This window comes from Neopsephotus bourkii, unplaced genomic scaffold (assembly GCF_033783945.1).
Source record: "Neopsephotus bourkii isolate Nb327-2 ecotype Australia unplaced genomic scaffold, CSIRO-AGI_Nbou_v1 NB_318, whole genome shotgun sequence".
Taxonomy (NCBI): domain Eukaryota; kingdom Metazoa; phylum Chordata; class Aves; order Psittaciformes; family Psittacidae; genus Neopsephotus; species Neopsephotus bourkii.
This window is the reverse complement of record NW_026900826.1, coordinates 1,588,281-1,832,073: the sequence shown is the minus strand read 5'-3', so window position 1 is coordinate 1,832,073 and position 243,793 is coordinate 1,588,281. Positions and strand designations below refer to the sequence as shown.

General features: G+C 37.5%; 5 protein-coding genes and 3 long non-coding RNA genes across 17 annotated transcripts; 3 read left to right on the top strand and 5 right to left on the bottom strand.

The window, feature by feature from the left end:
- Nucleotides 1-479: 479 nt before the first annotated feature.
- On the bottom strand, nucleotides 480-30,771 carry SECISBP2L (SECIS binding protein 2 like). 2 transcript variants are annotated; one of them, XM_061347361.1, is made up of 18 exons: nucleotides 30,517-30,771; nucleotides 20,084-20,262; nucleotides 18,382-18,706; nucleotides 17,745-17,880; nucleotides 17,085-17,314; nucleotides 16,969-16,993; nucleotides 16,089-16,204; nucleotides 14,281-14,412; nucleotides 13,902-13,985; nucleotides 12,697-12,864; nucleotides 12,420-12,561; nucleotides 10,612-10,781; nucleotides 9,570-9,702; nucleotides 8,450-8,612; nucleotides 7,544-7,764; nucleotides 6,749-6,903; nucleotides 6,058-6,277; nucleotides 480-5,077 (listed from the first exon to the last, which is right to left on the bottom strand). In XM_061347361.1, the coding sequence occupies exons 1-18, from the start codon at nucleotides 30,532-30,534 to the stop codon at nucleotides 4,407-4,409; spliced, it is 3,288 nt and encodes a 1,095-aa protein (XP_061203345.1). In that variant the 5' UTR covers nucleotides 30,535-30,771; the 3' UTR covers nucleotides 480-4,406. The 2 variants fall into 2 exon arrangements, with proteins under 2 accessions (XP_061203345.1, XP_061203346.1); XM_061347362.1 differs by lacking the exon at nucleotides 20,084-20,262 and having other exon boundaries at nucleotides 30,517-30,699.
- Nucleotides 30,772-37,604: 6,833 nt separating this feature from the next.
- COPS2 (COP9 signalosome subunit 2) lies at nucleotides 37,605-60,821 on the bottom strand. Of its 2 annotated transcripts, none has more exons than XM_061347364.1 (13): nucleotides 60,594-60,821; nucleotides 50,534-50,647; nucleotides 49,399-49,476; nucleotides 48,721-48,846; nucleotides 47,165-47,275; nucleotides 46,951-47,028; nucleotides 45,919-46,093; nucleotides 44,693-44,871; nucleotides 44,532-44,584; nucleotides 42,125-42,222; nucleotides 40,316-40,398; nucleotides 39,144-39,202; nucleotides 37,605-38,362 (listed from the first exon to the last, which is right to left on the bottom strand). In XM_061347364.1, exons 1-13 carry the CDS (start codon nucleotides 60,645-60,647, stop codon nucleotides 38,218-38,220), a joined length of 1,353 nt encoding a protein of 450 aa, XP_061203348.1. In that variant the 5' UTR covers nucleotides 60,648-60,821; the 3' UTR covers nucleotides 37,605-38,217. The 2 variants fall into 2 exon arrangements, with proteins under 2 accessions (XP_061203348.1, XP_061203349.1); XM_061347365.1 differs by having other exon boundaries at nucleotides 47,165-47,254; nucleotides 60,594-60,818.
- Nucleotides 60,822-62,235: 1,414 nt separating this feature from the next.
- On the top strand, nucleotides 62,236-109,468 carry GALK2 (galactokinase 2). Its single transcript, XM_061347363.1, has 10 exons — nucleotides 62,236-62,367; nucleotides 64,860-64,948; nucleotides 66,295-66,418; nucleotides 71,199-71,289; nucleotides 74,130-74,276; nucleotides 87,043-87,141; nucleotides 89,820-89,972; nucleotides 93,717-93,927; nucleotides 102,695-102,896; nucleotides 108,991-109,468. The coding sequence occupies exons 1-10, from the start codon at nucleotides 62,315-62,317 to the stop codon at nucleotides 109,193-109,195; spliced, it is 1,374 nt and encodes a 457-aa protein (XP_061203347.1). The 5' UTR covers nucleotides 62,236-62,314; the 3' UTR covers nucleotides 109,196-109,468.
- LOC133209047 (uncharacterized) lies at nucleotides 71,199-181,853 on the bottom strand. Its single transcript, XR_009724573.1, has 3 exons — nucleotides 181,722-181,853; nucleotides 88,182-88,237; nucleotides 71,199-73,749 (listed from the first exon to the last, which is right to left on the bottom strand). It is a non-coding gene; the product is annotated as an uncharacterized LOC133209047 (long non-coding RNA).
- On the top strand, nucleotides 143,037-173,822 carry FGF7 (fibroblast growth factor 7). Of its 4 annotated transcripts, none has more exons than XM_061347370.1 (4): nucleotides 143,037-144,221; nucleotides 145,096-145,334; nucleotides 172,256-172,359; nucleotides 172,737-173,822. In XM_061347370.1, the coding sequence occupies exons 1-4, from the start codon at nucleotides 144,157-144,159 to the stop codon at nucleotides 172,929-172,931; spliced, it is 603 nt and encodes a 200-aa protein (XP_061203354.1). In that variant the 5' UTR covers nucleotides 143,037-144,156; the 3' UTR covers nucleotides 172,932-173,822. The 4 variants fall into 4 exon arrangements, with proteins under 4 accessions (XP_061203354.1, XP_061203356.1, XP_061203355.1 ...); XM_061347372.1 differs by having other exon boundaries at nucleotides 143,038-144,221; nucleotides 144,765-145,334; XM_061347371.1 differs by having other exon boundaries at nucleotides 143,038-144,221; nucleotides 144,750-145,334.
- Nucleotides 181,854-182,927: 1,074 nt separating the features above from the next.
- On the bottom strand, nucleotides 182,928-189,628 carry LOC133209029 (uncharacterized). 2 transcript variants are annotated; one of them, XR_009724566.1, is made up of 4 exons: nucleotides 186,795-189,628; nucleotides 185,983-186,050; nucleotides 184,439-184,538; nucleotides 182,928-183,429 (listed from the first exon to the last, which is right to left on the bottom strand). It is a non-coding gene; the product is annotated as an uncharacterized LOC133209029 (long non-coding RNA). The 2 variants fall into 2 exon arrangements; XR_009724565.1 differs by lacking the exon at nucleotides 184,439-184,538.
- Nucleotides 189,629-190,330: 702 nt separating this feature from the next.
- On the top strand, nucleotides 190,331-204,632 carry DTWD1 (DTW domain containing 1). Of its 3 annotated transcripts, XM_061347369.1 has the most exons (6): nucleotides 190,331-190,482; nucleotides 192,865-193,146; nucleotides 194,175-194,318; nucleotides 195,533-195,809; nucleotides 198,474-198,718; nucleotides 204,001-204,632. In XM_061347369.1, the coding sequence occupies exons 2-5, from the start codon at nucleotides 192,871-192,873 to the stop codon at nucleotides 198,701-198,703; spliced, it is 927 nt and encodes a 308-aa protein (XP_061203353.1). In that variant the 5' UTR covers nucleotides 190,331-190,482; nucleotides 192,865-192,870; the 3' UTR covers nucleotides 198,704-198,718; nucleotides 204,001-204,632. The 3 variants fall into 3 exon arrangements, with proteins under 3 accessions (XP_061203353.1, XP_061203351.1, XP_061203352.1); XM_061347367.1 differs by having other exon boundaries at nucleotides 198,474-204,632; XM_061347368.1 differs by lacking the exon at nucleotides 190,331-190,482 and adding an exon at nucleotides 191,124-191,176 and having other exon boundaries at nucleotides 198,474-204,632.
- A 5,664-nt stretch (nucleotides 204,633-210,296) lies between these two features.
- On the bottom strand, nucleotides 210,297-235,809 carry LOC133208980 (uncharacterized). 2 transcript variants are annotated; one of them, XR_009724542.1, is made up of 8 exons: nucleotides 235,590-235,809; nucleotides 224,995-225,168; nucleotides 221,812-222,004; nucleotides 218,052-218,158; nucleotides 217,604-217,689; nucleotides 217,132-217,256; nucleotides 211,611-211,776; nucleotides 210,297-210,441 (listed from the first exon to the last, which is right to left on the bottom strand). It is a non-coding gene; the product is annotated as an uncharacterized LOC133208980 (long non-coding RNA). The 2 variants fall into 2 exon arrangements; XR_009724541.1 differs by lacking the exon at nucleotides 217,132-217,256.
- Nucleotides 235,810-243,793: the final 7,984 nt, after the last annotated feature.

The window sequence follows — 243,793 nt, the reverse complement described above, 5'->3', positions numbered from 1 at the left end:
AGCTTCCAGTAGACCAGGTTACTCCAAGCCCCATTCTGGCTGACCTTGAACACTGCCAGGGATGGGACAGCCACTGCCTCTCTGGGCAACCTGTGCCAGCACCTCACCACCCTCACAATAAAATATTGTGGGCCTAGCTCAGCCTTATGGTCCCTGAAGAATGACAGGGTTTTTCTGTATTTTTCCAGTCATCACGGAGATGATGTGTGACAAAAGAGACCGGGCTCTATAACATGAGAATCCCTCTAATAACCCCGTTTTGCTCTGCAGCCTCCCTGGCAGTCACAATTCAGTCTGGGTGAGCGGTGGGCTCAGCTCCCTGCGCTGCGGCCGAGGCCAGGAGCCCCCACACGGCTTCTCCACCCTGTGGCCAAGTACGGTGTAACACAGACCTTCACCTCCCGTAGTGCCAGGGCAGCATCTGCAAACAAACTCAGGGGAAAGTGGTTGTGAACACACATATCACAGTAATAAAGCTGTAAATTTCTACAATCATTTTTATTAGTTATGGAAGAATTCCCCACTAGTATTTACATAGTGCAAAAAAGCTGTTATTACTCCAAAAAGTACGGTAGACAGAACAATTATCCTTCATACAGCAAAAAGGAAATGGAACAAAACCCTTCATATTGTATTTCATAATGATTTTTCTACTGCTTTAACCTAAATATTACCATAAATTTTAAGACATTAAAGATTAAACAGCTTTCCTTAGTAGAATCTATGTAAAAGTAAAATATATGAACTATTTATCAACATTGAGAAGGTGGGCTGTGCCAACTGGGTTTCTACTTTCGGCTTTATCATTCATTGGCGAGGAATTTTTGGGTTTGACATTCTTGCATTTCCTTATGTGTGGCAGGGCAGGTAGCAGACCCACGTTACATGTTTCTATGGCTTACTTCTGCTGGTTTTTGTTTCATTAACAAATTGTCATGCCCAATTTTTAAATGGCTAACATTGACATCGACTCAGTAAACTTTCATTAGTTGGCACAACTTCACAGGAAATACTTAATGACAGTTCAGCAAACAGCAGCTTTTCAAACAGTAATACTTTTTACATATGTATTTAAAGTAACATTATTAAAATTGAAGCTTGTGTTAAAGAACTGGACAGAATCACATTGTGTAAGCTCCCACCCACCCAAATAAGCATAAAGACACCTCTTATCTTTACCAGAAGAACACCAACAAGTGCATTATTGAACATTTTCTATAATAAGTTTTTAAAACACAGGTCAATATACCCTCTGTCACTGTTTAGCTCCAGTCTTACAACTGCCTGCGCACAACTTAAGCAGATAAACAGGCCATCAATTTAAGCCAGTGGAACTAATGCTCTTAAGCACGTGCTCGCAGGATCAGCTCCCTAACCATACTCAGACATTGTTACTTGGTCCATCTAAGGACAAAGTTCTTCAGATTTTTCCCTTTTATATATTTGTAATCCACTTCCTTTGACAGAGATACTGAAAGTATTCATATAAATAGGCTGTATACACAGACACCTCTACCAGATTTAAAGATCCCTACCCCTACCACAGATACATTAGTTTGGATTTTACCAGATAAATTAAGTGGTGAAATAATTTCTACAAAGAATGTCTTAAGAAAAGTAGATCTGTTTTCCGAATAATCATTTTCACAACAAAAATAGCTATACACCTGTAACTACAGAAACACCTCTTCCTGGGGACAGTAACAACCTGTATAGTACACTGCACACCTTGATACTGAAATAGAAATTCAGCTACTTGTAAAAAAAAATAATAATCATGGTATTGTAAAACATTTGTAGACTTTCTGTCTAAATTCTGGTGATAACAGAATCAAAATTACCACAGTGAGATACTCTCTTCAAGTGCTTCAAGTGGCAAGGAACTTTCCTAATTTTAGATGCAAATGGATCACTCCCAAAGGAATTGCAATTTCATTCTCAGAGTTATTGCTCATTCCCAGCTTATCAAAAGGAAGCACTAAAACCAGTTTCCTGTACTCAGTTTCAGTTTGCTCCTCTAAGGGTGATCTGCCACATTTGAGAAAGAGACTAGTTCCTTATTTGCTGGCAAATTGAGAGATATTAGAAGTGCTGTATCACCTTCAAGAACTCTATTAAACCTGTAGCAAAACTGCAGTTAAATAGTGGGCTGAATATTACAAGACTTCTTTGATACAAACGTCAGAAAACTTTAAAATGACAGTCCAAGTTCAGAAAAGACATATAAAAAGATGCGCCTTTGATGTTCACACTTCAAGATCAAAAGTTATTTGAATCACTGGCACTGAAAAAGCAGAAGGAAAAATTACAAACACCTTTGTTTTTTTTGATGCTCTGGTGAAGTTTTGCCCTCAGTGCATACATGGATCTCGGCTGGCGTCGAGACGTGCTTACACATCCAAGGGCAAGTTTTGCTTGTCAGCAGTTCAAACACTTATCATTTCCTAAAGCAAAAACTCTTCCAAAACAAATAGACGGTAGAAATCTGCCATTTTACATACAGTAAAAGGTTTAACATTCAGGAGGCATCATTCTTTAGTCTTTGTTTTCCTATAAAATGCCTGTTGTAACATCTAGGAAGATTACATTAAGGAACTAAGAACATGACAGAACAGCCATTTGTCCTAGCAGCTCTCTATACTGCTTATCTACATAGCATTTGCTATGCCTATCAAAGCATTATTTACATAATACACACAGTTTCTATTATACTCATTAGCATCCAAAAAACCCAGGGGTAGATGATTTCCAAACCTGGAGTCTTATTTTCCCAGTGCAACTTAAAATGCCAGCATCACTAGTACTATAAGCATTGGTCCCATATTCATATGCGTGGATTAAATACCTAACTAAGCTATCTATTTCTTCTGGGTCGTTATTTTTTTTAGCTTACCCAGAGGATTTTTATGCATTTTGATAGAAGTGATCAAGAAAAATGAAGTGAAATCAAAAGAAATGTACATTTACTATCGAAGTGTTACCCATGTGAGTTACTCTTTGGCTACTCTTGTAGTGAAGCTCCTGCTGCTGGCAGTTTCAGTACTTCCCTTGCCAATATAAGACAAAAATGGAAAATATACTCCTTACATGCAATGTTTAGACACATACTCCATCTTCAATCTAAAATGAATTATTAGCTAATGGATTTTGCTTAAATATTCAGAAGAAAACATTGAACAATTCTCCAGCAACATGTATGCTTCAGAGAGGGCATATTTTTTCCTTTCACCTCAGAACCACTGAAATACCTCCCCATACTACAGGGCACTTCCTCCTTTCCTGGAAAACTACTTCCTTTTCTACTCTAAAGATCAACTCCCAAAGCTGCTACAACTGCAAGAACAAGGAGAGGTCACATTTTGAGTAAGAATTGTTAAGATACACCCTGAACTCAACACAGGGGTGGCCAAGATCAGAGCATGCAGATGAACGTGTAGATACACTGAGCCACCACATGGCTCACAATCGCTGCTAAAGGATTATTCTTGCTTTTTGCAATGTTATGTAGGTTACAATATGCAAAACAGCATTCCTGAGGTAAGTGACAGGAGAAAGAGGAAGTCATCAGTTTACTAAGAGCCCTGGATAGAGATTATGGTTAGTGATTCACTTTGTGTGGTTTGGCAGACAGCAACTGTGGAGAGAAATGAGGAATTTTTGTTTTCTTTGCTGTTTTTTAATGCCATATTTCCACCTTGAAACAAAACAAAACCAAACCACCACACAAAACCCACAACCCAAAATATTCATTATATCCCTCTGGTTTAAAGTTTTTCTGGAATCAAAGTTGCTGTAGCTTATTGTAACCATCTCAACTATCACCAGCTTTTTAATGATGCATTCACCGAGACCAACTAAAAAGCTACATCTTGGCGTAAGAATCATGCATAGATTTCTCTACTATTTACTTTGCATTAAGACTGCAAATGGGGTTTTACAGCTTTTCTTTGAAGAAAACTAAAATTTTACTCCTAGATGGAACCAGAAAATCACAGCCAAATACACTGACGTGCCTGGCATAACACCAATGTAAAGGGTTGGTCATTTGTCAGTCTTAACATAGGTTATCTGTGTGAAAATGAGCTAAATGGTCACATCTTCATGAATGTTGCTTAAAACTGATCAGTTACAAGATGTTTCCTTTTACAAAAGATCACATGAATACTTAATGACAAATTTTCTACAGTTTCTATTCTGGGAAAAAAGATACTGACTAAAAGCTAAGTTAGTTCTTAAATCAAGTAACAGACAACTACAAAAATATTGTTGTGAATTAAATACACATATTAAATGTTTAACAGTGCAAAATGTTGAGATGAAGCATACGAAGTAATGGCTGCAACCTTTACAACAGTTAGTTTAATATTATTTCTAAAAAGTTCCTGAGTTCCTGCCTTTCTTTTTTTTTACGGCATATAGATGGAATCTGTGTGTTCTTTACTCAAAGAACTGCAAATTGTGGGTTTGTGTTGAGTGGTACTTGCGTGCTTATCATTTGTCCATTCCTCACCATCAGTGACTGGATCAGCCTGCTCAGAAGTCTCTAATTCTTCCTCTTCACTTTGTTCTGTGTTGTCTTCAGCACCACTAAGGGTCTTCCCAAGCTGAAGAGTCTCCATAGTTCTCTGGGTCTCTGAAACCCAAGATTCAATTCTGCTGTTAAGCTGAACCTCTGCAGAGATTGGTTCATGGGCATAGTCCTCATCATCATCTTCCTCCTCCTCTTCCTCCTCTTCTAGCATTCCTGGTACAAGAGTACTGGTGGTACTGGTCATGGAAGAATTCAAAAGATCTCGGCAGCTGCCATCCAGTGACCCTGTTTCTGTACTCTGCTGTGAGGCCCATTCCAGATTGTCATCTGGTTTCATCTCATCTTTGTCACCTGGTGTGGCTTTTCCATGATTTGTTGCTGAGGTAGTGCCAGTTGTAGCCAAAGGTGGTTGTTTATTAATAGTGGCTTTTTCACTTTGGCTATTACTAGCTTTTTCTGTCACCGCAGTCTTACATGAGGATTCTCTCTCATTTTCAGAAGTTTCTAACCCATCGGATGTTTCCACCATATTTCTCCAGTTTGTTTCTACAAGTTTCAAAAGAAGTTTAAGTAGAAAACATTAATTCTTTCTATTAAAAAAGAATTTTCCCTGAACACCCCAGAACTGTTTAAGTAGTAGTAAGAGCTAATGATTTTAATATTATTCTATGCTTGCACAAAAAAAATCAATTAGAAAATGGAAGAAGAGAACTAGACAACAGAAAGAGCTGTGAATAACTTTAGGTTTTCACAGTATCCTTAACCAGACATTACAAAGTTGAAAGTTTGTGCACTTAGTTTCTTGTGTAAACTGTGGAAGCATGGGATGTATCAGTGAGCCTGGTCAAGCAGGTTACTCTCAAGTATAACTTAAAAACAGAAAACTGCTATAGTATTAAGTCATCCGCATAAGGATTTTTTGAAAAACGTTTAACAAATAAGTCTAAGATACCACAAAAGAATTAATTAAAACCAAGATTATTTTCTTTTTAACACACCATAGGACTGAAAAAAAAAAAGAGGTTGTCTGACTTCAAACAAGCATTCTCCTTTTTATCCCCTGTCATCTGGGCTTAAGGAACTGGCTACATAAATCTGCCTTTTGCTCACACTAGAATCACTCACTGCCATGTTTCAGTAATTAAGCTACATATCCTTATCTTTCAGAAAACTCAATTTAGTTCCTACTCTTTGTCATTAGTTTTCCTCAATCATATAATAATCAATTCTGCATTTGGTACCAGTGCTACACCAGTTCAATAAAACTGGAGAAGCCACCTCCACTGATGCGAGTTAGGTAACTAACACTTCTGAGGATTAGAAATTTGAATTACTATTTTTATATAGTTCAGAGAAAAAACTTGCTTACACAAGTCACTGAAGTCTAACCCATTTTCTCTCATCCCTGAAAATTGCAGAACACTGTAATTTATGAAGGAATACTATATTTTTGGCTACAGTTTGCAATAAGCATCATTTGGAAAAATCAAGCTTCTAGTTACAAAAGTAAGTTTTAGCACACTTACCATATTCTTTCTCATTCACTTCAGATATGGGTTCAGAAATAACACTACAGAATGAGATAGCACTTGCTGCAGAAGGGTTACGAGAATGGCCCATATGATGAGGTGCCTTCTTGACATTCTTCAAGGCTTCTTCTGCCTGCTCCTGTTCCATTGCAGCAACCATATCTCTGTATGCTTTTCTGGCCTCTTCAGTCAGTGATACCAGCTTATTAAACAGGTCCTAAGTACAAAGGCAGTTTTTATAATCAGTAATTCTTACAAATAATTTCCACTTTAAATTACTCCTTTTAGTCAGAGGTATACCTTAAGCCTTATTAGTACCAAATACCTTTACTTCAACTACAAATCATTCTATATATTAAATAAAAATACCACCCCATGTTTATGCAGCTTTGAGGAAATATAAAAGATACTGTATTTTTTTTTTTTTTAATTTTTTTACATTTTTAAGCCTTCCAGAGAGTTTTGGCATTTCAATCTATTTGAAAGCTACAAAGATGTTGCAACTGAAGTATTTCAACACAGTCTCTCAGTTCTGTAACCACCGCCTTCCAAAGAAAAACACACTCATATAGGTCAGGTCAGGGCCATTACCAAATGCATATTAGTTAGGTGGGCTCTCTATGCTAAATAAGTTCTTAAAGGCACATAACTGTTTACTCCAGTCATTTACATGAATGGATTTACTCACCTCAGCACCAGAGTAGTTGAAGATACCCACTACACTGACAGGAACCAGCTTGTTCACACAACGGCCAAGAGCTTTACGGCCAAGAGCAAAGACAAAAGGAATTTCTTGTTCCCGTGCCATGGCTATTACATTATATAGAGCCTCATCCAGTCCACCTTGGAGAGAGCAATTTTGAATACATACCTGGTCAGTTAAAGTCATAGTATGGTGCTACACAACACTATCACATTTGAACTGCAACTGGTCAGTAAAACTTCAACACATACAATCACCAGCTACTCTGTCCTACAGGATAATGAACTGTACATTTAAAGTACAATCAGTATAGATCAAGGCAACATTCTCTATTCTCTATTAGTCCTGCACAAATCAGAATTTTTCACAGCTCTTTTCTTGAGCAGAGCTTTGCTATTCTCATATCTCAGGATGCCTCTATCTACACTTCTGGCTGTAGCAAAACGTGTTGGTTGGCTAACTAAACAATTCACATTCCTCTCAAGGAATCCTCCTTAAGAGCATCCAAAGCTCAGAACTCTAGCTATGTCAAAGACTGAACAGAATAAAATTGAAGTCTATTGTATTTGTTACAATATCTATTTTTCTTTAAGCTTTTCACCTCTCATGAACAAGTTTCTTCCAGAATTGAGTAGAAGAGAATGAATGTGGAGTGGCAGTTACATAATTGATTCTGGGTGTTACATCATACATAGGAACTAAAAAAATGTTTAAACCACACTAATCAGCATAAGAAAACTATAAACAGTTAAATACACCACTTATTTTTATCATTTATACCTTTTGACTGGATTTTCTCGCAGTTGGGAGATATGATTACACACTTAATCTTATTTAGTTTCATATGCTTAGTAACCTCACGCAACCCCATAACAAGTCTTCTCCTTGCTTTAGCTCTCATGGGATCCTTCTGATAAATACGTTCCTGGAAGCTGACAAGTTCTTGCAACAGGAGAGTCACACACTCATCTATTTCCTTACTTAGCACTTGGTTACAGTATCTGTCAATTCAAAAAACATCCAACATTAGCATAGCACATAATCAATACTATTGCACCAAGCCTTTTCTTTTATCAAGTAATTTTACTTCCTTGGAACAGTTACTAAACTGCTATTAAAGTTATTAAAAGGATTTAAGATAGCAGACTGTATACTGTAAGATAATCCATCCAGGAAAATTTGTATTTCCACTAACATCTCTCACCTCAAGAGGTCAGTCAAAAAGAGTATTAAAAAATATCAGAAATACCATACTAGGTGCCATAAGCCACTATTCCTTAATTTGCTTCTCTATAAAGATAGATTAAGAAAAAAGCAGTAATATAGTAAGAGTGACTACTACAATATTTTCAACATTCATAAGTATTCCATCCCATCCAAAGTGTACATAGCCCTCCTTTAAAAATTTCTTTTGGAGAATACTTCCACCTAGCTTGAATGTTGCAGCAACCAAAGTAGTCCAACATGCAGGTGTGTACATACACACACACACATTTGTGTATGTATACACATGCACAGAGCAATCCAACTATGGCAAAAAAAAGAACACTTACAGAAACTTCTACTGATGAAAGGGAAGGTTATGTTCATTAAACTCCTCCTAAGCCTATTAAAGCTATCCACACTTAAAAGACAAAGATGACTGAAGCACAAGCCTTTAATTTATATTAATAATGCAAAACTTACTCTCTGAATCTCTTGCTGTGAATTTTGGTTATTGCAGAAGATGCCATTGGACTGCCTATTCCAGAACTAGCAGGTGAACCCTGTGACACTGGGGTCATGCAGTATGGAGAATTCTGACTTGCTGGTGAAAGCGAAGTATCACTAGTCATGCTGAATCCAGTTTCTGAAAGACAATTGTGAAACATTATAAAAGGCAAAGACATTGTCATATAAAAGAAACAGCATCATACTTCTGGATCACTCCCTTGCTTTTCCCAAATTATGTTCTCAAAAACTGAACAGTATTCTTCCCTGGACTGGGGACACGGGGGGGGGATCAGGACAAAACAAGCACACACCCAACATTCAGCATGGGTTGGATAAATAAGCAATATTTGATTATTCATTTAAAATTTCCAAAGCTTAGTTCAGGAAACTGATAGAACAGAAGGAAAAGGTTGCCTAAATACAACTTCTTCCAGTATTTCTTTACTATTTAAATATATATAATATTTAGCTAACTTAGTCCTAGATTATTTAAACTTTTCACACTTCAGTCAGGCAGGTTACTCAGAAGAAAAGTTTTGAACAAATACATCTGGAATCTTGACAGACAACTCCTCCCTGCCCAAATTTGTCAAAAAGTCTCTGGAGCTTCCCAGTTGCTCGGAGCTGTTGCTGCAAATCAATGATCCAGACACTGCAGCTGATTGACAAGACTACTTAAAAAGACTGTAAAACCTTAGTTACAGTTTGCAACTTCTGTATCTGGAAAATGTCCAGCCTGCTCATTATTATAAACCACTGTGATCAACATGGCACGGTTGACAACACATCACATTTTGTCTGCTTATCAAAAATGCTAAGAACTCTGACATGTTGGGAACATCCACTGAAGAGGAATGAATTAGAAGTCCATATGGAGATTACGTACTTAGAACCCATATTGCACTCAGCCTTCCACAACTGAGGGACAGACCATTTTAGAAGCGGGTTCTGATTTCTAGTATTCAATAATGTTAAAAAAGTTAAAAGAGAACATCAATGAATTATGTTGCATAAAAAAAGGACAAAATATTAAAATAAGGCATTTAGTGCATTTGCGGGGGAGAACAGGGGAGCTAGAGAGATAGAGACCAACCTTCTTGAGAGGCCAGCTCCTGAGACTGATCAGCAGTCACATTTATATGAACCTCTTTTGGCTCATCAGATCCCAACAGGCTGTGGTCAGATGACAAACGGCCTTTCTTCTCTTCTCTCTCTTTCAAAATGATCTAGGAACAAAACCAACAGCTATCAGCATCTGAAAACTGCAGATAACTAAAGAAAAATGTCTTTTTCCTGAATGTAACACAAAATAAACAAGTTGTTTTGAACTTTCTTTCTCATGCCAGCATAGAAAACCCTGAAATCATTTCAATTTCCTCTTTGATCACAAACAGTATTTCATTTCAGCATTATACAGATTGTCTACACAATACTCCTACATAAACAGTGCTTTCAACAATTCATTTTAATATTAACTACTTTCACAATTTTTCTGACACATAACACTCTCATTAACAATCCCTTCATTTCCACCCCTGTAAAGAAACCTTATGCAAGAATACTAGTCATCTTTGTGAAGCACCGGAACACAGAAAATCCTTTCTATACAAGAAAGGACAGTGCATGTGGTGGTTATGTGGTGGTTAAAAAAGGCTTTCATTTTTCTCTTCTGATTTCCATACATTGTATATTCTGTGTACATACCTACTTCACATGTGCACATACATATATGTGCACAGCCAATCATTTCTAAACTTGACTCAAAAACTAATCTCTAAAACCAGAGAAGGAAAACATAAGGTTACCATGCTATATTGCACTATAAGCTAGAATACAACATGAAAAAACTGCAAATTCTCCCATATGTCCTAGTGCTTATAGTAAAGAAATTAAATTAAAAAATCATGGCAATCTGTATTGAGCTAGATCTGTACCATCTACAACTAATTATGGGACTATGAAAGTTCTGTTGCATGCCTAGATCCAAAGGACAGGATATCAGTGTAACAGGAACTAGGAGGTAGTAGCTCATGACTGCCTTACCCAATGCTCATGGTCATGAGTCCTCAAGTAAGGAAATACCAGTTATTTTTGAAGAGAGTGGGTCAAGACACCCCCCAGGTTGACATACTCACCTTTTTAAGTGCTGTAGGGCGTTTCAGTTTTGCAATCTCCCTTTCTTTTCCTCTTTTCACTTTTGGAGCAGTTGAATCCAAAGGATTAAGGCAACCCATTGACGGCTGTCCTTTTGTTAAGGACTTTCTATTGGTGGATTCTTTGGTATGAAAGGGAGCAGCACTGCCAACTAAACACAAGAAAGATATTAATTCCACCAAAAGACATGTCAGCTTCATTTCAGCACTGTTTTCAGTATTTCCACTGATGAATTCTCAAAGTACATTTTCCTTCCTCGGAAAAAAGCAGCTCATAATGACAGGAAAATTACATCACCAGATATTGTGCTCCCAGATGTTTTTAAGCTTTCTTCAAACTTAGCCTCATGTTTTAGGAAGCTATGGATTCCAGGAGATTAACTACTTCATTGGTAAGGGATCTCTCTCAAATGAATTTTATTAGTAAGATTTTAATAGCAAGGTAAGTTGCAGATACTTATCCAAACATTGAGTTTTAGTTGTCCAAGACTTGATTAGTCAATAGGACAAAAGAGAGGAGAGTGAAGCATGTAATTAGTATATCTTCTGCAGGAGAGAATAAAACAGACTCCAATGGAAATGCCAACTGTTCTTTGCTAAACTTTGTTTGATATAACCTTGACAACATGAATTAATGTTTGAACACAGCTGAAATTCAAAGCAGGTAAATGAAGCAACACACAAGAAGGAAAATGGTAACTATGGCCCATAACAATGGACTCTAGGCTACATATTACTGCTCAGGAATGAGATTCATCTGTTATTATAGGTAACTACAATAATGTCAACTCTGTATTCAGCAGCAAACATTACAAAAGCTAATTTAATGTTAAGTGCTGAAAAAGAAAGAGGGAGAAAAAAAAAGCCTAAGTAAACCATTGTATATATTCATGATGGAACTATAACTTAGTATTCTGTGCATGTCTGATCTTCCTTTTTTCGAAAAGATACAACAGAACTACAAGGAGGTACAGAGAAAGCAATGAGAAACATGCTTCCACAACAGAATAACTAGACCAGAACTCTTCAGACTACGAAAGATATGACAGACCTTTAAAAACCAGAGGAGAGCAGGGAATGATTTTTCCAGTCTTTGTAACAGAGAGGCTATGAAAACTAACAAAACTGCAAGTGGGGCACAAACCAACCTGACCCTGACTTCCACCCCCACAAAAAACCTCCAAAAACAGAGCAGGAAAAGCATCTCCACACAGCATGTGGTAAGTTTAAGACATTCACTGCCATCAGACCTTACAGGCAGTAGACACATACGATACAAATAATAGAAGCGATGGGACAGATTAAGGAACAAATTTGGTTTTAGAAAGACTTGGGTCAGGAGGCATTGAACTACAATCAGTAGAGGCAGAAGAATATCCTGGAGAGGTATCCCTCTGTATCAGTCACAGGTATCCTCACTAAGCTGCTTTCCAAGGGAATTTTGTAATATCTGTGGTAATTGTTTGGTTTGACCTAATACAATTCTTGTCATATTCATTTTAGCACTGAATTACAATCAAGACACGAATCCTGAGTTTTGAATAGTAGGTCTTAGGAGAAATTTGTCCTCAACTATACATGGACTTTCACTGCTGCATAATGTAGCTCAGAGGAAGACAGCACAGGTGAATTTTGAGAACACATCAAGGAAGTCTTCCCAGGTTTTCATTATGTTTATATTCAAAACTGAAAACCTGACAGAAAAACAACCCATATTTAAGATGCTCAGACCCGTCACATTTATATTATCACAAAACACATTCAGCCCTGGTCAGGCAAATGAGAAATACCTGTGTATGAGAGAGGCCTGGTGTTGGTGATCTGACGAGCTTTCATCGCTTGCTGCTGCTTTTCAAGAGCTGCTAACATGTCCCCCAAATCTAACTGAACAGGGGTCTTGCTCTTCTTTCCAGCTGCTTTTGATAGAGCCTCCTGATATATACAAAGAAATAGTGCTTGCAAAACATTCTTTACAAGGAGAATCTTAGCATTACAGAATAAAGAAGACCAACAAGTAACTGATACACCACTTTACCAAGTGCTGGGAGGTGGGGGTGTGCTACTCACCTGAAGCTTTTTCTGCTCCATGCTTATCTCTGAATACTCTTGAGCTGTTGCAAGTGCTGCTGCCAAGGCCTTCTTCTTCTGACTTTTTGCACGCTTTGGTACAGAGGTTGTGATGGGAATTGGAGTTTGGACTATATTGATTGGAGAATTCTCTGGCAAATCATCCAACTAGGATTTTAAACAAAATGCAAGAAAAACCACAATTAAAAGACTTTGCTCTAAAGACCACAGGAAATGCAGCACTCCAGAAACCAAATGAACCATTTCAGTCCCTTGGTCACTAGTACCGACATCTCAATTAAATACAGCAAAATGACACAGTAAGTTAACTGAGCTAGAAACTCATGTATTTCATTTTTGCACAAAAACACTACTATATTGATCTTCAATTATGCCTTCAGAAGGTTTTCTAGTCTGATTGCTAAATAAGGGAGTGTTCTTACTCCCTCCTGCAAAGATTAAGTAACCTGTGTGTATCGTCCTGCAACAAAAACATTTAGATCAAGATATTAAAAGAATATCTTTAAAAAAAGCCTGTTTCTACAGCCTTGAAACAAATAAAAGTTCAGTTTATTTTCATTTCAAAATAAACTACACAAACTGTAGCTATTTCAAAAAACTGACACCATTACTACGTATTTGTAGACCGTATAGTTTTAAGCAAAGTCTGCACCAAAGGACCTGTCTGAACGCAAGCCCTTTGAGTCACAAAGAATAACCAGGATATAGTTTATGAATTAACACAAAAAAAGCTTGATAATCCTCAAAACTAATCTTAACCTCAAAAAAAACCCAACTGCTGCATCTACTGTTCACACAAAATTTAGCATGTGACTTCAAAAAGCATGAAACTTGGCAGAAAACCAGTGAGACAGAGAAACTGGGAGCTAGACTCAATGATCCTTGTAAGTTGATTCTAACTTGTGATAGTTTATGATACCAAGTGTCTATCTATCCTAGAGTTTCACTTGTTAATCTCATTAACAGACAAAAATCCTGCTGTGATTTTTTAAAGATGGGTTCTCTGCACCACTTATTTTTATTGGCATTTCTTTAGCATCCAGAGCTGGTAACGCAAATACTCCACGAAGAGCCCAGTTACTGCATTAAGTACAGTAGTGGAGATTGATGAAGAAATTACACATACCAAGTAGTCTCAAAATTACTTAACTTAGAAATGCTTTGCAAAATGAATAATTACTTACTACTTTGGGTGAAATTTTTTGCTGGATGTTACCACTTTTACTGCTGCCATTGTCACTATTCAGCTCTGGAAATTCATCTTCATCCTAAACAATACACAAGAGCAAAGAGAATGGAACCAAAAGTCACATGAAAAGCAGCAATAGAAACAGCTGTAGCTAGAAGAATAAATTGAATCCTGAAGTCACACATAAACTGGAAGGGATTAAAAGTGACACAAAAATAGTAAAAAATTAACAAAGCATTTTTGTATTCATTTACTTCTTTTTAAAGAAGAAGAATGTTTCAAACTAAAGAAATCCAATTCCAGTTAGGAGGAAACATAACTTATTCTGCAACACGTGCCACTATAGCACAGAAACAGTTTTCATATAACACTACCTCAAAGTACAGAGGTTCAGGACTCTGCTCTGTTCTGCCTGACTGGCTTGCAGCTAGAGGTTTTTCATGTCGTTTCTGCAAATTCTGCTTTCTTTCTGAAGATGTGCTGTGATCTCTGCATCTGAATCCAGACTGAAAATAAGGAACAGAATTGGCATTTTGCAATTGCAGTTTTTCAGGGTGTGGGTACACGCATGTAAGGCTCTCATGTCTGCCAATCATCAACTAAGGTGACACAGTTTTGACAGAATCAGATTTAATAAGCTGTGCTTTTCTGTTCTCCTGGGGTATTTCTGCTGCTGTTTTGGGGTTTTGGTGTTGTTTTAAAACCTGTACTAATATATTCTACAGGTAGTACCAGATTATTCCCCCCTCCCAAGTCACATGCAGCATCAGAATATATTCACCTCTAAATTTCTAATTAAAAACAAAACACAAAAGGTCCTTTTGGCCGAACATGAAGAAAACCACAAGAGCTGCTGGTGAGTATGTAACTCAGACACTAAGCTTAAGGAACTGTCTGTAACCATGATCAAAAGAACTATCTCCCACTATAAAACTGTTCTGCTTACAATTATTATTGCCAGGCCAATGTTCAGGCCAAAGTACAGGCCTAGAGTTCTCTAAGGACAAGAGACCGCTGTAGTATAAACATTCTTCTGTTTATTATGTGAAAGGTTGGTGGTATCCCATGTGCAAGACTGGTTGGCTGAAAGCAAAGCATGATTTGAATCTCCAATTCTGGATCTTTCATGATAATGTATTTCTGAAGAAAAGGTCCTACAGACCTGGTAAAAATTTAGTTTCAAAGGAAAATAGTTTCTAGAACAATTCTGTCCTGAGGTACAATGAATTTGGCTAGGGAAACCTAATTTAAAACTCTGTGCCTGCTTTGCTCTTAAATATCTAAAATAACTGCCAGACTTAGAGTCTAAACTATAACTAGATGAAAGGAAGTCTGGTTCTTCCTACTCTCCCAATTCCACAAATGACAAATAGTGGTTCTAAAAGCATCTGATTTGACTAGAGATTATAAAAAGATTCTGATCTGCCATATTGAACTGTGTACTGCCTGATATGAGCATCAAGCTTCTTTATATAATAAACCCATGGATACCAAATGGGAAGATTCAAGACAAATTAACAGTTGCATCTACAAAACTAAACAGGGCAAGCTAGCTCACATATATCAGAGCATACAGACAACTATGACAAAGCTCCCACTTCAACCTCAGCTACTCTTGTCTGCAATAACCATATTCAAGCAAAACTTATGTTTAAGCAAAGGCAGATGTTTCAGCCTCCTCTCTGTCCCCCTCTGCACACACTCTCCCCCCTCCCCCCCTTCACATCAGAGTCTCTCTTTAGCAAGTTTGAGGGAGGGTTCACGGTTTCTTTCCCTTTTGAAGTGTGAACGGGTCAAAAACTGAAGTAACTTTTCTACACCTACACTGTCTTCGTTTCACAGATTACTTCATATATGCAATGTTCTTCCTAGGTAGATACATATAAAGAACAGGCTGCAAGTAGAAAATTGCCAAACACATGAAATTTTATTTTTATATACATGTGTGTATATATATATATATATAAATAAAAGGTGTATATATATATCATATAGTGCTATGCAAAGAAACATGCAAGGTAGAAACGTGCAACTGGACTTTTAGGTTGAATTGCAACACTTTGCATTCACCATTTTCATTAACTATTCTTTGCATTTTGATTTTATAATGTATTTAACATTTCTTATTTTCACATATTACAAGAAACTGAATGCTTAGATTTTAGAACCATTAGCAACATACCTGTGCACAATTTCTTTGCTCAGCTTGCCTTCCACCTCTAGAAAACGTCTGAGTTTTTTCAATCCAAGGTTTTTTTTGAGTTGCCTGGGAATTTACATTAGTCCAACTTATACCAGCTGAAAAACAGAAATGCCATCATTGAAAAAATTAGTATGACAGAACACGTCATAACAATACATGTGCCATCAGAGCCAGGAAAACAATTTTGATACAAATTAAGTTCTCTGAGAAAGTCTAATTCTCCTCTGACAAGACTTACTTCTGTAGCTGCATCCAGATGTTAGCAAAATTAAAGAAGTCTTAATGGAAAAGTCAAATTACAGATGTTCAAACTGCCAAAACCCGATCATCAGGAAATTGTCAGGTTCATACTAACATTCATACTGATTTGGGTCCAGTCATTAATAGCAGCCACTAGCCCTACCCACTACTACCAGACTAAAGATATTTGTTCATATTACCATACTTCTTTACAGCTTCTATAAAAGCATCAGTACTTCTCAAATAGAGAATGAGAAGTCTCCAATTCTATTTCTACCCTAGCAACTGCAGTTTCACAGGGTAAGGAAGCTTGAGGATAACACACATCAGAAGCACAGCTTTATCCATTGGAATCTCTGGCTTTCTTTAATTCTTTAAAAGCAGCTGTTGTAAACCATTAGTGATAGCTACTTATACACTCATTCGCTCGACAAATAACTGGGGCCTTAATGGAGGTGATGGAAATCACACTAAAGACATGTCTTCAGGAGTATCTGATCAATCAGGGTAGCATGCTGGAAGCAGATCAAAGATGATTCCTAGCAAAATGTAAAGAAAAATAAATACAAAAGTGACCCAGCTAAATATTAAGCAGCTCATGAGCTAAGGCAATACTTACTTGTACTTATTGATGGTTCTACAACCTGAAAAGGGAAAAAAAAAAAAGTTTTCAGTAATTTTTACTAGTCTTTAGGAAACAAATATAGTTAATTTATTCAGTTATGTATTACATACATTCATTGCACAAGAATCTGTATTTCTTGAAGTCACAGCTGCAGCCTGATTATTTCCATGTTTAGGACTACAATAGCCACTGTCACTGTCAATGTCTGCTTCACTTGCGCCCTGCTCACTAGAGGACTCTGCAGCAGGGTGAGAAGTTCTTCTGCGCCTGCCTTTTGATTTCCAAAGCATTGTAGAAGCACTCTCAGAGAGTGACTTATTGGCTATATCTGAAGGGAAATCTGCAAGAAAAAAGTAAATAAGTTACTTGTGCAAGATTGTTAAACGACATGAAAAACCTACACTTCATAAAAGAACAGGGAAAGCCAAAGTCTTTGCACATGACAACAATCTCTTAAGAAAATTAAAACCAGCATTGTATTTGAACATATTATGTCTAGATACAACTATTAATAATAACCAACTCTTTCAGGAAGAGCCTGCTTTTGACAGGGGAAAGAAAATCCCTGCAGAAGTACCATATCATTGCAACGTTACAATGTGACATACTGTGTAGGTCTGTGCAACTCTTAGCATATTTTCATCACATTTTTGATCCACAAAGTTCTCTTAAAAGCCACATCTAAGCCAGAGCCGCCTTCTTTTAGGAAAGATGGTGACTGACATGTACTACTAGCTATTTCGTACACTCAGAACACAAAAAAACATTACCTGTTTGCTGTGATGCATCAACCAGCAAAACTATCTTTGATCTGTTCTCAGGACCTGAAGAACTGGTCTCCTTTTGAGTGGCAACATTTTTCACTGGAGGACGTTTACTTTTTATGTGCATCTGTAACTGCTGTTGCTGTTTTAAAAGATTAGCCACACACAAGTCATATGATTTGACTTCACAGCTGTAAACAAGGCAACTAAAAGTTCTAATGCTGTCTACAGAAGCCACATGTTTAAAGCCAAAAAAGATTAAGGGAAGCATTAATAAAAATATCAGACTTATTTGCAATATTTTCTGAATGAATGGGGTTTTATAATATGGAAATACATAAAAAAAGGTAAAAAAAGTACAGGCATACTTCCTTTGCTCTCTAAGGAAGTTAACGCTAAGCTCAGACCAAACTAGCAAAGACACAGTGGGAGTTTCCCACATTATATGGGCAAGCTCTATAAACTCACCAAGTACTTTACCAAGAATTTTGCTATTGTCCCATTAATACCTACCTTTTCTGCCCACCTTTCCTTCCATTGATACTACTGCCATACCTTTTTTTACTGAAATAAGATGCATTTTTCCTGGGCAAAGATATTTTCTTTATACAGTTTTACTTATCCTATTAAAAAACACACTCACTTTTTGTATGACTGGTCCCCTGTTGCTGCTTCTGCTCCGCTGACTGGATAATGGAAAGACCTGTCCCGATGGGTTGGGACGCTCAGTGCATTCTGTAGTAACTGTATTTACAGTATTTGCTGCTTGAAAGGGTGCAGAATAAGGGGTAGGGAAAGGATGATAGAAACCCATGACCTGAGCACATGGTGCTGGCATCAGCTGATAATATGTATATTCTGTAGAAACAGGAGGTTGCGCAGATATTATAGGATAAGCAAGGTACGGTCCTGCAGGATTTGGGTTGGGTTGCTGCCATCTGATGTCATTGTTGTATAATGGAAACTGTCTGTAAAAATCAAAAGGAAAGGCAACTGCTCAGTAAGTTTCTCTCTCTCAATCTTTACCACCTCCTTAAAAAAAAAAAAAACAAACCAGAAAACAACCAATCTCAATTCATTTGTTTCATTAGCTCTTAGTTTTTAGTAACTAAACTTAAATTTATTAGGACTTCAAGATGCTGATCAACTGTTTCACAAGCTCACATTACATTCAAGTGTAAGACAAGTACCTCTGTCAATCTTGCATTTGCACGTTTATTAGATTTCCAATATTAAATAAAATGTAGGCATTTATTTTCACAAGTACTTTGGTCCCATTACAATTTCAGTAATATAACCGAAGTACACACCTAAGTTTACACAAGGTAAGCTAGCAGACACATGAAACAGTGTCATTCATTAGCCAACACAGGGCCAAGTACTTCAGTATGTTAAGTTGCCAAGTCACCCTTGTTCAGAATTCCTATGAAAATGCAGGCCTTAAGCAGCACACATGAAAACAGGCATTTAGGACCTTACTACTGAAACCAAGCACAAAAGACTTCTTCCTGTGTTTATCTGTGATACAGCATACTACTAGAAGACCCCCTTGGAAACTATGAACCCAAGTCTCTCTGTCTCTTCAAATCCCCGAGAGAATGGGAAATCTACATGGAAAATGCAGAGGCCAGAGTATTAGAGAAAGCGTAAGAAAAGGTCCAGTATAATTTTACAGATCAGCAGCAAGCACTTGCTATGTATTCTTTTTGTTCTTCATATTCCAGTACAGCAGCACTGAAGTGCTGTCCTAAGCAAACACTAAGTACATTTTTCAAAACCAAACAGCAGTAATTGTTTATGCCTTCACAGTTGACTATTTATATTGAAGTTGTGCATCTAGTGAATACCACATTTGGGTGAGGATACAGAGCATGTGGGTTAGAATAAAGGAGTTCCTAAACAAAATGTGTAACTCGTTATGCTAAAAAGACAACCCTGGATACAGCTACACAACCCAAGTGTCAGCTGCACAGTGTTGAATCCAAGTTAGACACATGGAGCCTTGCTTCAGCATCATAGATTCAGATACAGACCTACTGACTGTCCTAGACGATGCAAGAGCACAGCAGGTGACATTGTGGGGAATTAAGAATCATAAAATTTGTACCAGACCTCTGCAGCCAGGGCAAGAAAAGCTGCAAAGAGTATGAAGAGAGATAAGTAGAGGCACAGAAGTGAGTAAAAAAGATCTGGGACAGAGACACTTCACCCTCACGCATGAACAGTCACAAAATTAAATAAAGTAAACAGAATAAATATGCTCCCTGACTCCTCTCAAGTCTACCAAAAGTTTAAACTCATTTAAAAACATATCCTCTTTCATGAAGAACACAACTATTTATTACCTATTGGGTTGGTTTTCCTGTACAAATGGATAGCAAGTGATCAGGTAGCTAGGGATAGGAGTTGGTTCCATGCCATTAATTCCTCCACTGTCGTTGGGAAGCGCCATTGGGATCATTAGTGTTTCTGGACCCTTCTTCTGAGGAATAAATGGTTCTACTTCAGCTGACAGCTTGACATTCTTAAAGAAAATAGAAACAATATCTTCATTAAATACAACCATGGATTGCTTGGGAAAATTCAGATTCATAACGCTGTACACGATATACCACAAATAGCAAGGAAATGTATGACAAGACTACAGGATTCAGTAAACTGAAAGAGACGTAAAACAGTTGGCAAGCACTTATTACATCCTTCCCATCACAGGGTGTAAGACAGATCACCAACATTTGGCATTTGTATTAACCTTTACATTTCAAAGCGCAAAACCTAATTAATTCAAAAAGGACTGAAGTTCAGATTTTGCAAAGGATATACTAGTCTGAGCAAAGAAAGAAATCAAATTAGCACTGTAGGTGGAACACAGTTCTGGAGACTCTCAAAAGGGAGACCAACATATGGAAGATATAGTAATGCCTGGCCTGCTCTACAAATCTAACCATGTTCCTAGGCAATTATAAAGAAGATTTTTCAGCAGTAAACCATAGGTTTACTACTAAAATAGATGGCGTATTACAGAACCATCCCCCACACATATTCCATCTGCACAATTTTAACATATGTTAAAGTGTTAAGAATATGATTATATTTTGCCATGAAGGCATTAAAAACTGCTAAGAAATTAAGTTTTAGAAAGCAATTTAAAGACTGCTTTCAAATAAAAGTCTCTCTCCCAATCCTGAGGGTATCCTCAAAGCTTATATGGTGTTTTTACACCACACTTTTTGTCTTGTACAGAATAGCTAGGATCTTAAACAATGAAAAATTCTCGATTCAGTAAGACCAGTGCAGATCCAAAGTACCCTTAAATTCTGTATTCCATTTTAAGTTACATTCTGCCAAAAAGCAGATACTGGTACAAAGATTTCAGCTTATTTATACTTGTCTCACATTAATATCTCAATGAATACCAATTCTCTCCAAAGGAAGCAAGGATTCCAGAAACTTTTCCTTCCATTCGTCTAAAAGCATTCCAAAGGCAATGCATAACCTATACAAGTACATGCTCCTATTCTACAAAAGGAGAGCCTGACTGTTTGATGTGCTTAGGACAGCCTTATATCCCTTCCACTACCTGCAGAACATCCACATGAAAAGAAACTGTTAAACAATGACAGCATTGAAAGTATGATGGCTCGTAGTCCTGACCCTCCCACACACTTCTCAGCCCATGTCCTTGCTCAGCACACCCAGAGGCAGTCTTCCTGTCCAGTATCTGTATCTATAAACCTACTATAATTCCCCAACATTCATTTTTTTTAGTAAGATCCTGCATTTCTTTATCAGCTTGGAGGTGGAGGGGTAAGTCCAAAAAATGTTTTGAAAATGCAGTTGTTCTAGTGACCAAGGAAAGCAACTTTTACTTGATGAGTAGGTAAATATATCAGCGTGAACTAGAAAAGGTGAGGTCAAGGCCCACTCATGCAGAGTACTAGATCTTTGTTTAGTTAGTCTGATGTGTTTACGTACCAAGAAAATCTAATTACTAAGCAAAAGGTAGAATCATCATTAAGTAAATTACTAAGACCATGAGCTACACTGTAATCCACCAAACAAGTTGCAAACCAACTGGTATTTAAGTACTTTACTGTCACATACTCTTCAGAAGGGAAAGGGAAAAAAAACCCCATAGTTGAAACTGTAAAAGCTATTAAAACGTCAGAACTATCAGAAGTATTTTCAATACAGATTACCTATGATTACAGTATTAGAATTCCCTGCCAATTTTGAAAATTAAACCAGACATTTTGCTCAATCCATTTTCAGCTCCAAATACAACATTCAAGCTAGGTAACTGCAAAGGCGGTCATTCTGTAGCAGCTGTTTGGATGCCTAGTACAAATGGAATCAAACTTCTCCTATAAAAAGTGTTATTATATACAAAACATCTGCCTCTTTTTATTTTTACCCTTCCATTATCAAATTTGCCAATTCATACTTTCATGAGACTTTATGCAGTTAGCTACAGTATTAGCTCAAATTTCACCAGCCACCTCCTGTCAACATCGGTTCATTGAATAATTTTACTTGAACATCACTCACTTTTTCCAAATACTGAGCACCTACCTAAAAACGAATTTCATAAACACAGTCAGAAGCTTTCTAAGTGAAACATTATTTAGGATAGCAGAGAGTTGTCTGCAGGATGTCTGCAAGTATTAATTTGAGATCAAAGTTAAACCCTTAACAACTTCGATGGTAAGATGTTCTGCAAGCCACAGTGACCAAAGGCAAAGCTTGGTATAACTGGACTGAGAATAAAAAAAGTTATACAAAAAGAGGGGGTGGGAAGCAAAAATTGTGAAGTAGAGAGTCCATTGTTATTTTTAACCATTTCTTGAGAGGCTTCTCTGACTTTGGGCTTGTCAAGGTGTGCTAAGAAAGCAGAAATATCCCTTCCAACAAAATAAGTCTCTGCTTTCATAAGCTTATTTAGTAAGAACATCAGTCATTTACAGATAAAATTCTAGCATAAGAAACTTGAAGTTTTAGCAGCAATTAAGAGAGGAAAACAAAACATCTAAATAAATAAATGGAAGGATAAAAGTAGAACTAGAGTGGCAGAGGGGGAAACGGTATGTCTTAGTAAGTGACAAGATAAGCTGTCCTTGTCAAAAAGTCGTTATTAACGACTGTTGTGAAAATAGTTATGGCTACAAGCACCAGTACAAAAGTATCACTACCTGCTGTGCAACAAGGTCTACTATACAGTGGAACAACCACCTTTAAATCTTTTCCAGCTCCTGAAGTTACAGAGTACAAGCTATGGTGCAGGTGCAATGGCAGCACCTAACTTGTGCAACACAAGTCAAACACACTGCTCTACAGAGAGCTTCCCTTGACCTCAGGCACATCCCTCTGCAGCTGGTGACTCACCCACCCCTATGCAAAACTCCAAGGCATTCTCCTCCACACACAGCACCATGAGGATAAACACTTTCCATTAAATAACTAACTAAAAAAAAACCCTCTAGTGCTTACGTACACTTACACATAACAGAAATACCAACACTGAAATGCCTCCCAGAAACTAAAAGGGTTTTTTTTATGCTATTTCAAGATCATGAAGCAAAAATATTTAAGAATAGATTCAGTTGTGGGCTGGCCTACAGCGCTGGACAGCATAAACTTTAAAGGAATACACCAAGGTTGTCTCATCCATAAGGAATTCAACAGTAAAAACTGGGTAAGTGCTTTATAAATACGGTATTTTTCATGAAGTTCTGAAAACTTTCAAACAGCTACCCTAATCTACTGGTCAGTATCTCTCAGCAACATGTCAAGTGAACTTTATCCAAGATACTAATTATAAACCACTCTAGTGCTGGTTTGGAAAATAGTCAGATCAGTTTATTTGTGACTGAGGTTGGGAAAAGATCCCCTATTTTAAAGGTCTTTCCTGTCTGACTGCTCTTTCCCTACATTATTTTGGAAAAATGATGTGGAAATACAAACATCACTCCTCAATGGCGAGTCACCTGCAGAATGGTCTCATTACAGTGGTTTTTTTTGTGATATTGTATTATACCATCATTCGTTATTAGTATTACGTGAGAACAGTCTTTCACATCAAGTACTAAAACAAAGATATAACTGATAAAAGCAGGAGTCAAATGACTCCCATCAGTAAGGCTGCCATACCGAAATATGTCAATTTGCAAAGATAATCCCTACCTTACTTTTCCATTTAAGTATTTTGGCTGGAATTTGACTTACTTTAAGCTTTCCAGTAAAAGTAGAATTACTATATTTTGGGGTTTTGTTTTTATTTAAAGAATAATTAACCCACCCCCCCAACCACAAAACAAAAACCCCAACTCTCTCAAGTAACTTTACAAGTTGAAGAAAATTTCATTTGGTTTCTTCTGCTTGATTTTGCTAAGCTCAAACAACTCTGAGATGCCCAAAGCAGAACAAAATTAATGTTTCCTCGCCTGTTGCTTGGCCTCTTCTACAGGTAATGGTTAACTATTGCTACGACAGAGCAATTGGCTGATGTGTTTAATTACCATTTTCTGTACAGCTCATAACATATGTAGCTTACCTGTACTGCTGAAATACACAGCATATCCTGTAATCATAAACACATATGGGTGTATTTGAAAGTTAATTTCTTTTTTCGCCTACAGAACTTAGATAGGTCTGTCATTTAAGGGAATCAAAACTGCATTTCAAAAATCTTTTACACACCTTATATCTTAAACACAATTTTCTTGTGCAATTTAACCCGTACCTACAGGTTGGGTCAGTCTGAGGTTTGGCTTGGTTTTTTGTTTGTTTTTTAATGCTTGCAAGAAACTTGTTTCAGCAAAAAGAATAAGGTAAAGCTCTGGCTTTCAATTTTGCAATTTGTTCTGTAGGGATCGTGTGTGTATATATATATATATTATATATATATACATATGCTAACTCACCAGAACAGCAACTAAAAACTTAAAAACCTTAATACAAGTGTTTCCAAATCATTTTGTAAGCATAATATAAGCAGTACTCAGCACAACTGATACATTTCATGAAACAACAAATCCCCATTTCCACTTCAGGGTAGAAAACAAAGACAGCTCAAGTATTATTACTAGCTAAACAAATTAACTTCAATATATTGCTTCCTTATAGTACCTTACCAGTCCCTCTAAAAATACTTGTAAGTTTTTACATAGGATGCATCTTTAGATGAGGGCAGTGAACTTTTAACTTGAAAGCAAAAAGGGGGAAGCAAATGTACCAAGTCAGGAACCAAACCCAAACATAAACAGAATTAGCTCTCCAGTGTGATTACCCAGACATTTCAGTACTTCTCACAGATGGTTAGTGGTTTCATCTGACGCCTGAAGGAAACAAAACAGCAACGCCAAGTAATTTGCCCAAAGAAAGTCATCTAAGCAGATTTTTTTTAGGACTACCCTTTACTCCTCAGCTGGGAGGGAAGACTGGTGAAGAAAGACAGCAAAGTTAACTTCTCTTTTTATAAATAGCATTTTAGGTCTCCTGGCTCCTAGTATGTTGCCAGAATAACAGGCATAATATTTCCTTACTAGTGTAAGAAGAAAAAGTGAAATAGAAAGAAAAATAAATAATAATCAATTTAGTAAGTAAAGGTGCTGCTAATTTCTTATTGTGCTGGACAAGCAAAAAGTATCTCCACCAAAGACTTCTTATTTTTTCTAACAGGTAGTCTCTGTGTCTCTTTGGCCAGACACAGAAATAATGATAAAACAGTTGTTGGATTTGGTTTTTTTAAATAGCACATTGACAGGCTTAAGACCCAATGAAAAATGCAATCAATGACAACTGAAGTAAACTTCAAAGTAAGAGATGAGATCCTTCTTTTAAATAGTATTTTGTTTCAGAAGCAAATACTAAGTGCTTGCAAATATGTATTAACACAATTCCTCAAGAACTTCATCCACACAGTACAAATGGAGTGACAAGTGCAAATGAAGAGAACCAGCAGGACTGATCATGCCACTAGGTCATAACCACAAGCAAGCAAAAAGAATTAGACAAGAAAAATTTGTTAAGCACTAAAGGATTTGAGGGAAGGTTTCCACACTTTTCCTAATCCTTTCAACACAACACTTGTGCTACTAACTTATGCTCTAATTGCACTCACAGTACTGAAATTTATTCTAGCCTGCATCCACTAAGAAATTAGTGCTTTGCCACTGACAACAGTAAATACAGGGTCAGACCCTAAACAGTTAATACGGAGTAGTGTATAGTTTTGATCAGGCAGGCTAAAGGCAAACAGCGCAAATGTTGCAAGACCAAACTTTATTTTGGAATGTAACCTTTTCAGTTTATTCAACCTTTCACAGCACAAAGCTAAACAAAGCTTTATTAGAATTTATCTCTCATAACCAAACTCAATTCTAAATATAAACTTAAGTCTTGCTGAAACATCGGATTTTCAATCACTTGCCTATCAATGGAAGCACACGCCTTCAAAGGAAACCAGCACTTCTACAGAAGTCTCTTTTGTAGATATGCCTAGTTTTGATTTACAAAATGTTTTGCAGTAGCTCATTACATATTTCAGTCCAACAATTACAACTCTTTCAAGACAGCATATATACTGAAGTGATCCTTTGTTTCCTATATAAAAGCTACTGTAGTCATCAACAGCTGCAAAGACAGAAGATGACACAAGCAGGAACAGACTGGTAAACTTTGTCCTACAGTTATAGCACTGTATGTTTAATCTTAGAAAAGTTTTGTTCATTGTAGCTTAATGTCATTCAGCATTTTCCATTAAATAGTATCTCTGTCAGCTTGCTCTCAGAAAAGAACACTTGGATATCAATCTTGCCATTTACAGGGTGAGAAAATAGACACAGATGCCACATTTCAGAGGGCTATAATAAAATCAGCTGCTTTGCTGTCTCAAAGTCTGGAAACAAGAAGTCTCATCACAAATGTAGGGATAAAAAACAGCTCCAAACTTTCCTGGTTTTAGAAAAACAATCCTACTTCTGAATTTTGAATTTAGTATTTTAAAAGCCATTTTAGTAGTAAGACAGGTCACATTTCCTCTATTTTAAGAGAAACTTCACAAATATGGAAGTCACTGTTTCTATAATTAGTTGCTTCTAAGTGGCAATACTTCAGGAATGGTAAACATGCAGTCCAACTGGAAACACCAGCAGCAGGCCATTTAACAAAGCACAAAATTTAATCCTCCCTATTTAGATTTAGCACAGTAATTTCAATGCAACACTTAAAGTAAATACACTATGAAGTTAGTCTTTCCCTTTCCCCTCAGCTCATAAGGGAACCATGCATAATTATCTTCCCTTTCACAGAAGAAAGTACCATGCTCAGAATGTAACAAAGCTAAGTATAAACATTTTTATGTATATGTAGAAATTGGCAAGTGACACAATATGACAAGTTGCCATGTTTAAACACAAAACAATAATATTCCAGGGGAAAAAAAAAGGGGGCTGGTGGTGGCAAAATTTACTGTTTACAGTTACAAAGCTCATCCAAAGATTTAAAAAGGCTACCAAGAGGATCCTCTTTACTTTACAGCATTCAACAGTACATACAAACTTCAAAACTCACACTACCAATGTGAAGTACTAATACTTGAATGCTTTGTAAAGTATGTACTAAAAGTATTAATAGAAACCACTCATGTAAATCAGCTTCCTCATCTCCACAAACTAGTCAAGAACAAATAAATTTGATCCAAAAGATGTTCATATATCATACCAATAACATTCAAATTTACTGGAGATGTTCTCTAAAAATGCGAAACTCACAAACTCTTAAGTTCTGCCTTTTCAAAGTTCAAGAGGAAAAAACCCACACAAAATGTACAGCACAGGAAAAATAACCTTTTCCAGTTTGCCTCAGTTGAAAATTCTGCCATGGGTAAGAAACACTGAAGGAAATTGCAGGGGATAAAAAGCACAAAATATAGAACTAGTGCTATTTCTATGGTAAGCATATTATCAAGCCAACTGTTGAACGGTCAAGAATAGTAGAGGCAAGTAGAACAGGCCGTCTTTAAGCAATACTAATACAAAACACAGGTCACTGATTTTGCAACTTCACCTATTTCTCAACTGCACTAATAGAACTAAATGTCTTAATCATAGGGCAAGACACACATGTTAACACTCAGAAAAATCGGAGCACAGCAGTGTCATTGAGAAGGGAAGGTGCAAGTTGTTTCCTTAGCTTTCTACCACAATCAGCTTCAACAGAAAGAGTGCCAGAGGTCACGTGCCAAGTTCTGTCTCTTGTATGAATATAACCTACATTTAACTGCTGAAACCCATACACTTTTTAATGGGAACAGTTACAGTTCTGGTGTAGACAAAAGTAAACTTCCACACCCACCACTAAAATCACAACACATCCTATCATAAAATTGTTTTTAAACAACATGACTATGTTTTCTTCTGTGTCAGCTGTCAAAATATCACTAAGCATATAACAACAGGCGAAGTCATACCAGGTTTTAGGTAAGAGACACCTGAATGGTTATCTAGAAACTTTGTTATTTAGTTGCCCAAGCATTCTTGGTGCATGGCATCTCACATAGATTTACTGAGCCAACACCACAAAACACTGTTCAAATACATTCCCTGCAAAGCATTTGCTATCTCTGTTTTCTCTAGAAATACTATAATGTAGTATAATATTCCTCTTTCATACTGTAATTCCACAGTAGTGATTCTTATCAGCATGCACAGTTACCATACTGCAGCTGAAAGAATATTCAGAGGGAAAGGAGAGAAGAGTGTAAGCACTATTAACATACATCTGCATGCTTTAATATTCATATATCAGATGCCATGCAATACATGTGCAGAAAGGAGCCCATATCAAAGAAAAGATTCAACAGCACCTAAAACTGATGCAACCTTAGCAAATACATGGGAAAAGGAGACTACATTCAATTGTTACAGCATTAAAGGTTCAAACCTAAAGCATTTAGGGATATCCTAATCAAGATGCTACTGTATAATGAGGATACAAAAGCAATGATAGTTGAATGATTTTAGGAATTCATCAGGTGTCAATTACTTGTCTGCCTAGAAGCCTTACTAGTGAATAAGGAACCGACAGGACTAGATATGCTGCAAACAGAATAAATGACAGTTCTACCTTCAAAGAGCTTAAACACACCTCCAAGTTGAAATACTGGACTTACCTAAGCTAATCAGAGTCAGTATTTTACACTATGAATAACACAATCATTTTCAGTTTTCATGAGCTATTTCCGACAAATAAAAAGAGAATGGTTTGATAGGGGCATGTGCGTGAAAGTCCAGTAATGAAGAACTCAAGTAACAAGGAATAAATATTTCACAACTGTACTGCAGTACTAATTACAGATGAATCGGGGGGAGGAAAGGGAGCACACGTAAAACCTTAAACCTAAGATTTTAAAACAAAAAGGCTAGACTACTGTTAATCTTCCAGAATAAGATTAGCTCTATATGAAGGTAAACAAGAAAGCATGAAAAGAAGTGAATTTAAAGTAATTTTCACACCAGAAGGTTTAGTAAGAAAGACACAGTGGGAGCTATAATGTAATAAGATACACTGCTCACCAACTTCCTTAGACATATGTACAAAATGAAAAGCAATATATCTTCAGAGAGTGCATTCTTACTCAGTATGTACTTTGCTACAGCAGCTTGTGTTATTATTAACCCAACTATTAGAATCCCTGGAGATGCCAAAGCTGAAAATTACAAAAATTCCACAGTAATGTATGAATTTTCAACACATTCTGTGGAAACAAAAGCTCAGAAGTAAAATCAGGTCTTTATGGATGGTAGCATTCATTCTAGATACACCTTTCAGAACTACCTCCTGATGATGAAACATTTTATTGCATATATGTAACAAATCCTACGAACTCTTAAGTCCCAGTTTAAACATCTTCCTAACTACAGTATGACAAATCTTAAGAATAACTCAAACAGATTACCTTGACAAAGCTAAGTTTAAACACCGAGGGGGAAAAAATAGCAACTTGTAGGATTAATGAGTTATATCCAACTCCTTCCTTCTCAGCTGCGACCAACAGCTATGTCCCAACACTGAGAATCTCAACCTGAATCTGGTATTGCAGTATCTCAACAAGAGTGACGCATCTTATGATGCAAAGTTCTCAAAAAGCCCGTAAAAGTCTCTTCTAGTGACCAGGCAAGTTTAAATCAAATTTCACTAAATGCAATTACCGCCTAAGCTTAAAACAAAGCCTGCAGAAACAAGAACGGTACAGGCCAAGTCAGACCTACACACCCCTTCGCGAGCACCGACGGGAGCTGCACCCTCCACAACCCACCCCGGCAGCCCCTGCCCCGTCGGACACCTCTCGCGGGCGGGCAGCGCCCAAGCCGGGCACTCGCGACCGGCACCCCCGGCCGCGCCACCGACCCAGCAACACACGCTAAGCTCCGGTGCGCAGCCTGGAAGACGCCCCGTCTGAAGCCGCAGAAGAGCCCTATCTTCGGCAGGGAGGTATGTCAGCCCCCACCCCGGCACGGAACGCCCCCGTCGCACCCCTCACACCAGCACCGGCCCCAGCAGGCCGCGGGCCGCGCCCTGCCCCTCCGCTCAGCCGGCGTCCGACGGGCCGGGCCTGACAGCCGCGGGTCTGACAGAGCCGGGCCGCCGCCCCAGCGCTCCCCTCCGTCCCCCGCCCGGCCGCTCGCCCCCCGCCTTCACCGCGGCGCCGGAGGCGTAGCTTGCCCCCTCCCGCCACAGCTGTTTACGGTCTCCTCAGCGCCGAACCCGCCCCTCACACCTTGTCCGCTTTGTCCATGGCTCCAGCTGGCCTGGGCGGCGGCTCTAATAAGGACGGCGGAGAGCCCGAGACGCCCCCGCCATGGCGCCCGCTTCCCCCGCCGCGTTCCCGCACACACCCAGCGCGGCGCTGGCCCCACTCGCAGCTATCACGGAAACCGTGCCCGGCGACGCCACATCTGGGGGCGGAGCGGGGGGCGGTGGGGCGGGAGCCGCAGGGACGGAGGCCGGGCGGGCCCAAGCGGCGCGGAACGCCTTCACCCCAGGGCTGGCGGGGGGTAGTGGTGGGTGCCCCTCCCCGGCGCGTTCCGGCCCCCGAGAACAAGCGAGGCGGTGGCTTAAACGTTAGGGAGAGCTGCAGAGGAAAAGGGGGGCCCGGAGCTATCCCCTCCGCCCGAGGCGTACGCGGCGCCGCAGTGTGCGGCAGGTGCGTCGCGGGGCCCTGCGCTCAGGGGCGGTGTCAGGGGAGCCTCGGGCCGGCAGCGTCCTGGAAATTATCTGGAACATCGAAGGAAAGTGAAAAAACCCCGTGGTTCGTTTAGAGGCAGAAACCTAAAACTGAGTCAGAAGCGCCTCGGGGGCAGGCGGGGCTGTGAGCGGGTCCCGGAGGGGGCCCGGTGCGGGCCGCCACCAGCACGGGAGGGACGTTACAAGACACGGTCTCCAGCACAGCTCGTGTCTCTTTCATTGCTGTTTTGGTTCTAACTTGTGTTTAGTTACTGTAATGTCAGCACAGTCCATGAAACCGTGTTCACCAACTGAGACTGTGGAGCACAGACAGTGCTAACAGCCCTCGCATACACACATTCAATGTGTTACATTCCTACCTTTCATTAAGCTAGTATGTCCATTACCTTGGGCTTAATGGACATCATGCTATATGAACATTACTAAATCGTGGCAGAGATGAAAAAGTAGAACTAGACTACCCTTGTAAAAGACATATGCAAAGGACATTCTGGAGCAGACTCTTGAGCACTTCCAGGTGAAGTGCATTTATAAAATACGTAAATGCAAGAAGCAAGCTTCTGCTTGATGGAGGTTCTTGTGAAGAATACATGGAAAAGGAAAAAGCGAACCTGTACCTGAATTTGATGGCAATATAACCACCTAAAACATCTCTACAGAGCAATTTTGCCAGAGCTTCCTAGATTTAACCTGTATTTTATAACTATTTAATCTTTCCCTATTTATGTTCATAATGCTGTGTAACAGTTTGTGTTTTCTAAAAAAATTATTTCTTGGATTAATCATCGTAATCCCTTAGTATTTTCTTAAGAGCTGATCTTCACCATTATAACTTCATATGTAACATATGGTATTACGAAAATGGCTATTACATTGAACAGCAAGTTCCCATCTTGTGAGATGAGAGTATCAGTGCCTCCTCTGCTATACTGTCCACAGTAGGAGGATCACCATCCGAGTCTAACTTTTGCCTCGATGTCTACAACACTACTTACATTCTGTGCCTTAAGCTTTCATGGGCTTGCAGCCAACAAAATCATAGGTCCCCTGGATAACAGGGGAAAAGGAGTGGGTGAAGTTGTAATCCCAAATGATAGGATTTCTAATAAATTCAGTGAGTACTATGTTCTCCTACAAGTGGAGAGAACAGACTGGCTGCTGCTGCACCCTAATTGATAGGGAAACCTCGTCTTAATGGGAGAAGCTGCAGCAGTTGTACACTTGATACGCACTTCTATATCCCAGCACTTGACAAGATTAAATGGTAAGCAGAACTAACACAAGTGTTCATAACCCTAGGAAGCCATTCCAAGGTAGTAACGCAGATTAATTTGAGGTTATGATGTTATGTTCCCAGGGGCTTTTACACAATGACATTTATTATTTCAACACAAGTCACAAAAATAAAACTGAGAATTAAGCTGGTTCTATCAGAGCTTTCAGCTGATGCAATGGAACGGCATTTCATCAGTAACTGATGAACTTAAATAGGAGATGTAAATCTACAGATCTATCATAATGAAACATAAAATAAGCCATCTAAACTTAATCTTTGTAAATCAAACAACAAATCTCTACTGAGTGAAATGTATTTTATTCCCAACACTTGAATGTGTATTGCTTTTTTGTGCAAAATTAGGTTGACTCCTTTAAAACCTAGTCAATTTTCCTCTCCCAAGTAATGTGGGAGAACTTGCCTGACTGGACAGAAAACAGTGAAAAAATCCCACTGAAACAACTAGAACAATGTATTCTTGTATTAGCACACCAGCATTTTAGTGTGGAATGCAGCTTAATTTGTCCAAATTGGTGCTGACCACAGAATATATATTATGGCATTTGCTTAAGATAGCTGCTGTATTTTTAAAAAATAATGACTCATTATGGCAAGGCTTTTCATTATGAAATCCTTCTTTTGTTCCCAAGATACATACCAACAGAAAGGTCACACTTGGAAGAGCTGTTATGCATACTTAACCACAATAACAAGAGCTTCTAAGATCTAAATCAGGCAGTGATTAAATAGACATCAGACCTACATAAATCTACAATATATGTAATACAAAAAGTCATGCTGGGTGACCTGAGTGGCCACTTGGGTGAAAAGAACTCAAGTCTCCCATAAAATTTAACTCTGTGTTATCAGCATAGCACAGCACTCAGAACCAGTTATGTTAGATCCACAGCTATCACAACTATGTCAGAGTATCTGGTTACATTGCTCTTGATCCAGTGTTGTGTAAGAGAACTCAACAGTGTTATAGTCCTTAAGGAAGCCATAAAAAATGTTTTCAAACCCTGTTCAATTTAAACACACTGGTAATTGCAGTAGTTTTGAATATTCAGTGCTAAGGGTCCAGTTTGTAACAATTACTGCTACTTTCTTATTGCAACATGAAGTAAGTAAGTGAATAGTCTGGAAGCAAAAATTATGCTCCAACCTAGTGGGTGCTGATTGCAATTCTGCTAATAAGTTGTTTCTTGTTACATCTGCTGGATAGTGGAGATTCCCTTCCTGAATACAATGGAGGACACCGACCAAATGAAAAATTAAATCTAGGTCAACACAAAAATTAAAAAATGGAGTCTAAACCAAAGTTTCTCAGCAGTATGAAAAGGCACTTGGTAATGACTGTATTCAGAATTACAATCACAGGATTACAGGGAAATCTAACAGCATATACATGGTTACTCATGCTCTCTATTTACACTGGCTCCATTTATATCTACTAGGTATAAAGTCCTGCAAAACACGCAAGGATGTAATTAAGCGTGTCTCACTGAAATCAAGGCAGCTTCTTATACTGAAAGCTGAACATACGTATAAGCTTAATCGCACTGGCATGGAAGTATGAAGTAAGGGTTGCTCAGTAACACCCCCTCCACCCCGAGGTCTAAGCAGGCTGAGACTGAGCTCCACAAATGAGCACTGCAACAGCACTGGCAGGTTTGGAGGTGCCACAGAGAGCAAGTGGAAGAGGCAGTAAGAATGAAGCTAACTCCAAAATGACAGTTTTACTGGACTGGGACTAAAATCTTCAGCCTAATTATAGAAAAAGACCACTACAGAAAGCGAAGTATATCTTAGCAAATAACATCTGTATCTGTGATGAAACATGCAGCATCCTGCAGAAGCAGCTAAGGGCAATGCCACAGAGAACATAACCAAAGTGGGAAGGTAAGCTAGGAAGCAGTACATGAAGCTGAGAATCACGACTCTGACAGCAACATGAGATTACTACCTGGCAGCAGCCAGAGTGAGCCCAGCACTCCCACTGAGATCAGCTGCAAAGAGGCAGTGGAGCCAACCAGGACAGATCCTGCCTTGCAACTCCTTGTAATACTGCCAGAAAGAGATTAACCTTTACTCTTGCTGTAATGCTTACAGTCATTGCATCTGAAATTTAGTGCTAAATACGCAGTTATAACACAGATGCAGTTTGCAATCTACCTTTCCACAGCTTTAGAAGCATTTATGGCATCAATAATCCTTTCTGTCAATATCTTAATTAACACTTTCTGACTAGCTATAATGTAGTATTGTACCTAGTTCTCTAATCTGGTTCTAAAACATATTTTTAGCACTTTCAAAATAATAAAGTAATAGCTAAAATTTTTAAAATCTGTATTAACATCTCTATATGGAAATTTAGTTCAAATAACTGCTGTATTTTTGAGAAAGCAAACGGGTACTGTCCAGAATGATATCATTTTACTCTTAGTCCATATTTATGCAGTTCCTGCTCAAGTAAATTAATTCATCACCTCTCAAAATTAGTGAAAATACAATTTTCAGATACAGACATGTTTTACAGCTGACAATTTCTCAGTAATTACAAAAATCACAGTGTTTTTTTTACAGACTACAATTCAAATACCTTCATTATATTATTCTGCCAGGTGCATTTCAGCTGTGTTGCCTTTATTCTGTTTTCTTTTTGCTTAATATACTTTTAAGCCTACCTAAAATGAAAATTAAATCCTCACTGCAGCAGAGTTTCAGATCCAATCCATTAGAGGACTTTGAGATGAGTAAAAAATACATTCTTCTAAAGTATGTTTGATAAATACTACTACTAAAACAAATCTAAAATGCATGCAGACACAGCACACACATCCTCCCAGATTTCATTTGCAATGATGTTCAGCTTTAATGCATAAACTGCCAGAAACTTAAAAGAGGGGTTTATATATACACAGCTTAATCACTGTTGTAATCTTAGGTAAGATTACAAGAGCCATTAAAATGCTCATTTGCGAACACTGTTACTGGTACTCACTAACGTGCCAGTTTGTCTTGTACCAATAGCAACAAAAGGTGTACAAAACCATCAAAAAAGCTGTTAAAAGCGTGGCTCTGACAACTAAGGACAATTGCAGATATTTAATGACTGGAATCGAGACTGGAGAATGCCATGAGGCTGCTCAGCACTCCTGCAGTGCAATTTTGTTATTTGAAAATCAAATTCAGTAACTCTCTTCCTTCAACTGCTTGTTCACTTTTCCTGAGGAGGTAGAAATGACACCAGAGCCACATCCACCATGGACTAAGGGGGCTAAAGCAACTATTAGCACCTTCTGCTGCAGTTGTATGACAACACAGCTGCTCTGTATTTCCCTGCAGAGAACTCTCATCTTCCAGGTTAAGAATCCTGAGAACACAGAAAAGGGGTAGAATCCCTTAGGGATTATACAATCCTCATTATTTGCCTAGAGCACAGATGCTAAGGCACTATATGCATGAGTAAGAACTGAAGTATGCCAAAACACACAACAACTTATTAGAGGTAGACTGATGCTTTTTCAGTCTAAAAACAGTATTAGCCCTCACTTGAAATTAATACCTTCACTAGTTGGACTAGTCCTACTACAATTAGTCCTCCACAACAAAAAGATAAAACAAGGGAACTAGATGGACAGGACAAGATTTACTGCAGTATTTCTATTTCCTTCTTGAAAAACTCAACATGTCTCCTCAACAGACATAGCCGGGATGGGAAAGGTTACATCAGTTACAACAGATAGTCTAGACTCTTTTTTTAGGTGATACTGTTTATGCACAATTATTTTCTTCCCCTCCTTTAGAAGAAAATAGTTGTTTTTCCCACAGCAAGGGTGGCAGGAAATGGCAGAAAAAGGAAATGTGCTGAAATAGCTGTCATGGTCCCCATGGGAAGGAGAACCTTGAAATAGCTGTCACAGTCCCTTGTCCCTAAGGGAGGAAGAACCTTGCAAGATTTGCTATCCAAATTAAAGCCTATCTGTAGGAAGGGTCCCAGTTAATGTGCAGTATTATTAAGTTCAGTTTCACAGCACCAGATCTCGGTGGAATTTTCAAAGTAAAACTATACTGCACATTACAGCACTGTAAGTAAATACTATCTACAGATTTTATGAAGAAAAAACTTTGCCTTTGCATAAAAACTATCATCAATTTATATTTATATTTTACTATTAAGTGGATAAATTACACACACGTATTGGTAAAAATATGCACCAGTGAAGGAGAAATGGCTCACCCAAGATTAAGCATCATGCTACTCATGCAACACATTTAAGTTTTACTGTGTGAACTCTAGGGAAAAAAGTCACTTGGCTTTGACAACTGCAGAGCAAAATAATTTTCTAAGGGACATAATTACCCTTCAGATGAAAGTTAATTTTATCCTATTTAATTATACACTGTTACCAATTTAAATCCTGTCCTAGAACATTGAGTTTTCCATGCTGTCTTGCATGTATGTGATTGCCATGTGTCATTTATTAGGCTTTTTCATTATTTTTGGGGTAGTGTTAATGGCTCTGCATCCATATTCGTTTCCTTCTACTGTACCAGTGACTGTGTGTGGCACTGCATTGTGCACCATTACACCGTACCCTCAGCTTTAAAACAAAGGTAGTTGTAGTTATGGAAGAAGTGACCCTACAAAATTTCTTCTACATTTCTGAGACCTGCAGGAGAATTTCTGCCAGCTCCAGAAAACCTGCTGCAGGAAGATAAGTGTTGCTGGGGTTAACACTGCAGCTCTGTATTTTAAATGGATCTGATGATCCCAAAAACCTTTGGACATGAAAGGCTTGTGCCCACTATGTGACAGGACTTCAGGACTTGAATAGCAGGTGTGAAGGGACTATATTACAATTAAGCATTTGAGACGGATGTATCCCCACACTATACACACAGTGTCATTTTATACACACTGAATTTGGTCAAAACCACCACAGATTAGGAAAAAAAGAGAGATAACAATCAGGGTCTGCATTTCTATTCCCAGGGTACTATTTGGTAAGTCTGTATTATTGAAGTACTGAAATAAATACCAAGCATATTCCTGAGAAACACCAAATACCCACCAGCATCAACTAGACAGGAGTGATACTAGCTGGGTGTCTTGCAAGATACCTGCCAGCTTTTAAGCTCTTAAATATTTATGTTTAATGACTTCCAGGAGGGAAGGGGAGTGGAGAAAAAAATAACAGTCACCAGCACACATACCGAGGTTTAGGCTTAAAAATCTCCATATTATCCTTCATAAGTGGGGTGAAGATGAAGTAATACCTATTTTCTTTTAAAAATAACAAAAGTAAAAGTATAGCGAAAGCACATCAAGAAACAAACTGTACAATTTCTGAACTGCACTGTTTATTTTGCTGCTTGAAACCTAAGTGACAGTATGCCACTATAATTATGGGGTTTCTTCTAAACCTTTACTACACTGCAGGTACAGAAATATACGGACACATTTTTGGAGAACTGACATTTTGCAAAATGCAGCAAACATTTCAATTTATACATGAGAAAAGGAAGTGTTCCAAAGGGTATGCATTTCAAGTTATTGCAGGTTATTTCTGTGAGAGAATTTCTGTAGGTAAAACATGTTTAAAATTAACCAACGGTAATGTGTCAGTGTATTTAAAATCATGACAAAAATCTTCTCTCTGGTCATTAACTGCCCCTTTGACAAATTACTACGATGTTGTTATGTTTAGGGCAAGATGTCAATACAGCATAAATCCCGTGGCATTTTGGTTTTCTTCTGGAGATTAAAGCTGTTTTTTTCTTGGGATAAATGCAGCAGCAAAACACAAACCAGCTGATCAAAAAAGCACTTCTGCCATAACTCCAATAATTTCAGGGCACACCAACCGACAGTAGTTTTGCCATTCCCAGTTCTTTTAAGGTTTATATCACTGCACTGTTGCCTTAAGTACGTTTGTAAAAGCTTGTTTTCTGTTAAGCCAGCTTGCTGACTACAGCCTGGTTGAGAGAATTTAGTTGGTTGGTCCATTTATCTAACGCAGTATACCGTGCACCACCTCTCTTCTGATGATCCAGTTCTAGGAGCTGGTTGACTTGATCAATTCGGCCATGTATAGTGCTGGAAGTAAGTAAGTAAATAAGTAAAATAAATCTCTAATGCACATGGAAATAGGAGCTAGCAATAAATCAGAAGCAAAATAAGAGGTCATCTTATGCAAGACAGAAATAAAAGTCCATTTCAAAATTCAGCACTTCTATAATATATTGACTTGGGTAGTCCTGCCTGTTTAGTTGTCATCATGATTGGAAATCAAATTAATTCATTGGGCAATGCATATTTCATCTTCCAAGCTACAACCCACATAAGAGTCTGAAGCAATACAAGGTAAACAGTCCTTGAAAGTCAAGAAATCGTGGAAAATACTGATTTATTTAAAAAGAAATTAAACCCACGTATGGATTATATTTTCCTAGTAGCTATAATAAGTTATCCTCCAAAAAAAGACTTTACAAATTGTAATGAAGTTTTTAAAGTCAAGCAGAGCAGACTGCTAATCTGTCAACCTGAAAACATACTCAAGCATACATGGGTATAAGCAGCAATTACTAAGAATAATATTTTTTGTAATTTCATAATAATTCAAGTAAACCATTACGTAAATCAAAATTAAAGTACGGACACACCCCTCAATCTCTCTGTTTAATTTTCTTGGCTCATGCCTTACAAATACGCTTTACTGGTTATAAGCCAAGCAAATCCAAAGTCAGCGTCATTATCTTTTAGTTCTAGAATCAACTACTATTGTCACAACGACACAAAAATACTGTTTTGTTGCTTAGTATATGCTTTAATTATTTTAAAGTAATCAAGTATCAGTGATCAAGAATAAAGTACATACTTATCCAATATGCACTGCACAAGCAAGCTTTCCACATCAGCTACATCTATGTTTAACTCCTAAAAGACAAAGAAAACTCATTATGCTGCTACTCCGTTTTGCAACATTAAATCCTTCCAGTCATTATTTTTATATACAGGATTTAATTTGTTTCTTTGTGTTCGAAAGAGCCAATTAAGTAATAAACTATTAAGCAAAGGAACTCCACCCAAAATATACAAAGCCAATGATCAAGAAGAGATCTGTAACCTCTCAGAAAAGGCTGAAAAGCCTAAAGCAAAACTCTTGCAAGCTCCAGAAATGAGTTCCTTTGCTGACTTACTGGAAAACAAAGAAACAAAAAACCACCACCATCACCACACCACCTCCCCTCCAAACCTCACACACACACACAAGAAATAAAAACCCCAAAACCAAAATCCCACCACCAAAACCCAGGAAATAAGAAGAAATAATTTTCAGAAAATAACAGGTTTGCACTCAAAACCATTTAAGGGGCTACTTGCATCTTCCAGCTCAGGCAGGTTCTACAAATCTTAGGTTATCTTAAAAAAAGCCATACAGAGTTCTAAAGAGAATTTAAGCATAAAACCCAGGCACCTCTAATACTTCATGACGTATTTTAGAATGCTGTGAATTTTTGCAAGAAAAATCACGGACTCACAGGAGATGGAAATAGTCATCTATTGTCACTGGGTTTTGATTTTGTTCTTTCCAGATTAGGGAATGAAATCAGTGATTCTAGTATAATAGTTGGTTTGTTCTATTACCACTGTTCCGTAATTCATACAACACAGACATCTGATGATATCTTTTGAACAAAAGGAATTAAAATTTGGATTTTTATGTTCACAACATTTACATTCATAATTACATTTTGAGTTACACACATTTCACTTTTTATGGTTCTCTTTGGAAAACTGCTTTTCTATACCAAGTATAACATGGTAATTGAGTATTTTAGAAATGTATCATAGTACATATTATAAAAAACATTGGGATGACACTTGCAATTTACATTTTCGCACTGCAAAGCTGCCAGCAGTGCTTCAGTATTACTTCATGGTTTATATTTTACATGTTCTATTTCTGGAAGCACTGTATTTATTTAAAAGCTTTTATTCATAATTAATCATTTACTTAAGCAAATGAAAGGCTCCACTGACACATACCTTAGAAATAAAAGGAATATGTATTCTTGTGTAAGGCTTAATTAATTTTATAAGCACTTGTGTTCTGATGTTTCGTAAAAGCTCTGTAAGAGAAAATAAATACTGTAAAAACAACAGTACTGAAATAAAGATGTGATACAGATCCATATAGAAAGATATCCTAAATACCATGATCTTTTAAGGTAGTAATTCATTGAGGAGGAGGAGGATAACAAAGTAAAGGGACCCTTTTTTTTCCAGGGATCCAAGCAACATGTAATTCTGAAGATGGACAGATAGAGTTGAAAACTGTTTGAACACTGAGCAACATATTCCCTAGTAAAAGTTTGTCTTATTCAAACTGGATAAATCATACAGATTATTGCACAATATATCTGCCCCTCTAATTGATGGCTGGAAAGCTTGTCTTGTCCAGAAGTTAAAAGAGGTGCTCTTAAGGCTCTGAAACTTAAGTCTGCGTGCACATAACTTCATGGAGAAAAGTCAGATTTTAAGTTAAAAGATCAGGGCATAATGGTATAATTTTGATGAGGAACTGAAGTATAAAAGAGTCTCCATGAAGTGCCTGCTTTTGCTTTGATAAGATAGTGCAGCCATTGTTTTAGAAATTTGTACGTTGTTAAATTTGGATAAAATGAAAGCATAAATTACAATTGTAAATTAACAGAAAAAGAGCTAGATCTATTTTTACCTAACTAGTTATACAAGCACTGTTTGTATAATGAAAAATAATACTGAAGTCCAGCTTATGTATCTCAACAAAACTAAGGAGATTAAAATAATGAGGCAAAGTATGTAAACATTATAACCATGAATGTACATTCTGTATCATTACAGAGTGAAAACAATGAGAAATCACTAGCATGTGAGGGATGAAACTCAAATTCTCTTCAAACATTTGATTCAACTGTCCTCCATCACTTGCTTTCCAGTTCTGTTATACTTTCTTCCTTAAGCATCCGTCTCTCTAATCTTACAGAATCTCCCTGCAAGACTTTGAAGCTTACCAGTAGTCGACATGTAGCAGCAGTAGAGGGGTTATATTTAGTTTCCCCTGCTGTTTGCCATGTTCTCTTTTACAAACAAGGAGTGTAAGAAAACCAGGTCTCTGCTCTTTTCCTTCATGTAAATATCCCGGTAAATGACCTTGCTATGCCACAGCAAGCCTTATTCTTGATGAAAACAGTAGTTATCTGAGAAACTGGACACTCTTCAAGTGAAGAGACTTTTAAATTATCAGATACATGGTAAATGCAGGGGTAACCATATTTTCTTATGTTAATGGAATGAAAGAGCATTATTTAGTGTGTTCCCCTTGTATTTTAAGTATAGGTACTAGAAATCCAAACATTGTTTTCTATATTAGAATTATGTATCTTGTTACCTATTTTATTACTACACATTTATTAATACAACCTTCATTACACTGTCTACATAGTTTGTCTTTGAAGAAGAAAAATAACCTTATGAACTATTAAACATCTAACTGTTGAGACGGGCACAAACCACCTTTACAAGTAAGGCCTGCCCTTCTTTCATCATTTCAATGGAAAAAAAAAGCCACTACTCAAAATATTCAGTGCATAACAGCACTATAGATACTATCTTAGAATATCCACTCTTGCTAGAACTTTCCCATTCATTCCTGCAATTCTTCATGGTCATTCTACATGCCTGAATGCATGTTGGCCTTGATCAACTTCTAAAGAACTTGGAAACAGTAAAGGAACCATCCACAAGCAATTACAAAGAATTCTTATTCTACCAAGTAATGAAAACAAAAAGGATTAAAATAGCCTGCAAAAATACCTTCAATGTGCTCCCTTATGAAGGGATCGTCCATGATGTTGCTGTGATTTGTTTTCAGAATCTTCTCAAATTCCGTGATGTCGTTATTCTGATAGGCACTGCACAAAACGCAAGAGATTGAATTATTATTTTTAAAAGCTAAACAGACTCCTAAGAGTGTGCTCTATGCTTCTAAAAAAAGCCTGGTAGTAAGTGTTGGTGGCAAGTAATTTTATTCAGAACCTTTATAGGGAAAAACTATTTCAACATGAGGTGCAACAGAAATGCCCTGTCTCCCATTTCCATTTGATCAGTATTTGCAAAAGTTCAGTACGAGCATTTGGTTATTCCACAACTGCACACTAGGTTCAAAACTTCTGTAGTTTAAAAAGTTATTCTTTAAATAAACCTAGAACCTAAAACCAGCCAATTTTGAAAAGTATCACTACTTGAATTTTGGCTTCATGAAGCTATACTTTATGTAACAAATGTGAGCTAAAGGGAGTCTAGAGGGTTGTTGCTGTTTGCAGAATGACCATTTTAAGCTGATTTCTAAAAAATATGAGAAGATGGAAGAAATCCTGACTGCTAGGATCAACCATTAGTAATTCTGGCATAATATTACTTTTTAGGCTTTTATTTACAGCTAATTTTTAGTTTATATATCATTAAACTTGTCAATCTTGTTATATGAGAGCAGATTACGAGAAGGAGGTGGGTTCAGACACCTGTTGTTCAGTAGTGGCACCACAGCATTAGTTAAGAGCATTAGGGTAAAAGCTGTAACCACTGAAACAAGACCTTTTTCTTCAAATATAATGGTTTTACAATTCAAATCTATCATGTTTGCTTACAAGAACAATCAGCTATAATAGGAACTACCTACTAACTAATTAAACTTACACAGTAATTTAGTTATACTAAGCTACAGGCTACCAATGTTTAACCTAGAAGACAGTGTCCAATACATGCTTTCAACTTCTGTTTAATATTAAAATACACATTTTAAGAACAACATTATTTTTCCTTCATAGTCTCTGCATGTTTTTAAATTGTTTTTAAGCTGGTTTAAAAAAAAAAAAAAGTCATCCTTTAATATCAGTAAAATGGGCAAGAAAAAGACCATTAAATTTAACGTGGAACTCAAGTTTATAAAGAATTATATGAATGGAATGGACTGTATCACATGAAACCAGTAAATTTTACTTCATAATTAAAAGGAAATTCAGTCAAGTATATTTCATTGCTTATTCCTCAAGTCTCTTTTTAACATACGTAAAACATTAAAGTTCCCAAAATAGAATATAGGAAGAATTAAAAACATAACTGTAATCTTTGGAATTCATTTTATCTTCTGCGTATTTCTTATCTACACTGCTTTAATTGCATTATTAATTTTAAAGAAGTTACACTCAAATGTCAAGATAAAACATATAAATGAGGAATATGAAGAAAATCAGATTGGGTAAGGCCATCTGGAGTTCCTTCTGCCTCAAATTCACATGGAACCACGACAGTGAAGTAGAAAAGACATGCCTAAAGTGCAGCTATTGTAAATAGTCCCGTAATAAGCTGCTAGATAATTTATTCATGATTATGTCAATAATGGATGAACAGTCTCACTTCCAGAAACAATTTGTATGCATACAGTGGTACATCACCACAGCAGTATCAGAGTAAGGGCTGTTCCAACATGAGATCAACTGGGTATTTCAAAGTGTGAGCAGGCATTACTTCTTACGTAATGAAAAGGTGGGGAGTTTTCCTACATGTTTTTTTACTTATTCATTGTTTTTACCAATAAAGCAAAGGCAGGATGGGTGGATGGAACCGGTTAGCTTCAAAGCACAGTAGACAAAAACTAACTCAGTTCAATTTACTTTACCTAGTGATCTTAATATACTAAAGGTTCTCACATCACTGTTGCATCAAAGAGGTAATGAAGACTTCTTTTGAATTTCACGTTTGAAGGATAGAGGAGATGACCTGACAGTTCAGCTTCATATTCCCAGATTATGAAACTCCTTTAGTAATCATGCCCATGCATCCAGTTAAGTCTGTTGGCTTTGGTATGAGAGGTCAATCTTATCTCAATTTCTCATATATAACCAGCCAAACGCGAAGACCAGTTACCGTGCAAGGTGGGACAACTTTTTTAAGGGAGAAATGAGGTTTTTGCCACTGCATAAGAAATGCAGCATAGTAGAAGATAACAGCACATTTCTGTATCCCTACCTGGTACAGTATATATATTCACTGGCATGTCACAGGAAGTAAGTTTCTTAAGAAAAAACAAACAGTGTACAAATATTTCCCCAATATTTATGAAATAACTATGGTAGCTGTGTAGAGAAAAGCCAAATGCTCCGTTTCTGGTTTGGACACTCCATCTTCTTATTTGTGTTCTCCAGAAAAATTAAAATCTTACCTTACTAAATTTGTCATTGCTAGAATTTCTGGATCATTTTTGTATGGTTTCGCCTAAAGAGAACAGAAAGCACAATATGCATGTTTACATTTTAAATATTTTTTGTCTTTAGGATAATTTCTCTATTGGGGGGGGAGGGAGATGAAAAATTTAATAAATACCTCCTGAGAGTCAAATGGATTTATTCCAGATTTCATGAGCATGTTTGCTAAGACCAAGTATTTTAAGCAAGTGGTTCTTCTGGGGCTCCCTGATTCATCATAATTCTTGAACGCTTCAAAAAAATCAGTATGTGCCTTTTCAAACTCTCCTTCTCTTAAGTGCATTTTGCCTCCACATTCTGAAAAGAAAAAAAACAGATGAAGAGCAAGGAACACTGCGTGCTTGCTGCTGACTACAATAATTGTACTCAGAAGTTCAATGCTATTTCTAAATAGATTACTGAAATATTTTCAGGAGTCTTTTCATTCTGTGAAATTGCTAGGGAAAAGAAAAGCATTAGGGCCTTCACATGCAGCATTGCCATTTGAATAAACCCATTCCAAAGAAGAAAAAACAAAACCCAGCCCACACCATAAATCTGAAAGAACACTAATACTTACAGCCAATAATTAGTTTAACCTTATGTTAAAATAGTAGAAAAACCAAAATGGAATTTATCTCCATTTCAGAGGTAACAGACTTCCTGTATTTATGGAACTCTTCCTATCTGTTGAGCAAAACCACACATTAAAAATGAAAAATTATCCATCTCCTTTTATTTCTGAAGTACCCACTGCTGCCCAATTATCTGTGCAAGTGCCTGCACCGGGGGAAGGGGAAAGGCACAGTATTCTGGAGAGTTTTTTTCAAGTCGAATGGCATGTTTCCACTATCGTTCATCATTATGGTTAATAAATGATATTTTCAAGAACATCTTTAAGCCCTTCAGTTTCTGATTAATTTCACTGAGGTGAGACACCAAGCACAAATTTACAAAAGGGAACAGCAGAAATAGCTGTCCCTCCTGCTAGCAGTCCTGTCTAGCCTTTTTTTATCCTTTGCAAATGCCTTTGCATTTATCCTTTATTGCCTGCTGTGGTGTTTAACATTTAAGTTCAAGTCTTCTTGTTCTTCTATTGCTTCTCTCCTACACTGTATGTAGGCACTGTCCTGCCCTTCTGACCAGTGCATCTGTTACATAGGCACCAAGAACAGCAGAGCTGAAGTCCCACAGGAGGCAAACATTGAATGAGACTGTAGCCAATGCATCTGTAGTCTGTCTGCCTCTTGACCTACAGCATAGCCTGTCTTTACAGCTGGAAGTGGAAGAAACATTAATTATCCAATTTTCATAAAACCCATCTATGCAACAGAAGTTAAAACGAAAAATTCAAGATTAACTTGCCTCTGATAACTCCCATGATCAGCGGATGAGGAATGGCTGACTTGATGTGCAATGACTGTTCATATAGTGCTTTAAGTTTTTTGTTATTTTTCTGTGCTGTATACATTTGAATTTCCAAAGCATAGATTTCCAGTAGTTGAGTACCTTTTTTTAGATCATCTTCCCCATCATCAGTCTAGGATAGATTAAGTAATAAATACTGTGAAATTTTAAGAGAACAGTGATTTCAGTTTTATACTAGTACCAAACACTCTCAATAATTTCCTATCAGAAATAAGGATATTCCTAAAGCTTAAAAAGCTTTGATATAGCAGTTAACACAAAGCGTAATGCTCAAAGAACTTATCACAGGCCAAGTTTTGAAGACTGTTATTAAAAAAAGTCATTATTTTTATTTAATTAAATCTTTTCCTCAGAACTTTGCCCTTTATTTTCTGCTTTTCTTAAACCACACTCTCAGCATATAAATGCAATGACTGACACACACACATATACATATAAATACATACAACTCTCCTGCTGCCTATAACAGAACCATTTCCCAGATATTTACAACCCATTTTTCATGCTGGAAGAAGAAAAGGGGACACAAACAGGCACAGCAGGCAGCATGGCAAATGTCCACCCCCCTTCCAAATGGAAAAGGGACAACTGTACTTTCAGTTTTTAGTAGAGCTCACTTGGAATCTGCAGTATATTTTAAAATAAGTGTCTGTGCATTACAGATTATTCATAATTATTCATATGTCCTTCTCATCCCTGCAGCTGACTAAAAAGAAACTTAATCAGCAATTGTGACTATCTTTTAAAAATCATCTTTAGTCAAGGCATAAAACACATCCTTTTTTGTTCATGTTATCAAACAGATAAAATCAAGCACATTATTTCTTCCCTCTCTACTAAGGCCCAGCAATGGTGCCTCAAAGGCCAACAACAGATGTAAAAAAACCCCTAACAAACAAAACAAATAAAATAACCCTACAAACAACAATGCTGTTTACTAAACTACAGTGATTTGGAATATAAGCGTACCTGGCATGACTGATGCAGCTGACGCAAAATCTTTTGTAATTTTCCATATTCTTCTCGTTCTAAATATAATTTGCCAAGCTGTAATGAGGAAAAAAAAAAACCAAAAAAAAAGCTGAAGTACTAAGGTCTAAGATTTCACAATTATAATTTATAAATAAGAGTCAGCTGAAGGTGTCACAAACCAAAGCAAAGAAGGGTAAGTTGTACATTTTACCTTTGTGTTTGTCTTAAACCACAATCTATCATTCTTAGCATCTTTCAGAGCTTCAAGTGTTGTTTCATAGAATTCCTGAAGCAAATCCATCTGACATAAAAAATCAGAATTCTATAATTGTAAACAGCAAATTTGTACCTGTTAATAAAGTCAGTCTGAACAAACTAAAAGTGCATGCTTGAACTTCAAAATAAGAAAGGTACCTGCATCTTACTGTCTGCTTTTAAACTGTAAAGACCTTCTAAAGTAACAAAACTAAGTGCATTTGCTTCTCTGATATGAAATACCTATCAATATTCACATTTTAAGACTTTAACCATCTATCATGCTACTGAAAATGAAAACCATCTTATACAAGCCCATCTTATATAACCAAGCGATAACATTCTTATGTTGTGTAACAGAAGACTAACACTGGCAGCATTGCTCCTACTTAAAAGGAGAAAAACAAAAATAGTTTCCATACCAAAAAGAAAATACAATTTACAAACAGAGAAATGGTCAAAGGAAAAACTGCTTTCTCCTTTCTACACTACCAGTGCTGCATCAAAAAAAGCTTTTGAGCACATCAATCATTTCTTTGCATAAAACCCCCAAAATGGAAATCAAGTTACTGAGTGTGACCTTTAACAAAGATTTTACAGAAAATGCATTAGTATTGTTTATGGCCATTGTTCTTTGGGGAACAACAGATCTGTGGCTATACATCAGGTTTGGATTTTCGGACTGGCCCTCCAGGCCTGACTCCAACTGCATTTAAACCAAATACACTGACCACTGCCAACAAGGTATACTCTAAGACAATCTTTTAGGCCTTAAGAGTAAACCATCATTCAACTATTAAACTTTCATTTCCTAACAGTGGCAGGACAGGAAGGAATGTGATAATGACAGAGGAGTCATCATTAAAGACCGGTGATCCTCCGATCCTCCTTCACACAGTCAGAGGAGGTTTCTACTCTCCATAAGGCTTCTACATCACCACAAAAGAGAAGGAGCTGGGCTGTGTATTTATGAACATGTAGCTAGCTTGCACAGTATACCCGAAGACAGGCAGTATTTAACACCAACAATTCATTTTAACATTCTTCTAAGGTTCCCTCCTCCCCTCAAAAGAAACAAAACAAAAAACCAACAACAACAAAAAAATCCCAAACACCCCCCCCAAACCAAACAAGAAAAAACCCAGAGAAGGTATTGTTTAATTACAAATCATATTTCAGAAGGCACTTGCACATGTAGCTGCCTAAAGAAACATGCTAAAAAAACAAAACAAAAACCCCCACAAGAAACCACTAGCATTTACTTTACTTATTAGCATAAAGATACCAAGTAAATGTTGCCAAAAAAACCCAAATTTATGAAAAAGTTACTTGTGTTGACAGAATCCATAAAAGGGGGAAATCTATTTTAACATAGGACAGCAAATTAATACTGCAAATGTTCTCTGTTAAGATCAAAGAACCCCAAACCAAGAGAATACCATATACAAAAAAAGTCCATAGTTAAAAACACAAAATGGAAAACCATGAAGAAGAAAGAACTGATGATCTAACCTGCTTGGAAGTAGAGATATAATCAAGAATAGAATTGATGGATTTTTCAGAGTAATTCCTTGTAACTGCACTCCGTATGTAGGTCAATAGCTGTTTATATCTGTTCATCATTTCAGGAAAGTTAGTCTAAAAGAAAAACAAAATCATTTCACAGTTTTTGTTTTAATGATTAAAACCAAAATTATATCTTGCAAATAAACATACAAAAAAAGAAAGCATAACAGAAAAGACTATGCAGCAATGGTTGCTATTAGGAGATTTTACATCACCACTTTATTCATAAGCAGAATGACAAATAACCTCAGGAAGACTGCATAGAATAGGCATTTATCTCAATGAAGAATGCAGAATTGGCTATACAACTGTTTGGAATGGTTGCGTATGTAGCATATAAATTTTTCACTGATTCATTCTGGTGAAGTACACATATATAGAAACATTACTGGTTTCAGTGGTATGATATCTCAGGAGAGCAAGAACTACAGCACCTATTTTGCATCCATTTTGTGTTCTGTTGTGGTTTAAGCACTACCTGTCTGTAGTAGCCATTAACAGATGCAGAAGACAGGTTCTAGCAGATTCAGTTGTCATAGCCATAAATTATAGTAACAGTATAAGATCTCTGGGTCAAATACATATTTATGCCATTTGCTCTCAAATGATAACTGTAATTCTTACCAATTTAAAGTTTATTTTAATCATCTGTTTCAGAGCTTTGAATCCCCATTCTCCTTTTTCACCTTCGAGCTCCAAAACCTGAAATAGAAGAATTTTTAAAATAATATTTATAAAAGCTTTATTCAAACCTAAATTGATTTGCAGCTTGTTTAAAATGTACATGTCGCATACATGCCTTTTCCCCCTCGCTTTGCTCCTTTCAGAATAATGTTTCACTCTGCCCTGCTTTTCAATTTTACTCTTCGCTGACATTGAGAAAGCTAGTGAGAGGTATGTACCTTAATAGTTTTCACAAGTTGGCTGATACAGGGAGAGTCAATTGTTATTTACAGGCAACAGCAACTAAAACAAGTCTAACAGCAGACATTAATGCCACTCCATAAATGCACATACACAAGAAAGTTGTAACATCCCGTGCAACACTGACTCAACCCACCCCCTTGGCTAAATTAATCACAAATTTACACTTCTGGGTTTCTCTGTTTTCTTCACCTATCAGAAAGGCACCTGGGCTTTAAAGTAACAGAATTAAGGGAATGTCTTGTAAGTAAAAATTTTAGCAAGTTTTTGTTTAAGTCATGTATATAATACTGTTAGACACCATGAATAAGCCAAGAGATGGAAAGATCTATATTTTGCTTTAAGAAGTTACATATAACATATTGCTTTCTGGTGACAGTGTGCAAACATTAAAAACTTCAAACTGACATGAAGGAAAGAAAACTCTGTGTCACTTAGTGTTTATACATTTAAAGCTTTGGAATTAGATAGCAAACTAAATATAATACATAAGACACTGGGGGAAACACCATGTCATTTTAAAAAAGAAATGTATCTGGCTTCTATAGCTGACACATGAAAACACACTTAGGACAGTTTAATTAACTTAGTAAATCTTGAAGACTAAAAACTCAGTTCTTTGATAAAATAGGACTATTCCATGTCCTATTTATGCTCCCTAAGAATGATCCTGAAAGGCAGTCAGCCAGGAGTCTAAATTGTCAAGTGGTAAACTTAGCACATAGTAAGCTAAAATATAAGCATTACTCTTAAAATTGCAGAAAATAATCCAAATGATAACAAATATTCCTAAAATGTGAATTGTTACAAGAAAGAGAACATAAAGAAAGAAAACCTTCTGAAAACTGCTTAATGCTGCTTTGGGATCATCTTCCTTCAAAGCTTTGGAATTGTAGTATTGGTTTTCCAGATCCACATTTGGCTCCGAATTGCTATCCTCAGAATATTCCTACATTTTAAAGAAAAAAAAAAGGAAAAAAAAAATTAGCAAGAAAAAAAAGTTCAGACCATTTAATATTCTGTAAAAAAATATAGTAAGGTATATTCCTCAAAATGCTTGTATATTAACAGAAATTTTCCAGTTTAGAGCATGTAACAGGTATGGACTCTTATGATGGTTTCGCCTCTCTGCCATTCCTAGGGCACCCTCACCATCTACCAGCACTTGCCTGTCAACAGATTTCTTTCTGGACTGACAGACTCATAGCTCTGTAAGTTCACTTTTATGACAAGTACAGGTTGTATTACTAAAATTCTGCCTATTTTGGATTTTAAGGACAGATGCCTAATAGCATATGTGATTTCTGTATGTGGATGCGAACATGCTGGCCACCAGTCTTCTGCAAGGCACCCAGTTATATGACTTTTGCTATCCACAGAAAAGACTCTGGCTGAGCTGTCACACAAGTAATGATTCAGCTACAGAGGATATAAAATGCTGCCATGAATCTCTCTCTAATCTGCCTTTTAATGCCATAACGATTCATACTTGTCTAAGGAAATTAAAAAAAAAAGAAAAAGAATAAGAATAATGATGATAACAGCAGCTGCTTCTGTGCTGAGAAGCAGGAGATGATTGAGAAAATGCTACAGACAGTGCCAAAGAGGGTGGGGTGGGGCATAGGCACAATAATTTAATCAAATAATTACCCATCATGTACCCCAGCACCAAACACATGGAGTAATTTACTTCTACCAATTATTACTTCATTAAAAAAAAGAAAGTACTCAGAGGCTTTTTCTGATGAAAAAAACCCTAAATAATTTAACTTCTTTTGCTGAAGGACAGCGTCGCACGTCTGAATGACAAAACACTATCTAAGCTCAAATAATAATTTCATTTGAAGTTTACATGATTCAAAACCATTTCATACCTCTGCATTTTCAAGCCAACTTTTCTGAACAGATTGCTTAGCTATTAGGAGACAAACTGTTTTAACAGAATCTCTCAAATCTCAAAAGTGACTGTTGTCAGAGTAACCTTCCCTTGTAACAATATTAAACTGCATAGTCAGGTGCCCTTCTTTAGGTTTGAATTTCTTCTTTTACTGTCCTCCTTCACCATGCACTTCACATTTATTCTTCTATTCATTCATTCATGTATTTCTAGTATTAATGGACTCCTTCAAAACCATGAGAAGGAATGAAAAGAAGATGAGGCAAAAAAGCTCTTTTAAATTTAAATTAGCTCTCTCTTCCCTACAGTGCAAGCAAATCTTTCATAAGTTTAATTATTTTTTTATTTTCTGATGGAAAAACTAACTATGGGAGCTTACAGTTGGCCCAGATTTTATTGAACATGGTCCTTGAAACATTTATCCTTCAACCTGATAATATTTCTGTTTCTTACAGGCAGGGAAGTTGCTCATGTATGTATGTATTTATACTCACATAACGTATTAGTATTTAGTGAGAATGAAATGGACTTTAAAGCCTAGTGAATCCCACAAACCTGTCTTCTGAATTCCCAGAGAACTACAAAACTTGGTATTGAAAAATGCAGACAAATGGGAAGCAAGTGTCCTATTCCATTGAGCAGACTTTGCTGGTTTCATTAATTCTTTACCCTATTGATCCAACACTGATGGAGCTGCTACAAGAACATACACATGATGACAACAGCTGTAAGCACATCACGCAGCTGAAGAAGATCCAGGCTGCCAAAGCTTAAACAACACAGCATTTAAGATACATGTAATCAGCTGATGTCTTGTTTACACTGAACTTGAGCAACAGGGAATATTTTTGGCTTATGTATCTATTTGTAAAGATAAAAGGAGAGCAACCTAAATTAATTCCTTTTAGGAAGCAATGTGCTCTGTTAGCATACAGCCAGAAACATCTGAATTTTCATCTTAGCTCTGGCAGTGATTCTGGAAGCCTTTTCTCAGATAATTTTTCTCAATGGTACTTAAATACCCCATAAAGCTATTTTTATAATAGTATTAATAATTACTAGTGTTAAGCCTATATACCTTGTTTTTCTAATGGACACCCTTCAAAATGCATCAAAGGCAGTGTTCTATGTTCCCACAGCTGTATTTTTCCACCACTTGATGCCTATTTGCCTTACATCTAATTTAGGATGTTGATACAGACTCATGACTCTAAGGGAGACAGGGCTTTCCTACTTCCAGAAAATGTAATGTAAGGTGCTTACTTTAAAAGACACATTTAGACTTAATGGCTGTGGAAAAAAAAAAAAAATCAGCTATGAACTAAGTAGGAGATGATGCTGTGAATCTTTAAAACTATTAAAAAAAACTCCAAACCTGCTATGTAGTAGATACTGAATCTTAATTTACGCATCAGTGCTAACGATGCCAATGCTGATCGATTCAGAAGGACCAGCACTCCATCTTCTTTGATGCAGAGATGGCTTAGTGCAGTATGATACGGATGTGAGATAATTCATACAATCATAGAATAGTTAGGGTTGGAAAGGACCTTAAGATCATCTAGTTCCAAAGGAGGAGGAAAGGAAAAGTGTGAAGCTGTATCAAAGTTCAAACCAAGAAAAAGATGCATTTCCTTCCCAGTACTGAAAACAGGAAAGTTCTTTTAACAATAAATTCAGATACCAAACACCTGACCTTTCTGCACGCTGTTTTTTAACACCCATGCTTCCTTCTTGAACAACTTCCCTGGCTCAACCCTTTCAGGTGAGAAACTTTCTTGCATCAAACAATGCAGTAAAAATAAAAGTGCACAGAAATTAGGCAGAATATCAGGTTTACAAAAAGGATTTCTATGTAAGGCTAAGCATCTCTACTGTACCATCTAGACCTAATATTCTGCATAGCGAAGAGCACCCTTAATTATTACCTTAACGTATAAAAGCACCTGTGTGATATAATTTAGCTCCAGCTGATACAAAAAAAGGCAACAGGCCTAAGAACTTTCTTTAATAAGATAGTGGTGATATTTTCAAATGGACATCAACACTACCAGTTCAAATAAAAACAACAGAAGTCTGAGTACATAGAACTGATCTTTGAAACTCATTTAGCTCTCCCTGAGAGGATCAAAACAAACAAGTGGGGTTTTTTTTTAATCATTAATCATTACATTAGAAAGCCCTGATGCAGCTTTTAAAAAATGTAGTTAAAAGACACGTTAGACATTATTTAAGCACTACTTCACTGAATATCTGAGTGTTCTAAATGCAGTCAGTTATAAACAATCCAATCCAATCACATCACTTTTTGAAGGAAGAAAAACTACCATAGTAGCTAAACTGTAATGGAGACAGAACCTCTGATGTAGCTTACTCTGTCTGGAACACAGCTCTTTCAAGTAATGTTATTAAGAGATAAATTAGTACCAAGGAACCAATTTAAGTCTTTATTATACTGTGGATTATGTTTTCACAAAATTCATTTCAACTAGTAAACAGCCTTTAAACATTAAGCCTCAGCTTCTAAAATGAAAACGCGCAGAAGACTTTTCACTCCAGTCAGCTTTAGTCATCCTTTTTACAGCACAGATCCATTTGCAGTTCCTCCACTAGCAAAGGCAGGTTAAAGGCACCCAGCACTTCCCGATCCTCTAGTCCTAGCATCTTCTTTCCCCCTTCACTGCAGCAATTCAACATTTTATGTGTACGACTCCTTCAGGATGGCAGATCCTGCTGGGGAGGATCTGCCAACACTTACCCAGAAGAAGTCCTAAGGCTGGTGAGCGATGGAGCAGGCAACCAGGGAGGGTAAGAAAACCAGCTGTGGTTTTCTGTAGCAGGAGTCTTAGTCAATGTGGTCTTGAGATTATATTGTGCTCTTGAAGTATGGCAGAATAAGGTACATGAACTTGGAGACCGTTAACACTGTATCAGTGACACGTAACAGTAGATATGTGGCACTCTGGCAGATAACCAGGTTAATGTGCCACTCTAAATAAAATTAAACATGTACGAAACCAAGATAAAAACATTTTGTGAAAACTACCCTTGTAACTAACTTTCATGTCCCCTCTCTTGCCTAAAGCACTTCCCTAACCTCTATATGGAAAGTGGAGGGGTGGTCTGAACTTTTGCTTCACTCTATAGGAACCGAACTCCTACTTTGCAAACCTTTTTCCAAAAAAAGAAAAAGTAACTAGAGAGAGAACAACTTTCAGACAAAAGACACAATAGAAAGGGTTCTATTTCTGTATAAATTTATCCTTCAAGGCCATTGTTAACAATACTTATTACTGTCCATTTTCAATTGCTGGTAATTTTACCAAATTTCAACCACTGGGGCTGATTCAAACCATTCATTTTTGTTGAAGTGCAATTGTTTCTGAGAATAAGTCTGGTACAAATTTTATTTTACTTCAGCTAAGTTTGTTTCATAACCATGACATTTAGGAGCCCTGCTAACTCTAGGATTTGGAGCAAAGACCTGGTATTTTGCAAGAGCACTAGTGATGTGGGTTGGGGGAGAGGGGGCGCTTTGTTTGCTTTTAAAAACACAAAAATGCCCAAATGAGGCCAACAATAACAAAAGAAGACAGTAACTCCTCAATATATTAATATACTAGCTTGCCAGATAAATTTCTTGAACATTTCACCTACAATAAACATGCACTATTTTCACATAGCTCATACACACTGGCTGCCAAAGTAACCAACCAAATACCATGCCAGCAGCAAGTACAACTTGCATTTGCTCTTCCTGGACCATTGGCCCCAGGCACCCACACAAAAAGCAAGTAACAGTTTCTATGTGCATTTGCCACTGGTATCCAGGCACATGAATACAAAAAAAGCAATCAGACTGGAATGCAAAAGAGCAAGGAGAAAAAGAACAGAGGCAAACCCTGAGAGTAAAATCAAGAGTGTGATTTGTGTAAAAAGTCTGCAACCACTCAACCATGCACTGCATATCCAGGTTTTCTCTTCCAACTTCCAGGTCTCTGCTCCTACTCACTAACACTACAAGTGATGTAGTGACTGCTGGCTCACACCAGGGCTGACACCAGGAATCAGTCTGTGAAGCCAGCAATTTGCAGTGGGGTCAGTACAGTCTCATGGAAGGACACTGCTCTCTGCCTTTTATTTCTTTTAAACAGAAGTTGGAAGAGGCACATAAATGAGACAGGAGACTGCAGAAATAAAATCCCTGGTATTATGACATGTGAGGAGTACTGCAAAGAAGTGCCTTTTCATTCTGCCTCTATCACACAGCTGTCGTTTGCTGTGTGCATCGTTTTCTACAAGTCCAGGTTTTAGCATACCTTAGATCTAATTTACTTCTGTTTAACACCCAACTGTATATCAGATCTGGGGAACTCTGTTCTGAACACAGTGCTAATTAACTCTCTCAAAAAAAACTCAAACCAACAAAAACCAGAACTTACTGACGCTTGTCAATATTCAGATGCAAAGACTTTACTAATTATTCTCATGCTTTTTGCCTCAATGCTTACTTCTGAGATGTTATTGTAATGAGCAAAATAAGCCCCAAATACATTAATTCTGTGTTTAAAAATGAGTCTGAAGAGAATGCACAAAATAAAATATCAGGACACACACTGAATCTATAAAAATATGAAGCAATAATTAATTCACAGAACAGAATATCCTGCCCTCCTTAAAGCTTGCTTATTTTTTTTTTAACCAAATACCAATGTAATTAAACCTAACAAAGAAACAGAAGGGTAAAGTGGATCTGCTCGACTTGGAATTGTTTGCAATATACATATATATGTATTCTTTTTAAGCGATGGCAACACTAAAACGAAGAGTTGGGAAAAGGTGACCGTATCTGCATGAAACTTCAATTCTACCTATTAAATGCATCCATATAATGTAGGAAAATCTCACTTTCTATTGATGAGACTGCTTATCAAGTTTGGTAACATACAGAAATTCCTTTTGAAATGGAGCGTATTTCTCCCTGTTGGAAACAAAGAGTGAACCGATTCACATTTACTAAACTACCACTCTGAGAGCTTGAAATAAAAAGTAGCACTGCCTATTTGTCAATATTAATGCAGCCTGAAAAAGGAAATCCTCAGTAATCTGAAGGCACGCTCCCCATAGTTGAGCTGTGTCCATGAACCTGTAGTCATCTCACTGAGGTGCAGACTGCTAGCTCTTTGCTGGAATTGTGTACAGCTTTTCTACTGAAGTGACTGAAATAATACAACTCCGTAACATTAAAAGATAAGCTGCTCAGCAGACAAATTCGTCTTTCCTCCAGAACACAATAAAATGTCTCATTAAGAGCACCACAGACAAATCCTCATTTATTTAAAACAAGGGAAAAAAAAGAATCAAGTAGATGTACTACAACAACTGTCAATGTGTTGTCATTGTGCCTGGAAGAATCAATTTCTGGAGAAAGGCTGAATTTAGTCTCAAAGTCAATTCTAAATATAGCTTTTTGTTTGAGACTGAAAACAAAAGTGAAATTTACAATGGCCCTTCCTTCTTTCTCCTTCTCCACCCTTGAGCAGAAGCTAGTAAAAAGAACTTGGATGGAAATCATATAAGGCACCTAACAGCACCAAACTAGAAATTAAAATTGAGTGGTTTTCCTAATGACCAGTAAACATTACTCTGGTCATTGAAGCATAAAGTGGAATAATCCATATTATAATCAAGGCTGTCACTGTGCATTACCAGCAAATTGTGAATCTAGGTTCATCCACCCACAAATATAAATGGATTTTTTTCCTCATACCAGGATCTTATTAACATGCAAAACCCTTGACTTTTAGCCCAATAAAAACAAACAACCAGAAACAGTCAACCCTGACCATAGAACAGAATCATAGAATGGTCTGGGTTGGAAAGGACCTTAAGCTCATTCAGTTCCAACCCCCTCTGCCATTGGCAGAGACACCTTCCACTAGAGCAGGTTGCTCAAAGTCCCATCCAACCTGACCTTGAACACTTCCAGGGATGGGGCAGCCACAGCTTCTCCGGGCAACCTGTGCCAGTGCCTCACCACCCTCACAATAAAGAATTTATTCCCTGTATCTAATCTAAATCTCCCCTGTTTAAAATCTTCATATGGGAGGTGTTCCAGCCCTCTAAGCATCCTTGTGGCCCTATTGTATCTCATCTATCAAGTGGGTAGTCTTCAGCTGTTTAACAGTGTAGTAATTAATTATACAAAAATCTATGATGAAGCTGGGAAAGATCTGGGGCTTCAGAATATCTGTGCACATTTTGGTTCACGTGTAAAACATTTGCATACTTAAGGATATTTAACTGACTGGTTCTACATAATCAGCAGGTTCAAGAGCATGTTTAAAGAGGAACAGCTATAATCACCTTCTAGTAACAGCTGACAAAATGAAAACTTTTGGGGGAGTCTTCTTTTCATTATTATTTTTATGCTAGTAGCTATCCTGAGAGACCTGAATCTAGTTTTGCCATGCTGTATGTTTACTAAATAGCTATTTTTTCCTTTTATTATTTCTGTAATTACTGCCTCTCCTCCAATCCCTTAAAAGAATTATTCACTAACACATATGATCCTTTATTTTCAATTCTGTACTCATCTGGAGTACTCTGGTTTGTACTCTTTTTTTTGTTGTTGATTCAAACACTTCTGCAGCAGCCTTTACACTGAACTTGAGAACCACAGATCTCCTTATAGCCATTCCTTAATTTACCTTCATTTACAGTAACATGAAAGGAACAAATTGGGCCTTGACTTCAGGGCCCCTAACTATTTTCCAAAACAGTTTTGTGGTACACTGCTATAACAGTCTCAAGCACGTTTGGAAACAACCTCCAATCATGGCTGGTTTGTTCGAGAATGCTGAAACTAGTCTGGCTAGAATATTTTTATTCTTACATTCTGTGTTATTTTGGGGGTTTCCCCCATCAGTTATAAACACGAATAAAATTTAAACAACCTGTTTTACTTAAATATCCTGTGTATTATTTAAAGTTTTACAAAGCAATTACATACTGAAAAGAAAAACCTGACAGACTTCTCATTATTTCAAGCAGTATTTCTTTTTCATTTTGGAAAGCTCTGGGCTAGTGGTAATTTATAACAATGAAAACAATCCAGGAAAAGTAACTGATCAGGAGCTGACATTTGCCACAAGCAAGAAGTTTCAGAAAGGCTTTCCAATGAGGAATAAAGCTCTTCCGAAAACAGATCCCCAGGAAAAAGCATTAGACCAGTAATTATTCTAGGGGAAAACATTACACACCATGAGCTGAGCTGCATTCTTACTCAGATTCACATGTAGAAAATTGCATTTAAGGATTGGAAAATTCAATTCCAAAGGTTTCTCTACATGTGCAGTTCTCATGCTAACTATATTCATCAGGAATTCAGCTGTGTTTGTATTTTTTTGTATTGTTTTGTATTCTTTTGATTGTATAACACGAAAAAATAAACACAGTATCTTAAATCACAACATGGATTTCAGTGTTAGTGGAAGTGAATGGCAATTTATTGTGGAACAAACTGGATCAGTAACATATTTTTAATAGTCTCAGTGTATTTCCTCCAGAAACCTTGTTTCTAAAAGTTTGTGAATTCATTCATGGACTTAAGTAGGACACTAACGGTTCCGTAATACTAACATAAGGAGCTCATAAGGTTAAGGTGATAACGCACATCAAACAAGCGCTCTTATGTGAATTTCAGATACTCAAAACTAGAGCTTTTATTCTATAGCCAATGTCATCTAGCCATTCTGGGCCGCTCTTAACAAGAATGGCCCAGAAATCATGTCAAAAAAAATCAGACAAGTCTTTTAAGTGAATCCTTAAGTAGCAGCGGTTATTAAATGACCTGGTAGAAAGTAAACCTTCCAGAAGCAAGTGTCCAGGGTTTTTCAGTGAAATTGCAGTACTGTACACACAGGTTTAGCTGGAATGAATGAAGTATCATTCAAAGCTCAACCAGACAGCTTTTTAAACATGCCTCTGTTAAAAAACCAAAACAACCCAAAAAAAACCAACCAAACCTCAAGCTCCAATATAAGATAATGGCAATAGAATTACAACTAATCGAAAGCAGAGAAAACATTTTTTGTTTCAAATATGACACCTACTTTGTTTACCAACATACCCCAAGATGGTTTTACTAATTGAAAAAAAATTGGGGTTTAATAATTTAAAAGATACTCATTACATCAAAGCAATCCTATTACATTCCCAAATTCCCCCCGAAAAACTGGTCTGTTGCTAACGGCAAGCAGCATTTTTTTTTTAACTGTAAAACCTCAGAACAAAATCTGTTGTGAAAAATGTAACCCCGTACAACATGAAACCCCCAAAACACTGCAATTAACAAAAGAAGAGGGGTGGGGCGAGGAGAAGCTTGCTAAGACTATAAGGCAAAAAAGTTAACACCGAGCGCACCCTTGGCATGTTGCATCAGAAACCGGCTGCATGGCCATTTCTCCTCACTCTCCTTTCTCTTCCCCCCACTTTCCCCTCAGTTGGACGCTTAGGCAAGCACACGAATGGCATCTACCCCCAAGGCCCGGCCGCAGCCACGGGCGGGGAGGAGGACAGACAACTTCATGACTTCACTTCGTGCCCGACACTTGGGCCAGAAGCAGGACGGAGGGAGAGAGAGCGTCGGTGCTTTCCCTTCCCCTGACTCCTGCGGAGGACAGACGGGGCCCCACGCTCTCCCGGGGCCTAGCTAGCTGTCCAGAGCCAAAGTTGGCCTTTTCTCTGCTACGAGGTGGCCGGCTCCCCTGCGGGACCGGCTCCGAAAGCAGCACCCGCCCTCAAAGCCGCTGCTGGCCGCCACCCCCCCTCCTCCCCGGGAGGGAAGCTTCATCCTGTCAGTGCTCCTGCACGGGGCAGCAGCCGGAGGGGCTGCGGCGAGCGGCGGACGCGCCGCGCTAGCCCCGGCCCGGAGCCGCCCCGCTCCCGCTCGACTCCTGTCCGCCCCGCTAAGCCGCCGCGTCTCCCCGTGCCCTACCAAGTCGTAGTCCTCCTCATCATCGCACATGAAATCATCCTCCATGTCAGACATCTTGGCCGGAGGACGGGCGAGGGGGGGGGGGAAGGAGGCACCGAAGACAACCCCTTCTCCCACAACCCCGTGCGGCGCTGCCCAATGTGGCTCCGCTTCGCCCGGAACCCGCAGCCACCCGCTTCCCTCCCGCCCCCGTCCCGGAGCACACGGAACCCAATCCGCGCTGCACCACCGCCGGCTTCCTCTCCTTGCTAGCAACCAGCCCCTAGCAACGGCAGCCAGCCTCCCTCAGTCCCTCCCGCCCTGTAGCGGGTCGCTGCGACACCGCCTTGCCCCCTGACGCCAAAGGGGCCTCCCCGGCGGCGCCGCGCCTCGGTGGGGCGCTGGGCCTTTGGGCCTCCGGGCAGTGGCTCTGCAGCCGCCCGCGTGCCGCGATGGCGGGGGTGGTGTCCGTGTGTCCTGGTGTGAGCAGGCCGGGCCCGCAGCGAGAGCTGGGGCTGGGCGTCCCCGGGTGGCAAATTCAAACAGCCCGGCCGCGGGCCGATGCCGGCCGCGCCGCTCGGTCCTCAGGGCAGGCTGCGTGCCCCTTGGTGCCGCCGAACAACTTAAGAGGGACTGCGCTGCTATACACCAACAATACCGCAGCAGCAGTTTTGAACTGCGTAAATGTAAAAAACACGGCCCTTACAAAACACCGGCTTTGTGAAGATTTTTACACAGTAATTTCTGCTGCCACCTTCAACTGGGGAAAAACACCCGACAGACAAGCTCTGCCTCTCCACAAACACGAGGCCCGTGGTTCTCATACGTTCACAGTGTTTGTTGGGTGTTCAGATTGTTCTTTTGGTGGTCTTTTTATATTATTACAGGTTTTCTAATGGCTTGGGTTTTCTTTTGTCTTCCTGTGGCTAAGTTCTTTAAAAACCTGGTTTCTACTCTGTCAAACACAAATCGGGAGAAGGTTTTGCCTCAGAAAAATACATAAATCCACAGTGAAATCTCAGTGTCACTATGCTTCTCTCAGTACAAGCACTTAGAAGCTTAAGTTGAATTCTAGAGGCTTTAACATAGCAAAATACAATGAGTGAGCATTTGAAAAGCTTAGTTCTTCAAAGTAACTGCAGCCATTAACCTTGAGGGGTGAAGAGGAGCTGCGAGACCGCCAATTTGAGGGAGGCTGGAAGAACCCCAGAGGCTGGAAGAACACCAGAAAGATAAGAAAACCTAGGGGGTGGATACCGCCGCAGGGGATCGCACTGTCAGTTCATTGCTTCCATTCTTATCGTGGTTTTCCGGGGAACAGAAGCTGGTCTAGCGAACGGCACTGGGGGCGATGCCAACCCGGGGCGGCTACACCTGGCCCCGCGCATCGGCTTTGAAGTCTCTCTGTTGCCTGCTGAATTCTGACAGGATTAAAGGAAAAACCCTTCCCTTCACCTGTCGAAGCGGCTTTCGTGTCACGTCTGGGCCATGGTGGGCGAGGAGCTGAGGGCTGAGCGGCCCCACAGCGTGTGCGCTGCGGGTACCCGGTGTGCCTGGAGCCGGGCCTGGGGCTGAGCGCCTCACCCGTGCCCTGCCACCGGCGCCGGGGCGGGGAGGAGGCCGGGCTGCCAGCTCTGCCGCCCGGAAGGACGGTGTCTGCCTGTCCCGTGACAGGGCTCCAGCCGGAGGCATCGCATCGTGCCGCTGCCCGCCTCAGCCAGGAGCCGGCGCGGGGAGCCGCCATGGCGGCGGAGGCTCCCGGCACCCTCCCGGTTCAGCTGGTGGAGCAGCCCAGGTGGGTGGGTCGCTCCACGCGACCCCGGCCCCGAAGCGGGGGGCCACGTCCGCAGGCGGGACGCGGAAGTCCGCGGCCGTTTAAGCCCGCGCTGGCGGTGTGCAGGCGGGCAGGGGAGGTGGAGGGCAGATGGGACGGTCCGTGCCCGTGCTCCTGGTCTGAGGTGGCGGGGTTTTGACCGGTGCTGTTCTGTTTTGCCTGCACACAAACAGGGTGACGCTTCCATTCTGTGTGGCTCCGGGAGCATCCCTTCCGCAGCCACATTGGCCCGGGCGGACTTTGGTTTCTCGGCCGGCCCGGGTCCCTTCTCCCGCCCCTTCCCCAGGGAACACGGCTCCCTGCAGCCCCTCGCACAGTGTCCCGGGGGCGGCAGGAGGCACGATTCACTCGTCTTTGCTCCGAGCATCTTTTATGTTTCCACATTTTTGGGGATATCGATTATCCTCTCAACCTTTTGGTTATAAAAGAAATGCCCATGCCATTCCCTGGCACACCGTAGGTCTGGTTCTGCGTTGATATGCCCACAGCTCGTGCCAACTCATGTGCTTTCGCCATGGAGCTGCACTGGGTGCGTGGAAGTAGGATGCACAAATGGTTCAAATGAACCTTTTTACCTGTGTTAACACTGGAGAAAGGTAATTTATCCATTTGTGTCACTTCAGTGTGATTGCACTGTGTTTCGATGACAGTCGCGTGGCAAGGATGAGTCCGGTATTTCCAGACGTGGGTGGATGTGTGAAGTTGCGAAGGATGCCTTTGCTTAACACTTCTGATAATGATCTTTGATGTAGGTGCTTAAAATGCAGAGTGCCAGTTGCAGCATCAAGGCCAAAGGCTGTAAATAGCCTTTCATCAGGCCTGCTTGTAAAACCCACATTCAAAAGAGATCAATCAGCACTTAGATAAACATGCCCCTATGACTGCACTGTTTGTTCTTTGTCTCTTGGTACCAACACCACTATAAAAATATCTGTGAAACAAGGAAGTGTTCTAAATACTGACACAAAAAGGAATAAAGTTAACACCTAAAATTCTGCCAACAGATTTCCCCCTTGGACTATAATAGTATTAATGTGATCTAGAAAAGAGATTGTACAATGAAAGGGCAGAAACTGCTTCTGCTAATTGGAATAGGGATAAACCAGTCAATACTAGAGGAGATTATAAGAAGGGGAAATTATAAAGGGACCTAATACAGCTTTGTTGCTGAGCACCACAATGGAAAAGTACTGAAAGATCCGTTGGGGAAAAAAAAAAATCACAACAAATAATATTTTGTAGTTTTCCATCTAACCCACCCCCCCAAAAAAACCCCATTCAAATATATGCAGTTGGACAATAAGACAGCTTTTACAAAGAAGTACAAACTAAATAATTGACTGTGAAATGTTGTAACATCTGTTTCTTGTTGCTGTTTTCTTACTTGCGCTTTGCATTAACTAGGCTTCAAGTTTTAGACTAAATGTAGAAATCTTAGCATGGTTCCTGTTACTAGATTCTTGTTTGTAGACTAAAACCCCAGAAAATAAATTTAGTTGGCTACATGCTTGAAAGCCAACAGTGTTTGCCAGTGAAATGTTGTAAGTCCCATTCTAAAGATTATTTTTCTTGTATTCCTAGTGCTTTTTCATCATTTTAGTCTGCTGCTTACAGTAATGAAAGTTAATTGGTTAGTGCGCAACCTAAATTGCTTTAAGGTAGTTTTGAAGTGAATCGCTATCAAATTTCTTATGCTTCACAAAGATAATGGCTCAGTCTCTTCCAGGTCTTTGTTTACCCCTGTTCCTGCATGACACACTAAACCATCCCAACTTTGCAAACACAGGGTGGAAGCTAGATACCTTTACAGTCTTAGGAAATAAAGCAATATGCCACGTTTTACTTTGCATTGGAATGTTCAGTTCATGGCATGTCCAGAACGTCCAAATGGAAAACCTGAAGAACTTTCTGGGAACTGCTGCTGTAAACCTGTAAATACTAAGTAGCAGGGTTAATCTGAGGTTTGGAACATTACTTCTCTGTATATGCTTTTGTACAAGAATAGGGTAGTGTCTAATGTGGAAATTGATAAAAGTTAAAACTTAGAGGAAAATGAATTTGCTCTGGGCTGGTACAGTCAGATCTGACTCTGAAGGGAGTATCTGTGTGTGTGTGACAAATCTTAGTGCCACAGAGGAGCCACTGGTCCACACTGACAAATTCTTCTTCAATGGCTAACAGATTTACAGAGCTGCAGAGTTTTAAATAAGTCACCTTCCATCCTTTTCAAGTGAACATACATATTTCTTATTCATCTGAATATTCTAAATAGTCTTCTTGGTCACAGTTAATGTAATTGAAGAGCAAAAATAAAGAGCTTAATGTAGCTCCTGATGTAACAAAGAAAACTGTGTATTTCAAAAAGTTAATTTGAATTTACTTTGAGAAACATCAAAACGTTCTGATTTTTATGCAAATACAGGCTTTCTAAATGTTTCTAATCCCCCTTTCAGATTGCAGAAGCTGAAGGAGATGTTTATATCAAAATTTGGATCAGCTCCCAAGTTTTATGTTCGTGCACCAGGGCGAGTCAACTTAATAGGTAAAAGAGAAAAATTACTCTTTCTTTTATCTGCCATCATGGAAGCCTAGTAGTTAAAAACGTAGAATCCAAATATTATTAGGCTTAATTTTATAAGGTAAGATAAATGGAAAATACAACACTTTACTGGCTTTTACTACACCTTGTTATGAACAACTGCACACTCAAATATCAGTTCTGGAAAAAAAAAATTACAGACAGTAGTGACAGTTTCGAAAATTGAGGTAACTTCTTGCCAGCTGATGGTTGGATACTTTTTTTTTAAGGCTTTGGAAATACAACCTAAAGTAGTTGCTGAACACAGCATCCACAAATGAACTTAGTACATTTTTTTTCTTGTCCATTTAAGTTACCGAATATAACCAGCCACACAGCAATGCATATGATAAAGCATGGAATGATTCTATCATAATCTCGCCTTCCTTACTCTTCTATAGAGATGTATCTACAGAACTTAGAATAGTTAGTTGTGATTCACTGGCAGACTGGAGAGACACAATTATTTTGTATTTAAGACTTGTATTTCTGTGGTAACCTTATTTTTGAGATTTCTCTATTGATGTTAGGACTGTGCTCTCCCTAGGGCTCAGTTTCTTGTATACTCTTAAAGTAACCCTACACATTTGAAGACATTTTAAGTAAAAGGATCCTGCAAAACAGAGTTTTAAAAATTAATTAGTCCATTGTGCAATTAATGATAATTTTTACCTTGGTGTTATGTGAACATACCATACAAGTAGACAGCATATGCTAAGTGGGAATTATTCCCAAGAGGGAGGATGTTTACTACAATCCATATGTGTTGTATGCACTTACATTAATGATTTTTTAAATATAATTTTTTTGGATAAAGGTCTAGAAATTCAATGGGGGTGAGAAACATTCTGCCACAAACCTTATCTGGTGACTGGGGAATCATCCACATGAGCAGAGATCACATGAGGAGTCATATGCTGCCTTTATCTCTTCCAGTCATCAGTTAAATGCAATTGATTTGACTGAATTTTTGTACTGTCACAACAGTGCACAAATAATGTGTCTGTTCTCATTACTGGACAATAATTTATGTAGTGTTGTTTGAGGGTTTTTTTAATTTTTTATTAGCCAGTATTAAAACATGCAGATCTACAAACAGATGCAATAGATAAAATCACTAAAGCAAGAACCAAAGTTTTGTGCAATAGTATGAAATAGAGGAAATACACCCCAATAAATAATAAAGAGTTGAGCCTCTATTCAAAAATTGTCTCACACAGTAACCAACACCGAAGCTCTAGAGAAGCCTTGTTACTGCTATTCTAGGAAGAATTATTCCAAAATATTTTAATTGTCTGTTTCTTTGGTAGGAGAACATATAGACTACTGTGGTTATGCTGTGCTCCCTATGGCTATAGAACAAGATATACTGATTGCAGTAGAACCTGTAAAAACTCAAGTTGTGCACCTGGCAAATACCAATTCTCTTTATTTGTAAGTAATTACTTTGTTTATTCACTAATACTGATGGATCTTCTTATGCCATTGCAATTCAGGTTAACTTTTCAGATCTGACAAGCTTCCATTGCAATATAGAGTTTAATTGTGTAAAATGAACGATACAAGCAGATGGAATCCCACTGACTCCATGCTGTGCATATTAGTTTAGAGCAATGGGTTTGCTACTTTTGTCTCCCACCTGTTCAGATTTCTCTTGTGAGGCCTCCTATTTTTCAGTCTTTGTAAAAGCACAATCCTGTCTTCCCTTCTTTTAGCTCATCTTTCTTGATGTAATTCCTATAACTGCACCAGTTCAATTTCTCCTGGAGAAGGGACTGAAATGTTTTGTAATCAATTAGGGCATATGTAAGCTAACACTCCCCTGCTCTGGAGAACCTGGGGCTGTATTTTCACAATACAACAGCTTTAGCAACAATCCTGGCTAAAAAACTTTATATCCCATCTTTTCCACTTCCTCCACAGCTGCTTGTTTGCAGAATTGTAGACTAATTTAGGTTGGAAGGGACCTTTGGAGATCCTTTGTCACTGTCTTGATCGCCTTCTGCTGGACTCCCTGCAGTTTGCCATGTCTTTCTTGTATTGGGAAACTCCAGAACTGGACACAGTATTCCAGCTATGGTCTCACAAGTGCTGAATGTAGGGAAATAATCCCACCATTCTTTTCAACTTCAGCCACATTCTTCTGCCTCCTTCCTTGTAACAGACTGGTATTTGTGTAGTTGAATGGCAGTTCAGATGAGGTCACTCATCCACATGAACTTTTGAGGGCATTTTGCAAAAATCAGAATCAGCATAAACGTAGTTGAACCTATCTTTCTTAAGCCAACTATTTGAGCTTGTATTCCTGCTTAAAGCTCAGTTTGTTATAAGAACATGTTCTGAGCTGCTGCCTATGGCTAAGGCAGTTGAATTTTTACTTCTGTGGTAAGTGTAAATACTCAAATATTTTTCAATTACTTTGTCGAGTATGTTTTCCCATTATAGCTGGGCTGACTTGAGAGTTTGTCACTGCAAAAAGGTGATGGCTTGCTTCTTTTACCCCTGGTCTCCCTTTTCCTGCTTCTAACACTGATTCACCCTCTCCCCTTTACCACATGTAGTACTTGTTTGATCTTACAGTAAAGTGCACTATTCACCCTTTTTTTTTTTTCCCTGGTTAATTTTGTGTCATTTTAATGAATTGCCATGCACTCAGCACTAAAGTTGACTCGGGGTAAACAGTGGGAACATGCAGTGGTGAAATCGGGGAAAGGAACTGTAAGATGTGAGTGGGACCTTCCCCTTTCTTCAATAGCAGCCTCTCAACAGGTTTAAGCTGTATTGCAAAACCATTCTGCAAGAATAGTTCCAGAATTATAATAGCTTTGATTAGGAAAGGTTGTCATAATGGATACTAAATAAAGTAGTAACCAGAAGGTGAACATTTTTACTTGAACTTTGAGCTCTGGCACATTGCAATTGAAATGGCATCCTCCTAAGGTACATAGTTTGTACTAGATCTAGAATTACAGCCTTTGAATTCAGGCTGCAGGCGTAGTCACTGTATTTTTGTATCTGCCCTTGTTTTCAGTTTGAAATCATGTTTTAAACCATAAACCAAGAAGAGGTCTCAGAATACAGCATTAAGCATTTCTGTTTTGTTGAGACACTGTTGCTTAAAAACAAAGCTGAAACGTCCCCATAATTTCATAACAAAGAAATATTTTTCAACACTTTGAATGCTACACCACATAACAATACTGTTGACAGTGTGTCTTTCTTTCAGATCATGTTGCACTGGTAGATTTATGCCTGTGGTGAATGCATATATATAAGCCTTTGGTGAACAAGAACTATACGCCTCCACAGAATCACTATTTCTTATTTCATTCATGTTTTGTGAACTGGTAAAATGTTTAACAGTTCTGTAGCCTTCCACCTCGATAGTTCATATTAACTTTTAGGAAAACCAGGACAGAGGATAGCTTGCAAGGAAAAGCACCCATGTGCACCCATGTGCACCATGTTTTTCATGATAAATCACCCCAACTATCAGATGCCTTTTATGTTATTTGGGCTAAAATGGTATTCAAAAGTTAGTCTTTTGAAGTTCCTGATACCTCCCCTTCACATGACATTTCTGTAATTGAGAAATACTTGTGCAGAGAATATCTGAAATGATACTTCTCAAAATACCCTGAGAAATACCAGAGGCCGATAATGACCAATCAGTTTCCAACTTGTGGCAAAATATGAAAATCCATTTTTAAAAACCTTAGATTTGTTTTATTTTTCCCCAGAGGACTCGAGCAGAGAAACCAGGTTGGAAAGACAATGAGGTTCTGTGAGAAAGAACCAAACTGCTCTCTCAAAAATAAGGATTAACTATTCAAGCAGTGAATACCACCTCAGCCAGGTGGTTTTTTTACACTACTCAAAAAACTCATCTAATTACAGATAATTGGAATGCTTACACCTAGCCTTAAAGGAGGGGCAAGCTTTCCCAAGAATCCTTTAGAACAGGAAGGCTAGAACAGACAATATCAGAGATTTTTACTTTTTGGGTATGTTTTTCCCAACTTTTTATTTTATTACAAAGTCCTGAGAGCAAACTACGTACTTTCCAGTAGGAGGATTGAAGGCAAGCCTGAACATTTGCAGATTAAGCATAAAGATCTGGGGATCTTGACAGTTCCACTGTCTGTGTTTGTGTGAATGATGTCCATATGAAACATGCCAAAATCAAAGGCAATTTTTCTTCGATGTTCTACCAAAAGATTGCAAAAATGAGCAAAACGCGTTTTAAAAAGTCATTATTTTATCTTGAGAACCAGCAAATACAATCGTAGTATACGTCCTCTTGTTCATTGCAGTTTTAGCTTGTCTGATCATACAAAAAGAATGACAAAGATAATAAATTTTAGAACTTTAATTTGATTTGTATTAAGCACTTTTATGCATTGATTTCCATCAACCTTCCTTTTTTGAAATAATACAGAACTGTTGAAGAAAACAGTTGTAAGCAAACATAGGGTTTTTAAATCTTTGTTACTTTTGACAAGTATTATCTATTTTACACGTACTTTTGTGGGGTTTTGTTAATAATATATTTTAAAGCCATAAGCAAAATGTTGGTTTATTCTCTGGGTTATTGTTCTAAATACACACAAATCTCCAATAGGTAGAATTTACAGCTATTCTCAAAACTTTCCTTGTACTGTAATCTCAAAACTCCCTTTCAGATCTTTTGTGTTACTCTACAAACCCCAGTAATGCCTGACACTAACTTTGTACAATTCTTTGATGCTGCATTGCTGATAAAATCTTGTAAGTGGCATTATTTTGAACAGTTCAGATTGAAAGACAGCAGTCTCTGCTATTTCTGCACAATACTGAATGTTGAAATTGAATGTGTAACTGACATAATGGTCATACTGAGTTGATACTTAAAGAGTGTATGATCTGTCACGTAACACTGAGCTAGGAATACGCTGTAGACTGGTAGTACAAGTGGAGTAACTCACTACAGCATAGCTAGCATTAGACCATAGGAAGAGGAGGCAGGATTGTGGGGCTATTTTTACAATGGTTGTTGGGTTTGGGGGTTGCATAACACAAAAATTTCAGCCTTTAACTGCACCAGAATAAAGTGAAGTTCTCAGACATAATTTGAAGACAATTATATTATTGTGAAGTTGCTTTATATATTATAATAAACAACTATTTGTACCAATAAAAACATCACGCTGGTATTCATTACAGGTATTGACTTACAGTATTGTTTTGGATAATAATAAAACCACCACATTATTTACAGATATAGACTGGGACTAGCCAAAACCGCCAAAATTCCATCCTCTTATGAGTTGCAGACTGTCTAATTTCTTGAAATTACACCTAAATATTCCCAGGGAATTCACCTGCCTCTGTTCATGCTGTTTGCAGACCTTGCCTTGTAAAGCACAGCTTAGCCTGCAGTTCTTAAATATTTTTTGTTAGGTTTTCTTGACATTCTCAGTGCTTTTCCTCTTTGTGTGTTGAGCATCTGCTATAATGACATCAGGCAGATACAGTTATTGGGCATTCAACTGTATAGACTTCTGAACAATTTATGCTTCTTGGTGATTAACTCTTCGGAGGCCACTGTGCATTACTCAATTTTGACAGCACCTATCTTACCATTAGCTTTGTTAGAAACACTCAGGCTTATCATTTTTGTTGTTTTGAAATGAAGATGGAGTAGAAAGAACACTATCAGAATTATCCTGAAAGAAATATACTATTTTAAACTAAATTATTTTATCATGTAACATAAATAATTTTTCAGCATTAGGCCTGTTCTAGTGAAGTGCCATTCAGAGTAAAGGTAATGAAGATGAATTCCTGAGCAGGGATTACCACAGAGCCTGAAGTGTATTTATCTCTTTCTAGGTTTGACAGATAGGATTATTTAGATATTCACTTCTCTAAGGGATCAAGAGAACATACACACGTGATGGAAAGCATACTGCCTTAATTAAGGATGCCAAAGGTAGCTTTCTTTCTGAATTTATTTAATAAAGTCTGTAACTTAAGCAAAAATTCTTATGCTTCCACCTAAGATATCCTTACTGATTTGATTCATAAAGATCTGTAAAAAACCCTTGAAAAACATGGCACAGAAAAAATGAACATCGGAATGCTTTTGTTCATCAGCAGGTGGCAGTAATAAGCCGTGTTTTTTAAACTAAATTTACTGACAAGTTAAAGCCTCAAGGTTTTTCTGTTTTTGCAGGGATTTCAGTACTAGTGTTAATAACATTCAGATTAACAAAACCAAACCTCAGTGGCATAACTACTTCCTGTGTGGACTGAAGGGTATTCAGGTAAGCCAAATCCATTTCACTTATGAAATTATGTGGAAGTAAAATACAACAAGCCTACCTATTCACCTTTAAAGTACTTCCCTGCATTCTATAGCTTTTCTTGACATACAGTTAAGTATTTTAATGTTAAAATTTGAAGAGGAACTATGAGTGGCTTTGTTTTACAATATCTGCAGAGCACTGTTTTTATTACATAAATTGCAATAACAATTATTTAGTAAAGTCATTACCAAACTCATTATCAAGATATTTTTGTAGTTTGAAGTTAAAAAGAATGCTTTCCAATTGAATCATTTAATTAGAATTTGCATTCAAAAAGGTTTGGAGGCTTAGTCTGTCCAGATACAAAGATCCTGTTTTAGTCCTTTTCTTCCTATGGAAGCATTTTAAAAAGCATAAATTTCCATTAATTTTGGAAATCTACAACTTGTGCACAACAACAGAGTGAAGATGGTTCATACAGTAGGCAAAAGAAAGTGTAAAAAGTAGGTAAACAGCATAGAGAAGAAATATTCCAGTAAGAGCCATTACTCATCCAACATTTCAGTGTGTGGAATTTGAATGGGATTTTCAAAATTTCCTGAGTTAAGAGTGCAGCTATGCAGGAAGCAGCGCACTTACGGTAAGGGCAGGAACACTGAACAGACATTTTCCTGAGCGTTATCTTCTCCTTTATGAGCTAGCCTGTCTCCAGATTTGAAAACTGAATGGCTTGTGAAACCAAGTGCTGATGTTGCTGTTGTCCTGGGAGGTAGCCTGAACTCACAATTGAGGCTTCCTATAAATCTCACCTGCTGTTTGCAGGTGATGCATGGCTCTTTGAGGAAAAATCTGATGACTTCTGAGCTCCATGTCTATCCAGTGATCTTTCTGGAAGGGCAGATGGGATAAACAGTGTGGGCTAGGTCAGGAACAGGTCACCACAGCCAGCCAAAATTGTGGGGTAAACGTGCTTTTTAAAGCACATGAAGCTTGCCTGAGGATAGGCCATCTAGGTCACCTCACAGGATGATCCCATAGGTAAGGACTGCAGACAGCCAACAAAGCCAGCCTCAAACCTGCCACAGGAGTCTTCAAAATACAATATGTGGAACAATCAGTGCCACAAATCACTTTATTACAATCCACAGTTCCTAAAGTGACCATCGTCCATGTGTTTAGACCCCAAGAAATTACTTAGGTTTGCAGTAACGTAAGTATTTTCAATTTTGTATTGCTCAGTAACACAGGCATTTAAATTGCATTAACTGTAGCGATATAGATTAGGTTTCTTTACAATATATCCTTTCTTACATTAAGGCTAGCATGACCAATTGACTTTATTTATTTTGCAGTCTGCTACTGAGATTTGTTTCCTAAGGACAAGCTTTCATACTTGAAGGTTAATTTGCAAAGCAGGTTTGCAAACTCTAGTGCTGGCAGAAAAGCAGCATAAATGTTACAGACTTAAGAAACACTGAAATACAAGTACTCAGAGGGTCCAGCGGGATAATCTGTTTATATTAAGTTGAACATGCTATCCTTTTGGGACAGAACTATTGCAGAAGTTGGCAAAGTCCATTTTCATTTTTGAAACTGAAGTACGTTTTCTATTTAAACATTGCGTGATAAGTTTGAAAGCCTGATTCACATTCAAGACGATCCAGAAACTGTGGATCAGTTTCTGGTTACTCAAGCATTTTCTGGTTTTGAACAAGCCTGTCCAGTGTTCTTCATGAAGGGGCATGGGCAGCAATAGTATTTTAGGTATGAATTCCCTTATACTTGGAGAAAGGGAAATTTAATTCTAGATGATGGCAAAAGACATTAAAGGAGGCTCTTTGTGTTTGCTGATCTCTACCATTGGTATTTACAGTTGAAGCTGTTTCCGAGAAAGTAGTAGAAATTTTTTTGAAGGCGGGCATTTCTTTAGGGAAATACTGCTGACTTTTATGATTATTCACATTGCACATAGTTTATTGACATACAAATCTGTATCCGAATATAGCTATTCATATACCCCCCATATACATTCAATGAGTTTCTAATAAGTATTGCATGTTTATTTCAAACTAACAGCAGAGAGAAATTTATACTAAAGTGATTCTAAATACAAAGACAGAGCAACAAAAGAGTAATTAAAAGAGTATGTACACTAGGATTTGTGACTTCAGATTAAATGTATAATCTTTTATCTCCATCATTATGTACAAGTATTTTCAACTTTATTCTAAAAATAGCACAACAGAGACCATTGCTGCTGGTAGGTATGTCTTTGTGCCTCCTAAGGCATAGTGTCCTTCAAGTACCATTGTGGTTTTCTCATTGTCAGTCCTATGGGTGCTTCATGAGATCGGAGGATCTGGATTTGAGTACAGCTGCATAGCTACTAGTTCCTCATCACTGTGATACGGCTCCCTGATACCACTAAGTGAAGCATAAAGTGGCCCTTAAGCTCTTTAGGATGCCTTAAGTAAAGAGCTGTGGAGAAAAGGCCAAAAGTAGGATATAAAGTGACTGGTAACCTCTGGTACTGTCACCATGGCAGTTCAGAGCAGAGCCCACCCACAAAGCTTCGTAAATTCGTGGGCGTTTAGCCCATACTGAATTCTGCTTGGGGTACAGTTCTTTTAGCTCATACATGTTTGTGTACAGGAACTGCAGACATGTATTTGGCAAAGCCCTATCACTGGGTTTGTTCTTAAGGAATAGAATGAAAATTTTCTTTATTCTGCTTATACCAGAAGCAGGTCCTTGGTTCCAGCAGCTCAGCCGAATGATTCTCTTTCTAAGTATCAGATAATTGCAAGCCTGAGCCTGTCTGTTCTTGAAACTGAGATTGTTTATTTTTTCATTGTTAGGAACATTTTGGTCTTAATAACCCAACTGGAATGAATTGTCTGCTAGATGGAACCATCCCTCCAAGTTCTGGTCTCTCTAGCTCCAGTGCTTTGGTGTGCTGTGCAGGACTCGTGACACTAAGAGCTAATGGAAAAACCCTCTCCAAGGTAATTTACTGTAAAACACGAGAGTGTCAGCAGTAAAATTCTACTTAAAATTAAATATTGTTAATGCCTGTAAACATTAAAAACACGATACAATTGTTTTTGCAAGGAGTTGTTGGATATAAACTTAAGATATTGCACAATTGAGCAAACATCTTTGGCCAAATTTTGGCAGGATTTGAATTTGGCAAGAAAACAGGCTTACATTAAAGCTGAAAAAAGGAGCATTATTGTAAGCCTGTATTTTGGCCAACCATCAGGTCCATGCCTAGACCAGATGTGCTATCTTGCAGGCCAGGACTGAGGATATATGTGCTGAAGCATGTGGACCACACCCCCGAGGCCTTTACCCTCTCCCTGAATGACTTTTCATGGCTTTAACAGCAGAGCATCTGCTGGAGGCCTGTGGAGCAGTTTCTTGATAAATTATATAATCAGCACAAAGTAGAGGTAAAATTCTTCCATCTGACTCTCCTTATTCTCTTCACTTTTTTTTTTTTCTGGATGAACATATTTACAATCCAAAATGTATTCCTCACTTTTTTAAACAAACATTAGTCTAAACACAAACCCCAAGTATGTGACCTGTTAGCAGTACAACTGTGAGGAGAATTTGGCTTGTGTAATACAAATTTCTGGAGGAGTCATGGTCCTTGAAGGTGCCATATGGGAGTGAAGTTCTCTCCAGTAAAAATATCTGGTTAAGTGAAACTAGGATCTTAAATTAGAACATTGTCAGGAAGAGAAAAGAACAGATCTAAATATGACTGTTACACATACTTGTGCCTATTGTTTAAGGCAGACATTCCCCACTTGTGATAGAAAGCCAACTTAAAGTGGTACGTGATGATGGCAGCTGTTAAGTGGGATTGTATACAAGTACTCATCTGAGCAATGAGGTAAACAGATCCACACAGAAAGTTTTTGCTGATCAGTTTGTGACTTGCTTCTGTATGTAACTGCAGCAATCTGCTCATAAGTGCTCCGTCTCACATTGTGCAGCTCACAGTGCTTGCTTCAGGAAGGTGTCAAGCAGGGTTAAGACAGAAGGAAGCAGGGCTGGTGAGGCAGGGCAGCTTTTTTATGTAGGGGGATGTCGCTACAGTCACTGTCACACTGCTTTGTGTTGGTGTGGTATGTGCTTATGAGTAAGTAAGGGATTGGACACTTAACAGAGGCTCTAGTTTGTGAGGTGAGACATACAGTGCAATGGTAGATGAAAACGTGGAGTGGAGGATCCCACTTTGATGAACGAGGCTTTGCAGTAAGACAGTTGGAAGTGACAGATGTGCTTTTTTATACATGTGTACCTGCCCTGGCAAGAAGAGTCTGGTTCTGCCCAGATGATCTTACCACAGGTCACCACCATCTTTGATGGTGGTAACCAAATGAGCTAAGCTTGAGAGCTACTGATCCAAATCACTGGAGTACATGTGATCAGAAACTGGGTATCTGCAAAATACTTAAAACTGATAGAGGTCAGAAAACCCAAATTTTACTAGATAGTAGAAATCTGTATTTGGAAAACCAGAAGCCAGGTTTTCATTATTCCAAGAAATACTGCACAGCTTTCTTCAGAGAATAAGTGATACAGCATGTACTTTGAGCTGAATTTACACATGGCTTGGGAGTACTGGCCAGCATTATGCCAGACCCATTTAAAGAAAGGTGCAAAACTCCTTTTGGCATTTTCATAGAAACTTGTGGAGGAACAGAAGGAAGACAGAGACTCCACTGAATGTCTTTCCTTCTCATGTGTCCTGTTCAATCAGCCCAAAATCTCTTCTGCTTGCTGTTTGAAATGTGCTGAAAGTTAATTTTGTGTCTCCAATATAATTGGACAAATACAAGAGACACAATTGCACATTTGTGTCAGGAAATCCTGCTGTCTGCAGCCAAATATTTTGCACTTGTGAAAAAAAAAAAAAAGAGCAATTAATGTACAGATGAGAATTTCCAATAGCCAACATAGGAGCTGGTAAGAACATACCCAAGGTTTTGTGTGCTTGCACGGACGAAGAGACCTGTTTGTGGTAGCTAAGACAAAGAATGACAGCTCTGAAGAGCATTTACTTTTGTCCAGGCTCTTAAATTTCCCCAAATCTTACAGGACAGTAAAACCAAGTTCAGTGTTCTTGGCTAATTTATGATTTAGCATTAGAGACCTCTTACATCTAGCTAAATCCAGATTCTCTGTTGCACTGAATTTATGCTTAGCCTTGCAGAACTGCTTTGGATAAGGCAGTGCTAGTCTGAGTATAAATTAGAACAACCTAGGCATGTGAGGCCTCAGAAGTATAAAACGTGCTCTGGCCACTTCTTTGCAGCTCTTAATGCATCCTGTGCTGGTGTCAAATGGTATCTGTGCAGGATCCAGTAATGCTGGCCGGGTATCAGCTGAGAGCTCCCGCATGGCAGGGGAATTCTTAGCTGACTAGAAATGGGGACTTTGCAGATCCTTTCTACTAGAAAGCAAACCAAGACCTTGCATTTTTAGGGCTCTGAATATTTATGTGTTTATTTTTAAGGAAGAAATATCGCTTTATGTCACCTCTCTGCCTTTTTTTTCCCCAAAATGTTTTAGTGTTGTGAAAGCTGTACATGGTGGTATTTATAAGTGACAGTATTTGGTCACAGTGGTAATTTTATGAGAAAAGAGATGAGATGCCCCTCATTAGTCTGACGGACTTCGCAAAATCTTAATGTGATGGTTTGTAGCAGCAAGACACAAGCTTTTGGCTCTGGAATCAAATTTGGCTGAACTGTAGGGCTTCTGTAGCCAAAGTTATGAAAATATGACCTTTCACTGAGTAGAACTTTTATCTGTTTTGTTTCTGTGAAACTATTTTTATGAGAATATTTTAGTTATATGCTCTTTTTCCTGATAAATGTAAGTTTAAAATAGTAGCTGTGGAGTACAAGTTTCTGAAATTCAGAGCTTTTATGAGATAACACTTCCAGTGTGAAGTTTGGGCCTATGAGATTAAGAGCCAAAACCAACAAAAATGAACAATATTGTAAAAGGATCACTAGAATTTCTTGGTGGCTTACTTTAAAAATAGTATCTTTTTTGATGTTGAAAACAAAATCAGGAAAAAAACTGTGCTCTCACTAATTGCTGTGTGCAGCAGCCTGCAATGGGGCATTGTTTCAGTGTGCATACAGTCTTTTTTTCTAAAATCCCATCACACACACACACAATAGTTTAGGGAAAATACCAGTCCAAGACAATTCAGCCAGATGTGCAGTGCTAACTAGTTGCAGCAGTGCAATAGCATTCAAGTAACAAGATGGAAAATTTAGAATGCAGTCTTTAAAAAGAATCCATTTTTCTCCTCCAAAGTGGATGCCAGTCTAACACTCTGTTGGCATCACTCAAAGAACAGCAATGCTCAGTATTAGCTTTTGATTTTAAAATGATTTTTTATTTTGCTGTTACAAAATCAATCTTTTGTAGAACTTTTCATCAGGAGAAGATATATTTTGTAAAGGAAATATAATAATGTTCTAAATTGTCCCAGCTTTGTGTTTCATGGTAGGAATTAATGAGTACAGAAAATCACTTAGTACTTTTGAATAACTAGATTTACTTGAAAGACGTGATGATAATGTTGCTGTCCAAATGTTAAATCTTGTGGTACTAAGTTATCTCCAGCCACCCTGACATTTTTTTCTGTTGCTCAAAGGCAACTGTGCACACACTGGGAAAAATAGATCAAAAGCTAATAAGGTTTATTTAATTTAATGTGAAATGTTGCACATAGAAAGTTGAATTATATTTGGCTCTATCTAGACTAAGAAAAAAATCTAAGTCAGGCAGAATGATAAAGAAACCAAATCTAATCTGTAATGGCACAGTGTCCATTGGCTTCAATTTTCTCAGAATATGGCTCAAATGAATTTGAGTGTGAGATTTGGAACTAGATGATCTTAAAGTCCTTTCCAACTCTAACTATTCTATGATTCTATGATTTAAACATGTTTAAACAGTTACGGTACCTGGTAATGTCATTGATTTCAGTGGGAGAACAGATAGGCTAACTGGGGTCCTTTCAGCTGAAGCCTGTATATAATAAGGAAAGAGCTTTAACTGAATACTTTACCACTTCCTAATGATTTTTCTGCTGTGTAGTAGGGCTTTAATATCTAGCTCTCTGGCAAGAAAATCTGTGAGTATTCATGTTGATAGTATGATGTTGAAATTAACAATGCATGCTGGTAATGCAAGTTGGGATTATTTTATAATATTGCTGCATCAAAAATGTTTGATAGATGCATGCTCAGGTTACATATGTGAGAAACTCAAACTGCTTACAGAAAAATTGGGACATAGATACTGTATTTTAAAGTACTGTTAATATTGAGAAATGTTAAGGTTCCTTTCTCCCTGTGGAATTAAAACCCAGGGGTTTTTAACTTGGTAAATTTGACTCTGTGTGTTTGTAATCAAGAAGAAACAGAGTACTTTGGAGCAGTGGTAATCAAAGGCCATAATCTCTCATCAACCAAATTGATAACCTTCTATTTGAACATGTTAGAGGGCAGACAAAGTCAAGCCAAGATTGCTGTGCTTATGAGGACATCCAGATACTATCTGACAAATATTTTCCCATTTTGGAAGAAAGTAAGCATAATTACCTTGCAAAACATATATGAAGTTCAGCTAATTGGGATTTTGTATGCAAACTGGAAGCAGATGGCAACTTCCAGCAGTCTATTCCTAGTCAAGACCAGATATTAAAAATAAGGACATTCCTGGTGGTAAAAAGAACCTCAAAATTTGGGCATCATTTTATACTTTAATAAATAAAACACAGTGCCTTGTAGTTCAGAAGTTATTTTTGCATGTCTGTACATATGTATAAAATGTGCACACATTGAAAAAAAAATTACCATCTAACTAGACTCTAAATATTCCTTAAGTGATGGAGAATGTTTTCTTCTGAATGTCAGATGCACATCCTTAGCTATAAATGTTTCTTCCCTGTGTGCTGTGAACCAAACCCTGTAGAATTTCATAGAAAATCTACACTAAATTTGCCATTAAATGACCAACGTTATTTGTTGTAAAGGGAAACAGTAGACTTGAGCCTGACTTTTCAGATTAAACTGGCCAGAATGTTCATGAACGTGAAGTGGGGAACCATTACTGTGTTACTGTTGGGGAACCGTTACTGTAGAGTGAACGTATGCATAGGACTTACGGCTCAGTAGATATGTAACTACTCCAGTTACATAAATTTGCATACTGAAGAGACTTTTGGAGCACTGAAAATGACACTCCTAGATTACCTTGTATTTACAAATACGTTTTCTTCATGGAGCTTCCCTTCACAAACAACAAAACTTAAAACAGGAAGAAAATTGTGGGGTTGTTTTTTCTTTTAGTTTAAAGATTAGCTCCCACTACTCCTGCATTATTCCATACAGAAAATATAGCATGTTTAACTTGGGCCAAAATGAGCTTACATAAAACCACCAAGGCAGATGTAATTTAATACTATCATTTTATAGAGAAGGTTGCTTTATTTTGGCTGCTGTCATTACAGATTTGTATATATCAAGTTTCTGGGTAATGCAGGGTGAACTGTTCCAAAAAAATACTAAGCAACACTAATTCTGTTTTACTAACAGATATTTGCCTGTCTCCTACTCACTAATTGTCTTACTCTTTTAAGAGGTTTAATCTTACACAAGTTTACTTCTTTAAAGGTCTGTGTGAGATTGAAAGGGATTGATCACTGGGATAGAATATATTGACAGTGACAGTTATATAGGGACAAATTCTATCACAGTTTACATACTGTCCAGACCCATTGCAGGAGTGAAAATCAGAAGAGTTGGCCCTTGGCCTCTTAGTCAGCAAGAGGACTATTAAAGGTGAAACTCCTTTATCTGTTCTCACTCAGATAAATCTTCAGGTTTACATTTTTAGGATTTTTTTTTGTAAGTAACTGATCATCTGTTCACTGTCATTATTCCTCAGATACCTAACTAAATACCTTTGTGCATTTTGGCCTTCATAATCATTTTCAATACCATTAAATGGAGAGAAACTGAAATAAATGATGGGGCAACAGAGAATCAGACCTATATTGTGTGGTTCATAATTTATCATGTTGCTGAAGTATCAGGGTATAGATGGCCAATTTAACACAATGCTGGATTGTGCCTGGAAACAGTCAGAAAAATATTCTTTTATCAGTTCTTCAACATTTTTGGAAGGCAAAAAATACTTGGTTGAAAATCACAGCCTGAATTTTAGGTGTTTCATACTGAAGCATAAGCAAGCAGAAAAACAATACGCACTAGTGAAAAGTATCAATTCTTTGAAAACCCACTTTTCCGTTAAAAATCCCAAACACGGTAACACGATGCAGAGCTATTGATGAGTTCATATTACAAGAAATCTCTCCATCTAGAATAACTACACATAAGGCAACTAATAATAAAACATCACAACCCTTCTTTGTCAGACTAAATTGTATCTCCACTAATATGATTTCCCAGATTACACTTTCTGCATGCTGGATAGGAAATCTTATGGCTCAAAGATAAAACAGATTTAAGTGGTAGTAATTTCTTTCTTTGTAACCCAAGATTGACTTGCTCCTTATCAGGAAGAACCTTAAATTGCTTCAAACAAAAAGCAGAGGTAGTTAGTAGAGCTCTTAGATCAAAGGCTAGCCTAGGTCTGCACATGGGGGCCTGTTCCCTGTAGAAAAACTGGTAGGCGCTGCCTGCTGCAATAGGGTACATTCAGAATCAAACTTCTGACAAGGAACAGTCTGAAAACAAAACCATTTTGTACACTGCTTCAGATTTTTCCAACTGCTCCAACTAAAGTTACCTAAATCTGAGAGTTCTGTTTTGAAATCTTGAGAGACAGCAGCTTCCTTAATCAAGTACTTCACATAAATTTCTTAATGCTTAATTGCTTATAGGGCATGTGGGTGAATTGTATGCACTGCGATTCTACTCCTAGTGTTGATGCTTTGTATTGTTTTCATTACAGATATTCTCATTTAATGTGTTGCATCTTCTCTTGCTGGATAAACAACAAAAACCCCTAATCATGCAACTTACTGATACTGAACATCTCCCAGTGAAGTACAGCCAACCTGGCACGTGTACTTGCCAACAGCTATAAAAGTACTGTTTGTGTTTGCATGTATCATATTGGGTCTGGCATTCAAGAGCTGAAATATTTAGTATTTCTTGACAGATCACCAGAGAGACATCAAGGTTTAACTCACCTACCAGCTACTACTACTGTCATGTTATGCTTGTCCCTCTCCCATGTTCAGAGGCTGAACTGATTAATTGTACAAAATAGCTCAGGGTATTGCTAGATTAGGTTTAGGTATTTAACTTTCCATCCCAGCTTCCCTGCTTACTATTGCTTCTGTTTGCAGACCTCACTACAGTCAGCAGAAGGGAACAGTTTGTTTTAGCCATGCCACTGCAAAACAGGTTTAAACAAAGGGACATTGCACAAGGGTGGCCAACATGGCCACATAATCTTTCCTGTTGACTGAATGTAGTGTCAGGATGTTAACCTCAATGAAAGACATGGAATACTAGTGCTGAACCAGTTGAGATGGCATTACCATATGTCTATATCAACACTAATTAACACACATTTTACGTGGCTCATTTGCCACATAAAAATAGCAAAAGATGCAGTGACATTTTCTCTAAGGTAGTTTTAAGAAAGGATGTAAGTCTGCCTCTCTTCTTTCTGATCAACTGAGATAGTTAAACTGGAAAAGATTCAAGGAAAAGCCATGTGGATGAGCAAAGGTACAGAATGACCTCTGTAAGTCAGCTAGGACTCTTTGGAAAAAGGCACTTGAAGAAGGGAGTGATAGAGGCTCATAAAATGATGAATGCAGTGGATGGAGTGGATAGGAATCAATTCTTCATTGCCCTCACATTATAAAAGCTAAAAAGTATTAAATGAAGCTATTCAGGTGCATGTTAATAATCAACAAAAGGAGATGATTCTTCACCTGATGAGTTGTAGAAGTCCTTATTACTGGATGTTCTACTCGTTAAAAGTTTGAATGAGTTGAAAGGGAGTCTGGACAAGTTCCTATATAAGAAATCCATTGTTGAGAACTAAGTGTGCAAAATTTGCATTCAGCTCAGGAAAGCTCTTTTATCAAAAAATAACGTTCTGGGGAAATACCCCGAATACTTGTCCTTTGGTCCATACCGAGAGCCCACTTTCAGGTAGAAGATGCAGAACTAGAAGTTGCATTGGTCTGATCCACAAAGGCTGCTTTTATGTTAATATATACTATATATTTTTATTCTAACTGAAGTCTTTTAATGAATTTTAGCTAGGTGACAGCCCCTTACTAACAGGCATTATATGCACTTCCCTTCTTGGCTAGGGTTTATTTTTTTGCCAGGGGTGGGCAAAATCCAAGGAAACATCTCCTGATGTTTGAGCTTTACTTTTTTAATAACTATATTAAATACATAACTTTGATTATTTAATAGTGTAGGTGACAGCTCTGGACTTACTGTCTACATGACAGTTTTTATTTACAAATGATGACCTGATCTAGCCAGTCCTGTTGGAACAACTTTGTGAAACAATAATACAGAAATGCAGAGGGGCAGTAGCATATGTGGATCATAGAACAGTAGGATAAGGAAATTTGTGCTTCATCTGGTTAAGTAGTTTTTTTCTGGAGTCATAATGCTACTGTTCAGATCCATTTTTACTTTGATTTTCTTATCTTTTTGTTTCCACTTTTCATTACCATCATCTTAAAAAGACCTTAAACTCTCCCTGCAAAGGTTTCCCTGAGACCAAGTGTTCTTTAGAGAAATAAGCCACAATATGGGAAATAGGGAGGATTCTGAATTCTCATTTCAGCTTTATGACTGATTCACGTGACTTTGAACAAATCATGTAGATATCTGTGCTGTCTCTAAATTGAAGATAACAGCAGCCTTATAGGAATGCTTTTAAAGTATGTAGACTTCTGTGAAGACTTACATTACAATTTATTAGCATTTCTGAAATACTGCTTTAGGGATGGAAAAACATGCTAATGAATCTTGGGTGTGAAGAACTAGTTATGTTTTGTGGTTGGCTTGAAGTGATCTCTCCACAGATTGGAGTACATGGGCTGAAGTGTAGTCTATGTGCACACGGGGTTTATTCTTGCTACATATTTCTCATGGTGCTTCATGAAGAGCAAATGTCTATTTTCACCTAGCTGTACAAGAAAGCCTGTTTAAGGCTCCTGCAGAAGAACTCGGTAGGGGTGACATTGTTTGTTTGATATGCCTAACAGTTTACTTTGGACCCTACCAAGGAGGGGCTGGCCCCCTCTGACCTACCTGTCTGGCAGATGGTGCTGTATCTCCTGGGGCATGGTCCCCCTAATGTGGCTGTGAGAATGCTTGAAGTTACTTTGCTGCAGGAACTGCAGTGCAGCCAGGAGGAAGGTGGGGATGCAAAGCCTAGGTATCGTTCAGACATACATTTGAGATGTTGCCAAATTGTGCAGTGAAATCTGGGATCTGGGAAGCTCTGTATTTTTACAGGTGAGACATACACTAGGGATAGAGACAAATAACAGGTGATTTAAACAGTCCCTGCCCTCCCTTCTGAGTGTTGCAAGCTGAGCGGAAATAAGGCAGAAGTTACTTCCTTTGCCTACATGGTTCCAACAATTTTCTTCCTTACAGATATTTTCTGTGGAAGCCTAAAGTCAGAGAACTTGTGTAGCAAAATAAGTTTTTTCCCGTTCCTAGTAATGAAGTCACACGTATTTATGCACTGTCTTCTAAGAATCCCAAGTAGGAATTAATAATTACAGAGGGGGAAGATACTCATTTTACTGAGGAAGTGGAGACATGATGAATTAAAGGGAATTTCCCAGAATCACAGGAAACAATGTAGAGCTAGAAATGGATTCCATTCGGTTCACTGTTTCAGTCACAGGACCATCCTTTTCCGAGTACCAGATACGTACACAATGCTCTCCAGTTTAGTCTTCACATTAGTTTCCAGTGCTACAATTCAGTTCCTCTGAACTTTGCCCTTTCACTCATTTTAGCAAAAAGGCAAACATCTGCCCATTTGTCTCAATAGTAAGTAGAAACTGCTTTCTATACAGATGATTTCCTCTCCATTCACATGCTTCTCATCCTAGTATTGGAAGGCCAGCCTGTGTCAGCCAGGGCCTGTTTAAATTAGAAACCAAATAATGTTTCAGGGATGCCTTGGGCTGTCTTGTGGAGAGGGTTCTTCTCAACCCTTGCCAGTTACTACTTGGTGGTCCTGCCAATCCTTGCTAAGTTTCAAAACAAAAGTTGCTCAAGCTCGAACAGCGCTGCTGGCCCAGCATACGCAGCTGGATGGCTGGTGAGCTGGGACGCAGTGAGGCCCAGTGCTTAACCAGGCAGTTCACCAAACCATGTAAAGGGACTGGGGAGTGGCACTGTCCTAATTGCTAACATTCCTGCTCTGCAAGACTTCTCCTGATATTTATTTAATAAGCCCAGGATCATAAAACCTCAACGATTTAAGCAGTCAAGTGGTAGCTGATGTGTATATGGACATGACATGCAGCAGACTAAGTGAAGGGTGAAATGCTTAATTTTGGACTTTGCAAAGCTTTATCTGGCAATTGCAGGTGAAGTAATACCTCAGGCGTCTGTGTCCAGGAGTGCAGTATACACTGTGAGTGCCTCAGGAACTGTACTTTGGGCCAGGTTTGCAGAGCCACAGCTCCTTTTTAAGTGTTCATGACCAGTGTGCTGGTGTAGTTTTCTCAGCCACTGTAGAGAAGTTTCTGCTGCTGCCAGTGAGTAATATTCATGGACTTCAGTCTGATGTCTTCTGCCAATGGCTACAAAAGTCAGGGATGTGGTATTGCTCTGTTCTCTGAGGGGTGAAAGGCAGGTTCAGCAGAACTGGGTGAAACATGCCAGCACTTCCACATCCCAGCAACAGATGTTTGTAAATAGTAACGCCTTCACATGTAGAAAGGAGCTGCTGGTGTGGAGGTTTGTGCTTTCTCTTCTGTGGAGCTGTTGCTGAGTATTTAGCATTAAATGGGTGAAAAAAAGGCATCACTACATTCATTAGCATTTCATTTTCAGCTTGTAATGGAGCAGGGACATATGGTGATTGGACCAAGAAGCCTAAGGTTCAAATTGGAAATGAGACTGCTTGGAGTGGACATGGGGCAAAGGAAGAAAAATGAATTTTGGTGAACCTGATCTTCAGGAAAAGTCAGGCACTAGAAGATGGTTTTTATTCAAAAGAAAGAACACCGAAATGTGTGATGTTCCTGTACTTTCTCAAGAAAAAATAAAAGAAGCTTTATTTCAGCTCATCTTTGAAATGCACAAAGGGAAAGCAGTACAGAAAGGGAGAGTCTTTTTGCTGATTGTACTTTCTGTGTTCTCTCATTAACGGTCCTGGGAGTGGTCATTTACCATGTTTGATTCGAAGAGATCCAGCCTGCATAGTTTTAGAGTAACTTTGTTAATGTTCTTTTGGTAACTTCTGCTTATCAGCCTGAGGCTTATTGGCTTTAAATGCATTGTGAGCTGAGTAAATTGGTTGTTAGTGCATTTGCAAACAGTTCAGCCTGATTATATTGATCTAAGCACCAATTTTACAACTTTGCCTGTGGTGCCCTTACAGAAACTGAGGAGGAAGCAGGCAGGCACGCTGCACATACCTCTCTTAGCATGGTGATTTACTGCCTCTATCTGCTGCCTTTTACAGCTGTGTGCTGGCTAATGTCCCTGTCTTGCTGGTTAGTTTGTTTCAACACTGTGATGCTACATCCTTAAGTGTGCAATCTGAATCTGACTTTGCCACCAGACACCAGGACTATGGCTTTTCTAAAGTACTTTTTCCCATTGCCTGTGGTTACCTTGTGCTTAGAAAAAATAGTAGGGGTCACAGTTGGTGGATACGGATGCTTTCCTTTTGACTTACTTTCTTTTTTCTTTTCCTAGCCTGTGTTCTTTGACCACTTTCCAAGGCTTCTCTTGTGTATGTTTTGACATGGCTTGATAGCTGAAAGCTTTACTGTAAATTATTGGTTTTGACAGTTACATAGTGATATTCCACCCTCCCATAGTATCCTCTGACCTACTGATATCAGAATGCACAAAGATACGCCTGAAATGTCACAAAAGAATTCAGATCACATCTAGTTACAAATTAGTTCAGATAAACAGTGTAAGCAGAGTACAGTATCTCAAGCAGAAATGACAAGCACCACTGATTAGAGTATTTATATTGAGAAAGGGTTTCTGAGTTAAGTTTAATACGTGAATCCTGATTATGGAGCCAGTGCATTTAAACAGTAAAATGTAACGACTTGCTGTTATTCCGTAAGCTACCAAGGTACATACATAGATGGATTCAACTAATATATATAAACAAAATAATGGATATTGGGATGGAAGGCTGAAGGGAATGGATGGAGGGAATAAGGAAGGTGAGAGGAGGACAGCTGCAAGAGTTAAGCATCTAAACAGAGATACCCTGAAAAGCACCTGGCTATGGTGGGTCCAGTGCAGGCTGAATAATGGATTCTTTTTTGCTTCAGAACAAAAGGAAAAAGGGGCCATGTGGCAGCTTACACTAGTTGGTGTATGGGAGACAATGGTTTCAGAGCTGTATCATCATCTCCTTTGTTTTCTCACTAGTTCATATGTAAGCAGTATAAAAATACCATCTTTAACCTTGGCTGAAGGTTTATGTTAATGTTTTTTTCAGGTGGAACTTGCAGAAATTTGCACAAAGAGTGAACGTTACATTGGCACAGAAGGTGGAGGAATGGACCAGTCGATCTCTTTCCTGGCAGAAGAAGGAACTGTATGTGGATCTTTGTAATCTAAACTAACAATGTAATATTAATGTATGTTCACAAAAATACCTTCATATGTATCTGGCAGAAAGACAAGAAACTGGAATACCTCAGTGTTGGTATGCAAATGAAACAGGAATTGTATAAACTTGTGTACAATGGAATATGACAAGTTTGAAAGAGTAAGATGATGAAAATGAAAATAGACAAGAAGGAGGAAAGAAGAGCTGTCGGGAAAGCTGTACTCAAGAAGACCACTAGGCTCCACACCATTTGGCTGATTGATCACTGAACTTTGAATGTGTGAGATGTAATGAAGTCTGAATGGTCGGTATGTCTTGTATTCAGTGCAAATGGGATAATTATTACAAAAATGCTTTCTTGAAATGTCTTATAACCAAGAAGTTCTAGGAAGTTTTGCCAGGTTCAGTTGCAAAGACAATGGGGATTTTTTTTCCCCAGTTTTGCTAATTCCAGACAATTCTGTGGCTGGATTCTGATGCAGAAGGCATTTAGCTGTCTTAAACGTGGTGACAGAAGGTGGACTAGCAATGATAAACAGGACCTGCCAAGTTATGCATGAGTGCTTGCAGTGGAATTTACCATGGAGTTCATCCACTGTCCCAGAAGGTGCACAAGACTGTGACTGTTCAAACCTAAAACTTGCCAAAATACTTGTATTGAAATCAGTGTAGCGTTTCATGACATTTACTTACTTTCCTTATAACTGTGCTATTCAACATCTACAGCTTTCATTCCTTAATGCCAGATCTTGTATGAAATAAGTTATTTCCTAGATTTACACCAAACATTTAATTCTATCATGAGACATATGTTGTATTCAGTTTCACATCTCCTGTACCTACTTTAGACCTTTCCTTCATACTTTATACTGTTAGTAGTAAACACACAGCTACATAAAAACTGAAGGAAGCAGTGTGTTTTCCTGGCATACACAGAGATGATCATAAAGTGGAGGCTTTTCTGGTGTATTGAGGTGGGGATCAAAAAGGCAAAGAAGATGTTAGAAAAGAAATTGTGAACACACCTGAAGGTGTCCTTGTTCCAGTATACTTGCAGCTGAATGCACTTCTGGCCTCCCATCTGAAAAAAAGAAAAAGAATGTGAAAAGTACATTCAAGGACACTGAGCTTGATCAAAGCTGGTTTTTTATATGAGCATTGACTAAATAATTTAACACTTTTCAGCTTGGAAAGCAAGTATCGTTGCAGGTGTATTCTGAAGCTCTGTAAAACCCCTGAATGGTCAAGAGAAGGTAAATTGAGAATTCAGGGTTTTTCATAGTGGAAGAACTAATAGAAACACAACGACATTAGCAAACAGCTTGTTAAAAACAAACAAGGAAGTCTGGGGTTTTTTTCCCCAAAACCATTCATTGTTAAATAGAGACATATTGTATGTCGTGGAAAGCAAAAGGGTTCAAAAAAAGACCTTTCTGGATACTCTGATAGAGTTCTAGCCTATTTGTAGCTGCTAAACCTAAGTCTGATGTTTCTTCCAGTGTGAGTGTAACTGCCATAAAATTCACTTATAGGAAGCTGGAAAAATATACCCCAAGAAAAAGATTGCTTTGTATCTGTCCCATTTTTATATTCCCCCTAAATATCCATTTATGGCTTCTGTCAGAAATGGGACACTTGACCAGCTTAGTGGTACATTCTGATCTAATGTAGCAATTCTGAAAGGGTATATTTAAATGTAAGCAAGCTTGTCTGTCTTGATAGTAGTTTTGTGACGTGGTCCAGAATCTCAGTGGCAGGGACTAACACACATGCTGTACATAATGTACAAGCGGATTTGTCATTGTTTATTTAGCACTCTAGCTGCTCAAGGAACTCTCTGGGGGTGAACAATGCCAAAACCAGTAAGACATCCGTGCTTGCAGAGTTACAGTCTATTCTAAGAAGCCAAAGCAGGGCACATGATTTACAGTTTATCCCAATGAAAAACCAGATGTGAATTTAATCTCTTGATTACATTACATCCTGAAATATTTAATTAATGGATGCCTAGCTTATTCCATGAAAAGGTCGCAAATGTTGGGAACATCTTACGCAGCCATTGTAAGGCATCTGTGAGGCAAGGCAGTCTCATGTCAGAAGGAAGGAAATCAACTACAGTTTGCTATATAGTTTTATTTTACTTCTCTGTTTGACTGCCTATATGTAACATGATTACCGTCTCCAGTCAGTCTTAGAATTTTGGTACTGTACTGTACCTCAGTGGCCTAATTGTGATTTAGTGGAAAGGCAGAAAGCTAAGGGGAAGATGGACATTGGGAAATGGAATGTGAAGCCCCGTGTTTCTAGTGGCATGCACATTAGCTTCAGCCAGGCCTGGTACTCTTCTGTAGATCAAAGAAAAACTGTTGTCTTGAACAGGCAAGAAAAATAGGTTGGGTGGGGTTCTGTGAAATGCTGAAAAAACCCGAAGACTTAATGGAAACATTTTAAAATCCAGCTACAAGGGGAAGGTTTGAAATGTATGTGTAACTTGGCCAATGAGGTTAGAGCTCTTTTCTCGCTGTTTCATGTCAGTTTTCTTGCCTTAACTGTCCCTGGATTCTCAAGAGGAAAAACATGCAAATTTGCATTTGATTTATAGAACTAAGTGCACTGTTAGCTAGTAGTAAATTAAAACTAACCATTCATTTTTCTTTCAATAGGCCAAGTTGATAAAGTTCAGTCCTCTGAGGGCAACTGATGTTAGACTTCCAAGTGGAGCAGCGTTTGTTATTGCTAACAGTTGTGTTGAAATGAACAAAGCAGCAACTTCTCATTACAATATTAGGGTAATGGAGTGTCGTCTGGCTACAAAGGTAACATATGGTTTATGTCAAACTCTAATGAAACCTTCATCTAAAAAGTGCCTTTTTTCACTTCTGACCGATCATATCTTTAACACCTGGCTAGGTGCTACTTTAAGTAGCATTTTTCTTTCCAGAACCAGACACGTCCATCTCTGCAGAAACAGAACTCCTGCTGAGTTTAATGGATGTGTAGAGACTGTGCCCTTATATAGAAGATTATGCAATTTAGCTCTATTAAATATATTTTGTATTATATGTCAATAGACAAAGTAAGTCTACTTTTCAGCAAAAAATATTCTCAGTTAAGAAGATAGACTGTTTCTAATTAAAGCTGAATAATGACAAATAATGGAAAGCAACCAGTGTGGTCACACGTTTATATATGGCAATAGATGTGTATTTTCTAGGATTTAGAAGACATCAAAGCTGCTAGTTGGAGGCCTGGAAGTAATATTGGAAATACTGAATAGCAGCATGTATGTCAGTGCAAACTTTAAAACCAGGCTTGAATCAAACCCCAACATTTAGATTGTGCTGCCAGTTTACAGCTTGCAATTAGCTCTAAAATGAACGGAGTCTGAACATGAAAAAATTAAGTTCCACTTTAGTTCTGGATTCTGTAGATGATACAGTTAAGAATATGCAGGTACAGTGTTTTATTTGAATTTGTTACAGGAATATGGTGAATTTTCCTTTGATTAGATTAAGTGAGGAGCAAGCATAAAGCTTCAGTGCAGTTATACCCAAAATAGTGTGCTGTGTGAAAGAACAGGATTGGGTCACAAAGCCTAGATGGAAGTTTTAAACACTGCAGCATGGCACTCCTTGCCACAAAACACCCAGAATTGAAGCAGTACTCAAAAGTACTTTGAACATCTGGTGGCATCATAATTCTATGAAAAATTACTGGAGTTAATGCTGAAAGAAAAGAGTTAAGGTGCTCAGATACTGACAAAATGTAATATAAAATATCATGTTGAGATATCTTTTGAGGATGGAAGCTAAACTTCAAATGACTTTTTAAATGGGCTTTAAGCACAAGTGTAAAGAACATAGCTGCATTGTAGGTGTATGTAAGATATAGCACGAATAATAGCACCAATGACCAGGGTTAAAGCTGTCACTGAAGTTCATTAACAGATTCTTACACCATTAAGAAAGATAAGGACGTGTCTGTGTGTTGGTTCTGGTGTAACTGATAAGCCTCTAATTTAGGAGAGTTAATCGACTAAGTAGGTATTTTAGCAAGAGCTTCTTTTGGAAGTTTTTTTTAGGTAAGAACTATGGAGCCTTCACAGAAGATTTATTCTAAACAAAAAGCAAACTAGAACAATACATGGAGCTGTAAAATGTTTTGAACTATTGCTCCATAGGCCAGGCTTTGTGAATTGAATCACAGTTTTCTAAATTGCTTGCAATGATTGGTTCCATGCAATAAACTGAAAAGGTGTTAAGGAAAGATAATTGTTTTTTAACACTCCTGCTAGCTATGATGCAATCTCCAAAGAAGTGCCTTTAGCAGATGCTTGATTTTAAGGAAACTAACAACATACACCTGCCTATTTTTACACATATGCTACCCAGATGGAAAGCTGCACACACTATAAAAATACACTGAGCCAGGAAGAAACCCTGTGTTTAGGAACAGGTCACAGTGGGGTGAAAGAGGGCAGGTATGTAAGTGGAAGCAGGGAAGTTTTTTAAGCACCATTACGCTAATGGAACTATGAAATAACCTGCTGGGCCTCGCAGTAATGCTTTAAAAGAAATTCTCATTGGTAAGTGGACTTTTTTCCCCTTTCTGCTTCAGGTCATTCTAGAATTTCATACTGTTTGCAGGAAGCTCCATATAAGTAAAGATGCCAGCCAACACAACATATCCCTGCTGGCATTAACGTAGAATATTTTGATGTTACTCTACCCTACAGCAAGTAAGCTCTTGATCATCCTCACAGTATTATCTTTCTCTGGTTCTGTTCCTTTTCCTTCCCTTCTGGATGATCATTCTTTTCATTATTAGGATTGTTTCTTTCTCTATTCTTCTTGTAGCCTCCAAGTGCTTTCCTGTACTCTGATAGTGTGTTTAAAGACATTTATGTTCTGCAGAACACTCACTATTCCAAAGGAAATTAACTTGCACTTCAGAAAACTCTCACAGTAGGTGCTGCAGGATGAACACGAACATTAGCGAATGCTGTGCTCTCCCCTGCTTCACTGTGTGTGGTTCGCTTCACTGTCAGCTACAGAGTACTGCCAAGAATGTCTGCAACTGCAATGCCATATTGTTAATCAACTCATGTTTGTTAAATGCGGAAAGATGCTCTTATGTAGAAATGTCAAGTGTAAGAAAGATGTTGCTATATAAGTATTCCTATATGTACTCCTAGTCAAATTTTATTTATATTTGTGCTATCATTTACTAAGCTTGTTTTCCTCTCAGCTGCTAACACTTCTACAGTGTGCCTGTGTTGAACAATAAAGCATACAGGTGCTATGTTCTGACAGTTAAGAGCCAGCTGCATGATGTCCACACCTTTGATCCACGCAGTCAGAGATCATCAAGAAAATATCCAACTGGGGGATCAGTATTGGGATTACTCCTGTTCATTAAACAGATGGGATGTTTTTCCCATTTCTGATCTGTGTCCCTTACAATTTGAGCCGCTGCAGCTAGACTGTTTTCACAAACCATTTCTGGTGCTTGTAACACTCCCAGGTGCTGCTATAAGCAGGATAGACCTTTCCAGCTAAGCCCTGCCCACTGGCCTGATGGGGTCAGTTTCCATTTGGAACATTTGGCCGGTAAATGCCCAGCAGTTACTTCATCTAAGATACAGCATCTCCCTTGAAATATAGAAACAGGAACAGATGTGACAATACCTGTGACAGATTTCTACATGGGATTATTTATTTTAAGAAGTATAAAATTTTTCGTTGCCTTATAAACCAGTTTATTTGTAAATTCTTAGTTATGTCTCACTACTGGCAATAATCTCTAGAGGATGCTCAGTATTAGGATTAAAGTATGAGGGAAAAAAATCCATTCATTGAGCACCTTGAAGCAGATTTAAGAACGTGTCACAAACACGCACCAACATAAGAGATAGTATTTAAGTAAAACAAAGAAAGCCGTAATTGTTATTCTAACTTACCAGTAAGCAAGCTAAAATACAATTACGTAAATGCTATGGAGTTCTAGCTATTCAAAGCCTTTGAAAAGCAGACCAGAAGTGACTTAAGCAGTCCTTACAAGAATATTTTCTCCCCCTGCTTTCTGCATTTGCCACGAGTGCTTCTTCCTCTACCACTGAATATACAAAACTGTGTTTTAGACAGCAACAGAGTCATATGATTAGGATTTTGATTGGATTTTGTTTGTTCTGCTCTACTAAGCCTCACATAAATCTTAGCAAGTCACTAGATGGCACCAAAAGTAGTTAAATTTTATATACTGCAGTAAAGCAAAACTGGAAGAGCTCTGACATAACAACATCCATGGAAAAGGATAAATCACTCATGTGATACCACACAAATAATACCAGCAACATCTGATTTGAGGGAAGAATATCTGTCATTCACAGACCTTTTATAAATAAATATAATGATTATCTGCTGTGTACTGCTACAGAAGCAAATAGCTTCTGATGGTTCCCAAGTAAGGAGTGAAAAGAGCAAATGGGTCTTAATGGTGCTTATGAACAATTAAATAAACAGGAAGGCTCAATATTTTCTCTTTTATTATCTGAATTTTAGCTTCTTTCAAAGTCTAAAGGCTTGGACTGGGAAAAAATGTTGAGACTCCAAGATGTGCAAAGCAGGCTAGGAGTTAGCCTGGAGGAAATGCTGACCATTGTCGAGGAGGTATTACATCCTGAGCCTTACAGCGCAGAGGAAATTTGTAAATGCCTGGGAATTAGCCTGGAGGAGCTCCGCTCTCAGATCCTGAGTCAAAACACGCAAGACGGTAAGCATATATGGAGTGGTGGGGTTTAGTGTGCGATGTGTGTGTTACATAAAAAGTTTATGTATTAATAAGTAGTGCAAGCGAAGTGTTGCCAGAATACTTCCCCAGAATTTTGGGTGGCCAGGGAGAGACCTGATATCATGATTTTCATTTTAGTTTTTAACTTGGAGCAAAACTGGGATTTTGATTGAACTGTTTCTAAAATAGCAGAAGTAGCAGATCACTTATTGTTTCAGATGAGCCTGTGCTGACTGAGAGTTGTCTCTAAATAACCCAGGTTTTATTCTAGGGAAAGGTCTAAATTAGGCTTCCTTTTTTAGGCAATAGCTCTAATAAAGCCAGACACTTTGGATAGTTACAGCGTCGTTAAAACGACTCCTGTTTGCTCTCCCTTAACTGGTGTTAGAAAACAGGATAGATGGGCTTTTGTTTCTGTTTTTGAATTGGTAACTACATGATCACTTCATAGGACATGCTATGGGTAGCAAGACATCTAGGTCTCTCCTAGAGAGAGAAGTTTCTGTCACTCTCAGTACTATTTCTTCTTTAAGGAAGACACTGGTGGAGATGTGAACAATTTACTATTTAAAAAGTATTTCCCATGGATTACTGCTTATGATTATACCATGCACTCGTATGGAATAATCATGAGCACTGGCACACGTGGAATGGATCCTGAATGCATATAGTAGAGTTGCTAATATTACTGAATAATAGAGCATTTATGAAATAATTAATTTACGTTCACAACAGGTTCCCAGTTCTGACCAGAATCTTTCTTTAAGAATTTAAAATAACCCTTACTTCCTTGTTTCCATTCTGTAACCTTAATACCTCCACTGTTTTGCAGGTGAATTATATCCTTGCCACTCCTTCCCAAGACCACTTTCAGGGACACATGTATTTGATGCATATAAACCAGTAACATATCTATGGGTACTTGTGCTTATATTTAAATAATCTGTATATCTGGAACAATAGTAAACTACATATTGACCAAGATCAGGTCCTGAATCTAAAACATATTTTGGATCTTGGTGGTATCGGAGAGCATCCAACTATCTTATTGCCTAATTACACTGCCAGAGGGTACCAGGATAGAAAATGATGTCTTAATCCAGCCTTTTATCTCTGTAGAAAGAGTTATGGTAACTCTGTGCTGTATGTACATGAGGAATATACCGAACCATGTACCTGCACACTGCAGTGTTTTCATGGGAAGCTACAAGGTTGTGTATCTTCTACGCTGTCCCCTTACTCTCCCTTCATGAATCAGTGCGAGACTTATTAACTTACAGATATTTATAATCCTTATACCTGGTTTATAAAACAAAATTCTACAGTTCTGTAGAATTGAATTGTTTATATAGGTGGGTTTTTTTGTTTGTTTTTTTTCCCAAAACCCAAAGTCTGGATAAAAAATTTAAACATAAAAGCTATAGGAGAAACTCAAATGGAATTTCATACTGTGGCTCTGAACAGCACTTGCAGATGTTTGCTGAAAAGAATCTCTTAAACCTGCATGACCCTGATTCCAGTTGATAAGACCAATTAAAATGGGTTATGCCAAAGTCTCTTTGCATGTACAATATAGAATTAAGTAACAGATTTCTGTAAAACTATATGCAAAAAAGAAACAAGACACAGAAAGGAGGACTCTAGATCCACTGTTTTTGTTACACACCAAACCAATTACATGTTATGTTGTCTTTGGGAAACTAGAGGCTGTTTGACAAAAATATTGTTCCTATTTCCCCTCTACTTTCCCACTATATTTTAATGACAATGCCTGGCTGCTTCATGTGAGAGAAACATACTGACAACTAGAGAATCTCTGCAGAGAATTTCGGAATGCTGTTGAACCACTTTGTTCAACATGAAGAACCATAACATTTAGAGTATCTTTCTTCCTTTGTATACCTTTTATCACTTTTTGTTACCATTTTATCAACTTTTCTGATAAAATCTTATAACATTAAGGGTGAAGTGTTTGCATGAGAATTACTGTTTAGATGATTTACTGGATTCTGTGTTTTCTCTGTGGCTGAATGTAAATTGTCAGCAGTTTTAATTTTTTGTATTATTGAAAGCTCAGTGACTGCTACAGATAGTGTTTTGTACTGGTATTGTCTCATGTTTAAAGATCTGAAAATGCTACATAAATACTGTTTTAGCCTTAAGCCTAGCTTCCCTTCCTCTACTCCTCCAGTCATGGTACTGTACACTTATATAATATTTTATAAATGTACAACTCTAAAGCTCCCCATCCCAAGGAAAAATGGCATGGACAGGTTTTGGGTAAGTCTCAGACCAGCTCTGCATCCCTTTTATAGACAAGTACTTGAGGATTTCTGCAGTTCCCTACTGTACAGGCCACTTGTTCCCCAGGTCTGGAGAAGTACAGATAGTGCATAAAGCCTCTCTAAACTTTGTGCAGTAGTTCCTTGGCCAACTCAAAATCCCGAGTTTCAATCTCCCTTGCAAACGTTTACACATGGATTGCACTTGTGGCTTCTGAACATCTCTAGAAAAATAATATTTATTACTTTCTAAGGTGCACTGTGCCATAATTTTGGCTTGGACTTGAGTGCTTCACAGAACATTTAGTGTGTGGTGACTGTGGGACATTAAGTATTTATAAGCTTCACCGCAAAAGGATATTCTTCTGTAAAACACTGTATTCCTTTAACCATGGAGTGGTTTTTTTCCTTCTTAAATGAGATATTTTTAAACCCATTTTTCCTTTTCATGTATAAAACTGTAATCTAATTTTGACATATGAACCTGGGAATGAAATCGCCATGGGAGGAGCAGGCATCCATTTGCTGTGTGGATTTGGCTGTTTAACTGCTCTCCTATCTCTGCCCTGGAAAAAGAACTCTAAATCTGTGCTGTAGCCTCAGTGAGTGGTGTTTGAGTAGCCTTTCATTCCCACTGCCAAATAATTTGTATTAATGGTGAGCTCAGGGCAAGAACAGTTTCCACTCTATTTGCGCAGACAGGCGTACGTGAAGGTGGACTCTCAAATGTTCTGTCAGGCTGCTCGGTGATACATAAAGGTCTGTTGTGTGCATTACATAAACAGAAGTTACCTTCAAACTATTAGACCTTAGAGCACTTCCCAGCTTGAAGGTCTAGGTGCCTACTCCAGCCTCAACCATCCCCTTCCATAACAACATGGTTTACTAGGGATGAGCCCCAGAGAGGTGGCTGCTCTAAGCAGATCCCGTACAGCTACCTGGAGGCTGCCAGCGTTTGGGGTGAGCCACAGGTTAGGCATAGGCACTGACTGCTCTAGGTTAGTTGCAAAAGTCTTGCTGGAGCTAGGATTCCTCTGGATGAAAAATCACTTTAAACCAGTAGTTACCATAATCTCAAAGCAGGTGTCTGCTAAATGGGTCACTGAATCCAGCAATGACTCGTCTCCTGGTTTATTTTCAGAAAGCCAGATTGCAAACAGTTACTTGAGCAGTCCCAGCAGAGTAACTGTTCCCCACTTCAAGTGGGGGGTTCACAATCTGGCTCAAATTAAAGCCATCTGGCAGCATTTTCTTATATACATTATGAGCCAGAAACCTTCACCCTCATCATGTTCAATCAGCAGGATGCCTAACAGAGAAGGGTACTATTCCACATGAGTAATGGTGGTAGAAACTGTCCCCTACATGATTTTGCATCGGTGAGTTTTTCCTGTTGTAAATTTCTAACAGTCCCATCAGCCATGTGTAGCTCATTAATCTACACTGAAACACATCTTTAGCTGCCAAAGCAACTAGAAAAAAATATATAGCCTGAAGAGGTTGGTCTTTAGCTAAAGGTCAGATAGAATTGTACAGGAAGCCTCTAAAGAAAGGAATCTGCTGAAGTTGAAGTTGTAACAAATAGTATGAGTTGCTGAGAAGCCACAATGCTTAATTATAAAGAAAAAAAGTCCCTGTAAATGGAGTGGACAGGTTTGCACATTTTTTGTAAAGCTAAAATTAAAAATATGACCATACATTTGAAAACCCACAGTAAAACTTTCCTGTAATATTTAATTAACCCACAGTTATTTGGGACTAATGGCCCAGGATTTTTGTTTGGTTTTGAGAAATTTTTTTATGGATTTTGGACAACCTTTCATTAATGTTAGTTTGCTGTATCTTAGCAACTTGGAAAGCTCTTGCTGCAATGTGAGCTATTAGTGCACTAGAAAATGTCACTGTTTCTTTTAAGGGCATGCGGTGGTTTGTAAGTGAACTGAATCTGCCTGTTTGTGGATAACATTATAGACCCTCTGCAGAAGAGCAAAGCTAGGCAGAGTCAGCAAGAGTTACTGACATGCTCCGAAAAATAGGTGAGAGCTGGTAATACAAAGCAGGTAACAGTGGAGGAGATTCCTTGTAGAAGATTCATTGTGTCCTCTTTGAAACTTCAGAAACACAGTTACAGAGGCTGTGACCTGGAAGGTGGATTAGATGCTCCTGAATACAGGTGAAACATGTTAAAACCCAGTGATATAATGTCAATAAGAGCAGGCCCAGGTATAAGATTCCTTGTCCTCCTTAAAATTTTCTTTGGTCTCATTTTGACTTTTCAGGTGGACTTTAATTTCTTCTGATCTGTATCTCTTTCAATCCTTAAACAGTGTTACTCACCACCACTTGAGTACACGAGAAACCTTTTCTGTGTGCAGCTGATACCGTACAAAATAAATTCCTATCTCCCTACCTTCTTTTGGGGAGGGGACAAAAGAGACCCTGAGATTCTGACTGTGTGTGTCTAGGTCTAAAGTTAAAGGGTTTATTCCTGCATGGCAGTGAGCTATGCAGAACACGGCAGAGAGGAAATGCATAACGATTTTCAAAGAACAGTTTTTGAGAGCGTGATTCTGGTCAGAGACCAGATCCTAGCCAATACAACTCTCCATGAGTCCAAATGGCACTACATCATTTTAAACAAGCAGAGCACCTCCACTGGGTATCATACGGATCCACTCAGAGAGAAAACAATACTTCAGCCATGCCCTAGAACAACTGCTCTTACCTCAGTGTGGCAGCCAGCTACTTTCATTACACCAGAGCTTTTAGGTTCCTCTCTAATCACCAGAGAGACTGGTACCGCAGGGCAATCTAGGTCTCATGAGGGATAAATGGTTCCCTAATCTGCCTTTTTCACTGACAGAAGATGGATTTGAGGGTACCTATACCCCCTAATTCACAAATAAATTTAAGGGGGAGAAACCAAGCCTTTAGAGTTTACTGGATTAGGAAAGTATATTTATTGCCCAGAGAAGCTGTGGCTACCCCATCCCTGGCAGTATTCAAGGCCAGGCTGGACAGGGCTTGGAGCAACCTGGTCTAGTGAAACCAAAGTTTCAAGCCCCAGGTGCCCCTGGCAGGGAGTTGGAATTAGATGATCCCTAAGGTCCCTTCCAACCCAAACCATTCTTTGACTCACATTTTCAGACAGATTAAGTATCTAATTTCCATACACTACAATAGGTTTAAGGATTGATATGCTTTTAATAATCTGGTATTGGTTCCTTACACCCTGCTTTTTTGCCCTCCTTTGAATACCACAGAGGGTGAGACCATATAACCCCGTCCTGTGCAACACTGGAAAGTTTACTTTGAGGGCTTCAGTTTGCTTCTTTCAGCACACTCCTGCCTTAGCTCAGATATAAACTAATCAGTTGTGTGCACTTTGGTTGTGTTTCTTTTAACTGTGACAAAGTATGGCTTAAGAATTCAGTCCTTTTTAATTGTATGCTCTTTGGCATGTCCTATTAGTTCAGATTTTACTTACGTGGAGCTAATATACAGGCTGTGATGTAGCAAGGAGATTCCAATATAAGTGTAATTCTTGGAAATACAATGCTATCTTTTATTATATAGAGATGGTTAGTTGGACTTCTCCTCCAAACAGAAGAGATACAAGAAGGTTTTTCTATTACCAGAGACATTTAAGCATTGAAAGCCAAAAACGTGAACCATTTCATTATTTTAGAATAATACTTAGGGAGTACAGAGGTGTTTGCTGTGCTGACAGTAATTTTGCCTGAAGAGCCTACTGCCAGAGAGGAAAAGCAAGCTATAAAACAAGGCTTTTGAAACACAAGTGGAATTTCCTGAAATAATACACAGCTGATAACCAACCAATAGCTAAGGTAACGATACCAGCCTTTAAGTGATACACATTCAGTGAACATCCACAAAGGAGTGTGGAAATAATGTACAGCTGCACTTTCTTGCTCAAGAACTGCCTGAAAGGATTGGCAGCCACAGAAAGCCGGTGTCAAGGTAGCATGTTCTCCCCTCCACAGGGTGCTCTCCAGGGAGCTAGTGCCATCAAGGACATGGCTCAGATCTTCTGGCTGGCAGCCAGTTGCTGGAGCACCCGTTCGGGTTTGCCAGTTCCCAGCATGACAAGCACAACACAACCCCAGCAGTTCTGAAGGTAATCTGGCCAGTGGAGCATTGCTTTACCAAAGGGTGGTCTCCGAATCAATCACAGCCTTTGGCAAGTCTGTTGCCTGACAATTGAAACCAGACATGTTTTCAGTTCATTCTTTGGGTTACTACTGTTCAATGGTGATTTACAAGAGAGTGTGAGCTATGGCAATCTCTCACGCAACGTTAGATATTCCCTAAACGAATGCACATTTAGAAATCTCCTTGCTCTGAAACAATGGCTTATAAGAAAAGAAAATTTAAAGAGAAACCATCCTTAAAAATAGGCCAAGCTGCCTTTCTTCAACATTCAAAAATAGCAAGGCAGTGCTCTGCAAAACACAGTGCAAATGACTGCAGCAGCAACACATCCAGTGGAGTAAAACAGACCTCTAAATGGGAACCAAAGTCTGCTCTTCCCGTGTGATACTCTCAAGGCGATGTTTCTTGAGGGCACTCAGTTTTCTCTTTTCTGTCCTAGCTTGAAATGCACTCGGAAGGCCTGCTCAAAGACAGCAACACAGGGCTTCTCAGTAGCAGGCTGTATCAGATTACAAAATAAATATCACCAGTAGCAGAACACTGCTATGTTCAGTGTTTATCATTTTAGACTGCTTGTGTCTCAGCACCATATTTTCAGCATTTACAGTTGTGAATTACACTTGATAATGGAGAAATAAGGGATTATACAGGTGCTGATGAAGTTTTAGTTTTTGGGTTGCAGTCTGGAGTACACATATAAGAGGCTTGGTAGTGGACACAGTTTTATTTCCAGTGTTTCAAGGAAGATTTCTGCATACACTTGCAATTGTAGATTGCTGAAGTCATCAGAAGTGGTTCCAGAACTTTGCTGTCTCCACAGAGCAATCAAGTAGGAACTCCATGTGTCTGGGTCAGATCATGAGCTCTGTTTTGAATACAGGGCTTGTCTCTCTTCTTTTACCTCTATGTGAGTATTTCATCAGCCATTTCAGAAAGCAAAAGAGGCCAGGAACTGAAATGAGGAAAGAAACCTTGCTCTAAAGGAGAATTTGTGTGTGGAAAGAAAATGAGAGATGCTCTGTGCTGTGATGAAAAGGCAAGATGCTGCCGTGGGTGTCCCCCATAGAGAATAAAGTGCTCTTATCTAACATTTACCGCCCAAACAGCTCAAGCAAATCAATTTAATCATAAATTAAATTATGTCACACATGCTTCTGGTGAACAATACTTCCTCAATAGCAGCCATGGTACTAAACCAAACAGAACTATACTGGGAGAACATAAATGATGAACTGCAACATGAGCTTGAGAAAGGCACATCAGTTCTTGGGTATCAGTCACAAACCAAACCTTCCTGTAAATAGGCGCAGCTTGAGGAGCCTTTAACCACAGCCATCCCCCTTCCCACTCTTCAGGCTTGGTGGAGAGGTCTGTACTCTGATGGCCATGCAGGTTCAGGCACACCCTATGGTATCCCCATGCTCACTCTTCCCAGATGAATTACTTTTTCATGGCACAACTGAAGTATTTTTGCCCAAATCCTTGCATTTGATCTCAGCAGGTAAATACTAAGCAATACCTGTGTGGGCTCAACATCTCTTCACCTCCACACAGGCAGCACTGACACTCCGGCTGGTAATACACACCAAAAATAAACCCTGAAAACCAAACTGACAGCACCTGTGCTCTGTGCTGTACCTGTAATCTAGTGTTATTTACAGTCAGGGTGAGCCTGCACCACTGTGAAAATATTTGAGAGGGCTTGCTTATGAATGCACCAGGAAACAGGGATAATAGCAGTTTTGTTAACCTCGGCTGCAAGAAACAAAGACAGAAAGAAGTGTTTGATGTTTCTGTGGTTTGGTGGTTGATTTTTCAAGAAAAGGTCCACTGGCACAGTTAGATAATTGATGTGGACTTAGCCTGGAGCAGTCACACACAGCACCCTGCTGCTGGGGGCCTTTCTGGTGATCTCATGACTCAGTTTTGCTGGTATTTGGAGACCTGAAAGCTTTAGATTAATGCCCCAGTGCATGTCACTGCTAAGTTGAACTTCTGGCTTGCCTCTGCAAAGTCAGAGGAGAGACTGGGTCTCTTTGATGATTCAGCAAGTAACACAAGCATGTGCATGAAGTTATGAACATGAAAAAAAATGTGTACATTGTATTTAGATGATCTCTAAAGGGCTTTGAAAGAAGATGTAGGTGAGCTTTTGCAGAAGACTTTCAGCCCAGGGAGTTCTAATATAGAGTATGAATTACTAAAAAAATACAATTCTGCTATGCTTTTGTATGTTCCTTTTGTATTGAATATTAATGGATAACTGTGATACTTTGTGTTTTCATTTTGCTTAGTATCCACCTTTAAGTTGTACCAGCGTGCAAAGCATGTGTACAGCGAGGCTGCGAGAGTGCTGGAATTCAAGAAGATATGCAACGAAGCACCTGCCAATGCGCTCCAGCTGCTGGGAGAATTAATGAACCAGAGCTATATCAGCTGCAGGGAGATGTATGAGTGCAGCTGTCCTGAACTGGATCGCCTGGTAGACATCTGCCTGTAAGTTCTGACCACAAGGAAGAGTAATCGCCTATTGAGAATATTGTTTGAACTGATGAGAAAATATGACATCGCTGGCTATTGCAATTTTAAAATGAAAGTATTCTTGTCTCTTATTACAAAATTAATCTCCTGCAGGGACATTACATGGTCAATTGTTTCCCTACTGACATGTGTGTAATGTTTTCAGATGAAAGCTGCAGTTTATGGCTTTATTACAGACTCTGCTTTTGGGCTGACTCATCGTCACAAGTGTTACGTTAGACTGTTGGCTCTTCTTTTTTTAAGCTGTAGAAGTCATGACTGGTTTTCTTAAAACATTATCTTAGTTGTTCTGTTTGAACACTGGTACTTTCGGGGTATTTCTTAACCATTTCAGAACTGTCACTGTGGGAACAGCAGAAACTGTTAGACATTCTGAGGTTGCCTTGAACTCATAATGGCATATTGTGAAATGCTATTGCATTTTTTTTTCTATTAGAAACATACGTTTGTCCAGGGTATCAGGTTGGACAGTATTTCACCATTCAAAAGGTGTATGAGCTGTTGTAATGGCCAACACTCTACTTCTGCTTTCCACATTGTGTGTCTGAGCTTTACCCACATTATTCAGCCTCTGTCTCTGCACAAACCTCATTCTTTTAGCTGGGTACCTTAACTGTTCATAGTGAAACAAGCCTTCTAAACTCCCAACCACATTCACTGGGTGTCATTTTCTCCCTTCTCTTCTGCCTGTATTCCTCCTCAGTTTCATATCCTCTAGCCAGAATCAACTGAGTTTGAGAAATGGCATGAGGTGAGCTCGAAGTCACAGGTGGCTGTGTTGCAGCTCCTCATGATTCCAGTTTCATACTTCAGCTCATCTGCTACAGTTCGTGCTTCTTCTTGGAGAACAGTGCACTTGGTTTAGGAAGCTCTGCCCCAAGCAAGAGCGTTACTGCCCTGCCAGAAGGGAAACACAGGGTGCCAGAAGTGTTTTCAGGCCTGAGGTCAAAAAACATCATTTCACTGTCTTTTAGAAGCAAGTATCTCTCAGTCTTGACGAAAACAGAAATTGTTTTGACTTGAAGGTGAAAAAAATGAATACCTTACCCCCTGAAAATTAAAGTTACAAAATACTCGTTCTTTACCAGCAACTGGCTTTTCTTTTTTATAAACTAAGTCTGGATTATTATGAAAATAGGAATTTAACAATCATGCCATTTGCCATGCGCTTTCTTACTTCTATACTGCTGTGGATTTTGTAAGCTGTAATATCCGTTTACCAGGTTTGTAAATTGGTAAGACTGTGATACAGATGATTATTTAGGTTAGTCTGATTTCTTCAGCACGCAAGACAGAATGGCCTCTGAGCCAGAAAACTACAAACTTAAAATCCAAACAGGAGACTTCTGGACATCTGCAGATTATTTTGCGTATGGGATACATATGCTGTTTCTATGGTAACACACAGAGGAGCTCTGATAGCCATTGGACACCCTGACAGTAATTTAGCAATACAGGTTTTGTTCCTTCTCTTGGTAACCAATCCCATAGGTAACTCACAGGCTACGTTCAGTTTATTGTATCACATAATGATCACATAGCAGAATAAGTTATGATGGTCACTCAGCAGGGCAATTCCACCATGGTCATCCCAGCTACTGACTGTATGTGAGAAGTGAGAACTGTCTCCAGAGTCTCAGCTGGAGAGAGAAACTACAGTCCACTGAATTATCAGAAATACTGGGCTACAAATTCTTGATCCAGTGCAAGCTATCAGCACTGCCTGTTCTGTGACACCACTGACAGAGGAAGAGCCTTAAAACTTCCCATCTGCGTTATTTTTAGGTGCAGTAACTACCCAGTGTTGGGTGTTGTCAGTCAATAGCGCCTGGTAACTGACCTTTGCAGAAGTAACTAGCCATTGCAAGTGTCTTCACTCAGGGTATCCAGCTTGAATTGCATTGATGGGGGCTGTTCTCAGATATGCTGGGAGAAAACTATCCTGTTCCAAATCAGGAAAAACAAGTAAAAAAGTGGGGAACTGGTAAGATCTGCACGGCAGCGTGGAGTTACCTGTGCTACATTGAAATAAAACTAGCATGGATGCTAGCAGCTGCCTATTGCAGCATGAAGCTCAACACGGAGAGGGAAATTCTCTGTTTCTCATTTCTGCTGAGCTCTGTGCTTTCACGGCTAGACAGCTGCTGCTCTCGGAGCTAGCCCGGGTATCGTGACACTGGCTTGCAGGCAGTAGCACAGACCCAGCCACAGAACCCAAAAGAAAGGAGTACACAGTTAGGATTTTACCAAATTAAATTAAAATTAATCGGAGCATTTCAGTTCCAGGGACCAAAATAACGAAGGAAAAAAATTGATGTGTTTGCCCGTGTTACATCAGATTTGTAACTTACCAGCAGAAGAGCCCACAGCTAGTATGATGAGCATAGCTAAGCACCACAGCAGTGTCATTTGTGTGAAACGATTTCTAACTGGCATATTAAAATTACTTAATCTGGGATTTTTTTATTACATTCATTGCACAGAAACAAGTAAATTATTTGTTCATGATAATTTAGGCTTATTCCACCAAGAGAATTTCCACAGAAATGTATCTTTCTCCTTTAGAATTTTGATATTCTTCATTGCTTTTCTGATTTTATAATTATGATCTTAAGGTTCTTTCCAACCCTAACTATTCTGTGATTAACTCTCTGAAAGCGGACTGCTGTTCTAGATGAATGCAGCTAAAGCCAGAAGCTAACTTTTGGAAGCTATTGGAAAAAGCCTTAATTTTTCTCAAGTTGTACATTAAAAAAAAGGACGTACAATCACTAGTCACTCTAGGAAGGCTTGGCCAATGTGATTACAGGAATGGCCAGGAACTACATAAATTACATTCTTTACTTACAATGCTATACAGCTGCCCTGTAACTTTAAAAAGCCTTTCCAAAAATACATACCACAGAATTGCCTGGGTCTACTGCTGCTCTCTCCTTACAAGGTTTAAACTGTGAAGAATAATCTGCATATCCAGATGTTTTCTGTTTTGCCTAGATCTTTATGTCTTACTCTACAACTTCTGCCAAGAGAGAAAGGGATCCATACTTGCTGTGGTTTGTAGTGCTGAAAACTGTAACCACGAGCTGGTCAGTTGTTTTTTTCCCTTTTGCAAAGACAGACGACTTGTACTTTCTCTAGCCTATGTCATGCTGCTAAAAGCTGTTTTACCTGTTAGACTTTTAAAGTAAGCAACACAGAAAATTTACAAAACAAATAAAGAACAAAAACTTGGATCTGAGCTCTTGAGCTCAGTAGGTACTTCTGAAAATCCCTCAGAATCCTCAAGTGCTGCAGATGACTTACTTTCATTCTCTTATTCTCCATCTTTTGGTGGTATAAATCCTGATAATTTTGGTGTTATGAGCCATCCCCCTTGCAGTTGAAGACAGAAATGATCAGAGAGGATTTGGCTAAAAGATACAATTTTTACATTACGTCAAGTGCCTTATGGTAGCCAAAACACCTCTGCATTTTATCAAGACTGTTACCACTGATGATTCTCCTAGTGCTGCAAAGCCTGCATTCATGGCACAGTGTGAAAATTCAACAAAACAAACAGAATACCCTACAGAAAGAAGCTGGCAGCTGTTTCAGAGCCAGAAAGGCCCAAAAATGCTATTCAAATGCACACTAAGCTCATTTACACACCACACCCCTTTCCTTGTAAGGTAATTCTCTGTTTATCCAGTGAATACTGGGAGCTGAGTGCCTCACACTTCTGAGCTACAGACATGTTCTCTTCCTCGCGTGCTCTGACTCTTCCTCCATTACTTATCCTGACGGCTGCAGCACAGCCCCGGCACTCCACAGGGCACTTCCTCACATGTTAAATCCACATCATCTGCTGAGTGGGGGAGCACTCCCTCCACAAGATCATCGTTCATATTCCTCTTCATAAACACATGATTTGGATGCCAGTGCACAAGAAGAGTGCCTGTCTACAAATCCCACCTCACCAGAAGGGTCTAGCATAGGACTGAACTAATGAAGCCTTGAAAGAGAATTTCAGGCCTGTTCCAAAATTAACTTCCTTGTGTTTGATGTTTAACATCGCACCCATGAACCACATCTCCACTTGATGTGGAATGAGGTGCTCCCTTCTGAACTCATGTGGTATCAGGTACCTGGGTCTCAGATGTTGCAGCACTGCCCATCAAAACACCAAGTTCCTCGGCATTAAGCCCCAAGCGTCTCGTCACATCCCCACATTTGAAACTGTTAACCACAGTATTTTGAAACACAGTGACTTCAGCTCTGAGACAGGCATCTTTTCTGTCTACATTATGCTTTATTTCAGCTAAGTATTTTAAAATGACTCAGTAAAAATGAGGCATGAGCATGACCACAGAGAATTATGAAATCAATAAAAGGTTCAGAAAAATTCTGAAGGGGTTTCAGTTGCCTACCAAAATAAAAGCCAGACACCATCTGCAATACAAAGTTCTGATTGAGGTAACAGACCAAGTGAGTACAGAGTTGATTCAGCTGACTCTGGAAGGTGGATTGGGCCTTATGAGGTCAATGGGAATTTCCCTATTGATTGCAATTGAGACTGTATTGGGTCCTGCACATTTTAGGAGGTTGCTCCATTGACCAGAAACTACAAAAATTGCATCAGAGGATGAGTGGCTTACAGGAATAACAATAAGTAAAATAAAACACCAACAGGAAATAAAGAATGAACATAAAATCGAGTCAATATGAAGGGTGGCACCACACAGACACACTGAAGAAAGTGTTTCTGTTCAAGAAGAGATGCAAGCATGTTGAGAATCAAACACATATGTAAGTACTTGCTTGAAATACGACCTAAACCTCTATTAACCCAGCAGTATACCAGATTCATTTAACATAAAATGCACATATGAAAAACCACCACAGCCTACTCAGAATGAGCTGTCATTTTCCAGTGTTACTCAAATGATGCTGTCTCCCCTCTAACACATTTAAGACTGGTAAATCTCTGTGCCTGGCCATTGGAAATGTATCAAAAGTATCTGTTTGCAAATCAGATTAGATCTCTCCTGCAAATAAGGTTTTAAATGAGTTTCTAAGTCATCCTGTTCTGACTGAGTTAGAAAAGCTCCAAAGAAGGTTATTACAGGGTATTTTCCTACTTTTTCTTAATCTAGGTAAAGTTCAGGAACACAGATAAGCAAACTAATGAAATTCTACTACATTCTAATGAGGGGGTATCTGAATCTTGCAGAGTAATGGTGTGGGGTTTGCTGTAGAACACTTCTAGCAGGCCAGCGTCTTCAGGCTGGGAATGGTTTATATTTTGGATGCCATTTATTTGTCATTGTTCTTTCTATTCACCCTCCTTCAGTAAGAGCATTTTTTTTTCTTTTGGAATGAAACTCTTGTTTTACCTCTACTGCTGTAAATCTGTGAAGTTCATGAGGTTCCTCCGGAGAGAGATGCCCAGCTCTGTCCATTGGGCATGAACAGATGTTTCAGTGCAGTGGCTCTGCAGGACTTTTGAAGGGTTTCTGAACTCTCCTTTTCTTGACTGGCATGCTCGGCAGCCTTGCAGAAGCCTGTGAATCTTCAGCGTGTTTTAGATCTGTCCTGGAAGAATAGAGCTATTTGTCTTTGCCACATTAGAAAATGGCTTGCATGCCTACATCCTGTGCAATTAGTTTATGAACCCTCTTTTGTTATTTTTGTCATGTATTTCTGTTTTCACTTCTGATGTCTTATGAATGTTGCTAACGCAATTCCTTTCTTCTGCTTTCTTCATCTTGGCTGTGCTGCGATCCTCCAAACAGCTGATGCTGAAGCATTATAAAAGAGGGTGACTCTCAGAATTGACAGAAATGACTAATGACGATAGCACAGTTTAAAGAGTCAGCATGGGGTTTTTTCCTCCAAAATGGTAACTTCAAATTGCTGTAATGTCACATATAACCAAGTATACTTCAGAAAAATCAGATGATGTAGATGTGCTTTAAGTATTCACGTTTCCTACAGGAATTTTCTATATGGCAAATTAACACTTTATGGTTTCTTTTACATGATTTTTTTTCTTTTTGTTATTTCATTTTAGGCAATCTGGGGCCATTGGGTCACGTCTGACTGGAGCTGGATGGGGTGGCTGCACAGTATCAATGGTGCCTACTGACAAGCTGAATGCTTTCCTAAAAGATGTAAAAAAAGCTTATTACCAAAGTGATGTCCAAAGGTTAGCACTGGAGAACAGTCTGTTTGCCACCAAACCTGGAAGAGGAGCTTTGGTTTTTGTTGAGGCCTGAAGAACGTAGAAACTCTGAAAGTATGTAGGGCATTCGGAACTGGCAGTACTTCCCATGCCACAGCAAATGAATGCTTTTGCTGGTTTTTATTGTAACGAGCAGTTGCTATTATCAAAGTATATTCTTGAAGAAGCGATTAAACAAACACTCTTTGATTATAAAGTCTTTTCTTTTTTCTTCCATACTAAAACTATCTTTCAGTATAAACTTTGATTTACCAAAACCTATTGATAAGGAAAAGTGAAACTGAAATAAAGATGATATTTGGCTACAGTGGATCTCTTCTCTTCTCTATTTACTGTCATAAAAGTAAGACCAGGGGGAGCAATGAGCTTTTTCATTGCAGGGCAGGAACCCTGCAATGCCTGCAGGCCTGTGCGGTGCTAATTCTCTTTGGGTGCCGGGTATTCTTTTGTTCAGAGGCCTGTAAAAATGGAAGATTAAACTGAAGCATTCAAAAAACTGGGAGGACTTTGCTAAACATGAGAAGTTTTATACTCTCCTCAAATAGGATTATTAATGTTGCAATTAATTATAATATTGGAGGAACACCTACAGGCCAAGGAAAACATTAGGAATACATTATTCTAAGCGAGAAAACTTTCCTTCCAGCTACGTGTCTGACGTATCTTTGTGCAAGGGTGACTTGTTATGAAAGTTTCAACAAAAACAAATGCTGTGAGCTGTGCAGGATGAGAACATATTCCCCTAAGTGAATGAACAAATAATGAGGCAGAGTTTGGTTTTGAGTTCTCCAGACACAGTATTCTGATGGTTGCGTCCTATCTGTGCTTGTACAGGGTAGAGTATTTGCATTTTCATGAAGAACTTACAAAGGACTAATATAACCCACTGAGGATGTAAAGAAGCAACTAAAATCAATAAGGAATAATTAAGGAGATAATTCAGTTGTGCCAAGCAAAAGTAAATGGGCAAGACCAAGAGCAAATGTCATTGACATGTTACGGACAAGCTCCTGTCTCAATCCCACTTTACACTCCTGAATCTCAAGGTTGCAGCTGCAGAGCATTGGAATACAGTGCCTGCAATCCATGACACATCTCTTGAACAGGGGGAATGATGGTGATAACAGAAAGGTGACTGTACCTCAAGATACCAAACGATGCCCAAACTCTATTTCCAAGGGGAAGGTTAGGGACCTGTGCCCTCTCCCACAGCCAAACAATTTCCACTTCTCTGATACCCAACATAAAAACCAAAGAGAAGTTGTGTGAGTGTCACAACCCTTGCAGTCATTAGAGACACAGCAAGATTTGTCCCTCTGCACATTTTTGTGATGCTAAGCACAAGCTAATGTTCGGAAGTCTGCATCAAATTAGAGATCTCTCAGCAGAGATCTTCTGTACATTACCCACGCTAATTCCGGCCAAAACCAGATTCTTAGAGGCTACTAATTCTGCAAGAGGTCTCTGCCAAATCTGAGCACAGCAGATGAACAACAGCCAACACAAACTGCCAGATCTTTTCAGGAACCTCAGAGGGACATGTAATGGTAACACTATCACTACAGAAGATTCCTGTTGTCTGACAGCCAGGAAAAGTGGAACAGTGAGTGCTGTAGATAAGCAAATCAACTCCTCAGGAGAGGAAAAGTATAGGGTCTAGGCATAGACACAGGGAAGATGAGAAGGATTTGGAGGGGGGACAGTTAAAGGATGCACTTGAGAAGGGGAAAGCAAGGGATAAGCAAGACAGTCAAGAACAAGAGGTGCAGTTATAGGAAGGTTTATTCTCAAATCATTATTGCTATCTGTGGAAATTCAACATCTTGTAACCCTTTTGTAATGTATAGTAGATATGCCCTAAGTTCAACTAAACCTGTAATCACAGAACTCTAACAAAATCAAACAAGAAGAAGTAAGTATTTTCAACAATCTTGAAGAAAACCTTAGAGATTGTAAGTAAAATAATGCCATGGTTTTGTTACAAATGGCTTTATTAAATACAATCTTCAGCTTAACTGAGTTCCTGTTTAATATCACAACACACAGCCATGGAATCTTCCCCAGCACATGCAGGCTGCAGTACCTTTCAGAATATTTCTGTCAATTAATGTTATAAATAGATAATTCTCATACACAAAGAAAAGGAAAACAGAAAACTGGCACAGTATAAAAGAATCATACAGAACATTCTAAATGTCTGATTCATTTCTTTCCTTTTTTATTGCTTGAATGCCTTCAATGTCTCTTGTATTGCTTCAATTTAATGAATCTGGGTTTGGGGTTTTTTTTGTTTGCTTTTTAAACCTTTGAAGAAGTTTTCTACATAATGGTAAACCCCCCTGATAATTAGAGCATGAGAAAAACACACCAACAACGTGTAAGGTAAGCAGCAAGGGTATTAGTAGTACTCCTAACAATAAAGCAAGATGGTCTTGGTTTGGATGAAAACTTCTGTGTATAAAGCAGCAACTCCTAAGCATATTTCCTGAGTTAGTCTTTCCAGAGCTGTACTTTTAATAGCTTTTTCTAACTATCTTTTCAAAATCTCTTCTGTAGCTAAAATAATGCTAATTGGTATATAGAACCACAGATAGCATTGTTTAGGTTGGAAAAGACCTTTAAGATCACTAAGCCCAACCACTAACCCAGCACTGCCAAGTCCACAACTAAACCATGTCCCTAAGCATCACATCTACCTAATCTTTTATGTATCTTCAATATTTCCAGGGATGGTGACTCTCCCACTTCCCTGGGCAGCCTGTTCCAATGCTTGACAGCGCTTCTGGTGAAGAAATGTTTCCTTATCTCCAATCTAAACCCCCCCTGGCACAAGCTGAGGCCGTTTCCTCTTCACTTGTTACTTGGGAGAACAGAACAACACCCCCCTCACTAAAACCTTCTTTCAGGTAGTTGTAGAGAGCAACAAAGTCTCACCTAAGCCTCTTTTCTCCAGACTCAACACCCCCAGTTTTCCCTCAGGTGCTCAAGAGAATTGTTCTCTAGATCCTTCACCAGCTTCACCATCCTCTGAACACACTCCAGCATCTCAGTGCCTTTCTTGGAGTGAAGGGCCCTTGTTACTTCTCTGAGCATCAAAAGCTCTTACCATTTTGTGATCGCTATGCCCAAGAGAGCCTCCAAACATCACAACACCCACGAGCCCTTCTCTGTTCCCAAACAACAGGTTCCATCCCTAGTTGGCTCTCTCACCAGCAATGTCAGGGGTTTCTCTGACATGCTCCAGGAACCTCCTGCACTGTTTCCTCACTGCTGTATTGTATTTTCAGCAGGCAGCTGGTAAATTGAAGTCCCCCATGAGAGCAAGGGCTAGCGATTGAGAGACTTCTCCCAGCTGCTTATAGAATATTTCATCTGCCTCTTCATCTTGGTTGGGTGGTCTGTAAGAGACCCACCATGATACCTGCGCCTTGTTGGCCTTCCCCCTGATTCTTATGCATAACTCAATCCTATCATCATCTTCATTGAGCTCCAGACAAGCAAAACACTCCCTAATACACAGTGCAGACCCACCGCCTCTCCTTCCTTGCCTATCCCTCCACAAAAGTTTACAGCCATCCATTGCAGCACACGCACACACATGTATATTTGGAAACCTAATGACATTAAATGTCAGAACATATGCAGAGGCAATGCATCCAGTCAGCATGACCTATTATCATCAATGAGGTGTGATTTTATCTTACTATAATGTCTGATTGTAAGTCATTCAATCACGATTTTAATCTTACTGTGCAGTAAATGGGTTCTAAATCTTTCCAAAAGGTATTTGGAATGGAGGTACTGTTAGACATCTAAGTGCAGCAACATCGCCTGGTGCCATATTAATACTCTGTATTATCTTAATCCCATTGACATGTAGTCTTCATCACTGTACTTGATGACTGTGTATCTTGTACACAGGAACATGCTCATGCTCCAAAATAGAACAAGAGTAATTTTACCATTCACCTGACAGGAGAGGATCACTACTGTATATTTGACATTTGCTGTCTTGGACACAGTGCACATACACACAGAGACACACACATATGGCAACCTAATATATAGTAGTTACTTACATAACATCTTCAGGAATATGGGTTTCTCATTCATATGATCTGAATGCCAATTTTTATTTTAGTAACTGCTGTGCACTTACTCAGTATAAACCTTCTGAAATTCCTCTCTGAGTCCATGTGTCTCTTTAATAACACTTTGATATGTTGGAGCAACTGCTGTGCCACAGATCCAGTCAAGTGAAAGATTTGCATCTTCATCTAACTACAGTGTATTTGTGTCCTAAATCCCAATCAGATACAGTTAAACAAATATAGACACAGAATAAGATTCACAAAAAGCTATCTAGCTGGTTCTAAAAAAAAGATACTTTGTAAATCATAGCTGTTATGGGCAGGACTGAATTAGTGCTTTCTGATTCTTGTGATTGTATGCTTCATCAAGAAAAATGAACGCTATAAAATGACTTACACTGCAAAGTAACAATAGCATGAAAACAGACTGGTAAAGCTTAACATTGTGAAACCTGTGAATCATGCCTCATATGAAATCATATTTTAAATGCTAATTTCGAGATGGAAGGCTAGCTATTGGTAACAGACCAGTTCACAGTGTAGAAAGGAGCACACTGGGGAACATTAACTGAAAATCATTCTCTGTTATACAGCCTTGTTTGACAGATTTTTCCCAGCTCACACAAGATTGGCAGAGAAAGCGCTGTCAAGCAATATTGCTGTCACATCTGTCCTACCTCAGCTCTTCAGTGTGGCCAGCTTTTTCATTGAGCACTCTTCTGATATTCAATATCCCATAAAATAGAGACAAAAGATTAATTCTGTTCTTGATCTTATCTCTTATTCTCCACCCTCTGCTTTTAGACTTGTGTCAGAAGTAATTAACTATGAGATTCTGCAAGATACCACATCACAGCCTCCAGTAACAACACCATGTTTACCAGGAGACAGAATCAGCCAAGGTGCTGATGGTGGAGAGAACTTAACCTCCTCTGTAATCTCTCATACTTCAGTAGGGCTGCAATACTCAGTCTAACTAAGGTAGTAGGACCAAGCTGTAATTAATGAACAGCTTTTGGAGCCCCTAAATCCTCTGCAGATTTGGTCACCGAGTTCAGCAGAAGACGGAGTTACCTTGAGTGACAGTTTGCACATATAACTGATGCACCCAAAATCTCACATGTAATTAAAGCACTCGTGCCAAATTTGTCACAACGTAAGCTCTAGTAATGGAAAACTACAGAGGAGTAAAAAAATACTGAAGCTAATCAGATGAGAAGACACTAAGCTTTCAGAATTAATTAACCTATAAAATGTTGGAGATTGTTTTCCAACAGCAATGATTCTGCAGAAGTAACAAACTGGATGAGGATCTATACAAAAGGGTTTAGTATATTTACTGGATTTTAAGTGTAACGTGTTTTGAGAATTGCTGTTGTCTCCTAAGCACTGCACTGTTGGCCAAAATTACACATTCATATTAAACAGAAAAAAAACCCCACCTCCTCTCCCCACAAAAGCACATCTTTCTGCACCTGGCACACGAGACTCAAATAACTCAGTAAAGATTAGATGTACTTCAAACTGAGACACACCAGTGCCCAGGCAGCTGTCTCCCTTCCAGCCAAGCTGTGTGTGATTTGGGGTGGGAATAAAAATACGTTCTACTAGCAAATGATCAAGCCAAATGTGTGGGATGGTGGGGTTTTTAATTCAAATTAATTTCTGAAGGGACACTGAAGCAGGTTTGTATGAAACTCTTACAGCAGTTCCTGAGGATTATTATGAAATGCCTTACTTTGCCAAATTTCATATAATGGAGGGTTTTACTTGTGTTGTTCTACATTTTCTGGTTTCTTATCTGCCCCTCATGTGACAAATACACATATTTATTTTTGTTGGCTAAGCTGTTCCAACTTAAAATAACAAGTGGGATTTTTGCTCATGTTTCTATTGATCAGTTATCAGCAGAATTAAATTGTACTGACTAATGCTGAAGGGTTTTCTGCTGGCTCTCTCCCAGTGAACATCTTTTCTTGTAACTGTGTCCTTCCTGTCCAGACTTCTGTCTAGAGAAGAATTAAGACAAGAAGACCCCGTCCTTGAGGAAAAACTCACTGAGCCACTTTTAAGCAGCAGTAACAGCTGCAGGAATAATCAGGTTTTTTGATGAAGGTCTGAACCTAATTTTATGCTAGAAACATAAAGCTCTAACTTTCATAGCCGATTTAAAACTCTAACAGAAAAGAGGAGCTAAAAGCAGAACCAAAAGAATCTAGCAAGGATTTACAGAACTTCTGTCAGATGAAGTTAAAGCTTTACAGTAGAATTATAAATCTAATCAAAGCCAAATACGAACACTGAATGGAAAGATTTGAGGATAAACAGTTAAAGACCAAGGCAAAAAATACCTATTGTGCTGTTTTTATAGACAGTTATTGTCAGGCACTGACCTTACGAATCTATCCAGTTAAATTCCTGTGCAATGCTTTCTACAGCCAACCCAAGGCTATCAGCAGCAGAACAGATGATGAACTTTCACAGGCCTTGACTATTTTAGATTTCTTTTCTGGATACCATTTGCAAGAATGAGAGGAGGCCTGGACAGCTTTTGTTTCTGAAGATCTATAACCTGATGATGGCGAATGGGGAGAGAGTGGGACGCTGTTGCAAATGATTTTCAGTATTTCCTCTAGAGGGAATACATGGCTAGTGTAAGCTGCTTCAACAGATGACTTACAGGCCACTCGCTATTGTTGAAAAACTTCAAAATTTGTCTTGTCTGAAATTCATAAAATATTTAACTTTCTTAGTTATGAGATTTTGGGACTTTGCCTTCACGAAGCTTATTTTTGGTAAAACAAATTAAATGGTTAAAGGAGTAAAATTTTATTAACAGAAAAAATAGAATGATTTGTGTGATTTCTTAGTATTGTACTAAACCAGCAGCCTCTTGTACACAACGCGCTGTCAGTGACCTTGTTTCTCCCTGTCTTAGCTGTGCTCATTTAGCAAGAAAAATCTGGTCAGATCCTTGAAAAGTGAGGGCATGACTATGCCAAGAAATGCACACCAAATCCTGCAGCACCCCTGAGTTCAGGGCACTGAGATGCTGGTGCACATTTTAGACTTCTGTTCCATCACTAAGAAAGTGGCGGTGACTGTAGACTCTTTCAAGCAAGCCTAAGGGGCTGAGTTAAGAGTCTGAATCTCAACTTCAGCTCCACTAATGAGATTTATTTTATTTCTATGTAGGTGGTCTCTTATTTCTTAAATGCAATTAGCATACAGTTGTTGCCTGATGGTTTTATTTATTTTTTGAAAGTGCCGACTACTGGACTTGCTTTCATAGTTCTAGAGTTTCCAGAACTGACTTTTGTGCTCCACAAGCCTATTTTCAGGAAATATTTTGTAAGAGGCACAATATTTTGACCTCTACTTTTATGGCTGCAAAGGCTTCTCCTTTTTATGTTTCCTTTGTCTGTTCATTAGGGGCCATCTTTAATTCCTAGATGTGTTTTTGGAGACAAATTCCTTTCCTTTGAAATACATACCATTAAAACAAAACATTAAAATACTTTAAGTCTCTAGACAAATTTATGTGTTTATTTTATGAGGTTCTATGCTGTGTGATGGCCTGAGCAGTGCACAGAAATTTACATATTTGTCCATTTTTAGGTTCTCTTTAGACATTTCCTGACATGTTAATTAGATTCCTTTTGCTCATTATATAATTGCAGAAAACCCCATCCATCTCACCCTGTCTTAGCTGTAAAATGAATAGAAGGTTTCAGGCTTTTAATCAAACTATGAAAAATTTCAGCATCCTGTTTTTTTGAGGGTGACATAGATGAGTGCTATGGAGTGTTTCTAACTTCTAAGCTTTATTACAGTTTTGCTTTCTCTAATTCATGGATTTAGAATTCAGACTCAAAAAAAGGAAAACTTTTGAAAATCAACATCATGCACATTGCACATTACAATAAACATGTCAGCAAAAGTGCACATACTAACAGTTCCTGGCAGCTAATTTGTTAATTTATTCTTTTTATATAAATGGACAAATTACAACTGCCCATTGTGGTCACATTAAAGGGAGAATGGTGTGGAAATTTCTGTTCTCAACAAACCCATAAAGAAGTGGACACAACTTATTTTTAGACAGAATTCTGCTCATAATGTGAACAATCACCTAAAATCTGCTGAGAAAAACATAATCAGTTTCACAAGAAGTCTGAAGTTTTCTTTTTATCCCATTAGTCAGCCTAACAACAAGTTTTACAATTTTTCCTTGTAAAGTTCATAAAAACAATATGACAAATAAAAATACCACACTGAAAGCTGAAAAAAAGAGTTTTCCACTCTTCTATATGATGTTGCGAAACTTGTTAAAGCCACTGAAGTTAAACTACTATAACACAGAATCTGACACTTAAATATACTGAGTAAGAGTTGCCTGTTGTAACAAAAGCTGCTGAGATTTGACAGTTTTCCTTACCAGTCAGCTGCCCATTCCTATGCTGAGTACTCTACATCAAAAGCCAGTTACAAACTAGTTTGTCTTTAATGTGTTGTATGCAAACGCGTCAATATACGGAGGATCAAAATTTTAATTTCCATCAGAAAATGTTTCAGGGGAACTCCAAAGCCAGCCTAGCTAGAGCAATTTTATATACATCAGGAAAAGAACAGCATTAAGTAGGAAATACTAGCTTCTGAAATCCTTTTAAGATATAAACAGAAAGGGCCCCGAATATCTGTCCTACAAAACAAATAAATCCTCCCTACATTCAGAAAGATACACGTCAGGCAGAAATATGTCCAAATTCAGAAAATACTCTCAAGTTCTTAAAGATTTATAGAAGTTTGGATCCAAAGAATATAGTTCAGAGCCACAATAGAACCAAGTCAATATATAAAGCTAGAATCCAAATATGATGGGAGTTTCACTACATTTTGTGAGGTTTGATTTACGTTTCTCATTCAGCCTTATTCCCCCAAAATCTAACTAAAGTTACCAAGCTGAAGCGCAGCCTTACTTAAGACATCTTAAATCATGTGTTAGGTTGAAGGATAACAAGATGAAGGACCAATCAAATCTTTCTTTCTGTATTTCGAAGTTTCTCTCTTTTAGGCAAACCACTTGCTGAGATTGTCTGCATTACTGTGGTCTGTCTCAGTCTAGAAAAGAGAAAACCGTCCCAGCTATTGTGGATCATAGCAGAAAAAGGAAACAAATTAAATGGGTGAGACTTTAGCAATGCATTCTTCTCCCTGCCCCGGCTGGTTTAAACAACCTAGGCAAAAAGTTTTGAGGAAAAAAGGTTTTAAACACAATACAGGTTGGGGCTCAAAAAGGATATGGCTGTTCGTAAACCTCAGTACAATTAGTCCTGCAATTCATGAATATGACACAGCATTATCTATTTCATGTGCCTTAAGACAGTAGGAGACCAAAAGGCTTTGGCCACAGAAGTCTGAAGAGCACACGCTTGCATTCTGGATCTGAACTGATACAAGAGGACTGTACAAATGGAAGAAGTGTCAGTAAAGGGTATTATCAAATTAACTGCCTAAAATAGTAACAGAACAGACAGGGAACTTTTAAATATATATTATCAAAAAATATTTATGCTCAGATTTTTTTTTAAACTAAATTCCACCCCTCCCCCCCCCCAAAAAAAAAAAAACACACCAAAACCAAAAACCAAAGCACTGTACTGCATAATGGTGATAGGAGTATAAGAAAGGATCAGAATTTCTGACAAAGACTGATGGCAGTGATCTAGTAATACAGGAGACCATTCTCCATTGCAAGCAGGAAAACTGCAGACTGTAATAGGTATAAATCCAAGTCTTTGGCATGGAATACAAACACCTGCAAGTAAGCTGGAGTGAATTTAAAAATCAATGCAGTATTTTATGCAGAGTAAATAAAAAAAAAAGAAAAAAAAAGGGTGTGCGATAAATTGAAGTTGTATAAAGAAAGAACCTACTGAATCCCGTTCTAAACTGCAGTTTACCAGAGTCATGCTCTTACCATAATCTAGGGCTAAAGCACTTTCCTTTTCTCAACATCGAAAGCATTAAAATACGGTATAAAGGACCACTGGAAAAAAATCATAAAAACCATATAAGAACAACCAGTACAAATACAGGTTATAAATATTTAACTTAAATGCAATACTGTTCAAAACCACTGAGCATAATTTACACAATAAACATACAGATTACATTTATGTCTTTTTTGTCTACTTAAAAAGTCTCCACACACCTAAAATTACTGCACCTGCAGATCACTAGAGTGTTTTTTCAGTTTATTTTCTCCAATTACATGTATTGCTCTTTTCTCACCATAATCCTCTATATTCTGATTTGGCACTATGTAGATAACTTTGCTCTGCAGAGCATTTCAGTACCATAGTTTATAAATATTAACAGAAGCATGGCTTTTGTTCATGAGGTACCCATAGTACGCTCCTTTTAATATCAGAAGTACATAAAGCAAACTTCCGTTAAGGTCTTGGATTCCTTTGGCATATATCTTATATTCATAATCTTCACCTATTTCTTCATCTCCTATGTATTTCCTATCTTCAAGTAGATTTTTGCAAATTGTATGCTAACAAAAATATAAAGATCATACAGCTTCTCTTACATGCAATACACAAATGTTGCCATAAATGATCTGTTGATTCACTGGAAACTAGACAACATCTTGCTAATACTAGTGATAAAATACAGATCCTTGGCTCTGTGTATCTCAGATGTTTTTAAAAGGCTGCTATTAAGAATCCTAGATTCCTAGGGTGGTAGAAAGTAGAGAGTAAATATCCAGTCTCACAAGACTGGCATCTTTCTGCCTGCCTGCCCTGTCCCACCTGTATACTGAAGTGGAAAATAAACTGTAAACCACATGCAAGTACCGAAGTACAAGTGCAGGCTGAGCAGGAAACAGGCTGATGGTATTTTGCCTGTGTGCCACATAGAAATATTACACTTTATGCAGTGCACACATACATGCATGCGTTGTCCAAGTGCAGGCCTTATGCTCTACAAGGCTCCCCCTGTAACTCTTACTGTAACAAATGAATGAAATGATTACTGGACAGATGGAGTATGCAAGCATGACATGCTGCTTTTTTAGATAGATCTTTGGTACCCTCATGTCCATTCCAAAAAACTGTAAAATAAAGTTGTTCCTTTCTTGAAGGTCTTGAAACAAACAAGCGAGAGTTCTAACTTGCAGTTTTATGGTAACTTGTCAGGCATCCATGAAAACAAAGCCAGATCTTAACTGGGCAAGTGCATCTTAGCCACAGGTTATAAAGCAGACACAGATGTACAAAAGTATCGAGACAGGAAAACAAAACTTTGGAAGAACAGTGAAAAAAGCTTTACATTTCTGCATAACAGGAAATCCACTGGAAAAAAAAAAATTACAAATAACCACTAACATGCCTCATTTGCCTTAAAGAAATAGAAGAGCTCCTAAAACGAGAAATAACATCACTGAATAAGAACCACAAAGTGAAGACTTTATTTCAAAAAATGCCTTTGAACACAGCGCCTCAGTGCACAGAGAAGATGATGAAGTGGAAGACAAAGAACTGCTAAAATAGAACTGAAATGGAAGCCAAGATGAAATAACCTCCTCAAGTTCTGATGCTGGCAGACAAACACCATTTAAAAGAAGTTTTCCAGCAATGACATCCCATAGGACTTCAAAATAATTTATATACTCACAAGAAGAATGTGTGAGAAGAATGTTTCAGACTGCTGAAAATTAGTGAAAAGGGTAAGGAAGGTACCAAGCACTTCCAGATCAGTTAATCTGAATTCTTAGAAAGATGTTAGAATAAAAGTAGGAAGAAAGGTTACTTAATACTGAAATATGCTGGTTCAGAGCAAACATCTACGCCAGCAGCCTGCATCTCACAACTTTTCCTTTTGCCTTAGCAGCACACACAGGTTATTGTAGTCATCAATCTTTTTCAAGCCCTGCTTTGTGCACAGTCATAGGGATACTCAGTTCTTCACAATTTCAGAAGCGTTTAAGAAAAGAGAAAGATCTGTGACAGTGAACATATATTTGGGCAACATATATAAAATACGCAGTCACTGGAAAGCACTCTTCCCTGTTTTTACCTGTCCTTTTGTTTACACTGTAACTCAGAAGGCAGTACTCCCCTCCAGAAGCTCAATAATAATGTCAAAGTGTGTCTGAGAGTTTTCTTAGCAAAGCAGTGACTCAAGGAGCACAAATAAGGTATTTCATTCAAGCACCGAGCTTCAGAAAAATGATGTGTGCAGTCACATGTCTCAGCAATAAAACCAAACGAAGACAACATTGAAAAGATTTGGTTTTTCAGACATAGCTCAGGACTTTCTGAAATCAAGGAGCATGGAAACACTTAAGCCCTAAAACGTGAATTTATGAAAGAAAACAAAGTAATGTCCTGACTCAAACTGAATTATAATCTAGCCTTGTTCACAATGTGGTGTTTAGAAATATGCTGTCTGAAAATAACACCCTTTTCAAACAGAAAGGTGTGGCAGCAAGCAGGTGGACAAGGGCCTGAAAAGCTGATCAACAGAAATAACAAGCTTAGATGTCACTGGTGCAAAAACAGAGAAGATGGAGAGCACCTCTGCTAGGGTACTGAAAGCAGAAATGATATTGCCTATTAAAATCAGGAGTGGTCTCAAATCCTTGAAGTGCTTTCCTGCTGTAGAGTTCCCACTGGAAAGAAGAAAATGGACAATAGAGCAGAACTGGTAATCGACAACAGGGCTAAAGAAAAGCTAATGTCAAAGATGGTGCCAGATAATTGGAGGGGGGAGGAGAAAAGGATCCCAAAGAACATGAACACTTTCTCTTCCTCCCTCAATTCCCAAAGGATCTTAATATCCCAGGGCTGAGCAAGACAGGGAGAGGCAGCATCCAGCCCAGCTGGTCAGCCTAGTGAGAACAGCAATGGAGAAGTCACCTCTCAGAACATGGCTGAGGCCTGCAGCCTGACAAGTCAGTAACAAGGTCTTGACAAGATCTGAGGACAACTTGAATCACTAAATATCTGTCAAAGCGAAGGGATGCAGGATTAACACTGATACCCCTTCTTTTACTGAAACCACCAAGCTCAGTGGCACTGCCATAAAAGCACTGTCAGAGGCCATACCTCAGTGCATCTCAACATTTTCTCAGTTGCTGGCTCTGTCTCTGGTAACATGATTACAATTGGATCTAAAGAAGGACCTGAATGTCTGAAAGCTGACGTTTTCCGTATTACATCATTTGGTTTAATTAAAACACTGCTTCTTCCCACAGATTTCTCATTTGTGTTACACATGAACACTAGATACTCAAATCCTCAAAGAAATTTAAACTTAGCAAGATGGTCAGTATCTCAACAGGACTTCTTTTATAACTCCTATGACCTCACCCATCAATTCTTATGAGCAATGCAAAAATAATAGCTCTGAGGTTTATTCCTCTTCCTCTCACATTCCTCCACAGTAGGTAAGTCCAGAAACTATTTAAACAGACACAAGTGTTTAAAAAGAGTTAATAAGACTTCATTAATAAAGACTTAATCAATAATAACCAGGACTTGACAAATCCTGATTTTGACGAGCTTCTCATCAACAGAATTAACATTCATTTACAGTCCACTGATGGACAGTTTAACAAAAGACACAATATACCCCAAAGAACCTTTTTACTGCTGACAGTAATACTTGGATTAAAATTAACACAGCATGATTTTTAAATCCCAAATTGAGTCTGCAGAGAAGGCAGTTAAAAAAGGGTTGTTTTTTTACTTGCAAACTGAGCAAACTTGATCTGGAAGTCATTAACAGATAATAAACATAACCTTCCCCCACTCACTCCCAAGATGCCATCTCTACAGTCACTTTTTAGAATAGAGTTATATTTTTACGACATGTCATCCTACAGAAAAGAGCCTCACAGGCTTTCATTTTATCCAGTTTCTCCCTTACTGCTAAGGAATTAGTGCCTTCTCTTCAACAGAACTCAGCTCCTCGTTAGGAGAAAGAAGTGGAGTGAAAGGAGAAGGAAAAGCTGGTTTGTTTGGTGAAATATGTTACTAAATTCAGACTGGCTTTTGTCATCCTGAAGAGAAAAGAAAGCAAAAAATTACAGCAGGTCAACTTTAAAGTGTGCTGCAACAATCTGCCTCAAACAGATACCCAATATACCTAGCCTATTATCAAACAGACTCAACAATAAGCAAAGAGATCAGCCACTTCTCCTGAAACCTTTTCTTAAACAAATGCTTAAAAGTAGCTTTGGAGATTTTTAAACTGTTCTTGTCACATGATGTATCTGCACCCTTTTGGTGTTTAAAATCAGCTAGCTTATTTTTCATGACATCTTGCAAACTAAGTTGCAGTCTGGTTTTCTGCACAATGACTGACCACAGTCTACTGTCATCAGACTAGGCTGAGATGCACATTTTTCAATCCTTGCTTTTCAAATATAAGAATAGTTTGAAAACATCAGCATTGGTGAGCTAATTAAAGATATTTACAATTAAATCTAGGATTACTCTGTTAACCACTGCAAGAAATCTAATTTAGTGTCTCAAATCTGTGTCAGTTCTTTACACCCAAGGCAACGTGGGAAAAGGCTAAAGCAACCTTTGTCATTAAAGTGAGAAATGCTACCCCTGATTACCTGAACAGAGAACAGCATTGCTGTTTAAAGTGCTGTAGCTTCTAACTTTTGAAATTTCATTCTTCAGATATACAAGAATTATGAAAATGCTTTTCAAAATAGGACCTCAATGTTAAAAGAAAGAAACAGATCTTTATCTGAGTGGTGCTGTTGCCATCCTATTCCAGAGACATAAGGAAAGGTTTCTATGGAGGCGAATCTATTTTAGCACATTAAGATCCATGAGGTTTTATTTTGACATCAAAAACCGGGAACAGCTTATCCTCCTTCCTCGCTGTGTAAGGGACTCAAAATTAGACATGGTGCAAACACCATGTCACCTCTTTCTCCAATTTGAAAATATCTACATTACAAGTCCTATGAGTCTTGGAGAAAAAGGGATTTGTTAAAAGAAGTAAGAATCTGTGACCCAAGGAAGATTAAAGGGAAAGACATTCAGTACTAAAACGACTAAGTTCAGGATAAGTAAACCACAAAACCAGATGTCAGAGGCTGGACATTCCAAGTTTTATGTTCAAGAAGAGGTCAGTGATAGAAGGATATTTCAAAATGTGACCAACATATCATTCTAACAACAAAGCGTAAGAACAATTTTGACAACCATCAGATACCACTTAATTCTTCTGAATCTTCTCAAAATCTTGGGGAGTTAAGAGAAGGAAAGAGATGGCTTTCCAAGCAAGCCTGTGGAACTAAGGTGTGCAGGCTCTGATTAAGAGTGAAATAAAGTAATCTAAAAAAATAAAGACTTGCCATCAGTTCCATGTTATCTAAATACAGAATCTATAGATCAGGTTCTCTCCTCATCTGGATGAGAAGTCTTCAAAAATCAAAATTAACACACTGAGAGTTTCTGGGACTAAAAGTCACCAGAGCTATATGCTGCATCTGCTTCACTATACTTGACAAATCTGACTTCTCTTAATAAAAAAACCCACAGCATATCTGGATTGTTTCCTGTTAAAACCAAAGAATACAAGAATAGCTGTACTCAATCAAACCAAAGGTACATAGAGCACAGTATCCAATTTCCAGCTCTGACCAATGTCAGATGCCTAAGGAAGACCAAACCCATGGCAAGCACATAGTGACATTTCCACAGAAATCTCTCTTGGCCACAAGCATTTTGTGGCTCAATAACCAGAAGTAGCCACTCCAACAGCTTTGTACAAGTTTCTTCTAGCTAGTTCAGTAATCTTCGGAACTTCTAAGACTGTAGTGTTCTTTGGTGCTTAACAATATTGTATGAAAAGCTATTTCTATTTTATTTTAGTTCAATCTGATATTCTAATAGTCTCATTTGTGTTAGAATTAGGAAATAATCAGAGAACTCGCAACATGAATTTTGCAGTAGACTGTGAAGATTTTATATATTAAGACATCTTGCAAACAGAAAGTTCTTCTCCCAAAATGTCCTCTGGCAGAAGGAACTGAGATTCCTTTTCCTGGTTCTGCCCATTTAATATTCCCAAACTACTGGATAAGATTTTCTATTTTCTGAATTCAGTATTTTCAACTTCTTATAGCATAACAAAAAATTTAATAGTTTTGTAAACACTCTAACATTAGACTATATTTTTCTGGCAGATTAGTTTACAACACTTTATCCAGATGCAGATCAGTTATTCTTTTTATAAATGATGTTGTCCGCAGACCAAGACGCAGAGATGCACAGTTGTTAAAGTGTACCTCACTTATCTCAGTCCTTAAACAAAGCTATCACACCTCACTTAACTCAGTCCTTAAGCAAAACAAATAGCTTAAACTTAAAGTAAACAGCTTTTCTCAGTAGCTATTCACTAAGGCACTGTCAGTATATAGCAATTTAAATTCTGCTCAACAGCCTTAGTGGAAGGAAAAGAGGCAGAAAGAGCAAACTCGGACGAGAAGAGCAGAGCAGCTCTGCTCCACATCGATTTTTCAGGATTCACCTGGATTTGTTCCTAGCAGAACTATTCCTTTATTGGGATTGTTAGCTTTATGCAGACGTTCTTTCAAGAAATGTTGGACATTCACAATTCTGTCTAGGAAAACTAGACATTATATTCTGTATAATAACTTACGCAGAAATGCACTAACCTGAAAACAAAACCCACGTAATGGAGTGACAAACTAGTTTGCTGCCCAAGGTGTTGCCAAGGATTTATTCCCTCCCCCCCCCCCCCCTTTTTTAATTACTTTGTTTCTAGAAGCAAATTTTCCTGTACAAGATATAATGAACTCATAAAAAACACTTGGAGATAAGTGATCACCTTGATCCTTGAAAAATTTCTGCCTCCCAGCAAGTATAGGAAATCTTTCACACCGAGCTATTTTAGATGTGGCACATCACAGTGAAACAGCTACTGCATTGCTCCCAAATTCTGTAATCTTAAAGCCTTCAGAAAGCACTGTAAATTAAACAGTGCATATGAGCAAATTATATCAGCTCAGCAATCTACACCTTATCTCATTTATGAATGTCTAAGTAGATACTTATCTATCATGGCCCTTTCATCACACCAGAAGTATGAGCAATATCTAGAAGCACATATAAAGTCTGCAGTTAGCATCCAGTACTTGGAATCAGCTGCATCTGGTGAACAACTGGGTGTTCGTGCACTTTCAACATTATTACTTCTATTTCACTTTTAGTGTTATCTCCCATAGACAATTAGGAAACAGTATGGAAACTTGCCAAGCAGCTATTTATGTCCTAACAAAATAAGGCACTAAAAAATTAAAACAAATCTGATTGTATTAGCTCAGATCTGCCTTTCTTGATATCTTACCCACATCTTATTTCACCAATATCTTAACATGCGGTGGGAAGGAATGAAAAGTTGCGCTGCTAGCTGATTGACCTGAAAGTGTCTTCAGTACTATTCAGACTAGATGACTTGAAGAGAAGACAAGCAGGCCACCCAGAAAACCAAATGTCATGACTGGCCTCCAGGATATCTTTCCTCTCTTGCAGTGCAAGGTAGTAACTAAACCAGAGTTCGGCTTTAACATCTGCTGCTGGTTGATATCTCTGACTGGCTTTTCCAGCTTCAATACGAGATATATTTTTAACATTATTAATTCCCATGACCCAGTGTCAAAGTCTGATGGAGAAAGTGATCTGGTTGCGTTATCTTCCAGTATTTAATATCAGTTCTGGGTTAGAAACAGCTGGAAACAATATCATATTTGCTACAATAAATTTTCAGAAGAATTTGTTGAAAATCTCTCATATCTACAAAGAGCTGATTTAGAAAATAGACTTATAAGTTGAAGGTGTGTAGAGGAAAAGCCACATGAGCAAATTGCTCAAGATGAGTCCCTAATAAGGTTATACAGGACATACTCAGAAAACAATACCTTATAAACTCACATGGAAGTCTGGGTATAATTTTATCCCAAATTCTGAATACAGATTTTCTCAATTAACATGAAGAAGAGTCAGATTATCTCATATTTACTATTCAGTAATAATACCTGTGGAATGGGTTCTGCAATACCTCTTCTTGTGCAGCTGCCATGCAGAAACTTAGAATGAACTCTGAGCTTGTGGAAGCATCACACAGAAATTCAACTACTTAAGCTTTTATGCTGCTGGGGTTTTTCCATCTTAAATGAAATAATTTAACTCTTAAAAATGTTTTCTATTATTTTTGCTTAAAACCCCAGAGTATCTTTTTGTTGTTGTTGTTGTAGCACGACATGAAATACCCATAAATGAAAAAGACATGAAGAATAATTAACAACTGAAAATAAGGCTTTATTGATAATTACCTAATCAACAAAAGTATGACACATGAGATCTCATCTCCTGCGTTTTATGAGATGAGGCCAATTACTGTTGCACATGTATCTAAGAAATTCCACTAGCAGTGTTTGCACTGTCAGGGAGATTACATAGTGGATGAATGCTTCCAGAACCGCTCTGAGTAGTATTTGCATGCTGGAAGAAAAAGATGTATCTCTCTTTTCAGCTAGGGAAACATTTCAACCATCTAGATCAGCAGATTTTAGGGTAAAGTGGACTCAGTCCATAATTAAAATAAACTTACTGTCTTTTATATTTATTGGCCACAAAACAATCTATATAAAGGGGTTTGCATATTTTTTCATGATAGAAGAATAAGAGTAGAAATATGTATATGCTTTCTTTCTGATTAAGAACTGCACGTAACCCTGTGACTAACAGCAGGAACCGTGTTAGGAAGAAAAAGCTGATGCATTTTTATCATGGTGGCAAACTTTTATATGCGAGTCTTCAGAAACGGCCATTCAAATATGCATGCACACAAAAGATACCACCCCAAAAAACAGGCACAGAAGTTCTGTTCCCCATTACTGCCATTCAGATTTCATGATACTTTTGACTAAAAAAGCAACCTCCAACAGCCTTTAGGAATTCAGCTTGGTTCCATTTTTTTAGTAAATGTTGAAACACTCCAAGGCCCTTCTATTCTCTGAGGCTATTTGAGGCTTAGAAAGAGGAAGGAGCTACGATTCTGGTTCTAATTATTATGGTAATTTTGAACAAACGACTATCAGGTGATGAGAACCTGGTAGCACTTTAATACATTCCCTGATTTTTGCCATGGTGCTGTAGGTGGAACCCAAATCTTTGGGGTCTATTTTTCTTAGTGTAATACCTAAAAACTGTTCCTTTCCTGAACGTGTTTATGTAAGCCTAGAGATTTTGATCTTTTATATAATTTCCTCTTTTACAGTAATGGAAATCCTGCTTTTGTTAATTTCTGTCTTCTTGACATTATAAGATATTAGAAGATATAATTCCTAATTAATTAATTACTAATTAATTACTCCCACTTATACAGCAATCCAAGTGCTTTTAGATCCCCATCAGAGAAAAAAAATTATTAAAAATATGCACCCTTAGGATGCCTCCAAGTTGAACACTACAAATTTATTCATATGATTTTGAGGGTCTGACACTTCAGATCATATGTAACTATTTGAGTACAGACATCAACATTTGAGCCATGTAATCCTGTATCTGTACTACCGTGTCTCATGACTGAAAATAGCGTTAGGTGTCAAATATTGATCATACTTGTCTTCAGCGTCAAAGTATACAAAAACAAACATTGTGATAAACTTGAAAGATTTACATTCTTACAAATGACCGTACCTCTGGCTCTGACAATTATCAGTTTCATTAGTGCAGTTGTGCAGTTATTGCTGCTTTGAAGTTGAGTGGAAACCTAGAGTTGCAGTCGTCCCAAAGATGGACAAGAAACCGCAGACCACCTTTTTCTTTTTTTTTTTTTTTTGTTCATGTAAAACTGCACCTCGCTTTTAATCACATAAAATACAGAAAGCTGGCTCTGGCTAGTAAAAATTAGTATCTAAAATGAGGGTTACGAATGAGAAATCATTTAAGCTTTGCTCCTTATCTCTAGTACTGCTCACTAAACTGCACTATCAATTTATAGATTAGAACATCTGAAATCCCAAATCCTTTTAGGCTAAAATGGTAACTAACAGTGAAGGGAAGAATGACCGACTTCTTAACTTACTCATGACTTGGAAAGCACCATGCTATCCGAGTCTCTGAATGCTGTTGCCCAGAAGGCATTAGAAATGCATCTCCATTTTAAAAGCAGACTAGTTGCCACACACACAGATGTATTCTCAGAATAGCAAAAAGCTTGAACAGGTGCAGTTGGGCAGGGAATTGCATGTGTACACAGGCATGTGGCAGAGGATCTAGCAGGAGTCCGGCTCTATGACATCAGGCACTCTCCGACAGTTTGAAACTTTATCGCCAAATATTTAATTTACACATTTATCTGTTTGCAATTAAAATAATAATAATAAAAAAAGAAAAAAGCGTGAGGGAGACTAGGTCAAAGTCCCAAACTGACTCATCTCTTCAAGAAGGTGACAGAATAATTTATCTGGGAAAGCAATACAACTGACAGAATCCATACCAGCCCTAATTCATTTGTCACTCTTGTGATTAGATTAAAACCACCAGAAAAAAAGAAATAGAAAAGCTGCATTACATAGTCCTTAAACTGTGATCAAAGACAAAACTCAACTTTTTAACTTGGATTACAAATGATTTCTTATATTATGAAACGAATAGGATGAAATAGATATATATGGGATGAAATATACAACGAATTCTGAATTAACTTGCATGTCCTTAGAGCAAGCATGAAAACAATACAATATATTGATGTTAGGAACTCATTCTGTGATAGTGTTTAATTTAAAAAATAAAATTAAAAGAATAAATAGATCTGGCCTACTCCAAGAGCAGTTAATCACAAGGGATTGATTTCTGACAGCTGTTCTTGCTTGAAAAGTTAGTATCTAGGAATTTTGTATTAGTTTGAAAAGGCATCTGTTTCTAGAATGTGTAAAGCTTTGATAAAGCAGAGATAATTTATCTGCTTTCATTTCGCACAATAAAGCTGCTCTTAATATTCTTATCTTATAATATTCGATGTTGACGAGAGTGATTTTATCATGCCATCAGTTTCTAACCAAAATGATTGAAGTCAGGTGGGTTTTCTGTTCCAAAATATGGGAATGATATGATCCGGTATCATTTTACTTGTGGTGAGAAAGTGAAAGAAAACTAATGACGTTTAATTGTATAAAATGAAACAGAAGAGGCTTGGGTGACATGGTTTAGTGTGAGGTGTCCCTGCCTATGGCAGGGTGGTTGGAACATGATGATCTTAAGGTCCTTTCCGACCCTAACTATACTATGATTTTGTATTATGCCACTGATTTACAAATAGTTTGACCATTGAAAAAAATGACACATTTTACTTTATAAACTATACCTATATTTATATTTCATTCTATCAAAGATTTATTAAAATTTATTTACTTTCGTAACTACTTGAAGAAAGTCAGCTCATGTTAAACATTTTTCAGCTTCCCTCCTACCCATCCTGCACCTTATTTCCTCACTTATTCAGCAAAAAACCAAACTAACCCTATGTACACAGAAAAAATGATTTTAGCAAACCAGCCGTTTCTCGAGCCAAAAGAAAAAAAAAATCGAACTCACTCCCATAATCAAGACAGTAGTATCTTCCAGGATAGATAGGAAGCTGGTGAGTTTTAGTGGGGAGAGAGGGAGGGGAACTGTTCAGATAAAGCCTGGGGAAAAGAGCATCTATTCTGGTAGTGAAGATAAGGGGAGAGTTGTGAAAAATTACATGCTTGAGCTGCAATTAGCTCAGGAATATGGGGTGGAGGGGGGTATGGAAAAGTATTTCTCCAAAGTCACAGATGTTGCATGACTTCATCATTTACCAAACCGTTATCCCATTCTGGGAAAAATAGAAGGCAAAATGCATACACCAACATACAGCCTCCCAGGTAGTTGCCCTCCTTTTGATAGCTCCTGCATTATTTCCTCCTCATTTTATAGCCTGGGAAAAAGTACATCTCTTCTTTACACCTCACTTTCCCCAGCTACAATCCCAAGTTACAAGGACTGACTCTCTTCTTTCTTCATATGACTGCTGCTTCCATGTGCCTCTTGGGATGGAGTCTGCAAACCTTTTTCTGAAGAAATTTGCCAGGTTTCAGAAATCATACCTATTGGGAAGCTTTTTCTCCTTTTTATTATTTATTATTTTATTTTTATTATTTAGTATTTTATTACTTATGCAGTCCTCCCCAAGTATCCTGAAAGCATTTATACAACTCACGTAGAAGTTAAATTTTGATACATATGAGAAAAAGATGAGAGGAAATCATTTGAAGTTAGATCACAAAGATCTAGAAATTAAACCAAGGATCTGGAAAAACAAATTTGGTTTGTAACCAGAGCTTAATCTGAACATCAGAGACATTAGCCAATGCACACCATCTCTGACTTGAGAAGCATCCCAGGTTGGAAACTTTTTTCAGCACCCACAGCTTGAAATCTGCTGCTAGGGAAATTAAAAGTGCCAAATGGACTTCAAGTGATTCTCCTCCCCCTTCTTCAGTATAAACAAAAACATTTTTTGACTTATTAAAGTCCTTTCAAAGCAGAACACTCTAAAGATGAGAATAATTTATAAAATACAGCTAAAATTATATAGTGTCAAAATAGAAATAAAAGTCAAATAATAAAATTCAGTTCACCAAAGTAACTTTTAAGACTCTTCCATCTTTCCATTCTTTTTTTGATTCTATAATTCCCCCTAAGCAAAGTATTTCTTGACGCTTGCTATAACATCTGGCAGAGAAATATAATAGCTCCACAATATGATGAGGGTTCCAAAGTACTTTTGCACATGGTAGGTAGTAATATTTCCATGTATGTACCACTGAAATGCATCTGTGTCTACCAGGAATGTAGCGCAATCTTACGGAGATACTTTCTTGTATATGGGTTGTTGAAAATACAACATTTCACCAATTTAACCAACTCCATGTTTCAAGATGATGGAACAAAGCTATTCAAGGTATTTCCTCTGCCTACATAGGGCTGTGATACTATATACACCCTGCGCTTGTTCCTGGTTTATTTAAAAATGCAAAATAAAAACTTTAGTGATGAGAGAGATTGTGGCTCCCCTGCTTTACCATGGAGTCACTGGATATCCCTGACCGACCTGATATTCTGACCTCGAGAAGGGATTATTTGCAGAAGTTCAGACACAGCATTTCCAAAGCTTAGATTCTTTAACATTTGCATTGCTTTGCTCTGATATTTTATATAATTCACTGTTAGAGCTGTGAGAAAACATAGCTTATTTTGTTCCAAAGAACAAAATCATGAAGTGCTAATATATTAATCCATTAATTGGTTGTCTCAAGATAGGAAAGTGAGCTAATAATACAAATGAAACCTACTGCTACGTTTAATTTCTATACCTCCTTCATGCTGTCCTGCCAAGAAAGCAGACCTTTAGGAGAATTCCACTAATGGCGACTGCAGTTTCAGAGCTCCACCATTCCTGTCTAAAAACTGCACTTTCAAAATTTTAATTTTTCTTTTTATTTCAGACTTTAGTTTTTCCTAAAAAAGATATTGGAGTCTGTTGCTTTTCTGGACTACTGCAAACTCATGAAAATTGCAGAGATCTCATGTTTCAATTTTACATAATTGCTGAAGTACGTATATATGCATTAGTCAGAGAAATGATAGCAGTCTTTCCTCTATTGCTGGCTCAAACCAAGACAAGAAATGTAAGTCCTATCACTTAAGGTGGTTTGGTAACCTATTTGAAACGGCAGGTCTCGGTTTAGCCTCTAGCACAGAGTTTTGTAATAACCCTTGTTACTTTCTGACAGTCTTGGCATATATGCCAAGTACTGAACCAACTAACAAAGTAAAGAAAAACAAGAGAAAGACCTCAGCCCTATAACCTCTAGATGCAGGACTGGAACAAATAAAAGCCACAACATGTAAACTAGCACCAGGGCTGCTTTACCCAATCTCTTTGCCAACTGATTACTTTAGTTTCCACAACTATCAGTTTTGCACCTTCCGTAAGCACTAAAATGCTCAGACACTTCAGGAAAAAAAGGAATTCCTGACAGTTCAAGGGATTTGCCTACGTGGATGTCAGCTATTTCTCTGTTATAAGGACCCAGAGTGAGTTTAATCTACGAAGAGATCAGTTGGCCTACATCAACACGCTTCTACAAACAGTGGATAAAACAGTTTTAAATTACCAGAAGTTGCATCATTACAGATTATTATTTTAGCATTGTTAGCCTTCTATAATATGATGTTGCTCCCACTGGAATACTGATTAAAATAGGAACCAGATGTGCTTTTCACGACCAGATTGAAAAAGATAAACAACCAGAAAATCAATTCAAATAAGAAGGATGCCCTGGGGGTGTTTCTCAAAACTGAAGAGGGAGAGTGTATGTATCTTTTAGAAGGGTGGGACAGGAACTGAAACACACACAATTCCAGAATTCTCACCAAAAACAATTCCTAAGAAACACAAAACAATCTAGTTCTTCAGACGCCTATTTTGAGTATACTCCAGTGCACCATTACCTTAAAATTGGGTGCACCAGCCAACACCATAATGAAGAAAAATCGCTACTTTCAGCTTTGCTTATAAATCCACAAGCGATAAAGCTCATGGGGAAAAAAACCTAATTTTCATTTCGACCTCAGCATTTTACAGGAATACCACTTTGGATTACTGGCCTGTAAGTATGATACAAAGGTTCCAAAAAAAATTATCTATCTTCACCTCCAGAAAGCCACTAAATGGAAGCCTTATCTTCAAGTCAACCCTTATGGGAGCTCTTTTTGTGCTAATTGCAGACTAGTATCTGCAATCTTGAAGACTGGGTATAACTTAATGGTGTCATTTCATAAAGTGGAACAACTGTGTTTTTACAAGCATTAGAAAATAGCAGTATTTCCATCCACAAAGGAACAAATCATAAAAGAAATTACAGGACCAATCCTCAACACCACAGCTTCTTCTGCAGATATCAGGGCTGCCCCGCTGAGGCCATACGTTTTCCCCTGCACCTTCACATCTAGGCCAAGAAGCAGAGACCACTGAGGAGGGTGGCAGTCTCCTTTGACAAGCTTTAGAAGAACAGTTTTCTTCACTTGCAGAGAAAAACTACCAATAAAAAAACCACAAAAACAACAAAAAAAGGACAACCTTCTCACCCACTTGCCTTAATTTCAGAAGACCTAGAAGAAAGACTGGGTTGGCCCTGCTGAGCACCAACTCTAATGATTACTGTCTCACTTGCACCAGGTCACCAAGTCATTTTGCTGCAGCTGAGTCACCTTCAGTGGGAGAAGCATAAGCCACACAATCAGGCATGCAAAATTTGACTTGAAATAGCACACCATATAAAGGTAGAAGAGAGAACTCAGTTCTAGTTTTCATGAACAAACTCTTTTGGGTATCGGTAGCTTATTTTTTGTGCGAATAAAGTTTTGTCACCGTGTGGTAAAGTACTCCATCCCTAGAAGTCCTTCATTGCAGATTACCAAAACTAAAATACACTGAATATGAAATGTATTTACACAGAACTAAAAAACAGAAAATTCCGTGCCGTACAGCCTAACGCACATTGATGTTACTTCTCTTAGATATGTTTTGAAAAAGCATCAGACAGAAGAAGGGGGAATTTATATGAGAAATCCCTTGATCTCTCCCTGCACCTTCATAGAATGACCCCAGGATGACACAGTTTACCTCTGTGGGTTCTCCTATTTTCCAATTCGTATTTCCTCTGACATACTGCATAGATTAATACCTCATTAGTTTCCTCTGTTTCTCCCCAGGTCTCATACATGTCTTCCTCTTTCTGGGCGTTCCCCAAATGTTTTAGCTATTTCTTCTTTTTCAAGGCTTCTAATGTTCCTAATTTCCCTTGTCCCATAGTTGGTTCTCTACTCTCTTCCACATGCCAACACCTGCCTGCACATTAACAGGCTCTTTGGGCCAACCATCACTACCCTCATGCGAAGGTTTATCAAGCCTGCATATCCAGGCAATAGCCTCCGTGAGAAGCAGTATTTATGGATGTTCAAAGACTGTTACTGGATCAAAGTTCCATTCTTTGAAACATCTTTCTCTATGTTTGAGATACTGGTGCCTAAAATTATAACAAAGAGCCTTAGAAGATTATGAAGTAAAATTCTTCACCCCTTGCACTGAAAATATAAGAATGTCCTGGATTCAGCAGTAGCAGTCATTTTTTCTCCTTCTTAGTAGCTGTGTTTTTGACTTTCAGCCTGGAAACAGCACTGATAACACTGATGGTTTTAGTTACTACTCAAATGTTTAGTCTGACCAAGGACTTTGTGAGTCTTATGCTCTACCAGGGAGGAGGGGAAGCCGGGAGGAAGCAGAGGCAGGACACCTGACCCAAACTACCCAGAGATATTCCGTACCACAGCACGTCATGCCCAGGATGTAAACTGAGAGTTACCCGGAAGCGCTAAATCACTGCCGGGGTCGGGCTGGGTATTATCGGTTGGCAGGTGGTATTGTATTCTCTTCCCTTGTTATTTCCCTTATCTTTATTATTATTGGTGGCAGCAGCAGTGGTTTGTGTTACACCTTAGTTACTGGACTGCTCTTATCTTAACCCATGGGAGTTACATTCTTTCGATTCTCCTCTCCATCCCTCTGGGAGCGGGAGAAGGAAAGAGGGGGGGAGTGAGAGCGCGACTGCGTGATTTACCGTTGAGCTTAAACCATGACAAGAAGAAATTTAAAATTGCAAAGTCAAGTGCACTGATTTGGGGAAATGCCAGAATTAATACAGTTCATCTAACATCCCTTCAACTTTAGTGTTTACAGAGCTCTTTCTTTGCACTTTCACAATTCTTTTTCTACAGGTTAGCACTAAACACTCCTAAAAAGATACCTTCTTATTGCTGCTGAAGCAATGGCTATCAAAATTATGTTGGTATTGGGGATTACTGATAAAACCTCACAATCCTCATAGAAGAGTCAGAATTGTAACAAGCGCCCAGATTTCAGGATAATTTAAGACAGCTGTCTTGTCTTCCAAAAGCTTCTCAATCAGGAAAAGATCCTGAAAGTTTTAGTCACCAGCAGGAACAATCAGAAAGGGCAAAGCCCTTTTTTTTCAAGCAGGAAAACTAATCTGCAACTCCAGATTACAGAATACATGTTAAGTTTGATAAACTATTCACCAGAGACTTTTTAGAGACTCAGAATTCATATCAGGCACTGCCAATGTATTGTTCATGTCTAACAATGCTATGAAACAAACAAATAAACAGCATGATCTTCAGAGAGGAATTATACTGAAATGTGGTTAACGAGCAAAAACCTGCGTATCAGGATTCCCAGTAACTTTCCTTAAATATTTATATCTTCTTATTCTATGGCTTTCAGTCAACTGGATTTAAAAAAAAAAAAAAATTAAATAAAACCACTTCCCCTAAAAGTCAAAAAAACCCCACTCCCAAACCAAACAATCAAAAAAACCCTCAACCTGGTATATGTATATTTATGGAATAGATCTGAAAAGCAATTTTCAGAGTATTAGTTATTTATAAATTGTTTATGGACTTTATGTTATTCGTGGTCAAAAGCCTCCAAAATCACATTATTTCTACTGCCTAAGTGAATACCTAGCATTCTTACGACACCTATTCCTCAGAACTGTTTTTCACATATCTGCCACAGTTTTTCACCCATGAGGTATGGGGACAGGCAATCTGTACCATTTAAACCTTTGAAGCAAGACGGTTGTATTCATACAGCCTGCTGACAAAGTAAGATCATAAAAGTTTTTCTCTCTCCTACAGAAAAGGTCTCTGTTGCACTATCAAGTATGGCAGAGCTAACAGAGATGCAAAAGGTACAAACTAGACAGATGCTGCAAATGCATTTATCCCAGTATCATAAAAAGGTGATAAGGAGAAATTGCCGCTTCACTAGACAAGTTCCTATCAGGGGATCAAGTTTTCCCTCCTCTTTTATATGATTAAAAAGTTGTCTCCCATGGGGATGAAAGAATACACAGATCCCTTATTGTCCTAGCTTCTCCCTCACTCCTCCTCCCCCCACTCCAAAATATTTTGCATTCCAGCTTCACATAACAGCAATATTTAGGTTTAGGTGGAGAATATTTTAGCTGCAACAGACAGACTTTGTCAAAAGTAAGTGTGAAAAACTAGCAACTGGAATTAATGTTAAAAGGGTAAAAATTATTTTAGTAATGTGATAGTTATGATAAGTAAAGTAAGCCAGGAGTAAAGAGGCACATCAGTACAACATCAATTCTGATTAAGATCTGTTTCAAAGCCTGACCTTCATCAGTTGCTGACAAAATTCAATCCTTGCTGATGCCACAAGCTAGACAAATAACCATCTAACAGAGCAACAGCTGCAGCAGGAGACATTTAAACTCTTGGAAGTACAGCTGTTCACAGACAGAAGAGATCACTCCTTCAATCTCCAAAGCTACATGTACAGAGGAGCAGGATGGTGCTTTTTTACTCACAATATCAACTATTTGGTAATTCTCAGTGTAGGCATCTTTAAATTACAGTCAATTTGAAATCAAGTGTCATATGTTGCTTAATTCTCTTGCATGAGCTCTGAAAGAAACTGCAGTTTTGGCAGTCTCAGTTTCCCTGCTACTTAGAATGCAAAGGTATTTCAACACTTTCTTTTTTTCTTTTTATAATTACAAAATTTGTCTCACCAGTCCATGCTCACACTAGGTACCTCAGGAATAATGCCGACATGCTTGTTCTAACCATGCACTTGATATGCACTCAGATCCCTAGCATTTACCTCCTCCTTTCACACCCTTACTAGATTACCAAATTATTATTCTGGCTTGAATTCACACACATTTATTAGATCATGGACTTCATTACCAGTAAGTGAGGAAATATGGTGGAGCTCATTCTGCAAACCAATTACTAATGAAGATTCTCAGTAAAGACACACTTTTACTGGATTTCCTCAGTTCAGCAAATGCTTATCTATAATTCAAATAGTAAACAGCTGGAAAACCTTACACCTTTGTGTCTAAGTGGTGTCTCTGTCTCTGACAGATGGGTAACAAATAATGCAGTCATTACAGAGAATTGCTCTTTTTCTGAATCTGCTGGTGAATTTTTAACTCTCTGAAAACTGCACAGCTTTGGATGGGATTTCCCTGTTATTTTGCTTTTAGAACATGTGTAATAGTAGACCATACAATTAGCTGAAGGTTAGGAAAGGTCTTACTCCAGCTGCTTCCTAAAAACAAGTATTAAGTAAACAGTAGAAATCCAATAGCATTTCTGCCACTTCAAGTCTTATGTTTTGTTCTTTTATATTTGTTTGTACTGCCTATACCAACCTGCTTTAATGCCTATTTATATAGAAAAGAGCCAGTCACTGAAAAAACGTCTAGGTAAATCTCAAGACCTAAACTACTTGCAAATAACAGAATCATAAAGAAGAAATTCATGCTAAAGCTCACATGAAATCCTGGACTTGTTGAAGTAGATGGCAATGCCAAAAGCTTACTTTGGTAACACTGGTTTGGTTGTGTCTGAGTATGCATAGACTGATTTTTGCCATCATTGTTTTCTTCACAAGTTCCCTCCCTGATGTAATGCATGAGATTGAAAACTTGCATTTTGTGCTGTTGGAGTATTTTACATCACAGCATTAATAAATTTTCAACATAGAGCATACATACATGTGAGCTTAGATTTTTCAAATTCCACCACAGGAGCATTTTTACACCGAGAGTATGCAATAGGGGCAGTATGTATTGGATCTACCACACCTGTTTAACTGGAGAAACTCACAGCTGTAGAAAGCGGCTGTAAGTAGACAGAGGCACGTAACATTTGGGGCCATGGCAAAAGATCTGAAATGTAGGCCCAAGGGCAGCTGAAGAAACTGCTTTTCTGCAAAGCTTCATTTCACTTAAGGATTTTGGAAATGTTCCTGGTTTTTTTTTCTTGTCTACTGACTCACAACCTCCATACTGAGGTCCCTGTCCTTTCCTCACATTTTCCCCATTCCCTTTCTGAACTTTCTCCCTTTTGTGCTGGCTTTTCTCTTCCTCTGCACATTCCTGGGAGTGCTCAATCCCAACCTTCTCATGAAATCCTACTGCACTTCCAACCAAAATATTTTCCCCCAAATTCTGAGCAATTGCTATCTCTTTGCCCACCCAGCTCACTCTCAAATGAGTCACAGACTACCTTACACAGACATATGTAAGGTTACCTGCTACTAGGTTATACTCCAAGTCCTTTCATCATGTACAGGTCTATATCTATATAAGATGCTGAGCCATGTGCCATTATACTTGCTGTACTTTTTTACTAATCCTTTGAACAGTTTTTTATTTCTTACTTTAACTGGTAGCATCTTTGTATCAGAAAATGCAGTCCTTTGTGCACAGCCATTTAACTAGATGCCAACAGGTAGCTACTGGAAGCCTACTAATAATTTCAGCTTTATTGTGGATTAATCAAAGAGTGCAACTTGTACTGCAGGTCAAAGAGGGACCATATAATTTGCATAGTCTAGCTATTTTCCATGACTAGGTTTTAATTAGAGATATAAACAAATATTTGAATAAGAGAATATATTTTCATTCTCAATCAACATTTGTTTAACAAGATTTCAAAACAATTAACAAAAAAGCTGAAATCTATCCTCCAAAATCTGCCTTCAGGTGGACTCCCATTAGAAAAAACTGAAACAGTCTTCTAGGATTAAAAGAACAGCAGACAGGCATGGTAATAACTGATACATATTTTCATGGAAATAAAGCTTAATTCTTGATTTAGAAGTTATTAGTAAATTTTTTTTATGTGGTCCATAAAATGGTTAGCCACCAAGTTACACTTATAGTTATGCTTTATATGGACCTAGGTGAAGGGTTAAAAGTGGCTAACTTAAAAGAAAAAAAAACATAAATCATTCAAGATTTGATTATGCAAATTACATGCCATATTCGTACCTATATATAGCTACACTCTGAATTAGAAACTAAATATGAATGCCTTATTTTATATTTATTGCTACTAATGTAAAATTTAATGATTACATGGAAAGTCATAGTTTTCTGCAAGTTTTTTAGAAAATACTTCAGCAAAGTTTCACAGATCTAGGTCTTAAAGCTGATACTGATCCAACCATCTGTGTGTATAAAAAGATGCTGCACATTTGGGTTCTGGGTTTTTGGTTTGGTTTTGGTTTTTTGTGGTTTTTTTTTTAATCTCCACCAAAAATGCACTGTTACAATTCAGCTCTGTGGCATCTTAGGATAACCACAGTCTGAGTCCCAATATCACCACAGACAGGATTACCTGAAGTTGAGGGTTATCAAACTATGAAAAATAAGGACACTTATCATAGCACCACACTGTACAAGCTCCATTCTGAAAGGAAGGATTCGTCCGACAGCCCCTGCATTCTTTTTTTATTCTAACTTCTTCAAAAATCACTATCATGATACTCCATTGTCCTCATGAAAAAGCCTGCATGGCTTTAACCTTTTAAGTCTTACTGACTGAGCTACAGTATTATCAGCCTTTGTTTACCCTAAAATAAGCTACATAAAACACATTTGCTATCACTAACTAACAAAAAATAGGAAGCTGCTACATAGATGGCAACTATTTGATAGTTTAGTGGGTTTTTTCTTGGTTTTTTTTTTTTTTTTAGTATCTATTGTATCCCATTCCAATTTTCCTGTAGATTTAAATCAGCTCAATATGATCTGGATGAATAGGAGGAAACAAAGAAATGAATGATGTTTCAGGGATCTGCTTTGAAAATTGCAAGGAAAAACTTATTTTTGTCTATTCAATATGATTTTAATAACCCATAACCAGTTACCAAAACCAGAAAGACATTCTTATAGCCAGGCAGACAAAGGAGTCATAACTACACTTTTTAAATCTGAAATTTACTTTTAAGTTTACAACCTGAAATGACAAACCTGAACCGAAGTGTCACATTATTCATCTCTCGTTTTTACCGCCTTGTTAGATGAGTTTATTTTGGACATGTGTTGCAGTGTTTTTCACAGATCAATGTTGACAGAAGAAATGCACAAGCAGTAGCACTGTTTTGTATCTTTTGCATGCAGCAAAGATCGACCTTGATCTAAGCCTGATTTCCGAGATCAGTGAACTAAGGGTAAGGATTTAACCATGGGAACATTTAGCACCGTCACATCTGCGGAATTTTTTCCATAGGACATTCCAATCCCATTTTAGCTATTGCCACGGGGCACTAAAACCCAACATCTCAGGTTTAAGGTCCAATACAGAGAGTTTTATCTTCCTACTGTCTTAAATTCTGAAAGTTCTGAAAGATGTTCTAAAGCAAATTTGAATTGGGTCAGGGAACAAGGAGCAACAGAATGAGTTTCTTAGCAGGTATGTGTTGCCCTGAGGGAAAGCTGGACAAAATGTTTGTTGGGGTTTTTTTTAAAGTTGCATTCATGACCCAATGCCAAACCTGGACTGTACCTATCTCAACAGGCCTGCCTTGAGATGAGGAACGCATGGATCCCTATAGTCCTGTTTTCATCTAAAAGGACAAAAAGTAATTTCCTATGTGAGGGAAAAGGCAACAAACTTTATTGAGCTGTTTCTATTTGAACTGGAGGCCTATGCATAATCTTCGTAACTGGAAGAAAAGTGCTTGCAATTAATTTCCATTTTTTTCTTTTCTCTACCACGAGTAGCTCCAGCTTTCTGGAACCAAAACCTCAGGTATGTATTTTTTCCCCTTTTACTAACCATCAGAAACAATAAGTTAGCAATGAAAAAGAAAAATTAAAACCAGTATGGACTGAAAGTGAAAGTTGGTACTGCACATAAAAGACCCAGAATATTTACAGTAACATTTCTACCTGCATCCCACTTTGCTGAGTAAAACACAGATCACTTTTCTTCCTTGGTTGCTTTCTTTACAATATACAACAGATAAGCCTTTTGAATACCAAGAATTTTTTTCATTGCTATCATTCTGAATTCTGACAGTGGAATGGATCAGAGAACATACTGAAATAAAGCCAGTACATGTACTGGCAAAACCCACAACTGGGATAAAACACTTTAGTACCCACTTCTTGTCAGGATAGTGGTCATGGGTTGACAAGATACAAGTCAAACTGGAAATAGCTGGAATCACAGTTTACAAGAGTTAACTTCATAAAAGCCGCTTCTCTGTGTGGCTACTGCAGCCTTTGAAAGCTGAAGTGCTATACCTTCCATATCAGGAAGGTGCGAGTACTGAGCCTTTTGCTGAGCTAGGAAAACTAGTCTGAGCCACAGATTATGGGAACAGCCCAATATGCTGAAATAGAGACAATTACAAGAAAAGTTGAACAACTTTGGACTTTGAGTGAAAATAGTTAAAAGAAGAATGCAAAGTGAGTAACAAATGGGACTAATCCAAGTGAGAGCTGAGAATGAAGTTGAGAATGTTAAGGAAGGACATGACACATTCTGTGTTTAAGAAAAGGTGAGTAATAAAAGGTTGCCTGGTGCCATACACCTTTATGCTCATTTTGGATCCTTCCTGTGAAAAAGCCCAATTCACCTATGCCCCCGTCACCACAAGGTGGCACATATGTACTCCCTATGATTTTTAACTGTCTACAGTTTACTTCATTTTTACATCAATTTTTACACAAAGGAAGGAGTAAGGGAATAAACGCAGGGAATGATAAACTGCATTATATTATCAAGCACAGACTACTAAAGGTAAGCAAACCTTAATATGTGGGTTAATTCCAAACTTTCCTTGTTGCTATTATTTACAAAAGGGTCTGAGGTGTATGCACATCAACAATGTGGGAAACAAACAGGTTAAGGAGGTACTGACAAATTAGCTCCATTGTGTTTTATAAATACATTCACTGGAAATTCAACAGAATTTAAGGGTGAAATGGAACACAGACTTTGGGTAGCACACTGGTACCAAAGATAGAAATAAGTGTACAGAAGCAGAAAATCAGGAATATCTACCCATTATTTTGATTCTCTGTATTTTAAGTCTGCTGCTCAGCCACTGGCTGATAAGCAGCATGAGTTTTTCTTGCATTGTGGCCACTTCTAGGGAACTAGGCTTTTATGTAGAAGTAATTTTTCTTTCATGTTGATAAAGACTGTGTTTGAACAGGTCTTTGAACATCCAAACATACATTCTCATTTTCACCTAGTGGTTGATGAAATAGAAATCTCATGATATAAAGATATATTGTATGATCTATAAATTGCCCCAGCACACCCTTTTCCACAGTACATAATGGACCCACATGTTTCATATCCATCAGAAAGGCACTAAGCAGACTATGAATCCACTGAACTGTGGCAGAGATCTGAAAGCAAACGGAGATAAATGTGTGAGTACAAAAGAGAGGAAGGAGGAATTTCTTAAGGACAGATAACTATTGACCTAAACCAAGCACAGAAACACTAGCTAGTATGTGAAGCAATTCTATCCACATACCACAGAATATATGTTTTTAGAAAGTAGATTCTTGGAGATTTAAAGTATAAACTATGTACATAGCTCCCTCTGATGACCACTGGACACGATACAATGCGAGTCTCCTTTTATTTTTGTTCGTGCATTCAACTGACAGCTGACTGGTTAAATTCTAATTGCTTCCAAGTGAGGTCAGCAAAGGTATTTATCGAAAAGGACTGAACAACAGGCTCAACACACACATGCACGCGCACGCATAAGCACATACACACCATCGCTCCAGCGTGTTGATTTATGGAAACAATTATAATTCTGGTGGAGTCTTTCTGAGCTGAGAAAGCTTGTAGCTACAGTAGAGTGTCTCATGTTGCAAAAAGCAGACAACAGAAATGGAGTACTTGTGTATCCAGCTCTTATCAACAGGAACAAGTAAGTTATCTGTCCTTTACAAGAACGTTTAACAGTTTCTAATGGCTAATAACTTTTATCTTCATCTGTATATGCTAGATGTTAAAAAAGCATTAAGAAAACTGTTTCTATTAATAAGCTGAAAAGGGTAGGAATAAAAAAAAATACAGAGCTAAGACTATGAGGTCTGTTGAAATTTGAACTAGAGAAAAGTTATGTGATAAATTGTGCTAATAGTGAATATATAGGTAAATATATAGGTATGAAGTAATGAGCAGAATTATACCATGCATGAAAAAGTAGTTCAACTGCATTAATAGTGGATTTTTGCAAGGACTTAAAACTGAAGACAGAACTATGTTTACAATCAGTTTAAATGTCTGTTTATGTAAAAATTTGTGTGAGATATCTATTGTATAGACATCTGCATATTTTTAAAGTCAGCTCAGCTTGTCATACATTTATGTATAGTAACTTTCAGTAGCATATGTATCCTTGCAAATCTGTAACAATTGAGCATAAAACTTACACATGCACCTTTTCTCACAGATCTTTTACTTTCAGTGCAAGCAGCAAATTCAAGTAGTACAGAAGGTCACGACAACAAAGGTTTTTATAACTTGTGTCTTTAAAGGATATTCTGACTGAAGAGATATTTAAGAAGCTCTTCTATTTCACCACTAACTATTAAGGAATAACGATCAGAATTCTAGAAGAGGGAACAATCTCATTTAAGTGAATCTGTAACTCGTAAAGACAGAAGGCAGGTCGGTGACCTAAGAGCAACAGTCTACTTGAGATTTAATTTTCATTATGTTGTTCATGAACACCCAGAACACTGCACTATAATGCACAAATGGATACTGACATGGATCCTGCCAATTTTGCTCTACAGATCATACTTTTACATTATCTTTCTAATGGGCACTATATCTTTAGCTTGCAATGACATGACTCCAGAGCAAATGGCTACAAATGTGAACTGTTCCAGCCCTGAGCGACACACCAGAAGCTATGATTATATGGAAGGGGGGGATGTAAGAGTGAGAAGACTTTTCTGTCGAACTCAGTGGTATATGAGGATTGATAAGCGAGGCAAAGTAAAAGGGACAAGAGAAGCAAACAACAACTACAGTAAGTAATATTTTTGCTTTTCCTATTCTAAGTTTTTAGAAAGTTATACATAATTTTCTCCTATTCCTTGATTTATCCTAATTTCAAAAGAATTTTGTACAGTATACTGAGCATTGTATAAGACAAGTTTTCCAATTAGATCTACAGCAGGACATTTGTTATTGATTTTGAAATGCGTCATTTTAAATACTACATTGTAGATCTGCTAATGTATTAGTTACAGCTGGTAACTATTAGCAAACAGAGAGCCTATTTTAACAAGTGAATTAAGGTTGTAAGTATGAAAATGTATAACCACTAACTCTGCTCATAAAATACTTATGAAACATTAAATCACATTTATATAGTCTACAAACTACCTAGAAGTTTGGTGTGTTAGAGTTAACAATTAGAACATATGCAATACTAGAAAGTTAAATGGAAAGAATTATGTAAACTCTCTTGCAAAATCTTTTAGATAGTTTGCCAAGCCAGGAACAAAATCTATTATAGTTTCTGCAGTTCATTATTACAATGATCATGATGCTGAAAAAATATTCTTCCCCCTTTCTTCCAAAACCATGACTCATCTAGAGAGAATGGACATACAATAGTTTGCAAAGCTCTACCAAATACAAGTTTTGAACTGGTACAAGAATTGTTGTACTGATCTGTGTTTTTCACACAAGCATTTATCTTCCATTTTAAGGCATCAATTCTACAGTCACTTTTTTTTGCCACTTTGGCTTTCATGTTATTACAAATATAACATTTACTTAGAAAAACATGACATTCACTTGAAATATCATTATTAAGATACAACAGGGAAATATATAGGATTATATTGCATATTTCAAAACAAAACTGTAAGGAAAAGGAGGCAGAGACATGTTGGTCTAGTGTTTACAGCCAACTGAAAAGACAAATATATTTCCAAGGATGCTATTAAAACCAGTTTTCGTGCAGGTTGCATGTATTATTGTGCCTTTTGTAACAGCAGCAGCAAAAAGAATCAATAAATCAAACTTCAATAACTGTTAGTGTAATTCAGCTTTCAACTGAAGCTGACTGATTATTTTCTGTAAGAACAGCACTTTTGCATGCTAAGCGCCTGACTAGTGGGCTTCATAATTTATTTCTTGCCTTCATGACTACATTAAGTGCTTGGCAACTTGCATGGCTAAAGCCTCATTGACTGATGTTACTGTTTCTTTTAAAATTTGTTTCCATATGTCTCCTTTCTTCCTGCACTATTACGTAGTGAATAACCATATTCCTCTGAAAGAAAACACATGGCCAGCAGCCAAATAATTTATTTGGTCCATATTCAAGAAGACTCCCATTGAGTTTCAGGACATTGCTACAATAGAGATCCATAGGGCTAGTTTTGAAGTGAAATATTGTTCCCATAAAAATCACTGGGAAACCGGATGCTGACTATTGAAATGGTTTCTTCTAAATTTCTGAAGATAAATGAATACTAACAGTACCTTTTTTGTTGTTGTTTCTGTTATTATTTACAAACACTTCACAAAGATATGACAGCACAGGGGAATGAATAATTACAAATTTGCCTTTTTTTGTTCCATGATGCTGGAGTAAAAGCTTTGTTAGTAAAGTAAAGGTTCTCAGTTCTCTGTAGGATGCTGGAGCACACTAATGACACCAAGAAATGTTCTGTACTGAAACCATTAGAGGATATCAGATCATCTTGTGCTAATGGCAATCCATTTTCCTGTATTTTTCTGAACAGTTTATGAATATTTAGTCATGGTAATTAACTATTACAAATTACAGAAAGATTACTTAGTGTTGTTAAACCTTTCCATTTACATTGCAGTGGAAACAGTTTTGAATTCTTTTTCTGGTAAATGCAACAAGTAGCAGGAGAAAAAACAATCAATACTTGTATGGTTTATCTGGTAACTGATGTGTGCTATGATGATCTGCCTCCACTACATTTAGCTAAAGTATGTGGGAAGTCTCCCACCATCTTAAGTTTATGTCTCTTGATGTAATTTATCTATTGTATACTAGGAAATAATATCCAAATGACTTTTGTTGGACAAGTAGAATAGGAAAATATAGACAAGGAGGACTGGAAAAATGTGAACACTGATAAGTTGGAATTTTTGAGAAACTAAAAAAAACAAATAGTATTCTGAGAAACATTTTTTTTGTCATACTCTCTATTCAAAAGGGCATGTGAGCAACCTTCCTGAAGATGTGTTTATGACTTTCTACTAAAATACCTATAAAGAAAATAATTTATTCTATAAGGGAAAAACCAAAACAAAACTAACACCCCAACCTGGAATAATACACTCTCCCTAAGCAGGATTTTTAACGTTAGAAGACTAAACAGGATATTTACACGCAGGGGCTCTGAAAAGCATGATTTAAAAATCATAACCATTACAAAGATGTATTAACCTGGGTGTTCAAATGTTCTTGTTCTCTAATTTCTCCTTCTGAAAGTTAGTAAAAGGGAAATCATACCTGTTTCTCAGGATGGAATCCTAGAAAGTTGCAGTCAAATTAATCAATGGGTACAAAAAGTGTTGCTCCAAGAAGTGTCTTCTTATTTTGCCCTCATTTTCCACTTACATAATAAATAAAATGAATCCTTTTCCCTTCTTTATCACTAACATGTGAGACTAACAAGAAAAAAAATTAAAATCATATTTTTAACTATCATAACTTAGCTTCATAAAGGAAGCTTCATTGACAGCTTTGCAGACAGAGTCAACTACTTGTTTTCAGCCCATGAATTGTGAACATGAATAATGTGAAGAGCAATCTTCACATTGAGAAATGTCTGTAGAATATCATCATCATAATTCTAGCAAGTGCCAGAATTCACAGAGCTTCTCTCATCAGTCAGGACTATAAATATAAGACTGCCAAGATGGTGAGGAATTAGGGTCTTTGTATTTCAAACTTCTCTAGCAAGTTACAGAACATATATACACATCCTATGAAAGGAAAAGCAAAAATAAAGAGTTAAAATTTCTTCAGATTTTAATTCAAAAGCCAGTGTATCACATATATAGCCTGAAATTCCATGACAAAATTAAACATTGAACCAAATCCTCACTCACCAATTGCAATTACTCTGTATTTATAATTCACTTGTTTCAAAATGCATTAGAAGTTAACTGCTTAGTCCAATGTACAGTTTCAGCGAAAGCAATTTGTTGAATTCCATTTACAACAGTGATGCCCTTGTTAGGCATCCAAAGAATATTTTTCTGTGCACATTTCAGAAAGCAGTAGAGCCTTCTGGTGGACATAAGGGTGGTAACTCAGGAGTAAGGTAAGCAAATTAGAGCACAGTAATCTCCATCAAGAAGAGGAAATCACTTTGCACCTGACAGCTTTGCTTTCATTCTGAACACTAAAGGGCAGAGTGAGAACTGAGAATCACATACTGAAAAACTAAAGCAAGAATTAAGAAGCTGCCAAGAGAATAGATCACCCAGAAAAAAAACCTGTCTGCCATTATTCATAAATAGTTTTCTCTCTGACAATCACTTACTATCCTTTGTCCAAGCCTAAACTATATGCTTTTTATTAAAAAAAAACAAGAAAAAAATTATCTTGTTCATGTAAAATATTCTAAATGGACACACAAAGCAGACTTCTTGAATTCATGATCATAAAAAAAGTGAGAGTGACTGAACAAATCTTGGGAGATAATGCAGCAATTTGTTAACTCCATCTTTGAGAGAAAATAAGTCTCTCCTTATTACCACTTGCTTACCCTTTTCAGTTTGTACTTATGAATTTTGACAGATTTTATTTAATTTTGTTCAGAAAAAAAAAGGGCAGCAAAATATCAGAGTTTATTTTGACTCTATCAAGAGGATTTACAACTAGCACTGGATGATGCTTTAGGACTTTCCACGCTCTGCTGCCTTTGGAATCTCATTTTAAAGACTTCAAAGGGTCCCTAAGTTACTAGAAAAGCCTTCCTGGAACCTGAATCCTAAGATGTCTGATCCTATCACGGTCCATGTGTGCTCTAAAGCCAGAAAGTGCCTATTTCCTCTTCTTTTCAGTGGATAAAACCAACCATAAAAAAGGGGGGAGGGGGAGGGGGAGAAGGGAGGGGAAGAGAGAGAGAAAAAAACAAGTCTACTGACATCTTGGGTAAACATCTTGATTTTAATTTTTTCTCTGGGCAAAATACTTCTATTTGATCAAAGTCCAACAAGTCAGTTTTCAGCAATATTAAATTAACTCCAACTCAGTTTTATTCAAACCTGAACTCTAAATCATGACAAAATAAACTTTATATGCATTTTAGTAGTTGAATACTCAAACTTGCTTAGAAATCAAAATTATTTCCAAGAACATTTTATACATGCTTCTTAGAGTAAAACAGATACTGGACTATGCGTGCTATGCCACTATAAAATTTGTATTTCTGTTGCTTAAATATATATTACTTAGAGGAGCAAAAATATTCAATATCTGAAAATCAGCTCTTTCAAGGCAGGTATTGATATTCGTTAGGGATTCAGTTAGGGTGTGTTCCAACCAAACAGGAAGTCTGCCTTTGCCACTGCATTCTTGATTTTTCAAGAGGCTGCTGGTTCAACCAATAGTGGCATCAGAAGAAAACCTTCACTAATGTGAAAGTGCTCTTGCTTCACATTAGTATTCTGCTAATCTTTTCAATTATAAGAGACTTAATTCACTGGCAATTTATGTGTATCCTCTCAAAACTTAGCCTACAGTGCCAAGGATTACTTTCTCTCTACAGTGATTAAACAGATCTAAATATAACAGATCTCCCTGCTCCCTCTAGCTCTTTGTCTAGCACTGGTTGCAGATCTAGCACTCCTAAAGGCTGAGCGCAAGAGACTCTCAAGCTATATTTGATCACAAATTAATTACAAATTATCCTTTCACCATCAACTGCTGACAAAGATGGGTTTTAGCAAAGACAATGGAAGCAGCCGAGTTATACCTGTCTTACAGCTTCTATTGACTTTTTCAATAAGGGTGCTCTTTGGGAGAAGTGAGGAAAAGAACTGAGTAAAGTCTTTAACCACTGCAGCAAGACTCTTCAGAACTCACACATCAATGTCCAGATAAGGGCTCAACTGACAATCTGACTGGGGTACCAAAAAACACAATTAAAACTATTCATCACTTTGTCTGTTCCATGGCATTTACCAACTGAAAAATATGTGTAAAGTCAGAACAGTAGCAGTTTATACTTTCTTTCTTCTCACCATGAATACAAAATGATTGCGTAAGCTCTGTGAGGGGAGAATCAAACCTCTGGGCACAGGCAGCAGACTCACAAGTTAACATACACCAACAGGGTATGTCATCTTCCTGTCTGTGCTTCAAAACTGGGGTAAGAGCAAAACTCGATACAAGCAGTGAAAAACATACAGAGATTGATCAGAAATGAAAAAGGGAACCATCAGTCAAGTTCAGCAGCCAACTGCAGAAGCAGTTACAGGATACATTAAAAAAGATAAATTGCAGCCCCTTCTCCCCCACAGCTTTTTCTTCCCTCCATTGTTTAGAACTTCTGAATGTATGAAAAACAAAAATAAAAAAATCAGTATTGTATCATTAAGCAGTTATTGCTCCATCCTGAAGAAATGTGCTGAAGTGGTCCTGACCTGAGACTCAAGAGATTTGAGGCTAATCCAAAGTTTTAAGCAATTTGCTTACAGACTTTGGGAAAATTCTTCAAACTCTCTGTGCATCTATGAAAAATAATTATTCAGCTCTGGGTAAAAAGCTTTAAAAATTGTTAGTGAAAAAGCTTCCAAACCTACAAAAGAACTGTGTGCTAATGTTGAAGATATTAGATACTTTTACCATTGAATATCAATTGGCTAATAGAATAGAACTAATATAACTGAAGTCAGTAGCAAGGAAAAAAAAAAAAATACTAAACACAGCTCAGAGGAAACTTAAAACAGTGATTTTCCATATAGGCACACAGTTTGGCAAAAACCCCCTAATTCCTTATACAGCCAATCTTGCAAAACAAAACCAGTATCTCCCTTTCCAGCTTTCTGTATTGTTTGAGTATCTGAAAGTGATTCTTTTAGATTTCTAGAATCCCAGAGTACAAACAAACCTGGTTTTCCTCTCTATGTTCCTTAAAGCTTAGAAGACCAAGACATCCTAATGCATATAATTATACCTTTCCATACTACAAGATGTATCAACTAGTAGTATGTTTTGGAACACCTTCCTCATCAAAACAGAGTGAGCTTTGGCAAATGAAGGCTGATGCTCTTCTTGGGTGGCACACTGCTTTCATTGCATAATTGACTGTCTATGACTATATTTGGCAAATGCATTTCAATTGTCTTTTTCGACCTTTGACTTTATTTTTAACTTTTATTCTGAATAGGAGCTGATGGAAAGGTCAAGTTAGCCTTCTGGTGTATGTAATTTAGAAACGTCAGTAAGAAAAAGTTAACAGTGAAAATTCCTATGGCAATAACATAATAGAGGTTAACAATCATAGCACTGAATTGTCACACTTTAAAACTTTCATAACACATGACATCATTTATACAAACGGAAAAAAAAATCTGTAACAATTGGTGGTGAAAAGTTGGACGTGGAGATTCACGGCTGTGGCTCACAACTTCAAGCAAACACACAAAAAACCAATAAAAATACCAATGCAATCAATACGCTGTCTTGACTACTATTTAGCTTTTGAAACAAAGTACAAAATGAGGATTTTACATTAATCTAGTACCTGCACAGCTTATTAACAGAAGACTAACACTCTAAACAGGCTGAACCAGACAATCAGGTAAATTTCAGTTAACATCAGCGAAGCTACAGCAACTTATTCCAACTGAGCATTTGTTCTTTTAAATTTATAATGGGAATCTGGCAATTCAAAACCAGGATGGAATGATTAAAAGGTCTAGCTATTCTGTTAAAACCAGTAAATTTTTCCTTCACTATGCAGTCTTTCAAAATTAAGCACAGTCAGAACACTGATAAATCAATGTAAAGGAAAGTACAGAAACATGAACCCTTTCATAGCATTTATAACCACAATAACTTCAACGGGGGGACTAACAAACACCACTTGTCTCCATCACTTGAATCAAAACACTTCTGAGTGCCCACGTTACCTGTGGGGTTTTCTTCTGAAGGAGCTTCCTAGCATTAGCACTTCTACCTTTAATAGCATACATGCCTTACCTCCCCTTTTTTGTAAGCTGGCTTGCTTTCCTTTAAACGTGTTAAGAGACACTGGGAGGTGCTATAGACTATAAAAAGAAACTGATCAGACTTGTCCTTAGCCATTTTGATACCTTAGAATTTTCATATTTTTCTAACTAGAAGGTAATGTATTTTAAAACAGAAAAACCCCATGCCTGCTAACAAGCAGCATATTTTCATTAATAGCCTGTGCTAATTTTAGAAGTTTTTATTATGACCTTTATATGTCAAGTGGGATTTGATATTTCAATCAGCAGCAACTGTTTGAAGCAAAATAAAATAATGAAATAGACAACTTTATTATTGTTAAAGACAGAAATTAATATAGATGAACATACATATTATCTAGAGCTGAAGATACTGGGGTTGAGAGGTATTTTGAAAGGCTGGGACTCTTCTGAACTCCCAGAGATGCTTAAGTGACCTGATCTTGTAGTTCTGTGGGCTGTTTGTATGCACAGCAGCTGTAAGCAATGTAGTGGCAAATGTGAAGTTTTAGATGCTTGCCAGGTGTGTGAAGATGCTTGCTACAAGAGCCTTCTAGTTTCTTCCAGAATCCGTGCACCACATCACACTGTGATGACAGATTTTCCCTTTGCATGGTCCACACGAACTCTAGGAGTGGTAATGTTCAGGCTCTCCAGCTAGCCACTAAGAGGACAGATTTGGGAAAACCATGGCTCTAGCTAAGTGCCTACATAGTTTCTGCAGAAAAGCCATTGTGAAAAGAAGAGTTTACTCCCTGACAGAATTCGGAAGTAAAACAGGAAGGATATCCGAATCCTAGAGAGTGCAGCCAGTAGTAGTACAATTGGAAAGTGCAGCTTTCACCAGCAAAAGTAACTTCAATTCTACCATGCTGATTTATTTCCTTTGCAATAGCCTATGCAGCTGAGGGACTGTACATAATGTGTAAGATAATACAAAGAAATCCAAGCAGTTCTTGAGAGCTTACTGGTGAGATCTTACAAGGATTTAGAGAACTAGCTACGTAAATGCAGCACAAAATTATTCAAATAACGAGACTTGCTTATTATGGCCACCTTGCAACAAGAAAGAGATTTCTGCTGTGGGAAAAGCCACTACAAGATCTTCCTTTACATTTGTTTATGCAGGAAAACTGTATCTGAGAAGCCTTGAAGTCATATCACTTTCCAATGCTACAGCAAAAAAATTATATTACCTTTACATAAGGACAGGAATAAATACCTGTGCCCAAAGCGAGATTCTTCCCAACTGAATTCCCCACCCAGCACTATTGCCTGTGTTGGTTTAGCACCATCTTATCAAAACCACATTCTAACAGTACAAAATGAAATCTCTGCCATGTACTAAGCACATCTCTGACAACGTATTGGAACTACAAGTATGACAAATACTAAACCAGTACTCTGATTATAAATGTTGTTTGTAATCAAAAGCTAAATTAGTTACAACTTCAAGGGACTATTTTTAAACTGAGTAGGTATAAAATGCCATTCTTCCAATTAAAGTTAAGATCCATTCTTCTAACGTAACCTTTCACAATTTTTACTGAGGATGAAAATCCTGGTCAATATTTCCAACAAAGACAGAAACCCAAAACCAAATGAAAAGGTGCATAACTTCCAAGGCAAGTTAGTTTTCTTTAGAGCACTCTCAACCACTGTATACAAGTTAGAACAAAGAAATAAACGTTTTTATACCTTATGTCCAAATTATGATTCCAAAAAAGACTATTCATCTACTCAGAAAACAAGTTCTACAACCTACCTCATGAGGTGACATCATAAAAAAATGTGGAGAAAATCATAGTGGGGAAAACAGATGGAGAGCCTCTTGCCTCTAATGAACCCTCTGTTCTCACTGCTAGCTAGCTACAAGGGGCTGTGCCCTTCTTCCTCCCATTTACTAATGTAATCAACTACACAGGTGTGCCAAACCTCTTGCTCTCTTTTACATCCTACAGTACCCCTACAGTACAGGGAATATATTATGAAGTGCTGAGCACTCTGTCTAAACATCTGTTTCAGCAGTTAGGTAAGAAGTTTTCTTATTGAGGCTGTAAAAGGCAAACAGTCTGGCATGTTTTCTTACATTACCAACAGTGTAACAGCCATATATTTGGGTGAATTGGTATTGGTGTTTGTAGTAGTTAACATTTATTAAATCAAAGAAAGTCAAACATTACATGAATTTTGAGAGTAGCCTTATGAGAGCAGGGTCAAATTATAAAGTAAATGGCAAGAGTTCTAGGCCTCACACCCATTTAAATGCCTTTTGACTTAAGCAATGAAAATAATACAGCTATTAATAAACCAATCTTTTAAATTATTATACACCAATTTCAATCAGAACATTCTAATTAGCAAACTGGTACTCAGGCTAATTGATTATAAATACCAAGCTAAAATTACTTAATATGCCTTCATTTCTGACTGCATCTTTGTGTGACTTGAGAAATTCAATCTATATTACTAAACGTAAGAAAATTAAAATTACAAAAAAAAAAAAAAAAAGATTACCACATCTTTCTAGGAAACTATTACCACATCTTTTGAGGAAATAATGCTCTGCAATTTTTTTTTTCTTTAGCTAAGTAATTCAGAGTTTTGAATTTTAATTCCTGTATTTTAATCATATTGTTCTAAGGAAGACACGTTCTGAATGATTTAATAAGAATCCTTGAACTGCTGGTTTCCTCCAGAAGGAACACTGGAAGCAAAACTGGTCTATTCCAAAATCCTAAAACTAACATTAGACCAAACTAGACCAAAAGTAGGATTTTTCAGGTGGTTCATAATGTATGAACTTCCTAATTTAGTAAGGTGGCGAATAGGCAAGCTCTGATCCATCCAGATTATATAAGCGAGTTCCAATGGCTACAGCATTTAAGCAGAAAATGATCTAGTGATAGAAGATACATTTACTATAATTATTGGGAGGAAATTACTGGAGGGATTATTCAGAACCGTTTAACATTTGCAATGCAACAAACACCTCTATTTGCCAAAATAAGACAAAATATTAATCCTGCTTTTTCTTAGATAACAAAATATTCCATAAACACGAGTATGTATTCTGTGCACTTTTCTTTCCACACAGGATCTGTAGACATCCCAGAGACAATTTTCTAAAAGTGCTGACAAGTACTCAAGGAATGTTTCAAGAGACATTTCAAAAAGCATTACTTAAGGCTAAACCCCATTGCATATATATGGTACTTTCATTTCGAAATCCCTTTGGATGATATTTTAAAAATGTGCAAGTAGCCACTGTTATGCAACTGTATGAGACAAAATAAATAATAGAAACCATATTTCCTGACTTTCTCCTAATCACTTGCAAGTGATCATCTTGTATCCATAAGATACACAATCTTTTCTTTCCTGCTAGGTCTAAGTTAAAATGTATGACTTCCATTACAAAAGTCTTTTTTCCTTTTCTCCCTCTTCACATTAGCTAGTCACTTTTTTCTGTGTTACCATTTTATTTGGGGTTTCCTTATCCATATATGACAAAATTCAACAAACTTCAGTTTTGTACTAATTGTACATGAAAGAATCCTCCTTATTTCCCGAATTACAAGCACAGATTCCAAAACTGAAATGCAGGTGATCACCCCTTTGTGGGTGATGCAGGAAAATGCAGGATATTTCTGCCTGCATACAGCACTGTGAAAATTGAAGATTTTGGATCACAACTTGTTACAATGTCTTCTTGTTCACACTTCAACAGTGCAGCTATGGGCACTTTCAGTTTCTCAGTTTAGCAAAGTAGAACTGCTAGTTATAGCTCCTGCTTTGTTAGTTAAAGATCCATCCAGACCCATCACAGTGGGATGGTTTCTTTCTTTGATTTCCTCCTAACAGCTATCTGACAGCTGCGTCCCAAACTAGCCTCTATTAGTGGATCCCTAAAGAAGTAATATATATTATCTACTGTAATCACATGCGCTGCAATTCACCTCACAGGTGGTGGTGTACAAAAAAGTCCAATTTGAGCTCTGTCAGACTGTGCCATATTTATTTCATTAACACAGATCTCTATAGGAAAAAAATACTTCTTTTTTGTGAGCATGGTGTCTGATTCGAATACTTTCTCAATAGCACACACAGATGTAAGCAACATAGGAAAGTAATTATTGAGAAGTACAGCATTAGCTCTCTTCAACAGTAAAAATATGACTGCTCTAGTCATATTGACTTACTGATGAACTATAGAGAACTATTAGTAATAGTCTAAATAGTTGCTGTTGAAAGTAAAAAATATTGCCCAGCTGTGGAGGAGTTAAGTTACTGACTAGTGGAAAAGATATCTAACCCTGTGATTCATTAGGAAAAGTTTGCTCAAGAGCTGAAAGACCCATATTAGGAAAGGGACAAATACATGCCTTTTGTAAAAGCCTGGCTCTACTAGAATAAGTTATTTTGTTACTGATGCCTATCAATAGCTTGAGGAGTTAATTAAAAAAGATGCCAAATAATAACTATTGCTTCTGCAAATCCATGTGCTTTTACTTTAAGATATGGTTTTATAACATCAATACAGCCTGGGCACAAATTCCTGATCCACTATTAATGTCTTCCTGAATTTCAAGTCAGAATGATTTATCGGTATCTTACCAATATCTGTCTAGTAGTAATGTTGCTCTCTTTATTTTACTCAAGATACAGGCTTAAGAGCACAAACACATCAAAATATCCAAATTTAAGGTATTCAACTTAGTTATTACTTTTCAAGTACATGTGAAAATTCATATTTTGTAGGAAATAAATAAATGGAATGTTTTTTGAGCTATATTAAAACCACAGATCCACATCTCTATACTCAAAAGAAACTAATCGCATTATTTATACTAAATAGATAATTTCATTGGAGAAATATATTTTTGCAGCTTCTGTTCTAACACAAACATTTGCATTCATATATAAATCAAGAATACGTTGATAGTCACAGAGGAATTAAGGCAGCATAAAAAGACCAAGTTAGGAACAGCAGAAGCACTTTGTTTTGGTTTGTGTGGTAAAAACCAATCATGTTCTCAGTCAACTTTGGTACTTTCTCTCCAGCTTCTGTTGCAGTACAGCTGAAGTCACAAGTATTTTATGCAAAGAAAAGATTTCTTCACCACTTTAGCCTTAATTGTTTCAGTCAGAGCAAAAAGCATATCAAATTCTTTACTAAGATCAGGGGGTCTGTATGTATTTTAGAACATACCATAATGGGTACAGCCATGCTCGGTGCTGTTCTAACTTCATGATCTTCAAGGCAGTTCTAAAATTCCCTGCTGAGTTCAATGTTCCACAGTAACTTTTATGCTACAAATATTAAGAGAGAATAGCACCATCAAGACTAGAAATTATCATAAACTCAACGCAGAATGCGAAAAAAGGCTTGCAAACTGTCTGCCAATCACAATATTACACAACCTAATGTAAAGCTTCCACAAAAATAAAAAAGAGCTGCAAAGCCTTTATTTGCACATACAGCTTCTGCTACCCAGCCCATAGTCTAATATTAAAACCCCCACTAATCTTTATCTGAGTGCCCTACATCTATGAACCTATAGAAGAAATCTCTCCTATGGTACTCGGCCTCCTTACAGGGAACACTATTCTTCCTTAAACAAGGAAGCCCATTAGATGAAATACATGTTTTCAAACATCTATAAGTCACAGACTAACTGTTTTCAGATTTTGAAGGGGTCCACATATTCTGCTATAGGTTGCTGATGTATTTTACTTCTATGGAGCTCATCAAAACCTCACGACACCAATACGTATAAAAGCAAAATAAGAATTATGTGAACTGTAGCAGAGAAATTGGAAAGTGAAGAATTCCCAAAGGCCCCTATCTGATGCTGTTATCAAATACTTAAGTGGTATGAAATCTTCCGTTTGTCTCGAGATCAAGAGAAAAGTATGACTTTATGCTTATGCCAGTGCAATGCACTGTAGTCTATCAAACAGGTTGTTCAATTACTGTCATAGATGGAACTTTGGAACTGTGCCAATATAATAATTTGCCAGGATGGATCTGAATTCGAGATATTAAATCTTTGAACAGACTGGTCACAGACAACTTTATTGTAAACAGTCACCATATAGTGCTATAGTAGTACCTGTGTGCTCCAGGAGCCAAGAAAACTAACTACTGCAATTTTACAGGCACAGGAGAGCTCACATCCTCCCTTATGCAGTTCACGACCACAGGAAACTTTCCTTATCTGGTAAAGAACGTGAAGTAGTTTCTATCAGATTTTAAGTATTTTCCTCCAGTTAGTTGAGGGATGAGTATTATGGCATGTCAATTTTACTAATATGTTAAAATTTACTTTAATTCTTTGAGGGCAATGTCTATCAAAATGATTAAAGAATCTTTTTAAGAGACTTCTTCTAAGTCACTAAGGGCTAGGTTTTTAAGAATGTTTCAGTAACTAAAGGTGGAGTTAAGCAGCATTGGATATATGTGAAAATCCTTTTAAACTAGCCTGTTGGTGGGGTTATTCATAGAATCATAGAATGGTTCGGATTAGAAAGGACCTTCAGCTCATCTAGTTCCAACCCCCCTGCCATGGGCAGGGACACCTCACACTAAGCCATGTTGCCCAAGGCTCTGTCCAACCTGGCCCTGAACACTGCCAGGGATGCAGCATTTGCCACTTTTTTGGGCAACCTGTTCCAGTGCCTTACCACCCTCACACTAAAGAATTTCTTCCTTATATCTAACCTGAACTTCCCAGTGGGTAACAACCCAAGGCAGCTTTCTAACTTCATAGTTTCCCTTTTATATGACCCCTGTATATTTCTTCAGCTGATATAAACAATGACAATTTAATTGAAATAAATTTAACTGCTATGATTCACACATGGGCATGTAAAAATGAGAACAAAGGCAATGGGAAATTGGGTTTTGTACAAACCAATAACACATAATAAAAATGTGTTAAAGTGAATAAAAAAGTTGAAAGAAACCTTTCACGCTATTTGGTTAATCCTATGCTCTGCTAACTTTGTACTGCTACCTTTATTCCATGACTTTTTACATTTTAGCTATGACTGATAACTTCTCTTCAAAAGATAACATCAGAATAGTAATTCTATCACAACACACCAGAATATGTGCAGCCCTTAGTTCTAGAGTCCCTTCTACTTTTAGGGTGCAAGTAACTTTCCCTAAAAAGCTTTGACAGCATTTCTATGTAAAGCTTGAGAAAAGCAAAGCCCAGAAATGCTGTGGCCCCTAGACAATATTTACATGACACCAGTTGCAGTAGTTTTCTCACTGACTTCCTGATATTATGCACATGGTCTAAACTTAGTGTGTGCGTGGATATTTATACCATCAGACTCAAAAGCATTGACACCTTATTTCCCTACATCCTAGCATTTGAAGTTCAATCAGAAAAAAAACCACCACAAAACATGATTTTCAAACTGAGTAATTCAGCTGAATTTTAAAAGGCAGATTAAGAAATCACAGAAATAAATACAAAATAAAAGAGAAAAATGCCTACAGCTTCCATAATACATTTGCTCTGGTAATAGCAACTGGTCCTGAATCAGAGGGACAATTTTCAGAGGGATAATTTTTATGGAATTGTAAAGCCAGAAAACAATTACAGATTAACTGGACAACAGTCAGACATTTATAAGTATCTGATCATGTAAAGAAAGAGACAGATTTTGAAGTGCTGCCTGTGTGTAATGGCATATATTCTACTGCCAAAACCTAAAGCCTGATTTCCCTAAAGTCAGGCTTTCATCTTAGGCAAAAATTTTAGACTGGTAAAACCAGTATGTAGTTACAAGTAAATGAATGAGATTATGCAAAATTAGAACAATGAAGTATTAAGCTATTTGGGGAAGGAGGAGGAAGATTGTTAAATAATTGACATGTATTTTGCTCCATATACTGAGCAAGATAGGATAAATATCAGGTACAAAAATCCTGATTTATTTATCATAATTGGATTAAATTTTTAGATTGGTTAGATTGAGGGGTTTTAATTTTCTCCTTCTATTAGTTTATATTTCAGTGCTTGGTCTAATATAGATCTTGAAAGTTCAACTAAGTATAAATTATTTGTCGGCAGCAAACCAGAACAATTTGAGAGACGATATCATATAAATATGTCCAGTAATGTTTTGAAGGCAGAAAGAATGAGCCAGATGGTTTCTATCAATTCCCACTCTGTGGTGCAGCAAGGGGTTAGGATGATTTTCTTAGCAGCTTCTTGCATTTTGTACCTTGGAAGAAATCACACGTTGCCTGCTTGTGTTCTTGTAGACGCTGTAATTGATATATTTAGACGTCTGGATTGAGCTGTTCCTGTACCAAGTAGCAGATCTGATTTGGAAATGGCACTAAAATATATTTAGTTGGGTAGTGCTTGCCCTACTTTTTATATTACAACTTAGAGTGAGTAAAGATCTCTCTCTCGCAACAGAGATTGCAGTGCTTATGAATGAAGTGCTCTCTTAACTGTGTGAAACAAAATGTCACTGTCCAAAATTTCAAACCATTTACAAGTATTTGGTGCTATGCCAGAGGCCCTTAAGTATACATTCAAGCTCTGGAACACTGCACAACCTTCTTTCTTATGTGTCCAGTTTCTGATTTTTACTTATTTAATTAAGTAAGCTACATCTGGGAACATTTTTACTATTAAAAATGCATTTTACTTTAAATTGATAATACGGTTTTCAGCACCAAGAATGTCATTATGATCATTCTACAAGCATGTAGTAACAGCTTTTAGTAATGTTTCTCAACAAAGTATAATTCTGAATTATCCTGAAAGAACAGGAACACAGTTCTCAGTTTTCAGAATACGGCTTTGCTATTCCTTCAGTCAAGCCTGTTTCAGGGACCAGAAAAGCTGCTACAGGAATGGCTGAAGACAGTACAATACACAGGACAAAACAGCTGGACCTTGAGGGTGGTGGAATACTTCCTATAAAAAACCCCCAGGTTCCTAGATGTGCTTTTACCCCTTTAACTAAGTCCAGCATACAGTGCCATGTTACATTTATGCCACCCTTGCAACCGTTTGCAGATTATACACGTGATAAGCCATAACAGCGCAGAAAATGCTCCTGGAACTGAAATTCTTCAGAAAACCATTCAGACAATGAATCATTCAATTTCTTATACACGGAAAACGTATGTGAATATGCACTGCATACAAAAATGGAAACAAAAAGTCTTCCATAGAAATTACCTGGCTAATTTTATGTCAACTATGATTACTAATTCTACCCAGGAAAGGGGGAAGGAAATTTAATCTGCAGTGATGCTGGGCAAGACACCACCAGCTCTTTACTAGATGAAAAGACAACATAGCCTAGTAAGAAATATCAAAGAACAAATTCATATATTTAAAGATTTTTGCATAATGGAAGAATTTGGAGAGACAAGAGGCTCTGGTCCTGTGTGGAACTTTCCAAGCTTCAAAAATCAAAATAGCATTAGACACTGAAACTCTAAATTTGGGAAGTTTTGCATCACTGAACAGATGTATCTCATTTTGCTGTGCGAAGATTAATTAGCAGTGGTTCACATTTACTTTTGCTATTCTGAAGCGAGATCCTAAAAGTCTGCAAAGCTTGAAAAGATCATTTATTCTAGTGAAATCAGCACAAAAGATTTTAACTAGAAATATCCTTCATCTGAGCTGTGGAAAAGTATCTGTTGCACAGGTTTAACTCTAAACTATTAAATCATTAATTTTCCTACTGCTTGGAAACAATTGTATTTTGCAAATGCTCATTCCACCCGGTTTTCCATTTTTCATATCAGTACATTATTAATGTTGTAATAAGAGTACTTTTTCAGACTGAGAATTAAGACTTGGCTTTTACATGACATTATTAATTCTAAAAAATAATATTATTTTTTATTATAACCACATGTTTAGCTCCAAGGCGATTTTTATTGGAGTGAAATGTAGTTTCCTGCAAAAACGAGAAATGACTACGTGCTGTATAAGACGCTGAACAACAAAATACTTATATGAAATGCAGACTGAAGGTCAGCAAAGTGAAGGTTTTTTACAAGTTTAATGAGAAGTTAACTTCACATCTTAAGGTCCTTTCCAACCCTAACTGTTCTTTGATTCTATGATTTTATGATTCACAAGCGAATGACAGCCTTAGGCAGCAAGTTACTCAGTTGTTACTATATACTGCTGTTTGCAAGTCAGACCTCTAAACTGAGAAGTTAAATACTTTCATAATCTACTTCAGTGAAAACTGTCAAACCCTCTTGGTTCTGAAGATCAAATAAAGAGATATTGGAGAGACAGTGGTTCAAAGTGCTAAAGATCCAGATTCATATACAGAAGGAGAAAAGGCAATTTAGAGTCAGAATATCCTAGACTAATTCCTATTATGGTACCATTTTCAATGAAGAATGAAATATTTGATTTACAAATCTAACTCATCAACATTAGCAAAGAGTTTATATCAAACTGAGGCCAAACGTTTCACAATAAGGAAGAATACTGAGAAAGTCAAAGCTATTTCTCTTCATAAGGAATTCATAGCAATACGGTCACTGAAATCCTCACTACTTTTGTGGAGGTACGCTTTACTGAGCGCTGTAAACTGACGAACACTGCTTTACATTTATTCACTTTGAAAAATAACTAGAAAAGGTATTATAGCTTTTAATATTTCCCAGTCCAGATCAAATATGATAAGTTTGTAAGTAAAAAAGTGTGTTTCCTAGGCATCAATCTGGAAGATTCAAACCAGACTCTCCTTTCCATGCTGTGGTACCAGGAACACATATTCAGAAAGCCAGATTATACATTTGATGATGCATGTGAGACTGTGTAAATACTTCGAACAATGCAGACTTAAGAGTGGAACTCAGCTTACTCCTTCTTTTCTGTTATAAAGGAAAACATCCACAAGTCCAAGTACACATGCAAAGAATAATCTTGTAAGTAAAATAACAGCATTTCTAAACAATCATTTTAGTTCCCTGTTGTACTTTCTCTCTTCGGTTCTCGTGTTTTTTTATACTATCTTCACACAATCATTCGGTTAGCAGTTTCTTTCAGAAACCTTGACATGACTCAGATTCTGTAACTAACCTACCTGTCAGCTGTCGAATACCACCAGGAGAGTGGTTTATTATTAAGTTATTCTACCTAGCAATGCATGTATTAATCAGTTTGTAGAACTGGCAAAGAGTGGAGAAGTTTATGGATAATGTAGGAACTTATGGATAATATAATGTCAACTAAGGAATCTTTTAAATTATCAATAAATTTAAATCCTCAGGAGTACAAAAAATACTTTGCTGGACTTCTGGTTAGCAATTAGTTTATTTTTTAAAATTCAGCATGCCTACTGGTTTTGTGCCAGTGAATTGCAAAAGGTAATTAAACATCAGCTACTTATGCCTAATCAAACATGTTCTGCACACAGACTAAATCTTACAGGCAAATTCTACTGCTTGAGGATGCTTGAACAATACACTGCATCAAGCCCTCAAGGAATATCCCTCTATCAGTAATCATGCTTCCTCAGTCAGCTACCATTTTTCCTGCTTGGAAATTACACACTGGACAAACCCTGGAGTTTTGCGTGCTTTGAATATTTGTCCATGGTATCCAGATGTCTGGCACCTCACTGAAGCAGTAGCTTCAACTGTTCTATGGAAAATCCTTGACAGATCTGTTGTTTATGTGTAGATCATTTTTACAGTCATATTCATAACTGGAGTGCTTCAGATTGTCTACACAGGCACAGCAAACGCACGCATGGATATAGCATAAAGCCTCCAAATAAAAGCTTGTTTAGCCTTTTATACTGGTCTGTGCTGTAAATAACAATGTATTTTTTATGTTTTTATGCTATAAATCAAAATTATGAGTATCACAAGGAGAAGCAATATACGACAGTTTAAGAAAGAAAGTGACAGTGAATCTCTGAACCAGCTTGTTTTCTGTTACCATAATTACCATGTTTATTAAAATCATATCCATAGACAGAAAATTCCGGGGGCAGAAACAATCTCATGTCTGCTTTGAAAACCATTATAGCATGTACTTGTATATCTATTTCTACTTACACACCTTATGAAAATAATTTCTATGAGGTATCACCTGGGAAACTCTTCCAATCTATTGCTAAGGAAAGTACAAAATACAAATGCAAATTCTACTTTCTATCAAATGTAATTTAATAATGGGGAAAGGTAAAAAAAAAAGTAAATCATATTACAATATTGCTTTAATTCACATTTTTTATTTACAGTATTTTTCTTACCATTAGAGTATATTTGAGAGAATGAGCACAGAAATTGCTCTACCTGAAAATTAACTTTAGGCTGCATCCATTTAAAAATATTATTAAGAATCAAAATAACTTCAGCACAAATACTTCACGATACACACACTATTCTTTTAAAAGATATATAAAGGGGTAATGCTTCCTGAAACCAATGACTTAGAAAACTACCCAATGAAAGTATTCATTTACTTTCAGGAAACAAATACTGACAGACTCCTTTGCAAAAACATTTCAAGTCTAACAAGCCAGTTAATGAATGTATTCACTGTGCTAGCTTACCAGTGCCCAGATGTGCTAATAAAATCATAGAGGTCTCCAAAATACTGTATGATTGAGCATCGTGATTTGTATCTTTTTGCTTTAAAAGGCACAAACATTAACTTACTAAATCCCAGAACAAAAGAACAAATTACATTAAATACTGTTAAACACTGTTTTGTAAGCAACTACAATGACAGCATTCCTCTTGGCCTTGAATCCTCTGCAAAGGTCATTTGAATTCATAAATATGTGCTCCAAATTTAATTACTTAGAAATACAAGTTAGAGAAATTCAGAAGTTTCAATTTGTTTTGATGTATTCTCCATCCAAGTATTTTCTGCCCCCTCTTTCACTATTTGAGATTCCACATATTTTATCTCAAAACAACTCTGCCAAAAAAAGGGCGTTTCACAAAGATTTCTCACAAGTGCTTAACTGTCATTGCCAGCCTCCCTGTCCCTAAAAATCAGCAACAAACTGGGTTTTCAACTTGAGTGCACAGAGGGGCCTCAAGCAATAAAGCGCTGTAAATATCACATAAAATTTGGTATTGTAAAGCATTTTAAAATTTTTAAAAAGCAGCATTAAATATATTATCTGTTAGCTATTTTAAAAAAACTTAAATAATGAGAATGCAACATAACAATTAGCTTCTGAACATTTGCTTTTCTTCTCTTAAAACCCATATTTTTTCTTCTTCTTCCCTTCTTTCCTGCATTTAGAAGACTACAGAATTCTTAGCAATTTCCATTTTACCTTTAAACATATTCTCATAATGTATGTTCCTAACAGAACAGAAAAAAAAAGGGATGAAATTGCTGTCAGCCTTGATGAAAATTTTGCCAAAATTTTCCTCTGAATTAATGTCTACAGAAACTCTGATACTAAGAAATCAAGAAGTGACCAGAAACACCATGTGATAGATGTTGATGGGATATTGGCAACATAGAAATGTTCAGAAAAAGAGTCAGCTTATGAGGCACTGAACACAATGTGTACTTTAAAACCTCCTCTAAAGTCTTCCTGAACAATCTTATAACCTGATATATTTGGGCAGTTTCTAGCATTTTAAAAGCTATGTAGCTCCATGGTTCTGCTCTCAACTTCCAAAGACCCATGAGACAGGTTATTACCACCTGCTGGATCTTCAGTAATGTGCTGCACTTACAAACTTTCTTAGAGCTCTCACGAGCAAGAATCGCAACCGCTCTTTCAACCTCTTGGCTGCAAAATGATTAAAGAGAAAAAGCACTAATTTTGCTAAAATGCAAAGCTCTCACTACTTTGTTATAGATAGGATATTATTATTTGAGGATGTTATGGACTAACACTATACACTGTTCTAAACTGCCCACACAGCTATGGCTGCACACAGTTAGAAATCAGTTCAATATAATCTGTAAACAGATTGCATAGCAATCCAAGCAAAGATTTGTTAAAACAAATAGAATTTCACAGTATAACTTGTTGTAAAAGCAAAATAGTTTAACAAATAAGAAGAGAAATATGTGAAAATATTAACTAAATCAGATAAAGATTCTTAGTATCAGGTGACTAAAACCAAAATTCTCAAATACCACTTGCCACGAATGAATTATCTCACATGAGAATGCGCAGTTTTGTATCACCAATGTAGCTATTTGCCATTTCTTAATACGTAAACTTGCGGCCTGAGGTACCGTCCTGTCTTCCAGGCCACAGTCATGGATTAAGGCCAGACATAAAGTGTCTGCTTGTGAAGAACTGAGCAACTGTCATTCTAGACCAGAATGCCAGGAAACCCACCTCATTTATTATATAAATTGTCTCCGAAATCCAATGCATATTTCACCCACTAAAATTGTTTTGTTTCTTTGTGGTTTTTTTTTTTACTGGATTTTATTTCAACTTTCTCTTACCTAATTTGCACCAAGTGGTTAAAAAGACTGCTGCCAGCATCCATGGTCATCGTCTTCCAAAGAGAACCTATAGCCCACCTTATCTTAGTGTCTTTTATGTACAGAGGATGGAATTTCAGCTCCTAAGGAAACTTCATTCACTACAGAAATTTTAAGCTACACTTGATACACTGACCATGCAACCATATAAAATTGTTTGGAATTTCATGCTGATTTTATAGAAATTACAGTTGTTTTCAATTTTGTATTCTCATTTTCAGTTGCTTGTTTTTTTCTTTTTCTCTCTCTTTCTGGCTTTAATTTGATTTCTTTCCCGGTTACTTTGTGGTATATTCAAGTTTTCTTTTAAAACTCTTTTGAACTTTTATGGGGATGCTTTAGATAAAGTAGCTGAAAAACATAGTTTACATTTTCATTTTTAAACTGAGGACATTTAAGTCCTCTTTGAAGTCTGGCCTTCTGAACTTATCATCATCATCATCTTATTAATTTAAGCATGTCTTTAAAGTAATTTTGGTTATTAGAGTATTAAAAGACTATTTAAATTAAACAACCTACATATAAGAATTTTCTGTTTCCCATCCTACCTTGGTGGCTTCCTCCTTTCTATGAATAGACATTGAAAGGATTAGAGCTTTTTACTTCAAAAGAAAGCACATAAGAATAGACTTACTAATATATGACATGGAATGGTTTACTTTTGGGCTGAGGACAACAGGTTTTCCTTAGAATTTTTAACTGTAGATTTTAGTCCTTTATAACTTCTCTGAAGTATCTGGTGCTACACAAACACTTAAAAAGTGGCAAATGTCACATGTGTGCCTGTTCTGCATTTCTCTATTTCTCTGTGGCTTTTGTGTGAAAAATTTTAGCTTACTATGCCTCTCCTGCCTCACTGAAGGAACTAACCGATAAAATTCTGGCTCTACTGAGCTAGCAGAAATCCTACTGTTGTTTTTAGTGAGGACAGAATTGTTGCCTTTATTGCCTTTTTGTATAAAATGGCCTACAAACATAACACAACATAGTAGGTTTACTTCTATTACAACTTTTCTACGGATGTAGAGGTTTACCTCCTTCCAATGAATCAGCTAACAAGAACTAGCATTAACACTGAAGCCCAGCTACACTTAGGTTCCCAGTAGAGGAGCAATGAAACTAAAACATTTTAATTCAGTTCATGTCTTAAAAGGCAGTCAAAAATGGTATAATGGAAAAGACACTCTTTAGCTTTTGCTGATTTTTGCTTAACTCAGGTTACCATCCTTATAAAGCTAATCTTTAGAGTATATTATTGTTTATCGGGTTATTTTCCAGTGCACCAAATGTTGTTCCTGGCTAGTCTATTAAAGACACTGCATCAGTGCAGAATTTCAAAATGAAAGAGCAGAGAAAAAAGAAGAGGGTTTCAGTTTTGGCTTTTGTTTGTTTGTTGTTTTTTTTTTTTTAAAGAACTAACTAAAAAGATCACATTCACAGACTTGGATGAATTTACCAGTCACAACTGTATAACAGACCATATACACTAGCAGCATAAGGATAACCAGCTCAGATCCAAATTTAATTCAGCCAGAATCCTGTTGGCAAGAATCACCAGTAGCAGATCATTACAGAAAGTATAGAAGAAACAGAAAATAGCTGCAGTTGGTGAAAATTTTGGTGGAACAGTTTTATTATCTCTTGACGCCTACCGATGGATTAGATTCCTATCTGCAATAACCTTATAGTGACTGAGTACCAGGAACACATACACAATAAAGCCAGACCAATATGACTATAATATCATATAATGTTATAACTTAATAGAGATATTGTTATATAATGTTATAACTTAATAAGAGATACTGACAGGAAACAGACAAAACAGGGAAAAATACAACTTATTTTCTCTATTTTATGGATTTGATATTTTCTTCTTTTGTATATCCTTTAGGAATGTCCTGCTTTTGCAATTAAGAAAACAAGTGAGCTCCATACAAAAGCCTATGTACTGAAAGATCATTAATCAAATTCTCAGCTAAAATTAGCTGAGATCACAATTCTAACTACACAGAGAAGTGTTACCTTTCCCAGTTTGCTAAAAATCATGTTTCCATTTCCTCAAAATTTATGTCATTTAAAGAAAAAAAATACGTAATGATTTGCAGCAGTACTACATTTTTGAGATGAGCAGAAGAATTATTAAGACACAGCCACCAGGAGAGGAAAAGAGAGCTTACAGGGTGCTTACTGCTTAAGGAACTTGTGTCATGCGCCTTAAAATAGAGAGAGGAACTCAGTGATGAATCACTGGCACATCAAATAGTAAAGTGCACATGAGATGCTGCTTCAGAGATCTAAATCACATAGATTTCTGAAAAGGGAAAAATTCATGCTTTGTTTTCCCTTCAGGGATACATTAAGACACATCAGAAGAGATAACACATTATCTAGAACTGGGAACAGAAAAACAAGCACATGCAGTTGATGATAGACCATTTAATTCTGATGTTCTGAGCAAAGAATCAAGAATACACAAGTTACTTCCACTGAATTCTCTGTGGTCTTTTTCATTCTTTTTAACATTGCTAATACTGCAACATTTTTAATGTGACATAGTTATTGGAGAGTTCATGTGGTGTTCACTAACCTTTATGGAGAGTATCTTTAGGAAAGTGCCATTCAAAGATCTAAAACATTCTTTGGATTTCATATTACCTCTGAGTCAGGGTGTCAAAAGTTATTTATGTAAGTGCTAGCCCTAATTTGGGGAGTACGTAATTGCTTAAAATTGTGAAAGCCACATGATAATATAGAAAATAGCACTGAATATGTGTAACAATATATGAATATAAATCTCAAATTATCTGTCTTTAATTAAAATGCACTGAATTTTATGCACAATGGGGTTTCAACAAATAATAGGAAAAACCATGTAAAGACCTAAACATAATAAATCTGTCCCACACAGCAGAATAAAACTTTGAGATTTAACTTTTTATTCTGCCATTCCGATTTTGCTATACAGGAGGCCTATAAAATATTTTTACATCCCAAATTACTATTTTATAACAAATTCTGTATGAATAGTGTAAAATTTCCACATGAAAAACATTTATATCTCCACCGAGAATAAAACAGAAAAACAAGTATCCAAACCCAAATAAAATAATTCCTACAAGTTAGAATGAATGTCACCATCTACGTCAGAAAAAAAAAAACAACCCAAATTAAAAAATGATTTTAAAATTCCAATAATAATATCGCTTTGGACTAAAGCTTTTGCCATTTCCTTTTTAAAAGTAGTAGTATTTTTTACTCCTCTAACCTCAGCCAACGTCAGCTTACTTAAGGAAATCTCAATTCCTATTAGCATGCCTTGTTTTAAAAAGTCATTTTGAATCTTTCATTTTTCAAATTCTGTATAAATAGAAAACTCAAATATAGATTTTCAAAAAAGCTCTCCTTAAGTTACTGGCCAGCACAGGCAAAAGTACAACTGGATATAAGCTGTCGCTGAAAAAATGCAGATTGCATGTTACTACAGAGTCTTTAGCCATTAAAATAAATCAAATTGGAACAGCCTTTGGCAGAAACACTGGGGGCAAAGAAGTAACAACTCCAATTTAGCACTGACAAAGTTTATGAAAAAAGAATGATCTGATGCAAATCCCAGCCTAGCAGAGCACTGGACTTGATGACCCAGAGATCCCTTACACTGCTATGTTCTTTGTTTGGCTAGATGCAGATGTTAATCTGTTTTTCAGTCTCCCTGTGGTTTTTCTAAAGTGAAATTTAAATGAAAGTTAATACAGTTTTTGTAAGTTTCGGTTATAAATTACCCTTTGTAAGAATTGTCACAAGGCCTGCAGCAGTGTGGAACTTGTCAAAGAATCCTAAAAGCTTTACTTAAAGTTGGCTCAGCATTATACAGAAGTACAAAAGTGTAAGTGTTCAGAGACGACTGCCCACCAGGGCACACACCATGAGAAGATGTAACTGGTCTACTGGTAGGGAAAATAGGAAGAAAAATTAAGCAATACATGCTAGGACTGACGCATCAGTAATATCAGGGAAGAAAGCAAAACAGAACAGTACGCCAAAGAACATCAGAATATTAAAAAAAAAAGTACAGGGAAGGTGAAATATCATAAATACTTAATACCTTTCTAAAAAAAAAAGGAAAGAAAGAAGAAATTAATGAAAAATTCCTATTGTGTGGTGCCTGTGAAGAGTCAACACAAACTTGAAAGACAAAATGAGGAAATGTTTTGTTCAAGAGGAAGGTCACCTTTTAAGTGACAATCTAACACAAACTGCTCTCTCCCCCTCCCTCCCTTGTCTCCCCCATGCTCAGCTGCTGAAATTTGCCTAGAGTTAGCTGGCTTTGAAAGACCCTGTTTGGAGAGCCAGAGTCACAGTGTTAGATGCTACTGCACATTCTACAGGTGACTCAATATGGAAGAAAAAGCTCAAACTCAGAAGCAGAACTCTAAACTACTGCTTAAATCAACAACAATAATATGTAAACTTAAAAACAACCTGGTGTCCCTTGATAACATGCACCATCCTCCTGCCTTTGCTCAGATATTTCTTTAATTAACATAAGAATATTTTTTATGTCACAGGTAACTTACATGTATCATAGCAACTACAGAAAGTTATTGCAGACATACATCAGTGAGATTAAGTATAAGTAATTTATAGAAAACAACTCTTAATGTTTTCTGGTTTTGAAAAATAACTTATCAGAGCAGCTTTTAATGATTCTCAAATACACGTATCTTTACAGCTTCGATCAGCCATAAAAGCATGCAAAGGTCAAGCAAATACTTTATCTTATTTAAGACACTGTGGTCTGCTTTCTGTCACTCGCAAGTTCTAAGGTTTACACTCTTTCAAGGAGATGATACTGCTCCACAAGTCTTCAAAATAAAGGCTTTACACAAATTCTGTGACCCTCAATGGCTACGTATATAATTCTTCTAAATGAAACCCTGAGCCTGATAAATTCTAATACATGCTGATTCTTTGAAAGCAGAAATATTACTTCTACTAACATCGTAACTTCAGCATACACTTAAAAATTATCACCATTCAATTTTCAAGTGGCTTTGTGCAGACACGATCATATGCAGATGATTTTTAAATTCTATCCCTTTCTTGACATGAATAAATATGCAATTTTCCTGCAATTTTCAATAAACAGAGAAGTATTGCAGAATGCAAGTTCAACTAAACCTTCTAAGTTGACTGGAGAACAAACAGCCCTTACTGTGTGCCTTTGCAGGTATTCTAGAAATCCGAACAGTGGCGGTTGGAATAGTGGCAATCAAAGGAGTGGAAAGTGAATACTTTCTGGCAATGAACAAGTCAGGAAGACTCTATGGAAAGGTATGGATGCAAACTTCTCTTGTGTGTACAATCATCACGTGATAGATACATCTCTGTGGATGTAGTATCTGTACAGTTTGTATAAAACAGATTCCTAACAAATTAAAATGTCACCTGTATTTATCTCATACATCCCATGCTAGACTTTTATGTCCATGTAATAAATTCAGTGATTAGAGCTTAGATACTTTTAAAAAATGTGGAATACTGTGCGGGAATAGACAAAGCTAACCATTAAATACTGAGACTTCAGAAGTCAAATTAGTTATTAAAATATTAATATGTGGGATTTATAATTCATATTCTTTTCCCATCTTCCCTAATCTATACTCAAAAGACACCTGTACTTATTTTACTTTATTATTTCCTGTCAACAGAAAGTATGCAATGAGGACTGCAACTTCATAGAACTCATTGAAGAAAACCATTATAACACATATGCTTCTGCAAAATGGACACACAAAGGAAAGGAGATGTTTGTTACATTAAACCACAAAGGGGTCCCCATGAAAGGTAAAAAAACAAAGAAAGAACACAGAGCATCCCACTTTCTTCCACTGGCAATATCCTAATCACAAATGATCTATACAAAAACTAGTTCCAGCAGGAAGATTATTTTTAAGAAGACTATTTGACAAGTTACCAAGAGAGGCTGGAATACTACTGAGAAACTGAACAAGCTGGACTTGCGCATTTATCTTTATTTTTAAAAGACTACATGAAAAAGATTTGAAAATATACACAAAACCAGATTTACTAACTAAAAGTTGTAAAAAATTCTAAAGAGTTGTACAATCATTATCTTAGTCATTGTAACTGGGTAGTTTCTTAAATTAATTTACCCTGAAGAATAAGTCATTACTTGATTATCTGATAATATTTTATTTAAAAAACACTATCTGCTTCTTAAATATGGCTGCTATAATAATAATAAGCAGATGATAATGTTGTGTAAAATATGTCAGACTTTAAGGCTGCTGGAATGAGTTGTCAGATTATCAAGTCAATAGTAAATGTGGAGGCTGAGCAGTATTTTAAATACTTCCCCAAGAAACTGATATCCTATACATAAACTATATGATCAGAAAAAAAATATAACCTTGTAAATGTTTATTGTTGTATTCAGATAAAAGAGTTAGTTTGGAAAAATTATGTTTACTCTAACACAAAATGTTCCTATCTATTAATGAAACAAATACCTAATGCTGCTCTAAAAGATGTTTCAAATAGTGTATGTAAAATAAGAATAGGATTAAATAATGTACTTCATCTCACTTTTCACAAATTAACATTTTATATAACGATGAAGCAAAAATTCAGACATATTAAGGTTTTTTATGTAACATATCCTATCTTTTGTATAATTCCTGTTAGGGCATACAGCTTTCAATATTGTTTTTCCATCCTTATACATGCTTTTTCTGTTGTTACAGCATTAAACTTTATTTTAAGTTGTATTTGAACTTTATTGTTCTAAGTTATTTAAATGTTATTTATAAAAAAAAAAATCCTTATTAAGATGCATCTGTTTCATATGCTTTTAATTCTAAAGGAATAACAAAACGGTCTGGCTGAGATGCATGAATTTGTTTCTGTGACCAGACACAAAGACGAGTACACAACCCTCTTGCCAACATACATTGGAGAGCAGACAAAAATGACAGCCTGCAGCAAATCACACAACAGACATCTGAAAAGAAACAATGCAAAAATGTAAAAAATCTTTGCCACATACTCTTGCTAATCGAATTACCAGCAGGCTCAGAGTTACAGCAGGTAAAAGAAGGTTACAGCTTGTCGTGGTTTCAACACAGTTCCAGCAGGTACTAGAACGAATCCCTCAGAGGGTAGAACCTATACTCACAGATAAAGAAATACGTAAAAGCCTGTATTACTAGTTTGGAACTTCAGCTAAAATCGTTATGACCTGATGAAGAAAAGACATCTCCATTTTCTAGCTACTGAAGTGCTCAGCTAAGCCCTACACAACTAATGCATTATATAATTTCATTTTGCTCAGTTTGCCTGCAAGTTTTCTAGGTATTATGGTAACCATGCACTTAAAGATCACAAAAAAATAGCTAAAACAGCTGCTAGATGCCTGAAATGGAGTCAAGCTAATTACTCTCAGTCTAAAATGCTTTACTTTTCATTACAAGTGTCGAGAGTCAATCGTTTTTTCTGACATGAGAAACTTTTCCTGTAATAGCACTCACCAAAAATGGCCAAGAATTCTCTCTATCAATAATTCTTAAAAACAAAACCAAAACTTGTGTAACAAGTACTATAATTTGGAAGCCATTTATGATTTTTGACTTGCTAATATCAAACATCAAAGTGAAGATATAAATGGGTCTATGCAGAAAAAATCTGTCAATACAGCTATCTCAGTAAACATTCACTGTGCTTTTTTTATCTATTACTTGTTCATTGAAAAAATAGACTGTACTATGAAAGAAACTGTTTTGCAAATCACTGTCTGCACCTTTCTGTGAATATATAAACACTGAAACAAAGTTCACACTCATGATCAACATTAACATACTGGTGGAAGATTCTAGATCTACACTAGGTTAGTTGAAGCTTTGGAATAAAAAATAAAAGAACAAAATCTCATTAAGATTTGAAGTTTGAATTCTAACATGAATATGCACATTAATACATTAATATATATGCAAAAAGCACTTAAAATGAAATCCACATACAGACAAGCTCTTCTAAAGATCTTTTGGTTATGTAATTCAAGAATATAGGGATGCAGCCAAACAATCCTGAACCCCAGTTGTAATTCGCCCTTACTGCTATATGCTTTATGTAATGAAGTACTAAATTACCATCATTATCAGGCTTTACGTTTTACAGCTCCCATATCTGAAATGCATCAGAACAGCAAGATCAGATCAACCCACTTGAGCAACTTTTAATGCAGCTTTAATTTAGAAAATCTCTTTGGAAATACAAGAAATTTATTTTCAGCTGCCTCCAAAATAACCTTTTTAGTGTTAAAACCAGAGACTAATAATCAGAAAATTCATAGTGGTGATCTACAATAACAAGCTATTACAGGATAAAAGAAAAAAGAATCTATTAGATTTTAACAGGTATTATTCAAATAGATGCCAGAAACCCTCACAAAAGCCTTCTATACCAATTACATCACAATCCAATCTTAACATCAGTCATGCAATATCCCATCAGGGAGGAAAATATGTTCATATGAAATGAAACAGATCTACCTGTCTGGATATAACTCATTACTAACCTTTATGATACTAAAGATTCAAGAAAACCCAAAGTCAGCTATAATAGCCACTCTCAATTGTTATGTCTTTGTTTTTCCTTCAGATGCATTGGCTTTCATCTAGCTTTCTTCTTTGTTTACCACAGATACTACAAAGCATAAATAGACTGTGGTTTAGAACTGAAATATAAGCTCCTGTGGTTTAAATAGCCATTCTATTTAGCCACCTTCAATAACCATTCACATTTCCCAGAAACTGTTCCATTACGCAGGCTCTTTAAATTTCATTAACAAGGTTCTACTTACTTATCTCTTGTATTAGTGCCGATAAACACTCTGTGACACACAAATGAGCTAATCTCATCTGGGGAATCTCACACAAGACTGCAGAATCTCCATTCTTGTTGGTCTTCAAGATCTGACTGAACAAAGTCCTGTGCAAATTAGTCTAAAATCAGTGTGGGTCCTACTTTGAGCAGGAGACTGGACAAGACACCTGCAGCACCCTTCCAACCCAAATGAGTCTGTAATTCCAAGTTATTTTTCTTAAAAAACCCAATTAGAGTTCAGTTCAACCTCTTGAACAGCTACACAAAACACATTTTCCATGTTGGGGGATAATTACACATTTGTCTCATAGTTTATCTATAATAGCTTGTGTGTCACTAAAGGTATGCAAAATGGTGTAAATACATTTTATAACACAATAAAAAATGACAATTGGACAATTTCCATGACCTTTAAAACACATATTGTACAATATGGTCTCACTTTTAATTCTGTTGCAAGTACTTTAAAACGACTCTGTGCATAGCATCTGTAATCAGATTACTAAATGATTAATCAACTGAGTAATTATTAAAATACACTTGTCTGTGTTTTAAATAAGAAAATATGTATATTTTTGAATGAGCTGAACCAAAATGTAAGTTAACGTTAAATCAATAAAGCAGTAAGAGAATAACAGTATTTCACTGCACTTGACAACCAGTATCTGAGTAGTCTAAATCCTTCACAAGACCCCACAATCTAATTCCTCAATAGTAACTTCCTAAAAAACAGGATAACTTCACAACATTTAACATAGGTAGAAAATGAAACTGACAGGTTAGATAATTTTCCCCAAATTAGGGGAAGTTATCATCAGAGATGGGATCCGTACTTCGAACTAATAAGTTACTAGTAAGTAACAGGAATTTGCATTACATCGTTCCTTAAAACAGAAAAAAGGTAACTTCTCTGTGCTGTCAGGAGAATTTGAAGATTTTGAAGATTAGGAGTCTTTAAAGCAGAAGCTCAGATGGGAAAATATTCAAGGAGTTGTATGAAGTTTTTAACATGACATTTATATTAACTTAAATGACACTCACACAGCAAAGTTTCCAGAAAAGAACTTTTTAACACCGTGCACTTAAATTCATAGTCTTACACAAAATACAATGTAGCATCCATATAGTATTAGAACTACCAAGTATTAAAACTTGAGCTGTGTAAATAACCTCACCTGGCCAAGGAAAGCTAGATTGTAAATCTCAGCCATTACAGACACTGAAATTCTTTAACTGTTTACCTTCCAGACCTAAAAAGGGAAATTTTCTTCAATTGTGTTTGGAAGGCACATCCTAGCTTACCAAGATTGGTTGTTTCACTAAGAAAACTCTTTTACTTAAAAGCCTGGCACTTTAAAAGACTGACTCTTAACAAAGAGGGGAGAAAAATAATTCAATTTAGAGGAAATTATTTCCTCATGAGAATAAACTGTTTTCCTTCAGCAGTAACCAGAAAAGAAGAGCAATTAGAATGAAGATGCATAAACTTGTCCCATAAATGTTACAGTGTTTTCAGACTGAAGTCCAGTAACAGATAAGACTCCTTACTTTTAAGGTAATTTCTAAAACAGTGTTTTAACAAAGATGGTTAAAAATCTGAACACTGAGCATTCTTCAATGAAGCACAGATCTCAAAGGACACCAAGCTGCTAAAACGTGCGTATTGGTACCTCATGAGAACCTGAAAGTGTCAGGTTAAGTAGGCTGCCAAAGTCCATCAGATTTCATAGGAATTATATATACATATATACATATATGTATACATATACATACACACACACACACATATATATATACACACAGGAACTAGATATCTAGCGTGCTCAGCTACATGGAGAAAGTACATATCTGGCTTACCTAGTACCCCGGTAGCTCTGTGAAACTCATTAGAAGTTCACTTCACATAGATCAACAGCTTCCCCATCTTTGAGGAGTTACAGTCAATTTAAGGGCTTTGTCCTCTGCAGACTAAGCTTTCTCTGGGAGTCTGTTCATTGTGCCACTTGGATGTTCAGAACTTTGTAAGACTAAAACACAAAAACAGCCTTTTTCTAGCTTTGCCAGGTAAACACTGAAAAGAGCTCATTCTACAGATGAGTATTCATTGGTCTGTACCTATGTTTTCTGACCATACACCAACAACGAACTGACATATCTGTGGTGTTATGTTAATTGAACAACTCATGTAAATCCATGTGTAATGTTTTATTTATGTATTTCTGGTTTTATACAGCAGCAAAGACACTACTTCTAGCCTGTACCCCTCTCCCTGAAGGGAAGAACCTGAACCAAAGATGTGTCACTGTCCCACCTTTATTTAACAGACCCTGCGTCACACTTTATTCACAGAATCACAGCATGGTTGATGTTCGAAAGGACCTCTGGAGGTCTTCTGGTCCAAACCCCCTACTCAAGCAGGGCCACCTCGAGCCAGTTGCCCAAGACCACGTCCAGACAGTACTCCTCAGCCTCTCCACACAACCTGTGGCACTGCTCAGTCACCCTCACAGTAAAAAAGTGTTTCCTGACATTCAGATGGAATCTCCTGTCTGTCAGCTGGTGTCCACTGCCTCTTGTCCTGTCACTGGGAACCACTGAGAAGAGCGTGGCTCAGTCCTCTTTGCACTCGCTCTTCAAGTATTTACATACATTGATAAGCCCAGAGGCTTCTCTCCTTAAAGAGAACAACAGTCACAGCTCTCTCAGCCTTTCCTCATGGGAGACATGCACCAGGCCACTCATTATCTCTGTGGCCCTTTATTAGTCTCTCCAGTATGTCCATGTTTCTCTTGTACTAAGAAGCCCAGAACTGAACACAGTACTCCAGGTGTGGCATTATCAGTGCTGACTAGAGGGGAAGAATCACTCCCTTACTCTTCCAACTAACTTAGTAATATCTTTATCACCACTAGAAATGTTCTTATAATAATAATGTTATGTGGTATGATTTTAATCAGAACTCAGGGCCAACTCCCTTTACAATTACTATCTTCTGTCTAAGCATAAACACAATTTACTATTACCTTGGACAGCACCAGTTTTGATGGATAAGAATCAAGTCATCAGCTGGTGACTGCTGAGTTTTCATGGTTCATCTACTGCCCTTTGAAACCTGGTTCCATTAAAGATTTCTCATATAACTTAACACTAGCCACTTTCAGTGTGCTATTTGATAGGTAAGTTCGAGTCTGGTTCATGCTGCTAAAGCACTAAAATTACCCCCACACTAGCTTTAAACTGCCAGACTAGTCACAACAGACCACAGGGTCAACAGAGGAGATGTAGCTGTTTCTACCCACACTCACAGGGACTTCTGTTGCTACACAGGATACCATACCCTCAAAGTTATATGGTTCTCTCTGTTCAAGCTAGCTAACAAGGTAGCCTGTTTACGTCTATATGAGTTGCTGTGATATTATTCTCAGTATAGGAACACTGGCTGAGACCTTTACAGGAAAAAGCAACATTTGGAAACCATGGACAGTCAATTCTTGTGTAAGACACAACATGTTAATATGACTAACTTGCCTATACACGCTATCCCTATTGATTTCACTGAAAACTAGGCACTAAAGTGGATCTGGACAAGCAACAACTTTTCAGTGGTCGTAAGAGAGAACAAATGATTATTGAACAAAACCATGAGCATCCTGCAAGCCTAAAGCAATAAGGTAGACCACAGGATAGCACACTAACAGGAAGAGCTAAAATAGGGCTTCTCTTTTTTGTTTTACTGTCATAGGAAAAAACATGTCATTATATCTTGGAGAGAAACATCAAGATAACAATAGCTTCAGAGACTTTAGAGATTACTGTCATTAAAACAGACTCCCTTAAGTAAGCAGTGTTGTAATGAGCAGCTGAGGTAATTTACTGAACCAACTTCATAAATAATCACTTTCTACTCAGTTTCATATTCTTGTTTTCGTATACTAGTAAAGTACTACAGTGACCATGATCCAAGAGGAAATATGATTATACCAGAATAAAACCTTTGGAATTCATAAAAAACATGCAAATGTTTCCACTGGTTTTAGGTTTTGTAAAAGCATATTATTTTTAAACCCAAATGTTCCTCTGTTCAAAAGCATAGTTACATTTCTGTTTCTAAAAACTGTCCTGCAAACTGAGCAATACACGCAAAATTGATTCTGTAAACAAGAATTTCCTTTCGAGACTGTAACCTGATGAGAGTAACACTGACTTTCAACTTTAAATAAACCACATTTCATTTTTTTAATTGTGCTTGAAAAGAAATACTAAAGTAAAAAAAGAAAATTCTTCAGGAAAGCTAAAAGGCAACACATAACGACAGTAAGATAGCTCACTTTTTTAAGGCACAGATGTGTATAGCCAATCCATACAAAGATTCTACAAAGCTGTATTCATCTATAGAGACCAAATCCCTCGGCTAGGCCTCAAAAGCAACTCTCCTCATTGCTTAGATAGACTGTTTCACTGGAGAAAACCCAAACAATTCCCTCACATCTACATTCGAAGAGAAAGCTTTGTGGGAATCATGGCACATGAGAGAATACTTCCTTTCCTCTGATATGTCTGCAGTACTGCACTAATTCAGGATTTCCTGAGTACAGCACGTTCCAAACCTTCTCTCCTTAACACATACAAGAGACAATCCTCTATCTTTTCCTAAGCACTTAACCATAGAGAAAACACGTCAGTGATACCATGGAAAATGGTAGAGGCTGGGGAGTGGGAAGACTGGGACCAACAGAGCAGGGTGAGTAGCCCTGAAAAACTGCACAAAGATATCTTCTTCCATTAAAGTAGATTCCATCACTAAAGAATTTCTAAAATAATTCTTCAGCTTATCTTTAAGACTGGTAATGAATAACCCTATATTATACAGCCACATATACACTAGAAAATGGAAAATCAAAGAATTACAGACCTCACTGCCTTAAATGACACCTATGATACAAAAATTTATGAGTTTTCTCCTGAATTTTTTTGCAAAAATAAGGTTTTCATACCTTGATGACTGGGAAATTACCTAAATAGAGAAAAACATATGAGCTCATGGAAAAAAAGATGGGAGAAAAAAAGGCAGGGATGGGAAAAGTTGTTTGGTTATGGTTGAGGCAGAAGGAAGTTAAAAAGGAGAAAGACAAGATTGGAAGCATAAAATTACGCCTGTAGTTGTTAGAAGGAAAACAGTAATTTTAGGCAGGGAAAAGAGAAAAGAAGCTGGCTAGCTTGAAGAAACAAAATGTTGCATAACACTCAGAAATAGAGCAAGCTAGAAGCAACATCAGCACAAACAGCTTGAGAAGCGGTTAAAAGAGCAGCACTGAGAAAGCACAGCAGGCTGGTATGGAAGAATAAAAGTTAAGATCTGATCCATCAGGACAGGGAAGACAAAGGGGTAGAAGTTAGGGGGAAGAATGCAAGACATACTGAAAATGGGAACCAGGTGCCAGAGAAAGGAGTAGAAAAAAATAATAGCTATCATTAGTATGAGAGGAACTGACAAAATCGAAACCATCAGATTTTACTAGCTAGAGTATCAGTACCTTCTTTAAATACTTTGTAATATTTCTTACGGCTTAATCAAATGGAAGTATCAGTATCTGGGAGGATGCATGTTTAGAGTAGATCAAAATCAGCAACTCATGTTTAATTGCTATAACATTTTGATTTTGTGCAAAACAAACTGAAAATATTGCTAATAATTTATATTGACAATTAGAATTTGCAATATACTCTAGATTTCCTTCCAAAATGCGTGGAATGACATGCATTGTGTCTTTAGAAATATTTACAAGACTTACTGGTTGCTGTAGGACTGGCAGATGCACTAGCTTGTATTTTAGCAGTAGCATCTTTAGTAGTATCATTCACTGTGGCAGTCCTCAAGCTTTCAACATTCCATTGCTTCCATACACCCTTCCTTGAGTTTACACCTGAAAGTCAAAAAATATAATTTAGAAGAATATTGATGCTAATTTTGAAAATCACCCTATGAATATTCCTGAGTAAGAGTTGCTTTATTTCCTGTCTCCTATGTGCAAATTTTTATGACCATAGTCAACTTCATCCTTGGGGCCCAATCCTGTTAACTGAAATAATTACAGCCATATACTTAAAGTCAAACAGGACAGTTTTTGCCATCTCCTTTCTGCTTCTGCTTACTTTTGCACATGAGTGAATATCCTTACTTTGTGTTGTTCCAATTCTGGTAATTTAATATATTTGTTTATGTTTTGTTGAGGTTGTGAATTATTCTGGCAGCAATACATAATTTACTTTATTCAGTGGTTTTCCATATTCACTCCAGTAGTACTTTGCAGAGCTCCATACCATAGGTTTTATGCAGATACAGAATCTATGGCATAGCAGTGTTCTCCCAGTTTCTTGGGATTTTTCTCTGGTCTGACTAAATTTCAGTTAATTCTATCTATTATCTATTTATAGTAGTTACAGAGTACACTGTGGGTTTACCCAGCTCTTCCAAGTTAAAGGCCCATTTGGAGTTTGGTGCATATATAACTTTTGAAGTATGCAAGCCTTCTCAAATTTAATTTTTCAGGATGATTTTTTTCTACAGACAATTTTCTGTGTCTGTAACTAAAAGGAAAATTCTGCCCAACAGTGACTGACACAGAGAAGGGTTTTGAGAAATTATTTCAGTATTTTATATCTACTTCAAAAACATATTTCTATTGCATTTGTCAATCGGGTTCAACACACAAGATAATGAAATCCACATTGTCATGAAGTCTAAATAAATGAGCACCAAAGATAGAAATGTGCTCTTAAGTTTTTAAATGGATATTAAAATACATATACAACCTAAAAATCATAAACTGTTACTGTTAAAATATTCAGAATGGCAATATAATACTACTGCCAGGACAGGCATAGTCTGAATCCTGTAAGAATATTTATACAAAGTGACCATTTTTTACAGAGATACCTACAAAGCCACCTACAAATAGTTACTGGGGAAATGCTCCTAGTCTGCTGTTATAACACTGTTCAGCAGCTTTTCCAGGAATTAGTATAGTTTTACCTAGGGCTTGAATTTTTAAGGCTTTCTTCCTGACTGCATTTATGTGCTTACCATAGATTCTTCCAGAGTAATTCTCCTACACAGCAGCTCAAAGAAAGCTGTGAAATGAAATCTGCATTCATAATTTCAATTATAAGTTACATCTCTGGGTATGATTATATCCTTGCTGGCTAATTCTACAATAGTTAAATACTTTCACAGCTAAAAGAGCTACTACAGAACAGACTCACTGCAATAAGGCAATAATTGGACTGGACCAAAGCCTACGTATAACCTTAAAAATACAATACTTTCTTTTCGATATCATTATACTTTTATGAGCTGAATCTAACCCATACATCACTGAAAATGCTAATCATACTATTACCTGAAAAAAAAGTATCTTCAGCATCCCTGGGAACAAGAATAAAATGTGCCACAAAACCCCCAATTCTGTCATACAATTGGTCTTGATCTTCTTGGTTAGGCTGCAAAGGGAAAAAATTGGGAAAAAGGTATCATCATAAATTCAGATACAGGTGTGTGCTAATATACTGATTAATAAAGCTCATGTTTATCCTCTAATACTATCAAGGTCTACAGCCATTCTCTGAGTGCCAAGACATTATGTCTATGCAAAAAAAACCCCACAAAATAAATTGTAGGACAACCGATTACTTCTGTAAATCAATAACTGTTAATTTCCAAGAGCAGGCTTCTGTCTGTATATAAGCACTTTATGTCAAAAATGTTACATTTGTGCACACGTTTTGCAGCAAGTAGTATCAACAGGTCACTATCTAGACTGCTCAACTATCTGAATTTTGTGTCTGTCCTTCACTCCGCACAACTTGCTTTTATCACCTTGACAGTATTTGGACTTGGACAAGTAACAGGAATTAACAGTTTTCTTCATTTCTAAGCCAAAAGAAGTCAAAATTCACTCAGAAAAATGCAGCAAATGACATAACATTTATAATATTCTTCAATCTATCAGTCACTATTTTAACATAGATTGTAAAAGTCTGTATAATACTGTACGATGGGTTAATTTGTGAAAAAGCAATAAAATAATCTTTGCTTTATTAGTAACAACCTAATATGCAAAATGGATCAAAAGTCAGGATTTCAGAGTGTTTGATACCAGCAACTAAGTAGTGATTGTTTTATGTTGGTGATAACTATTATCACATGACTATTAGAAATCTGTTCCTTTTATTTCTATGTACTTCTGCAGCAATGCAATCCTACTGATCCCACAGAATAAATGAAGGCTTTTTGGATAGCTGCTTACCAAATTTTTAAAATGTTTCTATAGTGAGAATTCAAATTTGTTTAAAATAAATTACTTTTACTCATGTACGAGTTTATACTCTTAAGTATGCATACCCATCTAATCTGTACCTTAGTACATTAAGCATTTAAATTTTAAAGATATAAATTAGTAAGCTTACACATTCCCACTTCAAGTGGAAGTTATAAAAAAATCTAACATACTTTATCTTGGCCTTTCACAGTGCCATGGGTTCTGATTCTGCCCCAAACTGACTTTCCCAAGGAGAAAGCTACCATGAGTCACAGCAGCAGAGATCAATGCCTGAAGCAGAATACAAAGACAGGAGAGGCTTAGCTCTAAAATCAGCCCTATTTTTCCAACTGTTACTTAAGATACTGAATTCACAGGAAGAAAAACATCATACTTAAAAAACCTGAGCTTTTATAACTAGATCCCAAAGTTTTGGAGCTCCCAAATGTCCTGGTAATTCTGAAAGTGGTTTTACCTTGAAACCAGCTAAAACAACTCTAAAAAGAAAATAAAATCATTTAGCAACTAAGCTAATTATTATGTTCCTTTTGCATTAAATAGCTGCTCCAATGAGAAAACTAAAGTAAAATTTAAACAGTATTCTGCAATAGAGGTGTTCACTTGCTGGTGACCCCATTCTATAAAAATACTTCTTTAGCAGTTGCTTTCTTTTATTACCCTTAAGAGTCTGTCAAAGTACATGAAATAACCACTTCAGTCTTTGTTGAGGTTTATTTCTCATAGGATCACAGAACCATTTAGGTTGGAAAACACTTTTCAGATCATCAAGTCCAACCTAATCTAACCATAAACTTAACATTACCAAGTCCTTGTGAGTTTCTTCTTTCTCAAAACTTTTTCACTACAATGTTAATAAACCCATGCCAAATTTTCAAGCTGTTTCAAAAAATCTAACAAGGAATTTGTTGTTTTTATATATCTCTGTATGTATCTCTGTTCTTCAACAGAAACTTTTATTGGCCTTTAATAGTCAAACCAACATCCAAGAAATACCCAGGATCAAGATATTCCAAAATACCAGAAGCGTTTTCTTCTCCTTCTAGTCTCTCACCTACCTCCCTGAAAAGTCCTAGCAACAGGCTCCAAAGATTTGACCATAATACACCAGATGAATAACACGATTTGTTGCATTGACACTGTATTTGGAATTTCCATTATCTAATTCACGTAGTCTTAGAAAAATTAACTGCTATTCAATGAGTAGGTCTCAAAACTTTTCTTTCCTTTGGTTTGGGATCAGAGCTATTTACGTAACTTCCAACTCAAAGCACACTTCTAAGAAAATGCTGTGTACTTGCTTACACGTAGTGTAAGAAATCTCTTACCTCTGTATTTCTACCTTCTGAGTCCTCAACCATGTATTTGGCAAGGTGGGAAATGTTTAAATACTTAATTCATAAATAATGCTGTTTTACACAATGCTAGAAATGATATTTTCATCTAAGACAATTTATACTACAAACTGTCAATATACTTCAGATAAGGAGCAATGGTCTAAAACTGAGACTTTCAGTGACTACAAAACACCTTTGGAGACACAAAGAAAAAAATAGATTTTTTTCAAATTGTTTTGGTGTCATCAACATGGCCCAACTTCTCCCCTAGCAAACATTCAGAGAATGATGTAATTCCACTTCTGGATCCAAGTAAAATACCTTGAACATTTAGTCTTTATTGTCTAATCCATTAAAAGAAATAAAAATCTGTACTATACCTCTGCTTTCCCCATCTCACTTGTCTGAGTCAGAATTTCTTCTGCACCAATTTGCTCAATAGCAGTGTCTTAATTAGCAAGGTTTAGCTAGATATAGAGGTTGGATTGATGATTTTACTGGCTACAAGCTGTAATCAGGCAGACTTTTTAATATGTCTAGATCTACAATTAAATGTGTATGTGCACAAAACTTAACACACAACTGCACCACTGGAATGACTGGAAGGCTTAAAAACCACCTTTTTGGTCTTCCAGTACATCTCATCATTTTTTCATAATGCCAATGTCTGTGAAGAACAACATGTTTTCATAGCCTTTTGCTTGCACTTTGTTTAGGCTTGACACAAAATGTTTCTAAAACCCAGGCAGAACCGGGACTTCAGCTTATCAGCATTTTTTAATTTATAAACTTGACACTTCACACTTGCAAACTGAGGCAAAGCTATAACACCTGAGACAATGCCTGTCAGTTTGTTCAAGGGCATGAGATATTCTTCAAGATACGCAGGTCCACATTGTAACAAGAATATTTTTTCAGTGGGTTTCTCCAGTTGGATACTTGTGTTTATTCCCTTCTCCAAATCTGAGTGTGGACTGATGGTCAATGGAACATACTCATACAGATATTTACATACAGCCCTGAAAGGATAACCTTTTTAGAACAAGGCTCACTGAGAGATACACAATTTGGCCATTCCTTCAGCACTCAGTACACAGTAAAAATAGTTATTTCTGAAAATGATACAAATGCAATGAACTTTATTTTGCAAAAAAAGAAGTGTAATACCGGTGTAAATGCATTTTACATATACCTTGTAAGACTCTCTAATTTTGGCAACATTGTTAATAACAACTGTAATTTCCTCCTCTCCCATGTGCTGCATTCAGAGCTGGTTACATCATCTCAAAAAGACAGAAAAACAGAAATAGGACAGGAAAGGGAGGCCCATTAGAGCAGACACTGAGTAATTAAAAAGACTGTAAATTTTTAGTTACAGAAGGAGATAAGGAAAAAAAAAGTTATTATGTTTCTAAAGAGACAAATAAAATCATGTGCAATTTAAGTTCTCAGAAAGGACAGTAACGCCTTCCATCTGTTGAGAACAGAAGTGGAAACACAGGAGGAAACTCTGTTCCTTGATCTAGCAAAGAATTTAAACCAACAGCTTAAATATTTGAGCAAATTGCTGAAACCAAGGGTAGTCATTTGAAGTTAATCATCAAACTCATCACTTTTGGAAAATAACTTACCAAGTGCTAATACAGAGTAATTAATGTGATCTTAAACCCTCTAGTAGAGCTGAAAGACAATGACATGTTCTTTCTTAATAGCAGGGCAGTAAGACAAATTATTTCTTAAAAATATAAAATTAAATTAAATGCAAACTATTAATACACAAACGTTTATATTAGGGTAAAAAGAGAGTAAAACCAATTAGAATTAAAACATAGTAATATTTTGTTTTGACATGATGCCAAATGAAAATGTCTCCACTTTCATGTCAGATTGCTCCTCCTAAAAATATACGTTTTAAAGATACAAAAAACTTATTATGGAATGTTCTGTCCACTGAAATTCTTTTTATCATTTTTTATTTCTTTGTTCCTGTGACAGAAGAAGTTCTGCTTCATAGCAAAAGAGTAATTTTTCTCACAGCTCTGTAGTTAAAGGCTTTGAGTGAATCAATACTTTAAAATAATGTAGGCAGGTCAAAAGGAAAGTTCTGTTTTCTCTAAAAAGTATGTCATTTCAATGAACCACTGGTAACCACATTATAGCAAGTTCTTTAAGAAAAGAAACACATATTAAAAGATTTCCCCAGCAGCCTTATCAATACAAGAAAGCAACTCATTAAAAAGCAAAACTAGCTACTCCCCTTTTCATACTCATCAGAGCTTTTTGCCTCAGGATTCAGGACTTTCTGTTATGTTAGTAATACTGTGGACTGACCAAATATTTTTAAAACAGCTTGATCCAGTGTCATCACTCAAGCATACTTTAACAACAGCAGAAAATCACTGTACAACAGACAGAAATTTTCCTCCATGGGTTAGCTTTTACAAAAAGGCAGTTAACAGAGAGGCTGCTCTCTTAAAGGTTTGCCATTTCTACAAACCTCTTAGTTTCCAGTGCCTGAGGGTCCTGGAAATACAATCTACGCTCAAACTCAATTCTCAGTATTTACATTCACATGGCTTTGCTCAGGACCTGCCTCCTGCTTCTCCAATTCACCATACACATGGGTAGTTAAAACAACAAGCAGTTGGACTCACCAAACCTTCAGAATATAAGAATTCTTCAAAAGTAAAAGGAGGCTCCTGCATTTCCTGCAGACATATAGTAAGAATTTTTTCCACCAGAAAACCCTAAAATAACCTACATTAGCAAATATTTAAACTTCAGATAACTAAACCTGACAATCAAAGTTATCACAACAGCACACATAGCGCACATGCACTGTCATTTCTTCCAATAAGCAGAACACTAGCCCACATTCTTAGATGCTGAGAAACATGCTAAAAATGTGGAAAATATGTAAGGACCATTAATCATAAAGGCAGAACTTCCATCATCTTCTCAGCACCTCCACACAAAACATTTACACTATTATTATCTGTGTACTTCTAAAACATATACTGAAAAAAAAAGCAGCACTGTTCTTACATAAAGGTTTCAAAGTTGGAAGAATGTCAGAGCTGCAGATTAACCAAAGTCTCACTGGAATCCATCACCTGATATCTTCCAAGTTCAGAATAATTAAAACCTCAAAACTTTGCACCATTATATCTGAGCAGAAACCATGTGTGAGAAATACTGGTTTGAAAAGAGCAGTAATTTTAGTCAACTGTGAAATTAAGAACCTCAAGCAAAAATTATACAGCAACCACTCCTAAAATCAGTTTTCTTAATATCACAGCTTTTGTGCAAGTAACTGTATAGAATAAAAGTATACAAAGAAGTAATTCAGATTTCAGAGCCTGCTTTTAAGTACCGAGCAGGCTGGTTGTTCCCAAACAAGAAGTACCGAAAGAGATCATTCAAACAAAGAGCTTTTAGTAAAACCTATTGAAATTAAATGCAGCAAGAAAGAATTCAGGAATTATTATAGAAGTCTTCTTTGTGTTCAATAAGCATTTTTTATTTTGACATAATTAACTACATCAAGATGCACAGTCACAGCGTAAGGAGATAAAAACTATGGTGAAATGTCAACATTTTTTGTACTACCACAATGCATTTCATAGTGCTGGCATGAAAAACTGAGCAAGTCAAAATAAAACAAGCAACAACAGAATGCTGGTAGAAATCCTCTGCTCTGAATGTAAAACCACTGAAGTCAGTGAGGTTTTGGGGGTGTAATTGAGATCAAAGTTTGGCATAAAGTCTCCCTACAATGTCAACTTTCCCCCCTAAGGCTATTACAACTAATGTATCACAGACTTCAGTTCACCAAGTTGAGAGAAATATTCTCTATACCAAAATTACTGGTTTAGTTTAGCTACTTCAACCTAAAAATGGAGTTACTGAACACTGAATATTGGGTAAATGCTACCGTAGAGCAACATCCTCAAGCAGGCCAAGAATTCTGCAGAAAAGATCCCACACACTACTTACGGAGAGCTACAAACCAAGAAAGGAATATCGTAACACAATTCTTCCAGCTTCCGAAGTCAGCCATAACTATGCAGCAAGAATACTAATAGGTACGGGGAAAAAATACAGGTAAAGAAATCCTACCTAGCTTCCCCAGTTAACAAGGGCGTGAAGCACACCCCTCAGATCCTAGCACAGCGGGTTCCAGGTGCTTCTACACGGCAGACAGACCCGCAGGGTGCTGCCACCGCCGCCTGGAGACGTTTCACACGGGCTGAGGAAACCTGGGAAGGAACAGAGCGGATTTCAACCTGCAGGTAACGGGATGTGCTCTCTGTTCAGATTTTTGTCACACAACACGTGAAAAGCCGGTTCGGGGACAGATGCCCTCAAATAAACACAAAACCCAACACTGCAGCAGGTCCCTAAGGAGGGAGTCCCTTCCTCGGGGTGCTCTGACATGTCCTTCATCTATCGGGGTCACCCCGAGCTGTCGCCAGACCGCTGGCGGCGGAAGGACAACCCGGAGTGGAGAAGAGCCCTGGGACCCCTCAGTCAATCAGTCAGTCTGTCTATCTGTCAGTCAGTCTGTCTGTCAGTCACTCTGTCAATGCCTGCCTGCCTGCCTGCCTGCCTGCCTGCCTGTCGCGTGGGAACGCCACGCGCCTCCTCAGCGGCCTCAGCCAGCACGCGCTGCCTCCCGTACCGCACGCGCTGTCACTAAGGGCCCCTAGCAACTGTTCCCCCACGAACAGCGTTTCCCCGCGCCCGCTCTTCCGGTCCCCTCCTTCCCGCGGCGGCCGAGCCCGACACTTTCGTTCCGGGGCCTGCGAGGGCCGCGGAAGAGCTGCGCAGTCCCCTGCGGCGAGCGCCGGCCCGCGGAGGGGCCGGACCAAAGGGAGCGGGTGAGGAGCGAAGCCTGAGCGGGTGCGGAGCTCCCCGCCCCACTGCGAGGGCGGCGAGGCCACGGCGGGCAGGAGAGCCGAGGGAGCGCATCGCGCAGGCAGCGCTACTCTGGCAGCCGCGCGTCTTGCTAGAGGCGAGCGGGGACCCGAGGCGGCCTGGCCGCTCTCTGCGCGGGAGGAGGCGGCCCCGCACTGCCACTGCGGCCTCCGCTGGGCCCTCAAAGGCCGTGGTGCCTCTGGGTGACGGGGATAGGGCTATGCAGGCGTGCCGGGGCAGAAGTGCTTTGTTGTTTCCGGGAGACATCCCAGCAGCGGAGGGCTGTGCTCTTTAAGAGTACCGGTGAATTTCTTACTGCCTGCTTTATGCAGCTCCGCCGCTTCCTTGCTGCGGAAAGCCCCAGTCCTGCATGTTGTCGGAACCCCTGGGTCATTGTTGAGGGCATGGGCGGTATCCCCCAGAAGCTGTCACCCTACGGCCGGACTTAACCGTGCTGCTGCCGCAGTGCTCAGCAGACAGGAGCGAGCAAAGGTGCGTTAGCACCCGCGGTAACCTAGATGAGCGTTTTCTAGCACTTCATGAACTTGACACAAAATCTCTTTGTCCCGGCTGAGATTTTAAGTTGTTTTAGGACTGCAGTTGGAATGCAGAGGGTCCTATGCAGCGGCAGTGATTTGTCGGGGTTTTGGAGATCAGGTGTAGATGTTATTTACAGGCTTAAAATTGTAAACTCCATTGTTGTCTTCTTTTGAAAAGTAAACTGAACACACGCTGCTGTAACTGTGACCAGCTGTTCTTTTGAGACTACAAAAGTTGTCTTGTGCCGTTAGTGCAGCGTATCTCATGAGTATCAATAAAGTGCTTTGGGGTGTCATAGTTGAACACAGTGCCTTAAGACGTTATATGAAAAAGAAGCAGGCTGGGAATGCATGCCAAATTACAGGGCCTCACACTATCTTTGCTCTGTGTGGAAACGTGAGATGTAGGGTAGATTAGCTTTATCTCAGAGATAAGTGAAAGCAAGTTGCACTATGAAGTTTGTATGCATATTAGATTTTATGTTAATTTGAATGGACACCCCTGACCTTTCAAAAGTTAGAGCTTGGCAGCAGAGGAGAGGAAGGTATCACAGCATGCATGAGTATTTAATTTTACAAGAAAAAACAACTTAATATTTCTGGGATTAAGTTTACATTTTTATTGGAAAGTTAGTGTGTTTTGGTTTTGTTATTTCTCAATTAAATTACACTTGGTTTTATTTAAACACTTAATTTTGGATCACATCTCAGAAATTATTGTTTGTTTGTTTTTGTAAAACATGACTGGTTTGTTACATCATTTCACAAGTGTGATCCCTGACATGAAAAAGTAAACCTAAATTAGCTGAAAGTAAATACTGAGAATGACTTCTTTCATTTCAAGTGATGCAGCACAGAGTGCAAAAGGCAGTTTATAACTACTGCAGGCTGTGCAGGCTCCTGCCTGGGAGCTGCTTTTAACACCAGAGAGTGATCTAGTCAGAAGGGTTCTGCTAAAACTGTGCCTGCGAGCTTCTGCACACAGCAGTGCTAATTCTGGCTGGATGGGGTGTGGGCATACAGTCAGGTTTCCAAAACATTACTGAGAGTACACAGTGAAAATTTTATGCCAGCTGCAAAGGGTGAGACAACATCTGTCCTGCAGAAAGCCTGGAATAAAAAACGTTACTCAATAAATACGAAGTTGCAGAATGAGCCTAGTCTGGATCAGCACTTACTGTCTGGTATAGGCAGCACCAGAGCAGTGTTCTAGCTCTTAAGACTAATTTTTCAGCCTCAGGCCTTGCTCCTGGAAGATTTCTTTTATCTCACAAAGTTCTGTCATCGGGGATTTCATTCAGGCAGTTTGATTTGCCCACACACAATGAAATTCAAGACAGAAATCTGATTTTGTGCAATTCCCTCTTACAAATTTCTATCCTGTAGACATTTAATTCATTGTCAGTAGCCATGCTGAAGACTAATGGGACTATTCATCCAGGTAAATGGTGTCTACCAGTGTTTTCACAAGCTTTTAGACAGTGATCCTACCAAAGGAAAAAAGTAGTTCTGCACATCTTGAGTGGGAGAATTTGCCTCAGTGAAATGATGAATGTGCATGTATGTGCATTAGGGATACAGATCTCCGGTTCCTTCTAGCCATCTATCTCATACTCTCCTCAAATCTGTTTGGAGTTCTTGTGCTGTAACAACTGAATCAGATGATTTTGTTTTTCTTTCTGTTACAGGAAATACTTTCTTTGACGAGTATTTTTTGATAAATTGGATCATACAGAATCAATAATTTTATTTAATTCACAGTATATTAGATTTTATTTAACAGCAGCAACATACTGTCTGTTTCAGCTAACCATGTCTTTAAATTCACCTACACTGGTAAATGAAGAAAACTCTCAAGAACCAAGAAGAAATTCTGAATGTTTGAAAAGTGTAGAATCGCAGGCTCCATCATCGTTTCAAGATAACCCACTTCAACAGCTACAGCTTGCATCGCAGGAAGTACTTGAAAAGGCAAAGAAGAGTGGGAGATCAAAATGTCCTCGATGCAGTAGCTCAAGGATGTTTTATTGTTATACATGCTTTGTTCCTGTTGAAACTGTCCCTACCAAAGAAATTCCAACTGTGAAGGTTAATATTTCATACAGATTTTTTATAATATTCTTGTGCCTTTTAGTTACTAGGAATGGAGAACAGTCTGTCTGTGGGCGTTTGATTTCAGATTAATTCAGTATGGATGTTCATCTTGAACACAGTTATTAAGTACAGCTATAAGCTACAGTTAGGTAAAATTCTTCTGTGAGGAATTATGTGTACAAACACTGGCAGTGTTCCAATCCTCATTTACATATCTGCTGGATGGGAAGGTATGCTGAATCACTCCGCTTCTTGTGTAAATGGTTGTTTTCACTTAGTTCTTAAAAGTGTCTGTACAGTGCTCTTACCTTCATTCTTCAGTGTCTAAGAACTCTGTCCAGAACAGAGCACATCAGGAACAAAAAATGATTTGTCCATAATTTCTGTCCATAGAAATTTTACATAAAATGAAAATGTGAGCTAAAAGGCATTCTTAAATGTCATGGTTGTATAATTCAGATAACACAAATAAAGACTAAAAAGCCTAATGCCTTTCAGCTAAAGTACTTGGATAAATCATCAGAGGACTGACATTTTGCAGAATCACCTAGGAATTAAAATGCATTTTGAAGACACTCTGTAGTTTGAATGCATCATGAAAATACATATTTTAGGAGTACTTTGGAAATTTGACCTAGTGCATTTAAGTGCATTTTCATTGAAACAGCCGTTTTTGCAATGAGGTGAATATCTAATACAGATAAGCATTCATATTTACAACCATTATATTGATCAAATCAAGACCACATACTATTTACCTTAGAGATACTATTCCTAAGTGTTTTATCACACTACTGCTGCAAATTGCGTTAATTGCTTGCTTAAGTATCTAGATGAACTGAATGAAACAGGTGCTTCATGTCACTTGTCTCTGATTTAGTTCTAAACCTGTTAAAAACATTGTCAGAAATCGTCAAATATTTCTTAATTACATGTCCATGGGGATTTCTGCTGGATCTTGCATAAAATTTTGTACCTGCATATATGGTCATAAATAATTGCTTATTTCTTTTTTACTGTAGTTACCTTTGAAGGTTGACATCATTAAACACCCAAATGAAACAGATGGCAAAAGCACTGCTGTGCATGCTAAGCTCCTGGCACCTGATGATGTTACAATATATAAATACCCCTGCATTCCAGAATACGAAGAAAAAAGACATGAAGTAAGAAATTCCATATAGATATCTGGGCTTTGTGCTGGGGAGATGCAGAGGAGTCTTCTGAACTTCCTCCTGTAGTGGTACTGGACTCTGCTGGGAAGGCGTGGGAGGGAAGCACTGTTCTGTTAATCCAGTCCACTCTTATCTTGCACTCTCTCAAAATATACAGTGGTTATGGAGTGTCCTACAAAGCTGATAAAAACCATAGTACTACTTAACCACTTTGAATATCCTGTATTTGCCACCTTAGATGACATACAGTTTGATTCACTGTGTACCATAAGAAGTATTTTGCCCAAACATATTTTCACAAACACATGAAAGTATTCAACTTAGAGCAAGTTGAACAGCAGTTAGTTGTTGTGCTCACCCTATTCAGCAGCTGCAGTATTTAAACTTCTTTGAAATTTTTAACGTTCCGTCTTTCAGAGAAAAGCTAAAATGCCTGTTTCAGTCAGAACAGAGCCTGAAAAATGTGAGCTATGGACTTGGATTTATATGCTCATTCAAATGGTGTGATTACTCTGAAATTTACACATTTGATGTAACTATCATGTTTGACTACATGAAGAAGAAAAGATACGTATCTCATAGACACATTATTTTCTTCAAGGAAAGCAGAGGTGGCAAAGAGGTAGGAAGCTAAAAAAAAAAAAAAGGCAGAATGAGAAACAGGGAAGATACTGCAGTAACTTTGTATTGTCCAGCCTTTCCAAGTCACAGGTTCTGAATGCTGCAGTAAGCAACTGAAAAAAAACACTTAAGGCCATCACTGGTCTTTTTCATACAAGATACTTGTGGGACCTGCAAGAGACACAAGGGCAGAAGAGATTTTTAATTCTTATCCAAGACTCATGAATAAAATGTGAAACTATTTTTTATGGCTTTCCTGCCCCATACATAGCAATGACAAGCGAAATCTGAATTTTCTCAGGGCTGACACCATTACCTAGGATGAAAAAACTGTTATTTACAAAGTATTAGAGTTGGTAGTAGAAGCATGGAGGTGATATTCAAAGATCTCTAACAAGTATTCATTGTTTTAACATAGTCTTTTATCCTTTTAGACAAGAGAATATTTTTTATGAGATACTTTTTCAACTTGTCCTGACTTAAATGTTTGTGGATGGGGATAGAAAATATCTGTTCTTTAATGAAACAACTCCTGGTGTTTTATTAGATTTTGCTAATATTCACATTTCTTTTTCTTTGTTTAGATAGCACTTATATTTCCTGGCCCCAATTCAGTTTCGGTAAAAGATATTGCTTTCCATCTCCAAAAGTATGTTAAGAAAGGCACTTTTGCTAACGATAATGACTGTTCCAGAGAACCATTTCTTAAGCAAGCAAAATTAGAACCTAAAGAAGAAGAAAAAGATCTAAATGAATGCATCTCAACCAGTGGGAACGAAGGCACTAGACTGAAGAAAATAATATTTATTGACAGTACCTGGAATCAAACTAACAAAATAATAACTGATGAACGACTTCAAGGTAAAAAAAAAAAAGTAAACAGTTGATATTGAGATGGTTTTGCTACAGAAACAATTAAGGCAAATATACATCTCTAACAGACCTGAGTATGATAAGCATATGCCTAACCTTATATCTGAACATATGTGAGAGCTTCAACAGCCTATTTCAGTGCTGTAGCCAAAGACTCAGTTACTTTTGGTGTCCTATAATTTGTTTCACACAATGGTAAGACTAGTATTAAGAAAGCATTTACACTGATTTTCTCACTTCTCCATTGAAACAAGTTTCCTCAGTCTGACAGAATGGAAGCTGTCATCTTAGACAACAGAACAGTAGTTTGAATGGCCTCTGAAGGAAGCCAGAAAGATTTCCTTTGCAGATGGCTAGCTGCTTTCTCAGGAGACCAAGGAAACATTTCTATACACATTAGGGGCAGACAGACCACTAGAAGGTAAATGAGGGATCTAGGGTGCAAGTATGTTATACAATGGTTTGGGTTGAAAGGAACCTTAAAGATCACTTCTTCCAACCCCCCTGCCATGGGCAGGGACACCTTTTACTAGACCAGGTTTGCTCTTGGTTACTTTTTCTCATAGAGTTCTTTGTTCCATGGTAATTTCAAAGACCTCATCACTTTCCAGACAAAAAGGGAATGCCTGCTTGCCCTCCACACCCTCCCATCGCTGAAAGATAAAACTTGTAAGTCTGCAAAGGATTTTTGTCTTAGGTTCATTACAAGAAGTTTACATTTAAGTATTCTAAATAAAACCACAAAAGATAAAACAATTTAGCAAGAGCCAGGATTTTAAAATATGTAGGAGTTTGAAATTACTTACATTAGTGAAAAAGGTGTACTTAGCTGGGAGGCAGGCTATCAAGTTTGTATGTAATACATAAACCCTGCCTGACAGGCTTAGATGCAGGATGAATGTTGCTTTGCTGTCTAGTCAGCTTATTAAAGAACCCTACATTAGTATAATGTATTGGCTAATTAAAATCCTGTTACCAAATATCTCCCTAATACTGTAAGCTTTGATATGAATGATCAGTATTTGTAATAAAGCATTGCCTTTGGCTGTACAGATACAGTACAGATGATGGAAACATGCCCAGCAAAACTGTAACCCTTAAGCTCCTTTGATTATTTTTTTGTTGTTAAAAAAAAAAAAATCCTAAAATCCTGTGTTTGAAATGAACTGATCCTGCATTTGTAGTAAGCTTAGCAGTGGCAGCAGTCTTGCCTTCAGTGGACTGTTGTTTGTATTCAAACCACAAATAGGTGGGGGTTTACACTGGAGGAATCATCCCCTAAATTTAGTTCACTGCTGTTAAGTCAGGAACATTGCTGAATTTGATGAAGATTTCACTTTGGTTAGGTCTGAGAATTCAAATATTGAAACCTCTTCAGGGAAACAGGAAGTTTCCTATTACTATTTAGGATACTTATGTAAGCATTATTAGAGGTAATAATTAGCCAGTGTTACTTTGAATTTTTAGTTCCAAAATGCCAACAATAACATTTGAATTCAGTGATGGAATCTCCTGTTCTTTTTTTTTTCTTTCCTAAATGCTGTTGGAGAGATTCCTTTTACTATGCAAGATACCATACATTCCTAACTGCAAAGGAAACAACTAAATCCACCTTGCAATTACACTAGAAAGAATTAAATGTAGTTTGAAGGTAAAAAGCATAGAATTATAAGTGCTGGGGCTATAGGCCAGTTTGCACTTCTGAATTTGGATCTTACTGAAACTTCTCTGTAACTTCCAAGCAATCCTAAAACCATACTTACTTATACTATTACTTTTACTAAACTATCCCATGACAGACACTTGGTATCTGATTCTGACATTTCAGAAAGAAATAATTTTACAAGCCGATGCTGGTATACACCTTGATGGGTGCATAAACTGTTTTTTATAATGCAGCTGTCCATCCTGTTTATAAAGTGATTACACATTAAGGTGATTTTAAATTTGTGCTTCTTAAGGAACATAAAAAACAAGATAAGGCATTTAAAATCCATCGGAATAATAAAACAGTTAAGAAACATAGTAGATAAAAGATTTCCATGTGCCATACAGAGACCAAATTTTGTTCTTTCATCTCAAGTGGGAATGCTTTTAGTTTCTAATAAAATTAATGACCAGATTCTCTTATACTTGCTCCTGAGTAATCCCTGTGAGATTTCAGTTACTTAAACAAATGAAAAGTGTCTAGCTTTTAGAAAATATTCCTCAGTTCAGCAAAACTGAGGCATTCTGTTTTCCACTGAAAGCTATTCGCTTTGCAAACAATGAAGTTTATTAATAATTTTATGAACACTGATGAGACTTTGTACCTGTGGGTTTCACTCTTCCCATCTGAACAGACCACGCAGTTTGCTGAAGGCTATGAAGCCGTATGAATGAGAGGATTAACCTACAAATTTAATTGCAGATGAGGACTGTAAGCTAGCATTTACACCACCTTCTTATCAAATTTCAAAGTGGTACACAAAGGAAAATAAAATTACTGCCTCCATTTTACAGGAAAGAAATTGAGGTACTGGAAGAGAAGTTATATGCATGCAGTCATCGAGCAGGCTAGCAGCAAAGTCAGAAAACAAAACTTAAAACTTGTTTGGCATCCCATTCACCAATCCACATTGTCTAATCTGTGTCATCCTTTTTTCTTGACAGGGTTGCTGCAAATTGAGTTGAAGACAAGGAAAACTTGCTTTTGGCGTCATCAGAAGGGGAAGCCAGATACATACCTTTCCACAATAGAAGCAATTTATTATTTCCTTGTAGACTATCATCAAGAGATTTTGAAAGAGAACTACAAAGGACAATATGATAATCTGCTTTTTTTCTTTTCATTTATGTACACATTGATTAAAAATGCCAAGTGTTGTGCAGGAAAAGAGTAAGATGTCTGTCTATAGGTAAGTTACGTTATATTTGGTTTCTTTTATGATGATAAACTGCACAAATGTAATCTGGAAATAGACTGTACTCTTAATAATGGTTAAGTGTTTGTCCGAAAGTAAGCTGCAGATTTTATGTCCTTTACACTTGAGGTTGTAGAACTACTCTGATGAGCAGTCTGATAAGAATTACTCCTTTGAAACCAGTCAGGCTTTGCTAAGTGTTGTGTCATCACAGTGAGATTATTTCCCGAGGTGGGGATAGGAGGACTTGGCCCCTCTTGCCATAAGGAGTTATGTCTCTTAACTGTGAAAAGGAATTAGCATGCTAGCTTTTTATTGTTATTAATACTTTATTTCAGGTGTTTTCATTGTGTTTTACACAGTAAAACTGATTTCACTTTCATAACATGAAAAGCTGAGTGAAATCGTTAGGATGGTATTTAACTGGGGGTGTGCCAGTACAAAATGAAAGACCACATTAAGTGACTAGAATATAAATTATGTGTTTTCGAGACTAATTCTGGAAAACTGTCCTAGTAATAGAAAAGAATGCTCGCTTTAAACATTATATAGTGTATGATTTCTGTAGTACCATTCACATACTTTCTGGGTAATTTTTTCGTTACTATCATTTTGTGCAACATTAACTTAAATGTCACAGTGGCATATCATAAACAGTAAAATTTTATAGATGCCACATACTTTCGTCTGGAAACAGATATTTTTGCAGGACTCAAATTAATTTGCAGATACAAAATATAGGGAAGATACTTGTTCTGACCACAACAATTCCGACAAGACATCCTTAATTTAGGCAGACTATTATCCATCTGCTGTGTTTTTCTTTTGCAGTAATAGTGCAAATTTGAACAGCTAAATAAGACATTGATGCTGATGGAAGTTTTGATGGTATATGTAGCACTGCTGGCAGAGTCATCACATGTGAATGTAATTACAGAAGCATGACTTTGCCAAGCTATACCATGCAGCTGATGCTGGCAGTGGTAATAGTCCTAAGCTGTATCTTTACAAGCAGTTAATACGAATATATTTGTATCACGCTAGGATGTTCTGCCAGAAAAATCAAGTTGGTAAAAATTACAGTCTTAAGACTGAAAAAGAATGTTTCATTAGAGGTACACTGTAAGATGGATAAATATTTATGAATATTCTCAGAAACACGTTTCTTAAGAAAACACTAGATCTTGTCAAAGTGACACAGAAAAATGGTAACAGATAATTTTTTAAACAAGAAATTTGAAGTTTGTTGCGTATTTTCCTCAAAAAATTGGCCTAACTTATCAGCTGTAGCCCAAGAGGGCCTTGTCACACCCTGGTGATCATAGAAACAATGCCTTGAAAAATACCGCCAGAAAATCTTATGCTGACACAGCTATATACAGGCTCAAACAACAGATTTGTAGGAGATTTTTTAATGCTTCAGGATACTGAAAGCAAAGTTAATACTGCAGTATTAACAATTGGGCAGCTTAATCTAGTTGAAGATGTCCATGCTTATTGCAGGGGGGTTGAACTAGATGACCTTTGAATAAATGTCCCTTCCAACCCATGCTATTCTAGGATTCTTTAATTGCTTAAAACAGAACATACAAATACGCTCTCTGCAAGTCATACCTATCTTCACGAATGCATATAAAAATGCGTTTCAGTGGACAACCAAAACACAGTTCCATTTACAAAAAGATATGCTAGTCAAGTTACATAAATGCGTGTGAAATGTGCAGGAACTGTAACAGCATCATGAGAAACACAGGCTTGAAGTCAGAATGAGAAACATCATTTTTAAATATGCATACATATTGAGTTCATGTGCCAGGCAATGAGAAAAATCAGCAGTCATGTCTCAGTGTTATTGAAGCAACACATTTCTTATTCATTTGGTTTTTATTGCTATTGAGAGGCTATTTTAGCTTTCTATAATGATTAACGCTATTTCCTTTGGTATGAATTTTGATAGTCTTTTGACATTTCCATCTGTTCTTGTATTTCTTAAACAAAGATTGTTGTAATATTTTTTTTAAGTCACACAAGTACAATAGCTTGAGAAGGAAACTTTCACCCACTTTAAACAAACAAAAATAAAATGAACCCACTGACCTAACGTTTTACAAGAACCAGAGAGAAAAATCTGGGGAGGAGGGGGAGTTACTTCCAAGACACATTTCCCTGAAAACATGTTTTTTTATTTAAGAGGCAGAGGTCAGATAAAAGCTTATATAAGCTGTTCTTTGTTACTTTTGGAAAATAGTTTCACAAGGTTAAGAATGGTTTCCAAATTTAAGTTTTGTGTCTCTCACTTTATTTGAACGATGGGAATTAAGACTCTATTCCAAAAGTAAATCAGTCTTAATTCTCAGGTGAAATCAACGTACAGAAAAGATTGTAAATCTGGAACACTGTGTCCCAGAATTGGGTTCAGATTCTTCTTCCAGTGCAACTGCGGTGTAATGCAAGAGTCATTCTTACACAAGTGACAGAGGCACATCTAATATCTGTCATTAATTATGGTCTGTTGATATTCCTCCGATAACCTTTTGTGAGGGCGGGAAGGAGGTTACTGTCATTTCTGCTGCAGATCTGCTCTGAGCAGATGTAGTTCTCCCTCCTCTCCCATATGTAAAAATGTTTAAACCCTCTTATTTAATTTCAGTATTTCTATAAGCAGCCAAACCAGCCAAGTCCTCTACCTGACACAGAAAATGTCTCAAAACTGTTGATCCATTTTACCAGCTTTGAGGTTGAAGAATAATTTTGTTCCACCAAATGAAGGCGATCAAGTGGTTAATCCTTTCAAGTGCAATTAGTAGCACTGACCTCACTGTTCTTTAAAATTAAGGTCATGGGGAGGTAAAGGCCAGTTCTGGGCCTTCTCTTTCATATCAGAATACCCCTGCACTAACTATCTCTTCTGTTTCCAAAAACATCAGAGAGCAAGGAGGTAAACAGGCTTCTACTTCCATTAGCAGTAACTTAAACAGCCATAAGTTAAAGGGGGAGGAAAAGGAAGAGCATCTCTATCTATCTCCTTTCACAACAGAAGACATCTGGCCTCCTGTGGGGAGGCCCCAGATAACAAAGAACCTGTCATTACAAAGCTCTGCAGTGTGCTCAGAGAACTATTTTACCTGCAGTCTGGCTCATTCATTTCCTGCCACTGAAGCCATCTGCTTTTGCTTATTGTGGGTATTTTTGTTCTTTGTTTGGCCAGGAGCATGAAGTGGCTTCACTTCAGCATGCCTGTATGCTTGGTCAGAGGCAGTGTTTAATCCTTTTCTCAAAAGGAATAAGAGGGAGCTGCAAAAACCAATTCCTTTCCTGGAAGGTAGCACAAATGTTCCAAGCCTAGGTTGAATAGAGGATCATATCAGTGCATGGATGGGGTAAAGATATATTGAGACTGAAAAGAGATGGCAACTTGGAATCTACAGAAGCAGCTTCCAAAGCACTTGTAATCGCACCTGATTTAAATCCTTTGCTACTTCTCCTTGCCTTTTTTATTTATTTTTAATAGTTTGAGTCCACCTGGTTTTCCAGAGGCTCCTCCAGGCCAAACTGTAGAATAACGCAGCAATCTGTTCTTGTCTCTCTCTTACATTGACTTTCAGTATTTTGCCTGAATGCTTTACAAATCAGTCTATATTCATAAACTAAGTCATAGCATACTTACAGATAATGTAACATGATACAAAAATCTATTCCACCTATACCTGTCTTTGAAAATACCAAAATAAGGGGAGGCGTGTGTGTGTGAAAAACTTCCTACTTGTTTCCTATTATTTACTATAATGCCATTAACACACACCAATAACTTGTCTCAAAGAATTCCAAAAAGCTGAGCATCAGCTGAATTCAGACTTGGTTTGTGACACAAAACTTAATGCTGACTGCATCAATGTTAAAACGGGAAAGCTTTCCCACTAAGATGGAAAGATCATGTGGCAGTAAGTTACTGATCTATTGATACCAGATTATGAGGTCACCCATCAATGTACTGAACAATTCACCATAGTTTCTGAACTGTTACCCCTTGTCTTGAGACACATTATTTGAGTAAAATTCCAATGCTGTTGTAAGTTAAAATGCTGATTTTGACTGGTGACACTTTGTAATGCCAACATTCAAAGTAAACGTTCCTATGAAAAATTTACTACATTCTTCCTGTACATCTGTTGAGAAAGTTAAGATATTGCTGCCATTTTGTAGATTCTGAAGAGAAGTCAGACGCTGTAGAATTTTGAAAGTAATGTATCCATTAAACTTTAAAATTATGGTGTGGTTTCTTCACCAGTACCTGCCAGAAAAAAATACAACTATTTCATGAGTCCCATAGCAAGAAGTGGGAGCTACTTCTCTAACACAAAACAGACTGCATTTTCACTTCACTGGAAAAGGGAATTTTTGTATAACTTCAGCACTACTGGTGGTGTTCTCCCATTCAAATCAACTCATTTTACTGCTGATTTTTAAGATCACTGGTATTGTAATAGGATGTTTAGAAACATACCACTGAAGAGTGAACAGAAGAGAATGCTCCACACCAGTATACCCAAGTCCTGCTCACCCTATCATCATCTATCATCACCCTATCATCACTTCCTTACCTACAAAGTTGATTTCCGACTAACATCTCTACATATGAAGCTATAACCCAGTAGAACTCAGCATGAAATCTAAAGGTTGAGTATTATTACTTCAACAGTTCTCATGGTAAAATTTTCCAACAATAGGGCTAGAAGAGCTGTACAGAAGTACATGTATATGTGTAAGTAAGTATCAGTTACATATACCTTCATCCTAGTGATAAGTGCATTAGGACAGAAGCCAAAGATTTTCTCCTATGCCGTTTCCCTTAGGGAACATACAAAGAAAATCAAAGCATGGTATCAGAGTTTACTAAATTAAAGATTAAACTGTTATACGTACAGATCAAATGTATATTTTAATTAGATAAAGCCATACAGCTGAGCCTGTATACAGACATACAGCTGTGCCTTTTAATGTACACAGGTGAGTACTTGGACTAGAAATCGATTTGTTAAGTTTGCATGCACTAACCAGCACAAGTGCTGTATTATCCCTCCAAACAATACAGTGGAAAAAACAAATAGCATTTCATACCTTTTCACCACTCCCAGTATTGTTGCTAATGAGTGTAGTGTAGTTCCCTGCTGCTGTCTGAAACTATCATGTTTTCTCTGCATCTCCAAACAGCACCAAAATATTATTTGTTAAAACAGTTTAGCACAGCTGTCCGTCCATCTATCCAGGCTTAACAGGGCATGTCAAAAGAGGCCAAAGGGATAAACAGATTATTCCAAAACAACTAAAATTGTAAAACTGCAAAGAAAAATCCAGAGGGTGTTGAACTACACAGAAATTCTGACTCACCTGCACAGAGGAAGTGCTGTGGATCATGCTCCACCATTAGTTCAGTAGAGAAGGGGAGAAAGGAGCAAGAGCGCAGCCTCCTTGGTATGAAAGAAAATGTATCTGCCCCAAGTAATTGTGTGAAGGAACACCTACAGTGAACATACACGTATACAACCCTTGATGGAAAACTCATACTGTATATCATGCAACATGATGATTTCTTTGTTGTCTTTTGATTATTTACTAGAGAATAAAATAACCAAACAAGAGACAGTGTTTCTCTGATGTTTTGGGGTTTTATTAATAATACACAATTAGTTTATAAATTCCTCAGTTTACACTAGTGTTTATTTCATTGTATTATTCTGGCAAACAACAGCACGTAAACCTATTAATCTGTGAATTTTATAATACACCTGTACTACCGAAGTGAGGCAAGACCTGGCCTTTATTCTGTAAGAATACTTTTTTGTGCATATGATTTGGAATAACATGTAACTTTCATTAAAGAAGTTGTCTGTGAGGTAAATAATATGAACTCTTCTTTTTTTTTTGTGGCATTTTATGTCTCAGTATCATCTTCAACAGACAATGATTTCATATAATCTCTACCGGTATCAATGTCTGTATCTGTTAATGTCTAGCAGTCCTGGTTTTTGAACAAACTTGGGACTCTGGAGGCTTTCATCATCATGAGTCAGGCTGGCTTCCATATGGAAAACCTTGCTTCTACTCTATTACAAATTGAATTCTAAAAAACATTCCTAGGATGCACTCAATTTTGGAGGATCTTTTTCTTAAACCATACTTGAATGCTACCCTCACAGACTAAAGGTCTGCTATAGTACAATTCCTGGAACTATTTGCTTTGGAGACAGATGCTAATGAACTGAACAGAATCAGACTCTTTCTAAGTCTAAATATAACCTATCCTTAGTGCCTTTTCTACAGAATAACAATATTTTGGGTTCCAGCAAAAGTTTGCTCAAGCTGAAACTACAGACTTCATTTCAAAGGTTGCTGCTTAATGCTACATAGAAATTACATAGTTCAAAAACATTGTGAATGTTTTATTTCTTCCAAAATGGGGGTGGGGTGGGGAGGTGGGGCTTTCAGTTTCATGACTAAATTGTTTGCTAAATGCAGCATGAATTCCATTTGACCTGAACCTGCATTTTCTAGTGATTAGGCTATGCAGCTGAAACATTCTATACCACTTTCTCTGTTCACAGGATTCCTTTGGGCCATATCAATGCTGCAGAGCCTGGTTTGGGTTTTGGGGGTTGATTTGTTTGGGGTTTTTTTTTGATATTTATAGCAGACAAGGAAGTAACTTGATACAGCTTCGATCATCAGAAACATGTAAAGCACCTCAGTGTACTTGAAACAGTTGGATCGCTTTACTACCTCTTTTAACCTCAAAACATATTTAAGTGTGGTTACAATACTGGCTTCGATCTGCATACCTATGCAGTTCAGAGTACGAAAACGCTTGCATTCTGTTTGTCATGACTATGTTGGCAAAAGACCTTTACACTGCCAAAGGCTTCAACTTTTCCTTGAACGTGGCTGACTTGATCTGGGGAACTGGTTTAAAACCAATGCCTGAAGCAGCTGCCAGAGAATTTGTCAACAAAACTATGCTGTCAAACTCTTATATGCAGAATAATCTCTAACATAGGCATAGCCTGATTTTTTTTATTTTTTTTTTTCATTTTAAAAGGAGAATCCACTGGGGAGGGGGGAATATAATGGGGTAAGAAACAAGAAATCTTGAAACTTTTGAAGTCCATGCAAACTAACATGGTAGATTCAAGCAAGCAAAGTAATGCTCAATACTGTAGCTGTTTGATGTATGTATGGTCCTATGGAAATGGCCAGGATTCCTCTTTGTAGGCCCCTGCAAAGTTCTGCCTTCTTTATAGGCAGTGGCCATTTTCAGTTAAACAGGTCCCTATGTGTATTCATCTTTAGAAGCATCATTTTATGTTTCCATGTTAGCACTTGCAAGAAATTAACATACTGTACTGATCTCTGCCATTGGTTTTTAGTACCTTTTTGACTTTCCAGAGTTCCAATATTGGCATGCTAGCAACAACAGAATCAGGATTTTCCTCTGCTGCTGAGTTCACTATGTCATTTGCACCAATGACCCGAGCCAAGTCTGTATCTGAAACAAAAAGGAAATATATTACAAAATGTGTTACTATGAAAGGAAAAGCCACTGCTTCAAGTTATCAAGACAACACCAAAGCACATTAATCAAGCATACAATAAATGATGACAATTTGTTGTTTCATCTGAATTAAAAGAATTAGGTCCATCTGTTGATCTTCAAACCTAGAATCACATCTTGGCAGTTACATGTGCTAACAAAAACTTAAAAAAATGTTGTGCATTCTCTGTGTAAGATACCATGAAAATAAATACTCCTACAATTTAGAGGCAGTCTTACGCAAGGCCCTAGTGAGGTCACTAAACAAAACACATATGTGGAATCTGAGGATGACATCCACTATGTTGTACCACGTAGTTTATTTCAACACTGCTCACTTACAGTCCAAATCTACAATCTCTATTCCGTTCAGTTCCAGTTCCATGGCTGCATGCAAGGAGCATTCCATTTACAGACAGTTCATTGTAGGTCCAGGAATTAGCCTTGCAGTAGAGCAAGCAATTGCACAGCTTGGGTTAACATGGTAGAACATAACTCTAAAAACTGTCAATAGTTCCTTCTAGTCAGTGCTGGTGAATGGTGAACTACTGGAGAAACTACTGATAAACAAATGGGGCTTGGTTTAGAGCTGTAACACCAGCAGTATGGAGTAAGTCACCCTTATCTTCATGCTCAGTGATTGCTTCAAGTAACCTTTAACGGCTTTATGAAATGTGACATCTGCAAAAGCAGTGGTGACTCATCTGCCAAACACACACCCATGTGCCTAGCAATTTTCATTCTTTTTTTTAAGAGTTGCTAACAGTTTGCCCAGAGAAGTCAAGTTTAATGGTCTGTACATCTGTTCAGTCTCCTGGAGTCCTTATTAAAATCAGCATCACATTCCAGCTCCCATTCCTGTTAACCTTTTTAACAACAGGGCTGGCTATGCCTCCCAGGAGCCTGGCAACCAGAGAAGGCAAGGATGTCCTGGCTGTAACAGAACTGATTTTTATATCTTCTGCAACAGGCCTCCAAGTAACCAAGAGGCATGAGCCAAAGGAATTTAGTGTACTATTACATGGAGAACAGCCTCCAAGGGAAAGACAACCAACCATAGGTCTGCAATGCAAGGAGATCAGCCTCATTACAGCAATGAAGCTACCACTATTTCAGTCATTTATGAAAGGTAGATACACCATCTTACCTTCCCAGACTGAGTTTATAGGATGGACAGTGAGTGAGAAACATTTTAAGACTGTCAGCTGAAAAGATTTGAGATGGAATCTTCTCAAAGGTAGTAAATTCAAGATCCCGTGATATTCAGTTGAGCTTGTAAATCTTCCTTCACGAGCTATCATCTGCATATTTGCTTGGAACAAAATAATCTCATTTGACTCCCACCTGTTAAGCTGGGTCCAGAAATGCAGAGCAGCTCTAAAACAGATAAAGCAGTGAAGAGTTCTATGCTAAAAGAAATACAGCCAGTGCAAGGTGATACAAAAATCTGAAGAGGTGCTGTTGAAATTAAAAGATCCCTATCTGTCAGTGGCCTACATAGGCTCTGGTTTAATAGTTGGCCACCTAGGAGAGGGAAGCCTAGAGGCAGTATAGAGCCATTTTTTGCCTTTCTTCCTGATGCTACAGATCATACGCATCTCCAGAGAAATGATCACAGCTGTTATGGCCTTCGTTACTCATGCAATATGGAATATATTAGGAAAGATTTGCCATACTCCCAAACTTAGGACCTATACAGACAAAAAGAAGTGAAAATTAAAACCACAAATCATTAACACTCTGAACACTGATATGTGTGTGTGTCTGTGTGTGCTTTTAACACTGCTGCATTCCATTTGGAATTCAGTATTTTACTGCAAATAAAGTCTCTGACCCTTTTAAAAATAATTTCTTTAATCTTCAGGGGAAGAGTATATAAACATCTTGACTAACAATGAATTTCTAGGACTTTGAGTGTTTTCTGTTGGATTTTTTTATGTGACTACACAAAAACAACAGCACTTAACATTGCTCTGTACAACAGCCTGCTTTGCTGGGGGAGGCACTTTGGCAGTTCTCTTCCTCTTTTTCCATATCCCTCTCCTTTCAGAGGCCCCTCATCATGATGACCCATCCATTTGGCTAAGGGCTTCATGCAGCTGCATCTGAAAGAAGCCAACTGTATTCTTGGGTCAGCTGGAGAAGTCTGCCTGATTACAACTCTAGGTATATACAGTGCTTGTAACACCCACAAGTTGGGGAGAAAAGGCCTAGGCTCACCTCAGCTTCCAGCAGAGTGCAAAACATACCAACCACCTACATAGCAAGTTCTCAATAGCTTCAGGCAATCACTGCATAAAAACTGTTTTCTTTAAGGATTTTTGCCTACATACTTGGAACCATAATCTTTTGCTCACACGCAATAAAACCCTATAACTTCTCACAATTTGTTGCAGATTGTTTGCAAAATGAAAGAAGAATGATTTAGCAGACACATTTCAACTCAGTGGCTCTGATGTCCTGTAGATGGGATGTGTGAAAACTGAATGTTTCCTGATCTGTGTTAGTATTTTCCATTTATAGCTATCCTACAGAAATTAAACTCTCCTAAAACAGCATGGCACAACCTTTTTGGTTATTGTTGCAAACTGAAAATGAACACTGGCCAACACTTGCCATTCTTAGAGGAATCTGAGTGAATTACCCTGCATAAACCTCGGCAGTGCTGGGTTACCCATTTTTAGGAAGAGCAAGAGATTTTTTATTTTATGAGAATTAACACAACGAGGGACTAACTTCAGTGACCTCATCTCATATTTATTTGTTGTAAACTAAGATTTGCATTCAAATGCTCTGTATCCTCAGCTCTGTGCTAGAGACCTTCATTAGTTTGTTAATGTGAAAAAACTCCTAGCAGGGTTCACAGATATGATGCGAGGCTCATTGAGGGCTAATCATAAACAGCAAGTCTGACATCATAGCTGGAATATACATCAGTAGTAAAGCTTCAAAACTCTAGGATATGACTAGTGGCATAAATGTGTTGAAAGGAAGAGCAGTGCAGTTTTAGGTCTAAGGTCTTGATGAGCCCTTGTGCCCTGTGCTGCATCATTACATACATGGCATAGTCCTGCCAATATCTATGCTGTGTTATCAAGCGTGACACTTGTAGTTAAGCAGCATTTTTCATTAGAGCTATAATTATGGTTGTAGATCATTACATCACAATCAGTATTCAGCTTTCATTAATGTTGCATACTTCCAGGACACCGAATTAAATGGGTTTACAGGTGACAAGTAGGCACTAAGTCACAAAAATGTTATACTTCTTAAATACATCTGAACAACAGGTTTCACTGCAAACACAGGAAAAAAGAAATAAAGCCTTGTGTTTTGTGACCAAATGTTTGTTACAATCCCTTCTTAGCTTTTATTGTATTTTGAGTGTCCATAATGCATATTTTCAAGTCTCTTGCGTATTTGTACATCACTAACAGTTAGTACTTAGCACTAGTCTGCAACAGACAAGAAAGCAAAATCTGTGCCCTGAAACACTTAAAATCAAGGAGAAAATCTGGCAAAAACAGAAGAGTAGACCTGTCAAGGTTAAGCTCAGCAATGCTTTAATAGTGTGCTCTCAGGTAGTCTGCAAGTAAGTGACTTGGCAGGTTTAGGATTTCAAGATAAAGAAAGTTGGTACTTTTCTGGGAAGCTCAGGATACTCCAGCTTCCAAGGAAGCAGACCATATACATAGGAACAGAGACGATTAGGCATGACTGTAGAGGTCTGTATTTATGAGCAAAGCCCAGGCAGGTATAACTGCTAACATCAGATGAGACACAGGTCGCATATAAGGAGGGAAGAGGTATTTAACAATTTTAGTATTTATATAACAAGCATGAACTGGATAGATTCAAATTAAGTCGAAAAAAGAGTCTGATGTGGTTAAAGGAACAGTGAAATATTATGCAAGACCCCAGGTAAGTTAAAAAGCCTATTACTGAGTAACGGAACTGCAAATACCTCAACTCTCATCTGCATAACAATACAGTTTGTCTCCTTTATCATTTCAATAGCTTGGTCTAATCCAGTTTCAATGTAAGTTCCAAAATTCCATGCGTTTCCTTCCTGCTGTAGATGCTGTGACAAATCCCCCCCAAAAATGACATTTGGCAAAGATCTGATTGCGGCCTAAAGGTGAATATATTAAATGAGCATATTGGTCAAAACAGCAGTTCCAAGTCCATGAAAAGAATACCAAAATAAATAGTTCATTTGCTGTTAGTTCCCATGTAGTTTGTTTGGGAAGGCAGACTGCATATTCTTCAGCTCATTAAAGTTTACTTTAACAAGCTGTGAAGCTGATACAGCAATGGTTCAACAGTTCAGTACTGCATGGCCTTTTCCTTTTTTTTTAAAGACAAAAAAGCTTCAGCATCCCACTTGGCATAAAAATCACATATTTCAAACAGATTTTCAGATACACCTTTGAGAAAATACTGTTTTCCAGCCCTTTTAAAACTATTTTTCTTCTCCTCCCTAAACTACCTTAACATGTTTCTCTAGCAAAACAAAGATGTTCTTTGTTTAAATAACATCTCCTGTCTTGCTTGTTATGAAACAGCACATTTAACATTTCCCATTTCCTCAAAGTCAATTGCTGGGTGAGATCCTTCAGTGAAAGCCATGCAGCATTTTATAAAATATTACCTTACATTGTTGGTTTTATGAGTAAATCACATTGCTGTTACTGCTTTTCCTAGTTGTTTTTAAAGTTCAACTGACAGATTCGGTGTACTGTTTATACACAGAACAGCTAGAATGTGGGCAAAGCTATGCAAGTTCTCTTAGGGTGTAAGACCACCACTCTGATATGAAGGAATCAACCCTCCCAAGGCCAATTTAATCCCCATACTGATGTGCGAGTGCCAGTCAATACCCAGTCCACCATGCCTGTGACCAGCCACAACTGTACTTGTTAGCATGCTTACACTGTTCAGTGATGTGCCACGTGGAACTGCTTGAGCTCTTTGAGCACACACATACTGCTTGCAATCCTTGAGTTGGCTGGATATCTCTATACAGCTCCACATCATGCAACCCAGACATACTCTGGTTTCTTTGCTGTTCTTGGCATTTAAGGAGTTCATTGCCAAACCCTAATTCTAGAAAATCCACCAGACATCTATCCAGTTGTTGTAACTTTTCATTATTTACTACCATTATGAGCAAAATTGTCAGGGAGCCAGTCCAGTCATCCAATCTCCTGCAACATCTTATTTATTTCTGAAAGTTTCCAAAGTAGACGCCCTGGTTTTATTTCACACAGAAAAGGGGACAAACTAGTGGTATGTCCTTACCACACACACAGCACATGACAGAATAGCTCCATTCAGAGGAACCAGTCAAGAAACCCACAATTGTCAAGACTGTTGTCAAGAAGTTCTGCACACAAGGTTCAGCCAGAGTAACTGGTATTTTAGTAACAGGCATATTTGCTCCACCTACAGCTGTCAGTGTCAGGCCCTGGAATTTAGTAAACAACACATAAGGGAAAAAAGATAAATTAACATTTCAAGAAATTATAATTCCTGAAGTATTAAATAAGTGAAACAAAAGTTAATAAAAGTTCATTCAAGTACCCAGTTAGCAGAAGATTGTCACCTTTGATCATTATTGGGTTTGGTCACGTAAGCAGATATGCCTTTTGAACTTTTGATGAAAGATTATACAGCCTTAATAGGGGCTGAAATCATTTGTTATTTTGCAGGACAAGACCTTATTCTTTCCAAAACTAGTCCACAGTTACAGCAATGGCTAGGATTACATATACATCTGACTAGATAAACATCCACAGCTTATTTTACAGCAATGCTGCTGGCTAAAAAGTTTTGGATCTCTGCAGTGTGGTTTGTGGGATCCTGAAGGGTCTTGCGGACTTGTTATGGAATTTCTATAGGGCTAGATAAACACTCTGCAGAGTACTTTGTTGATTCCTCGTAATTTATGCCAAATTTTTCAGCTAATGTGCAAGGCTACATTGTGGCTAGTGTTCAGCAAGCACTGGATGTGCGTGCAAAACCCTTACATTTATTTGCAATGAAGAGGTCCAAAAATTGCTCTCTTGATACTATTACCATCATCAAGGGGAGTCCTATAACACCAAGATCGTACACTAATGCAGGGGTGCAGCCCACATCCAATCTAGCAATCATCATACTAGCCCTGGATGCTGTGATCTCGCCAGCATTCAACTAATGGTGCCTAAGTAGAAATGGTGTCATGATCAGCTGGAAGTGAGCATGGCTGCTGTAATGCTTCTGTATATTTTATTTTTATATATATATGTATATGTATATATATATTACTTTGGTACTAAAATACTTCAATGTTAAAGTGCTAGAATTTGAGATAGACTACAGACACAGAATAAAAATATCAAAGATACTGGGCTCCTTGGAAATTACTTTAGCTGGAAGAAGAAGGATCCATTTATTGCAGATACAAGACAAGAACAGTAATTTTTTTGGAAGGAATTGTCAGAAGTGGAAGTGTGTCAGTTTGTATCATTCTGAGTGACTCCTACTGCAGCCTATTAATTATGGGGAAACAAAATAGTTTGATATACGATTGCTTTGTAGTAGAAAATAGGACAAATTATTGATAGCATAGAGCTTCAATAGCTGTATGTCATCACAGTAGAAAATAATTTGATACATAGGGACCTAAAAGATCCTACTACAATTCCTCTAGCCATTAGTTGTTCACATAGAAATCTTAGGAGTAATGCTCTACGGAATCTAAGTCAGACTTTTAGTTAAACAAACACTCTCTAGCCAATCCAGCAAACTAAACCCTGATCTTCTAATCAACACAGAAGTCGAAGTCACCAGCTTTCTCCTCTTTGCGTTCCAGTTCTACCAAATTTGTTAAGTTGTGTAAGGCTACTTCCCTACCCTTGCAAAGGAGCTAAGAGAATTTGCCCTTACCTCCTCCTAGGATTCAACTGTATTTTGAGGAAAGGAAAGCAAAGCAAGGCGTCTGATTCATCCTAATTTCATATGACAGACTAAAGAGTACCCAGCAGTTTTCCAGAAGCCCCTAAAGCAGCACTGAATGCTACATCTCCATACAGTGGCCAGATATGCTACGATTTTGAGAACCTTGGCAGAAGGGTAAACATCAAGGTGTGGATATTCCATCACAAACTTGGCAATACACATAAGAACTGTTGCTGCCAAACCAGCTAGACTATGAAATGCAGATACAAGCTGAGGAAGGTCAGAGATTTCAGTTCATTTTGCAATGGTAAGACCTGCAAAATTAAATGATTTAGATCCAAAACAAAATATTACATTGTGTTTCATACTCAAAGCATAAACAGACCATTGAGCAAGAAAGGGCTGTTTACTTTTTAATGCTGTTTTCCTTTTAGTACAATTAAATAGAAATATAATAGTTATAGGAAATTTTAACCCAATTTAAGTCTTTTCCAAAAATACATTGCTAGAACATTTTGGGATGACAGCTTGTAAGAAACAGAGCCAGAACAGCTCTTTTGAAGCCACTGTTTCTTGCATATGGGAGAAAGTTGTGCAGATACACCCGCCAGAGTTTCCAAATACATTTTGCCCACATGGAACCAAGGCAGGCAAAATGGCTCTGAACACATTAGAAGACTGCTACAATCTAAGTGACAAACTGGCAAAGAAGTAGTAACTTACCCTCTTCTCTCTTACCAAGTTACAGCCTCAACCTTTGAGAGTGTCTGTTAGCCTCCATAGCATCAGATACAAAACCCTCAGAGATACAGTATTAAAACTACATGCAATTTTAAAAACATTTATTTTCCTTCAAATTGATAAATTCTAATTCAGATCAACTGTGGCAGTTCATAGATTCATAATAAAAATAGTTTCAGTTGAGAAAATAAAAGGGAAGTTCCAGAAAACATCCAATAATTTCAGTCCTTTTTGAAACACCAATTTTTTATTTCAGAACATTAGACTTTGACAAAACTTAAGCTTTTAATCGGTATTTCTTTCACACCAACTTAAAGTCCCCCCCCTTCAGTTAGGAGTGCCACCTCTGGAAGTTTATATACTTTCATTATAACTTCTATCCTCTCAAAGAGTAGTAAATTAATTAATAACACTTAACACGGATGCTGTGAATTGAACACTGCATAAAAAGCGTACATACACACCATGCCACTGAGAGCCAGGACTACAGACATCTGTGCAAGCACTTCTGGTGAAGATTTGGTGCTCCTACTGCTGCTTGCTCCTAAACCTCTGACACCCCAATCACACCAAGGGCATCACCAAATCACAGAGGTGTTTTGGCTAGAGAACCCTGCCAGCACTCCTGCATAGCACACAACTGAACCAAAACACATCATCTGAAAACAAAACCAAAGAAAAAAAGAAAAAGAACATGTATCATTGTTGTACAAACCTTAACTCTTTGTAAAAGAATACAAAAGCATTGGAAGGGTTTTAAAATCTCAAGGAGGATGAAGAACTAATAGTTTATTTCAAATATGAGAAAGATTTTTTCTCAGTTTATTAATGCAAGTACCCATTTCTGATTGTAAAGCTCCTGCACATTCCTCCTCCACATTTTCTGGTTTCTGTATTTCTTTGACATCAATCCATGAAGCGATCATGAAACTAATTCGCATCCCAGCAGCTCAATTGCAAGATCCATTGACATATATTGGAGTACATGTTTTCAATTACCATCAACACTGGCATATTGTTTTCTAATATTGGTCTACAATGCCTCAACTACTGCCTTATTCTTTATTATTTTCAGGCTTATTTCTTAATCCTCTATCAAGAGAAAAATACTTATCACATTAGTTCAAGACGAAAGATATTACACCTTTCCTAGGTTTGTCCAGTACTGGACAAATTTAAAACTGTTTTAGACACTATACCTCATGGGTAAAAGCAGTATATTTTATCAAATTAAATATGAAGTAAACATTCTCTCTTATTGTTATTCTACATATCTATATTTAATATTATTATATTTATATTTATTATTATATTTAATTATTAGAGTTATTTATTTTTATTTATTTATTAGATATTATTTAATATCTAAATATTAGATATTAAAATGTTCTGAAATTCCTACATGACCTCATTTAGTAAACATGCAGACTTCCTTTGGTATTTAAAGAGCACATGGTGACAATTCTAAATAATAAATTGTCTTTTAACCTGCATCACTGAATTAGTTGAAAGTATGATCAAAAACAATCAGAAAAACCCATGATGCTCAAATTGTAACTATTAGACAAATATAGCCATTCAACATTCTTGGAACACTGTAAAGGCCAAAGACCATGTGTTGGCCTGTATCCTCAAGAAATATTTACGGGCTTTTCAGAAGTCTAAATCCAAAAACATAAATCTGACAGAAGGGAAACTGTCATATAAGGATATTAACAATGCTGAGATGAAGCAAGTTTTTATATATACTGTATCATGAGAAGACTTGGGGTTAAACAGACTAGCTGTATGACTGTATTGATGTGGCTTGTACTGCAGCTTATGGAAAAGATGCAACGTAACAAGCAGCAAGAAGCAACACAACCAACTTCCCAGAACACACCTCAAGTATTCATATGTAACACATCTGGAAAAAAAAAAATACTAGCTTCAGTGATTTCATACCTTATCTCTAAGAAGAAACAATGCAGCATGTAATTTTGATCCAGTGTTTGTTCAATTATTAGCCTGGTCCTCACAATCAGGTCAAACTCTAAGTGTAAGAATGAAAGGCTCCTTTGTTTGCAGAATATAAACTGAAAATGCCTGTTACAGGTTCTAGTTCAGTCTGATCTCTGTCAGTCTTAAAATATTTATTACTTTTTAAGATTTTATTCATCTATTCCCTCCAAGCAGTATAGCACAAAGCAAAATGTTTTACTTTATTCTTTTAATACACATGAGCTATTCTGGTATGGCAGTACAATATCATTTCAAAGAATGGGTTTCCAACGTAAAACTGACTGTGAAATAACCATTTGGAAAATAACCTTTATTACTTTGTATATTGACTGCCATGTAACCTTCTAGTAAGGTCCAGCACATGCATCAGATTTCTCTCCAGCAATGGTACTGTTTGAAAAACTTTGAAGAATTAATGAAGTAACCAACACCTCATTTCTTCCAGATTCAGTGCTGAAATATACCTCCCTTATCTGTCTTCTTTTAGTGCAAAATACCACCTTTCTCTGTCTATACTAAAGATAATTGCCAATTAGAATCTACCCCTAGGAAGAGATTGCTCAGTTTTAATAAGTTTTAAATACCACATGCATCTGGATGTAGATTAAAAAAGAGCAGATAAAAGTCAATATTGTCTCTCTCCTGATGTACTTATAAACTAAACTAAATACAGATTGGTACTTCTGCAAATGAATTAAATCCTTTGATGAATGCGTTGCTGCTTTGTAACTAACTGAACATTATGGAACTGGCAATGAAAGGCTGTTTTCTCTTGAATGAAACATAGCACAGTCAAAGGAATATGCTCAAATAAGGACAGTAGAAAACAAAAAGGCTATAAAATCGTCTCCCTGGCCCTAGGGATAACAAATTCCATGATCTAATGAAGAAGGGTGGCAAATATTTGCCCATATAAGTGAATGGTTTTCCAGCAGGGCCTGATTCTGCACATATCCCTTGTTTCTCACTGCTTGTAGCATTAATATTTCAGGCAGGATCAGGCTCTTTGCTTGCTCGTATGGCTAGGTTTGCTAGCACAGACCACCCTCCTAGTTTTGAATTACTTAATTATTGAACAGAAGAATGCTGAACATTGAATAACCTGTTCAATGTTGTGTTAAATGGCATAGAAGGATACCATACCCTCCTTTAAATGCTGCTTTAGGAAGAAGGCAGAGATAATCATATTCTGGAGTAGGTCATTGGAACATATCCAGCATTCTGCGTAATTAAGAAGTCACCTGTTCAGAAATTAAATTTCACCTGTAAGATTTAAAAAAAATATCAAAATTGTTGAAATTTTTATTCAGACAGAGCTCTGAGCAACCTGACCTAGTAGAAGATGCCCTTGCTCATTGCAGAGGGGTTGGATTAGACAATCTTTGAAGGTTCCTTCCAACCCATACCATTCTATGATTCTAAGAGAGGTTTCCAGCAAGAAACCCTATCTGTGGATGGGTAGTCTCAGTGTAAGAGTGGTCAGGCTAAAATATGAAAGTGCATCTTGACTGCGGCTATTTCCAGTGAGCCTATTGAATCAATTTACTTTAATCTATCCCTCTCTTCTATGCACATCTCTGCACATATTTTTTGTTACAGGTTTTCCACACCTGAATAGTCACTCTTATGATCCAGAAGTCTGTAATTATTTTTCACCTTCATGGTTAGCAAGAAGAGACTTCAGGGGCTGTCCTAGCTGTTTAATGTTTTTCCTAAAAAATAAATCAGGTTACTGATTTTGATACCTGATTAGTACCAAAAACCTAGCATTAGACATACTGAGCTTCAGAAATAAGTATGCTATAGGGAAAATAAGTCCCACATGCAGTTTTGTACTTCTATATCATGGCAAAGGCATGTGGTATCTCAATGAGGCAAAGTAACCTAGCTACCTGTGTACCAAAGAAAGATACTTGTGTATCTTTGGGAAACTTAACCTAGTAGTTTCCTGACCTGAAGAAGCATTCTCCTCTTTTGGAAACATCCTATTTGTCAGACAAAAAGGGTATTAAGCAGATTCTATGCAGATGAAAAAGCAAAGAATATAGACAGATATACCTGAGATGACATCCAAGTTCTCATCATGCCTTCTCGCTATTCCCATTAATTCTCTTAAACATTTTCTTCTTTGGTCATTTTGTCACTCACAGAAATACGTATATTTACTGTTGAGACAATGGGTATAAACAAAGTTGATGCTTATATGTCAGTATTCCTGTATTTACAAGTAGTGATCATTACTTGGCAACTTTGGTTGCCAGTAAAATTTATGTGTAGGAACACACATAATGGATCTAATATGAAAACAGTATTATTTAGTACCTGGAGTAAAAGTTTTGAGGCAGGAACTTAAATTGTAATCTCATTTGTAATTCACTTTGGGTAAGTCATTAATCTTGTTTTGATTTCTTGTAAGTCCCTCCTAATGAAATTGAAATAAAATCTCTCATAATGAAGTACACAACATAAAAAAGCAGCAGACAGTACACTCAGCAATAATAAATGCAATTTCTGGCATCAGAGGCAAACGGAGGCCAGGTGTAACTTGCTGGGTATTGCGATAACCACTGTTCCAAGCAAGAACAAATCTGGTCACTATTTGAATAAAAGGATTGGGATAAACAAGAGTCAGTCCGAAAATGAATGCCAAACCTATAAAGAAAAAAAGTATGTACTCAGAAGAATAAACCAGCACTTTTCTTTATTAATCATAAAACAAGGGATCAAACCCAAACCCTACTTCCACTAAAATGTCACTGACACCCATGACAGCAGAAGGCATTTCCTGCACGTGACTTTAAACATGCATAACTTGTAGACATTGTTTTTGCCAGAAAACTAATTTTGGAATAATGGAATCTTTGTCAAACTGAGGATGAATTGGGGACCCCAGGATCCAGCAGATGCATATGGGACTGCCAAACTAGACTTTAAAAAATATTCCACTTGGGCAAATATGGAGAAACAGTTTATTAAAAAAAAAATAAATAAATATGTCAAATTCCCCAATGACTTCTCACAACCTTTACTGCTTTAGTAGGAATACAGACCACAGTGTAGCATCTGAACATTGTTAGAAGATGCAAGACCACACAAAGAGTTCAACAATACTTCCTTGGGAGAAAATATTATTGCTCCCAGTACTAGTTTCTTTGACCATATGTGTTGGTGGTTTAAGGAAATGTTTTTCCCTCTTTAGGAAAGGAATAGATCATTTAATTAATCCAAGATAATATAATATTTTAGAGACATATTTTGTCATCACTTGCACAATGTTTTGTTAAATATACCCAAGTATATTTACTGAGGAAATCATTGTACAAATTTCTCAGATGAAGACAAAGCTCAGGGTAGAAACGTATCACAATCTCAATCTTGGAGAGCACATGAATTTAATTTTCAATTGGATTATCATTTTAGGAGGATTTTAATAAAAAAAATTAAAACTTGCATGCAAATTGCCCAATATTAATCAAAGAAAACGGATCTTCAAACAAGGATGGTACTTCGGACAAAACATTTTAAGTCCATGACCCTGGGAGGAGGCAGTAAGAAAGGTCTTTCAGATGCTGTACAAAGCTTGGTTACGGAATGGTTTGTTAAGTTAAACAGACTTACTTCTTTTTTTTTTCTTCCTCTAAGAAGGAAGAAAGCTTTCTGTGCCACCAAAAATTGCTTTCCTTGAGTTCATATATTTCTATTGTTACTCATTTACCTTGAACAGGAGCTTTGAAGGTAGTGAACCCTTGAAATATGTGCTGCATGTATCTTTCACTGTACCATTTGCATTGTTCTTTTCTTCATTCTATCATTATTTTTAAAAACATTTAACACAAAGAGTGTAACAATCTTGTTTATGAGAAAAATCTGATTCAACATAATCAAAACCTTGCTATATGATTCATTTTCCATTTCCTACATATATTTCAACACAGATAATGACATCTGGAGTTCTGCAGTATATACAGACCCTAATCCAAAAGCTTTTGAGAACAGTCTATGTTAATTTTAATTGGCCCTGGACTGGGTCCCTAACCTATATGTTGGCTCTTCATTTCATACAAAATTAATATCAGAAGAAGTTTCTTGGTAACAAAAGGTATAGTGATTCACCAAAGATCCCCCAAAGTTTATATTTTCTTCACTTGGAAAGCAACATGATGTTAGAAACCCTGTTTTACCACCGCCTGCTGCTTTTCAGTGTTAATCTGCACTACCTTTCAGGATCTTATTTTATTTTTACATAATTATTCCTAGCATTGCTCATCATTTAAATGCCAAACTGGCAAGAAGAAATATGTGTAAGTTAATTCCCTTGTACCTTTTATATAAATTCCAGTTGTGTCAACAATTTTCCTAGATTGTAAGAGCATGCCTCTTCCTATTCTTGTGCCTTTTCTTTAATAGAAAGGGATACTATACTTGGGAAGGTTATTGAAAAAACACTTTACACCTCCTATTGCAGAACAAAACAATTAGGATGAATTCCATTTGTATCTTACCTTTCATTACGTTATGGAGGTACCCTTCAGAAAAAGTTCTGTCATGGTTACTCGTCTGTCCTTCTGAAACTAGTGGGATTACTCACATGATCGGACAGAATGGGATTTGGTCCTTACCTTATACTGGTTATGAAAACCCTTTGTCTGTAAAATAGCATTAACCACTGAATTCAGTCAGCTGGAAAAAACATTTCTGTGTTCTTACTGCACCAAATTTGGCCTGATATATTTCATATGTAATACACCTAATACTGGAGAGGGGAAAAAAAAAAAATCAACAACAAAAATACTCTCCCCTCAAAATCAAAACCAGAGAAACACACAAAGCCCAGAAAACAAATGTTAAACAAGAACACCTACCTAAATCCTAGACTACATTCCTTAAAAGCTGAACATGAATATGCTTCTTTACAAACACTTTCTTAGGGAACAGTAATTCCTGTCTGCCAACATTTAAATGTCTAGCATGACTGTACTTTGGTTTAATGCTACCTGGAGGCAAAATGGATTCCTGTCAATCTCCAACTCACCGTGACTACAGAAATTAAGCCTTCCTCTTTACTACATCCAAAATAAACTTCATTGAAAAAAGAAAAAAAACCCAAGTCTTATCTCAAGAAACATCTTGCATAAAGAAAATTGCAGCCAACATACAGGTAATATCAGTTCTCACAAATCTCCTGATTTAACTGCATACCTAGTTCCTTTTCTCATCCCAGAATAAAGAGCCAAAGGATGTAGAAAGATATGAGAGCTACTGCTATTACAACAGAGACTATGCAAGATATAGCCTAATGATGTCGTACCAGGGTTGAAGTACGTCTCATATTTTGAGGATAAATTCCTGCTCTTTCCACTCTACCTCTCCTGACCTTGGCACAACGACATACTAAGTGTTGTTAAACCATTTGGGGTTGGAAGGACTTGCACTTCTTGAAGTCCTTTTGAGCTCACCTATTCCTACTTGTCAGCACTTTAGTTCAAAGCATATGGATTGGGAGTCCATAAACTATCTTGCACTTGAAATCATATTGCTTAAGGCACAGTTCAGTAGCCCAGGAGATAGGCTGATTCTTAGTAACACATTCTTTAAAAACAGAAGTTTACAGTAAGACAGTAATTTTACAGATCAAGCATTCTATAAATCTCTTTTTGCCCCATATTTTCATGCTTGAAAGATGCAAGAAACTCCCACACATTATCATGTAGACATTGAATGATAATGTTTCCTTGGAATGTCTAAACTAACAATCATAGTTTTCATACAACACAATTTATATGTTTTTACAAAAAAATTAAGTGGTGTTGAAACTCACCTTCATTACCAAAATTCCTTTAATGACATGATCAATAGCCCCATAATCTAAATCATCCTGTTGTTCAAAGCGAAAATATTCTCCTTCTTGGGAGAAACAGCTTTAACAATTTCAAGATGTTACTGGAATAAAGGCTACTGGCTTGAGTAGCCATTCTATTTGGCAAGTCCTTGTAACCAGTGTTCACCACACCCTGATGAGAAAGAAAAGAAATAGTTGTCAAAGCTTTCACATACTGGAAACTTTTCACATGTTCTCCACAGATCTGAAGCCTGTTTTATACATGCTAGTAAATCAAATTTGCATATTACTGCAGACATGAGTTACTAAAGCTTTCTTTTACAAGTTAAGGATTCTGTTTAAAACTAATAGCTTTCTCTGATGCATGACCAAAGAGAGTCAGCAGTTTTGTCAGGAAGCCAGAGACTAAATGAGCTGAGAGGCCAGTCAGGGAACTGGTTACAAACCATATGGTGCTTATTTTTGAGAATAAGAAATCCACTACTTCTTCAAATTCAAAAACACCTCATGATTGTCTGATAAGAATCACATTGCACAATGTGTTTCACAGATCAATTGCACTCCAGTCAATCCCAAGGAAGATACAGATACCTTCAAAACTTAAATTCTTTGCAAATACATCTGGATAAAGATCATGTTTCTTTAACATCCCTTCATATTATTATGAAGGCAGAACATAAAAAAAAAACCACAAGAAAATTCTAATGCCATTCTCTGAAAACAAGTTGCACTGAATTCTGATCTTGAACACTGTACTCTAAGTTACTGTTTCTTTCTTTCATTGCATCATTCCACGATAGCCATCTGGACGTTGCAGTTGCCAGTTCATCCCACATGCAGCCACACATTGACTTCAGTACACATCCTGGAGTAAGTCATGCCATGATAGTCAAGTATGGGAGCCACAGAAGTCAATACAAGGTAAATAAAATTACTTTAAGCAGGACTGTTCATTTCAGCTAGCTTTCCAGAACAAGCCAAAGTTTGTATCTACTATCTGGAAGACAGTGAAGGCTGCAAGGAATAGCAGTGAATTCTGATATTCCTTTATAACCCACTTCCCAAATTGATCCTGATGAGAGACTTCTCCTCAGGTAAATTCCCACAAACAAATGATAGCATTTTTAATTGTTTCAAATAATGATCTTTACAAAGAAAAACAAATGACGCTAGTAGAAAAAGCAGGGGAAATGCAGCATTATAGTTATTACTGAAGAGAGTTAGGTAGAGAATAGCAGTTGCATAGAGGATTTCTCTCATATTCGAAGTGGTTTTGCACTACAGGACTCTCAGAATTTAGGTAAGTTTTTCACTATGCAAGCTGGGTATTTAAAATCAATAGATTGAACATAACCTTTGAGCCCCATGGCATACGTGCAAGTCTTCTGTGTGCCTAAAAGCCCACTGCTACACCAAGCATAGGGCAACATGGGATATGCAGTCTAGACCGCACACGTGAGGAGAGGCAGCCAATACCCAAATGGTTGATTACATGTGACATGAGACCAGAATACTTGGAAAAAATTCAATATAGGAAGTATTTAAATTTGGAAGATCTAAATAAAATCTAAGTATTTCAGTTCATCATTTCCACAGAAAATCAGCAGAAATATTTGTTCTTCACAGAAAAAAAAAGCATAACTGGAATTTTCCTGTTATGATGAGGATAGCAAATTCCTTCTCAGCTCTGCTAAACGTACAGTTGGGAATTATGCAGACTTTACCATCTTTATTCAAGCTCCAACATTACAAAATTGAGAGTAATTTGGACAATTAATTTAGCACATACCTGGAGATTAAAAAAAAATAAAGAAGCAAAGCTAGGCCCTCCTAGAAGAACAGCATAGCCCAGCAAGTCTACAAACAATTGATACCAGTTTTTATGATGTCTGACATTGAGTTTTAACTGCTAGAACCAGTTCATTGCATGAAAATAACCTTCCGTTTGAAAACCATCATTGTAACTAAAGATGCAAGTTGAAAATGTGACCCCTGAGAAAATATGCAAGAAAAAGTTAAGACTGATTACATCTTCATGCATTTTAAAAATGGTCCCTCATCTTCTTGTGTGTAACACCACTTAGGACTGCACTATTCTGAAAAAAATAAAAAACCCAAACAAGAACAAACAAAAACCCCAAACACACCACAAAATAACTGGTAAAACGAACTCTTAAGACAATACTCATATGCTCTGTCAGCAGACACGTAATTGCAGCTTTATATAATCTTCATACACTGCATGACTTTTCCATATCACACCTGAGCATAGCCTTCCTCTAAAAATGTTAATTCTTTTAATGGCAACCGAGTAATATCTACCATTCATATTGTACAACAGTGACACAGAACACTAATATTGAAATTAAAACTAAATTTCTTTTTCTCTTTTTCTATATTTGGAATTGGACACTCAAAATCCTTTTTAATAAAGCTCTAGGGATGACTATAAGAGCATTTATGGATATCATTGTAAAAAAATGTTACCATTCTTAGAAGTCACAACCCATAAAACATTCAATGACAGAATGGTGTCTGGATAATATTCTAGTTTGTGGTTTCATTACTTGTGAAAGATTTTATTACCCCACAACACATTGGTAACAATTCCATGACAGACTGGCAGTGGTTTCAAGGAAAGAGTCTTCATTACTATAATATCTATTACTTTTTAATTTGTTAGAGAAACACTGTATAATGTACACACCTTACAAATGTAAATTTCTACAGGATGAGTCATTTCTACTTCACTTACAGCCTCCCAGCTGTAATTACTGATCATTCTTTCATTGAGTCCATCATATACTTAGTGAATAGAATTAGAGCTTTCTTCTCCAATTTCATGTATAAGAAAGCAAACCAATAATTCTTACTGAAGAGGGTAAATGGGAAAACATGCAATACACATAGGTGCTTTCAGAAGTAAATGTAAAATATTAATCACGTTAAGTCTGAACTGAACACTACTAGGAAAAAGAAGGAAATACTCTAAACCACTGAATTTAACTGAAATTAAACCTAATCCTGAAGCCTTTACCCATTACTAGTTTTTAGCACATACCCAGATACATGCATACCCAGATACCCGCATATTTCACTAAGAAGGTTATACTAACAGGGACGTATATTTAAGTTCTCCAATAGTTATAAGCAATATCTTACCTGGAATAAGAGCTGTACTAATATCAATACCATCACTTTACACTGTTTGGCAAATAATACCAGGTTTGTTTCAATATATTCTCGTGACATGTCCTTTGCCTGGCCTCCAACACCCTTTCCTCTTCCAGCAGTTACCTCCTTCTAGAGGTTCTACTCCAAGAGATTTAAGCTGTCCTAAGCAGAAATAACGGAGAAGACAGATATAGGATTATAATTTTTTCTGTTTGTGTAAAAAACAACCATTGCAATGTTAGCAGAAGCAGACAATAGCAGTTAACAGACTCTCTCCTCATAACTAGATTTGTTAAAAAAAGGGACAAGATTCAGTTTTTCATATGCAGTAGGCAAACCAGGCTGTGCTAACTTATCAGCTTTATATTTTTTATTTATTTTTTTATTTATTTTATTTTATTATTTATTTTTTATATTTTTTATTTTTATTTTTATTTTATTTATTTTTATTTGGAACAAATTCCAAAAAATAAACCGATGATTAAAATTAAGTTTCATACATGCAAAAACACTTACCTAGCTGTTTATTTTACCAAAGAAAAACTGAAGTTTTGCTAGATAGTTGTGGCTCATTGATGCTGTTTCTAACACATTTAATAACTTCACTGGGAAAAAACTAACTGCCTTCTTAAGTAATGAGAATTGCTGATCCCTTAGACACACAATTAATTTACCCAAGAACACCCACTTAGTACATGGATGAGTGCCTAATCAGCTCATGTGTGAGCACTCTAAGTAGCATAAATTGCAAGGTTTGGTAGCAGGGCTCTGAAACCCATATAAACACCCTCACACACCCCAAAAGCTGCCAGAGCATCACATGGCAAACCTTCCTCACACATGTAAGCAGTATCTGCTAGGGTAAGAGTTGTGAAGATACGCAGAGACACATGGAGTGTTGAGGAGACAAGCATATAATGAGACGTTCTTTGAAGCAGGCGTTCTATACCAAAAGGAATTCTATATCTGAGGGACATGCGCTCAGGGATGACCCAATGCTGGGGTAGAAGCAGCCATGAGGGGTGGGTCAGACACAATTGAACACAACCCCACATTCAAAGGAATTGGGATGGATTAAGTGTAACGTGCAGGAAAAATGAGGAAAGTTGAGACTAGGAAGGTGCAAGGATGATGATGTTTGCCTTAAGCTGGGCCCGGGAAGTAAGAAGAAAGAATATTTAAGTGTTTTAAAAATTATGTTCTTTTTTCCTGAATATTCATACCAGTAATTTGAAGTTTGTGTTAATTAGCAATAAAGTAAAAATTCTGCAAGTTGTAGCTCTTTTTCCTGTGACAGAGAAACCTGGCAGATGGCTTTTGAGGGATATCCTTCAGTGCAAAGAGGGATATACCAGAATATATCATAAAGCACTAAGCAGCGTTCCAGATTCTAGGCCGTATTTTCTTACTCTACCTGGTATCAAATCCCCAGAGAGTAACTCCCATCCCTGCAGCCAGCCTAGCTATGCCACCACCAATTATCAGCATCTTGAGAGATCAAACAGATAATGAAGTGCATTCTATGTTCACTTATTCCATCACATGCTGTGTCTGCAATATGCCTTATCTTCAAAAGCACTTGAACTTTAAAGAGCATCAGAGGCTAAAAACTAAGTACTTCAGGGAAGTAAAGGAAAAATCTTATCTCAACAATGCAGTATAGTTAAACAGCTGGTTTAGGCTATAGGAGCAGGTGGTCATCTGTACGAAAGGTGCCATATGCAGAAAATAAGACAGAAATAAATTAGGAAGAATTAAGTTAAACAAAACATGACTAGAGCCACTTTTTTCTGTTCCACAGGATACCGGACTTAACTTGGACTTGGATAACAAAGGATGCTAACCCTATTTGCCAAGCTATGCAAATGTTTTCCTTTAATACAGCTCTTCTCAGGATGAATTCTGACAGGTATAGTGAAACTAGTATCAAAAGGCAGTTCAGAATGAAAGAAAGACTGTTTTAGGATCCTTAAAAAAAAATAAAAATAGTGACTGTCCTTCTGAGGCATGAAGTGATTTAATATATATTTTATGCTTAAAATAATTGCAATCAATCAAGCATTTACCAAAAAGAGATGAGAAGCCAAAGGCAAAACTAAGACATAGATAATACGTTCACCTACAAACTTCAGTTAGCCTTGGTTGCACTGGATTTTAGGCAAGTGAGAACAAACAGGAGTCCTTGATGTTGGTGTCCTGCCAAGCAAAACAGATCTAGTACATCTTTTGGAGACCATCCTGTGAACAGTCCAATCCTGACCCCTTGGGGAAGTCTTAAAAGGTTTTGATCCAGAAACCTGCATTCAGAGATGCTCAAATGCAGTTAAATGAGCTTCTACAAGACAGCTCACATGTCTAAAGCCAGTGTGATCCAGCAAATCCAAAAACAACCACAAGAAATCAAGCACTATTAGTTATCTCTTCGAAGGGTCATGTGGGAGAGCTGAACTGCTTTATCACACTAGTAGTCCAGCTTTACAGTATGCAATTCTACTCTGTAAATATCAGTTGGAGCAACTGTATCTTCAGAGGAGACACTTGTCCTCCTGCTGTTATCTAACCAGCAAAATCCTTGCCAAAATAGCCACCACCACTGATTTGGACCTATAACATGTAACCAGATAACATTATAGGGAGGTAGTGGCACCCTCAGATGAGAAAGTATTCAAGTACCCATGCCAAAAATATGCATTGAAATATCATACTTCCTAGAGTTCAGATGTCAGTTTAAAATTACAGAAGCAGAGCCAAAACCTTCAGACAAATACACAAGCCAAATTAATAAGATAATTAATAGAAGCCTCATAACAATAGCATAATAGACATCTTAAAGCAATAAATTTTGAAACAGTACATTCAAATGTCATTCCAGTTTATACCAGTGGCTTGAAAACTAAATGTTTCATGGAAGACAAATGCTAGGAAAAGAATGCATACCAAAGGCGCTGACTCACAGCATAAAGTGCTTCTTGCAACTGCAATATTTGAGTTATTTAATTTTGTGGCTCAGCTGACATACCTATACTTAAGTGTCATCCCTCTTGCATAGAATGTGGACAGTGCACAGGACTGCTCATAGCTATTCCAGGAATTTACAGCACAGGTTCCCTTGCTAAAGTAATGCATTGATGATTACACAAACTTTCCATGAACTGGAAAAATAGGGCAAACTTTTCAGTTACCTTCAAAAGGAAATATATTTGAAACATAAGTTGCATTCACAGTTACATGCTGCTTAAGCTTTTACAATTTATCTCTCCCAATAAGCTATTGTTCAAAAATCTTCTCAATTTATTGTTCTTTGTTCAGAGAACAAGAGGTGACCCAAAAATATACACCAAAATGCTGTCTTGTGTTAACATTTTGTAGCAATATGGACCACAGTAGAATATACCTTTGTTACAGCAAGCTTTTTTGTTAGAAACATCTAATAGTTGGGGGAGAGAAGGGGGAGAATGCTCTTGGTGGGTGGTTTTGTCTGTTTGCTGCTTTGTTGTTTGGTTTGGGTGGTTTTTTTAGTTATTAGGGAATTAAGAATTACTGATTTCTTCAGAAGAGCTTCGGGTATGCAGTAATTTGGAGATGGAGGGTTGCTGTTGTTGGCTGATTTTGTCGAAGAACGCTTTTCAGGACAGTTAACTATGGGTTTCTCAATGTTTTTTTGGGATTTTTGGCCTAAAGTCCAAGTAATTTCAAGATTTTGCTTATCAAAACTGAGCAATTGAAAACCTTTTCCCACTTTCAGTCTTCTTAAGACCTTTTCCTCCTTCTTTCAAAGCTTAAAATAAAATTAAACTGGGCATGGGAGTGGAATCCCCTTTATCCTAGAAGGGTAACAAAATATAAAACCAATCTAACATCAGTGATCTAAATGCTGAAGCAGGGGGCATCCAGTGCAACTCTCCTGATTTCTTGGATAGAGATGACAGAGAAGCTGGTCCATGTAAGTACTGCAGGGTAAGATAGGCAATCATTCTGGGAATTCTTATATTCTATAAAAATCAGTATTCTGTAGCTAATGGTGAGTGATAGTTTAGAATCACAGAGTACTTACAATTGGAACGGACCTTAAGATGATCTAGTTCCAATCCCTCTGCCATAGGCAGGGACACCTCATATTAGATCAGGTTGCTCAAGGCTCTGTCCATCCTGGCCTTGAACGGGCAACTACCTAGGGACGGGCAGCCATCACTCTCATACTAAAGAATTTCTTCCTTATATCAAACTTAAATCTCACCTGTTTAAGTTTGAACTCTTACTCCTCATCCTGTCATTACACCCTGATGAAGGGTCCCTCTCCTGCATCCCTGCAGGCCCCCTTCAGATACTGGAAGGCAGCCTTCTCTTCTCAAGGCTGAACAGCCCCAATTTTCTCAGTCTGTATGGGAGGTGCTTGAGCTCCTTTATCATCCTCAGGGCTCTCCTCTGGACTTACTCCAGCAGCTCCATGTCCTTCTTATGCTGAGAGCACCAGAACTGTACACAGTACTCCAGGCTGGGTCTCACAACAGCAGAGGGGCAGGATCACTTTCAGCTTGATGGCCATGCTCATTTTGATGCAGCCCAGGATATGGTTGGTTTCTGGGCTGCAAGTGCACATGGCTGGCTCACGCTGAATTTCTGATTGTCCAACTCTCCCACATCCTTCTCCACAGGGCTGCTCTGAATCACTTCTCCACCCAATCTGCAGCTGTGCCTGGGAGTGCCCCTGACCCTTGTACTTTGCTTTGTTGAACTTCATAAGGTTGGCATTAGCCCACCTCTCAAGCGTGTCAAGGTCCCTCTGGATCCCGTTCCTTCCCTCCAGCATGTACACTGCAGCACAAAGACTGGTATCATTGGCAAACTTGCTGAGGGTGCATCAATCCCACTGTCCATGTCATCAACAAAGGATCATTCCCAACACTGACTCCTGAAGAACACCACTTGTCACCGGTCTCATGTGGACACTGAGCCATTAACCACAATTCTGTGTGCCACTATCCAGCCAACTCCTTATCCACCAGGTGGTCCATCCAATCAAATCCACACCTTTCCAGTTTAGAGACAAGGATGTCATGTGGGACAGCGTCAAACGCTTTGCACAAGTCCATGTAGATGATATCAACTGCACTGCCCCTATCCATCACTTCTGTAGCCCTGTTGCAGAAAGCCACCAAATTGATCAGGCATGATTTGTCCTTCAATGAAGCCATGGTGGCTGTCACCAACCACCTCGTTTTTTCCTTACTGAAGGCAAGGTAAAATTTCTACTGGCTTCACTGAAGTGAAATTTCACCCAGTAAAAGGAAATGAAAGACTAACAAAAATGGGAATTGCTAATACCAAGCTGAGCTAGGGCAAGACAGTCATTGTATACACATGCCTTCTGTATTAGTCAAAAAACTGTTTTTCTTCTGTGGGTACCATCTGCTTCACTGTCATAACCATACAATCCTGAGGTAATAATTTATTTTGGTACACAGATAAATAAAAGGATAAATGTTAAAAACAAGTATTTCAAGAGGAGTTAGTATTTAAAAAAAAAATCAACATTGTTTAGGGCCCTGTGTTAGAACATTGGAGAGAAATCAGAGAGTTTGACACTAGGTTAATTAGATTTAAATAGCTTCAGAGAGAGAGAATGTGCAACAGGAAAATACCATTCATCTTTGTAGCCAGATTGCTTAAATTTACCAGAGCTGTCATCAAGACCTTTTAGAGACTAGTTTCATGATTTTGTTTATGGTTCTGCAAAGAGAAACAATATTGACTGCTGACATTATCATGGTTTGTAGTTTTTTGCCCCTTCACTGTGGCTGACTACATGAAGTTATTTGTTTAGCTTCATCTCTTTATGCAAAAGTGAAGGATACCCCTTTTAAGAAGATAAAAAGATGCAACTAAAGGGCCCAATCTAGGTCATGACATCCCATCTCCTTCAATTGCAACCACCACAGATAACCCCCGTCATAAACATAACTTGGCTTTGGAAAAGTTAAGTAGAAAATGTTTCCTATTAAAAGCAATTTGAACTGTGAGGTCATAGTCATAATATCCTTACAGATATACAAACGAAGGAGCAAATCTACTGAACCAAACTTATGCTGTGGATGAAGGCCTTTCTCTGTATCTGATACAATTCAAACCTTACTGAAATCAGATGAAAACCTGGACTGAGCTGGAAAGAAAAGGAGACCATCAGGTTTTTTTACAGGTGCAGGACAAGATCTTGTTCTGCATCCCTAGAGACATGGGAAGATTATACACATCACAAGAAAGCTTGTCATTTAGGTTATTTGCATAGAGGTGCATCAGATATTTATTAGTTCTCTGGAAGTTTTACTTTGTTCTTCAGCACAGATGTGATACAGTTAAAAGCTCCATGCTGTTACTCCTGATGGTACTGAAATAACGTCACTTTTCTGTGGGGAAAAAAAAAAAATTGCTAATCCCCATTTGCTGTCAATGAACTCCCAGCTTGTCTCCATCAACACACCTTACTACTCATCATCTTGTATTGCCTTGCTTTTTTCATTCTCAAATATGAACAGAAAGTGAAAAGATAATTTCTGGCTTGTAAAATATGCTTCAGTTTAGTCTGACTGAGAAAGTCTGGTTTGAAAACACCAGGGAATGAAAATGCCACATCAAAGCTTTCCAAATACCAGCATACGAGTTTTTTGTTCTCTTTTCCTTCTTTAGAAATCATTACTGAATCCTATTTTGTGGATTCTTTGCTGTTGAGGGAGTAACAAGGCCATAAGCTTATTTTCTTCCTGTTTTATAATGTTTGTTAATGGTTTGCTCATCTCCAACTCTGTATAATAGCCAGACACTAATTCAGATCATATTGAAATTAACTGCTTACTTCTGTACAGTTTTGTTCATCAGCCACTTCTTTGTTTTCTCTCAAAGATGTAAAAGACCCTGATAATTTATATTTTGCAAGTGAGAATAGTAAAAAGGTCTGGAAGGACCCAAGCAGTAGCAGAACACACACCCCATCCCACCCCTTCCTTTTTTTTCTTTTTTTTTTTTCCCTCATAAACAGGGGGCTCTCACTTTAGTTTTCACTTGCTCCCACCATACTGATCAGTTAACTCATCCTACACATGCTCACTGCCAGAAGGGAAGATATGGCGAAATCTGAATACTGGTATTTTACATGATATTTGATATATTTAAAGATCTATAGACTGTATTGATTCAGAAGGTATGGCAATAAGAAATACTTGGAGATGGATCTCTCTACTGAGTCAGTATCATTCTAAGAGGGGAAAAATTACTGGTAGATGATTTCCTGAAAATGTGGAGGGCTGAAACAGGGAGGATACATAATAAAGCAACCTCTTTTCATCCAGGAAAAGGGGTCACAGAAAACAACTGCTAAGCCTGCCAGAGTCAAGTTGGTACTTGAAAAGATGCCTATGTCACCATTTGTTTAGAGCTGGTTCTATCAGAACCTGAATGAGGTTCCTTACTGGGATGATGTGACAAACCTTGACATCAGAAAACTTAAAACCATAAGAATATTATCCTGACTCTTCTTAGTTTGTAGAGTTTTAAAACAGCATCCCAATACAGTTGCAGCTCCTTCGGCATAGGATGTGAGGCTGAGGATAGAGAAAAATGCTGGCAACTGAATGAACTTCATTGGAAACCAGTAGTGACAACACTGTGATAGTAAAAGAGGAAATAGAGTGTCAGTGAAAGGACTGAATTTCTCTCCTTGGTAAATCTAAGCCTGCATATACATGGTACTGTGCATAAAAATTCACAGGATGAACAATTATACTGGAATTGAGGCAGCATTTGGGTGAAAGCTAATGTGACCTCAAAGCACTTACAAGGGCACTCCAAGGAGCAACAGCACAAGAACAGAGGTATCAGAGTGAACAAGTTCTCTCCCTTCACAACAGCAGCTTAGTGTTCACCTCTAGTGAGGAAAAGAAGGGAGGAAAAAGTTCTGCTCTGCAAACTGCAGTAAGTGACAAGTATTTTTGCTAAATAAGTCTTCTTTAAAGCAACATGAAGTCTTGTTTGAATTGTTCAGATTCAAAAAAAAGCTACTACTTATTGTTCGATTCAGCTTAACTCCCTACATGTCCCACTGCTGTTTTGTTAGACATACTGTTATAAGGGCATTAGCATCTGAGTCCATCTGACCAGGTGTACTTTATTCTTACGATTAGTAAAGATTTAAATGAAGTCTTGCATAAAAATATAGATTTTGTACAATTTAATATTAAACATTAAGCTCATTGTTTACTGATTTTCAAGACACTTCCTTAGATATTTGAGTCCTGGACAGGTTTTGCAGAAATAAGAATCCCAGGAAAGAATGTTTTCTCTTCTGCTTATGGGACATTAAAAGCTAAACAGAAGCAGCCCAAGGATGGGCCCAAACATCCTTCTTGCTATGAAAGAGCACTTAATGTTTTTGGATAAACAGAGAGCAGAAAAGAAATGCATAAAATTACTTTGCTACAGCATGTTATGCATGACATGGAAAACAGAGGACCCCATTCACTCTCTACCTCCAGAGTATGCTATCATAAGTAGTGATATGAAAAACTGTTTTCAGATGATGTCTGAACAAAATATCAGTGGCAAGGCAGCAAGTGGCAGGGAAAATGCTTTGTTCAATGAAGCACCTATACATGTTTGATATCTTTACCAAATTGATTCTGCTTGAGATCAACTGATTCAAATTTTAAACCATTTCAATATGTAGCCTATGTACATAAATAATTGATTCAGTATTTAAACTAGTTATATGTGGGGGTTTTCTAATGAGTTCCTTATATAAATCTAAATGGCTTTGAAATCAGTTCCAAATCTGAATTGTTTCAGAATGTGTCTTATACTGAATGACAACTGGTCTTCACTGTTCGGCCACTAATGCAATGTGATACTGTGTGGGGAACCAGAGTTCAAAACTAGCAGGGAGGATTTTGCACCTTTAGTTGTGAGAGGCTGCAAGTTTAGGAAGAATAAGATTCTTTTACTCAATTCAAACTGTCTCCAGGGCCAGGCCTCAAAATACACACAGCATCTTCAGAGACAGTATTGCAGGTTCCACTCCAACCTGAAGACAATCCTGTTCGCATGTCATGAGCAGTTCACACTTTCCTTTGCAAGCAATCTTATATTACACTCTTAGTTATGTGAAAGATTATAATGGAAAAATAATAAAAAGTGGTATGTTAAAGCTATGCCAAGTATAAGACACATTTATCATGCTGTCAATGGAATTTCTTACCATATGTCTCAATGGATTTACTAAAATTAGTTTTGTTTTTATACCTATAATAGCTATTGTTCTTAGAAAGGACATGTATAATGTATTTTACAAAAAGAGTGATGCTAAAGCACCAAAAAAAAGAAACAAAAAAAAAAATACACCCACCATGATTCATGAGTCTTAAAAAAATGTTGAACCTTTTAGTAACATGGTCAAAACTTTCTTTAGGTCTGCTTGTGAAAGCTGAAGCCAAAAAGCAGGGGAGTATTCCTAAAGCTCAAATTGCTCTAGTTTCTAAATTGAAGATCACATTTAGCTGAGACAGATTAGCTTAATTCAGGCTTTTCACTCCTTCCTTTGGGTTGTGCCAGCTACAGAAAACCATCATTTGCTAGCTCAGGTTTTGCTTCATCTAGGCAATATTTCAGCTGGCTCCTCCTCGCCCAGTGCCCATCTGGAAAGCAGGTTCTGGAAACTGCCAGCATTGCTCTAGCTTCCCTTCTGAGACAACTCTGCCTGTGTGGAAAAGCCCACAGCAGGACAAACAATCAAGTATGATCTGGGATGCAAAATTAACAGTAGTGCACTAATGTTATTACCTGCAGTGCTCTGCAGATGTTGGCCATCATACTAAGGACATCATATCCTTGAGTAACAGTCTGTTACTAGAACTGTAGCTTTGCATTCAATAAGTTTGGCAGGACTGGGTTCTGAGCTGGGTAGACAAGGCTGACAAGCACTGCATTTTTCTTGAGCAAAGCTGCTGCATGCACTCCTAGATCCTCATTTAAGTTTGGATACAAAACACATTATGCTTATTTAATTAAACATATTAATAATAGTAGTATAGGCTAGTATTAAGTCTAATTTAAGATTCAGCTTTAAATAATTACATGGAATTGTATCCCTCATGCAGTCCTCCACTATGCTCTAAATATGTTCCCTATACTAAGTACAGCTGTAACAGACCCTGGCACAAGACTGAGGCTTTAGGACCAGCAATAAAAAAATGGAAGCAGACTAAACTAATTTGCATTCAGTGATCAGAATTCTACCAGTTTGGCAGGTAACCTACCTGGCTAAAGGCTACATAAGCTAAGATCACTAACAGAATCATCTAGGATATACCTAAAACAAGATCTCTAATGCAAAAGAAATTTAATAGACGTCTACAGCACTGGCATACAAAATATCCTTTCCTTTACTGCAGATACATGAAGCAACATCTGCTTGCTGAATGATGTCATACAGGCAGTTCAACTAATTTGATACAAATATGAAAAGAAACTTTAGGTCTTCAGAGGAAATAGGGTCACATTACACAGTATCACAGTATCATATCAAATGTGAAACTTACCTTTAAAACAGTATCTGAACCAAATGCATTTTTCACAACATTAATTACTGCTCGAGCTTGTTTGCACTGCTTAGACAACTTTGCTTCTTTGTCAGCTTTATGTTGCACTTGCACTTTCAATCCTTCTTTTAACAAGGACTGAAAACCAGTGGGAGGGTCTGGAACTTGTTTCTCACATTTACATTTCTTTTTAATTCCTACAACCAGTTCCTTATAGTGAACACCTACAAAATAAAAAAAAAAAGACAACTAAATGTAAAAACCTCCCTTTTCCTTCTCCTTCCCCCTCAGTTCATACCAGTTTATTTTTTAATTCCAAAGGCACAGATTGCATTTCAACATCCAGCGGATGTCAGCAGACACAGTTTATCCAGTTCTCTTGCAAAGTTTGAAATTTCCATCTATACATCAAATCCAGTGAAGTTTTATGTGCACAAGTCATCCTTAAAGAAATATAATCTCTGGCTGACCTTAGTGGGATGGTTAGCGTGAGAGAAGGTGGCAGGATTGGGCCCCAAGTTTTCACAAATAACAGAGAACATCTCCAGATGAACATTCCACTGTTAGTTTTTATAGTACATCTTCCACAGCCAGCCCACATGGTCTCACACACACATTCATAGATGCCAAAACAATAACAAATTAAAGTTTGGTTTATAAAAATGGCCTTGGCTCAGATGCTGCTTATACAAGTTTGCATGCTGTTTACCCTGAAAAAAGGTGTGGAACTGACCACAATGAGGTGACAACCTCAATTCCACTCACACATGAGGTGGGAAAACCAATAACAAAGTGCAGGATGAGGAAAGGACACTTTGTTTTTCCTGGCTTGTGTGTGAATAAACTGTGTTTTGTTAATAAAGAAATTAAAGTCATTTTGTGAAGCAGAATAAGGAACATCTTTCTTCCCTCCTTAGCACATATTTGCATGTAAACATTTTTACATATATATATATATATAAAAGAAACATACAAAAATATTTACATGTCTGATTGTACACACACATCCATACTAAATATGTCAGTCCACACAACTATGAAGTTCTAGATTATTGTTCTCCTAGCTTGCTATCCCTTGTAGGCAGTGGAAGATTTTCACTGACTTCAGGGAAATTGGATTTCTAAGCATTACACTCCCCAAATTCTGCCTGTGCTTTCAAAACAGAGTTTAAAGGATAGAAGGGCTACATACTGGTTCCATAAACTATTTAGATTTATAGTTATGGCTCAATCCTCCAGAATACATCAAAAACTAATGCTGTCAAACTAGTACGCACAGAGAACCAGGGAGATGCCTTGGAAGATGTATCAGTTTTATCCAAGTATTGTTCCTGTTCAAATCAACAGAAGGGTTCTCAACAAACATCTCGTAGGCCTGATATTTAGCCCCAAAAACAGACCAATTGAAAAAGGGGATTAAATGTTTCACCACACCCATACCCACATCATTTCACAAAAATTTTTCTGCAAATAACATTTTTCTTACCTATTATCCACAGTCAAATGCCTGATTGTACACATCTCATTAAAACTTGGTTTTCCCCATAATTAATTGAGGATACCCCAAGATATACATTAATTACTAGCAGAGATGCAAAACACTAAAACAAGCTTGCTTAAGCATACACTGTCAGTTCAATGCCAGAAAACATTCTACAAGAGATTACACAGACCATGCAGATGCATGTGGCAGGGACATTTCTATTAGAAACACTCTAAACAAAGCCATTTAGTACGGAGCACATTTTGCTTAAAAGATACACACATGCCATTAGAGCAAAGCTGGGAACAACTATAAGAACTTTAATTGACACTAAGGAAATAACTGCCAGTATTTATAGTTCTACAAAGTGCCATAATGAGTTCACTGGAAAAATCTCAGTTCCATCCTGTGTATGTGTGCATGATATTTTCAGGCCATTAAGATAACAAAAGCTAAAAGGAAACACTTCTTATTAAAAAGTAAAACCTTTATACATGAAGTGCTACAGAAAATAGAAGGTTTTTGTTACAACCCTGGGAAAACACACAACTGATTCTATTAAAGAAAATATGCCTCAGCTACACTCCCCAAATTAATAGCTTTTCCCTGTCTTTTGGGAGGAAGACATTAATTCATCACTACCAGCAATTACTATACACAATGAACTTGCAGTATCTCAGCTGCTTGGTTAATGAGTAGCAGGTAAAGTCAAGCAAAATTTCTCTCTAATCCCTGTCCATTTACTCTAGGAAGGAAGGAACCTCTGATGCAAGATCTAAGTAATCCAAAGAAGAAGCAAAAATGGGTTCTGGAAATGCTTAACCTATATTCTGTTCTACCCCATATGGCTAATGGAATTATACAAATAAAAGAAACAAAAGATTTAACCCACAGTAATTCTTGGATCCCAGATTCTTCTAAAGTCAAACCAAAATGCTGTTCTCTTTTTTTATTTTTTATTTTTTTTATCCATTAGAACATGCTAATAGTTTGCAAACTGGTTGTACAATATAGGAAGAATTGGTTTTCAGCACTAGCCTTCAATCTGCAGTCAATTCTGTAAGTCATCTATATCAACTTCCATTCTTTGATGTTATGACAGCACTACAGACCAGCATCTGGTCTTCAAGATTTAGATTCAAGTTTTATATTGGAAATGGTATTTTCATTTATTTAGTATTACCATTTACATACTAAATTTGAAAAGGCTGAATCCTCAGATCTTTTGTGTGGCCTATCACTGCCTCAGTATCATGCAAGCAACTATGACTATTACCTTAAAGTAATAGTTTGTGCAGTATAGACCACATTGATAAAAAGCATTCTGAACTTGCTATTTCTGTTAATTTAAGTTTTCCCATAGCCACCCTCAGGGAAAAGAAAAAGCAATTTATCTTTTTATTATCTTTATATATGCAAAAGTAGTAAAAGTTCTGGCAGCCCTAGAGTCGACAGGATCCAGATTTTTCTGAAAACTGGCAGAGTTTAGCTTGAGAGGAAGCCTGTGAAACAGATAATGCTCAGACTCATACTTCTCTCCTCTGGTAAACTGGCCACTGGAACACCTGTATTCTCAGCCTTTACTTTTATACATTTCAAAGCTTCCTACTGTAACTGTCCCCCACATGGAAAAAAATGCTTCAGCGCCATGAACCAGCAACAAAAAAATAAATGGTTCTAATCCTAAAGCCAGGCTGTAATGAAGCTAGAATGGGATCTGGAGCTGAGCGTTATCCTTTCTCTTATATATCTCTTAATTTCATTTGCTAAGGTGATGATTCATTTCAAATTCATGCTAATGAAACACAGTTCTGTCGCAAATCTGGAGCTGCATGAGCTCCCATGAATAGTCCCTTCACTTGTAAACCATACCTGTTTCAGGCCTGACCCTCTTTGAGCACGTTACAGAATAGTCCAAGGTACATTGTGTATTACTATGTACAAGAGACTATAGACAGTAAAACAATGAACAAGCTTATAGAAAATAATTTGAATTTAGAATGCTTGCCTAAGATAATTAATTTTTTCATAGAGTAAATTTATGTCCTCTGTTAATACAGCAGAAATAACTACAGGAAACATTACTACTGCATTTGAAGAATTCAGATAATTTATTTTCTATTTTTAACTGGAATGCATATGAAGTAGAGTAATTTATTATATATTTTAGGTGCCATGAGCAAAACCACAGGAATAGTTCTGAATTTCATGTTCCTGGGACTTACTATTAATGTAAATAGTTTTGAGTAATCATGCCCTAAAGCAAGTTTAGAGCCTCATTCAGGCTATGAGCCAGTATACATGTACAAGATCAGTTGCAATCATGTTCCTTTCTGCAGGTCAGAAAATTCATTTGGTACGTGTCTTTGCTGTACACACAAGTGTTATGTCCTTCCATTAGGAAGGAAAAGACAGATAATTGTAAGTTACTGAAAATCATTTGTGCCTTTTATTAATTTCAAAATTTTCTTTAGCTATCTCTTATATGTAGTAGGCCTCCCATATAATTCAATGTACTGCTGAACTTGGACATTTGCTTTTTCATAGATTTTGCTTTCTACATTTACATTCATTCTGCTAGTAATAACAACACTAGTTTTATTTCATTCGACACAGATTAATTCTATGATGCATGCATCATAGTTCTTCCCTTCTGACAGTAAATATAGTGAAGCACAGAACATTTAACTCATTTACATACAGGTAGTATATCCAGCAAGAGAAAGCACAATCTTTCCAACCATGACTGCATGTGTGAAGACTACTCTAAATATAGAAGCATTAATAGTGTGAAATGCTTTTTGCACTTTGCTTTAGAGAAGCGTTAGCATATCTGTTGCTGTTAGAGTTTTTTTAATTTGGTTGGGGGTGAGGTTATCATTATGTGTAGAGTGAGAGATTTAAAGGCCTCATTTAGGAACAGAAATTAACATGAGAAACATGAACAATATTCAGAAATCTGATTTCTGAATCAGAAGTTAAGCCACTCACACAATTAGCTTTAAAGCAGCTAGCTCCAGACCAGTTAGCAGTGTCTATCTGCACAAGCAAGCCCTATTGCAGACACACTGTTTGCACATTTATGTTTTCAGAAGTCTACTACTGATAGCAGTAACAAAAAAAAAGAAAAAAGCCTGTTACAGTGCTTGTAGTACATCTGGTAGGTTAATCTAGTTTAAGTCTACAGCAGACTGAATAAAAACATTGTACACCCTCAAATATGCATAGACAAAAGCACACACCCTTAATACCACAATTTTGTAAAGGTCTAACTCATTTGATTTTAAGAACAGGAACTGCACTTATGCAATATTCCTCACATGATTTGTTACACTTCTGCCTTACAGGCTTCCTGCCATAGGAAGTCTTTTAGTTTTTACATTTAATTCTTTAAGGTTCTTAAGAATTTTGAAAGAATATACTGTTCAAATACTCCTTTATAGTACATTATTTCCTTTTTCTATTGATTTCTCTTTTTGTTTTCTCGACTTTTTCATTGAAATGCTCAAAGAATGTCCCTAAGGAAGCAATAGCATATTAATGATTGCTTAGTTTATTCTTACAAGAACAGTAATTTAGATTATTTTATTATGTTCCAGACAATGATTGCCTAACTAGATAATGTAAGCAAAGTTAAGCAAACTGGAAACAGAGTTCAGTTACAAAAATCATTCCTTGGAACTTTGTACAGATGCATTTGTAGTTGAGAAATACCCAATAATTCAGTTCACAGTGCAGGGAAAGTTATCACAGTATCAGTGATGACGAGGTAATGCAGAGAAAGCTTTAGCCAGGGAGTAAATAATGTGATTGAAGAAAGCATGCCAGAAGCTAGTGTAGTATCACTGTATAAGACTTCTAATCATAGGCTTTTTAGGCACAAAATTATGTCCCAGATGTAACTATTACAGTGGCCAAATGTTTTTAACTTATGAGATACATTATTCCTCAGGAAGTACTGTGATATTTGAAAAACAGACAGACATATAAGCTCTTGTCCTCTCATTTGCATTACAGCAATAAAATGGTGTCACCCTTATTTCAGTTCAACATACCTTGAACCATATACACAAGTCTTAAAAGCAGCTTGTATCACTGCTGGTGCACAAAGTAGGTTCTAGTCACTTCAGACACCTATGAACATAAAATTAGATACAGATAAATCAGTCTCAGACCAATGGGAAAAACGCAGCCCGGTAGCTATAAGTTGTTCAGCATAATGTAAATCCTCATCATAATGTAAATCCTTGCTACCAGAGGTAGATTTGGGGTAGAGGTTGCGGGGTTGGTTTTTTTTACTTAAACAATTTCAAGCACAGTACATCTATTATCATTCCTATTTACAGATACTGAAAGACTGCATGAAACCAAAAGGAAGGCAAGAAGATGGCACTGATGAAGACAGGCTGAGAAATGATATCCTCTAAAATTTGCGTTCTATATACAACTACATGAATGACCATGCATCCCAATTCATTCTGTTAACAGTTTTATGACATAAACAAGTCTATCTTACCCTGTAAAGCACATCAGTGTCCTGAGGGAACTGGCTGATGTAGTTGCCAAGCCGTTTTCCATCATATTTCAATACTTAAAGGTGCTTCTCAGAAAGATGGAGACTTCCTACCTAGGCCTGTAGTGACAGGACAAGAAGCAACAGTTCTAAACTAGATGGGGTAAGATACAGATTGGTTATAAGGAAAAAATTTTTACAGTGCAGGTGGTGAGACCCTAGAATAGGTTGCCCAGAGAAGCTGTGGCTGCCCCATCATTGGAAGTGTTTAAGGCCAAACTGGACAGGGCTTTAAGTAACCTTATCTGGTGAAAAGATGTTCCTGTCCATGGCAGAGGTCTGAACCAAAAGATCTCTAAAGATTCATTCTAATCATTTTATGATTCCTTGGTTAAAAAAAGTCTGTAGATCAACAGTGCTCCTCAAAGCTTCCACAGCCCCCCCCCCCAAAAAAAACACAACCAAACAAAAAAAAAAAAAAACCAACAACCCCAAAGCAACCAAAAAAACCCCAAAACCTATGAGGACATCAACAGTATTGTGAAAGTAATTTCTTGAAAGAACAGTATCTCTCCATAAGGGCTACCAAAACCACATGAATAGAATGATTCTGGGGGAAAATGCTTAAGATTCACCCTTACAGAACATTACTCAGCAACATAAAAAGAAGTCTACTGAAATCAATCTGCTTCACAGGAAGTAGAACTCTTGACCTATGAAGTAAAAAAAAAAAGTTATGCTTTGAGTTTGGGAAGCATTGGGTTTTTCTTTTGGGGTTGTGGGGTGCGGAGTGGGGTGTTAAAAGGTAATTTGTACATTGGGCAAGACTTGTTCTCAGATTTTCCCAAGACAAATGAAAAATACCTCATTACAACATCACCACATCCTGTATATGATTGTATAAACCTAACTTCTGAGTTGTCACTGACGTATTTTATGAGAATTATCTGTAGAAAGCTTGGGGGTTTTATTCCACAAGTAACTTGGCCTTTCAAAATATTCTAAGTATACAGACTCCATGTACAAATTAACTATACAAATTTCGTAGCGTACTTGTTGGTGTTGGAATGAAGCATCTACACTAAACCAAAAAGTACCCATTACTAGTTCAATGGAGATATTTAATAGCAAAATGACAAAATAGAGCATGGGATTAATTACCTCCCAAACCAGTATTCGATACAGTGTGCAAATGACACATGTTATAATTATTTAATTTACCTGCATTTATAAATGCTAAATCTTATCTTGACACCCACAAGCAGTTTGAGATAGAGCAAGATTACAGGATTATGAATGATAATATACCAAGAAGCTCTACCTTTCATATTTCTAAAAGTAACATGTTTTTTTCCTCATTCTCAGTTTATTTGCACTACTTCCATCTTTTGATGTAAATATTTTACCTTCTGGAAGCAGTGAAAAACATGACAGTTCATCTTTATTTCATTTTAGCAGGCACCCCAGATCTTATTCAGGAGTACACTGATATAGTATACAGCTATGTATGTATATGTATATACACCACTCCAATTTAAATGTACTTTCCCTGACCTGGTGAGCTAAGCTGCTTGTAAATCATCACCCCTACAGGTGTTTCTTGGCCCAAGATATGTAAGAATCAAACGTTTCCAGATGAGACAACTTTTGCAACAAAATCACACTCAAGATAGAAACCAAATGTTAACCAATAAGATCAATAAGTAAATAAGTAAGAATTGTTTTCATGAAATCTTAGGACTTGAAACAACTCAAGACAACTTACATCACCTGCCTCAAAATAGTTAATACATAAAGTTAAGAAATGTGTCAGAGCTTCTCCTCTAGCCACAAGGCTTACTAATACTCTAGCAGACTAATTAGATACGATTTCCCCATAACAAATTTGTTCTGTTATCTTGGTTTTCAGTTTACAAATATTTTGGTCATTGGTGGTAATTAACTAAAAAAAAAAAATCAATGGATAATGTAGAAGTCTCAAATAATTCATTAACAGGCAGTAACAAAACCTCAGTACAGATACATTAGATCTGTTACTTTGCTGTCAAATGGATTGCCTGCATGTCTCTTGCATATGGCAGCCTCGATAAGAAAATTAAACTGACTCTAAAAGAGCCAGATTAAGTGTTAGAAAAAGGTGCTCCGCATATAATGCAGATAATGATCAATTCTTGCTATTGTAATAAATTGCAACTAGTTCCTATTCAG

What these genes read in the sequence shown, in the direction of transcription:
- SECISBP2L (XM_061347361.1), bottom strand. An exon ending in TGATGCATCACAGCAAACAG is followed by an intron (nt 17,315 to 17,744) that starts GTAATGTTTTTT and finishes TTTTTCTTGCAG; the next exon opens with ATTTCCCTTCAGATATAGCC. An exon ending in AGCAAAGAAATTGTGCACAG is followed by an intron (nt 14,413 to 16,088) that starts GTATGTTGCTAA and finishes CCTTATTTTCAG; the next exon opens with TCTGGATTCAGATGCAGAGA.
- COPS2 (XM_061347364.1), bottom strand. Translation starts at nt 60,647, where the DNA reads ATGTCTGACATGGAGGATGATTTCATGTGCGATGATGAGGAGGACTAC. An exon ending in AGCTGCATCAGTCATGCCAG is followed by an intron (nt 46,094 to 46,950) that starts GTACGCTTATAT and finishes AATCTATCCTAG; the next exon opens with ACTGATGATGGGGAAGATGA. An exon ending in ATATTCCTTTTATTTCTAAG is followed by an intron (nt 39,203 to 40,315) that starts GTATGTGTCAGT and finishes TTTGTCTTTTAG; the next exon opens with GAGTTAAACATAGATGTAGC.
- GALK2 (XM_061347363.1), top strand. Translation starts at nt 62,315, where the DNA reads ATGGCGGCGGAGGCTCCCGGCACCCTCCCGGTTCAGCTGGTGGAGCAG. An exon ending in CAGCTGGTGGAGCAGCCCAG is followed by an intron (nt 62,368 to 64,859) that starts GTGGGTGGGTCG and finishes TCCCCCTTTCAG; the next exon opens with ATTGCAGAAGCTGAAGGAGA. An exon ending in TCCTGGCAGAAGAAGGAACT is followed by an intron (nt 87,142 to 89,819) that starts GTATGTGGATCT and finishes TTCTTTCAATAG; the next exon opens with GCCAAGTTGATAAAGTTCAG.
- FGF7 (XM_061347370.1), top strand. Translation starts at nt 144,157, where the DNA reads ATGTTGCAAAAAGCAGACAACAGAAATGGAGTACTTGTGTATCCAGCT. An exon ending in GCTCTTATCAACAGGAACAA is followed by an intron (nt 144,222 to 145,095) that starts GTAAGTTATCTG and finishes TTTGCTCTACAG; the next exon opens with ATCATACTTTTACATTATCT. An exon ending in AGAAGCAAACAACAACTACA is followed by an intron (nt 145,335 to 172,255) that starts GTAAGTAATATT and finishes GTGCCTTTGCAG; the next exon opens with GTATTCTAGAAATCCGAACA.
- DTWD1 (XM_061347369.1), top strand. Translation starts at nt 192,871, where the DNA reads ATGTCTTTAAATTCACCTACACTGGTAAATGAAGAAAACTCTCAAGAA. An exon ending in ACGAAGAAAAAAGACATGAA is followed by an intron (nt 194,319 to 195,532) that starts GTAAGAAATTCC and finishes TTCTTTGTTTAG; the next exon opens with ATAGCACTTATATTTCCTGG. An exon ending in AACTGATGAACGACTTCAAG is followed by an intron (nt 195,810 to 198,473) that starts GTAAAAAAAAAA and finishes TTTTCTTGACAG; the next exon opens with GGTTGCTGCAAATTGAGTTG.